Raw genomic sequence first — 258995 nt, forward strand, 5'->3', positions numbered from 1 at the left:
AAGTAATAAGCAAACAAAGGCTAAGGAGCAGCCGAAGCCCTGGCGGAAAAAACTAACCTAAGCAGACAAGGGAAACTCTTGAGAAGGGAAGGACCCAGGGGCAGGCACGCAGGGGCAGGGGAGGAGAGGATAGGAGCTCAGGCCCGGTGCCTGGCCTCGTGCCACCAGGCGGGCAGCGCCGTGCGGGGCTCCTGCTGCAGCCAGCCGAGCTCCTGGGGCTGCTGCTCTCTGCCGACACGGGACGGGCACAGGACAGGGGGCTTCAGGCTGCGGGCTGTTCCTCCAGGGACCGTGGGAGGCAGCTGAGAACCCTGAATTTGCACATCCCGCGCAGCAGTCTGCCCGTGATCCTGCGGGCACGCCGCACGTTATAGGGAGGGGTGCTTGCCCCCTCCGAGCACCAGCAGCCAGGAGAGGCCCCGAGAGCTGCAGCACCCGTGGCTGGGGGGCTGCTCTTATTAAAACAAGAGCGGAATGGTAATGGAGATGCCTGTTTGCAGCCGTTCTGGGTCTCTGGCATGGAAAAAAAGGGGGTGAGAAAGGAGAAGGAAACACTTGTGTCCCCACTCACGCTCTCCGCCAAGCCCTCGCCCAGCAGCAGGTGTGGCATTGAGGTCGTGGAAACACCGCGGTCTGCTGACTTTCCCCTTCCCCTAGCTGTGGCTGATCCATCCTGCTACCAGAGCAAACAGAGAGCTTCTGGTTCCAGGGTCTGCGTCCCCGAGGGGAGATGGAGAAATGGTGCAAACCTCGGGGGCACCCAGAGGCCCCCAGTCAAGGTGATTCCAGCAGGGCCACAGCAACCAGCTCTGGCCAGGTCCAGCTACCAGGGAACAGACCAGGGTACGAGATGCACCATCAGGCAGATTTTCTGGGCTCTTATGGTTTAAAAACTCAACTCATTATCTGATTCTCCTTTCAATCCCAAATACAACTGAAAAATAAGTTAAATAATCAAGTGATGGATATATCATGAACTCAGCTAATCCGTAAAGCTTTCAAAGCAGATAAACAAGGACTGATCTCTAAAAACGAACATATTTTAAAAGATTATAATTCAATGTCACAGAGAGGAGTTTTGCATGGAAACGTGGATTACCCAGCTACCCGTTCCCTACAAGCGTGGCTTTGGGGTGCTGGGGCACCAGCGGAGGGCTGGTCCCATCCCCAGCTCCTGCAACAGTCCCCTTCCATTTTACCTCCTGTCAGGTCCGGCTCTCTGCTTGCCTCTAAAGCAAGATGAACCAAAGGCAAAGAAATACTTCTGCAACTCCTCTGCAGTTTTTAGACATAAGTTTCACTGGTTTGGAGTTTCAGGGACTCACACAGCTCAGCACCACGAGAACCTTGCTGTTCCCAGAAGCCATCCTGCGTGTCCATCGCTTTGTGGTGCCGCTAAGCAGCGCAGGGCCGGGCAGGCACAGATAGTTTTGCATTTAACAGCCACTTTCCCCATCTCTCACTGTTTTCTATCAGTTTTCTTTCAAGTTATCCCATTTCTAATTTTTATTCTGATGGCATTTTAATTAATTTCAACCCTAGCACAGCTGCAAGTCTCGGTTTGTGCCAGGCACCTCAAACACCCCCGTTCCCCGAGATTCGGGAGGATTTTGCCTGACGTCCAGGCTGAAATCCCTGCTGCTGTGGGTGCCTTTGTGCAGAGCCGGGCTGAAGACCAGTCTCTGAAAGTAGGCTCCTCTCTCAGGGCGAGTTGAACAAACACCCCCCTTTCTCCAGTCACTAAAATCACTCCTGGCAAGTGCAACAGAGCTCATCCCTACGCTCCTGCTGCTTGGGACAGACGGACTGAGACAACAGCATGCATCCGCCTGTATTTAGGTCCTATTTCATTAAGGGTCTTAGTCTGGGCAAGAGATTAGAGCCGCACATCTAATTTCCACTAATGCCGAGATCCCCTAACATTTTAAAGGAGCAAGATCAGACTCTGGAGGCCATTGAGATCGCTCCCGGGTCTGGGGTGAAAGGAAGGAACCAGCCAACACCTCCACGCGATCTTCTCATGTCACCCACACAGCCCTCACACACCACCTGAACCCAGGTCTGATGAAATTGCGGTCACTCGGAGAAAACGGCTGTGAGAAATGAGTCTGAATCGTCACAGGTGGGTTCGGCTGAGAAGTTTGGGAAGCCAAGAAAGGAGTTTGCAAAATGTCCAGTTCTTTATCTCGCATTCATCATAATGCAGGGGAAAAAAAGCCCCCCAAACAACTGGAAATGTCAGAATCACAAAGACAAAAAGCTTCCTATTATTTTTGTGGGTTTTTTTTGTATTGTTACTACTTACTACTACTACTACTACTACCACCACTATTACTACTATTTCGAGGAGCGCAAGCGCCTCCTGTGCCGAGAGCAGGCGGCCTCCTACCTGTGCGGCATGCCGGTGGTGTACGCGACGGTGTGCTCATGCGAGAGCTCGCAGACGCGCAGGTACCAGCTCATCTCCAGCTCCCGCAGCAGCGCCAGCCTCCGCGCCCGCTGCTGCGCCGCAGCCGGCTTCAGCCGCGGGTCCTTGGCGCTGTCGGCGCCGCTCCGCGGGGCTCGGTCCCGGCTCCCCAGGGACAGCACCGACTGCTTCCTCAGCTTCAGCGCTTCCTCGGCGTTCTTGTTCCCCACGGTGCCCGTGCGTGCCGCCAGCATCCTCGCGGCTCGCCCCGGCGCGAGGGGAGCGCCGAGCCGCTGCCCTCAAATCATTTAAACTGATTTCCAGCACGCGCCTTCCTCCCGCTATAACCCTATGCCGGCCACAAAGCCGTAATTAGATATGTGGCCGCAGAGCTTAACCCGAAAGAAGAGCCGCGACCTCTTCATGGAAACATCTGTACGGCGTCCTGCACGTCAGCAGGCTGAAACGCACACCGCGGCAGCCCCCGGTCTGCCAAAAGCAAGGGGGGGGCAGCTCTAAAAAACTACAAACGAGCTTGGGCAGGGACTGGGCGTGTAATCGGGACCTGCTCAAAACACGGCGTCCGGGCGGGCTGCAGGGAAAAGTGGGCTGGCTCGCTCAAGCTTTAAACGCCAGCGGGCTCCAGCCTACGTGAGGCCACGTGTGCTCGCCCCGTGGGCACGCAGACAGGCACGTGGGCAGGCCCAGCTCCGCGACGGATCCGGCCTCGGTGCCCCCGCACCTGCACCAGCTCGGCTGGGCCAGGGCTGTGCCGGGCCTGCAGCCCCCGCGGCCTGCAGGAGCCCCGGCACCACGGGCTGGGGCAGCGCGGGGACCCCACCGCCCGCCAGGCCAGAACAAAGCTGGGGGGGCTCTCACCGACGTGTCTGGGGAACGTGTCAAAGGAGGGGACGCTACAATTGGGTTGGTTTCCCTCTCGCTGGAAAGTTACCACACCAGGCACTTCAGGAGCAGGACTGGAGAGAGGGGAAGGCAAAACCGCTCAAAAAACACACACTTGAAGACGAGTAGGATTTTAAAGACATTGCATTCAGAGGCAGAGGGATCAGAACGGCCGGGTGAGGCTGGGCAGTGCAGCACCAGAACACCGCCTCTCGTCTCCACAGCCCCCTGCTGTGGGCACATCCCGGCCTCAGGCGTCGGCCCTGCGCCCACCTGCCACAAGAACAGGGCTTGTTCAAGGGTCTGATGGGGTGGCACTGAGGGCCTGGGAGGGGACGCTCCACAGGGACGAGGAACATTTGTAAAGGACACTCCACAGGGACGAGGAACATTTCTGGCCACGCAGCAGCCCCCACCGCCCAGCTCCTCGGGGAGCTGCAGCCCCCGGCAGCCCTCACCATGCTGGGTTGTCTCCTTCACAGGGAGAGCACGGCGCGGGCTCACCACGTTTCAGGACGTGCCCACGGTAAGAAAGATGTTTTTAGGTGTGTTTTAAGAAAGCAGCTCCATTCTCCTGTGGAAGAAGTCCTATAAAATTACCCTTCCCCAGAAGCTTGTGTGTTGCCTGGCCTGTTTAGCAGAGGTGACACTAAAACTTGCACACTGAAGTGTGCAAAATTCTAGAGAAACAACTCAAACCGCGGGCTGCTAAAACATCCTAGGTTTGTGCCTGTTGTAAATGTGATCTCATTAGTCACTAAACTTCATAGCACGTCCCAAGAAGGAGAGGGTTTCCACCAGCTCCAGAAGCCTTTAAACCAACCCAGAGCAACCCAGGCAGCGCAGGCTTGCTTTACAGCTACACACCTTCAAGCCTCACAGGACTGTTTGAGTTCTTTCACCTGGGAGCTGGCTAACGAAAGCAAAATATTCTTCAACATTTGTGTTACAGACACGGTGCTCACCCAGTCTCTCGTGTTTATTGTTCACTCAGCCATAGAAACACAAACACAAGGCCCTGAGCAGGTTTCAGTCACTATAGAAGCAGACTACTCTAAAAGCACCTGCTCGCAATTTGTTCCTCCCTAAACGGAGCATTGTTCCTTTCACGGCAGGCTGCCGTGACCGCGGCCGTTCCCGTAACGTGTCACCCGGGTAGGTAACGCTATCGGGTGCCGCTCCGGGGAGGCCGCACGTCCCGCCAGGTAAGGACACCCGCTCACCCCATAAAACATGCAGGAGGATCGCTTGCCTGCAAGAGAAGCCGCCAGGTGCTGTTAAACATTGATGCGCGTTTCTGAGCCGAGCTGCGGCGGGGCCAGGGCTGCAGGGGAGCCTTGGCCGCTGGCTGCGGTGGGGCACGGGCAGGCGCCGCTCGGGCCTCCAAAAACACGCGTGTGTGAGCTGTGTGCCTGGAACTTACCGCAGGTTATAACCGACGTCCTTACTCCAGGCTTTGAAGGTGCCTATAGCTCCTTTCAGAGCACTTTGCAACATCCACTTTTATCCCAGCGGCTGTCCCCGAGCTGGATGCGTGACCCCAAAACGCCCGCGGCGCCGCTCCCCGCAGCAGCGGTACCGCCAGCCCGGCCGGCTGCAAAGCACAGCTGCCCCCGCACGAGGGACTTAATCCCCCCGCTGCCGGCACTCAGCTGTATTAAATGTGCAACCCATAATGGTCTGGAGCGAAGCGAGGTCACAGCACCCATCGCTACAACGAGCAGCAACGCCGAGATGTAGAACGGCCACTAAAAACCAAGCACTGTACGTCGGCGTCGCCAGCTTTAAAGCAGAACACCCCCCTGGCTCCCGCCCTGGCCACCCGCAGCACAGCACCAACTGACTGCATCTTCCTCTGCCTCAGACATTGCTTTAGTCGAACCTAGCATTTTTCCGATTTAATAAGAGAAACATTTATAAAAGCCTCCAATACGTGCTTTCTACTCAGAGCAGCTTTAGGTTTCCATGGTGAATTAATACACTTCACCCAGTTTGCATTTTAGACGTGTTTTTCTTTTCCTTTTTTAAAATCTCTTGAACGGTTCCCTGTCAGGGTGGGCTGGCTCGGGTCACCGTGTGTGCTGACTGACAGGTGCCTCGCCACGCCGCGCGGGGACGTCTGCCCTCTCGCCTTCCCAGGGAATGTCTCGTGCCCCTTTCCCACACAGGCTGCAAATTCTGATCCATCAACTCCCCAGCTGTGCTAATAAAATTGCTTTAAAAGTCATCCTCTTGAAATTCTCTTAAAATTCACCCCAGCATTTCAGATTCCTTACTCTCCTCTCAATAAGCATTCCCAAAAATTCTTCAGCTACGTGTACACACCCCTAAAATCTATTTGCATAGAGATACAGATCGACTCAAGCAGGACAAAGTGACAGCACTCAATAGCCTGGCAGGTCCTGGTTAGAGGATTTTAGCAGAAAAAGGCGAGCTATACACGGGTACAGATTGAGCTGGAAAATATCTGTAAGTGATAGCTCAGTGAACGTATAGATTTCGTCCCATAGGAGCTGAGTAATTTCCAAATGCAGGATCCAATTAGCAAAAGTCTAAGTGATAGCCTTTAGGCTAGCAGCAATCTCGCTCCACACTATCCTCTACTTAAGGTAATTGGAACCTCATCAGGGAAGGATTCATTAGGGTACGTAATAGCTTCTAAGTGCTTCCCCCGCTCAGAAGGCATTTGAGCAGTGACCCGCAGGCAGCGGGCTCGGGGCTCCTCGGCCTCGCAGCCTCGCAGCGTCCCTGTCCCCAGCTGCCACCAGCAGCACGAGGACCAACACCCCGGGGGCTCCCGGGGAGCAGAGCCCGTGGGTGAATGTGAACCGCGGCCGTGCACCAGCTGCGGTTTCCCTGCATCGCGCAGCCCCCTCTGAGCACAGGCTCAGGGCACACCTGGGTGCTCCCATCACAGCTGAGCACGAAGCGATGAAGCTCGCTGCTCTGCGTGGGGCTGGCACTCGTTCCCACACCGCTGCCCCGTCCCACCCAGCCACGAGGCGACCGAGCTCCCCGCCACGTGCTCAGCCCTCCGGCCCCGAGGGAGCCAAGACAAGAACAGCGTCAGGGAAATTGGTGGAAATCTCTGCACCTCTTCACAACCAAGGGTTACATATATCGAGGTACTTGGGGTTTTAAAGAGAAATTTCAGTATCCAGCACACCCGAAGCTGGTACTGATGTATTCGCACATCTCTGGCCCTCTTCTGGCGGGCACAGCGAGATGCATTTCTGGAGCAAGGCGAAGGTTGTCCCAGAGCTGGTTGGCAGCGCCCGCCACACTCATCCGGGGGAGTCGGGGAGGGAGAGCGGGAAAAAGAAGAGAGAATTTGGGCAGGGGATGTTGGGCGCCACGGGAAGGGGCCCGTGGGCTGTCCTGGGAGTGACCAACAGCACTCGGTGCTGCTCCGCTGTAATGCTGCTCAGCCCTGATTTATTACACGTGGTTGAAAGACTCGTGCAATTAAAAGTGGCAGAGGGTAACAAGCGCTGTATTTCGTCAGGAACCACAGAGGAGCGCTGGTGTTGCAGCACGCCGCACACATCCAGCGCCGGTGCCCCAGCCACACACATCAGATCCCAGTGAGTCCACCTGCTGAAATTTAAAAAAAAATGAAGAGGTAAGAGGCTCCCTGCAGCCCTTTATCTTCTCGTAGAATTTTTAGCTATAACCTCGGAGCCAAACATCACATCCAAGGAAAAAGAGAAATGCTAGGTGAGGTTCATTAAAGAAGTTTTTCCCCTTGCCGAGCCTCCGGTGCCATTTCTGGCTGGCACCAAGAGCGGGCAGCAAGTAAGAAATCCGCGACCAGAAAGGGGGAGACTTTCCAGGGCGAAGAGCAGCTCAGACCCGTGCCTAACGCACGCAGCAGCCCCAGGGCTGTAAGAAGAGGTGCGGAACCGCCCGCGCTGTTAGTTCCTTTTCTGCATCCATTTCAGACCAAAAGGCTGATCTGCTGATTCTACAAGGGTCTGAGCGTTTGACTCCCTGGTGAGCAGCCCCGGTGCTCCAAGGACGCGTTGCAAGTGCTTCCTGCTCGGGTCTGTGAGTCCAGGGGCTCACCTTCAGCTCGTGGCACTGGCGAGCCCCAGCACGGTGGCCACGAGCCCTGGCGAGCCCCAGCCCTGCGGGGCCAGGAGCCGTGTCCCGACCCCGGGCCGGGTGGGTTGGCGCCACCGGAGCAGCACAAGCAGCAGGTCCGCTGGAGAACCAGAACCTGCCCGCTCAGATGCTGCGTTACCATGGCAATGGGCGCTACAGAAACAACTAAAAATACACGCCGGCTCCGCAGAGCACACGGAGCATCCTCAGCCCGAGCCCCGGCTCAGCCACCTCCGGGCCTGCGAGCGCTCAGCCCAGGGTCGGCGCCAGGCACTCGTCCCCGTGGGGCCACGCGCATTTGCCACGTTACCCCCAGATCAGCCCTGCACGCATTTTAGGAACTAGGGACTTCTACCCCGGCACGAAAGCATGCAGAGGGTGGCACCAGGGCAGGGGACAGCCGTGCCCCTTACCCTGCCACGGCCGGCAGCCAGGGAGCGCGGCTGCCACCACGCAGGCTTGCGGCCATCTACAGCATAAAAGCCCTAAAAAAATAAGCCACACCAACGTTCAAACATAATATTTTTATTTGTGGATAAAAATTAAGGCTCACAGTACTTTATCATTTCACAAGCAGAAAAATGTTAAAAATTGAGAATGACGGGGAATGCCCCCAATACAAATTCCTCTAACTGCTGACATGTTTTACTGAAGACTTGAGGTGAACAACTGTACAGGGCAGCTACGGTTATTAGTCTGTAAACTATGTGCTAAATATAGGTGGTTTTTCTTTTTTCTTTTAAGAAAGTGAACCAAGCATTTATGTCTCTCTCCACGTCTGGCTGTCCTATACACACGGATTCCATAAAACACTCAAGAACCGCTGGGATAACACCACCGACCTTCCTAAGAACAACCCGCTGCTTCCAAAACGCATGGCACAGGTGTCAACAGGGGCAAGATCACAAATCCCATTTCAGTAAGACATTTTGTTTATAGTGCAACAGTTTATGCCTAAACGTTTCAATATTCAGCCTTCTGGCTTAAAAAAAAAAAAAAAACAACAACAAAGTAGGTTCCTAAGGAGTACAGGAATTGCTGCCAAGCTCCATTTCATTAGACATGAAAGCAACCAACGTAATTAGATGTTGGAAGCGTATGCCACACAGGATGGAGCTACGCGGCACACCCGTAGTTAAGGTGCGACCCAAAGGACCGACAAGCACGCGGCGTGCAGCCGACAGCTTTCAGCCCCGGCGCGCTGGAGGCGTGCGGTCGGGGGGCCTGGGGGTCCAGCCCCGACACACGGACACGGCCATTGCTACCCGCGTGTGCTTGCCAGCTGCACCACAACTATGGGGCTCTACACCACGTATTTATTTACACGGGGATAAACTAGAAGCGTCTCACTCAGAACTGAGGAAGTTTGGGGTTTCAGAGGTGCTCTATGTTCTCCTGCATTATTTTTTAGCAATTCCTTCTGTTTTCCCTATTTGCTGTCAAGGTAACCGGCAACGTGGCAGCAGCGAGAGCGAGCCTACTTACAAAAAGCAACAACTGCTACAGCACTGAAAGGCTGAAGTGTTTCTGCATCACACCGGGATTTATTTCTCATCATTGCACCATTTACGTACGACATACCAACACAATAATGAGAACAACTATCCTCAGCTTTTTCTGATGAAAAATTAAAATGCACTATAAGGCCATGATTTCATTAGGGAGGCTTCTTTTGAAATGAGATACATATAAAAAGTTTGCTTTCAACAGAACCCACGCTGGAATAATGGATTCTGCCAAAGCAAACACTGCATTTACAGGGGCTTTGACTGACAGCTTTTACAGTAAGAAAAGAAGGTGTATTAACAACGCTCCATTTACATAGCAAAAAGCTCATCAAAGAGCTCAGAGAGGTCATGGTGGACGTGGGTGACAACTGCTGCCCCATTTTAGAAACGAGGCAGCTGAGATCCGTATCGATTAGGACCAACTTGCCCGAGCTACAGATGCTGCCAGGGGCAGAGCCGTGGCCGGCAGGCAGCTCTCCGGAGCCCGGGATACGCGCACCCACCGCCGGGCTGCTGCGCTCCCCTGCAGCCGTGCGGCAGAAGTGGCTTCAAGGAGCAGAGGGGCTGGGACACGCCACCTCCTACCCCCAGTGAAAAGCAATCTCTCAATAATACAGGCAAAAATAATACGTTTGCACAAATTAGCCATATCCGATAAGCAGAAATTAAATTTCCATTATGTGTAGGCGGTAAATGTAAAAACCACAGGAAAACATGTGCGAACAAAAGAATACAGAACAAACACCGGCAACTGTTATTCCAGTTCACAAATCTATACAAGTGGAAATACAAGCAGCTACAGCCATGAAATACCCCATGTTATTGAACAGCTGAAGGAAAGGCAACTGTTCAAGAAGCGGGGGGTAAAAGGGACGATCCTGGGTACGCAGGAGCAGTTCCACTGGCGGAGGTCCCCAGAAAGCTGCTCAGGGCAGAGCTGCGACACAAACTGCACCTCCACAGACAGCAGCTGCAGGACGCGCTCAGCATTCTTAGGTGGATGGAAGTAGCTTCGCCTCGATATACCAGAAAAGCACAGGTGTCCAAAGTAACCATCTCTCAAATTATTGCTTAACTACATAAACAGCAGAATACACGTGATGGAAGGAACCTACATCGACCGGGTATGTCACCTCCAGTACTGTGACTGCACACTAATGACTACCAGGATTTAAAAATCAAGCTAAGTACAATACATACAAAAAAAAAAATCCCGTAAAAGCAAAAGTGTAGAAAATAAACTGTCATCACGTATAACGCAAGCACATCGGCAGCAGGCTGTGAGGGGACTGTTGCATAAGCGCTGGAGAACAGAAACAGGATTTGCATGTCCAGGAGCTCTGGTGCCACAGCTTCTACAACTGCACTCTCACTACTTTTACTCTCCTATCAGAGTCCCCAGAAGCACACAGGATACCTCACACTCTGTGACTTTACGTACACGCGTGCAGGACGCGTACGGCGGAGATCAGTCAGCCTACACATGCCTGTTACCAACCAAGACACCTAGCAAGTGATGCACGAGGGAGCGAGGACAGACAGACAGGCAGAAAGTAATTTCATCGCATTTCAGCATTGCTCTTTCGGAACTCAACATTATTGCCATGGGCTAATACGTCAAACAATATAGAACAGGCTTAACAGTACACAACAGATACACATTAATTCCACAACTCGACAGTACCCACTACTCCATTTGGCAAAATATTTATTTATAATAAATCTGTTCAAAAGCAGTTGGTCACAAAGTATTCTTTTTACATTTTTAGGCTGTAACAATGCTTTTGGTAGAAGTAAATAAACTGTCTCTTTTTACACAGTGTACAAAAACAAAGAGACGTTGAAATGACAGTTACAATAAACCACATGGGAACGCGAAGGAACAGTAAGACAAAGGCCAAAGCAATAGGAATCTGTCTGCGCACAGGCAACGCTGCCATGATCATTTACCCGTACAAATCCTCAGCCCCGCTCAGTTATTCCCACACAGCTCTTAACTGCAGATTTACGCTCCAGGAGAGGAGTCAGATGGGATGCAGCAGCTCCAGTCACTCTTTCACAGTACTGCATGTCAACACTGGGAATGGTTTCTGATATGGTTTAGACTGCACACAGTACTTCAATAAAAAAAGTTAATTACTCCCACTCTGTAGTTCCTGGTGGTTTTGATGTCAAGTCATACATCACCCGAGAAATGCCAGGAATCTTCTTTATCTCCACAACCATTTTTAACACAACCTATTGTGGCGGAAAAAAAGAAAAAAAAAATCAGAAAAAAACACGTAACGCAGACCTGATGAAGACTATCCTACAAAAGACGAAAAAAGGAAAACTTTGTTCATACTAATTTTGCTATGAACAGGAGAGAAAAAGCCTGTAGCAGCCGTTAGAATATTACCACCAGTTAAGAAATGAAAACAATTCAAAGGAAACCTCTAGCTTCATGGTATCTGCAGCCACGTTCAGAACTTGCTGATTTCTGGCACTGGTAATCAACCAGCACCAAACACAATACGCTTCCCTTAAGGCAGCAGCTCTTCAGCTTCCAAATGATTTCTTGGAAGTTGTATGTTACTATATACTGCTGGATTTTGCTATCAACCATTTTCAGGCATTTTTCAGACCATTGTCTTCAGCTGACCCACCAAAGCAGCAGCCTGAGTGCAATGATGAACTTTTAAAACAAAAAAGGGAGCTCTAAAGTTAAAAAATATCAGGAAGAAGCATCTATCGGAAAGAGTTTCCACTGATGGTTGTTCTCCAGAGCACACAGTTGATTGCTGTCAGCAAAAGTATTCTAGAAGGGTTTGGAACCCGCGCAGTCATTTAGTGATCCTTCACAAAAGTACGTTTGGCTTCCATGAACTCCACCCAGTTCTCAACAACGGCAGTTACACGGCACGCTGCTTTGCACTGTAAGCAAAAATTAAACAATGCATTGCTCTCCATGAGGAAAAAAAATAATCAAATATGATTTCCTTCATCAATGCATGTAACTTCCACAACCCCTGTTATTTTCTTACCAGAACCTCACCTTGCCTTACAGTGATTGTTTTACATGTTAGATGTATTCTGTATAAACTTACAGATCAAGTGAATCCTAACTCCGTAATGGATCACATAACTTCATCTTGAACTATTTCCTTTTAAATGGATAGGGTGCCTTGAAGGAGAGGCTTAAGTTGCATACAGCTACAACACCATGCCTTATCTGCTCTGCAAGGATGTTAAAAAAAGTCAGTTCTGTTCTTCACCTACGCTGCACTCCAACAGACCCAAAGTACTTGAAACTGGATATCGATAAAGTTTCCAAGAAAAAGCGTCTGAAACTCGATTCCTTTCAGCAACCTAAACTGGAAACAGCAGGCTTTGAGATGCGAAGCAGTAGGTTTCAATAAAATCTAAAGCAGGCATCAAGGGCAATTCCAGAAGTCAGGACATTTCAATCCCTAATGCAAATAAACACTTCAAAATCTCAGGAATGTTTGGGGTAGCCTTTCTTTTTTGAAATAAGGGTATTTTGGCTGAGCTGTGCCGGAAAGCCTGTAAGATTGTCACTTCCATCGCAAACCACTGTCAGCTTCTCACTTTGTTAGCTCTTCCCAGAACACCACCACACCTTTCCTAACCAACACTAGCAAAAACGACATCCTCTCCCAGCAGAATCAAAATCAAGGCAAGCAGTCAAGAAAAGGAGAACAAAGGCGAAACAAGTCACCTACAGCACCAGATCGTTTTGAAAAGGAACTTGAACAGCCGTATTGGTATTACCTCTTCTGGAATCTCATTACCAGGAGTTGCTGCAATACCAGTCATGAAGTCGCTCGTGATAAAAGTTCGGATAACCACGGATCGTTGACAAGAAGGTTGTTTCTGTAGGGGGTCTCGATCAAAATGCAACGGTGTCAATATTATTGGCATCTGGCTAATTTTTCCGGCGTAACCTTCAGAAAAATATCAGTACAAAGTGCTTTATTTTGGTTTAAAAACCACAAACATGATAGAAGTTCTACCGCACTTCCCTACACGTACCTAAATGCTATACTATGAGCTCCAGTAACACAGGAAGATCCACTGTAGTTCTAAGATTTTTTCACTACCACGCCTCAGAAGATCCCACTGATTATCCAATTATGTAATTAGTGGCGTATACACTGAATTGCCACTTGGAATAATCTTCAGGGTTTGCAGGCATGCAGAACAAAATGAGACAATCTCTGTTAACCCTGTAATTGACCGTGGTTGCAATTCAGGATCTACTTTCCTTCCAGCACAGCATAAGCATGCAATTCCAGCTATTCCCACATCAAGCCCAACAAACAGTCATTCACATAAAAAATGTATCTTCTGAGAAACTTTCAGTCTTCATCAGTGAAACCAAGACAAGAGCAACTGCCACGGGGAGTGCTTTAACAGTTAGCAATTCCCACTGTAACTTCCAGAGAAAGTATTTTGATGTCTTTGACATATTTAAAAGAAAGTTTTTAATTTTCTCTGTTGCTGGTAACTCCGGATGATCTTTTTGCTGTTTGCTTTAATACGTCCTTCTGAAAGCCAGTACACAGAACCCCAGATTTCGCTGTTGAAATTACCTAGAGGTTTGAGATTCGGGTGCGTGGCAAAGTGCCAAGCCACTCTGACGCTGACACGGGGCCTCACAACTCTGCGTGCATCAGCTTGACCTGTCAGCACGAGGATTCTTTTCACTCCATGATAACCCAAGTCGTACTGTGCGGACTGACTCACTCAAAGCCAAGCACCACCAAAAGGTAGTGAGACAAATCTCTGATTTTACAGACGTGACTGACAGCACTATCATAAGCATTTTGAGGCTGTTTGTGTACAAATTACGGTAAAAGACCCTTGCAAACAGAATAGGTATTTTCAAAAAAGATATCCTTTGTAACTTGATTTTACAAAATATACGCTTTTGATGAACTGTTCCCCATGCGTATCACATCTTCAGCTGTTATTAAGTAAAAAGAAAACAAAAAACGAACCCCAACCTCAGAACTCCTACATTCCTAGAATCGGCCTGTCACATTCCAAAAGGAATTGAATGGTCCCTGGATGTTAAGGGTTTTAAAATACACCATCTACTAGCCTCAGGTGGTTGGATTTACAAATACAGTATTTGATTTAAATTAAAAAACATGAAACCACTTCAGCACAGGTAGTTTGCACCACCACCATTAAGGACTTAGTATTTGGTCTCTTCTTTCCACATAAAAGCACGGTTTTGAAACCATGCCAAGTGTCTTTACGTGGTTCATTTACTTCATACAAATACTGATGACTGGGATCATCAGCAAGGAGAAGTATCTGCTTGACTATTTGGTTGACTTTCTTTGCTTTGGTGTTTGCTTGACCTTCTGGTGGCTAACTGTGGTTTTTGCAGAAGTTTACGCTGCAGTCAAGTATCACACCTCTGAGCTGTGCAAGGTTTCAGAGGCAAACCTCCGCCCTTACCAGGAGAAGACAATACCTAGACATTGGAGGGAGTCCTGTGTGGGAGAACTGGAAGCAGATCAGGAGGAGGCAATACCCGGCTGTGAGAAAGTTTACCTCCAGCCGCAGTGGGAAGGATCTTGAAACAATAGTCTAATTCATGGGACTAAGCAAAATACCTACCAGACTCCCTGAGAATATTGTGAGCCTCAAAATCAGCTTGACGTAAAGTGCTGAGGACTCCTGTTGTCAGAAACGTGGGTGTGACATCGGTGGGAGGCTCTTTGACTGGTGGACCGAACACATACACAACCCTGAAAAACAAGCCAGATGGTAGGAAAACACGTTTTGTTTAAGTGGAACGAAACAGATTGCTTGAAGACTACAGCGTTAGTATTGCAGAAAAGATAATGAAACCTGAAAAAAAAGCTGAATATTTGATTTTGCTCCTTAGCCACTAGCTAGAACTTAATATAACTTATTGGATATGTTCTATAAACACGAGTACTAGCTATGCAAGTCAAATGTACTAATTTATTTTGGTTTGCTAGAGTCTGGCAATAGCCCCACTGTTACTTATTCAGTTTTTCAGAGGATTATTCTCTTGAAATATTAACTCAGTGGTATCGCAGATGTTTTTTCAGTTTTACTCTGATGTCAGTAAAAGTTAAGATTATGCTAAGAAAGCTACTTAAGTACTTACAATTTCTATCTTCTGCCCTATGAGGAAACCACCAAAGCCACATCATTGAACAGTAAACACCTTATTTGTTAAGGAATAGCTGTGTTTTCATCACAGGGCACTAACACCGTTGTTCACAAATCTATGTCACTACATCTGTTAAATTATCTTCTGAATTCAAGCCAGTCACATCAACTTGATTTTTTTAGTCTGTTTCATACATTCACGAACAAAAAGCAAAGTACAACACTGACCGACTGGCCTCACAAAAGGATTTACCATGATGCATTCACACAAGTTATTTGAGTCTGTAGATACAAACCAAGAACACTCGTCTAAAATCCAAAGCAGGAAAATATTCAAACCTCACATTCCAGATTTTTGTTTGTAGTATAAAGCCTGCAAGCATAATTGGGCAGGAGCCCAAGTATTTCAGCACACTCCTCAAACTGCCAGCTTTCCCAGCTCCCTTCAATGTCTCTATCAACACCAACAAAAAAACCTGAGAAACACACCCTGATACAGCAGAAGTGCCAGGGAAGTGGTATATTCAGGAGGGGAGTATTAAATCCAAAAGGAGCTTAAAGACGACAGTGATGCCGTAAATGCAGCACGAACTTTTAAATTGCACACGCAATCCTGATTTCATGCCTTCTTTTGTTCCCTCTGCACATAGTTTAAAGTTTCTTCCAATTGAAGGTCTCACCCCAAGAACAGCAGCTCTTTCAGCAGGTGTCACTTACGTGACAAAATTAAGTTTTGCTGTAAGCAATTATAAACAGTTTTGTCAGAAAGGCTACAGCTGGGCCAGGAGGATTTACATTCTCCAGAACTGACTTAATCTCTAGGCAACTTCAGAAGAAAATGCATATTCACAAGAAACATCAATTAAGATTAAACTGCCCAGCTTTGGAGCTTTTCCTTATACCACTGGAGCTGACAGTCCTATGTAAATTCCCTTTTTGACACAAAGCAAGATGCCGCATGATATCACAGCTCATCAACAGGCTCGGCATCTTTCAAAAAAGATTCTGCCTAAGTTACATCGGAAGTTGTCTAATCAAGTGCTTAAAATGAGGAGCTAAACTTTCAGATCTGTCACGTTAGTAATTCCAGAAATAAACCTAAGCTTGGACTGACTGTGCATGTGTAACCTCCACATAATACACATATTATGTGCACAAGTTATACCATAGATTAAATAGGAGAGTGCTTGTGAGTGCTAAGCTTCAATATTTTAAGTAGATCAGAAATAAAGACAGTTCAATTCTGAACAGCGAACACTTACCTGTTTATGTTGTGGCACATGCGTGGTATGAGTCTGGCAAGAAACATAAGAGACTCCCAGTGTGGAACATCTTTACTAGAGATCCCACAGACATAGCTATATGAGCGACAGTCACCCTATAAATTAAAAATACATATATATATGTAACTGAACATGAACTTCACTGCCAAAATAGTTCACACTACCTTCCCCATTCATCCTGTGAGTTACAGGACCATACTTCGTGTCAACGTTCAGCAGACACTGAGCTGCTGAAATCAGTATGCTCAGAGACACCAAATAAGTCAGAAAAAATCAGAGTAAGGCAGACCTCTCATCAGCTGACACAAGCACACGAAAGGAAAGTTTTCAGAATGGAAAGATTCAGCTAAGGTGGTCAGACCACAGGGATTGGTTGCATATTGGTATTTTGAGGGCACCATCTGGGGAAGGCCAGCGACAAAGTGCAGAAATCTGCTGGTGATATTGCTGTTTGAAAGAGTGACAGAAGCTGACTGCAAGGAGTTACAGAAAAGACGCAAGATTAAGCAGCTGATAATAGAAGTTGTAATACAATACTGATAATGCAAAAAAGACACCTGACAGCTATGATCCCTGAGTAAAGAAATTCTCCAAGTTATTATAAGCACTTCCATGAGAATGCCAGCTCAGCATTTAGTGACAGAAATACAAGCTGAATACAAAGGACCACCCACAAAAACTCCCATGGCACTGGCAAAGGAGTGAGATGGAATAAAACACTATGCTATCATACAGATTCAAGTGTTCCCATATCCTGGAGTTTGCTTTGATCTGGTTCCTTTCCTCTCAGGGGTAAGAATACCATATAATCAAAAAAAATTAAAGAAAGGGCAACAAGCATGTTCAAATGTAGAAAGCTGCCTTTTTTTTTTTTTGACCAACTTAATCTAGGACTCCTCAGCCTTGAAGGAGGCAACAGGATTACGGCAGAGGTCTACGAGATTATGAACTGCCTGAAGAAACTGTCTGTGGTAAGTGACCGATGTTATTCAACAGTAACGACATCCTCAAATACCATACTTGGCATTTACCCATGTGTCTCTTCAGATCTCTTGACATCTGTGCACTACCAGCACTGACAAATAATAATGACACAAGTATCACCTTCTTTTGACATTTATTTTACAGAGTCAAGCCCTTTCTTTTTAACCTTACAGCAGCAATTCTGAGGCTTCACAGCAGTCTACCATGCTGCTAGGAAGCAGCTTTAAGAATATCCCTAGAATGAATTCATTTACCTGCACTCCCACGGTTTTGATGGGTAACAAGAAGGCATTCAGTGAATGTAGGCTTGTGATCTGCATCAGCTTCTCCTGGTCTTCTTCAGTTGTACATGCTTTGACCCTTTGCAACAAAGTATGTGGCTGTGCAGTGATGCAGAAAAATAACTTTTAACTAAAGCCCTCAAACGCTCAAACAGAACTTAAACAGTGCAAATAAAATTAAGTAGCTGCCTAAAATTAGTCCACATTTAGCCCTTGGAACTGTTCACAAGATACCTTTCATTTACCAACATTTTTTTAGTGAAAGCAATTGCACATATTTTAAGCTGAAGCTCTTCAAGGCCATACGTGAAGCTCTTTTTCTATGTTTATTCTTTCTCAAAGCTATACTTCTCGTGCTTGTGGTCTACTTCAGATACAGAACAAAGCCGTATCATGTTACGGAACACTGCAATCCGACATGTTTTAAAGAAAAAGCATCTGTAAGCATTCCCCTTCAGTGTTTCTTCAACAGAGTTCTGGAATGCATTATTCCCAAAGCGCACAAATAAGTAGTTTTTAACTTTCAGAACCTTAAACCTTACAGCGGTGCACTACGGAATAATAATCCTACTTCTATATATATACTAGAATTGAGCAGTTTTGTTACCTTCTTAACACTTGCAGAAAAATCTGCAACTATTTTCAAAATGTTGTTTGTTTCAGGGAAGTCTTTGCACACGTAAGGTTCCTCAGCACATATCACTCTGATTGCCAGACCAGGACCTGCAGTGTAAAGTTGAAAAAACTATGCTGAATAACACGAAAACTGACTTTAATCTAAAAAGGTAACAGCATCTGGACCATCAGGTCAGTCATTAAGTACAGTATCGCTTGCCATCATACCTATACTTAAATTGTCTTACCCTACAAAACACACCAGAACCATAAGCAAGCAGTTTATTCTGGAACGGTATTTCTGATCAATATAGTTAAGCACTATTTACCTACACTTTAAATTGGCTGTTGGTGTAAAGCAGCAGTTAGTGGTGACGAAGCGTGGTGGGTAGCAAGCTAAAGCAAACGGGAACCTCTTCCTTCCCTTTGCTAGGCAGCTTGGATGAGAGTTGGCTATAACATAGCTGAGTCTCCACTGTTTTAAAGACCCCTGTAGGCTATTCAACCTTTTAACTACTTGATCCAAAAGTAAATGTAATTTGCTGGAAATGCCTGAATACAGTTTCTTTAATGTCATGCGATGCTGGTGCATTAGCAGGATAGCCTATGCACTCTGCCAGTGACTACTACACGCCCTGCAGGACTATTTTAAAAAACACGAAAAGAAAAGCATACCCCTCTTAAAAGGATGTGGACTTTGTTTTATTATATACTTTGATGCTTTCTGGTCGAGAACTGTTGCTGTTATTCTCCATGCAATCGTTTTCAAAACAGCAACTGCCCCTTAGAAAGGCAGGCAGCCATTGGCCATTATTTCAAGTAAGACACATTTGACAGCTTAGACAGCATTCAGCTGCACTTCACTGATAATTCTTGCTTTGGCTTATACAACTAAAAAGAAACAAATACAGCTATAAGAACTCAATTATAAATCTTTTCTTTTAATCACTATACATAATAAGGCTGCTCTCAAACACTTTTCCTGGAAAAAGATCCTGCTTAAGTAAAAACCTCAGTAAATCCATCAGTTTCATTCTATGTTTAGAGGTAAGTTTTATGCTCCAACATAAATTTATTCTGCAGGTTAAGCATCTTCTAAACAGTACTGAGGCCACCCGTAGCCTTCCACTAAGCAGCACGGACTCTCATACCTGGGAAGGGATGCCTTGAAACCAGCTCCTCGGGAAGACCAAGCTCCCTCCCCAGCACTCGTACTTCATCTTTGTGAAAGTCTTTCAGTGGTTCTATTACTTTACCCTAAAACAAAACAAACAAAAAAAGAGAGTGATTTACACTCTAGCTCACATATTTAAACAAAAAGCCTCAAATGTTTAGGTAACGGCAGTCAAATTGGCCTGCTTTTCACAGCATCAGCTGCCAACACTTACATAAACACTGGAAAGGAAAGTTCATGTGAATGTAGGCTTTGTATAACAGTTACAGGAGAGGGGATTAGACAGGAAAGTTTAAGTGTGTGCCAAAACTATCAATGGCTCAATCAGCGCAAATACACCTGTAGGCCAATCTGGTTCTGACTGTCCTCAGAAATTCAGACTATTCTTCTCTCCACCAGATGTTCAAACCACTCTTAAAAGCCTTGAAAACACTTCGTAGAGCGATGAATATCGGAGGTGTGGATCATTCAAGGTAACTGTCTCCTGTGACTGGTCACTTACGTAGCACTTACAAGTAACAGAGCAACTTCCAGCAGGGTTGCTATGCGATGTCTCACGTGTTGGTTCTTTCTTAGAGTATTTTATAATAGCTAGAGCCTTCACCGTTCTAATGCCAGAAAAGGCAAAATGGTGCAGTCTCCTACGCTTGCTTTATATGCTCATATTTAAGACTGCTGCATGAGAAATGTATTCAAAAAGCTTTTCTGGACTTTGGACTACGCTAATCCACCGTGAATACAATCAGAAAGGCTTGGGCTGCACATCTTCAGACTGCCCTCTGTCACCAGTTCAATCTCCTGTGTTTGTACTGTCTGCAAATTCCTCATCTTTATCCACAGGTGCACACGCGAGCCATTTCAGAAAGATTTGTGGGTTCTTAAATTGACAACTGGTAAACAGATTGTGCACCACCAGCGTACTGCTGGTAGAGAGCTGACCAGGCTACCGGTGACTTGATGCAGAAGTTGCCTAAGAACAGAAAGCTGATCCCTGTAGGCACCTGAAAGAGCCATCCCTAGCTTTCACCTCACTTAAATGCGTTGTTCTCATTCTCTCTCAAGGGAGGAGAATTCCAGGCCTGTCGTGCTGAACGCTACCAAGAAGTTCAAGAGGAGAATTTCAACTGGAGCTGACAATCATTTCACTAAAGCACCCTCACTGCTGTTGCTTAAATCCCTAACGTGCTCGACCTGGGCTGTCCATGCCATTACAAAAGGTTCCCTAATGACTGATGTTCTGAACAGGATACAAAGGGAAGAGTAAGTGATCCATTACATCATGAACTCCAGCTGAATCAGACTAAAATTGTCTGAAAAGCCTTTAAGTACTGTTCTGCATTTGGTAGTGGTTTTGCTTCCTTATTGAGACATAGGTTTGTTTTGAGTGTTAAAAACACAAAAGAGCAAGGAGAAAGTTTTCAGCTTGCCACTGTGAACAGCATTGCTCACACGGAAGGAATCCACACTCAATCTGTTGATATTTTCCCCAGTATCCAATGCTGGACAATACTGAAAGAATTCTGACTACTGTGAGAATGTAGCAACGAGAAAGAGGCGTAATGAATTACAACATACTAGAATAGAACCTAAACAACCTCACAGTTATGGGGCCACATCAACATGGGCCAGCTACACCAGCAAAACTTTCCAGCACATTTTTGGTAATCAACTTCCTGTCTGTGAGAACCAGAAGGAAACACCAGTATCCTCGTTTTCATTTACCTCCTCTCTTAACTTCCGAATCAGCTCTGTGTCATTATGATGAGTTTTGATGACTTCAGCTTTGCCACTTGCAACAAGGGAAGCACTTTCAATGAGATCAGGTCTGAGGGTACCCTGAGCAAGAAACACCTCTTCAGGTTTCAGATTCATTTCTCCGATAACTTCATTGGCAATCTGTAAGATGTACAGAAGAAAAAGAGAGGGGTTTTGATCTACTTTTCAGTTATCAAAGGTCTAAATAGATTGCCCCTGACAATGCTACTGAGCTGCAGAAACAGGAACAATAAACACAAAGACTAACCATGACGGTAGCCTACTGCTCCAATTCACCCCTAAACCCATGCTTCTATTTTTTTTAAATAGCAAATGGAAAGAGTATCTTCAGAGCACAGGAACGCCAGTGCTCGTTAAGCATTATATTCTCCCTGCATCACCAGTACTGATAGCTGACATGAAAAATGGCAAAACAACAGAAGTGTGCCCAAATTCGAGTTACTTACCCGTTTGGTGAAGAATCAGTACATTTATGTTAACGCCACAGAAACAAATAGCCCACCAGTATACTATACCTAAAGATGATGGTGGGTCTAGTGCAGCGTTTGTTACTCATGTTATAAACACTCACTGACTGACAAAAATTTCAGGCTCAGGGTAACGCACTAACATCTTAGGTCACCTACCACTTGTATGACCATTGATGCCACTGAGTGCACAGAGCTTTAGAATGAAATAGTCTGAGGTAAAAAATGTATCTAGAAATCATTAAAAAATAAATAATAATAATTATAAACATTACCTTAACAAAGGTGTCACCGATAATTTTTCTTTTTTCTTCAGGACTTGTAGTCATATTTAAGGTCTTGCTAATTCTTTTACGTGGAGTTCTGTCTTCATCAGAGATTGGCAGAGTTGTTGTACCGTTATAGAACGAATGAGCTGCATTCACCACTGCATGAAATTACGGGAATTTGTTGCCAAAATCAATAAAGATTTGTATGTAAGATTGCTAAAAATAAGAATCACTACTGTTTAAAAAAAAAAAAAAAAACCCGTTTCCGTCATTTAACTATTGTTTGCATTAAATAGGCCTCTTTGATACCTCAACAATTAACTGCTACAAAAGTATTTTATTTCTTTTATTAACATACTCTAGAGGGCAATTTTTTCTTATTATGAGGCTAGGCAACAGGATGAGAGTTCAGTTCTTGTTTCCCCTCTTAGATAGGTGCTTTATTTAAATAGTTACAGGATAGTTATTTCCCCAAGGCCTTTCTGCAACTGAAATTAAATGATACGCTATTTCCTCATGGTACATTACCCCTCTTTATTTAGAGAGGCTCTCAACGCAGAGATCAGCTAGGAGGCTCTCTGGCATCTTTTACCAGCACTGAACTCCACGACCTCCAGAAGGAGCATTTCCAGTAAAGGGATTCCCTTCGTGTGTCACTCTGGCAGCCCGCCAGCACCCAGATTTATCTGTTTGGAGAACGCAAGAATAAGGCCTAGCTTTTCACTGAAACAAAACAACAAAAAAGGATCCTGTATTGATGCGTGCAGAACAAACTCTGTCCTTCGCCGCGTCAGGATTTTGCAGGCCGAGCTGCCAGATGCTGCTGTGGAAGCTCCCTGCGCTGTTTCACACTGGCAGCCTAGTGGAATGCATCGCTCACCTAGAGCCACGCTTCCTGACCAAAACACGAGGCAACGACTAGACAACACCACTCACACACAGCCCCAGGAAGAGGCAGCTATAGCTTATAAAACAAACCAGCTGGACAGCAGAAAGCAGCTCTCATCATCCGCACAATCCATATATAAGATGTCTTCTCTGACCTCCTTCTTTGGGCACCAACAACTCTAAACCTTATCAGCCAAGACAAGGCACCTTCCACCCTCTCAAATGTAGTGCTTGAAGTCGTAAGACTGCTTCTCAACAAGGTACTCCAAAAGCAACTGAAGAGCACCCATTTGGAAACTGGGCGAGTGAAAAAGAGCCCTGGGAAGGGATTTTTGGCTATAACGGCACTGAATCACTCAAATGAGCTCACAGTGCTAAAAAGCAGAGATATGGGACAAGAGGTAAAGCCTCAGTGGAGGACTGTTAACCAAGCTACTGAAGAAAACTGCAATCAAATGAGTTCTGCAGCAGCTGAAGAGGATTGCTTGGCCACCTGCAGAACAGCGACCGAGCATCAGCAGCAGAGGCATGCCCCAGCTGCCCCACCGTGCCCACCACCAGCTGCCGTACCCCAGGGACAGAAGAGATGGGTCAGTTCAGGGTGTGCTCCCACCACACGAGTTAGGCTTAATGCTTCAGGTTTGAAATTTCGTGATAGCCTAGGTTGTTCCAGATTAACACCCGTGCTTTGGTACGTAGTCTGTGAACCATGAAAGATGATTCAAATCGATGAAACAGAATACTAAATGTACATTTTAGGAGATGAGACACATCATTAGGGGTAACAAGGATATTTAAGGAAATTATGGTACCTTTAACTTGAATACCAAGTTTTTTGAGTGCCTCCTCCACAGACTGACTCTCTCTTTTGCGCATAAATCCGTTATCTATATGTACAGCTATCACCTGATCGCGGTTTAAAGCTCGGTTTAGGAGAGCAGTGCACACTGTCGAGTCCACACCTCCACTGAGTAAAACCTAAGGATGAGAAAAAAAGGAAAAAAAATTGTTCAGCTGTTTAGTGGGAAAGTGTTAACTAATAATTCAGATACTGTTACAAGGATGAAAAACTACTGATTTCCCAGCAATGACTTGGAGGAAAATGAGAAGTCAAACAACATATTGAGCCAATTGTGCAATGGGTACAAGCTTTCTCAAACCTGTTTAATGTATTACCCAAATCATGACAATTCTGCATTTTTCAAGTTACCCAGATTAACCGTGTCAGCATTTCTGTCAGATTTTTACAAATAATCTTTCAACTTCAACTTGATCTACTTACCAGGACTTTTGATGAACCCACTTTCTCTTTGATATCTTGAATGCACTGAAGTTCTCTGTTTTCCACTGTGAAGGTGCCACTGCATCCCGCAATATCGTAAAGAAAATTCTTCAGGATCATTTTTCCGTTCACTGTAAGGCTAACTTCAGGGTGGAACTGCGCTCCATACAGTTTTTTAGATTCATTCGCTATACCTTAATTGGTGCAAAGAAATGAGGATAGCAAAAAAAATTGGAAGTGAAATGCATATCCACGCAGCAAAAAAACACATTTGCTTCAAATCCATTAAGCTTTACTTTTAAAACTGCATGTCCTCAAAAAACGTTAAAATAAAAAAGGCAAGTTGAAACATTTCAGAGTTGTCACTAGGAAGTCATTCCCTGTAGTCATTCACCAAAATGCACAATTCATTTGTTTTCTGTAAATGATTAATGACATGACAGCATTTGCAGCAGGAATCTGCTTGCTTCTGTATTAGCAGATCTATTGAGAAATTCAGAAAATCTGGTATTTGCCATCCAAGCTTTACACCAACACTCCTGGTACAAGAAGTGAAGATCTTTCTTTCTGAAGTCAAAAAGTTGCCCTTCTAACGTAATTAATCTGAAAAGGGAATTTACATAATACACAGGATTTGTCTAGTTTCTCTAGTTATCTGATTTAAGAGCAGTACGTAAAATATTGTTCTCTAACTTCAATAATGAGTTAATCAAGCTTTAATAATTAAACCATGTTTGATTTGTACCATTACAGTGCAAAAAAACCCCTCCGCTTACACTGCACACACTGTGGTACATGTTTTCCTCTCCCCTATCTGAAGGGAACGCAGTATTTTATTCTGAAGAGAAACAATACATGCATACTTTAAAATAACATAAACGAACTGTAAAAATCTAGTTACGTTTTCCTTAAACCACTAATTCAAAACAAGACCACTCTATCTATCATGTCTATTTCTTTCTTTATTAGCATGACAACACAGCATGGAAGCAAACACATACAAGAACTTGTTTAAAACAATTCAACTATTTGGCAATTAAAAAATGGAAATATTCTATTCCCATTTGGATCCAATTAGGCACTGTCTGACGTAATTCCTTCCTTTAACAAAGACTACCAAAAGACAATTTCAGTATAAAATAAATACCTGCTATAATGTTCCCAGACTGCGCAACCACTTTGAATCCATCAGCTACTTTATCCACGCTGTCTCCGTGAGTGAGGAGTACAAGCTCTTCCTTCTGAAGGCCCCTAGGAAACGGTAAAAGCATTCCAATCAGCCACGCGTTTTTTAAACACGTGCAGGATTTCCTTACCAGAAACAGTCGTCTCCAACCGAGATCCCTTCAATGAAGCCTCCCTAAGTTCCTGTACAATACACCCTTCATGCAAGAGGTAGTTTATCTGAATTCAAACGTTTTTGTTGCTGTTGTTTTAAAACACTCCAACACTGAAATGTCCCCTCTCTGACACACACAGCCATTTAGAGTCAGTCAGGACATGTAGACTCCTGCTTTTTATTTCATTTAAGCAAATTTTTTGTAATCGAATCAAAATGTCTTCAGGACTGCTCTGGATACCCTGGACTTTAGGCAGTTCTACAGTAGCTGCAGAGGGAAAAAAATTAATAAACTCAGACCTCTAGGAATGAATAAACCACCATGATTATTGCAAGGAACCTGAGGGGCATTGACAAACTACCAAGATACCTAATTTCCTCCTAAGGTAGGAAGGTAGAAAACTAATGGTTTCAGATTTTCTCTTACCTTTCAAAAACTAGGTAGGTGCCAGCCAACATAAAGCAATGCACAACCAAGAAGGATGCAAGAGCTTAACACATTTTTGTGCTGCGGTACGCTTTATGGTGCCTCAGTCGAGACATTTTACCTTGAAATAAGGGGTTTATACAATAATTCCAGCAAACATACCCAAGTTTCTAGAGTTAGTTGAAAAGTTATGTGTAAGTATTTGTTTAAACACGTAACTTGCTTAGTCACAGTTGTAAAGGTTAGAAATTATTATTAGAAATTATATGATGAGCATGGGTGCAATTTCATTTTCCTAAACACATGCTTCCTCTCGCCCAGGCACCAATCTCCAGGCCGGTATTACCTATATCGCTTTGATCACTTAAAATGTGCACGTACCTGAACAGTGAACACGTGTTATCCAGAGTAATGTTGAACACTCCGTCTTCTCTAACACTCTTCTTGTGCACTGTACCTCCAAATACCTTATTCATCATCTGCCGAAACAAGAAGCGTACGTGAAGAAGCATGGCACCATTTGATATTGCTTTAATCTTTATAGCTCTGTCTGCAACTGACAGCAGCTCTTGCCTGCCGATACATACTAAGCTAGTTTTCCATGATTATTCTCATCTAACATCACACTTTGCGAAATGATGAGAATTCTTTTCAAAAATCGTTGTCCTGCATTGGGCTCATTCTCTTTTGCTGGCCTTCTGTCGGCACAGCTAGGGACTGCTGCTGCCCACAGTGAGTTACAGAAACCCATCGTGGTGGACAACGAGTAGAGATTTGCAAGATAACGCCTGTTCTGTAGCGTACATCTACGTGCACTTACAAATGGTTGCCTGCAAATCAGCTGAGTACCTGATGCCCGTGGTCAGAAAAATAGTTAAGCTGCTGAACAAAAACCTGTCTTATCTACCCTTTCGTTAAGAGCTCAGGTAGGCTTAAACTTCTCAAAATCTTGCTGCTCAGCTCTGGAGAATAAGGCAACGTCAGTCTGATTTTTGTGCCCAAAGATACTCCTACTAATCTTTGTTATACCAGAGTAGTACAATTCTCAACAAGTTCTTTCTTTCTAAAATCCAACTTCAAACAACACGATGAGGTATCTGCACTTCAGATTTCAGAATTCTCAAATTAAAGACTTTTTTCCTTTCAAATATAAGAGCTAACCTAAAAAAAAAGTTAGTTTTACCACCCGACTACGCTGTTTCATGGCTGTGAGAAGTTATTTAGATCTAGTTTGGTATTATACTTGCTGTGCTTGACTGATTCCATTCTTTTATAATAAAAGTAGTGGTGTGTTAACACGCACATTTGATTTCCTTCCATAAAGTCAGCCTTGAGAAACGCCCCTGCTTTAGGCTAGCTAACGTGGTTTTTAATTTGCTTGACATTTTAAGGCACTTCCATTTTAATACAACACACATTTCCCTTTAGAACAGGGAGTGCCAACATTGTTTCCATAATTACCAGCCTTTCTCAAGGAGTTTTTCCAGCCATTATTCAGCACCTCTGAAGGCCCAGTAAATTGCTAACCTTGAAAAAAAAAACCACCAAGATGCACACGCAGAAGTCACGCACCTAACCTGTCCTACGCCCCCTTGAGAATTTGTTTCTTCGCTCGGCTTGGATCTACTAGATCACTGCAGGGTCACCAGGAAGTTGGAAGAGGAATAGGTGTTTTGTGCTTTTTTTTTTTTTAAGCACTCTTCAGAACTATGCTAGAAACATTCTGCACTTGAAAACCAAAGGGAAAAACTACTTCTGTTTATGAGGGATGTATTTTTCAATATCAACTAGATGGCATTAGTTAATGACTGCAAGGTCTATTAATTGTGATAAAAAACGCAGTCTGGAACTCAGTTCAGAGCAGTAAAACAGGGAGAAAAGCTGTTGATACGGCAGAAGCAAGAGAGGAATGCCCAGTATGCTCAGTGACCAATTAGCACCTTAAAAATATCTTTTGCATACGTGGCATAGCGCTTAGATTGGAAAAGCAGGTCCTGCAGCAGTTCAGCTCTAGCTAGTGTCAGAAACGAGGCAGCAGTAGGCAGACAGCTCTCTGCACAGCACCTGCATTCCGTAGCAGATCCCAAGAACCGGTTTTCCTATTGTAAATATCGCCGGGTCGAACCATGGTGCGTCTTCTGCATACACGGAGTTTGGTCCTCCGGATATGATTATAGCTCTGCAGACAAGAAATAATTTAATTAACTCAAAAGCATTGTTTACTTTAAAACCTCTTTATTTGAGCAGTGACATTGACTTATAACACTCTTAATAACTCTGTATATTCTAAGGTAGATTCTGATACAGATATTCTAACAGATAGTTTAGCTTTGCTATGCTATAGCTGGCAGAAACAGCAGTTTACCAGAGAAGTATTTCATCAGTTTAAACAAAGTCAAATATAAGCAGTCTTAAAATGTGACCATGACTCAAGTTCCTAGCCAAGCGCTATGAGGGAAGCAACATGGCTAGTATCAAGCACAGAGCATTAAGACATAAATACACTTCACATTGCTCGTGCCATCTGGAGGAGAGCTGCGTTCAGAAGAGAGATCTCTGAATTTCTGGAGCTGCTGCGAACACGGCCCCCAGCTCTCAGCGACTGCGCTGCGAGATGGCGCGAGCCGGGGCTTGGGACTGGCAAACGTGCAAGCGGTTAATGTCGGAAGTGACCACCGCGAGCTGTAAGAGAAAATTAAACCTTTTACAAGGGGATGAGAGAGCACGGGCTGGCCGCGAGGCTTTGCAGGGGCTGCACTACAGCAGGCTCGGCGAGGCCTCGGCCCCGGGCAGCAGCGGCCCCGCGCTGCCTCCGTCGGGGACATCACATCCCTCAGCGAGAAACGCAGCGTGGGGTGGGAGGGAAGCTACGTCTGTGGGATTTAGTACACCTCACAAAACGTTTTTTCTACCGTTATTTGGAGGGTTTGCCATGCGGGCCCTGACACAAACATTTTTTCCATTTTCAGCCAGCAGAAGTGGGCTGTGCTGAGGCGGGCAGGGGGTGTCGCTGCGTCGAGATGTGGTGGCACACGGCGTCGGCGGCACCTCTGCAGGACGAAGACACGGTGGGCACGAGGTGAGCTCCCTCCGGAGCCCGGGAGCTCCCTCCGGCCCCCAGGCAATGCTTCTGTGCTGGGCGGGTGCCACAGGGTGCTGGGGTCTCCCTGGGGACCTCCGGAAGCCGCCAGGAGGTGGCCCTGGGCCCTGCTCTGGGTGGCCCTGCTGGGGCAGAGGGACCCGGAGGTGCCCCCAGCCGCAGCCCCGCCGTGGTCCTGTGAAGCATTTGCTCCAGAGCTGCAGGTGCAGAGCGCTACTTAACATGAATTTAATCTATAGGTGTGGCTAAAGTTTTTTTAAAACGAAAAATGCCAATGAAAATCCCACAGAACACAAAGGTTTTCCAATCTGAATACTGCAAGAAAAAAAAAATGAATTGGGAGGTGCGAGAGGAAAACGGGGAAAGCCAGCCCAAGCTGCGCCCTGCGTCTTCTCAGCTGTCCTCAGAAGTCACTGCAGTGTGGGATGCAGGTTTGGCAGTCTTATTGCAGCACCATGTAATTTGGTACATACCTTCGTGCTCTGGTATGAACGTACCTGGCTCTGGTTTGGCTTCGACCACTTCCAGAGCAGCCCAAACCAGCCTTGGGAAGCCCACTTGCAATGGACCAAAGGCCGTCAGGAACCACATCAAAATGCCAACAGCAAAACGCATTCATTGCTACCCAAGCCTCAGGATCCATGGCACAGGTCTGAAACGTGTCCGGGTTCACAGGCTAACGCCACCTCACCCTGCACCTACAGCACCTCCGCGGCCAGGAACACCGGGAAGTGCCCTGCAGCTGCGAGAGCTGCGGAGATGGCTCTGCCAACGCAGGATGTAAATACAGTTCAGCAAAGGTTTCCATCCCGCCGCCTATCTCAAACCTTAGCGCGGACCAGAGGGCAGCTCCCAGGCCTGTTCAGCTTTTATCTTCGATGCCACGCGCTGTGACTCGGAAACCAGACCACCCCCATGGCACCTGGAGCCTGTATCGAAATGCTGCAGGAAAACCGTGAGCGCGTTTTTACAACGGTCACTGCACGAAGGCACCCAAGCGCCAGCTCCGGTGCTCGCCACGCTCTCCTGCATGCAAATGATTGACCAAGAGCGGGGACCCAAAGTTTACTGACCGCTCTGTGTGACTGATAAGCTGAAATCACTGCCTCAACCTCGAGACGTGACCTGCTGAGCGGAGAGCACTCGCCGTATTTTAAACGGCAATTGTTTGGCACAGGTCTGATCACATCGTGCTGGAGTCTTCGGTTCTGAACAGAACGGGAGGAAAACCTCTCCCACTGCGAACCCGCTGAAGCACAGCACAAGCCCAAAGCCCTGCACCATTAGCGCCACGATTCACACCTCAAAACCGGCAAAGAGGAGGTGCAGTAATTCTCCTGAAAGCAGTAACCGGGCACGTCCACCTCTCAAAGACTCGACTGCTGGAGAATTACAAACAAGATCTGACACGAGGACGTATTTGTTAGAACATTTCTAAAAGAAACTTTTCGCAGGGCGGCTGCCTGATAGCTGCAGCAGCTCCTGGGTCTTCCCCTCTGTTCGCAGAGATCAGTCAAGTTCCCATCTGACTTGCACTGTTTACCGGCTCACTAATTATCCTTGATTAGGAAAATGTGATTCCGCAACACAGCGCTGCCGCATCTGTTGTGTGGCACAAGTGAGGAACACGCATACAACGTGCTTCTCGAATCTTACCTAGCAAGTAAGGTCTGCGATGATTTGCAGACTTCAGGGTATTTATTTAAATTATATTAAACACCTGACAATAACATACATTTATTTTCCCCCCACAAAAAAAAAGAGGCATACCCTGGCAAGCAGGGTAAATAAAAAATAAAAAATATAAAAAATATTTAAAATTTCAAATAAAACACCAAAGAGAACTGTACAAAGCACTGCATAACTGCGAGACCTTTCCTTGCTGCACACAACGCGTGGCACTTCCAGCTAAGTTTTTTCAGTTGCTTCCCAGAAATGGTTTGGCATCGTTTCTCACAATTTCTCCAATATCCAAGTTACAGTTATTTCAACAGGCAGCTTCTCATCGTCAGGCTAAGGAAATCATTTTTAGAAACTCATAAAACTTGTTTTTGTGCCTGTAATAGCTGCCCTGGTTAACAGATAAAACAGCAAGATCATCGCAATTTCTGCAGATATATATATATATTAAAAATGCAGCCTCTTACATCGCATTTGTAAACGAAGACGATTAAAATGACATTTTACAGCACCGCAGCACGGAGCGAGCACACGAAAGGAACACCGCTGCCCAGGTTTCACCCAGCTGTTTCTGCAGACAAGCCAGAGATGCAGCCGCAAGCGGCACCGCGCCGAAAGGCAGGCGGCAGCCAGGCGATCGGCCCGCCACCCCCGCGGCCCCGTCCCCCGGCGCGGACGCGAGCGGCGGCACCTACCGAAAGCCCTGCTCGCGGATGGCGAAGGCTGGCGTCTCCAGGGGGAAGATCTCGGACTGCACGAAGAGCTCGCGCACCCGCCGGTCTATGACTTTCCCGTACTGCGCGCCCGCGTCCAGGATGACGACGGCTCCCTCGTAGTGGTGCTGCCCGTCCTTCAGCTCTCCTCCCGCGTTCTCCGGCTGCGAAGAGGGCTCGGTCAGCGCCTCGCGGCGACGCGCGGCACGCCGCGGGCTTCACGGCAGGCCTCCCAAACCGACCGGCGACTGCAAAGCTCGCTAAGGGTGCCTACGTGTTAATTAAGGTGATATGGACTAATGGAGGAAATTGAAAATGAAGAATCCTCGGGTTTAGGAAGGCCGGTACACGCACGCAGCACGTCCCTCCCGGGAGGCACTCGCACAAACACGACATTCCCATCCCCGAGACCAAACGCGGTGCGGATTAGCTCATTAGCTTTTCCCCCTCGTTAAGGCAGAGCTTTCCATAAAGCAGCAATATGCCCCGCTCACCACCGCAGCCACTCCGGCTTCCTCCGTCTCACAGCTCTGCACAAAGCCCGGCGCCCCGCGGGCTCTTGCTCCGAGCGGGCCAGCGCGAAGTCAGAAGAACAACAACGTGCTTCCCCCGTTGCGCTGCCTCGCCCTCCCAGCTCTCACCTGACACAACCTCCTGGAGAGCGCGGAGAGGACAAACCGAGAACAACTGCCTCTGCTGAAATATATCGTACAAAGATTTTTTTAAAGCGAGTTTTGGACGCAGCCTTCGAGCAGACTGCGCTGCAGTTCGCAGCGGGACAAAGCGACGGCTCTCTTCGACCCCGCCGCATTCGAGCTGGCTGCCCGGCCTCAGCTGCACCCGGCAAAGGGCGAGAAAACACAAGGACGGGCTTCTCGGTCTTCAAAGAGACCTCGTGAGGAGAGGCAGCACTCCACGGAAATGCCCTCACTGAGAGATGGATCTTCGGGGAAGGACGTGAACCCAACGGTGCTGTCAGACACCAGGAAATTCGTGCAGAAAAAACTCTGCTGCTCACGAAACCTCTCGCCTCGGGGTGTTTTTTCCTGAACTTCAAACTTACGCTGATCCCTTGCCAATGTAACTCGACGAAGGAAAAACTGGGAAGGGTTTTGCCTTGGCAAACACCACCTCAGAACACATTTTGAAGCTCGCAACCATTTCAGGCTTTTATTATGGCACGTTAGGGTTGTTCTGCGCGTTTGCCCTCAGGGATCGCCCTCAGAGCACAGCCGGGCTGTAAGGAGAGGGGGGCCGCCTCCGCAGGGGTAGCTTTACGTTCTACGGTAAGAAATACGAGGTTAGGAATAAAACCAAGCTGTTGTTGGCACCAGCTCAGCCGCACCGATGGGCGAGTGTTTGCACCCCTCGCGCGCAGCCCTCGGGGAGAAGCCCCTTCACACAGGGCTGCAGCCACGGGAGCGCTTCTCCATCAGCCCGTGGCTCTCAAAGACGGCTCTCTGAGGCTTCGGGTAATAGCTCGTCGCCAGAGTTTGGCTGGGAGCCCCTTAACACCCTCCCAAGGATCTCCGAAGCCAGCGTCGTACAGCCGGTTTTATTCCTCAGGTGGTGCTGAAGGTGTTCGGGCTAAACCCCAGCGCAAGCCCTGCATTAACGGAGCAGCGCGGATCTCCTCGCAGGGACGGGGCGAGACGAGCAACACGACAAAAAAAAAAACAGAACCACGCGATGGGTGGCCCGGTCACTGCTCCTTCACCGGGCCCGTAGACGCGGGCCCGGAGCCACGGCCACCCCCCGGCACTCCCAGGCCGCCGCCTGCTCTCCTCGCGGCACGTCCCAGCGCACATCCCCGCCGCTTAACCCGGGCACTAAAGGGGCTCGCACCCAGCGCCCGTCAGCATCACCCACAGGCGGCCCTCGGCGGGCAGCGAACCCCTGCACGACGCGCCGGGCCGCAGGGAGCCCGGCAGGAACGCCGCCATAAATCACGGGAAGGCAGGAAGGAGCGAGGCAGGATCCGGCTTTATTTCTTTAAAGGCGCGGCTCCGAGGCTTTGAATCCAAATTTAACGAGGGAAACTCCGTTTAACGACATCAAAAAAAAACAGAAGCAGATGCCGTGAACGCGCAGCCGACGCGGCAGTTGAGCCTTTGCGCCTGTGTACCCTGTGCGTGCCAGAGGGACGAGGAGGGCCCCAGGCAGCCCCACGCCCCCAGGAACGGGGCGTGGGGAGCCCGGGCTGCAGCCCCTCTGCCTGGTGCGGAGGCTCCAGGCTCTGACAAAAGCTCTTTTTTCCCCTCAGTAGGGTTTTAGCTGGAGTCCCTTGTCTTCTCCTGCTCTGTTTCCAAAAAAATGCCGTATAAATGGCTGGCTTTGGGAACTTCTGCCACGCCTGGTTTGACAGCCCGCAAGGTGGTTCAGGCACCTGGGCACGGCACAGAGCTGCACCCACCTGCTGCCCTGGGAGAGTGGGACAGGCCTTAAACATCCCGAGAGAAAAATGGGGGGAAATCTATACTTAGCTCATTTAAATCACAAGGCCAAACCCGAAACCATCTCATACGTGAGAGACTCCTACTGCCCTTCGTGCCTGACGCACCCAACGCCGCCTACAACAACCCGACGTGCCCCCAGCCCCGGTGCTCCCGGGGCAGCATGGACCCAAGGCCCCCGGCACAGCGTGCTGACCCCTGCCACCGCCTCCAGCCCCGCTGCCACGGCACGGCTCTGCCGCTCCGAAACCGGGAGAAGGAAGAGGGGCTGCTGGTCTCAAGCACTACGAGGTAACGGAGGCCACCGCGTGCCTTACCCCTCGGGGCACCTGCGGGGGGGGCTGAGCCCTGCGGGGGGGCTGGAGCTCCCTGAGGGGCTGGAGCTGAGCCCTGCGCCCCAAGGAGGGGCAGGTGCTGAGGCCCGAGGAGGGCTGGAGCTGAGGCCCGCACCCTGATGAAGGGCAGGAGCTGAGGCCCGAGGAGGGGCTGGAGCTCCCTGAGGGGCAGGAGCCGAGCCCCGCGCCCCGCCGGCCCGCAGCAGCCCGCTGCTGGGCAGGGGGAGCTCCTCGGCACCGGACCCCCGGGTCAGGACAGGCCAGAGCCCGGCGCCCCCGATACCGGGGCCGGTTCCACGGCAGCGGCCCGGGCGCCCGGCAGGACGCAGCCGGGTTTCCCCGGAGGCGCAGCGGGGCCTCGGCCCCTCCCTCCGCGCCCCGGATGCCGGCGGGAGGCCCCAGCCGCTGCCCGGCCTCCTCCTGCCGGGGCCGCGGGGCGCTGCCGGGCTCCTTTCGTTGCCGCGGCCGGGCCCGGCGGGAGGCCCCGGCCCCGGCCCCGCAGCGCCACGGGCGGGCCGCACAAAGCGGCGGGCGCCCAGCAGGCCGCACCATGTGCCCGCGGCAGGACGGCGGCCACGGCACCGAGCGGGCCCGCGGCCGGCCCGGTACTGACCTTGGCGTCTCCGTTGCACAGCGCCATGGGGCCGGGGGGGGGAAGGAGGCCGGGCCGGGGGGACCGCGCGGAGCAGCCGCCGCCGAGCAGCGCCGAGCAGCGCCCACCGCCACCGCCGCGCCGGGCCGGCCCGCCCCGCCGGAAGGGGAGGGGCCACGGCGGGGCGGGGCCGGAAGGGGCGGGGCCGCGCGGCGGGGCGTAGCGGAGGGGGCGGGGCGGGGCTCAGGGGGCGGGGTGAAGCTCAGGGGGCGTGGCCGCCGCTGCCGCCGCTCCGCCGCGGGCCAATGAGGCGCAGCCACGAGGCCGGAAGGGGCGGGGCGGGGCCGGCGCGCGGCGTCTCCTCAGTGAGGGTGAGGCGGCGGCGGCGGCAGCAGCTCGGGGCTCCGCGCTCCGCTCGCGCCGGGCTGGGCCGGGCCATGTCGGCCAAGCAGGGCGGCCGGCAGCGCCGCCCCGGCAGCCACCCGCACTGCCTGGAGGCGCCGGCGCTCCTCGGGGCCGGCCCGGCGGGCGGCGAGGCCGAGGCGCTGCTGCCGCCCCCGTCCCCCGAGCTGGGCCTGCCGGCGGCGGTGCCGGCGCCGCGGGGGTGCCGCGCGGAGCTGGGCAGCGTGCTGCTGCTGCTGGCGCTGTACGTGCTGCAGGGCGTGCCGCTGGGGCTGGCGGGCAGCGTGCCGCTCATCCTGCAGAGCCGCAGCGCCAGCTACACCGAGCAGGCCTTCTTCAGCCTCGTCTTCTGGCCCTTCAGCCTCAAGCTGCTGTGGGCGCCGCTGGTGGACGCCGTGTACGTGCGGCGCTTCGGGCGCCGCAAGTCGTGGCTGGTGCCGACCCAGTACGTGCTGGGGCTCTTCATGATCGGCCTGTCCCGCCGGGTGGACGCGCTGCTGGGCGACGGGCAGGGCCGCGGCCCCGACGTGGTGGCCCTCACGGCCACCTTCTTCCTCTTCGAGTTCCTGGCGGCCACGCAGGACATCGCGGTGGACGGCTGGGCGCTCACCATGCTGTCCCGGGAGAACGTGGGCTACGCCTCCACCTGCAACTCGGTGGGCCAGACGGCCGGCTACTTCCTGGGCAACGTCCTCTTCCTCGCCCTCGAGTCGCCCTCCTTCTGCAACAAGTACCTGCGCTTCCAGCCCCAGCCCCGGGGCATCGTCACCCTCTCAGGTAGCGCCTGGGTGCCCCGGCCCACGTGCGGTGGTGCGGGGCTGGGGGTGCTCGCTGCCTCCGCCTGCACCTCTGGCCTCCCGAACCGCGAGGAGGCTGGTGGGGTCTGCTGCAAGTGCGCCGGGCTCCTCTGGCCTGAAGCGTGAGGGAAATCTGCCTGGTCATTGACTTGGCTGACCTAAGCGCTTTGGAGAGACTTGATTGTTTTTTAAACGCTTCCTAGTTTAATGACCGCAGAATAGGTTGCTGTTCTAAAAAATGCAAATGCTTTGCCTGCCTTTAAGGAGGCTGCTTGAGAATATCTTCTTCTGGGAGAAAGAGAAGAGGAAATAAGCTTTAAAAAAAAAAAAACTTCCCAAATGGTATTGCTCACAGAAACAGAAATGACGAGCGTTCAGGCTTGGCCACGTTGCCAACCTCCAAAGGAAGGTCTTAATTAAGTAAATTAAGGGTTATCTTTTTCTTCAGTGAATTAAATGGAATCTGGTGATCCATCCTTTTCTAGCTGCAGGCCTAGGAGTGTTTTCTAATTTTTTCCTCAGAAAGTCTGGGTGTTGGTGGTGGTAGGTGCGTTGCCAGAAGATCTGTAAGAAGTCCGTGTGTGTGTTGGGAGGCTGAGGTTAGGCAGCGCAGCTCGGGGTGGTTCTGACAAGCCAGCACTGTTTCTGGGGGCAGTTTCGGAGTGACCAGGCCAGTACTGAGAGTAGGTTCTCACGGGTTTAGTTTCTTCCTCTCTGATCGCTTTGGGTGTACCAGGTAAGAGAAGAAGCGTGCCAAAACTGATGTGAGATGGTGGGAAAAGACTCGCTTTTGCTTCCTGCCCTGTAGGTAGCAAACTGATCGTACTGATCCACGAGGACATCGGCATCTGAGACTGCTGTGCGTCGTGCAGCCGCTACAACTGCTAACTAACCTTCCCATCTCCTTGCTGCTGGTGACCTTATTTATGTCTTGTCCACGTGTCGACAAGCACGGGGCACTCCTCACAGTAACCCCGCTGACGTATTGCTTGCTTTTGCTTTCCCCTGTTGTGCTGCTCAGCAGTGCTGCCGTGTATCTCCCCTCCTGCTGCAGCAGCGAGCTGACGTCTTCTGCTGCTGATGCAACTTGGAAATCACTCGTGTGCTTAAAGAGGCTTCGTTTGTCTGCTTAGCTCCACTCGCCGGGTTTTTGGTGGCTGTGGTTTTTTTTCAGTACTGCTTTTATAAAGGGATTTCTTGCTATTACAGGAATACTGCCTTAAAAAAAAGCTAAAACTAAAAAGTACCTGCACAGCCTGCTTAACCTGTGTGGGGCCTTAACCTGGGTGGAGTAAGAAAAGCAAATAACTCTGACACTACAGTTGCAGGATATGTTTTTTGGGTAACAAAACTGCCTTCCTTCAAGAAATTTGTTTTCCCTCGTCCCCGTGACGGCGTGCCACAGCTCCCGTGTCCTCGCCTGTCCTGACGCAGCCGCAGCGGTGAGCGGCGCTCTGCTTCTCACACCGGGGAGAGCTGCTTCGGGCAGCCAAAGGCACAGCGAACTTTGCAGTGCCGACGGGTGGCTTTGTGCCCGTTCAGCTCCCTGAGCGCTTCTGTTGCGGACTGACTGCTGGTAAGGGAAAGAAAAGGCCGAGCTTCGTGATGCCGAGTCAGCTTCAGGTAGCTGGGAAGCAGCAGCCTTTGTCGTTCCTGTTAGCTGCAGGAGGTAGCGTGCACAAATGTAACATTGCTCATCAGAACAAACGCTGTCCTAGAATGTTCTTCAGGCTGAAGTTCTGGAGGGGAAAAAAAAGAAACTCATTTCAGTGGGCTTATTGTTTGTGCTAGCACGTATATGAGCTTTGCACTTTGCTGTTCAAAGGACGTTGTTATTTTTTTCTTAAAAAGCTGACTGGCCGCGTCTTTTGGTTCCTCTCCAGTTTTTCATGGAGTCATGTGAATGCCTGTGGCATGTGAAGGGACAGAGGTGAGGTGTGGCTGCAGGAGGAAGGTGCAACAACCGTGACTAGGCAGCTGAGGGGAGCGCTCTTTTTCCTGGGAGGAGATGTGGGGCTGCGTTATCACTTAAAGCTGTTGTGATGAAGCAACTGTCCTGTCCCACACCTCCGTGACGTTTTTGCAGCCTGCTCTACTTGTGATCGAGCTTTGAAGTTTGCATTGCCCCAGCACAGCCGTTTCTCCTCCTGGTAGTAGCACGGAGGCAGAGACAAAATAGGGATGGGGCAGTGGGCAGCACCGGTAGCACCAGCAGTGCTAGAAAACGTCTGCTATGAAAAGAAAGTCGTTTTAGTCTGGACTCTTGCATGTGGCCTTTTTCAGCCACCCCAGCCAGCGCTGTATTGCATCTGGCGGGGCTGACCTGATGAGTTTTTGTGGGATGATGCTCGGAGCTATTTCCATTCCATCCGCACGCTGCGGGTGTCCCGCTGCCGCGGTGGCACTCGGCGCTGTTGTCACGGTACTGCCTCGTGTAGGCAGCAGATCAGCGTGGCTCTGAACGCTGCTCTTTTACTCAGAAGATACGCTCAGGGCTTCTTTTTTTAAACAGAGGAGAGAGCAATCTGACAGCGTTGTTTATGGGGTCTTCTCTCCTTTAGAGTACTCTTGAAAAGGGAAAAATAAGCGACGTGGAAGCAGCAGAAACTAATCTGAAATGCCACTTTAATTGTAAACTGGGGATGGTAGGGAATAGCTAAAGGAGCCTTGCAGGTTTTCATCTGTGCTTGTGGTGCTTCCTTCCTGCGAATCCAAAGCAGCTAATGATTGACTAAACCTTTGCCCTGTCTTTGCCCTTTCACCAGCCCTTGCTGCTTGCTTCGTTATCTTGAGGCTCCTGGGGTTGCTTCTGATCAGAAGGATAAAAGGGTACTTTTGTCACAGTCCCTGCATGTTACTGAATTCCTTCTTGCCTCTTTTGTAGGGCTGTCTTAGGCTAGTGAGCTCTCTAAGTCCTTGCCATAAAACGTGAGCGTGCTTCACTGCTGCTGCCTTCCAGTCTGCCTTTTAGCAGATACTCTGCTTAATGTCAAGCACTGAGGAGATAGCAAATAGGACGTCCTCTTAAAACAGATCTGTTTGAGTGACGCTTTCCTTAGTGACTGTGTAGGAACCTTTGTCGGGACATCTTTGCACTCGCGTGGGTATCGATCGTGGTTCCCTCCGGATGGGGGATATGCGGAGCGGAGGGTCGGGGCGCGGAATGGCTGCGGGCTGCGATGGGTCACCTGCAGAGGGGCGAATGGCTTCTTCCTCCAGAGTTTTTTCCCATCCTGTCTTGTAACTGTTCAACGTGCCTTTTTTCCTCCTTTATTCGCTTTTAGTGGGTTTCTGTGCAGCTCCTCAGAAAGTCCACTTTGACTTCTGGTCTCCGACGTGCTCACTGGTGCTCCACAGACCTGGAGGGAAGTGACCCAGGTTGCTGCTGTGTCTAAACCTCGAGCAAACGTGGTTATAGACTGAGGGGCAGGGAGGAGCCCTGTCTGTTGCTGCGTGTAGCTGTCTGCTTGTGCTTTGGTTTTGTTGCTTCTTTTCAGGTGGGTCAATGCGTACGGCTTTTGTTCAACTTTTTTTATTAGGTTGTGCTTTGTGTGGTAGCAGAATAAGCGCGTTTCAGTGAACTGTTAATGAAGTGCTTGTCGTGGGTGCTAGAATATGTTTTGTATTCCAGATTTCCTGTTTTTCTGGGGAGCTGTCTTCTTGATTACCACTACGCTTGTTGCCCTCCTGAAAAAGGAAAACAAAGAATTAACACCAACAAAGGAAGAGACCAAAGGCATCACCGATACATACAAGCTGCTCTTCTCAATAATCAAGATGCCAGCAGTTCTCACGTTCTGTCTCCTGATTCTCACAGCAAAAGTAGGTAAACACGTACATGAATTGTCAGGTGCTGATGGTACGAGAATCTGAAAGGTTGCTGAGTCCCCGTGGTCCAGCTTATTGCTCACTTTCGCCAGTGGTTGCCATCAGTTCCAAATTTTCACTTGAAATTTGGAAACACAATGCCTTGTATGGTTGAGCTAAGTAGCTTTGTACAACAGAAAGCGTTAGTTTAATGCTCGTGTAAGCACGTAAGTGCTCAAAGAAAAGTTTGATTGCAATGTAACATTAATTTATTTTTAAATGTGCATCCTTACAGTTAGGCAGTTTGTGTAGGCTGCAGTTAAAAGCACAGAAAATGTTTCTTTTCACCTAAATCACATTCCCGGAATCTGTAACTCTGTACAAACTAGGTTTTCACAACGTTCTGTTGGCAGTCATGGATACCAACAGGCCTTTAAGGTACGGGTATGAATACTGTTGCTGTGTTAATTGCTCTTGGTATAGTTCTGGCACTGATGACAAGAATAGTGTGCAAGTGTAGAATACGTTTCAGAACTAGTTTGGAAATCAGAAACACAAGTGAATTGTGCTGTATCACTTCTCGGTGTACTTAATGCCAAGTAAACTGAATTTCTAGCCATACTGTTGCTGCTTTCCCCAGTTTATTTTGTTTAACTTGTATTGCAGGTTGGATTTTCAGCAGCAGATGCTGTAACGGGACTCAAACTGGTGGAAGAAGGAGTACCTAAAGAGCATTTAGCTCTGCTGGCAGTTCCAATGGTTCCTGTACAGATCATATTGCCTCTGATTATCAGCAAATACACAGCAGGCCCCCAGCCGCTGAACACCTTCTACAAAGCTATGCCTTTTAGGTAAAAACAAACAAAAAATGGTTTTGTTGAAACATAGTAATTTGTGTACTTGGATCAATTATAAGAGTTCTTGTGTAAGTTCCAGACGGAAGAAAGAGCGCGCCAGAATTTCCGTAGCAAGTTGAACTCTATGTATCTTGTGCCTTGGAGATGATTCACGTGGTGACACAAGTAAAAGAGCACAATGAGCAGGGGTTTTAAGATGCGTGTACAGCAGCATAGGGCAGTACTTCCCTGCTCTTACGCAGTGTCAGTAGTTCCTTATTCCTGAATCGTTCTGAGTAGATGTGGGACTGTGTCTCTGGAAATACATGTACTGCCTAACGTGAGAGCAGCAGACTGCATCGACAAATCATTTGGAACACGTACTAGATGCATGCTTTGCTGAGATAAGTGAGAAAAAAGAAGGTGAATTAGGCTGATACAGGTGAGACGTTTCGTTTGTAAGTGGTTTATATAGGAGTTTGCCCGTGGAATTCTGTAGGAATGTAAAGCCAATGAATCCAGGAAATTACTTAATGCCATTATTCAGTAGATCAGTGCTCTGTCTGTACCATTACTTAAATGTGCTCTTAGGCAATGATGTATGCTTTCATTTAAAAAAAAAGCCAGGTAAATTTTTCTCCATCTGAATTTCTTGTGTGTTGCTTTCCACAACAAAAACTTCCCTGTGAGGGACAGGGGAAGAAGCTGGTGTAGGAGATCTGGCAGTGTTATGCTGATATGGAAGGAAGAATTGTTTAGGTATGAAATGTTTACAATTTCAGTGCTTGTCAAATACTAAATACATAATTCTATACAAGATAGAAATTGTTTATATTTAGTTAAAGCTATTTTAATATATATTGTATGTGCAAATGTTTGATAGTTGCTTTCTATTAGGGTACAGGAGCACGTGGACAAAATTACTTGAGTTACAAATTCTCTCTTATTCCTGCAGGTTGCTGTTTGGACTAGAATTTGCTTTTTTGGTATGGTGGACTCCTAAAGTAAAACACGAAGGAGGATTTCCTGTCTACTACTATGTCGTAGTATTGTTGAGTTATGCTTTACATCAGGTAACGTACACCGCGTGGGAAGCAAAGGGCACCAGGAGGGTATTTCATATCAGCTAGAGGACTGTAAATGCCATTAGCTGCTTTTGTTCCTAGCTACCCTAGAATTCCTTTAACCTGTGGGTTTTCTCACCCCCTCCAGGTCACGCTGTATAGCATGTACGTTGCAATAATGGCGTTCAACGCCAAGGTTAGCGATCCGCTGATCGGAGGAACCTACATGACACTCCTAAATACCGTGTCGAACCTGGGAGGGAACTGGCCATCCACGGTTGCGCTCTGGCTCGTTGACCCGCTCACGGTGAAAGAGTGCGTAGGGGCCCAGGAGCAGGCCTGCGGAACCCCAGCTGCTGCAGAAGTAAGTTTGGAGGCTGTGAAGGTCTCTGTTCAGTTATGGCTGCATGAAATGGCTTCTCTTAGTATTTTTTTCTTTCCACCTTTGAAAACCTTCACGGAGCATAGCTTACACTTAAAAAATCCCAGTAATTAAACTTTTTTTCCTAACTGATAAAATTCAGCCTTTGTCTGCGCACTCTTCGTAGCTGACATCTTTACCAAAGATGTGCAGTTGCGGAGTAATTGTCCCTTTCTGTTCTGGTGGGGATGAAAAGCTGCTGGCGGCAGCACTAGGCTGGTGCCGCGCTCTGCAGTGCAGGGAGGTGGTGGCTGCATTCCTGAGTAAAGTGTGCTCAGCTTGGAGCTGTGTGACCAGGCGCTCTGTTCTTGGCAGGCTGTCCGTCCCCGGGTCCCTTCGATTTTGTGGTGGTTATTTGTTCTGCCTGTCTTTCTGGTGGCTTCCTGTCTTGATACCTTGATTCCTTCTACCGTGATGTTACTTTGCTGCCTTTGATCTTTGCTTTCCATTTGAAACTGAGCGGTGTGACTGGCAGCCTTCCCGGTTCCGGGGAGCCCTGTGGAAGAGAACAGAGAACATATTGTGCTACTGTACTCAGATCAAACAGCGCGGAAACCTGCCTGGAAAGCAGTGTTTCAAATTCACCTCCGCATGAGCAAGTGAGAAGTTGTAATGCGAAGGTTTGGAAGGGTGGAAATGTTTGGGGGGTTTTTGTTGTGTGGCATTGTTCTCCCTTACTCGTGACTGAGATTTCACTCCTGAATGCCTTTGTGTATATGGCACTCCTCGGGATGCGGAGGTCCTCTGACCACACTCTTCTAGAAGTCAGACTGGACTTGTTTGAACTGGAATTGCAGTTTTGACTGGAGAAACTGCTTCCTCTTAACATGTGCTGCTTCAGCATGGGTCTCAGCTTAGCAGTAGTTATTTTCCCTGTGCCTTGGCATCTGTTGGACTTAAGTCCGTCCTCCTTCAACTCACCCCTCTGATCTTTTTTCTACGTCTTCCCTGTTGGAAATGTTCCACGACCACTCCCTTCTGACTCCTAATCTGATTTTGACGTGTCTCAGAATAATGCAAATGCTGGCAGAACCTGGATTCAGACGATTGCTTTGTTTTGGGATTATGGCACTATTGAAAGTTAATCACAAAACCAATCACATGCCGTACACCTACCCCTTAAATGCTTGAGTTTGCCTTTCAGTTCTGCAATTAAAGCACATCCCAGGCCTGTTCTTCCTCAGACATACGCTGCAGGCAGCTGGCTTTGTGCTGCCTGTTTGCAGGTTCAGTGTGGTGAGATGCAAGGCTCTCATTTCTAAAGAAGCAATTTGGATGGACAGAAAAGAAATCTTCCTTCATGGGATTAAGAACAGGGATCGTACATCTGTTTTGTAGAGTTGGATCCTTGGGCCAGTACTTCCCGTCTCCCAAATGTTTTATAACAGTTTAACATTTCACACTAATGGTAATCTCAAATGTCTCTCTTAATAACTCCATCAGAAACAAAGAGAAATAACAAAATATGTTTAGACATGACCTTTAAAAGGCCATTAAACTGTACCTAATGCCTACTTCTAGAAAGCCTGCCTTTCTGTTTTTCCCAGAAAATACTTAATGCCTCTGCTTCTGTGTTGCAGCTCTGCACGAAAGCCGGCGGTTCCTGCGTTACTACCTTGGATGGTTACTACGTGGAATCCGTTGTCTGTGTCATTCTGGGATTCGCCTGGTGGTTCCTATTTGGGCCCAAATTGAAAAAGCTGCAGGATGAAGGACAGTCTTCGTGGAAGTGCAAGAGGACCAATTGATGCCATTTAAATATTGGACGGACTAGGCAGGTTATTTTAGTTTTATTACAAAGACACATCCCATAACCAATAAGCAGGAGTATAGGTATTTTTAAATGCCAAGTTGCTGAAAAAAACGGGTGGCTGAGACAGTGGTGTGTGCGTATGTGACACCACTTGCCTTCCCAGTCTGAGAACACAAGTTGAGAAAGTAATGAGAAAATGGCACCTGTGTACTACGTGTCCCCATGCTCTAGCTTCAGAGCCGTGGCTTCTGATACAACCAACACCCAAGCTTTCCATGTAGTAGCTATGGAAAAGCTGCTCGTGCCACGTTTACCTAAACAGCAGCGCTGTTAGCTGAGTTCCAGCTCTTGATTTGTGATCAGGCAGCTTTGGCACGGGCAGCTGACCTGGGGAAGGATGTGAAAGGCATTTTGACTTGTAGGTTAAGCACATCGTACTGCGGAATTCATCGTGGGAAGATAAATGTAAAATGTCCGTGGGCTTTGTTTCTTCTCACTTTCTGGACTGTAACCACATTTCAAAGGATGAAATAATGTTTCAGAGATTCTTTTAAATGTATTTTCAGGCTTTTATAAGCTTTAAAGATTTATAAGAGAATATTTTTATAAACAAAGTTACGTTTAATTTATTTCCTCTGTTTCACAGCATTTTGATTTACATTCAGGATTCTTTCTTGATGAAAAAATGATGTAAAGGAGGACTTAAGAGTAACGCACAATACTCTGAGCATTGAGTCCTGAAGGTGTAAACCGCGTAGCGTAGCAGCTAGCGCACAAAACACAGGCTTTGAAAGGAGAAGGCACGCGGTCCTTCCGGAGGCAGTTGTTATTTTGATGGAATGAAGTGGTAGTGCTGGTTCCTCTGTCACTAAAATTTGAACAGATTAAAGATCAGTGTGAGGAAAAAATGCCTCTCTTCCCAGCCAGGGGTAAGAAAAGAAGAGCAGTGCCTTTGAAAGTGACTTGGTGACAACAAACTTGCCAAATTCCCAGTGAGTTGGTGTACAACTTGCTGTTGCAGAATGCAAACGAGTTACATCCTGTGGTAGAGCTGCTATAGAAATTTATTACTGATCCTTTATAGTGGAAATTTCCTGTTGCATTTATCAAGAATGACTTCTTTCCTGAGTGCCTTAGTGATGTACAGCAAGCACACTGTACGCCTAGAGAAGGGGCACTTGTATATTGGTGGATGTATATCGTACATCATTATTAAAAATATATACAAAAATACCTTTGAAAGGTATGTGATTTTCTTTTTAATTCTCTATCTCTTGCCTTGTCAATACTGGAAGTATTGCACCATGACCTTCACGTTCCCAGCTCCTGGCGAGACAGGTTGTGGGTCTTTTGTTACCGTATGCTTCAGCAAAAAGTAAATTACGCCAGCTTTGGGCAGACTGCAGGGGAGATCCGGTGTGCTCAAAGCATCTGTGTGACCTTCTGGGTAAGAAGGTGCCGGAAGAGGACAGTGACCGAGTGTTTCCTTGGGTATTGGCGCCTGTTCTGGCTCTTCTTTCCCTCCTCAAAGCGGCAGCCTTGAGCAGCTGGTAGGAAGCCAAGCCCAGAGCTGCAGGCCCCAGCTGATTTCCCCCGGCTGTGATCTGTGGTCCAGCAACAGCACACCCACTCTGTTTCAAGGACAGCAGGATTAAAAAATCAAGCTGAACAGAAGCACAGTTTTTACTCCCCAGGCTAAGTCTTCCAATTGTATCTCTGCATAAGCACAAGAGGAATCTGAGAATAGATCTGAGGCTTGTAGGCAGAAGTGGGTGTATGTTTCAGTCCTAGCCAGATCATTGCTACTGCATTCAGTATGCAGTGAGGCACTTTGGGTCTGGGTCTGTACGGTAACAACGGGCCACTTATTTCCATAGCAGCTCGTCCATACCTAGAGTGTTTTTTCAACCTGTCTGGCTTTGAGGGAGATCTTCTAGGCTGCGGAATATAAGAAATTAAATTCATAAATGTTTTACAGTTGGCTTTTACTTTGCAATTTTGTTTCAGTATGTCTGAAGGTGCCAGTGTAACCTGTTCTAATAAAAACGCCTTGGGAATTGCTTAACTGATACATGAGATGATTTCAACAGCAACATTAAACTCCAATTGTTATATGAAATGCAGCATAAGTAATTCTCTTCCTCTTTCGAACTGGAGAAGGAACCAATGGACAGGGTATTTTTTTTAATCTCTCAGTGCTGCTGGTTTGTAACACAAGTCACAAATGTTACAACCGTGCCAGTTCATCAGCAGATTGCTGAAAGGATCCAGTAATCTTTCAGGTTTACTATCCCTATTTTAAAGATTTTTTTTGTTCTTTTTTTTTTTTGATGAGAGAAGTCTTTAACATTAAAAAAGAAAAGAAAGAACTCAATCTCTTGCTTGAGAGTCTGTTTTTGAAATGGGAACTGGAGAAAATGACCAAGCACTGCTCTAGTCTCTTGATTAGCTGCAGGGACTTTGTGGTGCTACGTGAACACAGGGGCTCCTCAGTGCATCTGGAGACCAGACGGGTGTGTGCTGCATGTCTGTGTAGCCGGCTTCCCTTCCTGATCCAGGTCAGCACCTGGGCAGCTTGGTGCTCTGGCCAGGTTGCCCCTGTCGGAGCTGTCCCGTGGCTCCCCAGCCACGTCTGCATCCCTGCACCTCCCTGAAGGGGTCTGGCAGGGAGTCAGAGGTGACTTCTTCCTAGCAAAAGACAAATGGCAGAAATGCTTTTTTGTAGGTAAAGGGTTTGTCCTGGTTTAGATTGCTGAGCAGGATCATTGTGAAGTGAGCCAGGTCCTGGGGAGAGGGGTGCAGCAGAGCATGAGGAGAGGCAGAGAACAGCTCGCCCTTGCGGTGCCGTTGGACACAGCTGTGATGTTGTGCTGGATTTGCCACGCAGGAAAGTCATCCTCCCCTGCTCTTGTGAAATTAATTTGTTGTTGTTCCCTGAGACTTGCCAAAGAAACGACCACTTGCTCCAATGCTCCAAAATTCAGTTCTGTACTTGTGGTGCCCACAGTGAGCAGGTCCAGGGCAAAGCGTAAGGTTCTCCAGGCTGCACGAGCTGGGATTGTGCTCCTGCTGCTGCTGCTGCCTCCGGCCTGCGTCCCGGCGAGGAAGCGGCTGAGGATTGCCCTGCGCCGAGGAGCTCGCCCACCCGATGCCTTGGGAACGTTGGTGCTGGCAGCGCGATACCGTCACCGCCACCTACGGCTCACGGTAACACCCCAACCGCACGCTTCCTCTTTGCCATGGACATTGAAAAACCTGCCAGTGATTGTCAACAGTTCCCGGTTTCCCTGTAAAGTTGTTTTGGTTATTGTCTTCCAGATGTTCTCGATGTGGTTATACACGCTGATAAACGCCGCCGTGAACTACAAGGAGGTGATGCTCGGGTGATTTTTGATGTGGTGAAGTAGGGAAGAGAGGAGAGTTCTGTCACCAAGCTGCAGAGCGCAGCGTCGGCAGGCAGAGCCTCTCCCTGCAGCAGGGAACGGAGCAAGGTTTTGCAGGCAGCAGCCTTGTCCGACTCTTCTGGCACCTCTCCAAACGAGACGATGCTGCGTAGTTAGCATTTTACCCGATATGCACGCTTTAGCAAGTCAGCAGCATGCTTCCAAATTATTAAGAGCTGTGTGCATATGTTTTTGCTGAAACCCAGATTTTGCACTATTTCTGTATTTATTATTAATCTTTAAATGTTCATGCTTAGTAAATAAATCAAACCTAACAGCTTCACCACTTTCCTTGAAGAAAATTATAGTGGTAATATTTATTTGTTCAAGACACCTCGCAGCCAGTAGCCTAAGAATTGTTTTAATTGCAACATCAGGTAAAATGTTTTGATTTAAGCAGGTTTCTGTCGGTGCCTTGGGTTATGAATTCCTAACGGGATCTGTGGTTTTCCTGAAATCCCGAGCCGTGGCTGATACTGACGTTATTTCAGGTACCGCCTGCTCACGCAGAAACCTTGGGCTGGGCTTTAATGGAGGTGAAAGGCTTGTGTAAACACAGCCTAGGTAGGGCTTTATATTGTGTGTGATTATTTCCTTGCACTGTATTTTTTTGAAGACCTCGTGGATCTTTGCACAGCTGTGCAGTCGGTTCAGCTGGGAGAAACGGAGGCAGGGGAACGAATAAACAGCAGCGGTAAATACGGGAACGTTCTCAGGCCGTTTGCTGAGAGCACCCCGAGGTGCGGCAAGGGCTGTCCCAGGGCCGGAGGATGCGGACGAGGGGCTGGGATCGGCCTGAATTCACCTGAACGAAGGTCGCGGCCCGGCCCCGTAGAGCAGGAGCCGAGCCAAGGCCTCGGCGCCGTCCCCAGCCGCCGCCAGGGGCTGCTCGCAGGCTCGCCCAAAGGCAGGGGCCCCGCATTCGGGTTCCCGTGGGGGAAGCTGCCCCAGTTCCCGTGGGGGACGCTGCCCGGCTCGTCAGCGGCCCCCCGATCCCCGGCGGTGCCCGGTGCAGCCCCGCGGTGCCGGCGGGCCCCGTGCGGGGGCGCTGCGGGCGCTGAGGCGGCCATGGCGGAGCGGCGGAGCGCGGCGGGGGAGGGCCTGGCCCGGCTCTCCGAGTGGGCCGACGGGCACCTCGGCCTCCTGCGGGTAACGGGGCCGGGGCCGGGACGGGGACAGGGGCCGGCCCCGGCCCCCCGCTGATCCTCGCTGTCCTCTTCCCGCAGAACCTCAGCGCCGGGCTGGCGGCGGCCGGGCTGCTGGTGCTGGCCAGGAGCGTCCGCATGGTGAGTGCGGCCGGGCCGGGGCAGGGCCGGGGCAGGGCCGGAGGGCTCCCCGCAGGGCTCCCCGCAGCCGGGCCGGGCTCCCGGTTCCCCCCCGCAGCGCCCCTCTCCCAGCGGGCTGCGGCTGGTTGTAGCCCGCCCCTCGCCGGCGCTGAAGCCCCCCCCTGGTTTTCTGCCCGTGAAGTCGCTTTCCTCGGTGCTGCATCCCCAGCTGCCGCCTCCTGCGGCCCGCGGCGCAGAAGTACCTGCAGTTCAACCAGAACTGAAACGGAGGTGGTTTCCCCTCGTCCTTTCTCCCTACTTCCCTGAGCAGAGGTGCTTTTCCCATATTTTTAAGCATCAACCCAGGTCCCTTAACCCCTTGAGACGTGTGCCGCCTCCAGCTGCTGAGGGGCCAGCGGTCAGTGCTGACTTCCCTCCTGGCAGCCCTGCACACAGTCTGCTGTGAGAGACCGTCTGTATGACGCTTTTATGTTAAAATCTCCCCAGAAAGCCCAAACCGCACGTACTGCCGGATTGCCCACGCGGCACTTGTAGGCAGGCTGCTGGGTGCGTCGCGCAGGGCTACAGACGCAGGTCAGGAGTCCCCAGAAGGTTTCTCTCAGTGACAACTCCAAAAATCAGCGCCCTAAATTCGGGGCGTTGTGTCCCTGCTGCAGCTGCATTGTTGCTGCGCGGCTGCTGCTGGCCAAGCCCTTGGTGCCACTACCCTTTGTTTTCCCGTGTGATCGGATAACTCCCTCCTCTGAATCCTCCCGTTATCAAGGGATGCGGTATCGAATTTAGTCATCCTGTGATCTTCTCAAAGGTGCACACCGGCTTTTGTCCCTCTCCTCTTTGCCTCCCTTATCAAAGTCTGTATTGTTGCTGCTGTCTGCTCTGCTCTGCTCTGCCTTTGTTTTCGGTGTGTCTGTTCTTTGCCAGTGTCTTCAAACACTCGCTTCTTGGCTGGCTTTCACCCCTCTTCTAGCACCATTCAGGCCACTTTTAAAACACTCTTTTCATGGTGAATCAAGTTAATTTCAATGCGTGTCAATATAAAACATCAGTTTCCATCCTTGCTCTCATGCCCATCCCCAACGTTGCAAATACTGTAAAACAGGGAACATTCCTGAGCGTCTGGAAGGGCGGGCACCTAAGGGGTTCTACAGCTGATTACTGTCTAAGAAAAGAATTAGTTGTTTGTGTTGTCCGTGCTGTGTAACAGTATATCTGTAATTTGCCAAATCGTTTGTAGAGTAAGTTGGATTTCATGTGATTGAAACTGCTCTCTCTCTCTGTATATATTTTAAACCGTGTCTCATTCTTTTTTCCATCAATAGACAACGAAGTTCACAAATGCTTTGGATATACCCGCGGAGTTTATTGAAAAGAATGTCAAATTGCGGGGAAAAATACATCACATAACGGAGAAAGGTCTGCAAGTCGAACACATTCCCATTAGCATTCCTATCATTACATCAATACAGAGGAAATGTAAGTAAAAGGAGATGAAAAACAAGGATAGGAATGAAATGTCACTAACAGTATTGTCCACTAGACAAGCACAAATACTGCGACACCAAAAGTGTTTGCTTTTTTTAGATTTTATTTTAAATGATACTCTTGGAAGTAGATGGGCAGAAATCAGCGGGACATCAGGTGCGCTGTCTTTGCACAGAGCGGGCAGGCGGGGGCAGGCGGAGAGGAAGGCTGAAGTTACACTTGTGGCGCTGCCTTCTGATCCTTCCGTACTTCACAGATGGGAAACAGGAATAAGAAAGACTGAGAGGAGAGCTGCAGGAGGAGCTTGCCAGTACAGCGTTTTATTATGGTGATGTGTTTCTGGCAGCGAAAGCCCAAGCACGCAGGCAGTTAATTTGTTTGCATAGCTGCTCTCATTACTGGCAGAAAAACAATTCTATTGCCATTATGCCTTTATTCAGAGATGAAGATCAGACAGTTCCGTACAGCAGGGCGGTTTTGCCCTGGCTTCTCAGAAGCCGTCCGTCAGGTCTGAGTGCAGTCACGTGCTCGCTTTGCAAATACGATTTTGCTAATTTAAATACGAAATTTGCTAATTCTTCTCCTAGTGTTTCTGCCCTTTCAGATAAAATAGTGGTGACTGATAACAAAAGTACTTCTTTCTACTTGTATGTAAAGTAACACAAAATAGCTTATATCATTTGTGAAATCTTTAAGTATTATTTTTTTTTACTGAAGGGGGAATTAGATCAAATTCTTAGTTGCAAATAGATAGTGCTTTGGGGAACTAAAATGGATTTATTTTTTTTAAGTCCGTGGGACTAAACTTGTTAACGACAGCTGAGGGTCTGTGCAAAGTGTGGCATTTCACTTGACTGTGGCATTCAGTAAAAAAAAGTTCTCTTTATCTATGTCCAGGGCAATCAAAAGGTCTTTTGCTGGTAAGACTTGCTGGAGTGGAGCTGGCTCCAAGTGGCACGGTCTGGTTACAGAAAGAGGTGAAACCCTCGCAAATGGTATGGTTCCAGCTTCTTGGAAGGGAGGACTTGGCACTCGAGTGCCGTGTTTTAGTAAATAAGGTAAAAATAGCAACAAAAAATGACTTTAATCTGCAGTTTTAAGTTTGGCTGTGATTAAACAGTCAGTACATGAGAATGCTATTAGTTATTATAAATTATCTTTACAGGAATTTTAAATAAAGTTATATTACTAAGTCAGACTCCAAAACAAGTACTTTTGTAGACTGATCAGTCTGATAGTGCTAGGCTATATGGTGTCGTTCTGATTAGCTTAATGTTTAATCCATCAAATGTTTTCTTATAGATTACTTGTGCTTGTAGTACGTTCTCAAAGTCAGCTGTATTTCTTTTAACTCTTTCTGCACAAGGGTAGATTTAGCCAGAAGCGACGCTCAGCGGGAACGCACGCGTGCAGACGCACGCAGTTTTAAAGGGTAAGTGAATATCGCATTTACTGTGCCTTTCTGTAGGGTCGCTTTCTCAGCGTGTGCTTAAATGAGGAGATCTTGAGACAAGGGCTTGGCAGAACAGCACGTATCGAAGGGCTACATCATCATTCTCGCCTCTACTGGAAACTTCACAAAAGACTGCTTCAGGCGGAGTTAAAGGCCTTGAAGAAAAATAAAGGAATATGGCAAGAAGAAAGCTTCTCTGAAAGAGTTAGAGACCGTATAAGCAACAATAAATGCGTACGGACATTGAAACAGATTGTGAGCTGGTTAAGAAGTTATATTTAAAGGCAGAATGGGAGACTTGTCTAGAGGGAGGCCACGTATCTGCGTTACATGCTTTATGTAAAATATAAATTTGTGATATAAAGCGCCGTAACTTGTGCGTTCCTTGTCTTGAACAGAAAAGCCGTAAAGTTACCCAATGCCATATTATATAACCTGTGTGGGACTGAAGTTTAGTTGTATTATGCAGGACCAAAATTGAAGTGTCCTTAAGCTAAAATTTTCTCCAGCAGTGTCCCAAATCAGCTGTGCCGTTTTCCACCTGCTAAATACCTACAGGTGCTTTAACTGAAGTGAGAACAGTCGGCAGCTGCTTTTCAGAGGTGCAAAGTATCCATCCAAAGCGCACCACCTCAATGCTTAGCTGTTACAGGTCATTGCTAGGTAACTGGCGTTGGCTAGAAAACTCCATTTCAGAGCTTGAGAAAGCTGTAGCACGTCTTTACCTGCTTGTTTGAATTCCTATACTACGTTTGTGCATAATTTGTGTGTGAAAAAATCGTTCATCTTGAATAACGGGTTGCATTATTACCAGATTAAAAGGTAATTTGTTGTGGTTGATCTTAAAAAGCTGATAGGGTCATAACCACTAACATATAAAAATAAAAAATTACTTGGTATATTAAAGAACGGAAACTACAATGCTAGTAATGCCAATTTGTAAAACACAAAATTAACATGAAAGAGTTTTGCAAGTTATATCAGAGGAAAAAACTAATCTGTTTTCTTCTGATGGTTCTAAAAGTATCTAAAACCAGAAGATAAAACTTAAAATAGGAAATATAAAAAATGGACCACAGAGTGCTTTATTTTTGAAAGAGGTGTTATGTAGGTGTAAAGTATATTTTTTGTAAATATTCTCAGAATAAAGATTGATTTCTCAAGTTCATCATCACGTTTTATTTACCAAACACTTGATTTTCAATCTGCCACACTTCTGATTATCTCAAGTGAAGTGCTTTGCATCTATTTTTTTCTTTCCACTTATTTATTTGGCAATGAAATGCCAAGGAGAGGAGTGCTGTGTGAAAATCTCAGTATCTGAGCATTGCCTGGTATTAGTTATGTATTTTTTTTTCCTTGCTGGCTTCATGGCAAAATTGTGAATCCTGAGATCCTAAAAAAAAAAAGTTTATCCTCGGTAAGAATGTATGTCAGTGATTTTTTTTATTACTTTTGTTCCTGTGTCCTCTTAAGGACCGAAAGGCTGTTTTCTTGCACAGTACAGTGAGCAGCTAGCCGTGAGGTACCTGCAGGACAGGTATCAGTGCTGGGAACCAACGTGGGACGGAGGAGCAGAGGGAGACCTTGACCGGAGCTGGAAACCAGCTATCTGTGCCTGTTCCAGAAAATTCATAAAAAGAAGTACCTGATTTTATGCATTACAGGTCTGGGTCAATCACTGCTGTGGTACTTGGACAGAGAAGTCACACATAGTCATAAACTACTTCTCGTGGTTAATTGTAGGTGTTTCGGTTTATTAAGTGGCGCTTTTTCAAACTAAGCATAACTCCACAGTTACATATGGCCTTTTGCTGCGATAATGAAATATAATTAAATATAATTCCATCCAGACTTCCCCCTCTCAAAAAAAAAACCCAAAACAAAACAAAAACCACTACAACTCTGATCAAGAAAAAAATAGCAGTGCTTTCCATCTGTGCAAGTCTTGAATGGCTGTAGATCTTGTCTCTGTGGGAGGCCTGTCTTGAAAAGCCCCTAACAGGAGCAGAAACAAACAGCTAAGCAGAACCACGTTGTGGAACTGACTGGGAGGTCAGGGGAAGAAAAAGCGCTCTTCTCCATGACATGGCGACACCCCGCGCTGCCTCGAGGAGCATTATCCATCTCCTTTAACCACAGCACGTAAGAGTATTTCCAAGCAGAGGTTGCAGTCCTTGTGTGACTGGGAGTAAGGACAAGAATTACACTACTTAGCTCGTCGCCTTCCCTGCAGCTCTGAAAGCACCATTTGGAAGCCAACTCCTTACAAAGATTGCAGGGAGTGAAAGGAGATGCCTCCAGATGGCCCACTAAGGGAAACACCTTCAGAGCTGCAGAGGTTTTTTTATTGCCGGTGTGGTATTTAAGGCAAATGGCTGTGACAAACATTACCAGCCTCTCCCAGAGCCTCCCCGAAAGCGGTGGGCGCAGCCCTGCCCACGGCCGCTCCTGACAGGAGAACAAAGGCGTGGAGCGGGGCCCTGCCGCAGCGTGGCCATGAGCCTCTGGCCAGAGGCTTCTCCTGCGACCGCTCCTGGACAGAAGGAAGAGCAAAAAGTCACCGTCCTCAGGTAAATCTCTTCTTCGCTGCCGCCTCTCCCCCTCCTTCCCAGGCTGAACCACGGAATCTCCCGGGTTGGAAGGGGCCCACCGGGATCCCGGCTCCACACGGGAGCACCCAAACCCCGACCCCCCTGTCCCAAAGCTCCTCGAGTGCTCGGTGCCTGCTGGCTCCTCACGAAACGCGTCTCGGCCACGCTCCGGCCCCCGCGGTACGCGAAGGGGCTGCCCCGAAGCGGGATTTCGGACGGTGCCTCCCTCACGGCAGCCTTCCCCCGTCAGGGGGACCCGAGGCTTCGGGGCGGGCACCCCTCGCCCGGCTCGGCGCCGCCGGTTCCCGCAGGGGAAGGGCCGGTGAAGTTCGGGAGGGGTTTTAACGGCTGCAAAGCAACGAGCCGGGCCGGCTGCTCTCCTCAGGGGGCGCGCGGGGGAACGGCCGCGACCGGAGGGGGGGGGGGGGGCCCGCGGCAGGTGCGGCGGGCCCGGCCCGCGCCTCCTCACCACAGCGCCCGGCGGCGGGGGGGGGGGGGCGAGCCCGGGGCGCTCCGTGAGGAGAGGAGCGGAGGGGAGGGGAGAGGCGGGGGCCCCTCGGGGCGGGAGCGGGGGGGGGGGGAGCGCGGCGCGGCGGGGCAGGTTGAAGGGGCGCGGGGCCGCCGCAACACCGGGGCTGGATCCGGGGCGGCGGGGCGGCGGAGCGCTGGGCTCGGCTCCGCTCCGGGCCGCCGGCGGCTCCGGGTTTCCCCTGAGCTCCCGGCCGGCGGCGGGCGGGGCCGGGCGGCGGCGCCGGGCGTTTGAACGGGAGCGGAGCGCAGCGGGGCGAGGCGGCGCCGGGGGTGAGCGCGGGGCGCCGGGGGCGGGCGCGGGGGGTCGGGGCCGGGGGCGCTGCCCGGGGGAGCTGCCCCCGGGGGTCGCCGCCGAGCGGTAGCGGCCGGGGGGCAGCGCGGCGGTGCCCGCACCCCGGGGCCGGCCGCGGCTCTTTGTCTGCCGGCCCCCGGTGGCGGGGACCCGGCCGCTGGCCGCCGCTGTCCCCCCCCCCGCCCCGGTTCGCCCGTCTGGGCGCTCCTGGCCGCGCCGTGCGCTGCTCCCCGCGGCCGCGGCACCGCCCCCGCGACAAGTTCACGAGTTCACCCCCTTTTGTTCCCCAGACGCCGCTTTTTTGCCCTTTTTTTTTTTTAAGGCTTCCTAAAAACGTGAAGTTTCCTCAGAGGGAGGCGGGAGGTTCGTGACGGGTCCCGCAGCGGGCCGCGCGGCTCGGGGGGGTGCCCGGGTCCCCTCAGCTGTCCCGAGACGGCTTCCATCAAACCCCCCAGCGCCTGAATAACATCCTCACGCCCTAAAAGCAGAGCCGAGGGGCTCGCTGGCGGCGGCTCCGAGCTGTGCCCGGGCCTGGCTGGTGCCTCACGGGCTGCCGGGGAGCGCCCCGGCCCCGAGGCGGCTCTGCGAGGAGCGGTGAGGCGGGGGCCGGCAGCCGGCCTGCGCTCGGCTGGCTCCTGGGACGGCCTGTACACGAGGCTGTGTTTCTGTCGGCGCCACAGAGTGATCTGGCAAAGCAAGGCTTTCCTCTAATCCCTTCAAGGAAATCTGAAGTGCCCCTCAAGACCCGGTTCGGTTCAAACTGATAACCTAGGTGGCAAAGCCAAGAGCGCGGCTACACAGTAGGTTTTTTATTTTTAAGTTACATTATTTTTATTACGTTTAAGAAAGTCTGGAAGTTAAGGGGACAAAAAGCACTCCAGCTCCTGAAAGCAGCAGCCTGCCCACAGGTCTGCGTTACCTGAGAGGACAGTTTATCCCAACCTGTGCCTTCAGCGGAGGTAAGGCTGCCGTGCGCTATCGCCTTGTAGGGCTTTACGGAAACTTCTTCTTAGTTAAAAAGCCGGGTTAAACCACGATTTCAAACCCACTGGAGTGGTGGAGGTGCTTTAGAAGCAGTCGTTACGGTGTTTTCCCCTGGTGTGGCAGGATGCAGAGCGTGTCCCGCGCGGCTGTGAGCAGCGTGCCGCGAGCCTCAGAGCCGCCCGCCAGCAGAGCGCGGCTCCCTGCACGGAGATCGATTGCCTTGTGCCCCTGGGTCAGGGCTGTGCCGAGGATAAATCTGTCTGGGTTTCCACGTCCACAAGCAGGAGGTGCTTCTGCCGGAGCGGGGCCGAGGCTGGCCGGCAGTGGTGCAGGCTGGCCAAACTGCTAGGGGGTGTTTGCGTTTGCGCCTTTTCTTTCGTGTTTGTTTGTTTTAGAAAGCTGGGATTGCTTTCTTAACGACGGCGGTTTTCTTCTTCCAGTCTCCATGGACACTGAGGGCATCAGCATTACTCCAGAGGTCTGAGCTTGCCTCTGCTTTCCATTGCAGGAGCTCTGGCTGGGTGTGCCTGCGTGGCTGAGAGTGATGTGCGTGTGCCTGGAGGTGGAAAGGCTCGTTGGGGGATCCAGAAGGCAGTGGGAAGTATTTATCCTGTGGATAGCCACTTACTAAGGCTCCGATGAGAGCACGGGAAGTGTGGAGGAGCGGAAGAGGCAGGCAGAGCTGCTGAGAGCATTTTGGAAGCAGGCACCTGTTGCAGTGCTAGAAAAAGCCGAGTGCTCAATGCTGGGGATGCAGCCTGCACTTCTGGGGGCTCAAGTCCACGGGTGAGCATTACAGAACCGCTTTAATTGCATTTGGCCACGTGTATGACAAGAGGTGTAACATTCCTGGCAAGAGATGTCCGTGTGAGTCTCTTCAGCCTGAAATAACTCAGGGTCGCTTGCAAGAAGTTTCAAGTGGAGCCTGTGGTGTGAAGTAGCCCATGCGGCGCTACAGACCCGATTTGTTGGAACTGACACAAAGTTCACGTACCCGTGCACACCGAGTGTGGCCAAGCGTGTCCCTGAGGGGGAGTGGAGGACGTGCTGGCTCCAGCTGCTCAGGCTTAAAACGGGCGCTGCTGAGCCCCGGCTGGGCGCGTTTCCTGGGCTCTTTGCTCGGGCTTAGTTCGAGTTGCGGGTGATTGACCGACCGGTTGGCAGCAAACCTGGCAGTGTCCCTGCAGGAAACAATGAAGGATTATTGGCAGCTACAGCTGCATCGATCGATGACACGTGCAGAGGGTCTTGTGGGGGCAGCGGTCCCCACCCCTGCTCCGTGGGGGGACTGCACCTCGATCGGCAAGCAGCCTGGTAGTGTACGAGACACAAATCATCTGTGTACGTGGCTGGCTCTGCTGGCATAAGCCCTTTCCAGGCATCTTATTTTTATCTTCGTATTTTATCAGTGTTTGAATTATTCCGTGCCATAGCACAGCAGTAGCCAGGGTTTCATTGGCTGTAGTAACAGCTGTACGCTCAGTGATAGCAGAAGCGGCTACTGAAGTGGCAGCACTACACACTTCAGGTAATAGGGCCTCGTCTTATATTAGCAACGTGTCTGAAAATGACTTGTCTAAATGATCACATTTCCTCCTGGTGAGAGACGCGTGCCCTCAGGCATGACCTGGTGTGCTGTGTCCCTCCTGCGTTTTAGGGAGAACGTTTCAGCTGGTCTGTTGAGGAAGAGAGTTCTTCAAGGTGGAAAGGACCCACGGGAAAGAAAGTTCATCTTTGTCTTTAGAAACAGAATTATTATTATTATAACAGAATTATGTCTTTAGAAAGAGAATTATTAAGTAAAGCTAGGTAAGAACAAAGTAAGCTTGCGCTTCGTGTTTGTTATTGTGACTTCAGGTCTTTAAAGCACTGTTTTGCTGCTGGGAAGAGAGGTGAAGCTCTGTGTCGGGGATTTTCAGAAGCTCTTAGAGCTGCGTTACCAACAGCTGCTCAGTGAAGCTCTTGCTGTGTCGAATCTCTGTGCGAACGTTCGCTCCTTTCACTTGCCTCTTCTGTCTCACACCCCAGGCAGAGGTGTGCATGGCGAAGTGATGCTAAGCAGAGCTCCAGCTAGAAGCGGAGCGAGGCGTGTTCTTGGGACCGGCAGTCTCCTCTGCTGGCCCTCTCAGCAGCTCACCCCGGGCAGTGCCGTGAGCGGGAGTTCCTATTCTTGGCCTCGCACAGTAGTTGAATTCACTGAAACCCTTGGAAAATTATCTCCAGGGCGGAAAGTAGAGTTGGATTTTTGCCTGGTGCTTGCTTGTACCTGGAGAGTCGAGGCGTGAGCTAGGTGTCCCCGGGAGCTCGTGAGCGGCGTCTGGGATGAATCGATTCCCCGCGCTTCGGGGCTGCTCGTGTGGGTGCACATGGCTCCTACAGCTGACGGTCCTGGGCTCGCTGTGCGCTCCTCTGCCTGCTCTGAAGGGAGTGGTGGTGTTCATCTCACAGAAGAAATGGGAGAGCTTACAGAAGGGTCTCAAGGAGTACAGCTGAGTCTGAGGACGTGCTGTAGGTGATGCATTAAAAATGGCATCGCCACTGGGGCGAAGTGATTGCGTCTGCGCGGGTGGAAACCTCCCGGGTAGGAAGGCACCTGCATGCAACACGCGGCGTGGGGAAACCTCTGGGCAGCAAAACCAACAAATGATTTGTGTTAGTGACCGAGGGTGCAGGGAGCTGGCAAGGACAGCTGAGAGGTGTGCGGAGCGCTGGAAGCGTGGAAGGAAACCATCCATACCCACTTACTCATATTTATCGCTTCCATGCCCGGCAGAGGCAGCATGCTGCACGCCGCCCTCCTGGAAAGCATTCCTTAACCGGGAGGAAAACAAAGTGCACTCGGGCTTCTGGAGGGGCCGGGAGCAAATGCTAATTCCTTTTCAGGGTCTGTTGCCATGGGGAGTCAGTTCAAATCCTTTCTAATGCCCTCCTCAGCAGCGAGTTGTGCTGACACACGCTTTTCATGACTTCCCAGAACGAGCGGCGAAGTGAAACAAAAGCCCCGCCAGAATTAGCAGCCGCAGGAAGGTTCAGGTTAGCGGGGCAGGACAGGTAAGACGCTTTGTCCGGGACGGGGCCCGGCACAGCCCGGCCTCCTGCCACCGCCGGGTGGGCGATGCGTGGTGGGAGCTCGTTTGGGGCAGGGGGCAAGGTCTGCGCGCCCCTCTGGATCTGCAGTGCTGCCGGATCCGAGCTGGGTGCCCCGAGGGGCTGCGCAGGGCCTCCCGGAGCAGCGCTAGCAGCAGGTGGGAGGCAGGCTGCCGCCGCCGCCTCTTCTTTTCTTCTCAACACCTCTGGCACTGGCTGAGCGAGGTTGGGTAGAGTTTCCTGGGTGCCCCAAGGGGCTCGCTTAAACAAGCAAACTGACACCAGTCTGTCTTCATCTCGTGAAGGGTGTGGGACTAGGATTAATGTTTAGTGCCCTGAAAAGGAAATTACCAAAATATCAGTTTAAAACAAACAAAAAACCCATGCCATCACCACCACACACAACCCCCCCCCAAAAAAAAAACCCAAAGCCACACCTCAACTTCGTATCTCTAAAAAGCACGATGTGCCGTATCTGTGTCCTAAATCCAAACTCTTGTGAGCTTTTCCCTTTGTATAGACAACTCTGACTCCTAGGAGTTTCCGATTGCTTCCGGCTAAACCCACAGGAAATTTTTCTTCCTGCTGTGTGGCTCGCACACCGCCACCACCTTCAGAGCCATCGCTGCTGTGCCAGTGCAGCCGTCCTCGGGGCCGCGTGGCAAATTAGATCAGGGACTGCTATCAAGGAAAATAAACCAGCTAAAAACTTGTTATTCCTCTAGGAACTGGAGGAATTCTAGGAATTCTGGAGGAATAAAAATAAGACAAGATCAGGTACTAGATGGTTTTCCCTTCTATTACCAGCTGTTACCAATAATCTGCTTTTGTGCTGGTGACATTTATGAATAAATACTTGCTGTTGAAAAGGGCGGTGTAATTTGGGGGATTTTTTTAAAGCCTTTTATTTATACTACAAGATACTTTAAATTCTAGAAAGAATCTGTATATACTATGGATACTTACAAAAAAAAAAACCTAGTAAGGTAGCTGAGGCTTTCTCTGGAGGTTTCAGACTGGAGGTTTCAGACTGGTTTTGGCCATGGGAGGTGCTGGTGTCCTGTTGGCAGGACCCATTCGTGCTGTCAGATTGACTTAATGTTATCTGTTGAAGTGCTTCAGCAATGAGAAGGGGAGAGGGAGCTGAGAAGAGAGGAGATTAGCAATCTCTGCAGCCTGCGGACTGCTCACGGAGCTTTAACTGTCAATTCAGGACTGCTCACGGAGCTTTAACTCCCAATTCAGGACTGCTCACGGAGCTTTAACTCCCAATTCAGGACTGCTCACGGAGCTTTAACTCCCAATTCAGGACTGCTCACGGAGCTTTAACTCCCAATTCAGGACTGCTCACGGAGCTTTAACTCCCAATTCAGCTTTGGGAGCACTCTCCAGAGAGCTCGAACCAAGTTCCAAGCGCTCGATGGGCGCGTGCTGAATTCCCCCTTCACATTAGGGGCCTGCGCAGTGCCCAGGTGAAATAGTGCAGCTAACTATTTCGATTACACCGCGGCTTTATGAAATAGTTGAGAGCTAACCATAGCAGTCCGCGCTGCGAGCGTGCTTCGCTCCCCCTCCATGTGCTGGCGCGCTGCGGTGGGACCGATTCCCTCGGACGAGCTTTGGAAGGGCAGGTGCGGAGCGCCGAGCCCTGGGGCTGTCGGGTTCTTGGTGTTAAGCCCCTTGTACCAGGAGGCATCTAGCACGACCTAGACAGAGCGTATACATCCTGCGCTGAATTCAGAAGTACCTTCTACATATAGCTCTGCAAATTTTGGAATCAATTTCGTAAAACAACCCGTAACAAAATATCCCGTGTGAGGAGTTCCCCCACTATCTTAGTAAGAAAATCATCTCGGCAACATATATCTACGTGGACATACGTATGCAGGTGTAAGCTGAGTTATTTTTTGTATCAAACTTCTCTGAGCAAAATGAGTTTACTTCCAGTAACAACCTGTGGAGTGCCGTTCAGCGGAGCTAGTCACGGCCAGGGCTCTTCTCTTCTGGAGGACATCTCCTGCGGAACAGGGCTCAGGGCACTGACATCTCGTGTTGGGGTCACAGCTGGCCCTGCGGAAATTATTTTAGTAACTTTTTAACAAAATACTGTCCTTTTTTGCTTAAACAATTACTGATGTTTTATGTCCAAGTAGCTTATTCTACGTACGTTAGAATAACTTACCTGTGTAACCACTCGTTCTGGCCTAATGTGGCCAAGATGCACTTTTTGCAACCTGTGATCTTGTTAAAATGCTAAATTCCTGAGCGTTTGTTCTCGTGAAATGATGATCTTTTGCCCCAAAGCGTGGGGGCTTCCTGTCTGTTTTTTGTTTGTTTTTCATTTGTCTGCTGTTTTTGTACACCAGAGGAGGGCACGGTCCTGGCCGGGCTCTCCCACAGCTCCGTACCAGAGAAAGCCAGACCCTGAGGGGCTGGGGGGCGTCACGGGGCTTTTTGCAGGATGTTTGTGTCAGCTGGTGTCGCCGCTTTGGGATCCTGCCCTCCTCCCTGAGTGCCAGGAGAACCTTTGTTCTGCGTGCCGTGGCGGTGGCGCTGAGGACAAGGGGACATTGTGTCAACGGGAGAGGGAGGGGACGGGGGGGCTGAAGGCTCTCGCTGCATTCACATCGCCAGAAACTCCTACCCCTCGGTCCCCCCCGACCTGAGCTCTCTGTGGGAGTGGACCGAGAGAGAAAGCCTCTTAATTTTGTGCAAATTCTTACTGATAAATCCTTGACGCAACTTTACTAATTAACACATGCTAATACTCCTGTGTTTGCTTTTTAACGCCTAAAGCAAAAAGACCGGCAGTAGGCTGGGCAGTGCCGATAAAATTATCCCTACACTTCTACACTAACAGCTCGCGCCTTACTAATTAATGCCAGAAGGGTGGCCTTAGTTATGGCGAGCTCTAATGAAAGCTCACCCCTGGCAAGGACGAAAGTCCAAGAAGTGCGGAAGCCTGGCGGGGGTGTCGCTTTGCTGCTACCGGGTGTTACAGTTTGGTGGTCCAAATTTTAGTAAAGTGTGCCTTTAGTACAAACACTGTGTGGTCCATACCCGAAACATACTGTAACGGAGACCGCTGGTTTGAAGACGGAGCAAAACGGGAGCAGAACGCGCTGCTGGCCTCAGCCCCGCGCCAGCCGCTCCTGCCGCAGCGGTCACCGCACGGCGCGGTGCCTGCTCGCGGTGCTGCCTGCAGGGCCGCTCCGGTGCAGCAGGATGGGGAAGGGTGGACCTGCCCGGGTGCCAGGACACCGGCAGCCCTTCGTGGTGCCCCGAGCCTCAGCTGGGGGCTGCGCAGGCCAGGCAGATGTTCTCTGGGAGGGGAGAAGTTCTCCAAGTTCTTCTTTTCCCTCGTAGCGGAGTATGGGGATCGGGTCCTGGGAGATGACCGTGGCTGAACTGGTCGTTACGGATAGCGTGAATCCCGTTGGCCGTGGTTGGAGAGGACTTGTTTTCCCTTTCGTTTTGAAATCACTCAAGCAGAGTGTCCGCATCCCTCAGCAGATCTGCAGCCCTGGCGCTTCCAGCGTGCCGTGGCACTTCAGCTGGGGGGAGCTGCCACCGGAGCTGCCTCCTTTACGGAGGAGTGGGGCAGTGCCCTCACGTCCTGCTTGGGGTCTCTTGGATGAAGGCAGCAGGACAGGGAGGGAGCTGTTTGTGCAAAGCGTGGGCGAGACAGCAGCTGGGCTAGGACCAAGGGAAGGTGGGAGGGAGGTGAAACGGGAGCCCAAAGCAGGCCCGGGACAGGAAGGGGCGGCGTGGCGGGGCGGCTGGCACGGATCCTGACCCGGCTGAAACAGCAAAGGGAGGAGGAGAATCCAGGGATTTGGTGTCAAAACCAAGGAGTCCCTGTGTCCTTTTTGCTTGTTTGTTTTCCTTCAGCAGCAGGTACGAGGGAGGTGTGAAGCGCTGCGTTGTCCGGCTGTGCCCGTGGCTCTGCGCAGAGCCCTGCTGGCTGCGAGGCCCGACCTGCACACCAGAAGGCCGAGCTCCCCTCAATGCACGTTCAGCAAAACCTCTCAAACAAACACAGCCTTGTCTTGCGTTACAGCCACCAGCTTATTAATGAGTTAACTTGTGCCCTTTGCGTCTCTGAAAATCCTTGTTCCGATTGTTGGCATTGTCCTGGGCTGTGGCAGTGGGACTGCGGGGCGGCTCGTGATGGAAACGCTCCCGGGGCCCGAAGGGGGATTGTTCCTCACCTCGTTGTTAGCGACTGGCTTCAGCCCCTTGCTCGGCTGCCCTTTGTTCCACTGGGCCTTCCCACTTCGGGTTTGTAAGCACTGGTGGCAGCATGCAAGCAATATTGGCACCCGGGGGGCTTGGCCTAGCAGAGCCCCAGGGCCTGTGGCCAGAAGGACCGCAGTCTGCTCCGGGCTCTGATGGGTGGTAGCATCTGCAGCAAATCACCCGCGGATATTTCAGTGCCCGTGTGCCTGCTGCTGGCGGCCTTGGAGGCAAAACTCAGCCGGTGACAGTGCCGGGAGCCTCAGCCCCGTGGTAGGGGTAGGGCTGCGGGGGCTCTGCGTCCACGTAGTGCCACAACGTGGTCCTAAAATCGGGATGTAATTAACTACCTTCGGTTCCATCGATTCATCTTTTTTTTTTTTTTTTTGGTAGGTTTAACTGGGGAGGGTATGCTTTGTTTTGTGGTGTTGCCCGATGCGTTTGCAGTTGTTAAATGTGGGACAGCATCATTAAATAGATTAAATCGATCCTCTCTCGTGGCCACATGCTCGCCTGCAGGGCTGCGGGGTTGACTAACAGCAGGCACTCGGCTCGGGCACAGCAGCTCTTGGCTCGCTGGCTCTGAGTGCTGCTGGCAGGCGGGGCCCAGCTGGTCCGAGCGCTCTGCGCCTGGCATCGCCGCGTGTCCTCGGAGGTGCGTGTGTCTGGGGAGAGAAGGGCTGCGTTTGCTGTAACGCTCGGTATGAAGCTAATGGACTGCTTTGCATAAAGAGCTCCAATAAATACACTTGTGTTTTCCTTTGTAGTGCTTCTAGTAGTTATGCATTTCTTGTAAATTAACCCGTTTAATTACCCATTGTGTTTCCCTTTGTAGGGTAGCTGTCTTTGATGGTGAGCAGGAAGTCTTCTCACGATGAGTTACTGGAGTCTGGATAAGAAAAGCTGTCTGCAGTACTGCCGGCACTTCTTGGTGGACAACGGGGTGTTTCACGGTAAGTGGCAAGTCGCAGTGCTGGCTTCCCAGGGCCCGCTGCATCACGTGCAGCTCGGCCAGGTGCACGGGGCGAAGGGCAGCTGCGGCACAGCCGGGAGGCACGATGGAACCCCCCCCAGTCCCCCCCAGCCCTAGGAGGCTCCCCAAAGCTCTGGGTGGGAGGACAGGGCTGCTGCAAGGGCACCTCTGCTGCTGCTGAGTGTGTCCCTGGTGGAGAAGGGAAACCGTGCTCCGTGTTTAGCGAGGCCGTGGGTGCTCGGGGAGGCGACGAGCAGCGGCTGGAGCACGATGGCAGGCAGGGTTGCTCCGGGTGCAGGTGGCAGTTGTGTTTCGGACCGAAAGGGACGATGAGTCTGTGCTAACTTCCTCGTGAGGCACCTCTAAAAGTGCTCCAGCGAAACCTGCAGGTATGCATCTTTTGAGGAGGAAGTGGAAGTGTCTTCCAGTACTTCCAAGTGTTGATCAGAAGTTTGTGCAAAACAACATCAGTGTTCCCCATAGTGACCCCCTAACTAGTCCACTGCCAGCCACTTGCATTTTGGTCTCGTGCCGCTGCAAACTGCATGGGAAGATCACGCAGGTGTTGAGGTCTGCGTGAAAGCAAAGTCAGGGAGCTACCCTGAAGATAGTTCGGTATAAAATTCTTTTCGTGGCCTCTTTTTCTCTGCTTATACTTTATCTATCAGCTTCACTGGTGAGCGTGTGTTTCTTAGAGGCCCAAATTTTGTATTCCTTGTTCTCTTTGAAGTCAGGGATTAACAAACTGTTACTTCAGGGCAGATCTATGGCACCACTAATAGTGGCAGAACGGAGTGCCTATAAATTAACTATTGAAAGCCAGCCCCATTTCCCCAAATCTGTAAAGGGTTAAGACATCTATTTTTCTGCTTACCTTAAATTTTCCTCTGGAGCCCGTTCAGCTGCGTGTACCATGCTGCATTGCATCATCATGGAATTTGCATTGCATTAAACTCTGCATCAGTGGGTTTCAGTGAGGGGGTGTGTGTGTGTTTATTTTTGAAGAGAACGCTCCGGGCAGTAGTACCAGATACACTGTACTGGGTAGTAAGGGCATTTACATTGCTGTGAAACCCTGGTGGAGAAGGATATAATCCTTGCTGCAGGAAGCCTGTTGCTTAAATTGCAAACACAAACGCAACGGGGAGAGGTGAAATCCGGTCGTGACTGCACAACACAGGAATTACACGGTTTCACTGAAAAAAGTGACAAACTGAGGGTGGTGACACACCTGACGTGTGTAGGCACCACAGTTGTACTTCTCAGATGAAATGGAGGTTCAGTCCTGGGATTTATCAGGGTGCTCCTGGTCCCACTGATTTTGGTGGGACCACTTTCCATCTGAGATGTCCCTGGCACTACGGAAGGAGGGAGTTGTCTCCCAGATGGCCTCGCACAGGTCCCCCTTGCCCGAGTCTGAGCGCTCTTGGTATGCTTTGATAAATGCCCGTCGATCACGCTTCTCTCCAGGCAACAGTCTGCTCTCTAGCACGCGTGTGTAACTGGAGCAGCTATGTTTTGGGATATGTATTTGCAATTTTCCTATTGCGGATGAAATGAGAGAAAAGTCTGGTCCAGGCTTTGTGACTCGAGGTGGTATTTTGTAGCGGAGCAGCATAATGTCTTCATCTCGCTAATAGTGCAGGCGGGATAATGATCCATTAGCACCGAGTCCAGTAATCCATGAATAGTTATTGAAGTGATGAGTCTGCAAAGTGATAATCATCTAAAGTAGGAGATACAATCAGCAGGAATCCGAGACCAGAAAGATTCCGCGGCTTAATTTATTTGTCTTTCATTCCGGACCAGACAGGATTCATTATTTTCCCCTGACAGAGCCCTTCAGGGCTCCCTATCTGTCTCTTCAGCCTAAGCACGGCGCTGCAGAGGGAGCTGAAGTCCTGCTGAACAGCGCTGGAAGTGGCAGCGCCAACCGCACTGGGCAGGAGGCGTGTGCGTGTCCCCAGGAGTCTGCACGTTGCTCCTGACGCTGTGAGCAGTTGGTTTGCCGCGGAACTGTGCTGACAGAGCCCCAAGGGATGGCAGAGCTTTGGAAGGGTTAGCTTTGTGTCGCCGTGCCTTCTGGAGCCCTCTGGTCCCGTAGCTCCTGACAGAGGGCGGTGGCGAAGTGCAGGCGGGGTGGGGGCCGCGAGCAGGCTGGGCGCTTGCCCCCAGTCTCTACTGGCTTCTTGCCGTGGCTTGCATGGGGTGATCCTGACTGCACTACTGGGAAATTGGGAGAGAAAATCTCAGGTGAACTCTGTAGGAAAGGTGCTACCTGGTAGCAGGACAGGTGCTGTGGTTGAGCTCCTTGCGACTTGCTGATAGTTGTTGTTTGGTTTGTATGTGTCCAGCTCTAATATCTATTACTTCTAACTTAAACAGGTCTGATTTTTTTTTTAATTACTATTTTCGTATTCTGACATTGAGATCATGGCTCTCCAGAGAGCAAGCATGTGGAGCTGCTGATTAGCTCATTTTTCTACATTTATGCATGCTAATATTCTGTAATCGTTAAACAGAAGACATGACATGTTTGGCAAATAGATGATTTAGCCGCAGCAATTCTGGAAGTAGCTTCACGTAGTTATCGTATTAGAGTCAGTTACTTATGCCAATTATCTTTTCCTCTTCTCTCAGAAATACAAACCTTTTGTTTAAATTGCATTTCTGTAATTGTAATTAACTGCTCTCTCTTTCTAATTTTATCAACCAGCCTCTCCACCTCTTTCTTTTCAGACTTTGGTGTCAGTAGGGACTTGACCACCGCTGGTAGGCTGTCGTGTTAATTCAGCCTTGCCCATATTATCTCAGTTGTGCTCTTCCATTCAGAGCAATGGAGTAACTCACTTGTATGGGGCTTGTCTGGGAGGTTCGCATTTCGGTGGCACGGTTGTTATCTGTAGCTGGACCTGTAGTCTGGAAGAACTGTCGCACCTCAGGTGCAAAGCAGACAGCTATCCCAACGCGTCAGCTGGTGTTTTAAAAGGTCAGGGTCGTCTTTCTCCATAGGACTGGAAGCATCTACAAAGGCACACAATGCAAAGTTTGCTCACCTGTGTTTCTGTGGTGTTCCCTTCACACCCTTCAGGGGCTTGCATCGCTTTAAGAACCTGAGCATGGGGTGTTAAAGTTGTTCACCTCCAGCTGAGCTGTTTAAACACAGGAAACTCATGCGGACTGCTTAAATGGGAATGCTGAAGCTCCTGGTTTATTGGGAGTCATTCAAACATCTTGTTTTGGGGAGAAAAGCAAACAAAAGCCTGGCAGAAACACCACGGCACTGCACGTACAGGCTGTTGGAGCGCACCATGTCTCTAAAGCAATGTCAGAACCTCGCGTGGAAGTTGAGCAGGGAACGAATGCATCTGCTCCAGCGTGGGAGACCACTGGCTGCAAGGGAGCAGGTGGTGGAGGACAAAGCGTATGAGATACAGCAAACAGCAGGACAGCACCGTGCTTGTGTGATGCGTTAGCTGGAGACAAATGCAGCTTTGAGTGCTGGTAGCAAGCTGAAGGTGTTCGTGCTCTTAGATGAAGGCATTGGTGCTGCAAGGCCCAGCCCACTGCAGTTCTGCTCAGCAGAGTTTGAGCACGGGGAGCTCGGGAACATGCAGAGAGAGGTGACTGGGAGAATAGAGTAGGGCGTGAGGGGAGACAAAATCAATCTGGTTTATTTGGCTTAGAAGATCAAAGGTTTCGAGGGGCTGTGACTGGCTACAAACGTACTTGCGAAGAGTAAGCTTGGGGAAGAAAAACCTTATTGAACTGACAGGGAACGTTGGCACAAGACCAAATTGAAATCCGTGAGTAAATAAATAGTTGCAGGGAAGAACTGAATTCCTTTGAGGTAGACGCCAGTAAGTTTTGAAGAATTGTTAAAAGCATCCTATCTGTGCCCTTGCTCTGAAGTTGCAAATGTAATTAGCAGCAGCAAGAAATACGGCGGCAAATGTAAATCTAAGGCCGGAGGGCTGAGTGGTCCCCGTTCATCTCCCGGGTACTGAACAGCAAAAGCACCAGGACTGGCTCCACTCCCTGCTGGGAAATGCTGCTGTGTGCAGATCAGACTGCTCACTCCTGTATTTTAACGGGGCTTTGAGACGCTTGCACGTTGTTAGGCGAGAGAAAGCATTGATACACGGCGCTGTGCTTTCCTGCTGGGCTTTAACAGGTGGTGTCTGAGCAAGGACTGAACATTCACACGTGCAGTGCTCAAGTCCTGTGTGCATCTGCATTGCCTGAGGATTTCTCATCATTTTCTGATGTTATTAGGAAAAGCTGCTAATAACTGCCCTTGCAGGATATTAAAATCCCTATCTGCTTGTCTGAAATTTTTGGTTACAGAAGTGGAAGTCGCTGCTGTGCCTTGTACTCTAGGGAGATGTCTCTGCCTGGAAGCAAAAATGTCAGTTTTCTCCAGGAGCAGCGAGGTACGTACAGCGTGTGCGCACCGAGAACACCAAGCTGCACGCAGAGCCGCGGCGAGGCTGCTTCAGCAGTTTGTAGAACGGAGCAGACAGGCAGGCTAATGTTGAGAATAGCCTCCCGGACGTGGGGAGCCTACTTTCTTTTCTTTCCTGTTGCAAAGAGTGCCAAAATACAAAGTACATCATGCCTCTAGGCTTCGGAAATGTTTTTTTTTTAGGCTTTTCATGCTGTAAAAGTGGATCATGTTTTGTTTGTTTGCTGGCAATAACAGTGCAGGAATGGCTGTGTTGTCAGGCCAAACATCCATCTACTCTGCTAGCAGATTTTGGGGGCTAAAAGCACAAAGGAAAAAATGGTGTATACCTAAATCCTTTCTGTGGAACATGCTCCCAGCATCTGCCAGTCAGCAACGTGAGTGCTTCCCCAAGCTGCATCAAGACCTTCGTGTTTGTTAACTTCCCATCTCATAACTTCTCCTCATTTTTTAAAATCCATTTTTCCTTTTGACCCCCTGTGGGAACTAACTGCGGACGTTGTGTGGGTTGGTGCAAACCTCCCGCTCGAGGGAAACGCTCCTTTCACACGCCCTTGCCACGTTCAGACTGGTCAGTGAGGGAGGTTTGGTTGCTCGCGTCCTGCACCTGGGAAGGAGCTGGCTGGATGTCCTGAGCCGGGGGCCACGCCTGGCAGGCGGGCAGGTGCCCAGGTCCAGCAAGAACGGGAACTTTGCTCTCGACCTTGATACTGAGGTCCCAATCCACTGAGGTTCAGCTTTTGTGGGGCGCTGTCACGAGTTGCCACGCTTCCGCATCCTTCGAATGGCCCGTCGAGGCAGGCTGCTCAAACACCCGGGCCGTGCTGACGCTGGACAAAGCACATCTGTCAGCGATGAGCTCGCCATCCGATGGTGCGCAGCGAGCTGCCCGCCCCACCAGCCTCGCAGAGGAAAGCGTTGAATGCTGACCTGCAGTTCTGGGGGGGCTCTCAGCCCCTTGTGTCGGGAATACCCGGCTCCTCCTTCGGGAGGCTCTTCCCGATGGCCTGCTTATAAACATCTGGAGCTGAGCGGGGAGAGAGGCTTAGCCCAAAGAATTTGCTCATTTTGAGAGAGCGTCTCACAGATTTCCCAAATGCGATGGCTGCGGTTGTGCACCGCCTTTAGTAGATGAACACCTACTGCTGTTACACAACCGCTTTCGGACAGCTTCAGGAGAGATTGCCTGTGGCAGGTGTTACTGCAGTGCTTTCCCTTCATTTCAGCCCGAGAAGCCGAGCTCTTACGCAAGTTCTTGTAGGCTTATTTTTGCTTCAGTGATCTTGAACTTTTGTGTTCAATGAATGGGAACATAAAATGCATTACGTTTTATGTTTTATGCAGTAAAATGGTCAATTTTGTTTATTAGAGCACAAGAGTTTTGGGGGAACAGTATGAAATGTTTGCTGAAATGCATGTATGTTTGGCTTGATGTTTGCTGATGGGCAAAGCTTTATAATTAGCTCTGCTGAAGCCTCGTGCAAGCCCCGTGCTTGGGGCTACGGTGCTAAAAACGCCAGATGTTGACTGCAGAATTTGCTCGTACATCTTTATGGTCAACTTCAAGTGAAGTTTTATAACGATGCGTGGGAAAGCAGGATAAGGTAATAGTGCAGTAATTCAGATTTATGTTCTGAATTCTTTCTGTAAAACAGCCAGATGAAACTGAAAATGTACATAGAAGAAGGGCATTAAAGAATTTATTTTAAGTTCTCATAGGCTAAAAAGCAGTTCCTGAAATATATTGGGAAACTTCCCCTCCGTGCTTCCTTTAGTGCCTAACTGCCTCTGAGAGCTACGGCTCTCACCTGGCGCGTGCTCTGGTGGCGGGAGGAGCTCCACGTGTGGATCCCCCATCGGTGCTTCGGGCTGCGTAGTTCTGATGCTTAGTGTTTTTCCCCTGCCGTCGTTGTGTATTTGTGTATTATTCTTACAAAGAACAGTGTCTTCGTTAATGACAGATGAGTGGAGTTGATAAAAGCCGTAATCTGATACAAGCGACAAGTTGTTTGTGCAGATAACATGAAGTTTCGTTCACAGCTAGCTGAGTTCTCAGGAGGAGATTGTATTGCAGTTTAGGTCTAATATTAAATTTGGATGATGAATATGAAGATGTTATCTTCTTATTTCATTATCTATTTACTGTGAAGGTAAAGGTTCTCTAGTCAGCTTTTCTTTCTCTGTGGCAGAAGAAGTCTTTGTACCAGTTTCCATCCATTTTGTCAGTGAAAAAGGAAAAACTGATGAGCCAGAAAATTAATAATCTTCTGGTGCTGTAATTTCAAAACCTAATTGTTAAAAATGTTCTCATTTATTGGAAAATTAATATTTTGCAGTAGAACTTGCACTGCCGTGTCCCTTCGCCCACTAATGCAAGCATGGCAAGCTGTAGGTTTTGATATCTATAAACTGAGCTTCCGCGGTTTTCAGCAGCTTGGCAAAGGTAACGCCTCCGGCAGTAATTGCTGCCGTTCTCCTCCTTCAGCCACTGGGAATGGGGCAGCTGCCCCGTGCCACGGGCAGGCTCGGGTGCTGCGGGCGCTGCATGGCACGGGGCTGCTGGCTCTTGTAGAGGGGCCATGCTGCGGGTCCAGCCCCGTGGGGCTGCTCCGCATCCTGCTCTGCATCTTGCACCGAATCCTGCTCCGAATCCCGCTCCACATCCCGCTCCCCATCCCGCACCGCGGCCAGCAGCAAGCAGGAGGCGGCACTTTTACCCTGGGATTGCTGCCTTGGATTTGTAAAGGCAGATTTTGCTGCCATCCCTGATGGCCTACAGGCATCTGCTTGGCTTTCCTAGGGGGGTTTCAGCTGTTTTTGTAGTCTGAGACCGGAGCTGCCTGGGGAGGAGAGGCCTGAGCACAGCGACTCCCATAGCCATCAGCTCGATCACCTGCCAGCCCTGGTGCCGCGGGGTGCCTGCTGCCTGCCCCGCGGCCCCTCCAGCTCTGCTCCGGTGCAAGGAGGAGCTGGCAGTGCCTCGGTGGCTGGCTTCATGCACCTTTTGCCAGGGTTATTGCAGAATGCTGCTTCTGGGGAGCTGAAAACGTCGGCACTGGTTTGGCAATGACCTCGGGACAGGCCGGTGCCGTTTGGGCCCCTGGCACGGCGTCCTGCCCCAGCAGCTCCAGCGTCCCCCACATCCCAGCCAGAGGTGCTGAGCTGAGCTGCAGCGTGCTCCGAAGCAAAGCGTATCTGGAGCTGGGTGTGCGGAAGAGAAGAGCCTGCAGGTATCAGAAGAAAGCTTGAAATCCCCCTTCTTGACGAGAGGACAGGGGCAGTGCTTTGGCACTCGAGGTACTTGCTGTCTCATCTCTCAGGATAATTCCCGTGGTTTAATGACAGAACCTTGTTTGAACAGCAAATGAAGAGAACTGGAAAATAATATCAGTCCAGGGGAAATGGATTTTGAGTGAATGAACATCTTTTTAATAAGTTCTATTGCTTTTGTAGCTGAGATTGTCAAAAACTATCAGTGAAATGAGGCTTGGAGTACGGCTAATGTGTTTTATGAAACCAGCTTAAAAAGTTGAAAAGACAGACTTCTGAGCATGCAAGCCGCTGTGAAAGTCACCCAAGGAAGGGCTCGTGAGGCAGAAAAACTAGCTAGGAAAAAGAGGCAGGCCCGTGAGCCTGTGTCACCGTTCCTGCCAAATCTGATCTCGCCTGGTTGCGAGATGCGTATGAAGCAGTAGTGCCTGCTGAAAATTTGTGCCGTTGTCCTATGGGGATCATCGGTTTTGATCAATTACGTGTGACAGGGTAATAATTCCCTGTGCCGGGAGCTTGCTTGGCACCCTCGCTTGAGCCCTCGTTAGAGCGGTGCAGGCTGCGCTGCGCGGCGCCTTCCTGGCTGCAGCGGGGCTGCGTGGAGCAGAGCGAGCTGGAGGGATGTGCGGGCTGCCCAGCCGCCGCTTCAGCGGGATGCAGCTGCAGTGTCAGACGCGATGAGGTGAGCTGCTTGCCTTTTGACTTCTCCCTTTGCAGACAGGCAAACCGACACGGTGTCCTGGAGGATGCGCCGGCGTCAGGTCCGACTCCGGCTGACAGGGCTCGGCGCTGGGTGTAGAACCTGGCTTCACAGTGGAGAGTTGTCATGGTGATTGTTTTTTGGAAGCTGAGTGTACCTACAGGTATTTTCATACCACTTGGCGTATGCCCCCCCCAAATTTTGTAGAAGTCTTCATTTGTTTGCTGTAATGTTCACGCTAAGCCATACGGTGTGCTCTAATTTGTAAAGCCATGTAGCATCGAAGCACTTCGGTTTGTAAAATGAGCGTTATTTTGAAGACAGAATAATAAGGAATATATTAATGGTGAGAGAAGCTTTCCTACAGAGCAGGTTGGGTGTTAGAGATGCTCGTGTGTAGCTCCTATCACGTGTAGCGGAATGCTAGGCTGGGAATGCGGCACAATTATACTTGCAACACATTAACAAGTGCAATTTGATGTACCAAGAATTAAACTGAAGGCTGGTGACAGCTCATTTCTTTTTTGTTGTTGAATTGTGACGGTAATGCATCGATTCATTTGCATGCAAATGTATTGACAACTGTCTAGAGGCTTCGGAGCGACGGATGACTTGGTGAGAAGTCATCTTGTGAACTGAGGTGTGAACCCCTGGTGGGGTAACCGAGCAGCTCTTCCATTTCCCTCGTTACGGCTGCCCCGAGAGGCACTTCTCTCTGCAGAAGGTGACTGCTCAGCGCAGCCATCCTCAGCTGAAGGCGTGGGTAGCAGCATGAGCTTCGGGTGCAGCCAGCAGGGGATCCTACAGCGGCGTTGGGGCTCGTTCCATGCTATGGTCGGGGTTGTGTCTGCTGGCTGTAGGCGAGGCGTGTCTTGTGCCGTGCTGCAGTCCCTCATGCCGTAGAATCAGAGAATGGCTCGGGCTGGAAGGGACCTTAAAGACCATCTGGTTCCAACCCCCTGCCGTGGGCAGGGACACCTCCCGCTAGGTCAGGTGGGCCAAGGCCCCGTCCAGCCTGGCCTTGAGCACCCCCAGGGATGGGGCAGCCACAGCCTCTCTGGGCAGCCTGGCCCGGTGCCTCACCACCCTTACAGCAAAGAATTCCCTCCTAACGGATCCTAAAAGATCCCCATCCTTTTTATAAGCCCCCTTTAAGTATTGAAAGGCCTGTTGGAAGTCTCAGTGTCCATGTTAGCAGCAGCTGAGAACTGATGATTTCTCAGTGAGTAAAACGCCCGTCCGTCAGCTCCACTTGTCTCGCCCTCGGTGCGACCAGCAGGCAGAACTGCTCTCGCTCTCCCCTGCCCCAATCTCTCTATCACCCAACTTCTCCCTAGCACAACTGGACAAATCCTGCCCTCCTGTACCGCTGTCACTCTCTGAGGATGCCGCTGGAGATTCCTTTGGTGCTGGCGTAGAGGCGGCTGTGCAGAGCCCGCGGGGCAGCGCAGGAGCGGAGGAGCAGCGAGTCAGAGGGGTGCCGCGGGGCGCCCGCCTCCTCCCTGCGCTGCCTGCCGGCGCTGTCCCCCGGGGCTCTGTCCGAGTAAGTCTGAGGGGCTCTGCCCATTGCTCCACGCTGGCTGTAAACCTGATTTTAGTAGCACTGACTTGGCTTAAGCACGGTACTTAGCCAGTAGCGTGGTAATTTCTGATAGCTACCGGGAGAGTTGGTGCTGAGCATCTCACCGGAGGCGACTTGTTCTTATGAAATCGAATGCTCAGCGATGCACAGGCTGAACCATTTGCATGCTCCGCGCTCTGACCGGCCTCGTTCCGCGGAACACAAAAGCTGGCTGTTCCCCTCCGGGCTGGGAAGAGAGGGGAGGCAAGGGCGCAAAACGTGGCAGAGGGGAGCGCGGGCCGCGAGGTTCTCGCCTTCACCTCGCAGAATCCCGGGCTGCAGCCGCGGGGAGTTCCTCGGAGCCAGGGTGTTTTTCCTCGCCTGCATTCAGCCTGCGTCACTCGCCCGCTCTCCAGCTGAAGCACGGTAATCGGTTCCCGACCGGCCTCCCTGAGTGCCTGAGGGATTTCCCCGTGCTCGCCTGAGCCGCTCTTCTTCGCGGGCGTTACGGGCGCTTAATGCCTGGAGCGTCTTAATCGCAGCACCATGCGTGCGCGGCTCGCACCAAAAGTAGTCGCTGCTCCTGCCTTCCCACAGCAGCGGCGGCAGCACGGAGCAGATGCTTCCAGCTTCCCGACCAGGCTGTGCTTTTCGGCTTTGAAGGAAGTTGCCTCGTATTGCCTCTGGATTTGTTTTTCTGTCTCTTATGGCTCGCAAAGATCTCGTTGCTCCCCATAAAGAGCCGCGCTGGCGAGGTTCTCCTGTACTTCTACGGATTGCTTCCCAAATGTTTTCTCTCTGGAGACGTGAAGATTAAATCGAGGCTTTCCTGCAGTGAGAATTTCCATTCTACTTGCCAATAATGCATAAGAGTTGCAAATTTAATGGCAGACCTTGAAGTATATAAAAATTTAAGTCCAGAAAAAGGTAAGGATGTGTGAGTTTGTAATTACTGTGGGAAGAGCTAAAAACATGTCTGGGAGTGCTTATAGAAAAACAGGTGCACTATATATCTGTGCTTGGTAACTCTTCAGTGCTGTAGCTGTTTGGACATTTTTAAAAATGGAAAACAAATATTCCTGAGTATTTAAGAGAAAACTTGTGTGTTGTTCTTTTTTTTTTTTGGGGGGGGGGTGGTGTTTCAAATTGAAAATACATTTCTCCATGCAAACATGTGGATTGTATGGGAGATATTGCTCCTGCAGTATGGACAAACAGAGATTGCATTTTATCTTAAATTATTACAAATGTATTTGCCTTTAAAAACATTCCTGACCTTTTAATCTATTGGTCATTTTGCCACAGCATAGCTTTCCATGGGGAAGAGTATCTATTTTTTCTAGCAATACTTATAAATAGAATGCTAACCCATATGCAAGTGATGTGTAAAATTGTGATCACAGAGCAGTGGATGAGCAAGATGCATCTCTTCAAGAACTGTAGGGGACTGGTACAAAAGAGGAAGACATCTTGAATAACTTTCTTCGGGAACTTCTGATTTGTAATGTCTGATTTTGGTCAATTTAAGTCGGTGCTGGGAGCAAAGTAGTGAGTACTTTAAGCCCCTAAATGGCTGTGGGGTAAATGCTATATAGAGGGGGAGAACTCTTTGTATCTAGCACGGATAACACTATAAGGCAAATATTTTTTAACTAGTGGAAGTGGTGGGAAAATGACACTGCTACCCTGTAAGAACTGAGACTGCCTAAAGGAGCTGTCAGTTATTTGTATGTCCCGTCGGGGACGGCCTCGTCGGTCGGCGTGGGCACGCTGCGGCTCCGGACACGGCGCTTTTATCTTGGAGGGTTCCGTTACACAAAGCTCGACATTAAGTTTTGATGCGCACGGGTAGGTAAAGGAGGGCAGGTGTTACTCCATCTGCTTGCTGGGGCACGGTGGGTAATGGATACGTCCCCATTTAATAATTTACCGGAGCGTTGGAAGGGACTTTTTGGAACAGCCCTAGAAAAAAGGCGTTGGGTTTAACTTCCGAAGCTGTTGTAGGTGTGTACATATATGTAGAGATAAACGCGTTTCATGCCAAAGCGTCCCGCTGAGGGTGAAATCCTCTCTGAAGTTATTTTGTTGGCCCTTTTCCATCGGCAAATACAGCGGCAACCGCCAGATGAACGCTCCTGTTGCTCCTCCTCGGTTTGTTGCCCGGCCGGGCAGCAGGAGCACGGCGCGCAAGGCAGCGTCCCATCCCATCCCATCCCATCCCATCCCATCCCGTCCCATCCCATCCCGTCTTGTCCCGTGCTGTGGGTGAGGCGTGTGGGGCCGCTGTGCGCCCGGGCTTGGTGCTGGAGTGCCCAGAGGGACTCCTGCTGGGAAGGGAGGCAGCAGGAGGAGCGCGGAGCCTTTGCGGGGCAGGGCACTGAGGAGCGGGATCGCGGCCGGGCGCTGTGGGCGCAGCCCCTCGGCCGTCTGCAGCCTGGGGCACTTCGCAGCTCGCGGCCTATGGGCACAAACACATCCACCGGTGTGATGCGCCCAGGCTGCGGGCGGGTGGCTCCGTTGGCCTGCCCGTACCGATTGTGGTGGGATCGCGCCCACTACGATCCGCGCGCCGTTACGGCAGGGCCTGGATAAAGCGGTGCCACGACGCTGCCCGGAGCCCGCCCGGCGCCCAGCCGTGAGCTACCGCAGGATGCTGCCGCTCGCCGCCTGCCAGCGGCGTGGCCGTAAGTGCAACCGTGGCTGCTGCCCGCAGGGATGGGAGGCACGCTGGTGAGCGGGGGCGTGTGGGCAGCGGGAGGCCGGTGGGCACGGTGCGGGCTGAGCCGTGGCACTGGGCCTCGGAGCGTCCGCCTGGGCTGGGGCCAAGTTTTGTTCGCAGGGACCCTGGCAGCAGCCCTTTGTAAGGCCGTTGCCAGTGCTTCTTTGGGACTCTTGCACCTTTAAATCTATCCAAGCACCTACAAAATGGGTATTGAGACCTTGTAATGGCGCGTGACAGATACCGGAATGAGCTCCGGGTGAGGAACAGACGGGTCTGAGCGGCTGTTGAGGACATCAGCCTGCTCCTGAGAAGAGCTTGGTTTTCCAGAGGTTTGATTTCCATAACGGCTTGAATCCACCACAGCATCGCAACAAAGTAGGGTATGCACGTGGCAGCTCCGAAAGTTTTCAGGCCTTGGGGTGTTTGGCTCCGGAGGAGCGAAGGACCTCACGGGCAGCAGGTCAGGGACGCGGTGGACCAGGCAGCAGCGAAGTTCTGTGCTTCCTGAATACCTAACACTCGCGTATTGCTGCTCCCGAGTGAAGTGTGGTTGTTTCAGTAAGTCTGCAGAGCACTGTTACCACGTGAAGCAGAACTGAGGCGCCTTTGGGGAGCCGCGGCACGAAGGTCGGACTGTCCGGGTACCAAAGCGTTGGGGCCGCTGGTGAGGGTGTGGGTGTGCTGCCGTGGCAGGCAGCGCGGGGTAAAACCTGGAGCCCGCCGAGAGGCTTCGCCAGCTCCTTCCAGCGCAGATCTTACCTGCGAGGGGAAACGTGTGTGTTTGTTTCTGCGCTTGGGCACGCGTGGTGAAGGAGTCCTTTCAGAAGGCTGTGGCGTAGAAGGCAGCTCGTTAGTATGCCGGCAGCGTGTTGTGCTGGGCGAGTGCTCCTTGCTGGCAGAGCTGCAGGTTGCGGGGAACCAGGGGCTCGCTTTTCGCCGCCCCGCGTGGCAGGAGGGCTCGCTGGAGCCCGTGCCTCCCGCAGGTCGGGCTCTGGGTATGCCCAGCGGTATTGCAGGTGTCTGGCTCGGAGACGTGTTCACACGCTGCCGGCGGGAACGCCGCTTTGCATGAAACTCGAAGGCACAACACAGTGTTTCAGTAATAAAATCACCTCGGTGTTCGAGACTGTCAGCTCTTTGTTTGTCCACGGCTGACTCACTGTGGGTGACTTGGGCCGAGGTAATTTGAGAACGGAACAGATAACCACGCTGGGTAGGAAAATGACTGTTTCTGAGAAGTGGGAATAAATTAATTCATACCATCAGCTGAACTGTAGGCTTCAGTCATTGATTTAAAGGTTAATTAACTCCACCTTCAGCTCTGCCGCGCTTTTCCCCCTCCTGCTCTCTAGAGGAGCCCCAGACGTGGATTTTGTGTGGATTTGTGTGGCAGCCCGAGGGGGCAGCGGCGCTCCGGGCAGCCCAGCGCCGTCCTGGGCAGGCTGCGGTGCCGGGAGGTGCCAGGCTCGCCGCGACGTGCTGCTGCCCGCTGGTAAATTCACAGCCAGCAGAAGGCTCTGCTCCTGCTGGAGCTGCGGCAGCGTCTCCGCACGTCTCTGAGGGGGACGGGAGCAAGCTTGTAGGGGCACTCTGGCGGGATTTTTCTGCTTTTGTTTTCTTGGACAGGTTGGGGGGGGGGTAAGATATAAAGGAGTGGCATATTGGGAAGGGCAAAAATATAAACAAATCAAATGCAGCGCAGTAGGTTGCTGTGGGACCTGTGTTTCACCGAAGGATGGGGCAGTGCATCAAGGACTAAAGAAGAGCGAAGATGTTCAATCCCTTACAACAAAGGCGGGCTAAAAAGGAGGCCTGTTTGGCTCTCAAGCCCGTGGTCCTCCTGCACGTATGTATTTTTAGAGGGCAAACGTAGGATTCAGGAAGGGAAAGAGCTCATGGCTTGCTGTTCTCCGCTCTGACCTCTGCACCCAGAGGCGCAGCTCCTGCCAGAGCCTGCTTTATCACTGCGAGGCCTCGGGGGGGGTGCCCCTGCCGTAGTGCTGCCGAGGGGGACGTGGTGACCCAGCCGAGCTCTGCGCGAGCCGTTCTCGTCCTCTTCGGTACTTGGGCGAAGCTCCCCGAGCTCAGGGGAGAACTGGGGGTCCCTCGGGGCCGGGCTGCGGCCCCGCGGAGCGATGTCTGGTGCTCCTGCGTCCTCCTGGCAGCGTGAGGGTGCTGCCCGGGCAGCCGGGTGCCTCTCTGCCCTCTGCTAGCCCTGAAACCTGCCCCTGGCTGCCACCGGCCTGCCTCGCCTTCATCCTGGGGGCTGTAGTGCGAACCATTGCCGCCTCTCCCCGTCTGCTGCTGCTTCTTGTTCTTGGATCAGGGCGTGCAAACTTGGTGACGGCGTTTGCTTAATAAACCTACGTTCCTCGCTCACTCTAATCAAGTGGCGGTGTATTTTGGCACTTGGCCGTGTGTGTGGGTAAATGATTCGCACTGTTGGTAAACGACCGGTTCCGTGCCCTTCTAGGAAACGTAGCAGTCCTCAGCCACGCTGGTTGCAGAGGCACCAGAGCTCTCAAACGGAGCAGCTCTGATGCGATCTGTGTCTGAAGCAAGAAGAGGAGGAGATCTGTGACTTCGGGAACCAGCAGTGAGGGTCCCCCGTAAGCTGTTACGCAGCCGGCTTTTGGGCGCCGTGTCCACCCAGAGCAGCCTGTTGAAAGGAGCTTCTTTCCAGAAGAGCCTTGGAGCCGACGTCCCAAAGCCTGGTGACTTGTGCTGCTTGAATGAAACCTGGGCTAATTTGTTGAAGATAACGATTAGAAGTCTGCCGAGCTGGCGGAGGGAAGGTATCCTCGAGCAGAGGCGCAAACCATGCATTACGTATTGCGGCTGGGGGCTGCGCTCGCAGGTTTCAGTTACAACCTGAACTGTAGATCTCAAGGGGATCACAGGCCCTGTAGGTAAGGTGCTGCCCTAGCAAGCCATTTTCAGTATTGCACAACGCTCTGTCAAGGATGAGCTCGCTGTAGGAACCAGATTTAGCGATATGGGTCCTGTGCATCCAAAGAAATGCCCAAGGAGGGTTTTTTTGCATTGCCAGGCTTGTCAGTGTTTGGATTCTTCTGGTGTATTTCTGGGTGCTCCCCCAGCAGGAATGGCTGCTCAGTGCTGTCAAGTATCAACCAGAGAGAAGGTGCACAGCTAAAGCTTCCCACTTCGACTATGGAAAAAAAAATCATTGAAATTGATTGTCCTGGAAACATCAAGCCAGCGACCCCGCTATGGCAGGCTAACCCGGCAGTTACTAGGAAATACGGATTACTCCAAATCGGAACTTCTGGGAGTTGCCAATCCCAAGTCTCTTTAAAAAAACAAGCAAAAGCCCCACACCAGATGGGTCTCAGGCCTAAGAAGAATTAAAACCATGCTGATAATTTCTTTTCTCCCCTTCTGCTCCCCTTCGTTCTCAAGCTTCACCCCTTTTTTGTTTGCGTATTATTTGGTGAATGTACAGGCGTGCGTTGTCATTCAGATTTAGTGATTTTCATTGACTTTAGGCCATCCACCGTTGTTCTGAGTAGTCAGCTGGCGTTCTGCTGGTTGCTCCCCTTGCTTTAGGATTCTCTGCTCCCCTGAGGGCTGGGAACGCCCGCACAGTTTCCAGCAGCGCCTGCCGAGGACTGGTGGCGCTGCCTTCAGCGGCCCCGCTGCGCCCGGCCGGCTCACGAGGCCGTGCTGAGGTTGGCAGTGGTGTGGGAGATTGTCCACCTCGTGTCAGTGCTCCTCTGTGGGATTATAATTAAAGCCACCCTAAGGAGCTTCAAGTGAAATAGCGCGAGGGGTTGGAAGAATTACCGCAGGGCAGGTGGAAGTTCTGGGTGAACACGAAACGCAGCAATGGAAACGGGCCTGACCCGGGGCGGGGCTCCCCCAGGCTTCCCTCCGCAGTTCTCGTCGTCCTGGGCTCGCTGCTTGCCCCTCGCCAAGGCAGCAGTGACGCTTCGGTGGCATCAGCAGCAAGCTGCGTGACGCTCCAGATGTTGGCGCTGCCCTGTGGGATTTGGATGGGACGTGTTCCCTGGCGGACGGGCAGTAAAGGGGCTGTGGGGGCCTTAGTGCAAAGGCTCCGAGCATCCTCGTGACGAGGAGGTGGCTGCGGAGCGGGGCGGCGTGATCTCCACTGCCTGAGCTCCCCCGTTGTGGTTTCACCCAGAATACCTCCCCCCGCGGATTGCGTTAATGTAATGCCGTGCTGTTCTCTGGTTCGTGCGCTTGGTTTCGTTGCGCACCCCTCCAGTGCCTGCTTCTGGGCACGCGCCCGCGCATCCGCCTGGCTGCGCCCCAGCCTGGGTCCGGGCGTCGCACCGCAGCCCCCACCCCGCGCGGCAGCGCGGGCGCCCCAGGTGTGGGATCTCGGGGAGCTGCACCACAAGGGGTCACAGGCGATGGCCGCAGCGGTCCTGGCAGTGGGACAGCTCCTGCTGCAGGGGGCTCTTTTGGTGCTGTTCCTCTCCAAAGACAGGCTGACAGCCTTCCCACAGAGCGCCTAGCCGAACCAGAGCTACCGAGTGCGCAGGCACAGCTGGGGGATGTCAAAATGCAGAGAGAAGAGCTGATGTTACAGGTGAAATTGACTTCTATTCTGTGGGTTTATTTCATCTCCTCAAGCTTAATGTTGGCTTAATGCAGATTGCGTATTATTGAGAAACGCAATTTATATCCTCCTTAACAATTAGACTTCTCATTGTTTGGTAATGCTCTTTATGCCTTATTTAATCTTCTCGTTTTGTCAGACGGCCGTAACATCGAGTCCATGAAAACAAGACAGGAGACTGAACGTCATCTCCGTGCAGGCAGTGGTTCCTGGCAGGCGATGGAAAGCAGTGTTTGTAAAGTGAAATCCCCATCAAACTGGCTAAAATCCCATTTGTCCAAAGCCTGTGCTCTACCAAGACTTTGCTGGAGGCTCTTGGCAGTGGAGTTTTGCCACTAAGAGTTAGCTGACAGCGTTACCTTGGATAACCGCTAGCCAAAATACAGCAGGAAAAAGTCCCAAGCCTGCTGCTGCCATTGCTAATTTTTTTAAACTAAATATGAATTTTTAACCCGGTGAAGCCGCCCAGGGCTGGGCCTGAGGCACAGCCTCGCGTGCGGCTCTGCTTGCGGACTGATCTGCGCCTCTGTGTCCCGGGGAGCCGTGCTCGGGGGCCCGTAGGTGCTTCTCTCACTGCTCTGGTGTGCCTGTATGTACCTAAAGTACGGCTAGGGAGAGCGCTTTAATTCCCTAAATATTTTCCTTCTAGTGCCCGCTGAAGGGTCCGGCACGCCTTAAAGGCCGCGCAGTGCTTGCAGCAGCGGGCGGGCGTGTGCATTGTGACCACCGCTGTTGGCATTTAGCCTGAGTGAGTGGCAAAGGAGCAGGAATCGGGGCCGGGGCAGGGAACGGCTGCTGAAGCTGGCACCGCAGCGGTGGCTTCTGCAAGAGCTGCTCCCCGGCGCGGCGATCCCCTGGTTATTAAAGACCCGCTTGCACACGGGGACAGATTAGAGCGGGGCTGGGCGGAAGGTGGCAGCGGCTGATTTGGGGCGGATTAGAGGGCTTTCCAACGTAAGGCCGCGTCCGGTCAGCGCTGGGCGCTCCAGCTTAGTGCTCGCGGGCTGCAGCGAGATTTATTCCGCGGCGAGAGGCAGCCTCGACAGGTAGCGTCTGCCCGGCGTGAGAGCTTTCGGGGGGCATCCGGACTGCCCTGGGCTCCGATGGCTTTCCTCCGGGCTGCAGGGCTCTGCCAGGTGGTGGGCAGCGTGGCCGCCTCCGAGAAGGTCCAGCTGGCACAGATGGGTTTGTATTGGGTTTGGTGTTCGGTACAGAAGCAGCTCCTTCTGCAAAGATGCGTGTATTACTGAGAAAGGCGATCGTCGCTCGATCTAAACGTTAAAAAATGCTCTCCGAATTCAGGTCTGGTTTGCTCTAAATGATTGTTGTGGGAGGGTAAAAGTAGCCTGGTCTTTTGGTATCGTTAAAGGCCATTAACCTGCAGGATGTCTGTTGGGATGATTTTAGGCGGTCAGGAAGGTTTGCATACCTCTGGAAACAGAAGTAACTTTGCAGCTTTCAGATTTTTTATTTATTTTTTTTAATTTGAAAGTAAATCTTTAAATATACAATGCATAAGTGTGATGTTTTTTGAATTTCTGGATTAATTAACTTTGTTTTTGTAGCATAGACTGTGCTGTATTCTAGCCTGTAACTTTTATTCATTTTCAGGCTTTGGATTAAAATGCACAGGTAGCGCTTGTGTCAGAAAAACACCGTAACGTGGAAAGCACGTCACGCTTCCCTGAGTTCCAGCATACGGCCGCACTGAGGGGCTGCATCGTTTTTATTCATTTATTTATTTATTTCAGTATTCCTGGTTTATCTAGAGTATTAAATGTTTTTTCTGGAGCTTTCTCCTGCCCTGGCTCTGTTGAGGCACTTGGCCGCGTTCAGGTGCTGACCCACGGGGCCCTCTTGCAAATGCCCCGCTAGGGGCTGAAGTCAGCACGCTAACATCGGTTTCAAAAGACCTTGTTTCTGGTGTCTGCCTGGGTCATGGGTAGCTGAAAGGAGGGGATGGTGTACTTTGTAAACTGGAAAGGGAAAACAAAAAAGGAAAAAGCCTTCTAAAATTGAAGCCCAGCCCTTTGGATGGTGTGGCGCTTTCTGCTATGGCCACGCGCACAACAGGGGTGGTGCCGTGAACTTCCCTACCTGTCCGCTGTTCTGAGCGAGATGCTTGCATCTGGGTGGTGTTTTCTGAGAACTGCAGGAGTGCAAGCAGAAAAGCTGGTGCTTTCTCGGGCAGTGAGCTTAGTGCAGGTGGCATCCGAGAGATGGAGAGTACTGTGGTGTTTGGCAGGAACTGCATTTCTTCCGCTCTTCTGTGCTGGTGTTTTAAAATCTATTCCGTGTAACTTTGGTTCTCAAGTCTGTCTGAAAATGTGCGTGGGAAATGTGTCTGTGTTAACTACAAACGTGATGTAGAAACATGCGGGCCATTGAAACTGCAGAAGAAATTGTAAAGTCCTTTAGGATTTTTTCCATGTTTTCTGGTAGTTGGGATTATCTGCTTGTGGCCCATTTTCTGCTTTTCTTGCATGAAAGAAATGTAGTCCCCTTTCTGCTGCCTTTTGCTGGTGGTGCTCAACCACACCCCGGGGAGACCCTTTGCTTTCTGGCACGGCTGAGCTGACGGTAACAGAAACGCTTCTGTGAAACTTGCTTGTGTGTAAGACTTTTATTAATAACTGATTACGGATTAGGTGCAAAGCAGCAGATTATTGAGTCTCAACAGTATTGAGTAGCTCATAGCTAAACCTCTTCCTAAGCCAAAATCTTGTTGCAGTGGATCGCTGATGGTGAGATAAAAACCTGCGTGCGGTTTGCGGTTAGGTAAGGGCTCGGGTTCGCACCTCCACATGGCCCCGCACCGCCTGTGCTTAGGGACAGCCTCAAACCTGTGCTGGAGGAAACATTTTTAAATTATTTTAAAGGCGTGAATCCAAGGCACACTTGAGCTGGACTCAGTTGCAATGTGGAAGGCTCAGTTCCTGCATATGCAGGAAGTTTTAGGGACGTACTTGGCCTCAGTTTGTCTTCTTTAAGGTTATGACTCTTCCGTCCCTCGCTGTTTCAAGGCTCGTCTGCCTGGTGCTTTGTGCACCTTCATTTGAGAGCCAGCCCGAGCGTAAGCAAACCATCCGGGAGGTGAATTTGGAGTGATATCAAGTGAGGAGAGGCAATGGGGATAAAACCAAGGGAATTTAGGAAGGTGGATATATGTGTACTGAGATCAGGGGGAAAGGTTATCTTGATCCTAGTGTTTGGAGAACTGTGGAGGGGAAGATGTGAGATGAAGTGGAGGAGATGGGTCTGTCTTAGTCAAAACAAAGAGAAACAAAACCTCATTGTCCCAGATGGGATGGACTGATAAAGAGAAGTTATCACTGTGTGTGCTTGAAATTCGGTAGCAGGATAGAGAGGCTGTAAATGTGTGTGTAGCAGCAGGGAGGGATTGTGTATTTATAATTCCATTAGCGGTTCTAACGGTGTCAAAACAGCGAGATCTAAGCTAAGGGGTTACTGAGCCCAAGGGAACACGGAGTTTGGACAGTGGTCTTACCATTCAAAGCTGGCAGAGTGCTGGGTCTTAAAATTACAGCGCTGTGGCTAATAATATCAAACCAAAATACTTACAGGAAATATGCATAGAACAACTACAAAATATTTTCCTCCAGTATCTGGTTGAGTTTTCTTTGCCTCCTTTGTTGTGAAGGTGTTTTGACTGATGCACTTTATTTTCTGATGTGGAGTCTAGGTGTGAAGAAGAAGAAGAAATGGTATGTCTCTGACACAGTAGTGAGCAGTTCCTGGCACTGAAGGTGAAAGGCAAATGTTTTATGTCTGGGAGATGTTTGAAAGCCATTAACTCATTTTATTAGCGGAATTGGATGGCCGTTTAGTTGAATTTATTCTGTTCTGCTTAACAGTTGAAAGATGCATGAATGTTATGCAATCTGGGACTCAGATGGTTAAGCTGAAGAGTGGAACCAAAGGGCTCGTTCGTCTCTTCTACCTGGATGAGCACAGAACCTGCATCCGATGGAGACCGTCCAGAAAAAGCGAAAAGGCAAAAAGTAAATTTTTAATGTCTTAATTTCTTGGGCAGCTCAGTATTAGAGTGTGAATTACAGATGGAAAACTGAGCAATATCTTTTGGATTCATTACATGAATCCTCTTCACTTATTTTAAATTTGCTATGATACTTAAAATGAAGGTTGTCAATAGTGTGAGTAGAGTTTAAGCACCTACTAAAAACTTGGGAGTGTAAAAGGAAGGGAATGTAGTTCAGTGGCATGTGGACATTTTCCGTGTGCTTATGTGAATTATGAACAAATTCAGTGGGGACTCAATAAGTATACTGATCTCTGTATGATGTATGCACCACAATTTAAAAATGTAACCTAGAAAAGCTTAGATGGATGTTTCTTTGTTGTAACAACTATGATAACTTTCTTTAGGTATTATTACATCTTGGAGTTACTGTGTAGCAGCGTTTCTCATTGAAACAGTTCCTGCTCCCGTGTTTTAAACTAGAAATTCAAATCAGCAGTGTATTAAATAAATTAAGGACTGGAAATTCAGAGAATTGTCCTGTAGGCAAGAGATTTAAAAGCAAGCAATTGGCAAGGCTGCGGGCAGTGACAGTTGGTGCTTTTGGGACCGTGCGTGGTAGCTGAGGGCTGCAGCAGAGAGCAGCACGGCGCTTCGGAGGCGCGGAGGTGGGAGCCCACAGCAGGGAGTGCTCAGAGCCGTGCTGTACCTGCCTGCACCTGCAGCAGGGCTGCCCTCAGGGCAGCTGTTCTGTGCATGCAGCGTAGGCAGGGATGAGCCTCGGTGTCAAAAAGCCCTTAGTGATGTGAAGATCTAATATTAAAAATCGTTTAATGACTTTTAGCCTGAATGACTCAAAATTGCTGAAAAGCAGAAAATAACTGGGTGATTATACGAGCATGTCAATTTTTGGTTTCCCTTTTCCCCCCAGTTGTCATCGATTCCATTTACAAAGTGACCGAAGGCCGGCAGTCCGAAATCTTCCACCGCCATGCAGAGGGGAACTTTGACCCGAGCTGCTGCTTCACCATTTACCACGGCAACCACCTGGAGTCCCTGGATCTGATTACCTCCAACCCAGAGGAAGCTCGCACCTGGATCACGGGGCTGAAATATTTGATGGCTGGAATAAGTGATGAGGACTCGCTAGCTAAGCGACAGAGAACACACGATCAGTATCCTTTTATAAGCCTGAGCAACGTCTTGCAATTCAGTATTTCTTGTTTAGTTTTTAGTGAATTTGGTGTTGGGTGTTATTTCACCTCAAGCTAAGTCTTGTTAACCCAACTGTGCCTTTATTCTCCCACTGCAAATTGCAAGGCCCGTTAGAAGGCACCGTTCCCAAGATATGGGAACTGATGGAAAACTTAAATTTCTTGGCCCCTGTACAGCTGAAATGTGAACTTTTTTTTTTGGAGCCTTCCGGTAAATTGCCCGGTCTTCTGGTAAACTCCTGGCCCTCTCCATTTCTCTTGGTTGGTGTGTGTCACATATCTGTGCCTGCTGCTCAGCCTCCATTGATTGTCAGAATGACAAATCTTTAAAGCTCCTTAAATGTCTTTTTAGCCCAGCAACCCAAATGAGCTTTTTGCAAAGACTGTGCTCACTGAGTATTTTCTTGATGTGCTTTCTTTCAGAGAGTGTTTACTAGTGTGTCAAATATAAAGAACACTCTTCCCCCTAAACAGAGAAAAAAGTCTTGATTATAATTGTAACCTGTCTCTTTCTTGCCACGAGAAAGAATACAAAACGATCACTTGTAAATACTCCTGCTGGAGAATATACACACACGGTATTTAATTTATATTTTCAGTGTTTAATTCTGATACGAGACAGGCACGGATCCGTTTGGGGGATATATTGCATGCTCCGCTGCACACATACTCAGCTTGCTATATTTATCCATGACTTTTTCCGAGCTGCACATATCTGCTGTATGGTGAAACATCACTTCAAGTCTTGTTTGTGTTATCAAATGCGGCAGCTGGGAGACAAAATGACCCAGTAACAGTTCCAGCTAGAGCAAGAATTTAGGAAAAGCTGCAAAGGAATATATGTGCAAAAATGGGGTAAAATTCACTGGTTAGAAAGCGGAGTTCACACAGAATTAAGGGAGGTGCAGGAGAATATCAGAGCAAGCCCAGCAATATTTGAAAGCTACTTTAGCTTCTCCTCTGAGAATATACTCACCACCAGAAATAAGAGAGCAAAGGAACTAGTGTTGTGAACCAGACTACAAATATTTGTCGTAAACCAGTACCACTTTTATGCATTTAAATGAAACTTCTGTCCATAGCAAGGGTAAGGGAAAGAACTATTTCAATGCCACCTCGAGCAGACATAAAGCTGCAGAATGTCCTAGGAAAAGTTTTAGTAGAGCTGAGCTGTATGCAGCGTGAAGAATCACAGCCTGTTTTCTGACCTTGACAGCTGCTAGGTTTGATACCATTTTGGCCTTGTGCAGGGAGAAACAGCAAATGTACGATTGCTGTCCGTTCTCTCTGTGCAATTTATCATTGCATGCACTTGTTGCAGCTCTGTGGGACACCTGACATAAAAGGTGAGGGCAGAGGTATTAGAGGGAAGGCGGTGGTTAAAGAAGTTGTCCAGAGATGGATAAATTACAAGTGTACAGATGAAAGAACTGTGTAACAATCCTGGGGGAAAGAACATGGAAAAACAAGAGTGTTTCATTGTTAATGAGGCTCTCAAGGAAACCTCAGGCTCGTAATAATGTACTTGGCCAGGTTTCACCAAGTCTCCTTTATGCCATCCACTTGCATTAGGTTGCCATCTCTGATCCGGATGGCAGCTGGGCTGGCGTCCTGTGAGTCACAAAGCAGGTAGCCCCCAGATATTAGCTCCGTGAAGGTCAACAGCCTTGGTTATACCAGATAAAAGGTACAATAGCAAGCGGTACCGCAAGGGGTACAGTAGTAAAAAATAAAGCTTTGGTTTGGCATCAGCCCAGGGAGAACCATGCAGATCGCACCAGATCTTTTCCATCAACGAGTCTTTCAGGGTGTACCCCTGACATCTGTAATGCGGGCAGTGGGAAATCTTAATTCACGGGTTTTGCCCAGAGGCTTTGACTCAAAAAAAGATGTTTGTGAAGGCTGGATTGAATAATGCCTAGTTCTTTCCCCTAGCAGATGTTAAGGTGCTCTGCTAAGGAGTATCAGCCTCCTGCCCAGAAGAGCTGGGGACGAGTTTCATTTTCCTGAGCTGAGCTCTTGTCCTGGTCCTGCCCAGCTGCTCTGCCTCCCTCCTCCAGGAGGGGACCACGCTCTTGTACGTTTCCTTGACGCGTTTGCAGCTGGGTGAAACAGACCTTTGAGGAGGCTGACAAGAACGGAGATGGCCTGCTGAACATTGAAGAGATCCACCAGCTGATGCATAAACTCAACGTGAACCTGCCCCGCAGGAAGGTCCGGCAGATGTTTCAGGTTGGTGGCCTCTAGCACAGGGCTGTACTGTGCTAAACCAGTGACAGTTATGGTCTGAACCACAACAGGGTTTGAAAGCTGGGACTTAAAACCCTGTCCTTTCCAACATCTCAGATTTTTACCCAAGCCTTGTCTTTTTATAGACAAGGGTGCATCAGAACATTGATTTAACAAGACAACCCCCACAGAAGACAATTCATTAATTCTACTCTTTAGATGTGTTATTGTTTTCATCTCTGTGACCTGAATTACTCTACATTGGCAGTGATGGTTGCTCTGCTTCTATTGAAATCTCTCTCTTTGTTTTCTTCATTTCCTTTATGGAAAATTATTTGATAGAAACTAGCTTTATGAAAGTGATTATGGTTCTTTTTAAAACTTCCTCTCTTAGCCAGAATAATTTTTATTTTGTATTTTACTTCTGTTGCCTGAAAACAGTTACAGTTGGGCTGGTAGAAAATGGTTTGCAATGTAGGAAGGAAAGATAAGCCAAGGGCATAATGAAGAGCAAAATGCTTGAGTGTTAACGGAGTGGTTTCTATGAAGGGGAAATAAAACTTGGTCCTTGGAATGCAAAACAGACTGGATCTGCTCATTGCACCTGCTATTACATGAGCTCCTCCGGTCCAGAAGGAGACTGAGCCTGAACTGGGAGAGCTTTCTTGAGAAGAAGGAAGTGATAGCAAGGCTGGGGATACTTACTCTCCTTGGAGAGAGGAATTTTGGCTTGGTAAACCTGTGTGGAGACAAGCCCTCGGGCTCAAAGGCAAGTCAGCGTTGAAAGGGCTCTGACAGAAGGCGTTGTGACCTGCACTTCAACGCTGCTTGGAAAAGGCCACGGGTTTTATAACGAGAGGAAAAACATTGTATTGCAGCTGTGAATGAAAGATGTTACTTGTGGGAGCAGTAGCACATCTGTACGCATTTATTTCACTTTGTCGACATCATCTGCTTACGTTCTCAAACTTAACAAGGGTTGTAGCTCCCCCAAAGTTTGGGCATTGTGGGGACCTAGATAACGTTTGACAGCAGTCCTCCAGAATACATTCTGTGTTTTGGAAATGCAAAGCAATCCTCTTAGGCAGATGTTCACAGTAAAAACCTTGTATTAACGTACGTTAAGTACTGCTTTCTTCTCTTGCTACCTCTGAGGATAAACAAAAACTGCAAGCAAGGCTGGGGCTGCTGGGGTTCTCTCTTGGTGCCGAGGCTCATTGCTGCTGCACTGTTAGACCCCCTGCAGGGAGCTGACGGGGGCTCAGAGTGCTGCAGCTGGAAGTACCGTTAATTTAAGACGGTGGCTTGTTCCAAATGTTTTTAAATGTCAGACTCTGTTAGAGGAAGCCAAGGGGTGAAATTGTTATGTTCCTTGCTATGTTGTAGTCCAGGATAACTGCAAGACGTACAGGAGAGTAACAGATCAGAAAAAGCCCAGGGTGTGCTTCTTCACGTGGGGAACAAATTCAAAACTGAAGGTGGAATTGAGACCTCCATAGGGAACCTGGGGCTTCAGTGCAGGAACTGTTTTCTCCAAAAAATCCAATAGATAGTATTATCATTTTGCAGTTATTTTAGCCTGTGTGTAGTAGGCTTTGAGTCTGAACAGAATTTTGCAGATTAGAATTTATTAAATTTCTGTTCTATACATAAATCCTCTTCTGCTTTATTCCCTGAATTCACCTACGTTCTAGCACGCTTACCAGAGTGTCTTTACCTCTTAGGAAGCTGACACAGATGAGAACCAAGGAACCTTAAATTTTGAAGAATTTTCGGTGTTTTACAAGATGATGTCCTTACGTCGAGATCTCTACTTGTTGCTTTTAAGCTACAGTGACAAGAAGGATCACCTCACTGTTGAAGAACTTGCTCAGTTTCTAAAGGTGGAACAAAAGGTATGGAAATGTACGTGCATATAAATACAAGTATAGGGAAAGGATTATGTGGAAAACGTTTAGCTTGGGGCAGGGGGGTTGGGAACGTTTTTTTTTTTTACAAGAGATTTGTATTTCTAAGGGAAGACTATATTTTTGTGGTGCAACATAAAGATGGATATTACACCCACCTGCCAAAGTTCAGAAAGGTCAGGTGTCCAGGATACTACCTGGATGCTCCAGGGAGGACATGCATGAAGATGCTGAAGTGCCCAGGGACAGCTGAAGGGCTGTGGTAGGAGAGGGGGCATGGAAGGACCCAGAGCAGGAGGAAAAACACGTGAAAGAGGCAGATAACGCTGTCTGGGGGTGCGGGAGGACATCAGGAAACTACTGATGCAACAGCAGAACCAAGCTGACTGTTCAGTCTGGCATATTGAACCCACCCTCGTGTACACACTACTCAAAAGCCCGAACACAGGCAGGGCTGTCAGCTGTAAACACTCTGCTGACATTTTTCTGGGAGGGGGGGGGAAAAAAGAAGTGTGACTTCCTTAGGTGAACCTCTAGGCAGCGTACTTCAGAAGCGTCTTGCACTTTTTGCCTCTTCCCTCTGTCTTCTCACGTGCCATGCCGTTATTAGCAGTGTTGAAGCACATTTACCTTTGTGTGTTTTCAGAACACAAATGTGATAACAACGACCTCAGGCAAGGCAAGATTGCCTTCAAAAGCTGGTAATGGTTCAGACCATAAAGCAGCTCTAAAATGCCTTCAGCCAAACAGCATTGGGCTTTTGCTCTTGTCTGACTGCTTGGAAACCTGTGGGTGGTCTGTCCAACTCCATCTGCTACTATTTTGGGGCAAGACTTGAATATTCTGCTGACTGAGGATAGAACAAAAGTTTTTTTTTTTTTTTTTGTCAATTTGCTAAGCTGGTTTGCCTAGGAGAACAGCCTGTTGCCCTCACCTAAGAGCTTGTGAAACAGATTATTTCCATGTAGGTGCAGCTAAACTCGGCTCATTGCAATTGAAATTGCAATTTTTTGGCGTCACACGTCAGAGGAGCAGAAAACAGGCATAAAATAGGCTGGTTTCCTAGAAGGACTGCTGGTCCTCCTAGCCATAAGCATCTGTGAGGGAGGAACAACCCCTGGATGTCCAGTCACGGCTGCATGCCTGCAGGTTGTCCCTTTGGGAGTGCCCTTTCCTAATGAATCGATCTGGGTCTGAACTGGTCCCACCCAGCAGCTGATCTCCTGCGAAGTGACAGATTGCTTCCACAGCAGGATCTCCAGGGTCTTTTGACTGACAGTTTGGCTCTCACTTGTCTTTGAGTAACAAGTGAAATGGGCTCTGAAAGCATTGTTTTCCCTGCTGAAGAGCAGCTTTGCAGCAGGTTCTGGACCCGCCCAGCGGAGGGAATGGCCTCGTGCTGCCCGGCTCTTTGGAGCCCCATCGCGATGCCGCGTGTGCGGGCTCTCCACCTGTGGCTGCAGCGTTTGTGCTTCCCTTCTCCTTTCCGCTGTGTCCATGTCACACCAAGTGCTTTAATTTCAGCAGCAGAGACCTCTTTGATGCTCTCGCTCGTGGTTTTGTGCAGTTACAAGGCCGCTTTGGTGCTACAAACTTGAGGTGTTTGGTTTTGGTTCTCTGAAAGCAAGGGAGACCGTATGAAGAGGGTCTCCTGTGAGCCTACTGGCCGCTTGCTGCTGGCTGGGGATCCGGTACTTTGCAAAATCCTTTTATTTGTGCTGAGAATAGGACAACCTGCTGAGATCTTTCCTCCAGCAGCACTCTCTGTGTGCTCCGGGAAAACTTACTGCTCCTTGTATGCTGTGCCCTTGTGCTCCCACGTGCAGACCCACACAGACTGCTCTCAGCACGCCGCCAGGCTGGCACCAAGTCGGTGCTCGGTGGTTAAAAGGTTAAAAGGACCTTCACGCAGCCTGGATGAAACTGGCCGCAAAACTATTGCCCCACTCATTTTAATTGAATAGAATAGGGGGTAATTTCCTAACGATTACGCCATGGGAACACACACGTGTAATTATGCAAAGCTTTCCTTAATTATTCAGTTTGGGCTGGTGTGTTTTAAGTCGGCTTGAGAGTCTGAGTCGACTCTTACTGCACGTCCACGCTAATTATGTAGCACACAGGAACAATTAGTGACGTGGTAAATGCTGAAAATCTGATGAGAAGTGGTAAGAAATGGGGATTAAATGCATTTTAAGAGAATGGCTGTTTTGCACCACCTCTACGTGCTCTCTTGGAGTTGGTTTTACAGGAGTGTAACGAGCCCGCGTGTGTCAGGGAATGTCGGCGTACGCCGGGCTGCGAGCTGAGGCAGCGTGTGCTGAAGGATGCCAGGAACCTGCGTCCTGGGAGGAGTAGGAAACGATGAGAATATCGATGTTGGTAGGGGAACTTTGAAAAGAGGAGAGGCTGTGGAGGTTGTTGATAAGAGACGAGGGTCACATCTGATCAGCCCTTCTGCTTTCTGCAGCAGCCCTTAGTGCAGCGGCACGGGCTCTCAACCAGAAAGCAAGCCGATGCCTTCCCTCTTCTCGTGCTTATACAAAAGGATAATGAGTACAACTGATTTGTGTCATGACTCCATATGTTATGACATTTTATATCAACATATTACATCAAGATCGGAAGAATAGATTTGCTTTGATTGTTTATATTTTGATTTTCTTATAGAATAATTAGCTGTGAACAGCTGAAGGCTGAACTGTCAGTGCATGGTTGACGCAGGCTAGTGGGTTGGCATCCTGTCTAGGAATACCTGTCACCAGCATTGCAATTCTTTTCTGATTTCTTCTACTTTTGTTTTCCAACTACTCTTCTGGTTTACATTGTTTCCTCTTATTTCATTTCCCATGAGAATGGGAAAAAAGGGAGATTCACATTCATCTGCGGGAGAGCTCTCCCATCGCCTGGCACCGCAGTGCTCTGCACCTCCTGATGTCATTATAGTTTCGGCAATTGATTTGCCTGACCTGCTTCCAAAGAAATTGATGAAATCAGAAGTGATTTTGCTCTTTTTTCCTGCTTCTATACAGGTTAGGGGTAATGTTGCTTTTTATGTAGAATTTTATTTTGGGAAGGTTAATTGCTAGTCCATTTACTTAAAAAACAAGATCTCATTGGTCATTCAAAGGCTGATACTCTTTTAAGGAGTGTAGCCGTATCAAAATGAAAGCCTTTAACCAGGAATATAAAAAATGATCCCATATCCAAGAGATTTTAGAAGTTGACCATCTTCAGCAGTCCCTGTATCTACATATTTAATCACTGATGATAGTCACTGCTATTTGGCATTCTTTCTAATGAAGGACTTTAAAACCTAATGAAAACAAATTTATATTAGTATCCTAAGACATAATCTCTCTTAAGCTACAGTAAAAAAGCACAAATCAGTGGCCTTTTCCCTAACAGATGCAGCTTTGGACCAGATTAGACATTTTCATTCGCAGAGCACACAAGCACCCTGCCACTCAGGCATCGAGGAGCGGTGTGGGATAATGAAAAAGTTAATTCTGGTCAGCCTGTGCTGAAGGAGGGCTGCTCGGAATAGTGCTTGCAATCAAACAGCAACATCTATTTGAGCTGGGATAATCAGTTATTTTCTCTACCAAATTGTTCTCGTTCTTCTTACCCAGTGTAATTCCAGCAGGCGTCTCACGTTGCCGGCTTAGCTGGAGATATAAATAACACGTTCGGAGAGGCAAACAGGCTGGATCTTGCCTTCCCTGGGCAAGAGGAAAAGCAGAGGGAAGGTATAAGGCTGGAAAACCTCTCTTGCCATGTAAATACTTCTTTTTTCAGCTTGAGTCGCCAACTGGGTTGAACTGCTTGCTCTCCTCCTGCAGCTGTCCTCGTAACGTCGATACAGCTGGGTGTTGGGTGCTCCGTCCCCTGGTCATTCTTCGCATTTGGGCTGTTAGGAGATAAGGTCGGTCACGGCACCCACACTTCCCAGGGGGAGCTCAGCCCTTGGCATGATCTGTCCCTCACAGAAGACCACCAGATCGAGAGTCAGCCTACTTTGGGAAGATTTCCGTGCTGTTGGATGCCGGGAACAGGGAGCTATGGGAAGTAACAGAAAGCGCAATTAACTGGAGACCGCAGGCAGAGCAGGGCGAATGGGATCGGTTCTGCCAGCTGAGAGGGAAGTCCGTCTGTAAAAATAACACTTCACGAAGGGACCGTTTGGGGATTTAAACAATAAACGTTGCCTGATCTGCAGGGTGGCTGGTCTCGCTCCTCTGCCTGCCGCAGCCCTGCGGGCAGAGATCGCGCCCGGCGGGAGAGAGGAGCCGCCCGTCCCCCTGCTTCCAGCCTGCCCCGCGCCTTCGTTCGAAGGCAGGTGTTGGAGCTGCCTTGGGCAGAGTGCAAGCAGTAAGCAGAACACTGGTACGGAGAAGCTGCCAAAGGTTTTAGAGGCATTATTGCCATCCTGTGATAGAATTAGTAGAGGAAACGTGCCCACTCGGAGTTTTCACTTTGGTCCTTACAAATTTAGGGGGACAGGGGTGAAAAGGAGATGAGGTGAGTGATGAAAGCCATTTTCCTCTGATTTTAGAAGGGATACAAGCACCTCTGGTGCTCTGGCCCCATTGGCCAGGACTTCAGCTGGGGGCTAGCTGAAGCTGGTGACGACACTCTTATTTGTTTCCGAAGGACTGCTGCTTTTCATTTCACAGTCTAATTATTTATCTCATAGCGTGTATATTACTCTCCTAGAGAGTGAAGTCTCTTGAAAGTAATGAAATCGTAGGAGTGGAAAATGTGTGTAAATGAAATCAAACCCCGGCAAATCTTTTTTTTACATGTTTAAGTAGATTGTACTAAGGAATATCACACCATAGTTCTCATTTCAGCACGATTGCCCAGTGCAACTATTATTAATTGTGTTGAGCAGCTAATTTTTTATCTTTTAAGCTGAAATGACAACTTTTAACAGTAACCACTACCTCTCATTCCTATTTTTCTCCTGAAATGTAAGATCCACGAGTCTTGTGGAGAACTGGCAAAAAATCAGATCAAGTCCTTTTACAGGAGGGTCTGACCTCTTCCCATCTGCCTGAACTCAGTCTTTGATTACAAGGTTTTCCACGGGACCCAGAGGTCTGAAGCAGGTTTTGACATGCTGGTCACATAGTAGAAAAAATGAATGCACCAACACTGTCCTTTTTGTGCAGATGAATAACGTGACGCCAGAATATTGTCTTGACATCATACAGAAGTTTGAGGTGTCAGAAGAAAACAAGGAGCAAAATGTTCTTGGGATTGAAGGTAACGCTTTTGATTTCTAAATTATTTTTACGTCCTGACCAATTATAGTGGAATAGAAAAGCCTTAACAGTATTTTCAAGTATCTTATAATATTTGATGACTGTGACAGTAGCTGACATAAGAAACCAGCAGTCAGCAGCACAGGTGCCTTGTTGTGAGTTATGGGAGACGGCAGTGGGTGGGCTCAGTTACCCTTCGAGCAGCGATACGTCACGCAGCCGTACATCATAGCCACAGCACGGTAATTCGCGGGCTGCAGGCTTGCATGTTTTTATGGCTAACTGTGTATTTGTATAGCACAGTATAAACGTAGTTTATACTACAGTATGTTCTAACTGAAGTAATAAATCAAAGTTTGCGTTCTGCTCTCTCTCTGTAGGGTTGGAATCACTGCTGTACACTCCATTGATTTATGCTTATGTGAAGTAAAATAGGAACAGTTGCTTTTTCCTTGGGTTTTTGTAACTTATTCACCTTGTTTGCTAAAGCAATTGTAGATGGCATATTTATTCAAAATCCAATTTGGTATCAAATTCAAATCTGAATTGGAATAAAACAGATTAAATACTATGGTCGGTTAATTTGCCCAGAAGATAGTTTTCATGAAGCAGAATAATTTACATGGTGATTTCTCTAGGGAGTGGGGGGAAAATATTCCTCCGCACAGTACTTAAACCCTGGGTGCAGCCTTCCAGTTCTGAAATAAGTTTCTGGCGTGACTCTGGGCAATTCATTGAGATTTACACTGACATAAGGAAAGCAAAATGAACAAGCAGTGACATTTAAAAAATATTTATGTAAGCTTTTATGTTCCTTTTAATCTTACTGCTGCTCCTTTTATGTTCGAGTTGCTTTCAGCATTGACATTGTCTACACTGTCCTTTTGAAATGTTTTACATTTCACATTCTCAAAGGAGGTATTTTTTAAAACTTTCTCTGTTTTGATTCTAATCGGATTTGTAGTGATATAAACCAGTACCATCTTCTCAGATAAGCTTGCAGCATAGAGAAAACTGTAAACTAGAGTAAAATTGGCTAAATCGGTGAGTTGGCTAGCCCAGGCCCCCATGCTGTCTGTTCCTTAAGTGGCTGCTACCTTGTCCACACGGTACCTTCTGTGGATCTGCAGAACACCAAACCTGTGCTCTTCCAGGCATCGTATCCTACGAAAGAAAGGTGGTGCACACCTCAAATCCCGTGGGTCTGAAGGAGACACCTGATTTGAAAACAGCTGGATAGTGGGCGTTATAGATATGTGGTTTTATTTGGCTTTGTCTATAGCTGCTATTCATCACTTTTATGCTTATACTTGAATGCTAAGTTCTGGTTTTACTGTTGGTTGTTAACTGGTTAATTTCTGAACAAGCTTAGCTCACTGCCATGTTTTGCAGATACTTCTTGATTGTGTAGGTTGTTGGGTTTTGTTTAATTTTTTGGGGGGGCAGTCGTGAATGTGTTTTTCTAGATTATATTTTATTTTCTAATTCAAAGCAAGTTGTGTAGGGACAAGATTTGGATCTTGGGAGCATGTGCTTCTTGAAGGCAATAAACTTCCATAGGATTCCAAAAAGAATGACCTACCTGGGTTTGTGCCCACAGTGGACTGAGGCTGTGCAACATCTTCAGTTTGCAAAGAAATAGGCAAGCCCCAGACTGCAACTGATGTGCTGGAAATATGGGGTGTGAAGGTGAATCTCGGCTATGTGATTCATTGGTTTGGGGACAGGGGTTGACACTAACACGCATAACGGGAAAACACAACTGTCAGAGTGCAAATCCTTTGCTTGGGAAGATGCACGGCATCCACGCAAACCTTTCTCTGTTCAAAGGTTTCACCAACTTCATGCGCAGTCCTGCTTGTGACGTATTCAACCCATTGCACTGCGAAGTGCATCAGGATATGGATCAGCCCCTCTGTAACTATTTCATTGCTTCATCTCACAACACGTACCTGACGGGAGACCAGCTGCTGTCCCAGTCCAGAGCGGAGATGTACGCGCGGGTGCTGCAGGATGGCTGTCGATGTATCGAAGGTACGTTTTGGTGTAACTTCTAGCTGTGAGAGGTAGGAAAGACCTTTCTTCTCAGTGACAAACCTAAGGTGTTAATGCTTCACTATCTTACTAATTTCAGTGGTAAACTCCTGTTTTCTAGCAGTCTAGCAAGCATTTTTCTGTAGGGAATGACCTTCTCAGACAAATTGCTTAGCCACTGCTGGTTCCTCCTGCCAGCCGCTGTGTTGTTAAGCTTTTCTCAGTCAGTGCTCGCTTTCCGTTGTCCCACGTTTGTCTGAAGCACTTCTCTCTTGCTCAAGTCCCACGAAGGCAATGGACAGGGATCTTCCTGGGGCCCTGCTGCTCCAGCGGAGCAGCTCTGCTCGGTGTGCTCTGCAGTGCTGCCTGTGCTGGAGGAGGACATTTCATGGCATGGTTTCCTAATCCACCTTGCGAGTCAGCAAAACCCTTTCCTTTCACAAATTGAAGGGGAAAGTGGGTGTTTGCATATACAGTTCCTTCTGCCGATGCAAAAATGCCTAGTGCCTGGAGGAAAAGGACAGGTGAGCAAATAGTGCCTTCTGCCAGCACAGCTGTGTGTGTGCTTCTGTCAACATGTGAGCTGAAAAATGCAGTTTAGGTCAGGCACAACAGACATAGGATGCTGTTTTGTTGGCTGAATGCCGGCGTAAGAAAACAAGATGCTGCTTGTTTATTTGTCTGATAGCTTGGAGGTGGGGTTGGATTGTTGTTTAAATTGTTTGATTTAAATAGTAACAAAACATTATTTTCCTCTGGATGGAACAGTGTTTTGACAAATTTACACTCAGTATTAATTTTATATGGCTAATATTACAAAACCCATCACTGGAAGAAAAAAAAATAATCTAAATTTAGGAATGAATTAGATCGGAAAAATTAACCTGAAAAAACTGGGTGGTCTGTCACTCTTATTTTTTTCCATAGGAAAGTTCACTTTAGCACAGTAGTATGTTATTTTGCCTCACTTCAGAACTCATGTAGGTACCGTACAGTGTAGGTAAGAGCTCTGTAGCTTGTCTTTCGTGAAGTTAACTTTCTATAGAGGCAGCAGTAGCAACAAGTTTGATGTAAATCCAGACCACACTAATGCATTAGAAGTATTATTGTCTCAATCCATTCGTATTTCATATTGGCGTGTGATGATCTCAGTGCTACTCCCACTACACACTTAGTCATCAATGGCAAGTTTAACAGCAAGGGGAAAAAAGACTAGATATAAAAAAAAAAAAGGCTGCAGAAGCTGCTTTCCCAATAGGTAGCTGTAAACATTACTTGATCTATTCCACCTTTGTAATTTTGTATATGAGGAAAAAATGAGTTTAATATAAGGGGGGAGTCAGGCTCAGGTTGCAGATACTGTGTTTAGTATATGAAAAGACTGTTTTGTTAGTGTTAACTGGGAAGGTGTAGTGGGTTGAATGAAACTTCTTGACACCTGTACAGTTGAGTGGTGTACACGAGTTCTGTTGGCAAAGAAGATCAGCAGAAAAATATAAGATGATGGGCATCTCTTAATGTATAGCTTTTTTGTCTTCATAGTGGATTGCTGGGATGGTCCGGATGGAGAGCCGGTAGTGCACCATGGGTATACGCTTACCTCTAAAATACTCTTCCGTGATGTGGCAGAAACTATCAATAAGTATGCTTTCGTCAAAAATGAGTAAGTGCAGAGTCTGTTTTGTGTAACTAATCTCATGTCAAAGTTCAACACCAGGAAGTTCGTGTATTCCTTTAAACACACAGGGAATAGAAAGTTGATTCTGTTCCCCTGCTTACTCCCTGTATCATATTTATTGATCAGCTTCATGAGCAACACTGTCAATCTAATTAGGAAGTTCAACCAAAGTTAGAAAGACCTTTCATGCATTGTAAACTCAATAATACTTTGAACAGACTGAGACTGTTCAATATCAAGTGATTATTTTGGTTCTTTGTTTGAACAGAACTTCCCACTCATTTCCCCTGGGAAATCCTCCTTAAAAATCAACACTGTAATATTCTCTACCTAAGGAAATACTTTATTTCAGTAGGAGAATTGAAAAGCTGTCTCATACTTAGTATAAGAAAATACAGAGTTGAGAGGTAATGTTTAAATTTGAGTTTTCTTTCCATGGTACTATATAACAACGTTCATTATGAAAATTGCAGAGACTTGAGCCATACATGTACATGTTTATGTTTATATGTACACACACACACATAACAGTCTCAAAAAATCATGAGTGGGTAGATAAAATTTTGAGTAGTCTGGGGAGAAGAAAAGGAAAATATGTACTTTTTTTTTCTTTAAAGTGACACCAAAATGAGGGTGTGGGAAGGCTAAATAAATAAATAAATATAAGCACCCAAATTTAGTCTTATTGAGTAGAACTGGGAGGGGGTGAACTCAAAACTGAAATAGGTGGTTCCTCATGGTGTGTAGGTGGGCTGTAGGGTTGCTTGCCAGAGAGTTTTGGGGCTGTCAAGGGTTTAAAAAAATAACTGGGCAAGTCTTTGGAAGAAATAGGCAGTTATATACAGAACAAAGGCTCTAGCTCAGGGGGCTTTAGCTGAGAATTCCTGGAGCCTGTGAGAGTATTCTGGAAAGTATAGCCAAATATTTCTGCTTCTCCTCAGTCTGGTCATCTTCCGCGGTTTGGTCTGACTCACTGTAGCTGCGCTTATTAAGACAAAAGCAAATCGTTCAAATCGTTTCAAACTTTGGCGCTAGTGGGACGGGGTTGGAGGAGAGGGCAGAACCTCCTGCAGGGATTAGCAAAGGTATTCTGAGCCCATGGGGATTTGGGAGTTCTTATGTGAAGTCCTTCCTCTCAAAGTGAGTCTGTTTCCAGACTCTTGACAATGCAAAGGCAAACTACTTGAAACACTTTGTGGTAAGCTGTGCAGGTCTTCCGTCTTAAAACACTGTTATGACACTGTCTGGGGTTTTTGTTTCTAGGTTTCCAGTGATACTGTCTATTGAGAATCATTGCAGTATCCAACAGCAGAAGAAGATTGCTCAGTACTTGAAGGAGATATTTGGTGACAAATTGGACTTGTCATCTATAGTCACCGGAGACTCCAGGCAGCTTCCTAGTCCTCAAAATCTGAAAGGGAAAATCCTAGTGAAGGTAATTTGCTACTCGTGACGCGTTCAAAATACAACAAAAGTCAGCATGTGGTATTTATGTAGATCTTTCGCTTTTGAGAGCCAGTTTGTCTGTACCGTGAGGATGAGCACAGATGCAGTAAGTTACAATTCTGAGCTTTTCACAGACACATTGAAACAGGGTAAGCCTTAGCCTTGACAAGTGTCCCAGAATACTTCTCTAAGTGTTTTAACGAAGAGTTGTTTTCAACAGCAATGTAAAGAAAAGTCTTTCTGTTTCATCAGCACCTTGTCTAAGAGCCTTACAGTCAGAGATGCTGGTTTTTAAACCTTAGCACTGAGTCAGGAGAGTAGAGAAATTATATAAAATGCATCTTTGTGAATAGGAGGAAGTGTGACAAAATTATCTGATACTTTTCTTTTTCTGAAATCTAATTGATGTTATTAGCGGATATATTTCCCTATCATTCATATCCCTGCATTATCTAAACATCGTCCTACAGTCTTCCATTGCACAAAGTATTTTGGAGTAATATAAAAACAGCTGAAATTTTCTTGCATTTTCCTGCATTACCCCACATTTCCTCCTCACCTTGGTATGAGCAGTAGTTCACTAACTGAAACTATTTTCATGGTTCATCAGCTGTGTTTATGGAAAAGAGCACTTCAGAAGGTACCTAAAGAGCAGCAAGGGAGGAGGCCTTAGAGCACTGTAGTAAGTGTTGTATGCAAGATAAATTATTTGAGCCTCTCAATGTAAACAGATTTGCTCTGAAAGGAATTTCAAAGACCAAGATGGATCTAATAAGAAAGAAATGCTAGGCAGGCCTTTGAGAGGATGATTAATAGCGTTGTAGCTTATTAGATTGTCTAATTGACTTTGACACACAAAGTCAATTACTTTGCTGCGAGCCCTTGAGATAACATTTTTCCCTCTATCCTCCATGTCAAACTGTCTACAGTGATTCACAGTTTAGGTTTGATGCTAGGTCGAACATATTTCGATACATAGTAGAGATGTGACTCTGAATTAGAAAACCTTCAAGTGCTCAGCTGTGATTTTGAATTTCATTGAAGTGTTTTTCTTGTGTAACTGCTGGTTAATGAGCTCCGTGGGCAGGTAGTGTCAGCGTCGTAGGGAGCTGAACAAAACAGTAGGTAATGTCAGTCGCGTGACAAAACAGAGCGGACCTAGCTTGAAATACTGGCAGTGAATAAGAGGCAAGAGATTTAGCACTGTGCTGTTTTCCATGAACTTTTGCGCTGGTCTTCCTAGCACATTTGAGTTTGTAACTTCAGATTGATGTTTCAGCTATCAGTGGCTGAAACTGTGTGGATAGTTACAGAACGGTGCAGAGCTGGGCTGATGTTTTTAGAACGAGGAATTCTGTTTTCAGCATCACTGTGCCTTGTCACAAAGCCTTATCTCCCATCTTCTGTTTAAGTTAAACAGTCATGTTAGAACAGATAAAGTGTTTAGGAATCAACATCTGGTTGAAGTAAGCCAGTTTCCCTTTTTTTTTTTTTGCTATTATTTTTGCACAGTTTTATATATTTTTCTTTGAAACACTGCATTGATTAATCAGCCAAACAATTTCAAGTGGTGGCCATAATTCTCATTTTGTTACTGCATATGGAGAGTAATTCTGGTAACAGGGGTTTAAGCCCATGTAAACGTTCAAGTGTGAACTGAATTGAAGGTCCTTCTGCGTTGTGAGCATGCAGTATTAAAGTAAATTTTGCTGCTTCCTTCATGATGATGGCTACTCGCAGTGAGTTCTTCTGTGTCTGCATTTTCCCTTCTGATGCAGAGCCTATAATAATGTATCAACTACTGATTCTTGAGTTTTATTTGAAGTACCAATGGTCTGCTTGCCGGGGGTAAGCCTGAAGCATCTGGGAGGCAGCTTGAAAATAAATCATTCAGACGCTCACTGGGTTGCTCCAGGGATGGGAGATAGCGTGCTTTTTTGAACGTGTTTGCAAATATCTTTCAATAGCAAACTCTTCCAGAAATACTTAAGTCCCCTTGTGAAGACGTGACCCCTTGAGCCAGTTTGCATGAGATTCTCTGAAACTGAATTCTAAACTATGGCCACCTTTAAATAAGCAATAGTTGAGTAAAGGGATATTTTGGTCTTTGCACAACGTAACACTGACTATGTGTGCATTCATCATGAATATTTTCCTTGTTTTTAGGGAAAGAAGTTGCCATACAGTCTTGGAGCAGATGCTGAGGAAGGAGAAGTTTCTGATGAGGATAGCGCTGATGAAATTGAAGATGACTGCAAATTAAAGTCCTGCTATGTATGTGCATATACACGTTTCCCAGAACTGCTCTATCTTCACATTTCTTGTGTGCATATTCCATAATCCTGCTTACAGTTGTTAGCAGACTAAGGTTTTTAACTTGGATTTCTAAGTCAGGTCCTTAGGATGCAGGAATTATATCATTCCACATTTAGATGTGGAATGAATTTGTTCAGAAATGCAGGCTGTTCCTCATTTATACCACATAAATAACAGGTATAAGTATTTTACACTAGGCTGAAATCATTGATGCCAGCACGATAAGCATGCTAAGATTTTTCAGGTACAAATGCTTAGTACTCAAAGCAATCATATGATGGAAGTGCTACACAGTTTCTAAATGAAAATTATCAAGAGATGTGCAAATGAAAAGAAATTGGAATGTGAAACATTTTTATTTTTAATCTTTCTGTTTCTTTTTTTCTGACACTGAAAACTGTTTTCTATTCTCTTTATTTCCTAACTCCTGCTGTTTATTTTTCTGCTGTTGGTTTTACTAATGATTTTTTTGGCTACAATCTGAAGCTGGTGTGCAATGCTAATACATGTTATCCAGCAGGTGCTTTTTTCAAGTCAGAAGGCAGCCTTGCTTCACCAGTCAAAATTTTTGAACAAAGAAGATATTATCAAGGGAGATGCAGAAAGAATAGATCAAATTCAAATTAATATTTAGCAAGTATAATATTGTTTATCTTTGCTTCTGAATGTAGCCCAGTGAGTTTGCCTTGTTGCCACACAGAAGCTCCTTAGTGTAGCTCTCATTATCTGTTTATGGTTTGAATAGCAAGCTTTTAACTTCTCTGTATCATTTATGCCAGCTATTGGCAATGGAAGGATTGTCAAAGTAGCTTGGGGTTTGCTTTACAGGTGACAGAAGTCCCCATCTGAACTGATTCAGAGGAAGCAGATATTTATGCTGGTTCTCCCCCTACCATGAAGTTGCTAAAATGCTACAGTCAGTAAACACCTTTTGGAGGATTTGTGTACATGACACAAAAGGACAGATTTTGCTTTCTTAGATAAACTAAATCCCTTTGTCCTACTAGACAAAATCCTGATTAATTTATTAATAATTTAGAGGTTAGGTTGCACTTGGATGTCATTCAAGCCATATGCTCCACAAGACGGTCTCATACAGAAGTACAGTTTTGCTTGCAGTAAGTGCTTGAAGTGTAGGATAAATCAGCCTGCTTAATGTCTCCAACTGTTGTATTTCTGTTGGCATTTACTATAGAATTTGAAATGTTGTGTATTAATTACGGGTAATCCCATAAATCTTTAGGATTGTGATTGGTTTAAAGTACAGGTTCTTCTTTAAGTACAGTATCTTTAAACACTTCTGCAGGTTTAAGTTTAGGGAATTCACTGCCCAATTCACTGTCCTGTGCTGTTGAAGAGGAGCACTCTGTAATCCACATATGCTTTACCAACATGAACTCAGCACTTCTGGTGAGCAGAAAGACCTAAGACAAAATCTGCAGTCCTTAAAGCCAATGCAGTAGGTCTTTTGTGGCCAGAAAAGGAGCACGTCAGTACAAACAGTTGGTTTCCTCCTGTCTCAGGAGAGTTCTCCTGCCCCATGGAGAGAGGAATGCTCGGTGCATGCTGCTGTGCCGTGGGATCCAGTTTTGTTTTAAGCACCTTACGTAAGAGGCTGTTTGGTGTCATGCTACTATTAATTATTTCCCTGTCTCACTTCTTGGAGCAGGAATCTAATAGTATTTGGGCTGATAGTTTGAGGAACTGTGTGGGTGCGTTGGCTGTGAACTCCGCTGTATCTTGAAGGAGGGTCAGGCTTGCGACTGCTTGAAGCAGAGCCACCACCAGGGCCTGGGGTGGTCTGTGTGCTGGACAGTACTTTGGTGAGGCAGTGCAAATGATGTGTCAAGGGGATTAAAGAAAAGAAAGGATGATGGCAGTGACAATAAAAGCCACAATCGGAGCAGGATTACGCAAGAACCTTTTCTTTGCACAGTGAAAAGAAATGCTGGGAGTGCCTGAGGCATGTGTAATGCTCCCTCAGGCTGTCCCAGAAGTGTTGGAGATAGTAAGCTATTTTAACCGGATTTCTTGATGCTTTTCAGAGTAATGGTGCAACAGAGCACCAAGTGGAATCTTTTATAAGAACAAAGCTTGAATCTCTGATAAAAGAATCGCAAATCAGGGACAAAGAGGATCCTGACAGCTTCACTGTGAGAGCACTGTTAAAGGCAACTCACGAAGGTCTAAGTGTTAACCTGAAACAGGTAGGTGTTTTTTTTTTCCCCCTGCACATACTGGATATTAGCCAAGGCGATGTGTTGCATGTTTCTTAAATGAGAAAGGCAATGGCTTACTAACAGCATCTGAGAGTTGTATTTCCTCTAAAATGGAAACTTGGAATTGTTTCAGAAAAAAATCTCCAAGGAGAGGATTTGAATGATAAATGTGAGGAGTATCTTGTTCTAACCTGTTTTATTTCCTTGTAAAAGTTGGAAGCAATTAATTGAGCAAGCACTGATATTGCAAACAACTGTCAAACCATTTGGTCTGTGTCTAGGTTTTGGGGAAAACCCTCTCTCTACTGCCTTAGTCCTATCAAGGCTGGCAGTGATAACTGGCAGTGTTGTCTGCTGCCTGCAATGCTGGTGGCTGCTTTGTACAGCAGTAGAACATGGGATCGTGCTTTACTGCCCTAAGCAAGGTTCTGTTTTTTCATACCCAGAAATATGACTTATATAAAGAATTGGTAAGTTTCTTTTCCCTTTTGAGATGAAACTAGTATTGCAAAACAGTGAAATGTATTGGAATTTTGAGTACATCAGTAGAGTCTGTACCGTGAATCCACCACCACCACATTTCACCTCAAGCAGATGCAAAGCCTGGTTATGTTAAATAGGGAATGAACTGTTCAGAGGGATGTGCCTACTCTAACTGGTATAAGTCTCCAAAGTCAGGTATGTGCAGTGCTGCTTTCTGCACATCTTCTCACTCTTTAGCTTTTTGTATTTCTTGCCAACCTTTCTCCAAGGATGGACCTGTGAGACTTTTGCCTGAAGCCAGGCTTGACTACAGAAAATATGCTCAGCTTGTCCTGATGCTTGAGATATCTGGTCAAAGCTGCATTGCGATGAGCAGAGGCTGTGAGAGCCCAAAGGACAGAGCCATCTGACCTGGGAAAGAAGGGTTATTTCCAGATTGTGGCTTTGCAGCATGAGAACTGTCAGCTTGCCTCCTCCCTTTGGCCTTTTTGAGGTCAGAGAAGTGGGAGTTCAGAGGGCAACCTGTGTGTTCATAAACATGATCAGAGATGAGCCGTTTCAATATTATTTTGAGCTAGAATAATTATATTTCGTACGTTCTCTGGTACCTCCCCCCAAAAAAAGAACTATTCACAATGCAAAATTATGTACTAATCTCCAGTAATTATCAAGTTATCTTTTTTTTTTTTTTTTAAGGGCAGTGTGTACTGTAAGTTTTAATTTGATTTGCTATTGAAACTGACCACTACTCGCTCTTGTCTGAAAGAGACTGTTCCTTTATCTGCTAGGGTTTGCTTCTACGCTTTATGGAGGAAAGGAGCTAGGAACAAATTATTGAACGTAGATACAGGGATTATTGACTTTCCTGGATGTTAAGAAACCATCTGGTTCCTGTATCGTTAGAATAGCCAGAGGTAAAGTCCAACACAGGACAGTGAATAACGAGTTTGTTGGAGCTGCTGTGGAATGGTGGGGGAATATTCTTCAGCACCTTTAGGTCTTTATTTTGCTCTCTGAAAGATAAAGGGATGTGCTTTTCTGACAGAAGAAAGCTAGAAGCTGTCAGGAATTATCAAGCCAATGTCTAGGGACATGCCTATAGATGTGAAACCTGGACTTCAGGCTGCCTATGAAAAGCCCATGTCTGCTAGACAGATATATATTTTTTTTCTCTCCTTTTCTTTTGCGGCTATTTTATGTACACTTTCATTTTTGTTTGCTTGTTTTCGCTGAATTGGTTTTTCTACATGGTTGGTTGCTGTCTTGAATATTAATGTTAATTCTTTTCCTCACTGTTAGAGGATTGCTAAGCTAAAATTATGTAAAGAAATGAGAAAAGTCCTGTAATGAGATTTTGGATTTAAATTTGTGTTCAGAGATCAGTATGTTGCGTTTAGGTTTTGTTTCCCTTTTACCTTTATTCTCTTGTGCATTTAGTGTACTCGTACAATAGTGAATCAGAGTGACATACAGAAACTCGGGGTTAAAATCAGGAATCATAAAACTGTGGGGTTAAAGGCATGTCTTTCAGAGACTGTAACAGACTTTTTAAAGATACTTCTGAAGCTATCTAGTTATACTCATTATTGCACTCTCTCTGCACAGAACCTGGACACAAAAGAAGGTGGAAAAAAGTCTCATAGTCGATCATTAATGGGCAACTTCGGTAAACACAAAGTAAGTAAAATGAGAGACTCCTTTTGCTGGTTTATGTCTGACTTTTCTTACAACACAGTATGCCTTATTGCTTGGAACAGGCATGGTGTGCATGGAGGCAACGAAGAAGAACTGCTTGGTTACACTTGGTATAATTTTTATTGTTCAGAAGAAGAATATAGCTGCCAAGAGTACAGAGAATCATTCAAAGACAGACACTCTCAAAACCAAAAACATTTTTGCCTGACCACGAGTTTAATCTTTATTAGTGAAGAGGAATTGCTGGTTTTCTGATCAGACTTGCAGCAGCAGAGGAGCAGCGTAAACAACTGCTTCAGTATGTTCTTGTTTTCCAGACCTCCTCCCACCCAGCTGATGGTGTTTTTCATTTGGGGTCCAAATTTACCCGTTTCACACCCTGAGCAGAGCCATATAATGCGCTTCCTACTGGCCTCCTGCTTGTTTTCGGGGTCTGCTGTGACTGAGCAGTGGCTCTGGTCCCACCACTCCCGTGTTGTAAAATCGGGCTCTTCTCTGACCTCCTCGCGGTTTGGTGTGCGCTATTTATACATCTGTGTAGCTGCTGGGTCGCATCGTCCGCTTCAGTGGGTCTGCACTGCAGCAAGCAAGAGCTGACGCAGTCCCCACGAGCGTGAGGTCTCCGTTCACAGCCGTGCATCTGAGCAGATACCGGCCACCAAAAGGGACGTGTGCCCGTCTTTCCTCCTCATCCCCTTGCCTGGCAGATGTGTTGCTGTCACCCATCTCTCCCCTTCCCTCACTCCAGCAGGGCCCGTGGCTGGGCTTTAATGAACGTGTAGCCCCACGCGAGCTCGTTTCCCGACAGCTCCTCGCAGGGCCCACGAGCAGGCACCAAGCGAGGAAGCCGTCAGATGGTGGGCGGTGGGAGAGGCGCAAGGCGGGCCTGCAGCCGTGAGGTGGGCCTGCAGCCGTGAGGCGCGCCTGCAGCCACGAGGCGGGCCTGCAGCCGTGAGGTGGGCCCGCAGCCCTGTCGCTGTGCTGCGGCCCGCCGGTTGTCTGCGTTCCCCTTCAGTGCTGCCCGTGGTGAAAGCTGCAGCTGAGCAGGAAGCGTGCTGTGTAACTGGAAATCTCCACAGCAATTCAGGAGAAGCAGCAATTATGAAACACATCATAGAATTTAAGCGGCCACCGCCTTACCTGCTGTGAATCCAGCTAGAAGCCATCAACAGTTCTCTAAGTAGCAAATACCAGGACCCGTATTTACAGTTAGATTACAAGCTTGCATCTCTAACTTGGCTGTATTTCTTTCAGTGGCTTTAGCTAAGTGCACGTTACTCAGTCCGTATGTGCTGAGATCTGCAAGTACCCGCAGTGCATGCTAATGGATGCTTCACCTCGCACCCTGTGCTCGCTGCTGGGGAAAAAGTCTGTGGGTGAGATGTCACAGACACAACATGGAGCCACTAAAAACAGCTGGTACACCGAGGGCTGGAAAGCATGTCAGCAATTTAATTACTTGGACTAGTTATTCTAAGGGATATAGCAGGTAGGAAAGCCCATTCTCTGCTGGGGAAAAAAAAAAAAAGGCTGTATATATTATAATTAATGATTATATTGTAGGCTGAGCCAGTAGCTTCCCCCTTATGCTTTTACAGCTTAAGGGAGCTGGGAAGGATAGTTGTTATTGATATCTTTGCAGGTGTAGAATTATCCAGCCAGGGATATTGACTTGGGATGTTTTCAGCCTGGCTCTTGTGCCAACTGTACCCACATGTAAACTCTAAAAATTGCCAGTGGAGGACCGAGAGGCTGAGGCTGGTAACTCCTGCAGGATAACTGCGGGAATCATCCACAGTCCACACCTCTGGGTTCCAAAACTGAACTCTGCAAATGGTTTCCACTGTGGTCAACTTTATTTCAGCACTAAACACAGCAAACTAAAGCATGTACTAGATTATGAGCATTATTGGTTTATCATAGCAGGAGAAATTAATTCTGTGTTCAATTATCATCTAGCTGTATGAGCAGAAGGATAAGGAGCTTTCAGTTATTTTGTGAATTACCTCATGAGGAGAAGGGAATTAAAGAAACTCTCGTTTCAACTATAGTTAGTGTTACAAAAGATGCAATGTTGAAATTGGAAACTGAAAGAGTAGATGCTTAAAAAGGTGCTTTTGAGATTTTAATCTTTTTATCATAGCTAGTTGCTCTACTGTACACTGTAATAAATTAGAATAATTTGAATGCTCATTTGCGTAGCTCAAAAAGCAGTAGAAAAAATATGTTTGAGAGTTTTGCCCAGAGGCTGTTTGTGTTCTCAGCTTTGTGAATGCGTTTGTTACATTTCCTAAATTGCGGGGGGGGCGGGGGAGCATAGGTTAAAGCAACGCTCTGTTCATTTAGATCCTACCGTGTGGTGCTATTTGTTAAATATGGTGCGGGCCCTTAGCAATGCGGCAGAACCAGTGCCAGCGTACTGGAGGCAGTGGAGCAGCGCGGAGCTCTTCAAAGCTCTCCTCTCCCTGCTGCTCAGCTCCACGCACAGCCTGTTTGTGTACGTGGTGGGCTGCAACAGCCTGGCAGGTTTGCAGAAACGATTCTCTTCCACCTTGGCCTCCACTGCTGGCCAGCAGGTAGACCTGCTCCCCGGCTGGTGGCTGGGCTCCCTGGGCTCAAAGTGAGACCAGAGCACAGATGCTTTCTGTTGGCTTTCCTTCCCTGTATGCCTGGGAGCGTTCGCTGTTCTGCTGAGGACTGTCTGCTGTTGAACACCCAGGGGTCGTTCTGCATCCATGCAGGACGGTGGTCCCTGCTGTGAACCTGTGGCAGCTCACCAACCCACGTGTCACTGATCGTGGTAATGTGAACGTACAGAATCATCCCCATGCACTGACACAGCTGTGCTTAATTCTTTCCCACCAGAAAGCAGGGAAGGCAACATCCAAATACAGCGCATCAGACGATGAAGAAAATCAGCAAAACTCTTCTGGAAAGGAAGCAGGGCAGCTCCACAGGTGAGCTAAGAATCACCACAATTTTATGTTCGGTTAGAGCTAGAGCATTGTTATTACTATTAATATGTATACGTCACTGCCTCAGATAAGTCTGTTTTTAAGAGCAAGGCATTTATGACACTGCTCTCGGTGTATATTTCGCTGTGACTGCTGTAGCCTGATATTCTGAATGTGTAGATTTTCATAGGTTGCAAATAGCAATTACCCTTAAACTGAAAAGAAATGTGGTAGTAATACTCTTCTAATGGAAAAATGCCAATCTACATTTTTCATGCTGTAAATAGTGTTCAACAAAAACTGCTTAGGCTAAATAAGGGTACATCACAGCCCGGCCAACTTTATTACATTTGAGAATGTAAAGAAAAAGCAATCAAAAAAGCACCATCGAGAATGCATTTGCTGTCACTGAAACGTTCCTTTCCAGATGCAGCTCAAAGCTGTCTGCCTTGTTTTTGTCTATAAGAGCCACGGTGCGGCCATTTCATTATGTTGTAAATGAAAAATTTTGTGCGCTGTGACCGAAGGTAGAAGGGGAACAGTCATCTCGAAGGTTGCTCAGAACCCTCTCGAAGGAGGCTTGCCCCATGGGGTTCCCTGTTTACTGCACCTTTCTTTTCAGCTCGAGTTGCACACGTGTTTTTCATTACTGATGGAAAAACATAAAGGGGATTCAAATATGCTTTAAATATTGAAAAATTCCTGCTTTGTTTTATATATTAAATATAATTCAGCAGACTGACTCGTCGAAGAAAAACTGTGAAGCTGTGCCGAGCTCTGTCTGACCTGGTGGTGTACACAAACTCCGTGGCAGCCCAGGATATAGTAGATGACGGTAAGGATGCCGGTGCAAGACTTACACATGCATTTTTCTTCTCTGTTTTGATAGGAAGCATATCTGATCTCAGGGTTTCCCTCGTATTTCAAAGATATTTTAAAAGCAGAATAGTAAGTTATTTATTCCATTTACTTAAATATGGAGAAAGAGTAAAGCACCACCCCACCCTTCCGTAGTAAATACCCTTTTCCCTTGGTTTCCTATAATCATGTTTTAGTAGCAATATTAAAAATGATTTATTTTTTTTTAATTTCAGGAGAATGCTTTCCTGGTTTACAGTTTTATGGGAAGTGTTGTCATCATTTAATGTTATCGATTTTAAATAGTGTCTAGTAACACGATAAGGTTGAATTGTGATAAATAAATGCAATCCCTGCTGGTGGGCACTTCTTCTCCCTGGTTGTAAGCTCCCCAGAAGGATGGTTTTGATTACACTTCCATTTGTAGATTTCTCTGTAGGTTGTTCATAGCACTTGTATCCAGGGTTGTGCAGGAGAAAAGACCCCAGCAATTAGCATGAGCTTGTTTGGCTTTCATTGCAAGTCTTGAAACTTGTGGGTAGAACAGAAGATGCTCCTGGAAGGGAAAACTGCTATGCCTCAGTTACACAGCATATGGTTTGAGTATGATGAGATAATCTATTGGTGTAAATTTGGGCTAAAACTACTGTTCCCCTCGGTTAATACCAGTATAGCTGAGGTCTGAGTTCAGGCCTTCCTTCCCCAGGATTGCTTTGTAACTTGTTTGTTCATTAACAATGCACACAGGATCAACAGGGAACGTGCTGTCGTTCAGTGAAACAAGAGCCCACCAAGCAGTGCAGCAGAAGGCTGAACAGTTCATGCTTTACAACCAGAAGCAGCTTACAAGGGTCTACCCATCGGCATATCGGATCGACTCCAGCAACTTTAACCCTTTACCGTACTGGAATGTTGGTTGCCAGTTAGGTAGGTGCTGCACAGTAATCTAATTTCTCACTTCTTGTATTTGTGCTAAGTAAATATTATCTTTATAAGTGACACCTGAGTCTTCTCATTCAACAGTGGCACTAAACTACCAGTCTGAAGGACGTGTGATGCAATTAAATGAAGCAAAATTTAGGGTAAATGGCAACTGTGGTTATGTCCTCAAACCTCAGCAGATGTGCAAAGGTAATGTCCCACTATACATTTATTACTGTAAGTGTCAAACCTTTCAAAAAAAAACATTTTCCAAAAATGTTATTTTGGAGAAGTTGCTAAGACGCAAGAAAGACAAATAAGGACATATGTGGAATCTCTTTCACATTTCCATATATCTGTAAGCTTGTTTTGCTTCAGAATTCAGATATTGTCTTCAAAAAATGGTGTTTACCTCTCAGACTGTATAAGTACCGGTATGCAATTCCTTGTAGTTATTATAGACATATTTCCAGGGCTCCATTTTAGTAAGCGTTTAAAAAGGAAAAAAAGAAAAGGAGCTCCTAGGACAGCCAAACAAGAAGAGCAAGGCCCAGGACCACGTACCAGGACTTGCTCCAGCTGTCAAGCTATTCAGTGGAATTAGCTTGTTCTCTTTAAAAGGGATTGGTTCCGTCCTGAAAATTCCGTTATAACAGAAGCAAATGGTTTTCAGTGTTATGCAGTGCCAATCCTTCCACATTTGGAGGATTTTGGATCTGATTGTGTCCCTAGGCAATTTTCTTGTATCCCTAGGCAATTTTCTTTCAATGTGTCCATAGGCAATTTTCTCAATATGGCCATAAGAAACAGTGGCAGGTATTCCAGAAGTGGCAGAGGCAGTTTGGGAACTTCAAGCAGGCACAGTTGCTGAGGAACTCAGTCCTAGCTGCTTGTTTTTCTTAACATCTGTGCAGGTGTGCAAGAAGCACAATCAGAGTGGAGATCTAGGATACAACTATTTGTTTTTTTGAAGCTACTATGCTATAGAAGACAGTTTTTTTTTTCCAAATGAGTGTAAATCTTGCAAAACCCTCCTCTCGGTGGGGGTAGTCTTTCTGTCTTGTAATTGTGTAAAGAAAGGCTGCTAAGCTCAGAAAGGATTGGGGAAAAAAAAGAAAAAGTTTTAAAATTCATTAACAGCTGCTCCATACTCTGCAAGTTTGTATAATGCCTGAATTTTGGCTAGGTGCATGCATCTTGGGGGACGGTATTTATTCAGTGCATCTTTTTCCTTACCCTTGCTCTCCTTCCTTGCCAACTTTCAGGCACATTCAACCCCTACTCTGCCGATCCACTTCCTGCCAGTCCCAAAAAGCAGCTCATTCTGAAAATAATCAGTGGACAGCAGCTACCTAAGCCTCCTGACTCAATGTTGGGTGACAGAGGAGAGGTAAACTACACTGATACCAACAAATGCTTTTATCCTGGGGTCCTAGAGTGACATGGCAGCATATGTCTCAAATAAATTTTCACCTTATTTAAATATACCAATAATTTCAGATGCTGTCAAGCTTTTGGTCACCAATACTACCTTTTCCCACAGAGTCTGTATCCTATACGTGATCTTTATGAACTAATTTGTTTCGTATTTTCAGCATGACTTCACTTTTTTTGAAAATAACTCATAACTGGCCATAGTTCTTGAGACTACAAATCACATATGATTGTGGTTCATGAAGTTATTTTGCATGATTGTACTGCTTGAAAATTCACACGATGAAAAGTTTTTGAATTCTTATATGAACTGAAATCAATTCTCTGCATGAGATTCCTTGAGAATTAACATTGACTGGTATCATTAGCTTGCTTTTAAAATACTGTTGTTTCCAAAAAAAAACCAGATAATAGATCCTTTTGTCGAGGTGGAAATTATTGGATTACCTGTTGACTGCTGTAAAGATCAGACCAGGGTGGTTGATGACAATGGTAAGATAATCTAGCTAATTTCCTTTTCTTAGAGTTAAATATTAAGTAATTATAAATGATTCAGTATCTGTTATTACTATTTAAATTGCAAAGCTTTTTACCTGATGAAATCAAATGATTGTCTTTTAAATTAATTCTGCTTTCTAAGTAAAATTTCTGGTGTAGGGAGACAGGCAAGTGACAGGTAAAGGAAGAGAACTGTTCACCACAATATCTATCTACTGGATTGTTCTTAAATCTCCTTTAGGCAGAAATTCCAAGTATATTTTAAAACGTATAAAATACATGTTTAATTTCGAATGAAATGAATGCTTACCACAGTTCTGCAAAACAGCAGCCTGCCTTTCTATCCCTGCCAGCTACCCAACCAGAACCACTTTGTTTGTAAAAGCTGTTTAGGAGACAGATTTCTCTTGTTTTCAATTATTTCTGTAGTGGAGATTATGAGAGATCCTAGATCTAGATGAGCAATAAATAATGAATATTCTTTTTTGTATTTGGTCTACTTGTTTCTAATGCCTCTTGCTGTGCATCTTGAAAATTAAGGCTAGCACTTGCTATGGCTTTTTTTCACCAAATTTCTGCTCTGTTTGTTTCACAGGGTTTAATCCTGTTTGGGAGGAAACACTCACTTTTACCATTCACATGCCTGAAATAGCTTTGGTCCGATTTCTCGTTTGGGACCATGACCCTATTGGGCGAGACTTCGTGGGACAAAGAACCGTGGCCTTTAGCAGCCTTGTGCCTGGTTAGTCTCACATGTTTTTCTCAAGTTAGAGATCTAACTGAAGATCAAAGGCCTTTGAATTTAAAGTTTAAGGCAAGGTCTCAGCGTAGGATATATGCCTGTTTCTCTGAGACTTCACGTGTGATCTTGGACAGTTCTGTTACGTTAGTGTAGTGTATTCACCGTTACTTTAAGGAGTTTGGATGGCTCACTTTTGGAAATTTCTGCTCTTGTCTCTAACTTTGGGGCAATTTGTACTGGGCGGCTTGGAAATCTCATGAAGGCATAATAGGATTTATTTAAGACAGCAGGTATATATATCTTTCACTTTTATAGACAGTCATTGCCAGTTATTCAGTAGAATGCATACTGCTGAGTATAATAATGCACTGTTATTACTTTACAAGGTTACCGCCATGTGTATTTGGAAGGACTGACAGAAGCATCCATATTTGTTCATATAACCATTAATGAAATCTATGGAAAGGTAGGTATATCTGGAAATGTACATACTCGTATGATTGTTTTGTTTTAATTCTTCTGATAAAAATGGGTTTAAATGTACCAGAGAACCTCACAGGATTTGTGCTTTTTCTAAATATTTCTTATGGTTTGGGCGTTGTGGCATTCTGTACAGTGGATTAGTAGAGCCTAGCCCACTCTGCCGCTGACCAGTAATAAAGTTCAAAGAAGTTATTTGGGTTGTACAGCCATGGAAAAGCATAACGTCAGCTTCTCTGTTGTCCTTGAATTGATGTCTTCATTTCTACTGTTACCTGTATAGATACCTACCTACACTGCTAAGCATCACCGTGTTCAGGGAAGCAAACTGCAATTCCCTATTCCTAGTGTTTTCTCTGAGGAGCACTGAGCCAGGGCACCCATTCACAGCACACCTGTGTCCAGTAAAACCCTTGGCTCTCTCCAGCTGAGATACGGCAATAACAGTGCAGAGATGCTTCTGTCAGAGCGCTCAGGGAGCAGGAGGATATAGCTCATAATCTGGGTGGGTTTTTTTTAATTGCAGGCTGTAAGCAAGGAAAGTGTAACATGCTGTTACTCTAGTCTTAGTATGCGTGCATTACAAATGTGCTTACTGTTACCACCTAACCATTATTTCACATCTAGATCCAGTGAGTACATTTCTTTTTAAAATCAATTTTACTTCAGCAGTAAATGTTGAGGGCACTGCACTAGAACCTGGTATTCGGTAAGCTAGTTGTTGAATGCTTATATTATGGGAGTGATATTTACAGTTGATGAACTATTTACCTTGTTTTTTGTGTCACGGTCTTGAAAACATTAGCCAAACATATCTGCATTTTTTGCCTTTCAGTGGAGCCCTTTAATCCTCAATCCCAGTTACACAATATTGCACTTTCTAGGAGCCACAAAGGTAGACTTCATTAGCATGCACTTTGCACTTGCTGGGCACAGATTTTCGAATGGTTCCTAATCGCATGATCTGTAACTACCAAACTGCATCATTCTTCATTCAGACTCTGAAACATTTGAGTTTTGCTTTGATGAAGCCCATGCATAGAACTCCAAATTAATGTCTAGCCTGTCACTGCAGTACATTTCTTACAGTCTTGTCACCTCTGATTAGGAGACTTGGAGCAAACCTCTCTTGTAATTGTGGCAGGCTGCCATTGTAATGAGGAGAAATACAGACATGCATGAATTCATGGAGACCTATGCTGATAGTTCCTCGGTCAGAGTAGATGTGTATTGCTTGGTGTGAATTTTTGCTTTGCTGCATTTTAACTTTGTATTCATCATTCATAAACGCTTAGAAAGCAACCGTTTTCACTGCATGCTTCCGTAGCAGTCTGAACTCACTTGGAAACTTGGTCGTTCTTGTCTTTTCAGAATAAGCAGCTGATAGGACTCAGAGGGTTGTTTAACAAGAACCCTAAGCACAACGCTGCTGAAACCAGCGGTCACTATGTACGGAAGCGATCTATTGGTGACCGGATTCTCCGGCGCACAGCTAGTGCACCTGCAAAAGGCAGAAAGAAAAGTAAAATGGGTTTTCTGGAAGCCACGGAAATTAAAGACAGTACCTCTGAGCCAGCAGACCTGAAGGACAAAGAAGGAGTCGTAAGGCGTACAAGCCGGAGTTTGCAAGCACGTCCTGCTTCTATGCCAGTGGACAAATACCTTCTGGTAGGACTGCCGTGCCCGGATAATGAAACTGCTCAGGATGCCAAAGGAAAAGAAAACACATCTGGTAAGAAACTTCCAAAATTACTTTTGGTGTACTAAGTTTAAATAGCCTATTAAAAGGCTCGGTTCTGCAATTTATATGCAAGTAGTTCTATTTAACTCAAATGAGTTACTGGGTGAAACGACACATGCCTGAGACTCTAGTATTTTTAACAGCTCACATACGTTTTTAATCTCCTCAGACTCTCTGATAAGCAAAACCCCTTCACTTGGGGTGACAGTGGAAAGCTGTCTCCAAACTAGGCAAATAAATTGCAATAGGTTCTGGAAGTGGTCTTAAAAGGATGTTTTCCAAATTTCTCTTTGTAAGAAAGAAAAATTGTTTCTTTCTTTAAGAACATGTTCAATTAATCTTCATCAATTTCTGGTTTGCTACGGTCCATTTCCTTATGAAAACAGAGCTGCTGGCATGGTGTTTCTCCCTGTTTTCAAGGAGGAAGAAGTTAATGCAACATATGTTTTTGGATACAGTGTATGTAAAGACCAGTGCAGACTTTCAAATAGATGTAAAAGGGGTGACAGTAGTACAGACTGTATCCAACAGTCTCGATACTGTCCTTCTAAAGTAAATAGATTAAGTAACCAAAGTTACATGGAAAGCGTACAAGGATAAAATCTTGGTCTTTGTTGATGCACAACACAATTCTTAAAATGGATTTTTTCTAAGTGTTTTCAGCAACATTAGTCTGGCCTTTGAAATCCGGTACTTTGAAGTCAATCCCCTGACTTCAGCAAAGTTGGCATGTTCGATGACCTGCCTAACAGCTGATTTACTGGAATATTTAAATAAGTCCAGAAAGCTTTGAATGCAATGGCTGTAGTTCATTAGACCTGCTGTCTCCACCCTTAGCTTGTACCTAGTCTAGGACATCTACGCTGCTTTTTGGGGGTCGTTTATTTGTTTGTTTGGAAAGAGCGCGTGCACTCATGCACGCCATCCCTGTGGGGCTGCAGGGCTGACCGGGTGCTCTGGTTCTGGTTGCTCCTGGCAGCTCAGCACTTTCGAGCTGGTCGCTGCAGGGCTGTGCCTGCTGGCACTGAGCAGCCAGAAGTGCTGGCCGCCTAGCCTTGGTGAGAGAAGGAGAGCACACGGGGAACCTGGCTCGGGGGCTGAGGGGCAGAAGTGCTGCTCTGCCCCCAGCGTTCTCTGCTGTGGAGCAGCAGCTTCTGCCAGCCCAGGTGTTGCTCTAGAATAAGATAGTTACTGGGCACAGATGGAAGGTGTTGTTAAGCCGTATTTGTTCTGCTTGCCTGTGTTTGTGGCTTTGAATGAACGTATAATCTGGACATCACCTTAGGAAAGAAGTTACTTAAGAGAAAGAGCAAGCAAAATTAAACCAATTTTTTCCACCAACCTGAGAAGAAACTGTAGACAGGAAAAAGGAGGTCAGCTCTGAAAATGCTGCATTTAAAATGGAATAATTTTCTCTGGATAACCATGTGAAGCTAATACAGCTCAGCCATTCTTATCAATGGATGCAATAATTTCTTAGAGAGATTTCTTCCTAAAGATGCTTTAGATGAAGACAAAAAATCAATTTAGAAGAAACTTACACACCTATTTTTTTTATAAGCTGTGGGTGTTCACTTATAGCAAAATAACCTTTGAGAAAGCACAGGCCAAGAGATGACCCAAGAAGTTGCCTCAGGGAGTAAATCCTGCCCCTTCTAGCTATGAGGGGACTAGATCCTGTCCGTTGGAGTGCCTGTAGGGCTTGCTCTGTAACCCCTATAGAGGAGGACTGGCCACCTTAGACATAAAGAAATGAGATGTGAAGAAGAAGTTGTTCTAGATGGAGCCCTCTGCTGTAGCTGAAGGACCTTCCTGCTTCTCTGTACCGAAGGGCGCGTCCCTCTCTGGTGGAAGCACTTACCTTCAGTCGGGGTGAGAAAAAATGTGACAGCTTTACGCATGTTCAGGGTAAGGCTTGGGTATTCTCAAAGTAACTTCGTCCCAAATATTTCAGACCGGGAGGTGGCTCCACCCTCACGGAGGTACTAGTCAAACGAAGCGTTCGTTGTTGCAGGAATCAGTACAGAATGGAGAGGGCTGGCTGTCCAACAGGGATCTTTCTTGCCAAAATACCGTAGCTAAACAGATCTGTCCTGCCTGGATGTATGCCAAGGAGGCTGGGTGCTGTCCACTTCCTCCTCTGTTCTTTGTAGGAAAAAACCACAAAACAACAACGACCTCTACAAATCAAAGAATTTTACATCTCTTCCAACCTTACGTAGGCACACTGTGGAAAGCTTGAGGAACTTTCCAGATTTTGGAGACCAGCCGTTAATGCCAGGCTCATTAAAAATCCCTCTTACGGTAACAGGGGGCTTTCAGGCACTGTTAACGAATGCTCCTAGGGTACCTCATTTCTAGTGAATGTAAGAAAGAGTATGTATTATACCAGGTTTTCTTCTCTATTCCCTGCTTAATTAAAAGCTCCATAGCTAGGAGTGAGTCTGGAGCTGGGATTTGGCATGTAAACACAAGTAAGATCTTGGCGGAAAAAATATCGAATGCGTATTTTTCATGAAATTCAAATCTTGCTCTCTTATGAATGCAGCATGCTGGTGGAAGATCAAAAATTAAATTCTTGGATTGAAATCTCTCAAAATAACTGTATGTAAAGAACATTGTGTGGAGTCCATCTACTTGACGCTATTACTCAGAGCTCTTTTAAGCATGCATCTTGTTTCAAAGTGTTATGTTTTTAACAGAGCTGTTTTGTTCTGTCTTTATTGCCATGCTTCTTTATAGTACAAATCTGAATAGGAACACAGCTGAAGGTAATACCATGTGCAAGCTATGATATGGTGCCTCATTGACATTATTTGCAACAAATATTACATCACGTGCTTGATGTAATAGACATTCCAAGGAAGCTTCAGTGAAGTGCCTGCAGTTGTATTTTTCCATTTCTTCACATCACACAGATAATTTGGGCCAAGCCCGCACAACTCCATAATTGAGTTCTGTCACAGCTGTACCTAAGTTTGCATTTTCCATTCGTCTGTCTAAGGACAAAATAGTTGTCAATAACCAGAATGCAAATTTTGTATGCAACTAACATCTTTCTTATTTAATTTAGCCAACAGTGATGGCAATAAAAATGAGAAGGAAACGAACTTGAAAGAATCTGTTTTCATCTGTTCTGAGAAAACAGCAAATATTTCAAATTCGGCTTCTCCCTTTGGAAAGGAGAAGGCCCAGAAGGAAACGGCAGTTGATTCTTCCTTAGTACCACCTCTCCAGGAACAACATGAAGATTCAGTTTTCACAAGTGGTGTAGCTGAAACAAATCACCTCAAAGGCTATGAAGAAAATCATCTTTCTGGTGAAACTGGCCCTCCAGTGCAGGCCTCTCGTTTTGAGCTTGTCACAGAAAAAATAGAAGACAAAAACTGTGCAGACAATAAAAAGGAAGATGACACAAAAGAGACTAAGGAGGAGAAAACTCTTGTGGGGACTTTGCTTTCTGAAAAAGTAGAGGAGATGGAAAATCTCAACCGCGACATCATCCAGAAAAGCACTGCAGCGGGTCCGTCTCTGACGGACACTTCCTCTCCTGCCCGCTCCGATGCTCCTGACTTACATTCCACTTCAGCCATGCAAGACAGTGACATTTCTCGCCTCATAGAGGAAGTTTCTCTAGTGAGTGAGAGCGAGCTGGACAGTGCTGTCTCCGCTCTGATCAGGCAGCTGGATGTCACAGACGCCCAAACCAATCTCACTGTGCTCTCAGGCCTCCACGGCACCGGCAGCCAGACCTTCAGTGCCATGCCTGCGCGCCCCTGCGTGCTTACTGCAGAACTTAGCACTCCCTGTAAGAATGACTTTATTACCACAAAATCCATCAAATCCCCATTGTTCTCAACTCCAGATCCAGCCCTGTTCTCCAGCCCCGAGACTGCAGAGTATTCTGTGTACGCAATTATCCACGAAACGTCTCTTACGCCACCTTCTGAATATAAGACACACAGTGGATTGGTTTGCAAGAAAAAGTCAAACAGTGTAGAAAATAACGCGCCTAGCACACCTTCTTCTTCACCTCTCTCTTTGCCAAGTGCAAATCCCAGAAGGAAATGTGGAATGAGCTGGGAAGCCACCAAGTCTGCCGGCTCTCTTGCTTCCAGTAGCCTCATCTTTGAGGAGACGCTTGTGGACCCTCCCACGGGTCAGAATTCAGAAAGCAGCAGTCTTGTAGAAATCGACGGGGATTCTCAGGATCTCTTGGTAACCGCATGTGAGTACAGGCGGGAAGACATGAGCCAGCTGGCCTCCCCTTTAAAACTGAGGCAGGAGCAGGACAGCAGGCGCTGCGGTGAGAGGACCTTTGGGAATTGCGCAGCCGTCGAGCTCTGCGCTGCTGCCCTAGACTGCTCAGATAGCTTCAGGACTGCAGGGCGTAAACTCCCTTTTCCAGTCTGTGAAAACGTTGATTTTCTACATCACCATCATCATGCAGATAAACAGAAAGATGCGATGTGTTCCTCCAAGGGATCCCAACTCAACGTACGCTCATCGGTGCTCAAAAGTCCTTTGGCCTTCCCTCCCTCTTCAGCCGTCAAACAGACCAGCCCTTGCAAATCCAAGAGTCTCGGTGACTTGACGTCGGAGGATATTTCCTGCAATTTCGAAAGTAAGTATCAGTACATCAGCAGGAGCTTCGTCACGTCCGGCATGAGAGACAACAAGCTTGCTGCTATGAAGACCATGAGACCCCATTCCACAGATGCTCTGACGGAACAGCTGAGAAAACTGGTGTCCCTGGAGCAGGAGGACAGCCACCAGATGCTGTATGCCAGGCAGATCGAGGAAGACTGCCCAAAGGCCCTGGTCAGAAAGCTGTCGTCCAGAAGCCAGAGCAGAGTGCGGAACATCGCCAGCCGCGCCAAGGAGAGGCAGGAAGCCGCCAGCAAGCAAAGGTCTTCTCACACAAGCAGCATAGCAGGGGTCGTGCTTCGGAACAAGCCTTCGGCGTCTCCTCACGTGATCAACAGGCATTCGACGGGCTCGTACATAGCCAGGTACCTGAGCAGCTTCCCCGGGGAGGACGTGGAGGGCCGGGGAATACCGGAGGGTGCCTGCGCTGCTCTGCACTACGGCTGCAGCGACCAGTTGTGTGCGCGCAGTTCCGTTCTGCAGCTGGAACCCAACAGTGATGATAAGCCAGAAATTTATTTCCTGCTGAGGCTGTAGATTGTATAAATGTACATCTTCAATGTTTACAAACTATTTCAATGAAATGAAGGATTTTTAGCAAGAAGTACTGTTTTGAGGGTTGTTTAAATTATTTAGAAATGCAATTTCATGCTAGTGATTCGGCTGTGATTTAATGTTCCCTTTCCTGTCAACGCTTCTGTAAATAGAAACTGTGCTCCGTCCTTCTGTATGTATTACTTTAATTTAGAAATTATAAAAGGAAGTAGTCTGAGGACTATTTGCATGCAATAAGCATCTGTATTTGTAATGCACCGCGTTTTAACAGATGAGCACATCTGTGTTCAAGAGCATAACACTGCAATGAATGCAAGAGTATTTTCCTGTTTCCTGAAATCCTACTGTTTGGGAAAAAAAAATTGTGATCCCTTTTGGCCTTCCATGCAATTTCTACAAGTGTAGTGCTTTCTGTTCTTGGTAATTCCTTTGGGGTTCAGTTTCTGAACTAGGACTCAGACCCTTGCTTAGTACCGTTGTTTTCACTCTACCTGTACTCAGCTGTTAGCGTTTATTTTCCCTGTTTCCGTGTAGGAGCTATGATTCTACAAGAAACAATTTGTAGAACTAGGGTTAGTCCAGATTTGTGGGTGATGCATAGGTCTGTCTCCTGCCCACTCTGTGAAGTATAGCAGCAGTTGTATTCTATTTTTGTCCATGTGTGGAATGCTAATTTCAGGCCGGAGTGGAACGTGGGAGTAATCCAGCATTTATCAACTGAAAACATTTAATTTCTGCATTTTTTGTTACGTACTTTTGCTATTGGTTGTGTTTGTAGCTTCAATATGGTAGCAGATCTGTTTTCTGTATATTTGTAATTTTATTGTTAAATTGTTGACAGTCAGTGGAATATTTAAAGCTGACATGGTGTAGAGTAACTATTTTGACTGTCCTTCATCTTTTTCTATGAACATTGAAAGTGAATTGAGTGAGTAATCTCAAACACCTGAAGCTTCCCTGCAGGGAGCAACATAGCTTTATTTTGGTTTAAAGATATTCTTTGTCTTCACTGTAAGTTTTTTTCTTATATGTAAAAGATGTACCTTTTACCTCTTTCTTTTTGTAACGCAGAGTATTATTCTTGAGAACATCATTAAAATAGATTTTTAAGCACCTGGTTACATGTTTACTGAGACCGTAGCAAATGCAATTATGGTTAAAATACCAGTAGTGATTGCACACGTCTGTCTTGCCGTGAGCTTGCAATAAACTTTCAGAAAGGGGGAAATTCCGTCATTTCAAGTGGTGGTGATGTTTCTGGGCTAGAAACTTGCAGCTGAGCTCCTCTCTTCTCTGGATAGGAAGCCAAGTTTACTGAGAATGTCTAACTACCTGCCTATTCCTAATTCCCAATAGGATTTTTTTTTAAGTTCTTTCTTTAGAAGGTAGATTTAGTTTTGTAATTATAATTTGCATTTTTTTTCCTTCTGGGCTTCATTGTACTTTTTTCAGGTACTTTTCCTTGCCTCCATCTTACCTTGCTGCCCAGGTCAGAAATGTGCTCTGTTTATTGTTTAGCATTCCTTAAATTCCCGTGTAGTCTTCAAATCCTGGTCATTACTGATTTAACATTTTTTTTCACGTTACTGATACAGCACAGGGCCAGCGTTAAGTCTTACAGCACTCCCCTGCCCCTGCCCGGGCTCACCACCGGCTCGCCGTCTGCAGCTCCCTTTGGAGATTCTGCTCTTAACCGGCTTTGTGCTCTTCCAGCAAGTGTCAAAATCTTCGTGTATCATTCAAGTCCTCCTGAAGATATCACGAAGCGTCTGACTAAATGCTTTATGGAAGACTAAACACAAATCATTCTCACTCTTACTGTGGGCACCGAATTTTCATAATCTTGTGTTAAAAAATAAAAGCAACAACCAGAGGTCCTCCAGATGTATGCCAGGATGGGGGTCAGTTCTTTGGGTACTTATCAAAAGCCATTCCAAAAAGAAAAAAAAAGGCTGTTCAGAAGGATAGCTCTGGAGATGGAAGTTTGATTCAAAGCATGCTTGAGGTTTCTTGTGCTTTGCCATATCTGATCTTCAAATACAGGCAATGCTGAGTAAAGGAGGTGGTGATTAATACCCTTGTAGTCATTTTGTCTTGGGAATCTAGTATTAAATATTTAAAATATATGCCTAGTCTTCGAGGTGAGGGTGCATGTGCTGTTTGGAATGCATTTAAATAAATAGTAGCTGAACTGACCTGCACACCCCTTTGTTTTCCCGCAGCTTGAGTGTGAACAGCATCTGCATAAAATGAGGCTTCCGCATTAATCAGCTGCATTGCTAATCCTGGAAGGATTTCTGCTTCCAGCTGTTGGTCTGTGGGCAAAGTCTCGGCCCACCTGAATGCGTGCAGCCCTCTGGAAGCCGCTCTCCCATCGTGGGGTGCATGGGGTGCCCGTTCCCACCGCCCTGCCGCCGGCTCTCCCGAGCCCAGGGCAGCCTGGAGGCAGCCGCGGTGCTGGCTCCGTCCTGCACACATTCAGGCAGCGTGAGCAGGGGGAAGCTGAAGGGATGTCATGGCAGGGGGAGAAATGTGGTGCCTCCAGAAAGCCTCTGCTCCTCTCCAGAGAGCTTGTGCTCAGCTAGGAAGTTTGAGCCGAACGCAGGGAGTCTGCTAAAAGAATAAAAAACAGAAGAGTTTGGGATAAGACTACTAGCATCCTCTGAGGGCTAAAGGGGACAAAGACAATAAAATCCCAGGGTCATGTGAGTAAAGCCAGGAGAAGAAGAGTTAAAATTGCATTAAAATTCACCAAGTGCTTCTGTTGTGGAATCGTATGAGACCTTTCTGTTGCAGCAGGATCCCTTTACAGCCACAGCAGTGTGAGGGAAGGCTGCAGAGGAATTTTCTGCATTTCCATGATGCCAATGTATGCTTTCATAAAATGAAACAAGATTTACTCATTAATATTTTTTTTAATGTGAAAGAGGAATCCTCAGCAGTCTCCTTTGCCTTTGGTCTCCATGTGCAGCCTCCATCCAAGCACAATATTGAGCCAGCTTTCCAGCAGGGGGACTGCTAGACTTGACAGCAGGAGCGAAGGGAAAAGGCCTGATGCACACGTCTGGTAAATCGTCCCTTTTATTTCCTTGCTGAAAAGCTTTTTTTTTTTTTTAACTCAAAAGATGTGAGCGTGTGTTTCTTTTGCCAGCAATTCAAGTTCACGCATTATCGGGCCAGTGGGATGCGAGCCCTTCTCTGCTGTAGGTCTTTGGTAGGCATCATGCAGAAGGAAACAGCCCAGAGCCACATGAAATGGTCTGCATCTCTTGGATGGCTTTGACGGCACCTTCTGTTGCAGGTAGTAGAGTAGCTAAATGTTTACCAGGTTGAAGAAATAAAAGTAACAGTTGACTTCCACTTCTGTATGTGGAGTTTTAAACAGGCATTAAGTTTCTGCATTTCATTTGAGCTATAACAGTATAAATGAGATGACAATTTTTGTTGCTGCCTGTCCATATCAAATATATATTCATTTGATTTAAAGTGAAAGAGTTGTGGGGAAAGTGATGGTGTGACTTGTGGAAAACAATGCCATAAGCATAAGTTTCTCATTTTGTACCAGACCAGCAGCTCCAGGCTCCATCAGCCTCCGAAGTTCCCGTGGTATTCTGGAGAGGCGTTGGTGAGGTCTCCAGCAATCTCTCTTCTTCCTCCTGGCTGCAGAGGCAGGCAGCAGGAGGTATTTCTTCCTGCCAGATGGGTAAAATGACTCTCCTGCTGTTCAGTAAAAGGAGTATGTCCAATTGCCTTGGCAGCAGGAATAAGACCAAGCAGATCTTTGCCTCCCAGAGCCACAGCACCAAAATCAATGCTATTTCACTAAGCAGTACGTGGTCACAGTGCTGGCAGTGCCAACCGTGTCCTGTGCTGCTGAGCAGTGCCGGTTCTGCTCCAGGTGGTGCTGAAGGCAGAGAGGGAGGGAGGACGATGCAAGCTTGGTGCTGAACTCCAGTGAGTGCTGGGCTGGTTCCTATCAAAGCAGGCTATGCAGGAAGGTAATGCTCAGAGGGGGGATTTGCAAGAGGATAGTTCATGCCCATAAAGCAAGCAGGAAGGATGCAACGGTGGCAAGAAAACTAATTGGGATGCTACAGACTCATTGCCTCTCCAGTGACTTGTAACTAAGCAGCATTTTTGGATGAGTCTCTGCTTGCTGGGTGATCTTCAGCCACCTCAGATTTAGAAACCCCGAGGGCAGGAGCAGGATGTTCCTCTGCAGGAGCAGGACGCCGGCCTCAGGGGGGGCGATCCTCCAGCTCTGCCCGGCAGTGCCAGCTTGGGCTGCGCTTGGCCGCTTTCGCTGAGAGGTCTCAGACGCGGGTCCCGTGTCCTAGGGTTTTGTCATTTCCAGAGGCAGAGTAGTGTGGCGAGGCTTGGGAGAGCTCATCCATATTTTCTTATGCTCTCTGGGTGTTGACAGGTGGGAATTTGCTTCTTGCCTATTGTTTTTAAGATCCACATTGGTTTAGAGCAACAGGGCGCTGTCATGCCAGGAGTACAGCAGGCTGGTACTTAAACATAGAAGAATAATCCTAACGGAAAGCACGCTTGACGTTTTTATCACTTTACATTGACCTAAGCAGGATTACTCGACGTGTAAGTCTGTTAAAGCCTTTATGGCTTCTTCTCAACCTGAATTATCCTGTTAGAGCTGGAAGTGAAGCTCTGAGGGCAGGAGCTGCACACTGCAGCGTTGTGCAGTGTGCCAGAGAGCAGCTCTCCTACTCGTCACCATCCCTTTGGGACACAAATTGCTTCAGGATGCTTCTAATATTGCACAGTCTCTCATTAAATTACCAAAAAAGTCCTGTTTTGCAGCCGCAGCCCTACTGCTTTCAGATAAGTGGATATCCTTACACCTGTACTGAAACGGTATTTTTTTTCTTCTTAGGAAAAACAGTTGAGCTCTTTCATTTCTAAACAACTGTTGGCTCGTCTCGTTGTGGTCTGAATTGCTTCTCTTTATTTATTTATTTAAGTTCAAATGTATATAATATATATGGGGGGGGCAGACTACCTCCAGAAAGCCCTGTTGTTTCTCTTTTTTCTTCCTTTTTTCTTTAAGCCTAAGAAAAAGCAGCTGCCAGCACGTTCAGCTGCTGGCAAGTAAAGCACTGTCAGCAAGTCTGGCTTGCTGTGAAATATTAGTAAACAAGCAGTTACGTTAGTGGTAGCCAAGTTTAACAAGTTCTCCACTTATTATCCTGTCATTTTTTGTGAAAGAATATGTCGTCGCTGTCAGACCCATCTGCTCAACCGCACAGCCCGTGCATACAAATCGCCTCGTCTCACACATGGGGAGAGGTTTCGGAGGAGCCTGGAACTGGGAGTGAAGGATGAATAGGGGAGCTGTGCGGAAGCAGAACTCAGTGTCGATACCTGACCGCCTGGTCGAGAGCCGACGGGTGCTGCTGTGCTGTGTAGCTGGGAAAAGCCAGCTAGCTGGCCCAACGCAAATGCGATCTGTTGTAGCCTGCGTAGATCAGACGTTACCTGCGGCTCGGTTCGTCACAAATGGCACAAAGAGGAGGCAGAGGAGAGAAGATGGCTGAGAAAAGCCATAGAAGAAAAGCATGCAGACAGGTATCTGTTGAAGCATTTCTTTTTAAAAGAGACAAATTAATCTGATCATTTGCCGTAAAAATCACTGCTGGTGTGGTTGGAATGCCTTTCATTGAAGGGAGGGTATGGAAAAAGTGAAAAAACCAGAGAAACTTCAAGGGATAAATATATACCCCAGTAATATTCTGTTACTGTTCCTCCTATTTCATCTAAGAGGTTGAAGAAAAACTTCTTGGCAAGAGCAGAGCCGATGAATGGTCTGTTCAGCCAAACCAAGAGGTTGCCCACCCGTGCTGCTGTACGTCGTGGCCGGGCAGGGGGTGTGTGAGGTGGGTGCTCCGGGACGAGGTGGTGGTCCCCTTCCTCTCGCAAAGGAGAGAACTCCTCTGGAAGAGCAGTCGGGAAATGCAACTTGGCTGTCACGATATCTCAGCCGTCTTCTATAAGTAAGACGTGCTTTGACTAATTCTAACGCCATTTTCTCCGTAGTGGTGAAGCCCTCTCCCATCGCAGTCACGCTGGACGAGGACGAGCTTGCCGGCTGCTCCAGGGCCGTGCTGAAACGAGTGGAGGTGGCACGGGGCAAAGCTGACAGCAGAAGCGTGGTAGGATGCTGACAGTGACCTGGCTCCCTGAGCAGTGCTAACACCTTTATGGAGCTGGACGGAATAACGAGATAGCTGCCAGCATACTTCATACAGCAAGTGTATTGTAATCCCGGTGCCTGTTGCAGTTTGGGGTTTTTACTTGTCTGTCACTACAAGCCTTAATAATACTCTTAGCTCTAAACTGGAATAGATTCCTTCATTTCCCTGGGACTGGTTCAAACCTCAGTGTATTTAAGAGAACTACTAGGAAATGCTCAGGAGTGTCAGGTTTGGAAGATTTAGTGAAGTCACATATTCTTTGGTGGTGGTCTTTCATCTAGAATTTTATTTCTGTTGCCTATGTCCTGGTTCCTCTCCTTTTTGCTGTTCCAAACTGTAGAGGAAGAGCTGCTGAATTACTAGGTATTTTGCAATTTGTGTGAAACAGGCTTCTGAGCTCAAAAAAAAAAAGTTATCAAACAACTTCTATTTGATTTTAGAAAAATAATCCAGCAAGCTGTCCTTCAGTCAAATTTCCCCTTCAGCCAACAAGCATCCTGCTGGAAAAGAACACGTGGGGACTTTTGTTTACGGCTCTGGCCTGTCCATATGGCCCCTCCATGTGGCAACCTGGCATACATCGCTTTGCACTGTGAATTTATTACGTTGTCAAGATTCAATACACCTGTTTCTCCGTAGGAATAGTGTCACTCATAGGGAAACAAAACCCATCTGCATTCAGATATCGTCATCCTTAGGAGCTGGCCAGTCAGTCCCCAGCGGCAGAGAACGGACCGTCAGGCAGGGAGCTTCCCAGCAGCTTTGTTCTTCTGGATAGGAGCATCTGAGGTAACACCCGATCTTTATTTTCCAACTCTTTTTGTAACTATGGAGACCAGGAGCTTCACAGAGAGCGAAGCAGAAGCTCCCGAGGTACAGCTGGAACTAGCTCAGATGCTTTTCTCTCTCTTGGCCCCATTTAAACTCTTCCAGCTTTCTGGAAAATTGGGAAAAGGAAACGGAGTAGCATATGCAGAATATTTTACTTCAGAAACATTAAAATTCAGTGGCAAAACGTGAATGCATCTGCATTTGGAAACAAAGGGTAACTTTCAAAATAACCCTCATACACATCTGAATCAGTGAGCTGTTGGACAGCAGCATCTACATCATCCAGCTTTCTCTGGTTGAATGCTGCCGTGACGGCATTCCAGCATGCCAAGCCCTGCTCAAAGGCAAGAGCTTTAGATGGTAAAACGCAGTGAAGCCTGTACGAGGCACTGCTGTCGTTAAGGATTTGTTCATCTGAAGTTCAGCACTTTGCCAAAGGTGTTACAGACGGTCCTTTGATGGTGCATAAAAAGCAGAGGGTGCAGGTCAGTTCTAGCTGTGGAGATATTGTTTAGAGCACCTTGTTTGTGGGAACAATCCTTAACTAGCCGGGGGGTTGGGATGGGTAAGGTTTTATTGATTCATTGCTGTAGAGATATACGCAAAGATGCTCCAGGCATGCACTGGGGAAAATCAGTTTGCCTCACTGAAACTCCATTAATTTGTGATGCAATGAGTTTTCACGTAGCTGGAGGCACAAATGATGAGTGTGATGAATATGGATGACTTTGGATAGGAGTGGTTGTCCAAACAGAAAAAAAAAAAGTTATTTGGAAATGATCAGTACCCCTGTAGTGTTACAGTTCTGTAGGATTTCAGCCCACCCGATACTCATCTGGTTTTGAAAACTGTTGCATGTGAAGCTTTAGTAGCTATGGGAGAATTGTTTTCTTTTCTCTCTGTTACACAGAATACTGAATTTCCTGATGGCATAATAAATACGCCTGGAATAAATAAATAACTAATTCAGTGTAGCAGTAGTGCTAGTGGTATAAAACATAAGTTAATAAACGGCATCTGCTTAGACAGACTGAAGCCGTGCTTACCCTGCAAGCATTCGAAGTGCAGAGGGAGAGTTTTAGGCACCCTCTGCCACGAAGCCAAAGACCCCCGGCAGTACCCTCGCCGACACGGCGGGACAGCGCTGGCTGTGCAGCGTGGGTGCCAGCGGGCGCTGCTCGCCGCCCCCCATCCTGCCCTTCTCCTGCTGCGCGGCTGCTGCGAGCTCTCTGCGTCTGGCCCCGCCGAGCTTCGCGTCCCTTCCTTCCCACGGCACCCCTTCACAAACCAGCGTGTGCCCCAAACCCCTTGGCTTCTGAGCAGCCTTGTGTCTGCTTTTGCCTTGGACAGGACTGTGCTTCACGGTGGTTCCTATAACAGGGACCAGCTCAGTCTGTGCGCTCCTACCACGTGGCGCAGCCGTAACTGAGGGGCTGAGGACAAACCAGATCTATCCAAACACGCAGCCCACTAATAGAGTTCATGGGCAGCATTGGCATCATGCGCTGAGAAGGATGAGACTGGAAATTAGTGGATTTAATGGGTTTCTTTAAGACTGGCCCTGAGTTAGCCGAAGAAATCAGCAGTCTGACTTCCTGCGTACTTTTGGATACTCAGGAGATGTTGACAGAGAGAGAAAAGGCAGCTGTGTTCCTCAGGTTGCTGGAAGGAAGCCCGTTTTCCTCCAGAGACCTCATCCTTTTTATTATTATTATTATTTTAAATATATATGCGTGTGTATGTATGTATATATATGTGTGTATGTATATATATACATATATATATATGAGCACTGAGAGCCACACATCCTCCTGACAGTCACACTCCAGTGTCCTGCCTGGAGAAGAGGTCAGTACCAGCAGGCCTCCAAGCCCACTGCATGTGAGATCTCGCCCCGCATCCCTTCCTTGCCTCTCCACACCTCTCCGTCTGCTGCTCCCTCACCTCCAAGTGCCTTTTCTCAGCACGGTTGCACACGGTGGGGAGAGCAGGAGCAGAGGGAGCAGTCCTGCCCGGAGCATGTGCCCCCTCCTGCCTTCAGCACGCACGGCTTCTGTGCCTTTCTCCAGGTTCAAGGCTTAGAAATTCTTGGGCTTGTGCTACTCTGAAATAGAGGGTGTCTTCCTCAGGCTTGCCATGTCTGATCCTCACCTGCTGTGCTTGGGGCGGCTGCTGGTGCCCTCCTCCTCCTGTAGCTGTGCAGTCCTGGCCCTGGTTTGTCACAACAAGCTGCGCATGCAGCTTGGATGTTGAAAAGTAGCAAACGAACTGATAAAATATGCACCCAATATAAATTCATGAGCGAGGTAATGCAGCAGGATCATTCCAACACAAGGGTTATTTTCTACTTGCCTTTTTAATTTGAAATATTCAGGACGGTTTGAGAGTTTTGACGTGTAATAGATCCTGACCTGCTTTCCAGCAAATTGCAATTGTACAGCCTTGGCTTAGTAATATATTGCTGTCTGGAATTGGGTCAAAGCAAATCCACATGCATTATATAACCTGAATTGGTTTATACAAAGAGAAGGGGATATAATATCTTAAGCCCTTTAAATAAGGGATAAGTGCAGTACCAGGAATTTGTTAATATTATTTGAAGCTATATTTCAAAATGCATTTCCAGGAGCAGTGGTTAAAGACGAGGCTGTTTATTTGGTGGGATCACTTGCTTCCACGTGTCTGGGAGCTGTAATTGATGGGGCTGCCAGCAGGCTGTTACCCCGTGCTTGGATACTGCAGCAGTCAGATGCTCTCACCGTGAGCTCGGTGGACATACTGGGATGAACGGGGAGAGCTTTTCCTCACAGCCAGAAAAGGATGCAAATAATTGATTTGGCAGACTGAACAGAAATAGCTGCGGTTTAAAGGCTAGGCTATCCGACACTGCTTATGAAATAGAGCCAAGAATGCCAAAAATAACTCCTTTTATCAGTATTACTTACTAGCATGAGGAATAGTCTATGTTTTTTTTTTTATTTTAACAGCAGGAAGTTCCCTCTAGCCCCCACCAAATGGTCGATAGGCTGTAAAATGGCAATAAACGACCCGCACACGTTGCTGGTGCAGTGCCAGGGCTCGCGTTTCTGGGGCTCTCTCCAGGAAGGTGCCGTTAAGCTGTGGGGATTTGGTGACCCAGGTGCAGCACCAGCCCCACGCCGCTGCCCCCGTGCACCCGCCGCGGGACGGGGCCGCAGCCGGCCGTGCCGCCCCGCACCCCCAGTCGCAGCCGCTCCGGCATTTCCTGGGAGAGTATTTTTAGGTGTCTCCGCTGTGCGGGTTTTCTTACTTCATCGTGCCGGTTTTAGAGCCCAGGGTGCAGCATACAGAGGTGTAAATGCTGACCTTAGTGGCTGGCAGCTGTACCTCGTGCTTTTGGGGCAGTTTCATTGAAATCAGTGAGGCGCAAGGTGGCAGGACGCCCGCTTGAGGGGAGGGCTTTTGTATGTATACATATAAAATATGTGGCTGGCATTTAGACAGGAGTCAGGCACAGGGCAAAGGGCAGACTTTTAAGAGAACTTTAGTTTCAGTAGGTCCTTCATTCTGCCGTTGACACATTTTGCAGACCCTGCTGCAGCAGAGCTGTGTTAGCGAGGGGGAGAGGCATGGCTTGGCACCATCCCCATAACATTAGTTGAAACTTTGTGTGAAGGATGCTGCTTCAGCGGGAAGTCTCTGGGGTCCTATTGAATTCACCTGAGCTTATTTTAAAAGTGCACAGAGCCACACTGCCCAGACGTGCCCCGACACCCGGAGTGAGCGCAGTACCAAGCGATGCTCTGCAATATTGCCACTGGGTGTCCTGCATGCGGGGCCTGGTGCCACCAGGCTTGTGAGTGTCAGCTCCAGGGTGAAGGAGCTGGAGAAAATGATCAAGGAAATGGTCAGTGCGTTACAGATCATTAACATCTTGGTTAAGAAATGTTAGTATTTCAGTACAGGAAGCTGAAGTATGACACATGACACGGAATATTAATTGTGTCAATTGGAATATTGCATAATATACGCATAAAGTCAATGTAATTAGCTATGCTGCTAATTTAATTAGTATACATTTAGAAGAAGACATCCTTTGGCATTTGACGGCACCTAAACTTTGAGTTGCTTGCTCATAAATAGCTACCAGGAAAAAGAAATCAAGTCCACTTAGGGAATGTCTGAAAAATTAGAAAAATATTTCGAAATTAAATTCTTTCCTTCCTTTGCATAGGCCCATAGAAATATAAACATTGGAACCTTACGATTCTCATTTTGCATGAATAATTTATTTGCAGGATAGATGATGGTATCAGTACTCACAGGACATACCTGAATCAATCAGCAGCATCAGTTTCTGTGGAGAGGAAAAGTAAGTGAATTTGTGCTTCATTTGGGCTTTTAGTGTGTTCTAAACTATTGCTGGCAGTTGTTGACACTTGTAATTATTTATGTAACACATGGAATATTTTGACTTTAGCATGTCTGGTGATGTTGTAAACTTTTGCATTAGAAAAATTGGTGACTGGTTCAGAGTCTGCTGAACTAGCAAAGGCATTAGTGCCCTGATAAAAAACATAAATCCGTAGTTCTGAGATACACTCACAGAACACAGAACAGGAGCCTGAGCTCCTGTTATCTGCCAATAATCTAATCTAATATACATTATATACCCCTAAAAGAGTTGTTTTCTTACACTGTGTATAGCCCATACTCACTCTCTTCATGGATTTTGCTTTAAATTTCAACTACAAAATAACTTTTTATTAAAAGGCTATTTTAAGAGATTATCTCCCTTAAAAAATCTCCAGAAGTGTTTTCTTTTCATTTTTGTCTTAGCCTTTGAGCTTATCTGTGAGCCCTTTTACTTGCAACATGATTTTAAAGCACTTAAGCCATTATGAAAGATAATGTGCTCTTTATGAGGGTTAAAGATAGCTTATTTCAGATTACTGTAAATGAAATGAGAGTAAACAGAATCCGAGGAAAGCCTGTTCCTGAACTAAGGCTTTCTGCATACATTGTGCAGCAATTAACTTAAACCAGAGTGATTAAAGTGGTGAGTTTCTATGTGCAAGTAAGGCCTTACAAAAATGACCACCGACCGTTTTATTTTGGATGAGGATTTATAAACCCCTCAGCCTTGAGCGGCAAGGTAAAGCCCACTTACGCTGTATCATGTAATCTCACGTAATCCAAACAACAGCCAAAATGCCGGTGCTCAGTCATTTTTGAGCATCTCTTGGCTTGTGTAGGAGGGTACCGTGGGTTGAGGTCTGTGAGGTCCTGGTGCCCCGCTTCGTCTCCTGTCATTGCAGCAGGAGTCTTTTAAACAGGGGCAGACACTGCAGGGGGAGGAAACACTCCTTGTCCTTCTCAAAGCCCCCAAACAGTAAATACATCTTTCCTGAGAGACGTTTAAGTGTAGAGTATTTCATTTAAGAAAAAAGAAAAAAAGGAAAAAGAAAGAAAAAGAAAACCCACCACCTTTTCTGTGTGCATGTAACCCCAGGGTCTCAGCTGAGTGATCCAACAGAGCAGAGCCCGAGCTCCCTGAAAACCTGAAGTTGCACTGTCTGACACGAGAGGGTACTGTAGCACCAGCATGGGAACTGCTGCTCTGCACCTTACGTTTCCTCTAAGGACTTAGTGTTTGCCTATCTAGCATAGTAAAGCTAGTTTTGTTCTTGCAAATAAGATTATTATTATTATTTTTAGTCTGTGCATGAAAGTAGCAATTGCTGAATATTTTTTTGACAAATTTATTTCTGGTTGGATGAAACTTGGGAATGTTCTGATGGCTTTTCAAGGCTTGCAAAGCTGTTTTGAATTAATAAGTGATTTGTTCTGGTAATTTTAAAACCATAAATTTTCCCCTGCACAGAGGATTCACTTAAAAAGGAAAATATAATTTATAGAGAAGGTAGGGAACAAAGATCTGTCTCATGTTCTCCCACAGGTAGGTGGACCATGAACAGAGGTGGTTGTTTCCACAAGGGTATAAAATCCAGACAAATGTGCACACGAGTCAAGCAAGAGAGAAAATGTCTTTTGGCTAGCTGTCTACAACATGCTACAGAATGCTAAACCCATGCCCACAGGAGGACAGCGTCAAGTCTCACCCCAACATCACGCAGATTCAGCTCACACTCGGAAATGGCAACTCGGCGGTGCAGAGCTCTCAGGTACTCATGTAAGTGCTGCTCCCTGGCAGCTGGTACAGTTCAGTGTCTCCCTGCTAACCTTAGGATATTTTGGCTTTATCAGTTGTTGTTTTGTTCTTGCCTTGGATTTTGTCCCCATTCACTAACTGCCACCCTTGTTCAGGCTTGCTTTTTTCCATTTTTAGGAAAAGAGAATCCTCATCTGTAGGGATAAGAGCAGGATATGGATTTCTGCTGGGGAAGGTGCACTTTAGGGTGTGTGACCTTAGGGCACAAATTCCATGTCCGGCTTATACTTGATGATGCTGAAGCTTTTTAATACATGGGAAAATACTGAATAAAAGCTTCTGAAGAAATCCTTCATTTTATTCAAAAAAGGACATTGAAATCATCTTGCTCTGTCTTTAACCAGGTTTTATGTTTAATTGAAATGTCCAAATCAAGAAATTAATTATTCAAATATTAGATAAATGCAGCTTCTTAGCAAGTTTTTCACAATCTGTTAATGAATATATTCTCTTCCTTTTGGCTTTTTTTTTTTTTTTTTCCATTATATTCCTTGCTGGCGTGATCCAGTGTTCTTTCAAAGGGCACAATAAGACCAAATCAAAATGTTTTCAGCCTTTGTACAACTTTGCTTAGCACATGAGCTGGAATCATACAAGCCAGCATTTGTTTCTGAATGCTCTATCTTCAGTCTGGTAGGAAATTCAGGGCTGAACCAAGAACTGGAATATGCATCACAGCTGAGCAATTCAGTTATTGTTTTAAGGAGTTAGAACAAGGGAACGGCCAAGAATGTCACTGAATATTCAGCAGATTCCTCCTCTTTGGCCTCTGCCAAGGCATCATGGTGAAACCCAAGCGCTTGAGACAAACGAGCACCAGATATGGGGCTGCAGGTATGGGGCTGCTGTAGCACCTCGTGTCGGAGCCTCCCCCGTGGCTCCTGGCCTCCTCCACTGCGGCCTCCCCACCCCATCCACCACATGAGGGAAGCTTCTGCTCCCCACTTGAGTTTCACAGCTGGAAAGGTTAAAAACCCACCCTGAGCACAAAACGTCAGTTTACCCAAAGGAACAGTCCCTTCACGAACCAGGGAAGGAGGGCAGCATGCCCAACGGGCCAGGAGAGCAGGAACCAGCCGGGTCTCAAACAGCTGGCTGCTGGATAGGCCGTGGCCACAGTCCTGCAGATCAGTGTGGGGTTTGGGGTTTGCTGTCGTGGCCCTGCGGCTCCTCTCGGCTTTCTGCCAGCAGGACGGGGCAGTGGGGCCGGCCACGGGCCTGGCACCCACTGAGGGCCAAGCACGGCACCCTGCGCTGGCACCCGCCGCTCCTCCGGCTGGCTGCTGCCCGCGGGGTGCGCTGCTCCTCCTGGCCGGAGCAGAAGGACAGACACGGTGACTGGCTTCCTGGGTTCTCTGATAGCAGAAACATGGCACGGAAAATGCAGCACGGCAGAGCTGGAATTTTTACCTCGGGCTTAGCAGCTCGGTCAAGAAGTTTCGATTCAATGCAAATTCGAGTGACACATTAAGTGCCTTTAAGTTATGAGGAAAATGCCAATTCTTCCTTCAGTTGTCACTGTAAAAGCCACACCAGCAGGCGACACTTGTATAAATCCTAACATGCGTGCTCTAGAAAGCTGACGTTTCCCATAGTGATTTGTGGTGCGTGACTGGGTTGGTTTTCCTTCCTAAGTGGTAATCATCAGAGGGGAGGAAATCCAGGGAAGTTTTACACAGACTACCTGAAACTTGTCCTGTCAGAGACCCTGCGTGGGGCTGCCCTGGGCGCTGAGCAGTCCCCGGGAGGTGTTTGGGGTCCTGCTCGGTGCAGTGCCAGCAGACCGGGGCCTGGACGGGCAGCATGGTGGGCTGGCAGCACTGTGGTGCCCACGGTGCTCGCTGAGGCCTCGGCTGCTCCGTGGAGCGCTGAAACCTGGCAGGGGCGGCCGCACGTCGCTTCGTGGGACATCTTGCCTCTTGTCTGAGGCTCGGCTCTAAGACATCCAGCCGAGGCTGCTGTTCATAACTAATGTGTCGGGCAGATTTATTCACAGCAACTACCCCGGTGCTGGTAAGAAAGGTATTTACCAATCATTCTGCAGCCACTGAAGCGAAGCTATGCAAAGGCAAACCAAAATCGTTATCAGCCATTGTTTTTAGAGACCAGTGGGGAGCTAATCCAGAAATGACATTGCACGTGTAAATGTCTCCACTGATACTGCTGCTTCTCTAAGCTAGAATACTTCCATTGATATTTGTAGCTTTTTTTATCGGATATCTCAGCATCCAGCTGGAGAGTCCTGCCTTGGGTATGTACCCTGAGCCATAGGAAGTAGTGTGTGGAATTAAATATTTAAAGCATTAAGCTTCCATTTATTAAAAATGGAATTTTTCAGGTCTCAGTCACTCAGTTATCAAATAAGTCAATGCTCTGCTGTTATTCTGATGCTGTAGATATGAGTGGAAGTAATCTAGCACTTTTAAGGGAGTTTTCAAATGTTGAGATGGGTGTAACTAAGAAGAAAATTCCTCTCACTGGACAGATCTCCCATATGCACATCTATTTTCCGAAGGCAGTAATTTGATATTCTCACATGTTAGTCTACAGGTCACAGGAGAGCATGGCAAAGTAATAATACAAGTCAAGGTATGTAAATGTGGCCTTTGATTTATGTAGTAAACCATTTTTTTAAAGTAAAAAGCTCAATTAAAAGAAAAATGATTTAAAAGAAAATTAGTGTCAATATTACAAAGTTTTAAAGATTTTATTACTTGGGTCATTCTGTTTGTGAAGATGAGTTGATGTGTCCCTCTACTCTAATACAAAGCGGTGTACCCTAGAGTTATTTATACAAATCGTATAGGATTTGCAAAACTATGTTTCTTTGCCAACCTACTGAATGCTGCATGTAGACTTCTAGGTGTTAGAAGTAAGGCTACAAAAACTTAAACTTGGCATTCTCATACTTGATATCGCGCTGCCTGATAAAACTACAAAGATTAGAGTGTACTCTAAACGTATTAGTTGTTTAAAGAATAAATATTGCCAATTCTTTTTGCAAAGCGGCCAGTATTTTAATGAGGTGTTCTGGCTGTTGCTTCTCAAACGTCAGACACTAAATCACTCGAATCCACCAGAAGTAACACAAGCTAACGCATCTGTGCCGCAGTTCCCAAGCAGCCTCTGTTTGCTTTCTCTATTGTATTCCTGGCATTCCTCGGGGGGGCTGTGCTGTGAAGCAATACTCCATGTGGTACAAAAGGGGAAGGGTTTGCCTCCTACTGAGGTGATGCGTGATTGTTCATAGCTAAATCTTTCCCTAACACGTTGTCGGGGAGCAGCACCAGGGCAGGGAGAGGGGGGCCCGAAGCGGAGATGTTTGCCTGGGGCTCTGTGAAAACAAGGTGGCTGGTTTCGGAGATGCTGTCTCTGGCGTTTGGACTGTGCCCACTGTTGTTAAAGGAAAGCTAACTGCCAGCTGCATGGTGTGGCACTGTCTCTGTAGGCCCTGTGGCCCTTGTCGACTGGTTAAAGAGCCGTACAGATGCATTTCTGCTAGCGCTGGCTTGATTCTTCTCACTGTTCCTTCTGGGTCGGCTGCAGGCCGTTGTTGCCCCGTGCCCGTTCACTTTCCGTGCCCGCTGCTCAGGCGCTGGTCCCCTCCATGCTGCGGGTGGCGTTTGGCCTGGCGCGGGCACCAGCAGCACCAGCGGCTCCCGAGACCTTCCCCAACAGTTTTGGGGCAGAAGCAGTTAAATCGCTCAGATAATGCTGCCGTCAGTCCTTCGAAGGGTGTCGGCTCGCACAGTTCCACCCTGTAAGTGCAGGAATAGCCAGAAGATAGGGATCAGCAGAGTAAGGCACTTCGTAGCGCCAGGCGGACACTCTGGCGCGCAGCTAGGGACGCAGCTAGGGACGTTGTTCCTTCACAGCCCTCACCAAAGCTTTGGCACAAGGGCAGCAGCTGAGCAGCCGGCCCAGGGCTCTGGCTGCTCCCCGCAGCCAGCGGCACGGGCAGCTTTGCTGGGAAGCAGATGAGTTTGTGAACAACTGCATTCATAACAGCCCGGCAGCCAGTGACTCCAACAGCAGCCTCTCCATTTTTATTTTTATTTTTTTCCTTTTGGCAAAGCCCACAAGTATCCGAAGACAGGAATTTAGTATTTTCTAAAATATCGGGTACTGCTTTTCCCCTTAAAATGGCTTTCTCTTCCGGAACAACTTATAGCCCCGCTGGCTGACTGGGTTCCTCCTCCGAATTTTGGCCCTAGTTCACTTAAAGCACTGAAGGCATTTAAAGCATTTAAAGTGCATTCCTAGCTTTGAGCAGTTAATGGTACCGAAGTCAACAAGATCGCTCAAAATACTGCTTTAAGTGAGACTAATCTGTGGAGTACCTCAGCAAAAAACGGGATCTCATAGCCGACCACAGTTAACCATCTGAGTCTGACGATGAATAGTGAGTATTTTAGCACTCCAGCACAAACACAGAGGGAAACAAAATATATGCGAATTATAATGTAATTTGAAACACAAATCAAAATGAGGAAATTGTTTTTCTTGTGTATTGTTCTTCAGCTGGTAAAAAAAGTAGCTGCTTATTTGCCACGAACCATTCTCTTGCATTTTTTCTCAAACACTGTGTACTCTCCTGGTTCCTTATATTTTGGAACTGGCGCCCTGCTTTTTTGGCTGTTGGACTGAAATCTATGTTATGTCTGCAGTTCATTCCTCCATTCCAAACAGAAGATGTGATGTTTAAAATAATGTCTATATTGTCATGCTACATTTTTTGAAGTTACAACTTTCATATTCTTAACCTCATGCTTTAGATTTGCAGAGTACCCTTACTGTGCTTGCAGCTAAATGAGGGTAGTAGTTATCAAAACCGTTTCAAAGAGCAGTGACGCTCCGTCCTTGCCTAGGGCAACTAAGCCTGGAAAGATCCCAATCTGTGAAGGTCAGATCATCTTGTTAGGAGTACATGGTTCATGGTAGAAATTATTTCCATTAGATCAGATGTATATATATATATAAATAGCAGAACCAAAACCAGATAGGATTCTTACGGGAAAAGCTATGCAGCAAATGAAGTTATTGCATCAGAGTTTTGTGTTTTATGTTTTTAATAAACGTATGACACGGGGATCAGACTCGTATTTCTTTTTATAACAAACCGGATTCTATCTCAAAAAGTCTATTGTTCTACAGCAAAGCTAGACAAAGAGTGCAAAGCTTGCTCTTTATTCTGTGTCTCAAGATGACACGCTACTATGTATTGTGCATTGCACAATAAAATGTTATATAACCCCAAGTTTTATTTTAAGAGTATGCCCATTTTGGACAACAGTGACAAAATCAGTTCCTTATGCTGTGCTTGAGCAAAGCATCTCTTCAGGGCAACCATCTTGCTGAAGAATGCAGGGCAGAAGCCAGCAGCGGAGTCATACTCGGCATATGCCGTACCAGAAAACTTCTGTACTCAGAGAACTTGCCATTTTAGTTGTTATGTCAATACAATATTTGCTCAAACCGAACTCTAGAAACCAGTGGAAGTTTTTTGATAAGTTTCAGTGGGCAGTGTCTCATCATACAAGCAGAAACACAAGAACCTAAGAGCCGGTGAGCACAAACTGACTGAGGAGCGGGTTGATCAAGGTATTGATGGCAGAAATTCATGCAAAATTCTCAGGTGACTTGGCTTCACTCATTTTTCTGTAATTTTCTTAGAACTCGTGACAAACTCAGAAGACCAAAACATGGGAACTGTTTATAGTAAGCAACAAAACTAATCCACACAAAGCTAAATTCATCGTTGATATAAAACAACTGTCTTCAGTAAAGTTTTGCCAGAGTTGAATGTTGCTCCATCACTTTGTGTACGTTAGCATGGTTTCTAAGGCACAGATCACAACAAGACAAATAATCGTATTTAAAATAATCCACTGCCATCCATTTTTGTTGTTTTTGTTGTTTATTCCAAATAAAAATATTTTGCAGATGGATACAAGTCATGTGTGGCCTGGGGCCCACAGTTTCCATTGTTGCATCTAGGACAAAAAAACATCTTCCATGAAAAAATAACCAGACATTTAATTACCTTTCTTATGGGTATTTTGAAGGTTCTCTCCCCCAGCTCTTTTGTAGATGCAGCACTGGGCACGCATCTGCACCCTTCTGCTCTGCCTCTGTGGCCCAGGGGCTGAGGGAGCGGGCAGGGAAGCGAGAAGCGAACGCTGGAAGGCAGCTCCTGTGGTCAGGATCAGCCGCCCCCCTTGGGAGGGGCTGGGACTGCATTTCTGATATAACCAGCTCTAGTCCTTTAAAAATTAATTACTTGGATTCTGATCTGCTTTAAATCAAGTTAGATCGTGATGGCTTGAAGAGCCGTATTTTGTCCGCCTTGGTCTCTAGACTCTAACTTTGGTTTAATTCCCTTTTTGCAGGCAGCCTGATACAGTAGCTCTAAGGAAGATGTGATCTCCACAGCCACTGAAAGAGGAGCCAATTCTGAAGCAAGGTGATAACTGAAATTTAATATCTTTTATGTAAAGTACTTAATCTTTAATCAACAAACACATGAGATGGGAATAATGTCTTTTAGAAGATCTGTGTTATTTGTTTCTGAGCCCTATCTCATCTTCTGGGAGAACATGATCAGTCCCTCTGAACTCTGCAAACATCCAGATTAGATCACTTCAAAACACCCTGTGCACCTGTTATATGTAGTGGCTTTTGAACAACGATTTGTGTTCTTTTCCACTTCAAAAGCACACAGGAAGCATCCCAGTTTCATTTAGTATCTAGGCCTACCTCTGAAGTGGGATTATGTATAAACTTGCTAAAAGTCAGATAAAATGGCCTCCCATGCCTGAACAAAAGTGTTTGCTTGGGGGCTCCTCGGTGATGTGTGATGCAACCTCCATGTTCCTCTGAATGTTCTGTACAGGATTTCATTTTCCTGGTAAGCTCTGAGTGAATTTCTTATGCTTGTTGGTCAAAGACCGTGGCCAGGATCACTCCAAGGGATCTTTATATGGAGCGCTCCTTGTATGGATACAAGATGATGTGCAGTTTGTCCTTTTGGCAGAGATCTGGCACTCATCTCCATTTTTTTTTTCTTTTTCTGAATTAGAGACTGCGGTTTGCAATGAGTTTTGATTAACCTCCTTGTATTCTGCTTAAGACAAAATCGTTCTCAGATTGTTTTAGGAATGTCCCTCCCTTGAATTTTGTTGGCTACTACCCAGAGAAGTAACGAAAACCTGTGACTGTACATTGTAACCTTTCAGAGGCTAGACACTAACAGTTCATCTGTGCTTTGTGAAGTACGGGATACTGGTGGTGCTTAGTAAATAACTGATGGCATTAACAGAACTGCATATACAAGTATTACTGAGTAGGATTTGGCTTTGGTTTTTGATAGGAGGGGGAAGAGAGGAGATGTGTGAGATTAAAACTGAACTGGATCCCTGTCATGTTCAAAGTATGTGGGTGCACATAAATATTACACAAATTTGTCATGTGGTTAAGAGACCATAAAGCTGTCCTCACCCTCATTTTTCTTCCGCTCCAAATAACGACCCCTCTTTGCTCATCTTTCTTTGAAAACAGATTTGCAATTGCAGAAATAGGAAGAGGTAAGCTTGAATACCTTGAACTCCTGTCTTTTTAAACAATTGAATGCATATAGCCAAAAACTGGCATCAGCAAGCAAGGCAGCTGAAGCACGTTCCAAATATTGCTCTATTTAAAGCATCCCAAGGCTCACAAGAACAACTGCAGAGGCAAACCTTAAATCTTGTCAATAAAACCAGCGGAGGGAGGAATGGCAGAACAGGGTAAGATGCACAATTAAATGTTAATGTGATTAATGTAACAGTGTATTCTTAAAAATCATAACTCTGAGCAACGAAAAGTGAAAATACTCAGCTATTTGTAAGGCAGTGAGTCTTGCTTGATACACCGTATGTTACTTTCTAGTAAGAAAGTGCAAGCGTTTAAAAGCTAATTCCATTAACAGTGGCGAGTTTAAAGTAGCTTGGGTTCCTCCTGTATCTTTGAATTCTACCAGTTTTGTTGTCTTTAGTCCTCTGTAGTTGCAATTTTAAGTTGTCGAACATAATTAAACTGAACCATGCAAAAGGAGTTATTTTGCCAGTAATTTAAATATACTGTGTAGCTGAAATCCGAGCGTAATGCTAGGTGGACATTAGTGTAGATTTTAACCCCACAAAGCCCAAGTGACCGAGCAGAGTGAAATTTTAATAATGTATTATTTGCTATAAGCACAGTTCCACTGAAGATGAAAAAAGGCATTTTATAAAAATGCATTTTGTAGTCACTGTCGCTTTCTATTTATTTCACTGTGAGAGGTTTGGATGGTAAAAGAGCTATAGGCTTAAATGTGGTGTCAGCTGTGGACACAGCTATTCAGGCAGTACTTTTCCTTGTGAAAGGAATTTTTAGTTGGGGGGTGGGGGGCACCTGGGCCTGCTCACACCTCCCCTCCCAGGTTTCTGCTGCCTAGCGTGGAGCTCAAGCTGCCATCACAGTGAGGGGGCAGTAGTTTGGCCGTGTGTCGCTTCCTGAGATGAAACACAAAGAAAACTTCAGCAAAATCCTGAGGCGTTTTGGAGCAAGGAGCATAAGTCTGTGGCTTCGAACTTGACAAGCTTGCACAGGGGAAAACTTCACCTCTTCACCTGCCAGGCCTGTACCTGTTTAAATCAAGTGGGAGTCTTTTGCAAGTGTTGGGGTAATTCTTTTACCCGTCCTTGTCAGTGCTGTTGGGCTCAGACATTTCAGGGGTAAAGGCAGCCCAGTGAGACCACAGGCATTGTTGTGCTCATGGCAGTTGGTAGGAGTTTCGATCAAGTACAGGCAGTAAAACCAAGCAAATGTATAGTTCTGGATAAAAGGTCTTAAAAAAAAAACAACGAGACGAGATGAATTTTATCAGTATATTTAGGGAGTACCTAGCTTGGAAATCTCTGCTGCTGCAGCCTGTGGCTGAGGACTCCTCAGTGTCACTGCTCCTTGGGCATCCCGTGGTGGACAGCTCCAGGAGCGGTGCTCAGAGTCTGTTTGGCATGCACGGAGGAGCTCTCCGGTAGCACAGCAAAAGTGCTGTGTTTGCCGCTCTGACCAGCTCCTCTCTGTTTATTCTGAGATAAATTCATGTCTGAAGTAGAGAAAAATTACTGTAATGGGGGGAAAAAGAAAGTAATTCTTAGTTAGAACGCCAACTTAGGTACAGGGATCACAGCAAGATTCCTTTATTCATTCTTGCTGCCACCCAGAATTGTTCTTTTTGATTTCAGCGGGCTCTGGCTCAAACCTTGGAAGCTGGGCTTGGTTTCCTTGGTCTGTTTGGAGGCAATGCTCGTGACTGCTGCTCAGCGACTCATATTTCCCTCGCTATTTTGCTCTCATTTGCAGCCATAAGAACAATGATTGTAATGACACCTCCCACTTTAGGATTTTGGCTGGTTACCTGCAGGGGCCAGTAAAAGGGTAATTTCTTTCTTTCCAAAGCACAGCTCCTTAGGAGTGTCCTGCTCTGCCGCTGTCCCTCCACACCTCATCACCACCTCAGCCTGAGAACCGGGCCGTGCCGAGGCTCCTTCTGGCTGCCGGTGTGCGCAGCCCTGCTCCATGGCGAGGGTGGCACTCGATTGTCAGATTTACGCTTGGGATAATTTTCCCGTGGACCAAATATTGGAACCTTGGAGTTTGTCACCTTCTTCTGAGGCCTAACAAATGGGTTACCTGCTGAGACATCCCCTAGCCATGTCCGTATGTCATGCTTCAGCCTCTCCTGCTCGTGGCATAACATGCAGCCTTCCACGCAGTCACCTTACTCTAGCTCAGGGTATCTGTCCCATGACGTGCAGGAGATCACAGCGAATGATCTCACGGTCATTTCTGTTCTTAAACTGTGAAACACAAGTACACCCAATGGCTCCCATGAAACTCTATCCCTCAGAGCCAGCTGCTTGCTGCCTCCTGACCAATGCTGGGCGCAGCATTCCTGCTGGCCCATCAGCGACTGCTTGCTCCTCTCACCTTCCTGCACTGAAAGTGCATCTCGTATAACACAACACCATGTTCAGCAGACACGTTGGCAAGCGAGCAGAGCTCTATCAAAATATTTCCATGTACTCCAGTAGGATCCAGCCCTTTATTTGTAATAGGACCTTCAGAAAAGGTGGCAAGGAAAGAGAAGTGATTCCCAGCAGAATTAGCTTTCCCTTACCAAGGGTCAGTCTTTAAAGGAAACAGGTGAGGGATTCCCCTGTGGCAGAAGGACACCTGATTTCAGAGCAGAGTTTTATTCTTGTGCTGCATGGTTGCTTATGTGCTTTATATTTCAATGGCAGCACATGCAGATGATCTGTCTATATGCTCTCTTTCCCTCTCCGTAGATACACCACGGAATATCATGGCATGTCTAAACTAAACTATATCATGGCATACCTAAGCTATGCAAGGTGTTGTGAATTTTTACATTATTTCTCAGTCCCTCAAAAAACCTGGAACTCTTTTAACTGCAGAAAGATGTACTTTAACGTGCTGCAGTATGTTGGTAACTGATACAACCTCAAAGGCCGCTGATATGCTGCTTTCTGGCAACCTTCTGCTATTTGCAGCAAACTGATGGAAAGGTCTTTGAACTTCTGATGCTGTACAGATACGTGTTTATTTAAAGGCCTGTTCCTGCTTTCCGCGTGCTTCTTGCAGAACCACCACCGGCACTTGCCTCTGTGTCTCCATGTTATTTATTAGCTTGTCCTGGTGCTGCCGGACAGGGCAGGCAGGACATCACGTCTTTGTGTCCGGCCCGGCTCAGGCAGACAGGCGGTACGTCCACATCGGAAACTTTTCTGTTATTTTCTTCCTTTAACGTGGAGAAAACCCTTTCGGTGGATAATTGCACGAACCGTAACTACCACGTATCACTCTAGTAAGAGGAGAGGAGAGGGCTCAGTCAGGCACCGTGCACAGAAAGCGCTGAGAGCTGTGAGCCCCTGCGGCATGGCGCCTGGCAAACATCCCGTGGATGTTTGGGGTGCGGGAACTCACACAGCATCCCCTCATTGTGGCCCCAGGCACACCGACCTTAAATTAAACAGGTACAGTATTAACTAATCACTGTATATTTAATTTACTGTTGACAACCTCATGAGACTTGCTTCTGGAAGGTGCTGTCAGGGTATTGAGCCTGAATCTGCCGGGGGAGCTGCCATCAGTGCCGTCCAGTCCAGATGTTCCCCCGATGACCCGTGGAGCCCAAGGACAGAAGCACGTTTCTGTCTCCTCTCTGCACTCTGGTACTTTTGGAAGCGCTAAGCCTCTGGCCTATCTGATTGCAGAGCCCAGAGTGTGGAAATTTCTTGGGGCTTTGCTACGTATATGTAGTACGTGTGCCAAGACATGGTGACTCCGTGCCAAAAATAGCAGTCATAGATGTGGCCCAAGCTCACAGGTATCTTTTTTGCTCTGTGATAACTACGGTTTTGTAATGTGACCTTTCTGAAAAAGATCCTCTTTTGTCTTTCAGCCCCAGTCCCACTTTCCCGTCTCGTTGTACCTATTCTCCTTGCAGTTGGCTGGATCGTGGGTTGTGCCCTAATGGTTTACATCGTCTTCTCCTGACAGAAGTAAGTGACCTGTATCATATCCACCCCTGCTTGCTTTGGTGTGCATTGCTACCTTTTTAAATGTAGTTTTCTTTGTGTTACAGGACAGAAGAATTTCCAATGATGTTGACTGGAAGAACCTGAAAGTTAAATTGGAATGCTGAATGACAAAAATACGTATAAAATGAGTTATGTTTAATATCAACACTAGATATGGTGTATACTTTTTATCTGCAACAAAGGTGTGAAATGCTAGTCAGGAAGAATCATTAAAGCAATTTCCTGATTTTCAAATGGTTTGTAACTGAGTGAGTGGTTTTTGGAGTCCAGTGGTAGGTCAGATACCTGCCTGCTCTCCGTCCTGCTTTGTTGTTGCCATCTTGAATTTAAGCATTTTTGGAAACAGCATTCCTAGAGTTACCGGTACCATGGTAGAAAAAAACATGAGTTAAGCTCATTTGTGAGATGTGCCAAGCTGGGGAAGGAGTATCTCAGTCTATCTGGGAAACTTTTAAGTGAGTTAAGACAATTTTTTAAGTTTTTTAGTAAACTTTATATATATATAAAATTTAAAATACTGTGGCTGTGTACTCTCCCTTTCCCAAGATCTGAAGTGTCTAAATATACCTTCTGAAATTACATTACCTGTTTTAACAAAGCGATCAAATAGTGACACAAATATACCACTATCTAAATCAAAAAAATCCTCTAGAAAATGAAAGGGAGGTAGGAAAAGTTACCTGGTGGAAAAGCAGCTTAAAATGTATGATTTGGACATTCTAGGTCCTAAAAACTTTGTTTCTTATTTAATACTGTGTAGATAAAATCCAAATTAACTGCTGGTCTTTTCTGTATAGATGATATTCAGGGCCCAATCTTGTATTTTTTACATCGGAATCCAATCCAGTTCGTGTTGAATCAAATGCCACGAGGCTGGATCGAGGTCGTCGCTTGGCATGCCAGGCCTGGCCTGTGGTGTGCCGGCAGCTCCCCTCTGCTGGCAGCAAACGGGATATCGGGGAACAGTGTTAGAGATCAGAATGAAACTAAATAACTGGTCTGGAAAAAATGCAATGCAAAAGGTGAAAATTAAATTTCTACACCTTTCAGGAACTGTTCTAAAGGATTGGGGATTCAGAGGAGGGCAGCAACAGGAAACTGGGATTTATAATGTGTAACCAGGGATTTATAATGTGTAACCAGGGACAAAATGAACACACTGAAGTGGTTCAGCCTAAAAGAGAGAAGACTGAAGAAAACATAATTCTTCAAAACCTTAATAAAAAAAAGAAGGGAATAACCTTTTCTTGGTGACACACGCGGCAGGAATTAGTGGAGAACCAGCAGGTGAGATACAGTCTGTCTTTATGGTAAAGATACAGACATGCTGGAAGAATTTTTTAAGCATAATAATCAATATTATTGATCACTGGAGGCCTTTGAAAACAGATGGACAAACATCCTTCGGGCCTGCAGCAGGAGGACAGGTGGTGCTGCCTTGGTGCCTGAGGGTGACTGACATCAGGTGCACAGCTCTCCACAGCTGTAAGTACTCTCAGGAAAGCCAGCAGGCTGTTTGCAGAGAAGAGGCAGAACTGACTGGTGGTAAAAGCAGGCGAGTGCTACTTTCAACGTGAAGAAATACATCATTTTAATACTGTTGCAGCGTTAGAAGTCTGTAGCAGAGAAGAGAGGTGAGCTGCAGACCATGAACACAAGGTATGTGATGACAGCCAGCCATGCTGTTGGGCTCTGTGGTCGGTCTTGCTCTAATGTTCACGTGAACGTGTCGCACTTTAATGATCTCCACCTCACTGTGGACTAGCAGAAAGGACTGAAGCCTTCAGTCATACGTTTAGTGCTTTAATTTTGCATGTTTTTAAAGCCTCCTAGATGTTTCCTGCATCGCTAAGAGGAGGAAGAGGCACGAGAGAACCTTTTCTTTAGTTTGATCCCAAGGACAGGTGGGCTGATTTTCTGAATTTCCCAGCTCTTGTGCTTTGGTGTCAGCATGCTCCTGTGTAGTACCAAGGCAGTTCGGACTCTCACCTCTCAAACAAGAGCAGTTGCTGGGAGGGTCACAGGTCTTCAGGTGAGGCAGGCTGTACCATGCAAATGCTAGGAGGCATTGCATGACATACCAAAGCGTAGCGCAGTCATCTGAAGGTATGATAGTGTTGTCCAAATCAGCCTTGGTGCAATACTCAATGCCTTTCCTTAGAAAGTTGGCTTTATGTAACTCATCAATGAATATCAAACTTAAAACAGCTGCTGCTAGCTAAGGGACCTCAAGCTGTTCAGAATCATGCAGGAGTTAACTTCTTGTGAGGCCTGGGGATGTATTTTTAGTCTTATTATGGGGAAAATTTCATGGAATCTGTTGTAATGAAACAGAAATGTGTACGTCCTTCAAAAAGAAAACATCAGGCATGTTTAAGGTTGGGAGGTCTGTTCTGTAGCATAGCGTGCCTAAAATTGTAGGTCAGATTCAAAGTGGCATCCTGTTTATCTTGTACAAGGGGGTTGCCTTTTTTTGATTATTATAATTGGGAGTTAATTATATTTACCTGCTATGTAATGTGCCTTGAGACTGTCCAGTGACCTGCTCATTTAAAATCAGAAGTGATCAGATAATCTGAACTACTATATTTTCACAGATAGCTCAGTTTTGAGCCAGAAGATTTTTATACTAAAATATTTCTGTTCTTTCTGTTCTGTCTTGGTGATTCTAACAAGATGTACATTTAAGGAAATGTGGAAAAAACCTTAATGACCCCTTGATGAGATTGGGTAAGAAACTTCTGTGACTCTTGCTCAGGCACTCTGAATTAATTCTGAGAAGAGGAGGAAGGCACATTAATCAGACATCCTGTCTCCATCTGTGGTCACTGTCTGTTATCCTTTAGGGAGGTGGGGGAAAAAATAAATGTGTTTGGCATTGGTGCAACCACAACCATGAAAATCCCTTTGCAACTCCAGCAGCTATTAGCTGAAGCACTGAAGTGTGACATTTAGTTTTGGGAATTGTAACACCGAGCTATCTTGCCCCTTTGACATCAGCTCATTTCACAGGCAGTCCTATTTCCTCAGCTGTCCTGAGGGGATAAACCGTGCAGGCTCCTGGAGAGCTGCAGAGTCCAAACCTCTGCGGCCGCTGCTTCCACGTGACACCACCCGTTCTAACCGACCCGTACACCTACCGTATAAGCTCTCTAAGAGGCCAGTCTGAGCACACATTATCTCATCTTAGGGACCAATGCCTCATTTTCTAAGACCGAGACAGTCTTGCTACTAGCTCTGGCTGTCCAAACTCTAGACAACTGGGAGGCCCTTGGAGACACAGAGAAGTAGGTGCCCAAGTAGGTCAACTTTTTGGTGGTTTTCCCCGAGAACCTAGTGCTGAGAAGTGAAGTGACGGCCTTTACGCTAAATTCCAACCTGTCTTTTCTCATGAGCTCGTTCTTCCCTTTGCGAGCGGACAAAGCAAACAGCGAGGCTCTTACCGGAGCAGCTCGTCTTTTCCTGAGTCTGGAGCAGAATGAACACGTGTTTATGTACCAGGCACTGATGAAAATACACAGTTCTGAAAGGTCCAGATGTCCCGAGCAGCTTTTTCAGGTGTCTAACAACATCAGGCATCAAATGTTTTAAATTTAAAAGTACAGAGCTAAAACATAAACAGTTTTAGCTTTAGCTGATGTTTGAGAGCAGAACGATCTCATTTGGAAAAGACAAATAAATACATATTCTCTTCAGATTGTTAGGTAGTTCCCAGTATCTATGTTTGCTTTTTATTATTATTTTTATTTATGTTTTCCCCCTACGATTTTATCCATAAGATGGTGAATTGAAATCACTGCTCAAAGGGCAATGATAGGGCAAAACAAAGCTTTATGTAGGGTGGCTCGCATATTGTTGAGCTGAGTGCTGTTCAGTGGAAAAGGAGCTCCTGCCACTCTTGTAGACTAATGAAAAGAGGATTATTCTGAGAAAATATGCACCCTACACACTGCTTAAAGCACACTGACCACTATGTAAGGTGGCCTTTTGCATCCGTCTCCAGTGCAACCCACTCATGCGCCTTTTCATTACAAAACCATACAATGCACCGCTGAAGCTTCCCACACTAGCAGGGGTGGATTGGGAAATATGTTCTCTAGGGTTTTTTTAATTCCCCTAAAGCACAAGCATCCTGTTCCACTTGAGAGAAAAAAAAACTAATTTATTATTATTTCCCAAATACACTTTGGATTTCTACCAAAATTAAGGTACTGCTGTTGTTGCATGGCAATAGCTTCAGTGTGTCCATCACCGTGCCACGGGATGTTTGTGTTATGACACTGGGCAGGACGTTGGTTATCGGTATAATGCCATTGAGGTCCGAAGAGCTGTTTGGCGTCACCTGAGCTCCAGTTCTCTGTAAGCAGAGGTGACGGCCTTTTCCAACCCCCTCCTTTTCATTATTTCAGCACCTCTCGGCAGCAGGTTGCCCTTGGCTTCAGCATGCGTGGCCCTCCCTGGGCAGAGGAAGCGAAGCTGCTTGATGGGGAATCACTGCATCTGTGCTCCTTGGCTGAATTATTTAGTGATGGTTACGGGTGGTGTGTGTTTGGTACCTGCTTCGTTAATGCGTTGGTAATGAGCTGACTAATGCCAGCATTTGCGTTGTATGTATTAGCCGAAGTTTCATCAGGCTGCCGCAGCGGGAAGTTACATTAACCGAAACAGTCCAAAGACATCTTTATAACCTGAGAGACTAACTGTAAGCTTCTGCAGAAGCTGGCAACAATCCTATACGTTCCTTGTTGTTTTTGAAGCCTTTGGGTGATGGTTTCCATGCCATGTCTATAAATACTTCCCTGACATTAACATTCTACAAAGCCTCACTGGCACTAATTAGTTTGCAAGCTGTGATGAAAGTTATATTCTGATTGTCACTGCTTGCTTAATGTCAGACAGCTTGCATCTAAATTGTTAGTGCTACGTTTCTCTTATGAAGACCTGAATTTCGCTTTTGCATGTGTGAGGAAATCGTGTCACTGGGTAGAGTTTGGCTTCTAATACACGCCTGGTACATTTTATTTTCCTGTTAAATGCCGCTATGTGGTTTTGCTGCACTTGGCTGCTGTGCCAGGTGACTTTAGGCTACGAACCGGAGAAGATTGGATTGATGAGAAGTGGTGGGTGATCTGCCCGGCCCCAGGACTGCTGTCGGCAGGCGCTGAGGGTGGGGGCTGTACTGCAGAGGCACGATCACTCTCGTTTTCCCCTGGTCCCGCAGTGTAGTTGTGTCCTGCCAGGGCTTGTTTCGGTCGCTATCCGCACAGTTCTCGTTCAGCTGCTTTAGCCAGGGGCAGAGCCGAGCCTTCATTTATTTCCCCACCTATTCCAGTGGGGGAACAAGGAGCCAGCAGCCTCACCCATTCCTGCGTGCCTGAGCCTGCGGCTACCAGAGCCCACAGCTGTATAGAGGAAGGAAGGGGGGGTCTCAGGTGGTGTTTCTGGAAGTGATTTAGGTGCGTGAGCATGTGTACCTAGTGATGAAATGGGGGCTTCAGGGAAAGTGTCCTGTCACGCATGAGTGTAAAAGCTGGGTCCAATGACATGCCTAAAGCCGGCTGTTAAATGTGTCTAGGAAAAGAGCTGCTCTTGCTCTGGCCGGAGCTTTGCTGGGTGTTTTCCGTAAGGGTAGCTTTATTTCTTACTGCGACGGTGAAAGAGGTGACTGTGCTTGTGGTATGTACCTAGCATATATGAATTCCCTGCTCCCTGAGCAGGAGCTAGCATGAAACAAGATGTAACTATTTTTATGTGTATAAGTTCAGAAATGAAAAAAAACCTTCACTGGATACTCTGCCTGTGGACCTGAGTTTGTGAAAGATTGAATTTCATTTGAACGCCATCAGGTTAATGTCTCTTGTAAGAGAAAGTTTATTGCATTCGGTTTTGGTGTGATTTCGTTGGCTACTAAATAACCTATTAACATCTGGTTTTGAAACTTGAACAAAGTGATTTCAATTCTCCTTGTCAGCTTTTATAGATGTTGAGGGTGCAGTGCTCAGGGGCAGGTACAGAAGTTCACTTACAGGGACAATATGGTTTTTGTGTTTCTATACTTCCTATAAGGAATACGCATTGCATTTGGCTCATAGTTTCAGTTTATTATCAAAATGTTTTTATCAGATGACAAACCCCAAAAGCTAAAAGGAACATAGGTTTTCAAATGTACCTATTGTAGCAGTCATCTGAGGTATCTGCTACTTATTTTTGGAAATCTGTTTGCTTTGGTATACAAAGCAGTAAGTTCCTTTGCAATCTGCATGAGGATGTCCAACACGTATCACTGCAGATTTAAAGCCTATTGCCTTCTTATTTAAAGCTTCATTCTTACAAGCAGCTTCACTGATGTGAGGACTGACACTGACCAGAACATGTACAAATTACGTGCAGGATCAAAACCCTAAACACTGAGAAAGTCAGCCTGAAAACTGTACGTGATGGTACACTTGCTGGTGTACTCCATGGAAGAGCTCTGTTTTGTAGACTCTATCTTATTGCCTAATACCATGCTTTAATCAAATTTCCCAGTCCTATGCAGATGCTGATAAAATATATTACAATACTTCAAGTCAAAAGTGTAGCTCAGATTTAAATATAAAAACTATGGTTTGTACATTGCTAGAAACTTTTAAAAAGACCAACTTTAGAGAAAACAAGAAAAAGCTTAGAAAACCGTGAAAGGGTCTTAGATTGCAATCTTACAGATTACATGTTCAAAAATTAATAAATTACCTACAATTTCAGTTTGGCTGGAAAGTACTAGATAAACTGTTGTAAATAGTGAGTTCAAATAATACACACTGGCGTAATTAGTGAGAAATTAATTACAGCAGGTCTTTGGACTCCTCTTGTATAAATGGTTTCAAGTAGAAATGAAAGCATTTGGTAGAACAGATTTATCGTAACAGCAGAGGGTACAAAGTCTGACACAGGATACCAACTGTTGTCTCATTATCATGTTATGATGTCTCAAACCATGTGTTACTTAATATTTTCTTCCTCTGCCTGATCACAACTATGCATTCACCAACCAGTGGGAGATAATGCATCGTACTTTGACATTTCAAAAAAAAAAAAAACAAAACTGCCAGCGACCCATGGGCAACAGGATTAACTATGAGTGAAATGTTACTGTACACTGCCAAGTGATTTAGATTCTGCAGGGTTCAGTGGTAGGAAAAGCAGCTGATTAGCTAGAACAGCTAACTGCTGCACTGGTATTAGTCCTTCATTGGAGAAATAGATTGATTTGATGTGTGATTGTTTTGTGTTTGCCTGTTTACTAAGAATTACGGTGACTTTGTAGAATGTTTCCCTCAGTTTTCTTCCCTCCTCCCCTTCTAAAAAGTAGTTCAAAATTTCTCTTCTTCTAGAAAGCTTCTTGAGATGCAAGGCTTGCAGCTCCATTACCAAACTCGGCATTTTTTAGCAGGATCCATGTAGTTTTTCGTGGTACATGAAAAAGCTTCGGAAAACTCCGGAGAGTTTTGCAATGATCCTATGACCCTTTAAAACAAAACAAGAACATTTTGGCATTTTTAATTCCCTTTGTTTAAAAGCAAAAACAAAACAAACAAGCAAACCAAAGATCCACATTTCATAACGCTTTTCCCCCATCACTCCAAAAAACTGTGGGAAATGAACGTACTTCTCAGCTCTGACAGTTGGTTCCCTTTCACCTGAAGTGGTGGCTGTGTCTTCTCCCTCCAGTTTTGTATTCCCTTTTGCAACCCCCAGAAATACAGGACCAGACCTTCCTCATTATGGGCTCTCACAAGACTTCCATTTATTTCTATACCAACAGCTTTACTGCCTGTTTTTCCCTGAGATTTTGTTCCATAGCTATCTTTTGTTGATAAGTTTCCCGCTAAAGGGAAAACAAGACCTCGAGGTGGAGGAATTAGGTATAATTTTTCAGTGAATATTCATTTACATTTTTACACCAACCAGATTTTAAGTAATATCATATTGCTTCTCTGGGCGTTTTCACAAATGTTCCAGTGAAGGAGTTTCCTGGAAAAAAGACTCATAAAAACAGCAGATCTCAAGTGAGTATGAGGACGTAGCAGCTGAAGTGGTTTTTGTATCTGTAATTGTGAACATGTGTGAATGTAACTGAGGGGAGTTGCTCATTCCTTCAGGAATGGAAACACAGCGTGCACATGCCCGTGCTAGAAAACAGCTTCAGCTGTAAATGTCAAACATAAATACTGATGCACATTGATTGTGGACCAGGAATTATTTGAAGGACTGCTTCTGTGAGTAACTTCTGATTATTCTGTGAATAATCATAATGATTACGTTCAAGAGAACCAGGAAGTGTCCAGAGAAGTTGAGGTGAAGTTCGGCAGGTGACATCTGCAACGATTTGACTGGCTCCACGAGATCAAATGTGAAAATATTTCCCAGCTGGTCTCAGCAGCAGTGCAGGAGGTAACTTTCTATTTTTTAGCCATTTTTCTGGGCTATGTATTTCAGTGATCTAGCAGGGCTTCTCTGTTCTGTGGCCAAGAACCGCTGAAGTGCGAGTTCGCCAGAAACAGAACAAGAAGGATTTCGGGTCTATTTGCATATGTTACAAACAAAAAGCATACTGAAATGCTTTCTATTTCAGATTTCTTAGGTAGGCCTCATCCTGAAAATTGCCTCATGTTCTAAAAACGTTAGTATGGTTCCTCATTAATATTTGTGTAATTGGGTATATACTTTATCGCCTTTCATACTGATGTAAAGCAGCACAATACATGATGTAATGTGCCTAGAATATACACAAAGACAACTACGTGAAGATGCTGATCTGGTGAACTTCAGGGGACCCATGGTTCGTAGAAATTAGGTATGGAAGGAGGAGGCAAAGTTCTGCAGAACCGCCGTAGAGCCTCCTTAGTGCCGTGGCTGAACTCAGCTGACTGCAGGAGTTCTGCACAAACTGCCTCTGGGAGAGGTCTGTGTATGGTATAAAACCCACCCACAGTGAAATGCCAGTCAAGGAGCAACTGGAGGAACAGTCACTGCTTTCACCAAATATTTAAGCGTGTGGGATAAATGAGATAGTTCTTTGGGGAAAAGCCATTGAAAGAAAGATGCTGGAATTAATGCTCTGAATCGTATCAAGCAAAATCAGCTATTGTGCATGTGAGCCCCAGAGGTGATTCGAAGCTAACAGCTATACCACTAAAGAACAGGTTGCTCTGACTTAAATGAAAAGATCCTCGTCTGGTCCTAATAATTCACACTGAACAGCCAAGTTTATGGTATGTCCCTCTTGCTTATTGTCCCAGCACATACAGGTTTGTAAGTATTCTTCCACCGAAACCTCACTTCTGTTACTCTTGCAAGAGAAAACAAATGGTGATTTTGTGTAGCTTTCTATATGCCTAAATCAACCCTGGTAAATGAAACCTAGCATTTTGTGCTGGATTTTATAATTCAGTAGCTAAAAGCTGTGTTGCACCTAGGGAATTACACTGAGGATTGTTATACATGCTGACCTGAATTTGCCTGGGCTGTGCACGTCAGTTTTGATGGAGTTCACAGCATATTCTGGTCTGTATGTTCCACACCATACCTACACATGTGACAAAGAAAAGAATTTGTTAGCAATAAGATCGTTCAGGATGAGTCCTGCTGTCATTTCACTATGATATCTTGATTCTTGAGATTAAATTTCATTTTAGAACATATCAAAAAGTGCATTCTTTGTTTTTAAAAAAGGATACAGTAAGCATCAGACAAAGACAGTATGAAATACCTGTGCGAAATTCAGAAAAAACAGCTGCTGATGGTTCATGTCAAGACCAGGAAGAAGTTTCTCTTTCCCATTCTTTTTCACATAATTTTCATAGGCCTGTAAAATGAATTGTGTAGCAATGTTACAACTTCTAATCCATACAGTCAAAATGAAATGATGACAAGGAGGAACATCACAGAGTCTTTGACATAATTTATCATGAACTACCTTGGCCATCCATCTTATCACAGGCCACCTTTAAGCATAAAAACCAGGACCATTTCTTAGTAGTGCAGTGCCAGTGGTCTGACTGAACCGAGGCAGGTTTCTCAATGAGCAGGCTCTTAGACTACTGGTCAGGTCTCCTGCTGCCTGACTTATGTTGGAATAAATGGTAAAAGAAACAACCTTAAATAAAGCAATTTATGGGGGGGGGGATGTGAGGGGTAGGGAGAAGGCTAATGGAGTAATTTCAGCAAGGCGGGTACACCCAGATAACCACATTTTTGCATAACTATGCATCTTTTTATAGGGGAAGAAATTAAGAATGCAAAGGAGGACTTTTCTGAAATGCGGTAGCTACAGAATACTATTCAGCAAACTTTATAATAATTAATGTATCAAATTCCGTTGAACTGTTACGTATTTTCCTAGCAAACCCTTTCACAGGGTTAGTGAGTAACAGAGTATGTTCTGTAATGGAAATGGCTGTGAGGCTCTCTTGCATCAGCTTAGGGGTAGATGCAGTGAGGCACCAGCACGCCCTGTGCCAAGCCAGCCTCCGACCCGTCAGCGTTTGGGAGCTGCCTGTGCAAAGAGCCACCTGCAGCAGCTCCCTCTCCTGCGGGTTCTGTGGTCAGGCATTACTGTTGCTTCCCTCAATACGTATATTGCATGGTAAGATTAAAAAAAAGGCATGGTGCTGAGCTGCTTTCTAAGGCACAGTCCCAAACTGAGCCCAGCTGAAATGTCTCTCTAGATCCAGGGACTCCCAGGATGGGGATCCCCAGCCCGGTGCCTTTGCCGGGTGTCCCTGCCTGCCTCTGGCACAAATGATCTCCAAGACAATGAAGGTGTGGTCAGAGGATTCATTCCTCCTCCTCTAACTCATCTTTCCCTCCTACCCTTGTTCTTTCTCTTATGAGTTATTCTTGTTCCTTCTCTTCTCTAATGAGTTAAAAGTGTGGTAAAATGCTTCAAAAGTAGAAGGAAAAAAACAACAACAATCTCTGACTTTACGGAATGCGTGTGTCCTGTTCACAGTTTGCTTTCCTCTCAAATGTTTATCAAAGAAATATCATGTTATTTTGCCAATTATTGGGTTAGCATCTAAAATAATACACCTACAGTAAGATAGGCTTTCCTGTATACAATGCAGAGCTCCAGGATCCAGTTTTACTAGCATAAAACTGATTCTGCAGGGAGAAGATCAGTTTTATCAATTATTAAATGTTGTATTGTATATTTTTAATTTTTAGCTAATTTTAATTTTTTAATGGACTAGAAATAAACGTATTTTTTTCTAACAGTTGGAGAAGACTTTAAAACTTTCCATAGTAATAAAAGCTGCTTTCATGTTTCTCATGAAGACCACATGTCAGACAGTAAATTGTTAGCATGTTATTACTTATAGAAAGATGCTGGCAAACTGGAGAAATGTTCTGACTGAAGACAGTGCCAAACTACAGCAAGGGTAAAGCCAATTGCACAAGTGCAAATTGAAGAATGAGTGGTTAACAGGTCTAGTGACAAGGCTCCTGTAATTGTAGTCAATCATGAGCTGAACAAGAGCCAACGGTGCCATGATACTGCAAAAAAGGCAAATATCATACTGGGATGTATAAACAGGAATGTCTTATACAAGTCACATGAAGTGATCCTTCCCCTGTACTTGGCACTGGCCAGGTCTCAGCTGGAGCACTCTGTCCAGTTTTGGGCACTGCACTTAAAGAAAGATGTGGACCAACTGGAGAGAGTCCAGAAGAAAGCAGCAAGAATGAGCAGAGGTCTAGCAAACATGACCTATGAGGAAAGATTGAAAGAACGGGGTTTGTTTAGTCTAAAGAGGAGAAGTCTGGGCCTTCAAGTATGTAACAGTCCTCAAGTATGTAAAAGGTTGCAGAAAAGGAAGGAATAGATGGCTCTGCGTTCCCAGTGTTGAAAGCAGAGATGCGATGGCGCTCACACTACAGCGTGCAGGTGGCAGATCTTCCCTTACTGCAGGTTTGGCTCTTGGGAAGGTTGGTTGTGCCTGCTGGGAGGGGGGACTGGGTGGGCTCTCAAGGTTCCTTCTTGTCCTTTTTTCTACTACTCATATAATGTCGTAATAAGTATGGATAGCCAATTCTACTTTTTAAAATAGTTCTGACTTTCTACTTTTTCTCTGCCTACGCCCATTCCTTTCAGAAGGAGAATGGCCTTTCATGGGTCTGTACTGCTCTGCCTTTTTGTTTGGTTGGTTTTTTAATGCATAAATGTTCTGACAATTCAAGATAAGACTGATGCAGTATGCCATACAGATGCCTCTTTTAGTCTTCCAAGTCATTCTTTAAACTCTCCTTTATGATTGTATTTATGTATTTACCCTCAGACGTTTATATTTCTAGTGGTGTAAGTGTTGCTGACGGCCTTGTTTGCAGAAGCTGTGATGTGTGAGTTGGCCCATGCATCCCAGCAGGCGCTTCATGAGGAATAATAGCGGTCTCATTGTCAAGTATGGGGTATTTTGCTACAGAACAAGGTGTTCTGGGAAGGAGTGGAAGGACCACGTTATGATGGCCTGCACTGTCAGATTTGTAAGTAACAAGAAAATGGCCAGGAAAGGAAAGGAAAACCAAAATGCTTACAAGTCCCCCATGGAGGGCTTATCGCAAGGAGTCCAGATGTCACTGACATCTTTGGATACCTGTTTAGGGGACACTAGTCACTTGTAGGAGATGACATTTTGAACAAGGAGTAGTGTTCCATGTAGGCAGAGACTGTTTATGGACAGAGCTTAGAAAGAAATCATTCTAGCCCTCCTTCCTGGCGTGAAAAGGCTGGTGAAGGCAGACAGAGCTGCTCAGTATCATCAGTTTAGTTAGGTGATGGTCCAAGTGTGACACTGATTCATTAAACGTTTTTGTTCTACAAGTCCCTATTCACAGAAGTATAAAAAAAAATTTTGAAAAAGATACAGAGTGTGCTAGCAGTAACTAATACCTATCCTGAAACAATTAATAGGATGAAATACAACAGCTTGGTCCTGTCCCTAACACAAAAATAATGTTTCTTCTTCAAAGACTCTGAAATTCATTTTCGTAATATATGATGGTTTTAGCTAAAATAGAAAAATGGATACTTCTTACCTTATATGCTTGTCTAACACCTCCGTTATCAGCAATGTTTTCTCCTAGGGTGTTGATTCCACTCAGCTGTAAAACAAAAAACGAAAAGTATGGTTTTCTGAAAGAACCTATCCAGGACCTCTAAACTTTGCCAAACTTTGTGCTTTATTCACTTTTAGAGGGGAGAATTCCCTTAGAATGTGAAGCTTTAGCAGAAGATTATGACACTGTCTCTGAAAGTTATCTGCCTCCCTAGTCTCAAAATCCATGCAGATACTCTTGTTTTCCCTAATTCTCTTCTCCCCCATCCAGGTAGCTCTCTAGGATCGCATATCTCTGTTACTCAGATTTTCTGATGCTTAGTCATTTGTTCGTCCATTCTTCCTTTTTTTACCCCATGTCTTTACCCATCATCTTCTTACCACAGTTCCAGCTAGAAGTGGGCAGAATCTGTCCTAAGTTAAATGCAAACTCCAGATAGTTGAAATTATCGGTTAACAGACATCAGCAAATCTGCTAGGAAGTCGTTAAGTATTTTCCTGTATATTAGGCCAGTTAGGTAGCTCTTTGGTAGCAAGATGCATAGAAGATAACTATTTAGCTAATACAGTACTTGTAAAGCAGTGAAGTATCACTAAAGATGATGAATCTTTGGTAATAGAGAAACTATAATTTTATTTTTAAGTGATTATACTTTTGACCTTTATCCTGGACTTTTGGCTACAATATTCAAAGCTACAAAACTTAGAATCATCATTAGATTGAATATGATGTGTGAAAAACGGCAGATAAATTTGCCAAAAAAAAACCTCTTTTATTTTTAATGGCTTCTCTGTCAGTCCCAGCAGTTTTAAAAAGAGATTTAGGAAATCCTCAGGGCAAGAAGCTTTTTCTTTTCCCTGTTCTGTAAGAGGAATATATTGCCAGCCTCTAAAAAGGCCACCCAGTGGTAGTCAGAGAAGCACCTTCTTGCAAGCATTTTCTTGTTGGCCACCTAACTGTAGGAGGTCCCACCCAAGAACTTTGTTCCTTACAGAAATAGGTGGTGGCACTGTGCAGCGCCCTGCGTGGTTCTCCAGTGAAGTCCAAAATAAACAAGGTGGGCGCTGAAGGTAACTGCTCTGCCACCATGCGATGCAGGTGAGCGCCACAGAGGTGGACTGCTTCCCTTTCTCACTGTGCGGCGGTGACCCAGCAGCTGCCCTGGGACTTCCCTCTGGAAGGTGCAGAAGCATGAACCGAGAACTGTCCTGGCGCACCGTGTGCCTCTGCTGACAGAATAAAGCACCTCACCCAGAAACGATGGCTGAAAGCTGCTAGCTGTAGATTTGAAGAACACGCAGTGCCAACCTGCATCAGTTACAGCCCTGTGGCGCTAGGGTGGGAGTGCCGTGAAGGTAATTAAGCTGTTTCTAGATGATTTAAACTGGCTTACGTGTTAGAGGTAATGTGGGTGCATTAGCAGGGCATTTGGTCATCCTCAAAATGACATGGTATGAAGTGCTGTGCTATGGAGACAGACCTGGCTGTTTCCTGTGGTGGTTTTGCAGCTTGCATTCAATAGGAACAGGACGGGTTTCCTGTTCGGCAAGAGGAGTGCCCAAATCACTCTTACCTGTTCCTTTGAGTTAATGTTCGTCTTGCTGGGACACAAAACAGACCCGATCCTGCACACTGTTCTCATGAAATTAGGGCTTCCAGACACAGCCATTACACTGTATGCCTAAAACGCCTAATAGTTTTAGCCCTGCAGAATGCTATAAATGCAGTTACATTTAGACTGGCTGCCTCTCCTAAGTCTGCATTTCATCTTTTCCTCGTAGCCCTACTGTACTCGGTTCTCCTCGGACCTTATTGCTTTCTAGTCCACATGTTTATCTTCAGGAAAGAGCAAGAAACTTGTGAGAGAGAGAAAGCAGCAGGGAGGATTTGCTTTCACGGGAGTATATATTATTTGCACACCAAGCTTTAGAGAAATGAGGATCAAACCTGTAAGGCGTTTGTTTGTTTGTTTGTTTTCCCTCATAAAGAATAGCCTTTGAGGGTCTAAAAAGGCTTCTAGGGCAACTACTCCTAGGACTGTCACTCCTTTGGAACATAAGTCCTGCCTCTTTCAGCACAATTGGTGTATGTGTGGAGTTTTTACCATTATCTTTAACAAGCTCTTACTGTTTTCCCTCTTTTCTTTTTGTGGTGTAGGGGGTGACAGTGTTGGCCATATGCCAAGAGACCATTTATGTGAAAAGGGTTTGCACAATTAGGACATAAGATTTTGTGTTCCCTCATTACAAACAACATTGGTAGTTACAAACAAATGCAACGTACCTGCTGTCCCCCTGCAAGGTCCCACGAAAAGTTTCCATACTGGTACACCATACACTGGGATAACTCCTTAAAATTGCGCGCTGATTCTTCAGTCCACCAGTCTATGAGGTCTCCATTCTCATTAAAATTTCTGCCTGTAATAATATTTTAGCAGAATTACGTATACAGGAAAATAAGTTTTTTGATGCACTCAGACGGGTAGCAAGTAATTACAATCACACGGGCAATAAGTAAATAAATATCTGTAATGAGGAAGTCATACATATGATGCTCTTAATTTTCCTTTTTTCTAAACCAACTGTATTCCAGCTAAGGAGTAAAACAAACTAATCCAGATTGAATTAGAAGGTTGGATTAAGGCTCTCTTAGGAAGTCTGGCGTAGTTCTGACCTGTGATTGATGCTGGATTGATCATGTGTGTAAAACTTTCCATGTGCTCTAAGTTTTGTAACTAGAAACTCAGTAACTTACCATTGTCATCAAACCCATGTGTGATTTCATGACCGATGACCATGCCTATGCCACCATAATTCAGAGATTTGGGCTGAGATGCACTGAAGAAAGGGGGCTGTAAAATGCCAGCAGGAAAGACTGCAAAAAAAGCCAACATGATTAAGGTACTGCCTCATTATGCCGTGTGTACAGTGTGAACAGACCGTTTTAGCAGGCTTCAAACAAAGTCGTGCTGTTCCCTCAGATTTACCAGCAACAGTAATTGTATTTACATGTGGTAATGGCTGTAGGGAAGTAGAAACAGATCAGCAGGACCATTCCCCTTCCTCCCCAAGCTTAGGGTAAAGCAAAAGAGTTCTTTAGACGCTTGCATAATCATGATCAGATTTACTTTAAGCATTTGTTACTGCTTTGCTTTGCAAAGGAGCAGCTGTACTTTTCCAGTTTACAGCATTTAGAGCTCTCAGACTCTTGTAGCATTATTAAATAGACCTTGCAACACCATGGAAGATGGGAGGGTGTTCCCCTAGAATGAATAAATTATTTGATCATAGCCCCCACCAGAAATCAATCTCAGAGGAATTTGTTCTTCCTTTGAAAATATCAGTAACTCCCACTAGAATAATAATAATAATAAAAGGCCATGAGAGCAGTGAAAGAATTGGAACAAGGAGCTTCTTTTCACCCACTTCTATTTTTTTACACTTTTAAGAAACAGCTTAGTAAAAATAAATAATCTTGCAATTGTGATATTTTTATAAATGAAGATTTGTTCTTGTGTTTCAGTGTAAATCCCGGTATGGTTCTAGGCATTTCTTACAAGAGAAGAAAGAACCATGAGAAAATTGAAAAATAACAGGTTAGAAAAGAAACCATTTCTGCTGCCCTGTGTAAACTGCTGCCTGCTGTCATGGTAATTCTGTGTCATTGTTACTTTGGCATGTAATTAAAGAGCGGAATGTTTCAATGTTCGTTATTATCAGAAAATGCTGATAGTAAAGACAAGAGTGTAAAGGCCACACTGTGCAATGGGCTACTTCGTTGACTGGCAAAACAGAGCAATATCTGGAGTACAGCATCAGAAGGCTAGTCTTTTTTGTGAAGATTACTGCTAGCAAGACATTTCCTCAGAATGATAGGCATCGGTCCTGCTGGCTCGAAACACAGCTGTAACTTCTTTGGAGCTCAGTGTGTCCTTTGCTTGAAAAGCCAGGAACATCTTCCCTTCCTGGAGGCAGGCAGTTCCCCAGGACTTTCAGTTCAGAATAATTAACACCCTGTCACCTCATCCATTTTCAGAATAAAATGTCAGAATTTAAAGTTTTTTTTAACTCTGTCCTTCTGAAAACAAGTTATTCCCCATCTTTTGCTACATAGCACAGTGGATAGGTCTTCTTCGTCTAGCGGGATAGATTTCAAGCGGAGATGTAGAAAGGAAAGGAAAAGGAAGTGCAGCTTACATGGGAGCTTTGAGAACATCCAAGGAAGGAAAAACACATGGATTATTTCCCTCAGAATCCATGCAGCCAATGACAAGAACATGCTGCTTTTCTTCCTGGATGTGTTTGCAGACGGTAAGGCCTTGGCCAGGAGTGCCCGTGTTGCACGGTATCCCCCAGGCAGGCGGAAGCATTGCTTAGCTGAACCAGCTCCCCTTCACACACCTGCCTGCAGGCCAGGGGTAGCCGGTACCCAAAGGAACGGACGGGGGGCTGCCTTACTAGTGGCAGCCCAGCCGATTTGTTTGGGGTTGGGTGGCTTCCTTAGGACCAGTGCTGCCGATGGAACAGCAGGAATCACAGCCGTATTGGAATGCAGTAACAGAGCTCTAAACTTCCTACACATCCTGCAAAAACCTCCTTTTTAGAGGTTATTTTTTAAAGAATAGAATTACTAATCTGATTTGGACATCATTCTAAAGATCAGACTGCTTTAATTATCTGGACATGCCATAGCTGAAAGATGAAGTAAGAATTTATGGCTCAGATTAATTGCCATCACCTTCAGTCTTCCAAATCAGGATTTGTTTTCTACAGATTATTGAGCAAAACAATTTCTAACAAGGCCTTCTGGGCAGATTTTTATGCTTAATATTCAGTAATATGTTCAAAATGCTCACTTAGCTTTACCACTACCAAAATGACTGTACTGTCTTGCCGTCCCTAGTACTAGTAGGGAGCTCTTCTATGCTGTGATTCATAACTAGATCCTTAAGGTAGCTGGTGAGAGATTTTCTGAGGAAAGTTTGTCTTTTGGGAAGTGCTGATTTCATTAAGCCTCAAATGTTTTGTTCCAGCTGCCACAATTATTTTTCCTTAGAGAAAGTGGTGACAGAGCCCTGTAGGATTGCTGTCTGCCTGGGACGTAAGCAGCTCTGAACAACGAGCGTGCGTTCCAGGGGTACGCTGCTGGTTCCATGCTCAGGACGGCTCACGTGAGGCTGCATTCCTGGACTCTGTCTTCCTAGCAGTGGATCTTACAGCTGTATATGGGAAAGTGCAGGAGATAAGGACACAGAAGCTGAGAATAAGCTGTTTGCTGTACTAACGCTTTCACGTCTGAATCTCAAGCTTCTGTCCTTGTTCTGCAAGTGATTCAAAACATGGGGAGACGAAAAACTCTATGGCCACCGATCTCAAGCGGTGAAACCTCTGAGTTTGCTCTACTGAGACCCTTCTACAACCCCCATTTCACTTATATTTTTAAAATACATGCATATATATGTATGTATATAACTTGGCCGTTAAAAATGTATCCAGGTAGTAAGCTGGTAAACCTTACCTATCTGGTTCCTACTTGCAGAATAAAAAGCATTGACAACAGCAGCTCCACTTATCCACCTAGGAACAACAGACGAATAGAAGTTAGAATTTCAGTTCTCAGTGGCAGAGTTAGCGACTACAGATACAAACCTAGAAATGGAAATCACAGAATCTCAGAATAATCGAGGTTTGAAGGCAGGTTTGGAGACTGATGAATCCAGTGCCCCTCCTCACAGCCTGGTCAACTGGAGAAAGTTGCTCAGGATCAGCGTAGAACCATAGCGTGGTTTGGGTTGGGAGGGACCTTAAAGCCCACCTAATTCCACCCCTCTGCCACGGGCAGGGACACCTCCCATCAGCCCAGGTTGCTCAAGGCCCCATCCAACCTGGCCTTGAACACCCCCAGGGATGGGGCACCCTCACCTTCTCTGGGCAGCCTGTTCCAGGGCCTCACCAGCCTTATTGTTAAAAAAAAAAGTTTTTTCTTAGATATAGGTGGAATTTGTTGTATAGCAGTTTGTACCCGTTGTCTTTTGTTCTGTCACCAAACGCTACTGAGGAGACTGCTCCATCTGCTTTACGCCTGCGCATCAGGTATCTCCACACACTGATAACACGCCCTGTCCCCCTGCTGCCATTTCTCCTTGCAGCTAAACGATCCCAGTGCTCTCAGCCTCTCGTTGTATTTCAGGTGCTCCGATCCCTCAACCATTTTAGTAGTCCTTCCCTTAGTTATCCAAACTGCTTAATGATGATACTTGGTTTGTGTTTTCATTTCTGCTCTTACTGCAGGACTGTACAGGCAAACGTTTCCATGAAAAAAAAACAACACACAAAAACAAAAAACCTATCAAGCAAACAAACAAAAAAAACCACTGAAACACAGAAATGAAGGTCATAATGATATCTAAACATTTGGGGATGATGTAAATTTTTTTTTCAAGACCATATTTTTGCATTGCTTATCATCATCATATATATATCCAGATATCTCAAGTACCACATTAGAAACTATTACAGTTTTCTCTTTATCACACTTCCTTAAGGAATGAAGTCACATGCAAAGATCATCATGAGATCTGTGGCAAGGCTTGACGCACAGTCCTACAGGTTAACTTCAGTAATAACTCCTTTCCTTGCTGAAGACTCTTCGCCTTACTTTCGGTCCGTCTCAAAACATAGGAAACAATGGGGGTCCAAGCTAAGAATAACAGTTCAATTTACAGAGCCAAGGAGCAGAACCAAGAAATACACAGGCTGATGGTTTTTGAATTCTTTTTAGGAGATCACTTTCTTTTCTCTCATTTCGTATGTTCTTACTGCTCATTGTGGATTAGCATGTGCAGCTGTATGTGCTTTATCGGGTTCTATGGGCTTCAGTTGTGCCTCATATTAGCACAGTTCTGGGAGGTAGTCATTGATCTGGGAACTGTTAGGACTAGAAAAGTAAAAATGAAGTCTCGCATCTCTGGTTTTGATCGAGGGCTGAGGGCTGTAGTGGCTTATAGGCTATGAGTTCCTAGGGTGATTTGTAATAAACAGGTTTTTCCCTTTACATAAGCAGTTAAGCCTGACCCTGGCAGTTTTATTATACTTAATAAATAGTGTTTGACAGTACACTGAAAAGTTTTTCGTAGGAGACTTTGGACTAACAGAGTGAAGTTGTAAATGATTTATTTGGTAACTGTATTGCATAACCAATCATAAGCAATGAACTGTACCCCAACAGTGGCTATTACTCAATGAACTCAAAATTAACTTGCAGAATAAATGATACCTATCAGGAGATGATCACTCGTGGCTGATATTAAAAACCTCAACTATAAGGTTGATGATCACTTCCAGGTTTACTTAAGGTAATTTTTGAATGCAATTAGAGTTGGTAGTTATGGTAGTTACTCCTAACTAATATACTCTTATGGGAACAAAACAGGACTTGTGCTAAATTAAGGAGAAGTAATTCAACAAGCGAAGTTCAAACAAAGCTTGAAGTTAAAATAAAACAAAAGTGAGATAGCTGTTAGGTGGAACATATATTTACAGTTAATGATATGTAAATGCTGAAGAGAAAAAGCAATATTTGGAACTATTTATCTAAATAATGACTATATTTCTGAAAAAACTCTGACAGTATTTGGAAATTTCATAATGGCCGTTCCAGAGGTGTGAAGTATATGTCATCTTCTGAAAAGGTAAAAGTTTGAAGATGCGAGATGATTTCTTTTGTTTTGTTTTTCTTAAAAAAAAAAAAAGTCTGGAACAGCACTATGAAAATGATAAAGTAATTAAAAACAGAAAGACAGAATCATATAATAATTCAGCTAAGTACCTTTAGAAGTCATATGGTCTCATGTGAAAGTAATTAGATCAGGTTGCTTATAGGCTTGTCCATTCAAGACTGGAGTATATCCAAGGACGGAGATCAAACAGCCTCTCTGGGTCTTGTTTCACCACCCCATAAGGTGAAAAGTTTTTCCTAATATCTAGTCAGAATTTTTCATATTCTAATTTGTGTCTGTTCCCACTCGTCCTATCACTGTGCATCTCCAAGAAGAGTCAAGCTTCTCTATATCCCCTCCCGCTAGGTAGTTGAAGACAACAGTAAAACCCCTCCTTTGTCTTCTCAAGACTGAGCAAAACCAGTTCTCTTATCCTCTCCTCTACACAAATCCATCTCTGCAGCCCATATTCAAATGACCAGTCCTGCAAAGTTCGCATAGCCTATGGTGACCACAGTCTTCTTTCTGATTTCGCTTAATTAATTTTTTAATGGGTCAGAGCTGGGACAGGACGAGTAGCCAGCACAGCTAGGGAATGTTCTGTGTCAGTCTTTTAGTACATCTACATCAGTACTTTAATTCAGAGCATGAGAACATTTCTGAAGTAAATTCCTGCTCATCTTCATTTAATCGTGCCTTGTTTGGCATTGCACAGCAGCCTCTGAGCAACAGAAATAAAACACATGGGGATGAAATTCATCTTTCGGATGAACTTAATTGAAAAGCTGCTCTCCAGGAGTCCACTTAATCCGCTCCAGGAGCTGAGAGGCCAGACTAGACCTACTCCAGAATACTTAACCTTCCACACCATCCCCCAAGTTTCATTGCCCTTCTTGATAATGTAGGTTCAGCCTTTGAGAAGATAGCAGTGCCCTCCTACTGGCTCTCTTAATGGGGGAAAAATTGCAGGTAGGTCATTAAAGCATTGATGATTACCCTCCAACCAAGTACTTCCTCCTGTGGAGACTGGGTGTAAACCTATATATGGTATTTTAAAGTACTTACTCCTCTTTGTCCACCTTTTCTCTGAGCTTTTTCAGTCTTTTCTTCTGGGTAAATACTAGATTTTGAATAATGTTTTCAAAGTATTCTTCTTCTTTGAAGTTCAACTAAAAAGAAAGAGGAGAAAATACTTAGCGGCCGTGTTAGTGATTTGCAGTTAAAGACAGATAGAGCTGGAAAATCTAGTCTTCAGCATTATAATCTAAACAATGCATTTCTAAGAGTACTTTTTATCTAGGGTTAAAGCATGGTTCACAGTTCTCTGCCATATCACTGAGCTGATACTGTAGCTGGATGTATGTTATTGGCTGTATAATCTTTACCAGAGATCTTTATTCCCTCTTTATATGTTTAGAATTAAGTTGAGCATTTGTTGGTTTTGACCCTAATTTATGGGAGTTGCCAGCCTAATAAACTGCAATTCTACCTTGGAAAGAATACATAAACAAGGTTTAAACTGTGTTTTAAAAGCATACTCTAATTATATGTCTGTATTTTTCAAAATTAAAATTTTACCTTCTAAGGTAAATTCTACCTGAACATACATGAATGTTGATACGCTAATGGAGTTATTCTTAAAATGATCCTGCATCATAAAAGAATACCGAGGACACATTTGCAGTGAGAAAGCTCAGGTGCAGTTTAAATTATACAGGTTGTCCACATCGTACTTCAGGGACTGATTCCCATTCATGGCTAGGCAGGTGCAGTTACTAAGTGAAGTGTACCCACATCCACGTCAACCAGTGTTAAATCAATCTGTGGCAGATTTAGATATACTTGACTGAACACCATTGTCTCTATGTTTTATTCTAGCATAATTCCTCTAGAATTTATACATCCCCTTGAAATACCATCAAATACACATCACCATCGGTTCTGGATCAGCTGCACCACACTGAACTTTAATACATTCTTACTTACTCCTTTGCAACTCAAGACAAGATTGAGTTATTCTGTGCAGATGCATATAATTTGGCTTGGCTAAGAAGACAAAAACACAATTTCTCTCTTAAGACCTTTTTCTAATTATGCTGCCTATTGTGGATACTTACCTCCTGGTACTCACTATTCAGCTTATTGTCATCAGTCATGATCTCATCTGGATAACCGATCCTCTCTCTAATTGCTGTTGCCTAGGGAAAAGATAATTTGATATCCATAGCAATCAATCAGGAATTAGGTAATAAGTGTAGTGTGGAAGCAACTGTAGAAAATCCAGAACTTCAATTATATATAGTTTTTGTACACTTCTTTAATCACTGAAATCACTGTGAGGTTTATGGTTAATTATAACAGTGGAAAATTCCAGAAAATATATTGGCCCTTCTTTTATAAGTAAACTTAGAGAAACGTGCACAAGACAAACAAACATACTCCAGCTATGTTTTTGAGTTGAAAGTCTGGTTTAAAAAATAGTAGATATCCCAAAATATTTCTCATACTTTACAACATTTAAAATTGAAATAAAATTCACGACTGGAAGTTTTTTAACTTCTGTATGTTATAGGGAATCACATTTACAAATTTTCAGAACCTCAGCTTCAGTCTGTATCCAAATTTCTTAACTAGCTCCCACATCTACATTGGAGTGAAATACTTTCAAATTTTGGCAGTTTGAACTCCTGAACCAAGTCTTTTAACTCAAACTTTACTCAGTTTCATTTGATAGTTAAATATTGATTTATGCTTGATGACAATGCCAGACTCAATTAAAAAAAAAAAAGAAAGAAAAAAATGATTATAGCAGCTACTACTTCTACCCTTAAAAGAGAGCTCACTGAAGGTGTCCAGTCTATGATTTGACTTTTTGTTCTCATCCTATTGCACGTAATAGCTGGTCAAATCACCATAAATCATTCCTTCCCAATTTCAGTATTATTTTCTTGTAGACATTGATTATCGATCCGCTTAATCACTGATTTGCCTGAAAGGTCTTAATCTCTTGTATGGATGTTTTCTATTTTGTGTGCTTATCTCCAGAGAAGCCCCTTCGCATGTAATTAATTTGAATCTGATATAGAAATCTATAAGCGGCTGTGCCTGTATGAACACGTGTTTTTATATATATGTAACATAGTGATAGATGTTACTGCTTCTTTTTTTTCAGGAGACCTAACAAATGGTATGCTCATCTTTACAGAAATACACAGTATTTCCAATATTTAACTTACTTTTTGCTCTGCTTTCTTCTTGGTTTCTAGATCCATCCATGTGAGTTCATCTAAGGTTTTTATAAAAACATCACGTATATCTGCAATCATTTCTTCAACCTTGGAAGAAAACATTAGTATGTTACCTATCCACATAAAATGATCAAGTTACTTTTCAGCAGCGGTAGTTTGTTTATTACAGTCTTGTTTTTCCTGCAGTAGCTGCTTAAGCGTGTGCCGTTTGTGGACCACACTCAAAATCTGGAGGTCGAGTTAAGGAGTGCTTTTGGCCTGTCCTATGGGAGGAAAGGGAATGGGCACGAGCTCACAATACAATACAAACTATTCGGGTAACAAAAAATCTGTCAGATATCCATCTGTGGGATGTTACGCGTCTGATGAAATTGTTTTATATGTGCCGACCACAAAGAAATGGTATATCTTAAGCTTGGATTACAGTCGGAGTGACAGGAAGGAACTAAGTCCTTTCAGGTTAATTTTCAGCAATGCTGTGTGTGACTGAACACAAACAGAAAGAACCGATAACCGACTGTCCCTGTGCCCCGTGTTGGCAGGATGTGAACTAGCATCAGTCGCAAAGAAGCAGCAGGGACTGTCGGTTCTAGGAAGCGCTGTTCCTTGCGTGTGCTTTTCGGCTGACGCGTGGCCCCTCACTACTGCGGCTGTGGCGGTGCTTTAGGCTCCAGGCCGGCTCCTAGGACACGTGGAGCAGGCAGATGTCTCCCTCCCTCCAAGTGCGCACACGTACCCAAGTTGCATTTCACATTACTTCCCAGTGTGGCCGTTTGCACTGAAGACAGGCCAGCTCAAAGGTAGCGCTGCAGAAGTGCGCAGTGCAAAGGAGTGGCTCTCAGAGCCCAGGCATTCTTGTTACTCCCCAGCGGTGCAGCGACCGAGAAGCAAACCTGAAGGTTAGGGTTTTCAGAAAGTGCACCTGCTCTACGGAAAAGTTGAACTGAAAGTGTAATCCAAGCTTTTAAAAGAACCGCATGTTAAGTGACACTTAGGTGACATTTGGATGGCACATGGGTTAAGTTTGCTAAATCCTTACCACATGTTTACTGTCTCCAGCAAATGCTTCCTCTACGTATAATCGTCCCACTGCGTTTTCCATGTTGCCATTGACATAGTTTGCACAGCGCCGCCAAACAGCAGTTTCTGATGTTGTGCCATAAAGTGCCTGCCAAACACAAACATCAGATAAAACAGTGACATCTGGGCCTGCGTAAGATAAAGGAGAACAGTGGCTGACTGGTGGATGTGTGTTTCAGAGGAGCCTAACTGACCTTAAATCAATGTATTTGATTCATGTTTGTATTTACCACAGTTAAGTGGACTCACTCTGTGAGGGGAGCATCCTTCACAGTCTGAGGAAGTATAAGAATCATTAGCACTATTCTTTATCCTTTCAACATATGAAAGGTAGAGAGAAGACACTACTCTAAAAGCCACGAATAGGAGAGGTCAGAGAGGAATATCCTGACACAGCATTTCTGTTGCTGCAGGGGTCTGTATCGCCATTCCAGCTCAGACAGGGCCGTTGTGATTACACAGCAAAAATTCATTCCCTCCGTGGTTTCCCACCCAGCCGACAGCACTAACAGCGCGTTGCGGGTAGAGGAACACACTGCTTTCTACAGCAACAAAAACCTGCCTCTTGCCGTATTAGTGAAAGTAACGCGCGATTGAAATGCAGGGCTGTGGATTTGTGTGTGTCCAGAAATTTCCTCAGTGAAGTGCTAGGATGTAGTGCTGGATGTTTATAGAGTTCAAAAAGTAGCATTCCTTGGTGATGCAGGCTAAGCAAATGTGAAGCTTCATATTATAACAATTTTAAAGAGCAGGAACAAAAGAAATAAACAATGAATAAGACTACTGTGTTCAGATATATAAAACTGAACAAACTAAATGTCCATTAATTGCCTCCAGTAATTATTCCCCCCCTTTTTTTTTTTTTGGTAACAAGCAGAATCTTAAAATGCTGCATATGTGTGTGAAAGTGTTTCCTTTTTAACTAACAGATAAAACAAAATGGCCTTAATCTTTATTAATGGAGCTCAGCAAACTTACAAAGTAGAAAGTTCAGCTGGGGAAATAGAGAAGATTTCTATCTCCAATCTGTGGGATTGCTCAACATTTCCTTAAAAGCACTAAAATATCTGCAAGATCAAATGACTGAAAAACAAGACTGGGCTCACATTGTTTGGCTGAATCTATTACATTAAATGCTGAAGAGTTTCTAACAAGTCGATCAAAACTGTAGAGCAGTTGTTTGCAAATGAATATGACTGTTATCTAAATGACCATATCATAAATGGATTAATTTAGATTTGGAAATAACAGAGACCAAGTATCAGAACAGTGCTTTTCAGACCCACTTCAGCTATTAAGCATATATCATATAAATGACGCATACACTCCAGCGGGAGCTTCAGCAAACAAATATAGCTTTTGTGCACAAAATTTAAAATACATTACATTTTTATATAGGATGGACGTGAAAAAGAGAGATGAATTTCTGCACCTTACGGAAAGCATTCCTTGTGTCTTTGTAGTTACGGCTTAGGCTGTTTACCAGATCCATTACAAATCGCCAGATCATGTAATTTTGAAGTTCTCTGTGTAATAAAACAACAATAATAAGCTGGTAATGTTTTTAGACTTCTGAAATTTACTGTAAATAAAATGCAAATTACAAAAAAACCTAACATACCTACCTGGGAGTATACTTATTAAGAATAGACTTCAGCTTGGTAAGGTATTCTGGGTCATAAACAACCACATGTTCTGTATTCTCAACATTAATTTGTACAGTTGACATTATATTATTTATGAATTTTGACCAGTTGAACGCCTGGAAAAGCAATATGCATTATTATATTGTTAAATCCTAAAGAAACAGTATTTAGCTATTCAAAAAATAGGTTTGCATAACACAAATGCTCTGACTTGAGTTCTCCTAACAGCTTCACCACTTGTAAATGGCATCATTGTAATAATAACTGATCTGAGATAATTTATATCCACTGTGCTCTAAAATCTCATTAACATATGGTGGTATTTAGCAGAAAGAGTCCAGATACTGTTTTGTTTTCAGTCTTACACAATTAAAAATGTTACGGCCCTTTCCATTTAGCCTGGAAAAGCAGAGATATATATATATTTTTTAAGTAAAATTTCAATTGCCTTCTTGCTATATTTGGCTATGAACTTCTAAATCAAACCATGACTAAAAGCTTTATTTTTCAATATGGTATGGGCAATGAGAAATTTGTGGTATACATGACAATACATTCTCAAGCATATAGTAAGGGCTTTCTCCGAAGTACACTGAAGTCCATAAAATGATTTATTTTAATAGGCTTTAAAACAGACACACTAAATACCCACTCCAACAAATTTTCCTCTGTATGCTGTAGTACAAGATACTGAAAAATGAGATGGATTTGGTAGCAGATCTGTTAGCATCTGATAGCAGCAAGCTGTGGCAGACAAATCTACTTCCCTTCATCTGCATGGTACCACTTGAGACAGATCCCTCAGCCTGCAGTCCTTTGGGCGGTACGGTGTTACATGGTTCTGTATGGTTTCTTTATTCAATATGGTTATACGGTGTTACGGTTCTTTTGACAGGAAAGCTTTACTGGAAGAGGTAACGTCTTTTATCAGACAAACTCTGTAGCTGAGGAAAGTAGATAAGCTTTCAGGAATAGATCTCTTCAGGTTTGAAAGAGAAGCAGCAAACTTCCAGCTAATTTTAGGGATAATTGCTGTACTATCCTTAGACCATTACAACAACACGACCAACTCCCATCATGTGTCTTTTGTGCATTTTTGGATAAATTTAGAGCAGATGATTATTGCTGATCTGCAGTGCTCCCCGGGAACTAAAAATAACCAGGGCAATACCATTCTGTGAGCAAGAGAAGTTAGTTTCTGACATTATGATTGCATTCTGACATTCTGACAGTAATGGTAACTGTTCAAAGTAAGATCTGTGGGAGAAGGTAAATTATGAAACAGATTAAGCTAGGCAGAATGGAACTGCCGTATAATTTAAAGTTGAAGAATCTAAAGTCAATAAAAATAGCAGAGACTATGAAACTGTGTTAGTAATAATAGTGTTTCACAGCACCTCGCTGGCCTCAGAAGGCTCGGTTAACACACTGCTGCCAGTCAGAGCACAGTGCTTGCCATCTGTCAGCCTCTTTGTCTGCGTGCAGGACTCTGAAGTCGCTTATCATAAACATGTGCGTGTCTAGTAAGACATGATGCTACCGGGAAGGCTCACCCATGTTATCAAATCTTTTGATATTCTTTAGCTGGACTTTGTGGTTACTTGAATTAAAGGCTATACTGTGCGAACAGCACATGGCTCAGATAGGAGAAAATTCAGAGCTGAAACATCTTGGGGGAGCTACAGTGGGAGGAATGGGGAGAATTTTCCTGGTGTACGGTCGTGTCATCCTGGGCTTCTTTCTGCTTGCTTTGGGAGCCCATCTGACAGAGGGAATGGTGGAAAACCAGGACTTTTTGTTCTGAATCTGTAGCTCTGGATAGACAGACAGGGTCTGAATAGTCACACACAATAGCGCAGCATATTTGAATGAACTGGTGGCTGCGTTTTTCTCCATCTCATATTGATGCAGAGGGGCAAGATCTGCCTTCAAATTTGCAGGAATAGCAGGTACAGACTTTTACATATAGTTTAATGTCAGCAGACTTTTAGGTAATACACTGTGCAATTCAAGTTAATTTCAAATATGTCTAAGCTCAAGAAAGAAATGTCTTTAAAGAAAAATTTGTCAGGCATTATCATTTAATCTCACCAGCCATAAATTAGAGGTTAAAATACCAGATTATTGATCACTCACCGTATGATTGATTTCCAATGAAAAGTTGTTTTGGAGTTGTGCCAGTGTCATTTTATTATACAGTAGAAGCGGATCGTTTCTGTCTTCAGATTTTGTTGTTGCCTATCAAAGTTAATCATCAGATTACTACATTACTACATAAATTGAGTCAGTTCATAGGAATTTTAGTCAGTAGAAGTAAGAAGAAAAAAAAATCCTGGCTTAATACATTACCGTGAGAAGTTTGCATAGCTGTGAAGCATCTCACGTGTATATATGCAGGTGCAAAACCGTGGGAGAAGGGAATCAAGGAAATGTATTTGTTGAGTATAAGGTGGCCTGTGGGCTGTGGCAGGAACACAGCGTGTGCATTCTGATCAGCATGTACGTGCTGTCTAATATATTCCTTCTGGAACCACTGTAGGATGGGAGGCATAACTCACTCAAGCTTCACATTAGTCTAGGCAATATGGTTTTGTACCGGTGTGGTGTTAAGAATGTGCATACATTAATACCTTAATGGAAAGACTGTATTAGGCCATTTGTTACAGACAATAAAACTGCCTCGCTGCCAGAGAACTGTGTCTGCAGTGGTGCTTTACGAGGTGACTTTATCCCTGGAGTCTCCAGACAGGAAATGTCAGCAAGGAGGTCTCTGGGATTAGGGTACAGACAATGTAAATTAGGGAGAGGAAAAAAAAACCACAGGACTCAGTAGTATTGTCTCCAAACTACTCCCTTGGTCTCTGATTTCTGTCTTGAATATGTTTCTGTTCTTTTCCTCAAACAGCAGTGTGTTCTTTGCCTGGATGCTTCTGATGTGCATTCCTGTATCCCTTTTAGCGTGGACGTAACATGTGACAGCATCAGCGCTCAGTCACCCTGTACTCGAGCCCCTTTTCACTTCGACTTTTTTGATGGCAAGGAGAGAACATACAGGCACACAAGTGACTGTGGGAAAAGAGTGATCTTGTGATCCACGAAAGTAATTCATGGGAGAATCCATATCACTACTGCCTGGAGTACTCCACTTGACTCAGTCAGGGGCAAGAACAGTAGCTCCCGCCGATTTCAACTCATTTGAAAAAATCAGTCATGCCAACTCTGATTTTATCTCTATCCATTTTTTTTTAAAGAGATTTATCTTTGTTTTCTTCTCACCTACTCTACTCCCTAATGTATTGTGCATTCAGTATTTTATTCTGTTTTCTTCACCAATTCCCAAGAGCACAATGCCTTCTCTACTCTAGTAACATTCCGGATGGTGCCACGTTTTCTAGCTTTGATGAAAAGGTTAAAAAGTGAGGCAGTAGCAACTTACCCACAACCATCCGTACTCTATCAGCAGCAACTGCTGTAGAGAAATTTCATTTGCGGCTTCCTTTCTTAATCCATTTCAAATATTTCTCCAATAAATTCTTTTTCATTTAATAATTTTCTCTCACCGATCTAAGCCCAGAAGTGTGTTTCTCAGGAAAATGTGAAATAAATCAAAATCATATGGTTTTAGTTTATATAAATGTGGTGGAAATGTCTACCTTTGCCAAACACATGCCCTTACTATCAGGGTAACTTAAAAAATAGCTGAAGCTATTTGGCTTGTTTTACAGTAATCTTCAGCTTCAGGACCTTCTGAAATGTTTAATAATTACAGGCCATGTTTTTGCTCATGGATGCTTTAATTTCCACTTGCTTTTCTCCATGCAAATTTAAATTCTAGCTATTTCTCCAAGGCATATTTTCTGGAGAACAGCGCTTGATTAAAAATGCACTTGAAACAATCGGTATTGTGGAGCAGCTTGTGTAGGACAAACATTACTTTGTGTTGTGTGGCAGGCTAAAGGTTGGGAATCTACTGCTCTGGTAATCAAACAGCCCATGTGAAGAAAAGGACAAACAGAAAAGAGGCCCCAAAAGCATCTCCCAAAACATACTTTCTAAAACTGAACAGAAACCAAGCCTGTCTCTTGCTTTCTCCTTCTCTTGAAGGGCTTCTGTGAAGAGATTAGGATAAAATATTTTGCTATTTGGAAAACAGCTAACTCAAATATTTCCCCTTGCTCATTAGAAGGCACGTCTTATTATGTGTTCCTTTTAGGTGTTCCAGGCCCCATATATTTTTGGTCAACATTTGGTCCCACAAAGTAGCATGAGCAAGTAACTTAACAACTTGGTTTACAGTTAGCTTTCTTAGGTATTAAGAAGAAAGCTATTTAAAGAATACTTTAAAAATGTTTTTTCTTACATTAGCGATCTCTTTCTCCAGGTCCATAACTCTTTTCATTTCTTCAGAAATCTGCGTCTCATTGAAAGAAATGTTTCTTTCTTGTAGGATTAGTTTAGCTACAGAAATCATGAAATCAACATAGGCAGAACACGCCTGCAGGAAAAAAAATACAAATAATTTAAAGACAAAACTCTTCAAAGTATAGCACATTTTGATTATCTTTAAGATTTCATCTTCATTTTTATGAACTATGGTTCTTCACCCCTTTTTTAGGTAACTTTACAGTAACTTACTCCAAAATACTGTTAGATCACAAATAGAAATTTGAAAAGCCCCTCATGGAAAATTGCTGTATGATTTGTAGCACTGCTCAAACCTAAACACTGTCAACTACTGCACTGTGTTTTCATTATTTAAAATGAGACATTGGTAGGTCCACATTTAAACCACCACCTGTGTTTTTTCTAGCTCACTTTAATTACAACTTCCAAAAATACTGCTTCCAAAGAGCAGTGTTCCCAGAAACGTAAAACCAAGAGAAATGTTGATGGACTGTGTAGGATTAGCATTGTGGGAAAATTACTCCCAGAAGCAGTGTAGCTCCTCCCTGCTGCAGCCTGGAACATTTAGAATATAGATTTTTGCTATACCTAAGTTTGGTATAGGTAAATACACTATGGATATATACTATTGAATATATTAAATTTAATATATCTGAATTTACCAAGGATAGGAATGGATATATACAAGTATATTCTCTTAAATGTTACATTGTCAAATATCTATAAAAGTGTCATCATATTTTATGGAACTTAATTTTATTCTAATATCTCCTTGATAAGTCACACTCATTTTTCTGTAAGCAGAAATGCTCTTTTCAATATACTTTTAAAATGCAAATCAAAAATACATATTAAGTTAGCTAATAATAAATCTATTTTAGGCAAAATATCTTAATCTACTAAAACAGTGATAAAAATTGGATTAGTAAGGCGCATGGCATCAACTTCATTAAGAGACGTATTTTGGTATGTTCAGCTCCTAAGGCAGTGGGTTGCACCCCTTTTAATGAACGCTGCGTTTGTACAGCCGTTCGGATAGCTGCCTTCCTTGCCATCCATCCGATGTCAGCCTCCCCTGCCTGCCAACAGTGCGGTGCTGTAACAGGCTGTGTGTGCTGGGAAACTGAGCAGCTCATGAAAAGTATTGACAACAGACTTCAAAAAGAAAGGTGGCTCACAGCATCCTGAAGGACTGAACTCTCAGTGTTATTTTTAATTAAGACAGATTATTTTGTCAGAGAGAAAGCCCATCAAACCACTGACAGCCACATTAAGTCACAAAAGAGAGAGCGCACCAAGCCTTAAAATAACATTTCAAAATACCCAAATCTGTGTATAATTTATGCAAAAAAGTGAATGTAGACATTACCCCAAACCAGCAAGTAAACAGGAATCTTCAGGTACCAATCAATGCACTTTATTTTTGGCCTAAGGATCATTGCATGGTCATGTAGCAGTCAAAGAATTGTCAGCTAATTTCAGACAGACTGTGTAAATACACTCGGATATTTTGTGGGAACTTAGATGTCAGAGTAACGCCTGTATAAGCACAGGATCCATGCATCTTACAGGAAAAAAAAATAAAAAATCTGTTCCCAAACTCCACTTATCACTTTGTGGTGTGAAGTCCTGACAAAGGCAGAGGTTAAAGTGCAGGAGGCAGGTGCCTTGTTTAATGTGCACAGCTCAAAGGATAGAATGAGACAGCAAGAAACGGAGCCAAACACAGGTTATCAGAGTGCAAGGATGGAAGGGAGGAACAGCTCTCAATTGAGGTACTCAAGCTTCAGGTTGGAAGGGACCGCAAAACATTATCAAGTCCAACCTTTCATGGGAAAAGGGATCCTAGATGAGGTTATCTAGCACCTTGTCTATTTGCATATAAAACCTCCAGTGATGGGGGTCCCTGGGGGGGCTGTTCCAGTCACTGATAGGTCTCACTGTACCTGCTTGTTTCATGATTATTTCCTTCCAAGGGGTCCTAAAAAGTCAAGGAGCTGCTCCTCTTCTGACCTGCTTAATCATATATGAATTGCGTGGAAAACTACTACTTTTCTTCCGCGTGAATGTTCAGTTATTAAAAAAGGAAACAAAGAGAATGGGAGATAAAGGAAATGAGACAGGCTGGGGTTTTGGGGGCATAGTGACTTTAGAGGAACATGCAGTCGTCTCATCCAGTGCAGAGACAATTGGTTAGTACTGGCAACTGGAGCCGAGACAAAAAACACTTGGCTTCTAGTGCAGCCAGAAAGGTCAAACAGGGACACCAACATTAATGGCATAGTATTATAATACCAAAACTTCAGGACAGTTGTGATACTCCCTCCCATTCTTAGCCAACTTATTTCTATTTGCCCTTAATCTCATTCCTCTATATCCTGTTAATTTCCTTTCCTTTTAGCTCTGGTCTCTTGTCTTCTGACACACTTACCCACGTTAGAGTTTCTTTCTCCAGTCTGTCACACATTCTCTTCCCACCTGTAGATCAACCTTGTTTAAATTCTCATCATTATTACCTTTCTATTTCGGTTTCCCAGAGGACTCCCAGGGTTGGCATTACAATCTCTTTGGGGAGAGACTGTTCCTGCTCTTTGAGGGACTCCAACCCAACTCTTGAGGGTACACCTGCCTTGAAAATAGAGGCTAAAGCTTCTAAAGCAGTCGGTGATCTGTCAGCTCCATCTTACCTCTTTGTATGCACCAGTGCATTCATAGTAGTCACGAGAAGGCAGGCCGAGTCCAGGTTGATCAATCTGTAAAGTCAAACAAAAATTTAGAAGTGCTTAAGGACAACATGTCATAGCATTGTACTATTCTTTGGCCAATTACAGGTTGCTGATGCTTCACTCTTGCAAAATTCTTGCCAAAGGGGAGTTTCTCTCCCATCCTGTTGCCCTCCTTTAATTCTTTCCACTCTCCCTTTCTTCTTTTTGTCTCTCTCTTCAGTTTTCTTTTTCTGTTGCTGAACAATGCATGCTATATATAATCCGTGCTAAAATGCTGGATGTACAGAAAACAAAGCAGTCCCCAGACAAGCAGGGCAGTTACTCCATCTGTGGAACTCTTACATGCAAAGTAGTCAAGGATCTGTCCACCCATTTACAGGAAAGATTACCTCGTCACTGCACCTGTAACAGCTGTGTCTCCGGAGTAGCTGGTGGAGATTCACCATACACCATCCTGTGTTCTCTGGACTTTCCATTTCCAGAGTTTCCATTTTTCATCTTACATTTACAGGCAGGACACTCGGCATGCTCCTTAAGCACATGTCCTCAGCCATTTTCATATCTGTGCCAGCTGACTGCAGGTCCTGTTACTACTTTGGCATCTGAATACCTTGTAAAAACACAACCCCCTTCGTTGTGGGCTCTCTGCCATAGCCAGGTTTTCAGTGACAGAGCTTTCTGCCGGAATTACATGGAAGGAAAGTCATGCTTACTTATTTCCTTGCATGCATATCTAAGTAGATCATGTCTGTCTTCTGTCCAGTGTACATATAAGCTGCGTGTATATCTATACATGTCTCAGTTATTCTCACCTCACTGAGAACAACAATGTACGACTGCACAGAATAAAGATTTATAATCCTGAGAATGGACAATGAATATACTGTCAAACTGATAATGGAAGTTTAAAAAAAAAGCAACTACGGAGATTCACAAACTTATCTACAACTGACCGGTAAACTTCAAATCAGTAACGTTACTACTGGCTAACATTTATGGCTGTGCTTTCTGGTTCTTTCGCTACACTTACAGGATCAGCAAGGCAATGCCACCCAGGTAGACTTACATGAATGATATGTGTTGTGGAATTTTTATCATCCGTGCCAACAAAAAAATTAATAAGGACCTTTTTCCCATATCTGGAGTTCAGCTCTGCAATAGCTGTCTCAGCTGTCCAAGAAGCACCTAGGCAAATGGAAGGTATACTCAGTCTCTATTTTTGGTAAACAATGGGAAGTACAATCATTTAGAAATTCTAATGGAGAAGGAAATAAACACCAATTATCTTACCATAGGAAGACTCCCAGTTATTTGTTGCTACAGGCCAGTCAGATACATTTGGCAGCAGTCTGATTAAAGGCATTCCACCCCTGCTATCAATGGTAGCTTTTGGAAAAAATAAAATGAATTAGCATGACATTTTAAAACATATGAATGGTATACTATTATAATGTGTTCAGAATTCTGAACCTGAGCTATCTTTTCTCCATCACCACAATAGGATTATGTTCTGATGTATGACTCTTCTTTAACTTTTAATTTTTAAAATATGTTTCAGCCATGACTGCAAAACAACTTATGCAAATCCTTGGGAAGATGACATTTAAAAAATGTTATTTTGACTCTGCAAAGAGCTTGAAATAATAGCTTTAAAAATATTAATAATTTTATGGAAACTATAAAAACAAATTAGTAGCACTGCTGTTTTATTGCTCCTCATTTTAGTGACAGCATTTAGCTCAAATTCTTGAAATAAATTATCTCTGTGTCTTTAAAGAAACATGATATACGGGCTATTTTCCACCTCATCTCTGATAATTTCTACAAAATAATTAATATTTAACTGAAAGGATTTGAGTTTAAATATCTGAAGCAAACTGGTAACTCAAGAGTAATGTAATCAAACCTAAAATATCAAAGTAAGTAAAATAGGAGATACGGTACTAGTTTTACTGTTGACGTTCTTATTTGACCCTCTAAAACTGGTATATTTTAGTTCTCACCAAGAATTTCTAAAAAATTCTGCTCAGATACTATATGTATATAGGTATAACTGACTTTGAAAGATAGGTTTCTTGGATATCATTCTTTAGATTATATTTGTGTATCCTATATGCACTAAATTCAGGAGGAACTTACTTTCATTTATGCACGAACTGTACAGAGTTTTTGCCTTCTGCACTGCTGTTATATCATTACTTCTTGGTGTGTCGAGGACATCTGAAACAGATGGCACATACATCTTAATATCTGATCTTTATGGGAAAGATAACTGAAAGAACCACAGAGGACACCATCCTGAGCACCAGAGGATGGAAGATCAGGGCTTTTGTTCCATCTCAAATTCCAGGGAAGCTTCACTATTTGAAAAATAGGGGGGAAAAGCTCTGGAGATGACATGCCTTGCAATTATGTCAGCCTGTGATAACATGTTGAGCGTAAAGGTGTGAAATAGATATTCTGTACATCATCCTCTGCAAAAGAGAATTGCCTTGACCTTTCAGTGATAGTTTTTAGATGACCGATCTGTTTGGTGAAGAGCATTGCTGTCGGGGCCCTAAGTGTACCAAGAGGCCCCAACTGCACTGACCAGCAGCCTGTAAGACTCACAGCGTCAACGGTGGGTTGAGCTGTTGGCTGAACCTGGCCATTGTCACTGCACCTGCTCTTCTCGTCTGGTCTGGGTCCTGTGGGACTCTGCCTCCTTTCTATGAGGCCTCTGTCCCTGCCTGCCTTGCTGTCACGTTTGGCTTCTGGCTCGCCTTCCCCTGTGGGGCAGCCCACTCTTGCCACTCCTTTACAACTGCTTTGTTCCACAGGAACCGAAGCCTCAGGAAGACGGCGGCATTCACAAATTGCAAGCCTGGCAAAACTAAAGGCTATGCGAGTAGAGAACGGGTTTTGAGTCCATAGAGTGCTTTGAAGAATCTTTCATGAGTATAAACTCAGTTATTTCTTTGACTTACTTGTGACTGAAAAAGGCGAATGTGGATAATTTGATGGTATTAGTTTGTGGAAAATGAAGTATTTGTAAGTCTATGTTGTGATTCTTTATAAAAACGCTTGCCTGCTATTTAGGATGTAGCTGATGGAATACAGATATGGAGGACAGGGCTGCCAGAGAGCAATTTCCAGCATTTCAGCTGACTTGGATACAGGCAGACCTCTTTCTTTGTCACCTAGCTTCACTGCTCCTGTTAGTTCATGGGGGTAATGATACAGATTTCAGTTATAATACGCAGATGAGCACACAGAGTTCAGATATCAGAAAGGTCAGGTCTATTCAGCTCTGCCCCAGTGTCAGACACAACAGCTTAACTTCCAAAGCATTCTCTGAGCAAACAGTTTGTAGTGGTTTTATCCTGAACTGAACATAAAGAAACTGAAATATTTAGTAGTATTTTAAGCTTTGCTAGATAACCACATCTTCTTAGGATTACACGTAAGCCAAAGAAGAAACTTTATATAGTCCACAAACATAAACCCTACTGACCTTTTAAAACAACTTCTAGTTCATCTCTTAAAATGTCAAAGTTACTATAACGGGAGCTGGTTTCTGGAATGACGTTCTTCTTAAGCCATCCTCCACAGGCATATTGGTAAAAATCATTACAAGGCTCTGCAGTCGTGTCCATGTTCTCAATGATTCGGGCTGCTGTAATATAAGACAAATCAAGGTGTGAAGACTTTTTAGACAAAAGCAGTGAATCCCCCCCCCCCTTTTTTTTTTTTTCTTTTTTTGCTCTGATGGGGAAAATAACAAGTAGTTTTCCTTTAGTTTAGAATAGGCTCATGTTTACTATCATGTTCTAGACCAAGCAAAGTACTAGTCAGTAAACAAAAAATTGCTATTCTTTTACTGCGCACAACACACATACATTTCTATTGCCTGTGTTTGCTGATGGGTAAACTGACTCTAATGTTGCTACTTATTGTGAGTGGTTACTTGGTTATAAAATGTTGAATTTACTGACTTATACTTCTTTGTATTGAAACGTGGTGAAAAGAGAAATTAAAAGTACAAGACATATAGGTTAAGTATCCAGTGTGATGTAACTTAAGTAATTAGGTATGATGCTGGCTTAGCTGAATCTAATCTATTTCAATACAATAATGATTTTTTTTTTCACTGTTTAAATTCTTGTCAGGAAAGTTTTCCTATTAATGATTTCCTGAACTGACATTTGATTTTCTAGACCTATTCTACAGTTTTTCTAGAACTGACACTGCCTCTTGATGTCCCTCTTGACCCTATTAAAGTGGCTGGTCAAAGACTAACTGGTCAGTGACTGATCGTGACACAGGATTCCCTTTTTAAACCTGTTTTCTTGATGACAGTTTCCCAGCTGCTGTTCATAAACTTACTGCACTTTTTCTTTTTTGTCTACTTATTCCACCTAGCTTGTTTTCACCACTAGTATGCTAGCACTAAGGGAAGGAGAGATGCTAGGAGCCAAGCAACAGCTAGTGAGACCTCTGATTTGCCAGAATACTGAATATCCTTCCCGTTTTTCAGACGTTATTTTTAGTAAATGGTGAGGCTTGTGATTATAAGTGTTCATTCCTCCCACATGGGTGAGTCAAATATTTATAGTTATTTCTCCAGTATTTTCAATATTTTCCGTGTCTCTTATGCTGGTGGAAATGAGAGGTGTGGGCAGCCTGTAGTATTTATGTTGACTGGCTTTTTTTTTCCCACCTGCTTTTCTTGGGATCTTCAGTTGGCTAAAGAAAGTTATATTTGAGGCCAACATCTGATGTAATTTTGTTATCAATGAAGCCTTGAAACATATGCTTGGTGTCGACACGTGAATTGCCCCTTTGAAGGGGAAGTGGGACCACTTATGCTGGACAGAATCCTAAACATGCTCTAAGTTATTTATGAGTTGATACTTGTGCCCAGGGGAGATTTATGATAAGTTCAAGGCTGTACATTGAGACATTTTTGCCCTGTAAATATTAAGTGTGAGACTGATGAATATTTTGTTTTTTAATTCTAACGCAGGGCAATACATACTTTTACAAATAAAGTTTATACACAGTACACATTTCCTTCGTCCTCAGTATTGCTTTGATGAACCAGTGTTTGGGTTGATTCCTATTCTTACTTGTTTATTTGACTTCCTAACTTTGACCAAAGAATACAGAGCCTTCTCAATTACTTTTAATGATTAATTTTATTGTAGTACTCATGATTGCCACTTGTTGCTTTAACAGCTTACAAATAAAGTAATAAAAGCTGGCATAACAACCAGTGACCTGGGGAGGGTATGGGAGAAACACTATGTGCTTACCTAGGCAAAATTTATATGAGAGATCAAAATTTCCTATTCTCATCAGTCTGTGTTGTTTGAGCTCAGGAAAATTAGCAGAGTTTGTCAGCATATTCAAAAAATGTTTAGATGTACAAATTACATGGTAACTTTAAATGCCACACTGCAATAGATTTCACAAACTTTGATAACGTTATCATGCAGTTACTCACATTGTACCCTGTATATAACCAATTGAATTTACATTGCATTTTTTCTTCTGGTCATTTATTTGAAGCTCCTCTATTAAATGTACTATAAATTCTGTCAGTATCTGCACTTTATTCTTTTTCAGTGGCTTGTTCCTATTGCAAGATTTTGAAATACATTGGGAAAAAAATCACAATATTGGCCAATTCTGGTGTAAGGCATTACCATTTCACTTAATGCCTATACCTGATTATATTTCCTGAAAGTTAATACTTCCTGCTTTCTATGTGTATTTAACTTGGCTGTCTGTTATCCTACATGGTCTGGAAGGAGAACTCAAGTTAAATGTGGAACAAAATCCTGATTTGAACTAATATTACACTTACGGATTCATCCCAGTAAGATTAAGGAGCAAAAAACAGTTTTCTCTTGTTTAAGGACTTTTTTATTATTATTAAAGTTGATTAATTTTGTTATTAAATGATACAGTTCTGAAAAGCTTTGTGAACTCTGTTGTGAATTCTTTGAGTGCTGAAGGCTTGAGCAGCCCCTAGCTAACCATTCTGGACCCCTGGTTCGCAGCATTCTGATTCTGGAGTCAAGAACTCACTCACTGTAGCGACCACCTAACTGAATTAGTCTTTTCTGTGAGTAATTCCTTATCAACACTCCCATTTAAAGAATTTAATGATCATATAGGTGTAGAGGTGGCCCAGCACTTCTATAGCAATTTCTGCCGTAAATGCATTATACCACGGTGGGACAGGGAAAACCTGGCTCAGTAAATAAATAATCTAACACTTTAAAATTCAAGCTGGTCACTCCAAACTTTGCTTAGAGCTGTGCATTCTAAATAATTTACACTCAGATGCAGTATTTGGAATTGAATTACTGTTCTGTAATGGCTAACACATCTGAACATCATGTGGGGGGCCCCTTATCCTAACTGCTCCCTTTGTTGTAAGGAAAACAAAGACATCATTGCTACAGCAGTGTAATAGACCGGACAGATTTTTAGGTGCTTCTGGTGATTGACCCTTGCTAGGCAGAAACACGTCTTAATGCTGCAGATTATGATATGGTCAGAAGTGTTCTAGTTTGGCGTCATTGCTTTTGCATCTGTTTTTATCTTATTTTAGGTATAGTGCAACAGCTAAAACTTAAGTATAGAGATTATAACTCATTAGATACACTGGTTGCCTCCCCAGAATCCTACAGTATGGTGTACAAATACCAAGTCTTAACAGCATTCCTTGGAGAGTCTAAGTCTTGAACTAGCCTGACCCCAATGACTTTATAAGATCTGACAAATCACATCACAAGATTTTACATTTGTAGAAGAAATATGCTAAGAAAAAGTTTTGGGTGAGCAGATCTCATGCCTCAATGTGCCATATTTGACTGCAGTTAGCTGGGAAAATTATGTGCTTATATATATATATATATTTAAGTACATAAATATATTTAAAAGGTATATATTTTCATTCTTACCTGATTTTATACAGTCTGATGTCTTGCAAACCCCATCTAAAAAAGGATACAATCATACTTTTAATTTCTACTGAATGTCAATATAATAAAAGCTCCTGTAATTTTTACTTCCATGGGCAGTCACCTTAGAAATTGCATTTAACTGCAGTGTACAGTAAGATAAAGATAAAAGGACACCATATATTCAGAAAGCGAATATTTATAGGATCAGGTTCTAAAAATACCATTACCTTCATCCCTTTAGGGTCACTCAGTGCTAGCCACCCATCATGCACAATTTTTGTAGTCAGAAGAAAATATTCTATCATTCAATAAGAGATGGTAAAAATATTATTTTTACAAAAAAAAAAAAAAAGAAAGAATAAGTTTGGAGGAAAGACAGAACACGTGCTGAAGAGAGTTGCAAAGTTAGTTTGAATTTAGCAACTCCCAACAAAGACAAAAACATTTTGGAAGAATTATATGAAAATCCTGAGACATTCATTCTGAAGCCCTTTAAACAAAACAAAAGGTTCCAGAACATGAAGATACTTCCTTCTGAGACCTCAGAAATACAGCATTTTTTATTTTTCATTTCAAAACGGCATTTTGCCGTTCCATAATCAAATAATACTATAATAAAAAGCTTAAATTAAAATTATTAAGTACTTTAAAATGAAATGAAGCATTTCATTGCTGATATAACGAAACATTTTAATTTGACACAAAAAGGAATTTTGAGTTTCCTTGCATTGTCTTTTCCAAAAATTATCAGAGTACTTCTGCCTGAACTGAATTATTTTCAAATATTTTGGTATGACCAGTGAACCACAAAACCTTTTCATATGACTATACCCATTAAGAATTTTTGCAGCAATAGCTGCAAAAAAAATAGGAAAAAAAAGGAAAAAAATAGGATTTTTGTACATATACAGGAATATGGAAGAAACACTGTAGTTTGGTTTTCTTCAGAAGCATTGTATTTTGTATTTTTCTGCTTACTGACGCATTAATTACAAACAGAAATATTGCTAAGACAGAACAAGCAGATGGTTTGTGTTTACCACAACCTTGCATGAACAAATTAACTTAGAGAGTCCCGGTTGGAAAAATAGCAATTTTGTGTCAGTGCCCAGCAATAATGAGTGGGGATGCAGCTTTACATTTCATGTAATTGTGTCATACTGTTAATCACATATGTACGAGATACAATTATGATGTAGCTGTTATTAATCATTTAATTTTATACAGTGGGCAAGGTACAGTCTTCCACTATCAGGCAAATACTTCTGAGCTGACCATTTAAAATCTTTTCTTAATGTTTTCTGTCTAGCAGTTATATATACCATGCAACATAGACTTTTCTAATACAACATTTTAATGTATTGAATCTTCAGTATTTTTTCCAGTCTGAACAGCTGGATTCTATCTGATGAAGCACTTTTGCATAATTACTTAAAATACTTTTACATTAGTATGTATTTGTACATTGAAAGACACTTTAAATGTACTCACCATCATAAGTCGCATACAGAACTATCATTGTGATTGCTACAATAGCTAGCAGAATCACTACAACAGTTAGCCCTATTTCCAGGCCACTCCATCGCAGTTTCTTCTTTGGTTTTGGAGTATTCATTTCAGTTATATCCATCTGGCTTTCTGACTTGCCCATAACCTAGTGTCTGAAAAGGAAAAAGGAAAATTCTCTGGAGGACTTATGCTGAATCATGGGTCTTGAAATTGGCTTCTCAACATCACAGTAACAAAGATGTTTCCTGGGTGAATTTTCACACTTGCACAGAGTTTATTTGTAACATTTCTAGAAAGACATGAAATTAAAAATGACATCCTTTTCTCATAGACAAACACACACACACACACGGTACATACCATGTACTACTTGTCATTTATGGGGAACAGAAGAGTGGTGTTCCTTCACATGAAGAGGCCACCAAACAGAAAGGGAAGGCCAACAAACCAAACCCTATTTTTAAAACTTACCCATGGAATTTAATCTTGCACGATGGTACAGGAGTTCACAAGCAAGCAAAAGCAAGTCTTCCCTGCTTGAATAAAAATTAACTTAATCTGCCAATTACTTATCTGCTGCCAAAGGTCAAAATATGCCATTGTGCTTCGCTGTCATCTTTTAAAATATCGTGTAAGCAATTCTTGACTACAGCTTTACAGCTGTCACCGAAAATAGCAAAAAATAAAAAAATAAACCCTCAGGCTCTGCTGGGAGCTTGCCACACTCACACTGAAGATAATGACTCTTTACAGTGATCTTTAAAGAAGTGCAACCAAGTCCTCTCGTTTGAGGTTAGAACACTGTAAATTAGAAGTAACTGCGGTACGTACATGCAAAACCGGGGGCGACTAGACTCATCCTCACTCATGGAATGTGAATGCCGTCGTAGATTTTAAGATTGTACTTCTGTCGCTCGTTAAGATCACCTGGCTACCTTTTGCAGCACTGCTGTTGTATAATTCTTTGCTCTCTCTCTTCGTATACTCCCATTTGCTTAGGGCCAGGTCATTTTCTCTGCTGGCAGAGATTCGTATTCCTATACACACAGCAATGCTGTTGTCCTCAGTATCTCACAATGAAAACTTGACAGCTTCTATTCGCAGCATTTCCTGGAGATCCTCTTGTATTCTTCACACCCTTTCCCCCCTACTCTTTGTACGCAGGGGTAACAGCAGTAAGGGAACCCCTCTCAGCTTCTACATCCATTCAAGCCCAAGACTTGTACTTCATTTATTTGAAGCTGTTTCAAGTTGTGTATTGCTGGCTTGGATTCATCTTTGTCTCTTCAAGCTGCTACAATCTTTCAGATATCCAGTCTTTTCTTCTCAGCGCCTTCTGTTTCTGATTTCTATTCCTTGGTTTCAATTATCTCTTCCCCCTTTTTCATGCCCACCTCACAAGCTAGCTCCTCCTCTGCAAAAACATGTCACTAAAGTGTGTATGCTTATGAATAAAACAAAAATATTAAATAATGCAGTATCATGGACCTAAGTAAACAGAGACTTTGTGTTCCACGTGGTTATGCAATAGCTGGTTCAGTGGATCCTTGGACACTATCACACTGACACTGTTTATCCAAATGAACGAGAAAACATTTCAGTTGAGTGTCTCATCTCCACCTCTGTCACTACCGCCTGGTGCCAGCAGGATGTGGGAAGTGACCAGCAGGGCCAGGATCAGGGGTCTTCTGTAGCTCCGGAGGCTGGTGTCCCGCAAGGTCTGCCCAGCCTCTGCCTTTCCACATCTACAGGTACCATTTCAGCCACTTGCACTTTCCTCATGGGCCGCTATTTTGCTCTGAAGAGTAGGTTTTTGGCCAAATCAGCAAGTGGTTTCTGAGACACAGGACTGAAACCCCACAGAACCATGCACAAGTGAGAGCTATGTACAGAAACTTGCCCTGCATTAACTGTGAGCTAGAAATTTGTAAGTAATGTAACGACAAATTAACCATGATACCCTTCTCTCTTTGATCATACAAAGCAGCAGAAAATGTTATTTCTACGGACTGAATGCTGACCAGTGCCCAGAATCCTCTGAATACTTGGAGCCTAATGTAAGAAATGATGTTTGCCTTCTGCCTCTGAAAGTGTCTTTAAAGCACTGAAAACGCAGTTTATTAGGGCAGCAAGAACTCCTGTACCTTTCATGTGCTCATATGTTCCTTGCAGTCAGCTAAGTTTTTCCAAGTGAGCTAATCTTTCTGCTCCTGCAGGAGTGTTCCTCGTGTTTAAAGGCATCCCACTGACTAATCTTTACCTCTGGTTATTTAGAGAACTTATCCCGTCTGCATCAACGACCACCAGGCAAAAGCTTCTTTCTGCGCTAATTGCAAGCGCAGCAAAAGTATAAGACTAATTTAAGCAGATACAAGCTTAGGTATTACGGTTTTCTTACGTTTCTTCGTGCTCCCGTGATTCCCTCTACCAACTAAAGCCTGGATACAACAGACAGCCGAAATTACTTTGTCCGATCCCGGTCTAGGTGGCACGGGGGATTAATTAGCCACCTTTTCCTTCGGGGACGCGCACGCTTGAAGCTGGCCGGTGGCACGCCCGGCTCTCAGGGCAGCCTCCAGAGCGTCCCCAAAGCACCCGGCCCCTTCGTGCCCCCGGGCCCTCGGGGCGGCGGGCGGCCCTCGGGGCTCCGTGCCGCAGGGGAGGGGGGCACGGCGGCCGCCGGGGGGCGCCCCGGGCCCGGCGGGAGGGGCCGCGGGCGGGGAGGGGCCGCCAGGTCGGTACCGCGGCCCCGGGGCCGCTGCCGGCCGGGGAGGCGAGCCCCGAGCCCCGAGCCCCGCCGGGGGGCTCCGTGCTCCCGCGGGGCCCGCCCGAGCCCCCCGCGGGGCGCCCGCCCCGCCCGCCCCGTCCCGCCCCGCGTCCCCGCACTCACCGGGCGCCGCTCGGAGGGGTCCGGCCGCGGGGCCGCCACGCGCATCCCCGGGCGGCGGCGGCGGCGGCGAGGGGCGCCCCGGTCCCGCGGGCGGCGGCGGGGCGGCGGCGGGCGGCGGCGGTGCGGCTGAAGGCAGGCTCAGGCCGTCGGGGCGCCGGGCGGCCGCCGGCGGGGCTCAGCGCCCGGCTCGCCCGCGGGCAGCGGCGGGGACGCGGGGCGCCGGCATCGCCGGGACATCAAAGCCCGGGGGCGCTCCCCGCTGCCCGCCGCCTCGGAGCGGGGGAGCCGTGGTGTGGCCGGCGGCCGAGCGGTTGTGCGGGTGACCTGGAGGCTCCTTCCTCTTCGCGCTCATAAGCACGCGGTGGGGCAGGAAACAAGCGAGCAGGCTCCCCCCCGCCCCGGCGGCACCGAGCCGCGCTCTTCGCCTCGCCGAGCCTCCCCCGGGCGCCGCGGTGGAGGCGCGGGGGGAAGGATGCGGCCGCGGGCGGGCGGCGCGACCCACGCGGCCCGGGCCGGGGCTGCCCCACCGGCGGCCCGGGGGAGCCCCCGCGGCGCCCCGCCGCCGGCCCCGGCCGCTGCCGGAGGGAGGGCAGGGCGAGCGGCTGCACGGCCGCGGGGCTCGCTCCCGTGCGCGCTCGGTGCCTGTGCCAAGTTAAAGCAGGCACGTACCCTCCGCAGGCTCTGAGGTCCTCGCTCACCCAAGGATTTCTGCTCACGAGAGAGGCAGCTGCAACTTCGTGCCCGGAGAGGCAGCTCTGAGCTACCGTCGGATTTATCAGGCAGGCAATATCAAAAGATACTCGTTTCCTTCTTACTAAGTTTCGTGCGAATAGTTTCATTTTTACTAATGAAGAGGCAAACGCCAGAAGAAGCAGTACGAGCTGCTGCCACTCCTCTCTCTCGAGCCAGATACCCTGCTCCCTTTTGCTGCCTCCCTAAAGGCACCCATATTGCCTCTAAGGCACGAATGGCAGCTGAAATTTCTGAAATCTTTTATCACCAACTACACACGCTGCAACATCCACTGCTTGCGAGAGGCAACCTTCCCCTGCTCTTAGAAAAGTGGAAACCGAGAAGTGGCTTCGTGCTGGAACTGCACAGAGAGTGGTCCACGGAGCGCATGCAATGAAGAGGGGAGGGCAACCAGGTATCAGCAGAGCAGAGCAGGTAAAAATGAAGCACTTTTGCAAAATGAGCATATGAAGAAGGAACAAGAACAAAAAAGGGTTTAGTCCCTGAACAGAAAAGGCAATAGTAAGTACCCAAAGTAGGCAAGAAAAAAAGTCTAGAGAACAGAAACGTTGCATTTTCTTACAGTTAAGAGTGGGAAAAATGCTGGTTCTACCATTTCCAGAGTCAGCGTTCAAATTAATGTAAGCATCTCACCTGCAGCCTTTCCTGCATTAATTCTTGCAGAGTCCCACTCCAGTGACTGGAAGAAGCCATCTGCTCCTGCAGGTCAGTCCTGACATTACCTGCTGCCTTCAAGTCACCCCGACACAACCAGTGCAAAATCTCACCAATCAATGCAAGGACAGATGAGTCATTAAGACTATTGTACGGCCCTAATTACGGCAAAGCTGGACAAGCAGAGGGTAATGTGTGTGGACAGACAACTAAAATGGCAACAAAAGGACTTCTTTCAGAATTTTTAGGTAAACCAAAAACCTGCCTTATTCACCGCAAAGGGAGAGAAAAGGGAGACACTCGACTGGAAATCTTTTAATAGTCCGATAGAACTGACATGCCTGACGTGCAGTGTGAGAGTTTCCACTCTTGGAGAACCTCGTGCTTGGAAAAGCAGTCGGACATCGGTATATCTGAAGGCTAAAGGAGGTGTGACCTGTGATTCAAGTACTGTAATTCCTGTGTGGGCCTCCTTTAGGGAAAACTCCCACCAAGTAAATAGTGTAGTATCCTGTCTAAAACCCATTATCTGTGCTCCCACGGACAATCAGAGAAAGAGGAAGCTTGTACTCGCAGACTATGTTGTAAGCCTGCGATAGAGCTGGAAAATCCTTCGGTCAGCACAGCCACACCGCTCCTGCTGCAGGCTGGCCCCTCAGCTGCCCGCTGCTGACAGCTCCCTGCGAACGCGTGCGCTCCTTGGCTCGCGGGACTGTCCCCCTGCCACCCACCGAGGTGCGCCTCAGCTGCCTCGCGCGCTTTCAGTAGGTGGTGTACACACTAAGCTCCTTCTTGCAGTGACCTTCAGGCTCTGCCTGTGAGCAGCTTCTACAAATTCCTAGCTGAGATCAGGAGTGTATGTGATTATTTTGTATGCCCTCTGAGTTTAGAGATAAGAGAAGATGTACAGCCTCATTCTATTAATGGAAATACTCTGTGCATTGATAAGGTACACCCTCATGCCAAGATGAACCAAAGAGCACATCACAGCTTGCATTAATTACTGTCAAATTCTAAGTATTTTCTTTCTTCTTATTCAGCTTTGTCATCTTTCTGGTATTATAATTTCACAAAGATGAGAAAAAAAAAATAAAAACACCCCCCCCAACCTACAACAGAAAGCTCACCCCAAAATTGAAAACATAATGAAACCCTCACACTTAGAGATGATAATAAATGGTTTGTCCTTATGACCCTTCTGAGTTATCTTATGCTTGAGTAATCTTCCTGCTTTCGGTGAGAAAGACAGCAGGATTAAGAGTGTGCAGGTCCGTCCTTCTGGGATAAGTTTAATGGAGTCTGGTGCTACTGCCGACAGTTCTCTGTACTTCTGATGGACAACCACCAAATTGAAACAAATACGTGGTAAATTTAAAGAACCAAATAATACTCAGTGGACGATTTAGAGTCAGAAAATGAAAAAAAAAAACAGTTAATGAATCAACACAGTGTCATTAAATCAGCGTCTTTGCAAAATAAAGGTTTCTGGTCTATACTAACTTAAGATGACATAGTGGTACTACTACCTCCTAAAAATCAGTGGCTAGAGAAGAAAGCTTCTCCAAAAACTGTGCCCGCGGGTAGTTCGGAACACACAAAATGCACTGTCCGGCCCTGAGCAAAACAAACTGCGTCACAATAACTGACAGCAGTAAGACCTTATTCTCAGTATGACCTCTGGATGACACTTAGGAAATTAGGACTCATTTACATTACTGTGAAACACAGTTGATGATACTCGTTGTATTTCCTTTTGGGAAAGCTCACTTTCCCAAAGTAACAAAGTCAACGTTCAAGAAGCAGACAGCTGCCAACTTTAATGCTGCCTATGTGACTGTGACGGCCCATCCTAATCCTGTTACATTCTTCTCCCTGTCAAGTCCGATGTTGTAGGCAGCAAAAGAAAATGGAAAATCTCCTGCCTTCTGTCCTTGGTCTGGGGCACGGTGAACGCGGTGGGGCTGTGGGAGAATGTAGATGCCAAAGTCTAACACACTGGGAATATAGGCAGGGTTCTTTGGGTACATTTATAATGAATCCAAGTCTGGGTGATTTTTCATTTAGGAAAGTAAACAGCCTAGGCCTCACATATATGCTTCAGTGCCTAAATTATTCAGGTCTAATTGTATTGTATTACAAAGCTTTGTCTTTGTAGCTGACAGTCTTTGTACCGTAACTGATTTGCAGGTGTTCGCAAGCCTGAAAAAATGTTTGTCCAAAAAGCAGTGCTTTTTTTTGCTATTTTTGAGCCTGCCTAAAAGCACAATGCTTCAATTAATACAGTCTAATAGGCTTTTGGGGGTCCTAGGATCCCGCCACACTGGCGATCGTAGTTGTGGTACTGGAAAACAGTGCGTGTTTTTTGTGGAAGAAGTGGGTAAAAAATAAAGTAAGGTAAGACTGTATGTGATATTTGCTAACACATAAAAGTTATTAGTAATGTATGCACAGAAGCAAGAGGTAAGAGACAGGATTTGGATGAGTTAATTGCCATGTTTCCTGCACAGTTCAAGTATGACTTTGCAAAGCTCAGTCACACTTGGGCTTTTCCGGTTCACTTCAAAACCACAGCTTTGCAAAAAGCGTACAAGCACAGAGAGGCCTTCAGTCCAGCAGCTACTGGAGCAGAGACTACCACGGACGTACAACGCATACGCTGCCAATAGCACATGATGTTTCCGAGTAGTTGCCAGTGTTTGGGCTTCCAAGCGCGGCAGCCCCCCAGATGCAGCGCCAGCCGCGCCAGCGATGCTCCGGGCTCTGCCCAGCATCTCCCTCGCGGTGCCCTTCGGCTGTGCTTACCCCAGGGAGCCGCCAGCACGGCCCGGCTGCCGGCGAGCTGCGTGACTGCTCCGGCTGCTGCAAGCTGTGCTCAGCAGCAAGGAAAGGGCAGCGGCTGCGTGGCGCTGAGGAGGAGGCGGCGCTGCCTCTGCCAAGGCGTGGGCAGCTCGCACCTCATGCCGTGCTGCACCCCGAACCTTCTGGAAGGCCGACGAGGCGGAGGCTGAGGCAGAGGCTGAGGTGGCCAAGGCCAAGGTGCCCAGTGCAGCAAAGCTAAGTGACTCCTGTGCCCCTTCTCCCCTGTCGGAGGAGGGCTCCGGATGCACCGCGGTACAGGAGCAGGGCCCTTCAGGTCACCCCTCAGCGGGGTGGCTCTGCCTCGGGTGCGCTTAAATGTGGCGGGGTTGTGGGGCTGCAGGGAACGTGCCTTGGGAGTCAGTCCTGGTGAGGAATCAGCGCAGCGTCGTTGCTGACAGGAAAACAACAACCCACCCTACTTGCCTGTTTGTATTTGTTCGTGAGGAGGTATTTCATGTTTAAACATAAACACTTGTGTTTTGGAGAAGTTAGCTGCTTGCATCACCTCAAAAGCTTAAACTTGGATTTTTGTTTTGTTAGAATTTACATCATCTTTATTATTCTCAGGCCTCAGGGCTGGTAATTTCCTGTCTGCCTTTCTCGCAGAGCTGGATCTTGCCAGGAGCCCCGGGGCAGGGAAGTGGAGGCAGGCGCCAAGAGATGGGGCCTGTGTGGGTCGGGCGGCGCGGGGGTGCCAAGGGTGTGCTCCTGCAGGAGATGCCAACAGCAGCACCAGGCACTGGACAGAGAGCAAGTCACGGACAGGGAGATACGTGCAGACCACGATGGTGGCTAATATTTTGAGTTAAAAACTTGAAAAGCGTATGCATGCTTTGTATTTCTCCAGGCTAAATGATAGAAGCTAGATTCTACTGAATAATGAGATGAAGGCTAATAATATATTGGACTGTTTGAAGCAGAGTTGAAATGCCTAGTGAGTCTGTACAAGATAATTAAAGTTCAACCCACAAAACATATGAACACAGGTCTTGGCGGTGTGTGGTTGTTTGTTAGTTCTGTTGTTATATGTTTGTTTGTTTGTTTTGATCTTTTCTGTAGTCCACATATGTCTTGGTCATCTAGGAAGTGTTATTTGACCAGCCTTACTCAGGCTTCAGACTGGAAGGCACGGAGTGAGTTTACGAAAGGTCCTATCCTGGTGACAGAGGGTACGTGAGTTGGAACAGATTTGTGCAATTAAGTACTTCTATTGAAAAAGAAAACAGAGGGCTGTTTTGGATTCCTCCAAGTTTCAAATCAAGTGTGTTCTCCAAGCTCTGGTGAATTTTGTAAGGGTATGTGCCTGCTGAACTGTCCTCCTTGTGATAACGGTACTTTTAGAATACCTTACCCGAGTGCTGGCTCGGTGCTGCCTGGAACTGTTCTGATTCAGAACCAAGGTGTAAAAGCACCAACAGGTGAAGAAAACTTATGTGTGGTACTTGGGAAAGACAAACTACTTTTTTTAATAATATCCAGGAAAAGAACAGATTCTGAGTGGTCTGAAGTGGTCTGAAGGGCAATAATCAGCCTTGCATTTAGCACTAGAAATTTTGAGTGATACTGTGTAAAGTCTTAAATGAGCCTTGTTAATGTGGATGCTTGAATATAGCATCCTGGCAAGCTCATGGGTGTTATGTATAGGATGGCATTCTGCTGAAGTACTGCACATCCGTATCATGTGTTGGCCACATTTGACCATTTATAGACAAGCAGCCTTTTATCAGGAGAGATGAATTCTTTGAAGAACAGATCCTGGAGTATGTATTTTCTCAGTACGGTGGAAAAATGTCAGACTGGTACAGCCACTAATGAGGTTACACCACACCAAAGGGTGTGATTCTTCTCATTGTCATATTATGTTAAAAAGATGAGCCGTTGACATACTGCAAACCTAATAAACATACTAAACACTGAAGGCTATGTTTGCTCAGAGTGTTGAGTACAGTTATAATCAAGAGGATTATTAAGGCTGGAAGGTATTTAAAATGAGAGGAAAGAAATGTCTAAATTTAGGATGAGAGATTAAAAATATTCATAAATATTGTCTAAGTCACTGGAAAACAATCCATCACAACAGTAAGTAACCTCACCTTGCCTGGCATAGCAGGAAATTAGTAGTCAGTTTTCTGTTCTTTCTTGCTGTTTGCATACTAGGTTAAAGTTTCTTTTCCCCATCTGAATGACATAAGCAAATAGTCTGCAAGAAAAATAAGTTCTGTTTCAATGTCACAGATTAGCTGGCTGCACACCTCTGGACAATGAGATAATTTGAACAAAGTCCATTACTTAAATGTCTCTTTTTGGTCTTTTCTTAATCATGAATGGCAAAGTACAAGGCTTGCATAACACAAGCATTGTATAGAAAATGGGAGGAAAAAAACAACACCTTGACTCTGGACTGTCAGAGCGCAGTGAGATTTGTCCTGCTCCAAACCATCCTTCTTGGGTCACATCAAATAAGATTAGTTTTTCTATTTCTGTATGGTATACAGTAGCTTTTGTGGAGTGCCTTGAAGTAAGGAAGAGCAAAACTTTGGTATGCATGAGTCTGAAAGCCGGCAAATAAATCTCTATTGATTGTTTCAGGGAGGACTCGTCCTGCCTCCACTGAAGCCCGTGGCAAAGCTTCTAATATCTGTAACCGTGAGGTCAAGTCATAGGATATCATTTAGCCCTGAAAAATTTTGCCCTTTAGTTAGGTGCCTGAGTGCAGTACCATATGTCTGAGCATGCATAAAACACAGCACCTACCATGAAAGCAAATACCTGCTCTACATTCAGCTTAAAAGGCATCATCGTGCCTCTGGTGGAGTTCTGCAGTGACAGCTGGTCACTTACAGAGGCTGGGTCTGGCCCCTGATGAAGCACCCTACCTCTGGGAAACACGGGCGCAGCGACAAAGAACTGGTCCTGTATTGTTGTGTAGAGGGGTGGCATGGCATCAACAGCTTAATATTTTCCCTTGATTTACTTACACTTGGCTAAAAAATGCTTACACAATGCAAGTGATATTCTTTTATTTATTTATTTAGCTGAAAGTCTTCCCCTGTATCTGAAAGTGTTTGTTTCCTTACTGCACAGTGTTTTTCAATTTCCATTTACTTTTCTCATATGCTTAGTTACTGTACTCTCTGACCCTCTTTTCACTTTATTTTCCTATTGGTTGTCTTTTTTTTTTTTTTAAATGCTCTGTTTCACTGAAGCTATTAGTGTTATGCAGATCAAATAATTTCAGGGTTAAAGCAAACCCTTGAACTCAGTGTTTAATGGATTTGTAATTAGGCCATGTATCCCTGTGAGAATGGGCAGTTTGAGAATTTACTAGGATTTACAGACGGATTTAGTAGCCTACTAAGAGTTTTCAGACCTATTAAATTCCTTAAGAAGTTTTAAAGACACCACCTATTTAGGCAGGGAAAGATTTTGGACAAGGGTGTCTCTAAATACACACAAGACTGAGAGATAAGGAGTAGAAAAATGCCTGTTTTTCAGAGAAGAAGGAAAAGTTTCAAGGATTTTATAATTTTAATGCAGAGATACATTTTGGAAAAAAATATCTATTGTGGTAACACGTGACTAGTTTAAATCGTATGATGTGTTTTCTCTGAGACCTTATTTGCATATTTAATGATACATGAATGTTAAAATACATATTAACCAGGCATTATATGTGCCTCATACTGTAGGTATATATGGCTAGCACTACTTTCTGATCCTAGAATACATAATTGTATTTAAACAAAAATCATAAAGTATTTGCTTTCCTTAATCCAACTTGTTTGCCATTTATAAGATTCTGAGGCACTACATCTCCGTCTTCTGAGGAGACGAAATGGTATCAGTTAAATGCCAGGTGATGTAATTATGAAGTAACGGTTTATTCTTACTCGTAGCTACTTGGACTCTTAGGACAGATGCTAACTTTTTTGTTGTTGCTTACTTTCCACAGAGAAAGGGCAAACTACATATAACCAAAAATACCTTCCTCCCCCTTCTCCACCTCTCAGTGCTTCTGGTTAAACTTTGGACAAGGTGGAGGTAGGGGAATGGGAAGACAGGGAACAAATGGTCAGTTTTCTCACAGTAGCATAATGCTGCTGTTCCTTTTACCAGGTTAAAGATGCCCAAAGCATGATGAGTTTCTTCTTCATTCAATGATTTCTCTGTAAATACCACACAGTATTAAATTGGGTCCACTTACCTGTACAGCCAAGTGAGTGCAGAACTTTCTTTAAATTTGAGCTGTTCGGATCTACTTTTGGGTTAGCAGTGGGTTTGACTTGTGAAATTTGGTTTGCTTGAATTCAGATTTTCTCTTAACTGTAAAATATACCTTTTTCTCTCAAAGTAGTTTGGGTCCATACCCTTATCTCCTGACTGCAGCAATCTGAATGCACTCATAGATACTTAATTTGTTCAGTCCTGTGTAATACTCAGGTCTTGCAGTTACAGTGAGCTTGAGTATGTCTTGTTAAGGAATATAAATTCAGCTGTTCCTGTAACTACTCCGACGCTATCTCTGTTACCTCCCTAATTACTTGACTGATGGCATCCTCAGTGCTAAAAACGTGTTTCTAAAAAATGCTGACTGTTCTGAGTGGTGGGATAACAGAAATGTACTACAGCCTGCCTTGCGCCTAACAGCTTGCTCTTTATATAGAGAGCTACAATGAACTTTTATTCCCTTATTTACACAACTTCAGAGTAGCTTTGTTACCTGCAGGTAAAGCAGTTCCACTGCAGTCTTTGGCACTACATTAGGTTTGCACCACCGATCATCCGACCTAACAGCATGGAGTTTGGCTTTCTTTAACTGATAGCAGCAACAGGAGTTGATAGTTCATTGTGTCATGCTGTGAGTTCTTAAAATATAATCAAAACTATTAATCTGAAGAGTTTCTGAAAACAAAATTGCTGTTTAAACATCAAGCACAAACTGTCCTTTCCTCTTTCTTCACGGAATTAGCTTTTGAAAGGCCAAGAGCTGCTGCAGAGATAACAAGGACTGAAGAATTTACAGCAGGTGGTACCAACTGTGCAAGTACAACTCCCAGCCAAAATAATCTGACACCCAGCTGCGTGGAAGCCTGGGGGATCAGAGAGTGACTCAGGCGGAAGTGAGAATGGAGAATCTGGCTGAAGCACCAAGCCCCTTCCAGAAGCGTGTTATTATTCTCTCTCATTCAGTGGGATAGCCCCCCAGGGAATGCCATGTTAAAATTAAAAAAGACCTCTGGTTTCTTGACCAGCTAAATATATTCCCTTCCTATCCAAAAAGAAAGAGCAAATAGCACATACGAAGTGCTGTATGTGATGGTGAAGGAGGCCGGGTACACGCGAGCAAGAGGAAGCAGCGAACTGCCGAAGGAAGCGTGCCTTTCAGCACCGCGCCGCGAGAAGGCTGCAGGAGCTGCGCTGTGATTTGGAGCTGGGGTGAAGGAGTTCAGGGAAAGTTCCCAGTTCAGTTCTGCCGCACTGTGCCGCGTGAGTTTGGTGACTGGAATCGCTCCAAGCTGGTAGACGCACGCGCACACTTGTGCAGATGCTTTTGTATTATTCTGGGGGCTGCCACGGTCTTATGGTGCGGGCATGGAGAAATATAATTCAACTGTCTCCGTTTCTTCCCTGGTGGTGACAATGATGGTACATGGCGTATCTGCCTTTGTCAAGCAGAGGTCTTATGGACGGAGAAAACTAACAAGAGCAAACTGGTGTTAAGGGCCGTAAGAGTACTTACCTGCTGTGGGTGGGTGGAAGTCCTCTCTTGCTTCACATGATTTGTGAAGATTCAGAAAATCTTATAAAAATCTGTTTTCACCTGAGACAAAATTTATTTGTCCGCATGTATGCTGGTGCCCTCATTATTAACTTTTGGTTACAGATCATTATTTGCTTCTCTTAAGTAAATAATATTCTGGTCCAATAGAGACGGCTGAGCCAAAATAAAATTCATATGCATGTTTGTAAATAGTCCTGTTTTCCCGGCTTTTGTCTATTACATTCTGTGGGACACCTTTGGACACCCTGCTGTGTCTTGGATAGCTTAGCTGTAGATATCCTGGATGATCATCCTAGTTGGTATGGGACGGTGGTGGCAAAGAAAAGCTATTTACCTTTTCTCTTAAAGTTTTATTTTATTCTTTTAAAACATTGCCTGATGTGGATATCGGTTTCTTAATAAGCTGATGAAGTGTTAAAGGTGGTTGATTCTGCTGGAATGATAAATGGATCAGTGCTATATGTTTTATAAGATCAGCTATGTAGAACTGTGTGTAAGACAAGACCTAAATGTATACTAACATGGTCAGTTTTTATTTATTTATTTTGCCCATGATGAGCCTCCTACTCACTGGAGAACACTTGCTAGAGTTCACATAAACACTGAAACAATCTGTGACAGTGGTGGTATTGGCTACAGCTTTCCTATTGCCGGCCTATTTAAGGCTTGAGAGAACGAAGCCTATGACAGTTATAACAAAACCACTGCTGAGGTAGAGGTCATGATGTTTCAGTTATGTGGAGATCGAAGGATAAAAATGCTAAGATGTTTTATGATTAAAACAAAAGTTTAATCTTTCATACGATTTAATAGCAATTAGAGAGAACAGTCCAAATTGGTTTGAGATTTAAAAATTAGCTTTTTCTGCTTGCAGCGTTGTAGGAGATTAGAAATTTGAATTAGCTGTTATCCATTTAGGCTATTCATAGCTTTGTTAAGATGAATTCTGTGTTTCCAGTGTTAGTTATTTTAAAGGTACAAACAAGTGATATTTTGTTTCAAAATTTCTTCTCATCTTATTGTGGAGGAGCACAGTATGGTTTTCCAGCATAATAATGATAATTAGTATTCTGTATGAGGTTCTAATAAAATAAAAATGCACATAAAATTCATTTGTTTGAGCTGAGATGCACAGAAAGCTTTGAAAACAATAAGAAGAGGGGTTTCTCTGATGTTGGTAAGGCTCAGGAACAGATGCAATTCAGTGTTGTTCCTTTTTGAGCTATGTTTCTCCCACACAATTGCAGCTGACTCAAAAGACTTTGAACGTTTGAAACTTTAAAAGTTCTGAAGTTCTTTCGGAAGCTCTGAAGTTTTAAGTTTACCTCCCTGGACCATTTGCTAAATTTAAAGAGTTCAGTTGCTGGTATAAGAACATCCTGATTAAATAAGAAAATGCCTGAGGAGATGACACCACTGGCTTTCTATGACTAAGTTTTGCTAAAATAAAATTAATGAAAATGTTTACTGCATTTATTGCAGCTGAAAAAATACATATAGAAAATTTCAGTCAAAGTTTACACTTGTGTTACAAATGCAATTGTACTGTTCATTTTATTAAGCTGTGACCTGCTTTGTTTGTGTGTTTCTGATTTAATGGAAAAGTGCATTAATACCCTGCTGTGAAATCATGACTTCCCTGGGGCCAATTAGATGATCTATCAGTAATAACTTAAAAAATACTGTGGTAAAAGGAGCTCCTGGCACATATCCTTTTTAAATTCTAATACTCTTCTCTAATGATGGCCAAAATAAGATACAAGATTGAAGCAAATGGAAGCTTGCATACTTTTGGAAACACAGTCATTGTTATCCTTTGTTCTGAAATGCTAATATTTTATTCTTGACAGAAGAAGCCTTTTTCCATTCTACCCCTTGTGAAATTCTTCCCGTGCTCTGCATAATAAATTCAGGACACAGGAAGCCAAGTTAACATTCAAATAAGTGGTAGATGGGCAGAGGTGTCCTTGAAGTCACCGCAAGCTGATTGCACAGAAGTACTGAAAACAAAATTTCAAAGTTTGAAAATACTGGTTACAGTGAGTTTCAGTGGATTTCCTTCACATTAGCATGATGTCCATCTGAAAACCTGTCTTTGATTGTATCTCTGCATGCGAGCAATGTTGCTGCATTTTTCTAAGATACTCTCACTTGGGCTAGCTGCTTTTTTACTGTAAAAAGAAAGAATGCCAGAAGGTCTGAAGTACTATGCTTCTAATGTTGTGTATGCTTCCACTATTTTTTCTGGGTACCATTTAAGATGATGCAGTATAACCTACTGGAATTATTTCTTTCCCAGAAGAACTTAACATTTCTGGATCTTGTGTCTTCTGAAGAATTTTCTATGGTTACTTGATGGTATATTCAGTGAGCATTTGTATTTTCTAGAGCTGGAGCCATTTGTAGCACAGTTCCCACCTACTTTCAATTGGAACTCAAACTCATAAATAATCGATGTGCTTTTGGAAAAATCTGGTCTGTCCTTTAAATTCTTCCCTGCCTTAATGCACTGGAAAATGGGTTTAAATAAGGCCCTGTGAACATACTGGTTCCTTACCAATCAGTTGCTGTTGTTACTAGGACTTTTTGTTTAGTTTATGTCATTTCCTATGTGACCTGCTGAAATGGTGTATTTTGACTAAATGTGAGATGACCACATATAATAGAATAGTGAAATATCATTGACTGGATTGAAATGGAAGTTATTTGAAACAGAGCAATGCCTGTGATGAAATGGATGCTCTGACATGCGGAGTGCTGCCACAACAACATGAATGTTAAAGGACATCCTCATGTGGTAAAGTGTGAGTCATTCAGCATTAGAAGAATGAAGACTGAGAAACAGCCCCAAGACCATCAAAGGCATATCTTCAAAGCTTGTCTGGGATAGATGAATTCAAAATGCAAGAACTTAATCTCAGAATAAAATTTTAATACATTTTAAAGCAGAAAGAGTGGTTTGGGGTGGGACGTGCACCATGCAATTCCCAAGTCCAAGACATAAAAGCTGAGTCTTAAGTCAACTAATACAAACTGAGGAATTAGCCCTTATTTATATGAAGTCCACTGATGAACTAATGAAATGGAGCTTTAGTGATTTATATATATACATATATATATTAGTGCCTTTCAGTAAGGTGAAAGGAATCCTGCGAGCTGCTCTCCTGTTTTATGTACTTTAAAATAAGTACGTAGCCTGTGTTTTCTGTATTGTAATCTCCACCAGAAGAAGAGAATAGTTTTCAAACCCCTCTCTTGTTACTACTAAATACAATAGAGTTGCTCATCGTACGGGCGGAACATTAAGAAATGTAAAAAAAAAGAAAAGGCTGACTTGGGAATGTTTCCATTCTTTCTCCTAGTAAGGTCCTACTGGCACATGTTTGAATATCACCGAGCCTTTCAGGACTGTCCCACACAGGAGGTGGGTAACACATGTGCCTTGCTTTTTGCTGTGTGCATAATACAGACTGCTGTAATGGTATCAATAAGTTGAAGCTTTAATAAATAAAATATGGCAATACTTGAATTTGATATAACTTGGTTATACATGCCGCTCTCATTCTCTGTCATATCCACATAAACATTTGGTACATTTGATGTTCTTAGCAAAGAAAACAGTGTACTTCTGGAACTGCTTTTGTAGAAATGTAGGCTGCAGCTAGACATTGCCATGCAGATAAAGCAGCAGATGTAGAATGATGATACCTTGATGTAGTCTACCCTGCCCTACGCCAGTAACTTTTCATGGTAATTTGCTGCTTAACAGCTCCTATGAAGAAGAAATGGGGTGAGAGTCTAGGCCAGTTCATTCCATTAAGGGAAGTTTTCTCAGCTGTGCTGTCCTGGTTGTGACTGTAGAAGTAATCCTGCTGTGCAGCACAGCAGTGGGGGGTTTGGGAGAGTTGAGAATGTCAGCTGTACCTCCTGAGATGAAACAGGTACATCTGAATGTAGTTAAACTTCAACCTTCATAAAAGAGAGAAAGATGGTGCACTCAGAAGGAAGAGAGTTGGGCTCTTGGAGCTAGGTCAGGGCATGCTGGCAGATAGTATTTGTCTCTTTGTGTGTGATTTGCTTAGATCTGAATTTTGGGGGGAGTTTACAGGGAGTACATGGAGAAAATATGTCTAGGAAACTTTAAGTTCTGTCTGTTGAGAAAAAACTTAAAATGGGAACATCTGGCTAGGCAGTGTTGCAGCATACATGTTTTTGGGCTTCTTGTTCTAGTTCAACTGTGTTGGGGCAGGCAGGTGGGTGGGGAAGTAAATTGAAGTTTAGGGAAACAATGTGTCAAGTAGTAATTGCACTCAGGAAGGATGAATAAGAGTTTCCTAATTAAAAGATATTTTTTGGGGAGCTTCAGCTTAACAGGGTGACTGCTTTGTCTTAATTATTTTCTGTCAGTGTATATTTATGTGGGTGTTTGTCTCTCACTGGTCTGTACTCTGTGAGTGAATTGTGCTATCTGTATTGCTAATAAAAAGCCAGCTGTAGTTCCGAGAGAAAGGTGTGTGTTAAACTACAGGCCTGCTTGCCAAGCTGCTTACTTCATCAGGTGTTATTCTGTTCCAGTTTCAAGCCCTGTTCCTGGTTGCCTCTCCAGGAGATGAGGGAGTGATTGTTTGGAAAACTTAGGAAGGAAAATAGGCTCAGTGGAATGTGGGGTGAGATGGATCTGTGGGAGAGGTGTACGTACAACTGAGAAGCTGCTTAAGATTCCCTGTGCAGAAACTTAAGAGAAGGAACAAGGTACAACCTTGGGCTGCTCGTGATCAAGCTTGATGAATATAGAAATATTTAACTTTGTAATCTAGCCAAATCTCTGCCATTCCGCACGAGCCCATGTTCCTAAATTAAAGATGCCAGGTATGTAAGTCGAATATATCTTATTATAAAAGAATCTTCTCTTTGCTGCTCTTAGGTTTAGTATTTTTCATTTAGGTTTAGGATTTCTATCTCAAGTTAATTATGAATCCTCATAGTTCAGAAGCAGTTGCCAATGGGTGCTTAATCAAGAGAATGCAAGCTAAATTATGCTTCATGTCAGTTAATTGTAATTTTTGTGCTAGTGTTCAGAAGAGATCTGTATCATCCCATAAATAACAATGGCATTATTTATTTGGGGAAATTATTGTGCGTACGAAGAAAGTTTTTTTTGGAGTGAACTTTTTTTCTTGCCAAATGCCACAGCACTCTGCCTTTGCTCTTACTATTTTAAAATTATGCACTTCTGACAGCCACTTAAATACATTTTCCAAACATAATTTACTATATGAGTTTTTTTCCCCAGGGGGACAGTTAGGGACTAGAAATAAAGGATGTTATTTTAGGGAAGTGAGAGTGGATACTAAACTAATACAGAAATTAAGCATAATAGTGTTTTCCAGTTGCACTCCAGTGCACAAAGAAAACAAATCCTGAGCGTGATATCCAGTATTGCCACCAAAGATTTCTAGACCCTCTTTATAAATGATTGAGACCGTGTTTGCGCTGGTAACAGGCTTCAAGTCACACTGCAAATAAAAAAGCACTCATCCAAATATCTCCTGAAGAAAACAAAATTCTTCTGTCTTCCCAGGGTACTTGGTCACCTTTCTGACAGCACACTCACAGGCTCCAGTGTCTTCAGGAACACAAGTAAACAATGCTGAGCTCATGTCTGGGATAGAAGGAGGGCATGTTTAAAAATGAGAAAGTTCCAAACTGTCTCCAAGAGCTGAATGTGATCAGTGCTGGCAGGAGTGTAAATAATAACAAATAAGTTAATGCAACTCCTACCAGTGAGAACAGCTGGCCTGAGCTCATTTTTACCAGCTCCTCAAAGTAAAGTGTGTTTTGGTATGAAACTTTTTCATGTCAATCAAAGACCAAAACATTGGTTCTTTTTCCTTATCACAAAGGCCTGACGTGGCAAGTGTGTGAAAACCATAGTTCTTGGTCATTAGGGTTCAGAAACTGAGGAAGTCACACAACAAAAGCCGCAGCTTTGCAGATATTGTTGACCACTGGTATGGAATGCAAAAATTACATGAAAATCAATGTCAGGCCTAAAATGACTTGGAGTCTTATGACTTCAGGATGAGATTTACTTGATGCTGGTACAGAAAATCCACGGTTCTTCCGATGAACATCCACCACCACTTTTCAGGTTACCTCTCTGCAGAGCACAGCAGACTATTGAACTTTGAGGTGAGAAGTACAGGGTGTTAGGGCTCCAGACAGCCCAAATCTGGAATTCTTCTCCTTCAGAGCTTCCCTCAGGAGCTGTATTCATGCTGTTGGTTGTACTGTGATTTTCTGCAGTATTGCATTGCCATCTGACCAACTACGCTATGTAAAGCTGATGTCACCGGGCCTAGGATTGCAGAAAGTTCTTTTGTAGATACCTGAATTCTGTGAAACCAGGGGGTGGTGCCAAGTGGTTTTAGACTGTTCTTAGCGTAAGGAGCAACTGTTAAAAAACAAAGGGCAGTGCTGAGGCAGGACTCAAGTTCTAGAATGATTCCTGTGGGTGTGCAATCTCCTAACATCTTCAGACTGAGAGAAGAGCTAGTGGAGAGCGACAGCTTTTGTCGAAGTGTTAGTTCAGCCACACAAAAGCATTTCTCATTTGTTTAGGCTTTCTGGGATTTTAATTGAGCTGTTTTTCTGGCTTTTTTTTTTCCTTCCCCGGTGCACATCCTGGTATAAGGAATATGAATGACTTCATTGCCCCTTCAGTGCCTCACATTCTTTTGGACATTGGAGAATATCTACCGCTCCCAACTGCTGGAGTTTTATGATGTTTATTTTTGTTTACTTGACATTTATACTGAAGACACCACAACAGCTTGTTTATCATTGTCCTGAATACAGTTCAAGTAAATGCCAGACCCCCCTCTTCTCAATATCTGATGTTTAAGCTTGATTTTGATGCTGTGATTTTGTCACATGAAAGCCAGACAAAAAGACACTGCAACTTTATATTTCAGGTGGAAATTCCACAATTGTCTTAAGGTGTTTTTTGGTTCCTTGGAGAAAGTGTGCAGTTTTTTGGCTGTCACACAGTCTGTTTTCTCTCTATGACCAAGCACAGGATTTAGTTGCAATTGTTAATCCCTTTCTCTCTTTTGTATCTGTGACGCTTGACCAGCGTTTTGGTGTCATTAGAAGTAGGTGCCCCAGTTAGCAATCTTAGCTGCCTTAGTTTTTGATGTAAGTTCATGTCACTGTTGGTTATTTTGCAAACAGTTCATTAGTTGCAGGCAAACTGTGTAAATCACAAAGCCGGGCACTGCACAGAGTGAACAAAAGCTCTTTCCAGTCTGGTCACTTTTGAGATGCACAGTTCATAGTGCAGGAAGGAACTGAGAGCTTTGTTGGTGGAAATTGTTGACTCCTTGCAGAGACCAGACTGCTGACTGCTTTGAAGGATTCTTGTTTTTTGAGTATCTACTGATAATGCAGATAACTGCAAAATTTCCATCCATGACTGTAAAGTTAACAAAAGTTGTTCTTCTGTTTGTGACGGATAAGATCTTCTGATATCCATCAGAGCTTGTGCTAGAGGTGTCTTTTCCTTCCTGTCACAATCACATTCTCACATGGACCACTGTGAGGCTGGCTTTGTAACACTTTTCCTTACTCAAATAATGAGGAGTTGAGAATGTATTGGCAAAATGAGTGGAAGATTTAATTCTTCCTGATTTCTGAATGGAAGTTAGTGCATTTTTCCCATGAAGCCTTTTTTAGAGGCTGCCTGTTTCCAACTCTACTACATATGATTAGTGAAAGCTCTCAGGGCTGAACTCTTTGAAACCTAAAACAGAAGTGTCTGCAGACTTTAACATTCACCCCCTCTGTTTTTTTCAGAATAATTTGTATTTGTCTGTGCTTGAGATAAATATGAGTGATCTTCAGCAAAACTAAAATGAGGGTGTCTGAAAGCTCACCGAGACGAAATGTAATGTGATTTCTGTTGTGCCTCTGTAATAGGGAGGATATTAATTTTCTGAGCCTTTAATAGATTTTGTCATACTTAAAATATATTAAGTGGTGACAAAGTCATCTGAATGCTTGCAGAAATAGCTTGGGTTTTTTTTTTGTTTGTTTGTTTGTTTTCAGTCAGTTACGACTGCTAAATACCTGTCTATGTTGTTTACGTGCCAGATGACTGCTAAAAGGAGCTGAAGAAATACTTACATTTTCATTACACTTTTTTCCTCCCAAAGCTGGGAGGCTACATACATCCTCTGGCCGTGTACCCTTAACTGCACTGCTCCTCCCGGAGCTCTGGTTAGGGATCCTCAGCCATTTGACTCGCACTGTAACTGCTCTGGCTCTCATTGCTGGAGGGTTAGCGCTTCAGCCCATGCCCTGTCACTAACACAGGGGGTGACGTGCTGGAGTGGACCAGGATTCCAGCTGTGTGAGCGTCTGACTCTTACTAACCAGGGGTTTATCTTGGTGACATTATAAAGACTGAGCCAGACGATTACAAGACTCGCTTTCATTGCATGGGGTGGACTTCTTTTTCCAGTCAGTACTAAATTACCATGCACCAGGCTCCTGTGGTTTAGAGACAAGATTAAGTTCAGAGTCTCAGTATGCACAAGTGCTCTGTGTCAACTTTGTAAGTGATAATCTGTTCAGATAGACCCTTTTCCCCGTCTGTGAGACACTGTATTTTTAGTTATGCACTCTGTGAGATGATGGCCTTGGGATGTGAACTGATGCATAAGTGCAGCAAGCCATTTCAACAGTTCAGCCAAATTCTCTTACAAAAGCTGAAGACCGCTTAGCATTCAAATAGTTATTTGAAGTGTGATTTTTTTTATTATTTTATTTATTTTTAGAAAAAAAAATAACAGCACAGTCTATTAGTAAGCAGTTTCGCCTGGTTGCACTTTAGTGGAGTGTCCAGAAAGGGTTTTGAACAGTTTTCATAACGTCTGCCTTTGTCCAGTGACACTAGATGCTGTTGGCATCTTCAGAAATAAAAAGTTCTCCTCCTCTTACCTTTTCTTGATGATTGGATTGAATCTTGTCCAAATAGTTATTCTATACATACCTTTGTCATGGCTTTTTGTTGTAAATCTTTCTTGATTTTCACGCTTGAGCCTCTGAAAATGGCCCACCTGCCCCATTTACTATATGGTATTAATTTATTAGCCATTTTATGAATGTTTATCCAAGGAAGACATTTGCATGTTGCCGAAAGAATCTTAAAAATAAGCTTCTACCTAAAATTACACATCCTTGATAATGTTTGTGATTTCTACATACACGTAATTCATAGTGATAGTTTTATAGCTGGTTTTATGAGGTAACAAATTAAATTTGTTGTGCACTTCTGATCATTGTGTGTGCAAAATAATAAAACATTCAGGCAGCTTGGTAATGTTATTTTTGAAGATGTCATGTTCCTTTTCCCAGTATATTTTCTGTCCACATTGTGAATCTGAATCCTCACAGAGGCAGTATTAAATGCTCGACCACTTGGATGTGTTGATCATGTATCCTCTGATCTTTGATGTGGGAAACATGGTACTTTGAATGATATTAAGCATTATTTTAAGGTCTCAAATTTCTTTATATATATATATCTGTGAACATCCTTCGAACTCTAAAAATTCAATAGTTCAAATGACATGGTTTTGACTGTTCATGGAACTCACCTTTATAACATGCACTCATAGCTTTTATGTAGTTGTCACGATCAGTATTGAGTATAATCAGCTTTGGTGCAGAACACCCTTCAATCTTCACACCAGACAGTTAGTGACAAAGTAGATGAAGCTCAATCCTTTAGTCTTCCACCCATCCTTCCTTTAAGTGCCCGGGCTTTTCAGTCTGCCTGGAACATTGGGAAATTGGCTCACTGGAAGATGGGGAAGTATAAACGCCTGATTCAAGGCATAGAGGGTACACTGCGAAAAAGTTCGCAGCTGAGAAACTTCCCAACTAGGTGCCTCAGATCATGGACATGGTGACATTTGGAGAGAGTTCCCACAGCTATTGCCTCAGTTCCTAAAGATAGTGTCTTAAATTGCAGTCAACCACTACTGTCTGCGAGGAGTTTTCTGTTTAGTATGTGCTCAGCTTAAAAAACATAATAAAAAATAAAAAGTATTCTATTTCATACAACTTTGATTTTCTAATTGGCTTAGATTATTGTGGGGAATAAAACAACATTGAGAAGACAAATCTCAGCATGAGCAGCTGTTGCAGCAGAGTAGAGGTAGATGTACACAGGTGAAAAGCCTTGTGATATGGTTTGGGCAGCAGACGCCACGTATCTGGATAGTTAATAGAAAGCTCGTTTGAGTTAGTGGATAGTGGACTGTGGTTTCTAAATGGAATGACAAAGTCAAATGGCCAACACCCTCAGCCTTCTGTTGAACAGATGTATAAATTCTGCTTCTGTGAGCAAACCGAGAAAAAAGCACTCAAGTGATGAACAAAATCAGAGGGGAAAATATCTGAGTCGTTTAGTTTTCCAAAATACAGCTGAAAGTGTACCATATGCTCTGCATCCTGGTTCAAGTTCCAGCTATGTACTTTCAGTTAAATTCAGGATTACTGCAAGGTGGATGTGAATTCATTGAAGTTGACAGAATTATATTAATTCCCACATAATTGACTTTAATCCAGACACTCAAATGATTGTAGATGTTTTATGGATTTTTAACACAAAATCATAAAACTAGATTAAGAGCCCTGGGGTTACATGTACAAATTTGGCTTATGTCAGTGATGAAGTGGCTTTGCCAATGTCTTTGTAAGAGGATTCTTTTAGGTCTAATCTAAGCTAGTTAAATTCCTTGTAGTTGGGTTTTATTATGTTAAAACCTAACCCCATACCTGGCATTCTAGCTAGCATGTTGAGTGGAGAGAGTAAAGACTAAATAAGTACAAAATTCTGGTTAGCTTTCTTATATTAGTTAGCTCTTGCTCCTAGGTTGAATATTTGCACTTTACACAAGAAATTTCTGTATGTTGCTGTGTATTCCTCAGATGCTGAAGTCCTGTTAAAAAGTTAATTTTTAATGGAGAAGTGTAAGGATATACTTGGTCTTGAATCTTTTCTTATTTGGTCTGGTTGAAGGTACTTGGATTTGATAATTGAAGTTTAGTCTATGCACTGCTGCTCTGTAGATATTTGAAAAGGATAAGTGCAAAAAAGAACCAATGTATGTGAAGCAGCTGTTAAATATTCTCTATCTGTTAAGTCTCCTATATATCTTCATGTGATTCTTAGGAGGAACGAAGCATGGCCCTGGGGAGGATGAAGGGAAAGTTTTCATATGCTACCTGAGAACTTGTTTTGACAGGCGTTCCCACACTTGTGCTGTAACAACTGCTGGGTAAGCTTCGTCCGAGCTTATGGAATCTGCATCGCTGCTGTGAAAATCCTATTTAAATGACATGGGTGAACTCTAAGGTCTTTTTAAATATAAATCAATATGTTTAAGAATGGAAATATACCATAAATACTGACAGTACACTGAATCTTTTGCCAAAATTGCTCAGTAGTTGTGCTTCTTTTTAAGCTGCCCAATTAAATACAGATATAAAATGACTGCTGTGCTTAATAATTGAGCACACCATATCAGGCAATATACATTCCTTGTACGGTGCTTCACTGGGGCAAACCTAGGTTCAGTTTCAAAGAAAGTGCTCCCAAATATGGCAAGAGTTGTAGCATTTTTCTTGATGGGAATTGTTGTTGGACTGTGTTGTCTGAAACACTGGCAGCTTTGTGACACTTAAGGAAAAGACATACATATCAATGTGGTTGTTCTTATGTGTGTAACTCAAGAGTGGAGACACAAAATAAGCGTGAACATCAGTAGCGTGTGACTACATGAAAGGTGGGGTGGCTGAAAGAGGAGTGCTCTTGGCCATGTCAACCTCAGCAGCTGTTTCAAAAATAACCTGTGCACTGAGATAAAGTGGTCATAGCCCTATTCCTAGAAAATATAGGATGGAAAGGAAATTTTCATGAAAGATTGCTTGGTAACTAAAGTACTGGACTACTAATAAAATACTTGGAAAGCATTTTCCTCTGGCAGTGTTATCCCCAACAATGAAGTCAGTGTTGGAAGAGCAGTACTAGATGAAAAGGCTTTTTTTTTGTTGTTGTTTCTGACAGTGCTCTAGCAATAGATTTAGTAATTTCCCTCCTCTTCATCTCTGTGCTTATTTTTTGTATTCGTGTCTTACATTATTCTGATTTTAGAAGCCAAATTTGACTTTCGATGTTCCCATTCCTTTACACTTAGGCTGGTGTAAATTTTTGGTACTTGAACAAAACTCTGAAGACAACACATTCAGAAATAATGAAGGCAAATATTAACAAAAATTACGAAGCTTTCTGGTGATGCTGTTTCGCGCTTGCTCTCTGTCTCTCTCAGCAACGTAATACATTCATTGTATCCATTGATGAGAGAAGTGGTTATTAAAACATAATTATAAGGGCTTCAAAATAAAGATTAATGTTGGTGAAGAGTAATGGGAAACTTTAAGAGTACGTTAGGCTAAAATAAAAGATACAAGTTTTTAGCCTTTTTGTTGTAAATTGACCATGATTGTTAGGAGTAAAAAAATTTCTGTCTAATAGACTTAAACAATACTTGTTTGCTAGCTTTTTTCCCCTGAAGTTTTCACAGCATCATGGGTATTCCTAAAGAAAATGTTGGAATTAGTTCTACCATGTATTACAGATGGAGTGCAAGATCTTACATTCTGCTTCTCTTGGAAAACCTCTTGAATAAAACAAATGACCAAACATAGCAGAAGCTGGTACCCAGAGTACTCGTTCCTTCTCTCTATTTAAGAGAAAAAATAAGAATTGCATTGTGTTTTTAAACTGCAGAGTAATTACTATGGAAAATAAACAGTCTCTGATGCATTCATTAAATTCAAAATACATATGGAAGTCATTTATCAAACACAATGAACAAAACAAGAGGAAGTGTGTAAATGTCAGAAATGATGCAATATGATTTCACGGTCCTTGAACACCAACTGAGTTTAATAATGTGTGTTCAAACTTTTCTCATTTTCAGCCAGGTGAACTGTTGAAGTTGTTTTCTCATTTCACACACAAGAGCGGTTCTGGGTGACCAGTCATTCGGTATACCATAGAAAAAGGATGATTGGGTTGGGGTAGTTCTTAACAGGCTGAATGCCGCCAGTTAACTGGCTGGGGCTGCTTGCTGTGAGGAAAATCTCAGCCTCTCGCTCTTAGTGCAGCTGGCCACTGCTCAAATAATTTTCGGTAGCTTTAGGAAAGATGGCTTCGGTGCCAGTGGCAGGGAAGGGCTCAACTGGAATTCCAAAAACTGAAGGACAAGATGGCTAGCAGCATTAGTATGCCAGCAGTTTTACAGGGAAGAATGGCAAAAGATGTAGATTCACTTCTGTGCTTAATCTCTCTTGCCTTAACTGAACAAAACATCCAGTGTAAGTAAACTGGTAAATTAAGGCGGATAATCACACCTGGCCACTCTTACAGTTATAGAGCACAGCGCTGCTCTCTTTGAAAGTTCTTTTATTACTGCTCTCATTGGAAGCTCTTCTATTCATTTTCTCTGTTGATAAGATAGCTTTGATCTAAACAGAACGAGTTGGAAGAAGTCTTATAAAAATACCTGTATAGATTACCAGTTATTTAAGATAATAAATGTTACACCACTTTAAGCAGAACCAAGGGGCAAATCTAGCTAGTCATATGAAAGGAGGCAAGTAATAACTGACATGAGAAATATGTAAGAAAAGACAAAACTGAAGAAAGTACAAAATTATCCATCAATACATCAAGCAATGTATTTGCTATAGCAAAGTTGCCCAAATGTTGAACTAAATTGTTGTGTTTTTTTTTTTTAACTCAGTTATTTAGACTTTTATGTGATGCGTGAAGAATGTTACACCTGCAATGTTGAAGCAGATTTCCCAATTAATTTTCACTGGTTTACCTAGTTGTGGTTGGTGTCTGAGAAGATAAATATGAATCACAATGTAATTCTTTCACACGTGTCTGAATAAATGCAGGTGTTTGGCAGCAGGACTATCACAGACCCCAAATGTACAGTCACACAGAACATCTTTTGTTGAGCAATAAATGACATCTTATTCCTTCTGTTTGCACCAGATAGAACAGCTGCAGCAGTGTCAAAGTGTCACTGACCAGGGTGATCATTTTGCAAAAATGAAGCAAAGGCTTTGCCCTTTTTCTAGGTGCTTCAAACTAGCCATAAACGAGCAGCGTTGCTCTGTGAGCGCATGCTTTGTGCAGAACTCGGAGCAGCAGCAAGGCGAGGTGCTCCGTGAAGGACAGAGAATTTGATCAGGACTGAGGAATGGCATTCTGAGAGAGAAAATGGTGCTTAAATGCTGTAACTGATTTGGGAAGACTACAAGGTGCTCACTACCACTTTTTTCTTGGAAAATGTAAGTCCCTCTCAACTACACAGATGATGCAATTGTGAAACATTCTTCCTGCTCCCATCTTTATCTTCAGTGTTTCCATTGGGTTCCTCTCGTTACCATCAGCCTGGGATCGCAGCTGGCTGCATGCAATACGCTCCCTCCCTCCTTCCCTCCCTCCTTCCCCCAGTGCCCATCCGGCTCCAGAGCATCAGTTCCCTTCATCTGCTCGTTCCCATCGTTGGCTCCGCAGTGCTCTGCAGTCTCCTCTTCTAGCCTCCTTTATTGCTGCATTTCCTCGTGTCTTTGCTGTCTCTTTCTGTCCATTTACATGTTCTGAAAAAGTTCCCTAGCCCTGCTGTTAATGTTTATACTAGCTGGTTCGTGTGAAGGAAAATAAAATGATGTTTAACCAAACTGTCTCACAGCACATTTTAGTTTTCTGGATTTATGATAGCGCAGCTGTGACTGAATCCCATTTGAAAAACTTTTGGATTTTTTCCTGTAAGTGTGAAATTATATAAACTGTTGGAAAGTGGAAAAAGATTTTATCTAAAGCAATAACAATAAAATCTGTTTATGTTCAGATTATTTGTAATACAAGACTGATGCATTCTTTCACCAGGAAATTTCTACCTAGAAGAGCTGTCTTGATCAGAATTCAACCTGTAACTTTGTGTTTATAGTACACGTAAATGGGTCATTTTATCAGTAAAAGTCTTCTTTCCACTCTTCCAAACTTTATCTGGGAAGAAGTATAGACTAAAGCGGTATGGACACAGGGAAAAGTGATACAGAATTAAATCCCAGTTCATTGTTTCTGATGGCAACCTAGCAATTCCTGGTGTTTCCAGCAGCAGTCAGGGCCTAGTTTAATATTCAGGAATATATATATATATATGTATGTATATGTATATATACATATATAAAAGTATTTACTAACCTGAGCTTCAATTCAAGAATACAGGAAATGGAAATAGGTGCTCTTAAAATGAAACTTCTATCTTCACAAAAACTCTGGGTCTGCATTGAAACAAGGGAAGAGTGTGCTAAGGTACAAGACAATAACACATCAGCTTGAAATAAACTGAAACGGTATATTCTAAATTGGATTGATGATTCATAAAGGAAAGCTCTTCAACCTTCTCATGTCATTTGACATCCAACTCTTCTGTTTGCCATCAGTCATTGCAAGCATGTAATACGTTTATTATAAAGATATATCTTTACTGCATCTTTTTGACAGTTTTTAGTATTATCCCAGAATTTGAGGTAGATCAGTCTTCAATCCTATGGGAGAGATCGTGTAGTCCTGTCTGAGACGTCACTAACTCTGTAGTAATGATTTTATTTTATATATTACTAGGAGAGGGGTAAGCCCTTCTTCAAGGTCAAAAAGTTTTACTTTCTTTTTTTTTTCTTTCTTTGAACTTCAGAAAAACAAATGTATTTAACTTTTCTTTACCATTTCTGGGTTAAATGGAGAAGAACCAGTGGCATGAATGATGCTGGACACAAGGTAAGTGTCACGGATTTTTGCTGAGACGAATTCCTGCTAACTCCCCATGAAGATGTGTGGGTGGGGTATTCCTGGACACACAGCTCATACAGCTGCAGCCTCTTCAGGTGTCCGTTCACTGCTCCTGTCCTTGGCTGTGCTCTGACCCAGAGCAAAAAGCTCACAATGGGGGGGGGGTTCTTCTTTCTTGCCTGCTGCCATTTTCTGAGGTAGGGGAAGAAGAATCTAAGCTACGTTTTGCAAACTTGTTGAGAAGATGTTGGTCGAATTGGTCCTGTCACTGATAAAGTAAAAAACACACTGTTCGTGGTGTGTGGAGGGGGGCTGTCCGAACCGGGTTGGTTCTCCTCTCACCCCACTCCTTAAGAAATTTGCATGATTCTGTAAAAATGCAGGAAGTTTTGGGCTGTTTTATATTGTGTTGCTACTGGAATGAGTAATGTTTTTCCTATGTGTTTTATTTTTTTTTATTTATTTATTTTCTCCCCATAATCATGACACTGTCTGTATCCATCACAGGGTTTTGGGGCAGCCTTTGGTGTCAGAGTTTAAAACCTGAGGTCCCCAAAATGGAATTCCTCCTTATGCGGTCAGCTCAAAATCCCTTTACACCACAAATATCATGCTGTTGGAAGACTGTGTTACAACACATTTGCCTCCTAACTCAGTTAAAGTATAGTTGCAATTTATAGTCAAGAAATAGGCCAACATATCTGCAGTGAGAGTGGCGTAGTCAAAGCACTGCAGTACTGTGGGAGGTGAAATGGTGCTTTGAGGGGTTTTGGGAAAGGAATGGGGGCTCACCAGATGTCTTTGAAAATAATATTCTTTAAGCATCTTTTGACCTTAAGAAAACAGTTCCTTGGTGAGACCGTTAAAGCATTGCTTTATCTTCCAGTACCAGATACAAAATCCATGTGACCTTGTACTCTTAAGTGAAGATAGGCAATTTATCACTGAGAAAGATCAGAATTTGAGGTTTTGTTCTAGCTTGTACTTCACTGCTTGTCACTGTGGGGCTAGAAGCACAGGGATTGAAAACTGATTTTTATCATTGACATAAATGAATGCTCTGTCCAAACTTCTTTTCAAGATGGTATTGATTTCTTTAACAAAACCTCCCTAGTTTACCAGAGAGACTGTTATCTGCTTTTCCATGGCTTCGGTCATTAGAAAGCAATGTTTCAAGAGCAAGCCCACCCCTACCAATACCTGCTTGCATATGTTGAAACGACAGGCCTAGCGAGTAGGCTTACCTATATTCTGGCACTCTGGGTGGGATTCACAATTTACTGGCGCAGCGATCCATAGTTAAAAATAAACTCAGAACTAGCTAAATTAGTCCCGTTTAGTTTAGCACAGGCCGAAACGTTTAGCATAGAGTGGGGCTGACAAGGCTGAGTGGGCCTCAGAGCAGCTCGTCACATTGCTGCAGCCTTCGGTCACATTGCTGGCAGAAAGCAGCAAAACCGATGCCACTTCCCATCCCTAAAGAAGGAAAAAAAATAGAAAAAGCAGAAAGAAAAACCCATCCCTAAAAAAAAAAAAAAAAGCAGTGATATAAAAGGGGAGAAGAAAAAGATTGTGTACAAATTCAGTGTAGAAGAAACTTCAAAATGAAACGAATACATCTTCCATGGCTTTTCCAGTGTCATTTTGTAGAAAATGCAGAAATGTTTTCTCAGTGAATTAGCATTTGATATAGTTCTTTCCTCTGCACATAAATATATACTAATAGAAGCTTTAAATAATAAAAGAAGACAACATTTCTATGGGGGATGAGCAGAGTAGTCCCCAGTTTAGCTAATGTAATTGTACATTAATTCTGGACCTTTGTCAACACACATTAAAATTACTTCATCAGTTTAACCCATTTATTTTTTTAAGAGAATCCTGGGAGATCATTGCTGCTAAATGAATTAAGAGACGCAGCCGGTCTGGAAAAGGAACCTTTGAATGTTTAATTTTTCTGTTGCATAATGCACTGACACGTTGTCTCAGAAGACATCATATGAAGCAATACTATGGTGATGGTGGAAATGGAGAGAGTTTCATATCCTTGTGTCATTTGCTTTGAGGGCTTATAGGTTTGCTCTGAATCCTACAGATGCTACGCCCTATAGAAGGACTACTCAGTGCCAGAAGTATTTATAGGATCTGTGTATGCCTTATTCTTCTGTTGTTTTTGTTGTTGCTTTTTGGCATCTGCTCTGAACTCCACTAAAATCACTGAAAACTAAGTTTCAGGAAACTTTGAATCAGGCCCTTGATAAGGGCAGTGTGGATGAGTTTCAAATTTTGTTCCTAGTCCTTGGCAGTTGCTCTTGTTATAGACTTTTTGGCTTATGAAGGAGTTGGATTTCAGCACTTTCATGTTGCAGAGGGAAATAAACTCCTCTTACAAACAGAAAATAAGAGTGAGGCAAAGACCATAATTTTGTTACCACCAGAGGCTATTTTCAAATGCTTAAATAAATGTTCGATGTACTGGTAAAGCAACATTATTTTTACACCCAAGGACTTAAAGGGAATATTTGTGCTTGCAAGAACTGAACATTTAAGAATTTTCTTCATACGTATTTGAAATATGGCAAACCACAGTGCTTTACTGTGGGTTTCAAGGATAATTTTACTATAAAGTTTTGCACATAAGAAAAAAAAATCAGGTTATTTTTGCAGCTGTTAGTTCATGATCATTTTATACGGGTAGAAATGGTTAGCTGCATCATACCATGCTTAGAAACCGTCACAGAGGTGAGCACATTTATCTTAGAGTAGTATTTTCCTGTTTCTTCATCTGGATATTTTTACATATGCAGCTGTGCACTGTACAGGAAAAAGATGGGAGGCATGAAGTTGAGAGGGAGTGGGAGACTTTCTTGTAATAAACAGCGTGTTTGCCTCTTCTGTCAGCTCCTATTATTATTAAAGACTGACTTCAAAAAGCTCATTTTATGAGAGCGCTGGGGGCTGTTTTATGTTGATCAACAGTTTGCTGCACCTCTGCTTTAGTTCAGCCCATCAGGTATGGACGATTGCTCCCCTGAGCTGGTTCCATTGGGGTGCTGAGGAGGGGACGAAGTGGGGACGGGCTTGGGAGCGCTTGGGGGAAAGCCCTTCAGGGTGGCTGCGGACGTCACTGGCAGGCACTTAAGGAGGCATCACATTATGCTTGCATCTACGTTATTTGCACTATAAATAGAGAACTTGAGCCCTTCAGAGTGAAATACTCCCCTTCGCTGCCATTAAACAAGATTTCATCTTCCCTCTGCCCCATGTCTATCAAAGGCGATGCGTTTGTCCTCCTGGATGTCATCACGTATTACCTTTCCTTCTTAAAGTTAAATCCAATGCTTTTTTCTTTTTATTTTCTTTTATTTTTTTCCCCTTTGGTTTCTTTGTTGTTGTTGTTTTATTTCTAACTTTGGGCTACCACTACCTCTCTTCACTGGAATCAGTAGCAGTTTGTTACCTGGAAAAAGTGAAATACCAGATTAAGAGTTTTCTTGAGGAAAAAATGCCCAAATAAACTTGTCTTAGAAATCAGAATGTGGAATGGTTCCCTGCTGCTGTCCTGCAGGACGTGTTTGTGTCTGTTAGTTACTACCCAGCCACAGTGACCTGAGAAAAGACATTTTTGGTTATTCTTGGTATTTTACTTCATTCAACTGTTTAGACAGGATGGGGAGAGAAAATAATTTTCTGTTTGATTCTTCAGCACAGCACTGCTAACTTGGCCAGTGCTTCTGAGGTTGGGATCAAAAGCTTAGGGAGGAACGTTCTCAGTCCTGTCCCTCACTTCCATCTTCCATAATCTTTTCTTACATCTTCTGTCTATAGGTATAGAACTGCTGTTAGATTCCTCCAAATAAAAACTTCATTGTAAATGTTTATTTAGCATTAGGATGATTTTTATAAGGTTTATCTTTTAGGTCTGAGAAAAGAACAGGCCACCTAGGTCACATGAGTAGCATGTGTACATCAAGGTGAGTTCTGAGTGTGGAAGGGAAATGTTCCCTCATGGAGAGGGAATTAATTAATTCATTAAGTGTCCTTAATTACCGTGTGTGTTGGTGTTGTTTGGCCAGTGAGTTCACATCCTGAACTTCACATGCACTGGGAGTTCAGGGCCTAAAGCTGGGCCCTGCTTTGTGCTGAATTTCCTCCATGAATCCAGTAAGAATTGAATATTGAAGGATTTTTGTTACACCATCACTAAGAAGGAAAATCATTTAATAATGCTTTTCACTTTCACTCTTTATTGTTTTTTTTTCTTTAACTGTATATAATTGTTTCCTATAGACATTAAAGACTAAGGGAGGTAGCTAATTGCCGTATAGAAATCTCTGTAAAAGCTTTCTCACAAACTTCTGCTAATGCATTTACGTCCTGGAGATCCGAGTAGTGTTCAGCTTTCTAAACCCTGTGAAATAATAGCTCAGACTGCCCATAGTGCTCCCAGTAAAACTCGTTCCATTAAGTCATATTCCACAAACATATTCTGAGACTTTATCACCAGCTCAGTATTTAGCTCATGCTTTATGGAAGTTTTGTGAAGCTTCACAAATCTTTTCTCTTTTTTAGCTCAACCTTAAGTGGGCTGCAATGCAGTGTTTTATGCATCTCTACCAGTGTGCAACCAAACAGAGTTTTGTTGTTGTTGTTTTTTGTTTTCCCCAACCAAACTGATGTGATTTTTAAATTGACTGAATAGAGCTGTAAGCTTTTAGCTGAATTTAGATCTAAAGCTCAGAGTAAATGAAATTAGATGCATTTTTGCATTCCTCCACAAGAAAGCCTCTGAAGTTTATTACAAGCTAATCACAGACCTCTTGCTCCTGCAATATAGCAGTCCAATTAGCAGCATTTGGTTTTAAAACATTGAGCATATTTTCTGAGCGGGAATTATTCAGGTTAAAAAGTCTTAAATCTGTATCCGAATCTAGTAGGTCTTCCATAACTGTAAGAAATTAAACCATTTACTTTGACAGCAGTTTAGATTTTTCTTTAATGCTATCTCTGGGTTTCATATTAAAGCCCAAAAAAGCAGAAACTAGAGTTAAATCTGGGCAGGTGATCTTTTTGAATAGTTTGCTAAATATATGATGGAATCCTTTTTGTTTTAAATCATTCCCTGGCAGTATATATTCAGAAGATTCCCCTTCACGTTTGACAAGGGACTCTTCCTCTGAAAGACATGGATACCACCGACCACAGAAGTGCACAGAAGTGCATTTATTAAACCAGATGTTTTATGATGTTAGAATGATATATGGCATAAAACTAGATCCCAGAATTTGCTCTCATGGTGACAGTAAAAATATATAAAGTACTACCACCTATAGAAGTCCGGGTAGGACATTTGCTCCTCCGCTGTTGCCAAGGGATTGGATTTTGATTTCTGTAATGCTTCCAGCTTCCATTTTATTGAATTGTGGTTGATGAAGCTGATGCATTTGATGTACCCTGGACCAACAAGTCCAGGAGGAAGGTCAGTCTTCTCTGGGACGCGTCAGCCACCCTTCAGGAAATGCAGCTTAGTTATCGGCAACAGCAAGATTGGGTTAGGCCTTGTGTGGCCCCGCTGTGAACATGGCAAGGTTGGGTTAAGCACTGTGTGGCCCTGCTGTGGACATGGACCTCTGAGGATCTGTTTTCACCCACTTTTCTGTAGTGGTGTTGAGACAGAACCACTAAACCAATCCCTCTACACCACAGCACGTTTTTAAATCAGAGATGTGTTCACAAAGCTGTGACCGTGAGCTGTGAGAGGAGAGAAACTCTTGTGAATGCTCCAGTGTCAGAGCATTCCTGGCCCTGGCAAGCAGAGCAGACTCCAAGCAGGACAGCGGGCTCGGGGGTGTTGGCTGTAACAAAACTGCCATCCCAGTTAGCTCAGGTTTGTGATTAACCAGCATCTACATTGTTCTGCAGCACAGATGTTGTTTAAATCTTTTATTTGAGCTCTTAACTTATTTAACATTAGATTCCTGTGAGGCCTCGCACTTGCATATCATATTTTTAAGTGCTTCTCTATGTAGAAGGCAGTTTGCATTTTTGCTTTCTAGACAAAGAGCAACCTGCATGCAAACACCTCATTCTGCCATTCATTTCTCCTGATGGGTTTTCTTTGTAGGCTTCCTGTTGTTGGAGGATAAGTTGATGGTAGTGTTGAAGTTTGGATGGCAGAAAGAAGAAAATTATTACTGAAGTACAGAAATGACTCTTACTATTTTTACAATTATTTGTTAATTGTTTTACAGATATGTCCTGAAAAGAGGACTTCTTTTGGAGAGACATGAAGACACACTGGCATGCCTGAAAGAAATGATTAATGAGGAGAGCAAAAAGAAAATTTTGGGACGTGGTGAAAGATGTAAGTAAAACTACAGTGCTACTACAGTGCTATAACTCAGGGTATATGAATGTTGTTTCCCTTTTATGCACACCTGCTTATTGAAGTACTGCATTCTTACTGAAAGAATTACCAAAAATTGTGGAAGGTTTTAATTTCATGCCCTTTCATTTAAGAGAACTTGTGACTGTCTGATACCCATGAATTTTATGGGAAGTTATGATAGAGTGGTAGTACTGACTCCTGGATTTGATAGATTGTCATGCAGGGATCAAATCAAGCTCAAACGCTTTTAAGTTGTAGCAATCATACGGATGATGACAACTATAGCTGCAAAGAGGTGTGATTCAAGTGGTTTGGCTTCAAACCCTTTAATTTTCCTGCTTGGTTGTGTCTTCTCAACCTGCGGGCATCTTCTCTGTTACCTTCCGCAGTTATCTGTTTTTTCATTTGCTGATTCAGCTGTACCCCCTGGGTGTGGCACCAGTTCAGATGCCGCATCTCGAATACAAGCATCACTATATTGCACTTAGGGTCCTGACACACTTTGGTGCCACTTATTCCATCTGCAGCAAGGCTGAGACATCCTCAGCCCCTCCTTCAGCAGCGCTGCCTGGAAGGCCATTTTGTCCCTGGGCTCTAGTTGATTGCAAAGAGAAGGGCAACAGCAAGGAGGGAAAGGACAGATAGCTCCTGTCTGGAATTTGCATTTGGGACTTACGGAGGCAACACTGTCATGAAACTAAACAAAAGTTCTTCAACCAGGCCATATCCTCCTATTTTTGCTCCTTTAACTAGGAAAAACCTTCTTGTTCGGAGAAGATCAACCAGGCTGTTTGTTGTTCTGTAGAGGAAGAACATGTGAATTAAAGATAAGCTTGGGTGGTGCAATGATTCCCACCACTGAAAAAATCTTTAATGGTTGTATATTTAGCTTGGCAGTCAAAGAACTTTTGGAATTAAGTTTACAGAGGGAGCCACTGCCACTGCCAAAGTGTTCTAGTATTGTTCCAGAGTACTGCAGAAGGGATGTGGAGGAATCCCTGGGGAAAAGCTCTATTGTCCTTCGGTCTTTACTTTATGAAAAGTTAGAACTTGTTAATTTTTAACATTTTAATTAAGATGCATATTTTTGCAACATTTGTATATAAATAATACAAGCATTTACATACAAAATGCTATGATGCTCTCATTGATAGCCTTAAGCAGACAATGCTAGTTCACTTTTTGCAAAGATGTTTCACTCTTCCTAGCTTTTCTGCAAAATCTTTGAGAAAAAAAAAAAAGAGGAATGCAAAATAAATCCCTCATTTGGGTTTTAATGTAGTACAAATGCTTTCTAGTTTTCAGCAGAAAAATCTTTAAGTAAGTTGGTGCAAATATTGAAAAGCTATCATACAGCGCAATGAAGAGACACAAATCTAATTCTGTGATTGTTTATTATTTAGAAGAAATTCCTTTCATACATCCTCACAAAAAGTATTAAACAAGGAAGAAATCTTACTTTTAAATATAGAAAATCTGTTGGGCTGCAATGTTGCACTGAAGCTGGACATTGTGTGAAGAAATAAGTTCAGCTGAAAGTTTACAGAGCTGAAATTATAAAAGTTGATGATAACAGTTTCCTTCAGTAGATGCTAGAAATCGCAGAGCAGACTATGCCTTCTATTTCAAATGAAGTGTATGTATCACCAAATTTCATATGTGTACAATTAGAGGCAAAATATTCACTAGTCTATAAGGAAAATAAATGAAGGTTCCAGAAATCAAAATTCTGGGACATTATTGTGAAGCAATACAGAAGTGAAAGGCATGTGAACTATTTCTCTGATCTAGTAACCCAATTAGGATTGACATATACAAACAGACTGTATGTGCTGAAGACTATAACTCACTTCCCTTTCTCTCAAGTGCTGTATTTTTTTTTTATCCATAATATTCTGTGTTTATTTTCTAGTATACTACAAGCATACATGCTGACATCCTGGTGAAATAATGGTAGCAGAGATGCAGGTAGTATCATTGAGCATGTAATTGAAATGGAAAGTTCAATGATCTTGAATCATAAGATATCTTGGAACAATCACAGTGAGATTCTGCTTTCTTTCAAAATCATTCCTTTCTTTTGTAATGATCAGCTGAGGAGGGAAGGAGTAGCATAAGAGTGAAAAAACTTTTTGCAGGAGCCATGTTCATATCCCTAATAAATAAAGAGATTGTCACAGAATGTTCAAAGGCACATTTCTGCCTGATTTTCATGTTATTAGTGAAACTAAAATAATTGTTCTGGTTATATTTCCAATCATCATTTTAAGAAATGGTCCAGATTCCTATTACCAAGCTATTTTTATACTTCTCCAAATGGAGTTCTAAGTGGGTGCAAATTACCTCTGTAACTTAATAGATGTGAATATGCATCCCATTATTAGAAACAGTTAGAAAGAGGGATTGATGGAGAAGCACTCACACTAGCAGAGCTCACTGCAAAATTTATTGTTCTCGAACTTATACTTTTTTTTTCTTTTTGTGCTTCTAGAAAACGGTGGAGTGAATTTGAGGCTAATGAAAGGGTGATTTTACAGCCTGGGATACCAGAATTCTGTTTATGCAGTGAACAGCTTTGGTGAGTATTTCTCTCATAATTCAATCAATATGCATCTCTTTGAACTGTGAGACTACGTGGAATCTATGTTCACAGTCCTTTTTAAGCTTTTATTCAAAATTTCCTCAAACAGGCTAACATCAAAATCAGCTGAAATTTTTTTGTTTAATATTTGAGTGAAAAATTGAGTAGTCCCTACTTCCACACACAAGATTTTTGAGCATCCACTGGATCTGCCAGCTAAGGTCATGCCCGTAATATTGGCAGTTAGCACTGTCAACATTGGCTGGCTTGAAATTGCCAGCTATTTTTCAACTGGGTCCTGAAACAGCTGCTGAAGGGGCACTGACTTCTGGCAAGTGGTGATGAGCTGGAATTAATAGTAAAGTCAAGTCATCCTGTTTTCAAATCCGTGTATGTTTTCCTACAGTCCAGCTCCCATATATGTACACATTCTTGAAGAAATCCCTGTTTGCAGTATAAATACTTTGCAGCAGTGTAGAATATTTAATCAAAGACAGCACTCTCTTGGGCCACACATAAATGGGTCATATTGCAGCTTGAGGTGCCTTCTAGCTTGGACCCCCTGTGCCAAGACATTCACAGTGTGGATAGCTGCTGCTAGAGCTGTCTGCACTAGTTTCTTGGCTTTCATTCCTGCAAAGCTGCCAGGTGCAGGAAGAAGTACATGGTGTAACTCTGACCTTGTCTGTGTAACAGTGAGCCAGAGGGTTTCCTTTTAAGTCACTGTCTGCACAGAAAAGGACTCAGAAGGGCATGTTAGAATGTAAGTTTGCATGTATTTGTAGGTGGGGTAGACCTTGGTGTACTTAGCTGGAATCCCACAAAAAAAAAACACTGAGAGACATGATCCCTCTGCAGTGTAGTCTAGGGTGCAGCTAAGGTCATCTAGATTCATGTCTGTCCCCATTTGAAGCTGATCAAAATAGGGGAGAACAAAAAGATAGCACACAATCATCAGCAGCATTTTTCCTTTCTTTGTAAATTCTCACTTCAAAATCTAGCAATTTTGATTAGCACTGCTCTTATTGCCTATTGGAAAATAGCCTTATGTGGCCACACTGTTCATAAGTGAGTGATGGCAAAAAAGTTTTCTAAAAATTCTTTGTCTTCCCCATCACCTGTATAGAAATGCATATCCAGCTGTCCCAAATGGGACTACTGCCCCTTAGAAATTTTCCAATTAGATGATAATGGCAGTGGGGCAGTAATAAGGAATAGCTTTTGGAAAGTATTGCATCCATTCCTTGCTTGCAAGCTCAGTTTCTGTTTGCACACAGCTGTGTTGACCTCATCATGCTTTGAGATGCGGTTTCCCCCTCTATCGATGAGGATCATAAATCTTTCTCTTCCTCACAGACAGGAATTAATTCATGTCTGGAAGTTTTGATAGCCAATAACAGGAAGAATGTAGAACCATAGATACTCTTGAATGTTGCTGCAAATAGAAGCTGTGCATTTGAATTTGTAACACAGCAATCAGGATACCTGTGGAGTTACGGGGAAGTGGCAATCGTAGTAAATTCCCTCCTAAGAAAGATGTCTAGAACCTGAAGGCATTTTCCTCAATTGAGCTGGTATTACAGAAAATCCTGAAAGACAGAGTTCTGGAAGTCTGGAGATTCCTTGTAACAAGCCGCCAAGGCTTTCAGTTTCAACTAGATTTTCCAGAGCCATCAAATAGGAGATTAAAAGTAATGTAACTGAGAATATTCCTGTGATTCCAACTCTTTTAAACATACGTGGATACAGTTTAGAGCTTAATGTGGCTAGCAGAGATAACAGCAATGATCTAGGCAGAATGTCTGAGTCCTCAGGTGGTTTTGCAGTTCACACTGAAGTTGAAGATGCCGTACCTACAGAGCTAACGGTGCTGCTTTCAGGTCAGGGGAGCAGTCTTTGCGCAATCTGCAGTCAGTACAGGTTTATTAGTTTGGGTACTGGCAGATGAGAAGACCTACTTGATTGAGTCAGTCACATGAACTTCCACTGGAAACATCAATGTTTAACTTTAGATTTGTTTGAACTCATGGATGCCACTTCTGCATTTCAAGTCTCCAGAGATTTCATGATCGATGAACTAGGTCCTGAAGTTTTTATTCAGCCCTTACTCATTTCTGATTTGGTCAAACTCCCACAGAATTTTGGTGATATTCTGTCGTAAAAAATACTCAAGATATAATGTGTCCATGCACTGCAGTTAAAGATGTGTTCAGTTTAAACCAAACTGTGCAAGCCCATGTAACTCCTGAGACACAGGAACTGTGCGAAGGTGCTTGAGGGGATACCGATTGCTCAGCTTACCTTACTTTTTTCACACACCAGGGGCTGAAACGTAGATGAAAGACATGTAAAATCTGGCTTGGAAGATGTCAAAAAGAGAATTAAATTTTACTTTCTGGCTGGTACAACAAATACCTATGGAAAAGAGGGATTATAATTATGCCAGCTAGTCATTAGGACCTCCTGCAAATACCCATAAGGGCTGTGGGAATTAATGCAAGGAAGAGAATGAAACCATCCAGCTAGAACATCAAAAATCCCCCAGCGGCAGCAGTGGAATTGGTCCAGCTGGACGTGTTGCCGCCCGCTTGCAGAGCTGCACAGATCAACAACCACCTCTGCTCCCTGTCTCGCCACTGAGCAGTGGTAGGAGTTCCTGCTGGAAGACGCTCCAGAGAGGCAGCAGCAGTTCGGAAGCAGAGACCTAGCTGAACCCCCGTGAGAATATTATGGCCTGGGGACAGAGATCAAGGTGTCTGTTATAACTTGAGACATTTGGCTATGGGATGCACTTCTGGCCCTTTGCTAATCGTATGTTGCAGCTGCCTCTTGCCATCCCTTCTCTTCACTGCGTGTCCCATGAAGGACTCCCCAGCAGTACCACTCGGTGGTTTCACCTTTCTCCCACATCCAGATTCCCACGTGCTTGGCCCTAGTTTACTCCATTTCCTTCCATGTACATTTGGCCATTAAATGCCATTTTAGATCTCTCTTTTGAAAAGAGGAAAGGAAAGGAAAGGAAAGGAAAGGAAAGGAAAGGAAAGGAAAGGAAAGGAAAGGAAAGGAAAGGAAAGGAAAGGAAAGGAAAGGAAAGGAAAGGAAAGGAAAGGAAAGGAAAGGAAAGGAAAGGAAAGGAAAGGAAAGGAAAGGAAAGGAAAGGAAAGGAAAGGAAAGGAAAGGAAAGGAAAGGAAAGGGGTAAAGCTCTTTCAGTGTCTTGTAACCATGTTTGCTCTTTCTCTCTGTTACTTTTATCTCCTTTCACCTTTGGAAGGTTGTGGAAAATTTAAGAATGTGTTTGCGCAGTCCAGGAGTAACCAGGACTGGTAGAGAGAATAACGAGAGGTTTGTCCTTACCCTTCTGACAAGCTAAAGGTTTTTTTCTTCTTTTTTTGAGGCAGTTGGCAGCAGTGTGGATCTCTGTGCAGATGAAATGTTGGAAAATGTACAAGGAGGGTCACCGTTTGAACTAGTGTTATAGGTAAGAGTCATTCTTACCAAAATTACTTTATGTTTAACTTTCAAAACAACTTAATTCAGTTTATCAGCTTTGAAAACTTCTTCTGCTTTTGCTTTCTGCTGCATTCAGCAGAGGTGAGTGTATGTATACCTGAAGAGCCCCCAAGTGCACGCTGAGGAAAGAGCAGGGATATGTTTACTATGGATTGTGAGGTGAACGAAATAGGGAGTAGACACACTTCTGGACATGTCCCCCCTAAGTCTGAATTGATGATTTCCATGCAGAAATTCACCTGAGAGTTCTCTTTTGCAAGACTGCTTCTCTTGGGGACATTCACTACACATAATGTGACCATGCTGGTCATGAGGTACCTCCAGCCTTTATGCTACAGTCCCTTCTGTTCTGACAAGAAATGGAACAGATTTTAGATACGTATTCTCTCAATAAGTGGCACTTCCCTTCCTTTTATCTTTTCCCTTCATTTGGTACCAATACAGTATTAAGTTGCAATGGATCATTACATTAAAGAGGGAGTAAAATAAGCTGGCTCCCACATGAAAAACTGGAAGTGCAGAGTTATCTCCCACACATTCTCTCACTGATATTTATTTCTTCTTTCAGGATTTATGCTTATTAGCACTGAGTCCTCCTGGTGCTGTTTTCAGCTCCAGCTGCTCCCATCTGTACATAGTGATACTCTTCTGTGCAATGTTACCCTCCCTACAAGAGCAAATTTTAATATGATTAAATTTGCAGGTGAGAAACACACAGGAGAACAGGACTTGGAGCTGCCAAGCAGGGAGAGCTTAAGTTATCAAAAAAACCTCTTGGACACTCTTAGATATGCCTTTTTTACAGCAAACCCTGACAAATACTTTAGAAGAACAAATCCACAGCCCTGATGGAAGTATCTATGGACCACTGATGGCCTACAAAGAATTTAGGTAACTTTGAGTGCTCATTGATTACTGCAGATGAGGGAGAAAGAATTAAGTTAGAATCAGGTGGGGGAGGATTTTATTTATTTCTGATGGAGCACGCAGTTAAAAAAAAGAATCATAGAATATGTTTTTCATAGATATTAACCTTGATTTGATTACAGCATTTCATGTATTTGGCATATAAGTTAGACTTAATTTAGTATTGTAGCTTAGAGATTTATTTGAGACAAATTCTGCAAAGATGCAGAATCTTTAAGTCTTTTATTGTATTTTTTGATCTCTTCTAGTCCTTGCCAGTGTTTAAGTAACTTTTTTATGGCTAGGTTAAAGCACATGCAGAAATTTCCAAGGTTTTATTAGAAACAATTACTTGTTTCCATAATAAAGTGTAAAAAAAAGTAACACAGTGGCCTAAAAGTAGATGATAGATCCTAAGATTCCTTGTTAAAAATAATAAACATACAGAATCATTAAGAAAATCTGTGTAAGCTCATGAAGTTGACATTACACAAGAATAATGCTGACCGAATCGAAGTGGTGAGTACTCCATCTTTCCAGAGGTCAGGGGATATTTTAAAAAGAAGAGTGTTTTTTCCTTCTCAGTTAGCTCATTGTCTCTTTGTTGTGGCTGTGCTGAATTCTGTCTGACAGCATAAGAAAGCACTGATTATTTTGGAATATAAGGCCTAGTAGTGGTTGTCAGTCTTCGCCTGTGTATGAATGATAAAGTACAAGAATATCTAGGTTTCTTCTCGTGTGAAAAAGTGTTTAATTCTATTTACCTGGGTCAACAAAAATCTGTGTTGGGAGTCACACTGAAATCTCCTCAAGCACAAGGACACCAGTCTGTTCAGCAGCCATCAGTGTGATGTCCAGCATTAACTATGAGCGATGTTCAGTAATGAACATAAAGAGATGAGCAGGATCATCAGTAGTCACCTGTGTAATCACAGAAGAGGTGGGAAAAGCACTACTCTGTTCAAGGCATTGCTGAGAAGCAAAATATTCCATCTGCCCTTAATGCTCACGCTGCAGCCACGTCTTTTAACTTCTGCAGTTTGCAGCTGGTGTTTCAGCTAGGAAGAATGCTAATGTGACAGCGTGTCCTCTTTTGGTGAGGAAAAGGAGGTGACTTAAGGCAGACAGCTGTTAAAAAACATTTTGATAGCCATCAAGTCAGTAGATTTAATATCTCAGAAAAGACTCAGTCTCTGAACAAAAGCTTGAGGACAACCAATTAAAACACTTTCTGCTTTTAGGCAGCATTTCTTTGCTGTTGTAGTTTTATGCTTAGCACTTATTACCTGCTGCCTTCAAAACTCACCAACATGAAAAAAATGAAGGTTGTAAGAGCAGGAATTGTGACCCCAGTTCCATCCTGGGTCCAAACAATTTCTACAACCCATGTGTTAATTCCACCCCACAGAGTGGTTTCCTTATAGTGCTATGACTAAGGGGAAGTGGGAGCAGGGATGTTCGGAGTGTTGTGTTTATTCCTCCTGGGGACTCAGAAGACCATAAAGGCAGCTGGAGTGAGGCCTGACAGCCTTCAGGCCAGGAGGTATGCGAGTCCAGAAGCTGGGTGTAAAAGCTGTCATTCCCCACACTTCCCATTCTCACGAGAGGTTCAGCTCAGGCTTAAGGTTTATGCCTGTAGCTTCTCAAAAAAAAAAAAATGGAGAAAAAATACTAGCGAGTAGTAGATATCATGCCAAAAAGGAGAAGAGACTCCATCAGACAGTGTGTTTCTGAGAAAAGGTCCAGAAAATTACGTTTCCCATCTGCTCATCCAGAATAATGAGAATGCGCAGAAAAAAAAAATACACAGAAAATGTTGATTTCAGACTAATTTCTTGTACTCTTCAGCCTTAGTTCAGTCCGTGTGTATACTTGATTTTGTCACAAAACACAGTCTCTTCTGGGTTCCCAAGCAGAGGCAGTCCATCTAGAAATTCTGTCATCTGAACTTTGATTTAGGAACCGAAATGCATGAGGTGTCCCAGAGGTGACCGAGACCTGGTTTGAATCACACGGTCCCTGGGCATCTCTAATCTCCCGCTGAGCCCCAAAGGCGACAAGAAGCTGCTTTCTCCTGTCAGAGCCTTCGGGGAGATCTCTGACGTTCCCTTAACCAAAGGGGAGTGCGTTCAAAACAAACAGCGTTTTGTGTCGCTGAACTCCCCCAGCTGCCTTCAGAACTTGCACAACACAGGCATCTCTGATTTGGCAGATATGATTTTTTAAGAATTGACTTCACAAATTGGTTTTGTTTTGCTCTTGCTATGGGGTGAGCAGCATGAATGCCACACTGAAACAAAAGAAAACACGCCTTCAGCCAAATTCCCTCTCGCAGCCCTGCAAACCCACTCAAGCCAACTCGGTAGCAGCAGCAGCAGAACTGAGCAAACATGTTTTAGCTCCGGAGATCCCTGCAGTTTGTGTACCATTGGCAGAATGAGGGGGACAGAAAGTGGCTCACTGGTCTAAGCAGAGAGGGGCCAAGCACCACCGAGTCTCGCTGTGCTTCTGGTCAGGTGTTACCAACAAAACCTGGGTTAGTCTGTTCCCCAGCAATTTAACACCACTGCAACCAAGGGCAGAGCCGGTCTGCTGGTCTGTTTTGTAAATAAGGTGAAAGAAAACATGAATCATGACGCAAGATACCTGCAATCTAAGTAAATGTGTCACAATACGGGTATCATAATGTCACCTCTAAGAGGTAGGAAGTAATCCAGCCTTTCTTCTTGATTCCTTGGGTGAGCTGGAACCTGAATAAATGATCTGCTTATCTGTGGATGTGGAAAGCCAGTTGAGTGTCACATTTGGACTGATAAAGTCACTGGAAGAGAGGGTATAGGCATTGTATCTTCCGGTTACTTACTCATCCTTGTTACAGTGAGATGAAAAAAGGGCTGCTGTTAGGACTCCTGAGCATCTACAGAAGCCTTATGTGTGGTCTCTAATCCTCCCAGCCCACGTTGAGTGATTTTCTGCTGCAACCCAACTTTGTGTAATGAGGCTCTGAGGAATTAGGTCAGTTACTCACCTCATGCCAACATTGTATAAGTGTTTTTTTTTGTTTGTTTGTTTTTTTTTTGTTTGTTTTTTGTTTTTTTTTAAATTCAAGTAGTTGGGGGGTAAAGTTTGGTGATTATCTGAATGTCATCTGCATATCAGTGAAGATACTGTGTGCACACAGTGCAGACTAAACCCCATAAGGTGATGACAAACCGACTCTGACCTCAGGGACAGCCCACATCAGAACAGCTGGAGCCAGGCCTTAAGCTACAGGCTACAGGTTGAGAAATGTGTATAATAGTAGTGTTTTTGGTTTTTTTTTTTGAAACATCTTAATTACATGTTTGGAAGTCCCCAAAGCATCTTGTTGGGCAAAGAAACTACACCCTTTTAAAACATCTTTAATAACGCAGCAGCTGACAGTCTTGCTGAAATTATCTTGTGGATTTGTTTTGCTTATTGTGCTGGGTGCTGTGATGGAGACTACTGATACATTCTGTTATTGCCTGTGTTGAAAAGAGTGATTCGCCCCAGGCTCCTTGGACTTCTTGCTGTAATGGATATAGAGGGGGGATCTGAATTTAAGTACGGCTTTTGTGTAAGAGACGGAAGGGAAAAATCTGACCCAGAAGTATGAATTACAGAAAATGAGAATAATTAGGAAGATGTAGTTTTATGTGATTAGCTATGAATAACTGGCCAATTCCTTTTGTTGCTGTTATTATGTTGTTCCATGTGGAATCTGGGTGCAGCAAGTCTAAGAAAAATTTCTGTGTAACACGTAAGGACAGACAACCATTGTACATCACTCCCTGCTAAACTAATCTAAACAGAAAAGACATCTGATACCAAAAACAAACAAACGAACAAAACACCAAAACAAAACAAAACAAACACATTTCCCTTCCTAAAGCCTCCTTTCAAAGCCAGAGAACATAAACTCTATCCTTGGACCTGCAAGTTAACCCCAGCTCTGGTGGACCGTATGAACCAGACAGTATGACTGTGCAATTTATGCAAAGAGCATCTAGTTTTTATTTTATTTTATTTTATTTTATTATTTTATTTTATTTTATTTTATTTTATTTTATTTTATTTTATTTTAATTTCGGTGTTTGCATTTAGCTCAGTGTATTAATATGTGAAAGTAGCTCCCTCTAGTGATGAGAAACTTTCATAATTTCCATCCTTCTGATGCAAATACAATGGCATAACAAAAAAGCTTGCAAGTTGTGACATTGATTCCACAGATGTACATATAGTTCATTCAAAGATATGTTAAGTTCTGTAGGTTGCTTAAATGCGTTTGATTAAGTGCCTTGCTGGAACTGGAACCCAGGAGCTTATGCTCTTTATTGTTGATTAGAACAATACTGCAATGCTTATGGAATTTTAGAGATAATTTAACGTGGAATTTTAATTGGATTAGCATTAGGACAAAAATCTTTAATGCTTTTTGTACTTCCTATTTTCTTGTATTTTCATGAACTTGCTTTCCTAGTTTTACTCCTTCATGCCGCGAAAGTAACCAGACAAGTTTTGCTAAGCTTGCTCACTTTACAAATTGCTGAGGTTAAAATTGCCTGTGATCACCATTCCACCTTTTCCATGGGGCACGGAGCCCAGTCTGTCCTTTAAGAAGAGCTGCAGAACCTTTGAGGACTTTGTGCTGTAAGGTGCCAGGCATTCTGCTTGGTTCCAACAAAGCAGTAAGGTGCCGCTTGATTTTGTCATGTGCTTAACTTTGAGCGCATGGTGAACACGGTTGTGACTAACAATGATAATCACAGACAGCGTGTGGATCTTTCTTCCAAGATCTTTTTCCCCTTATGCAGAAATTCTATTTTTTCTTAAAATGCCCTTAATGTTGACATGTCTGAGGTTTCAAAAATAATTTGTATAGCAAGTTTTAACCTTGAGCATTTCAAGATCAAGTCAGTACTGCTTGGAAGGAATACATAAGTTTATGCATAACATTTCTGGATTTTATTATAGTGGCTTTTTTCTATTTGCTGGTGTTTTTCTGCTCTAAGTCATAGTACAAACTTGTGTTTTTTTTTTTTGTTTAATAGAAATTATATTCACTCTACATTAATTTTTCAATTTCTTCTCTTTCAAATGCATAGAGTTAAATGATGGTAAGATTTTGTGTTAAGTACTTATATACTTGTTCACTGTCGTGAAGATGATACTTTTGTTCTAGTCTCTATCCCTAGCATAACAAGAACTATGGCTGCTGGTGGTAGATGAGAAAAAATATTCTGCTGCCAGCCCCTTTCTCTGTGTTCTATCATGAATATTGGAGGAATTATGTCTGACAAAATTGGCTGTCTGAAATCCACAGGAACTGATCAGTACTTATCCTAGCTTCTTCCAATTCAAAGCAGTTTTTTTTTTTTTTTCCTCCATATTGAATATACTTATTAGTGGTCCTTTAAAGCATCATTTTTCTTTGCTGTGACTGCTATTCTACTTCTGTGGTGTGCCAGTCTTCACTGTTAAACAGCAGGAAGATCTGGTTTTGGAAACCAGATATGGAAGAGAAAAATACCTGCTCTGGAAAATGCACACAGGAAATACATAAATTGAGTGGAGACTGGGGAAGGCAGCATTTTACCTCATACTAAGTAAAAATTTAATTTTTATTTCATTATGTAAAGCACAGCATAAGTCAGGAAGCACTTGACATTAGACATACTGATAACTAGTACTAACTTCAGAGGAATCACTTAAGTAATTCTGTTGAATTTAACAGGATGAAACTTCACAGTGAGTGTAGTTTTGCCTGAAAGTGAGTATATGTGATTCATTACAGTAATACAATTTTTTAATAAGGGGAAAATACCTAGTTTTTATGTCAATCAATATAATGAATATATTACTTAGTAAATTAGGTAGCTAGATGAGTTGGGAGAGGGCATGCATATGGCTGTCCTGACATCGCTATCACCATTTCTTCAGACAACTTTTACTAATCCATCACACTATTTTTCACACTGCTGCTGGGAGGTGGGGGGTATTTTCCCACGCACAACTTATGCAGTGCAACATGAACGTGGCTAATATCCATATCCCTTTATCTGTCTCTGCGGAAATATCAAAGTGTTTAGGCCAAACAGCTGATTTGAGCAGCATTTTTAGTTTGATTGTCACTTGTAAGTTTTTAAACTGATTCCAACTCTCCAGCCCTTTGAAGTAAAGCTTCTTTATTGACTGCACATCTAGGTGTTGTGTCATCCACTTGACTTCACAGACAGTTGTTCCATTTGCAGAGGCTGTATCATGTGGGAAGGTTTTTTTAACTGGAGAGATGAGACTGCATGCAGAACGTCAGATGACCATGGTCAATTGGAAATCTGCACTTGGAAAATTAGTATGTCCCAATTAGGAACATTTTTCTAATGTGCTTATTAATAGTGTTTGTTTTCCAAGGTAGTTTCTGGCTTCACATCTCAGTTGTGACCGGAGGATTTCGTTTAAGAACGAGTTGTCTCTAGTGAAGAAATGCTCCTAACTGTCACTCCTGCCTTACTTGGCCAGATCAGTTCCACGCAATTTTACTATTTAATCATGAAACTTAATGTGAACTCCATTGTCTGAGACAAAAAACAGAACTTGATGTTCATACCATGGGGTGTTTGAGCAAGATCTGTTTCTTTTGTGAGTCATATCTATTTATTTTTGTATGTACATGCAATTATCTAACACAGTTCTGCTGCCAGGCTTTCTGCTGAAAGCAGTAAAGTCAGAACTGAGAGATATTTAGTGAGGAAAGGTTATACTGGCAGTATACATTTACAGGTAATTAAGAGAGATGAGAAAACAGAAAAGCAAGTTGGAAAATTAGCACATATTCTGTGCCAGTAGTCCTGGTAGTGCGTAAAGAAAAGCACAAACATTGCATTAACCTGATGCTCACCAGCTACCAAACTAGGAAAGAAATCAAAACAAATTGAAATAACTGCCGATGTCCATCTTTCCCCACCTCCCCCACCATTGTGGATGCTCAAGAGCAGGGGCATTGCAGATCAGCCATTCACCTCTATCCCTTCTCCCTGTCCAGCAGAAGAGATACCCGTGTAATGCCAAAACTTTTAGGCAAGTGATAGCATAGTAGCAAATCCAGAACATTTCAACATTCGCCTTTCTAAAGCAAAATCTTCACTATTTCCTAATATTTGCCTCTTTCATATTTCTTAAGTAAATCTGGTTAATTTAAAGGGTAGGAATTTCTATATTTTGAAAAATCTTATTGCCTCTTCCAACTTCTGTTATAACTATTTCAAGACTATCTCAAACTGTTTCCTGAGAGGAGACCTTTCTTTGGCTTCAGGCGTCTTGGCTCCACTTCTCTGAAATCTTTTAAGAGCATTATATCTCTTGATGGGATGCAGGGTTCTAATTGATTGCTTCATACATTAGTATTGTGAGATAGCAAGACTGAAAGCTATTTTCTGCCATTAGAGTGTGTTCTGAGAAGCTCTCTACAGAGATTGGTTTCCTTGATTCCAGTGGCTGAACTTTGACTGCAAAAGTTGTTTTGATGTTCTCATTCGGCTTTTAGGGACATTATCCTATGTTTGAGAAGATTTTAAAAAAAAAGCAAAACTGCTCAGTGTTGTCAGAAAAAAACTAAACCTGAGTTATCACGACTGAACAAAGCAGAAGTGCAATATGCTTGTATCTCACCGGCTCTCGCTTGATCTCCATTTTTGGCAGAGGTATCTGTGCAATGAAGATTATTTCTCTAATCGCTTCAGGTTAACCTTTGCTTAGAAAGGTTGCTGGGCTTTCTTTTCAGAATGTGAAGTGAACTTTGCTGTCTTGAGTTGGCAGAATTTTGTACAAGTGAAAATGAGGCAAAAGCTATGGACTGTGCATCCCAGAACCAATTACAAAAAGCAACAAAAAAGGTGCATGAGAGAAGAATGAAAGGTAGAATTCTTCAATGACCTTTGGTTTGTTTCCCTTTATTATACCAGAACCCCCACATACTAAATTCTTCTCTAATTGTGCCTGAACAATCTCATTAGAGATCTCAACAAAATACAGGTGTTTGGGCAGATGTAAGAATGAGTAATGAATATTCCTTCATATTGTCCTAGTGTATAGCAGTACTAGTTTTGAGCTTTAGTCAGCTGCGAGGCTTTCTAAATGAGTTACATTCTAGGGGAAGACCACAAATATCCTTTTTATCTGCTACTTCCTTGTCACTAATAAGAGAAAATTTATATGCATCTTGTAAAGCTGTGTGGTTTATTGTGAATTCAACAGAAAGGTGTGACTTGTCAGAGGTGGGAAAATGTGTTTAATGCTTATGATTCAGTGAACTGAGCCTGAAATAAGTTTACTTCTGATCACAATTTCTGTTTATAAGGGGTTCATTACAGAGACTCTGGCTTTACTCACCCGTACACGATATTGGCTGTGGCTGTTTTCCTGGGTAGCAGCACGTGCACGTACATGGTGGTTGTCGTCTTCACTCTGAGTGGCATTAGAGCATGCCATTTGCTGTCTTTGTCATCCTGAGCCTTGTGTTCCTTTTGAAGCTAATGCTGTCCCTTCTAATACAGTAAGAACGGTGTGCTCGCAGTGTGGGACTGCAGCTGGAGCTGCCGCAGCTCTTCTGTACCTTGGTTTTGCATTCTGAACACTGGGGGACACTGCTCGCTTGCCTCTTTCTGGCTGTGCTGTTGAACACACAAAGCACGTTGTTTCAATCAAACTCAAGGACCTGAATTCATGTTTTATTCCCCTGATGGTCCTCAGATGCTAACGTTTGATTCAAAGAATACAGAATTCTGCACAGTGTGATTTTTGTTTATTCTTATTAACTGAATGAATGGGTTAAAGACTGGATTGAGTAATGTTGCAGTGATGCTGGTGAGAAGTTTGCACTTAATTTTCTATAGCAAACACTACTGGAGTAACAGAGAATGTAGCAGGTGTATACCTAGATCAGATACAGGACCTTTTAAAAGTTTCTTTAAAAAGGACTTTCTAAAAAAAAAAAAAAAAATGGAACTTTTAAAAGGATCTTTAGAAAAAAAAATTATTTTGAAGGACTTTCAGTTTTATCTTAAAATGCAAAGCATCTGTGAAGTGCAAAGCAGTGGAAAAGATAAGGTCTTGTGATAGTCTTGAATATATTTTGCTATGTTGATAGGATTTAAGTTACTTGCCAAATGTTTTAGAACCAGCTGTGTCCAAGACCTCAGATCTTTTGTGTGTAGGTTGGGCAGTTCTTTTCTCCTCAGCTCACTTAAACCATTCGTGCTACCACCGTTTTTTTGTTTTTTTTTTTTTTTTACTATTACTGAATTGTGTCCTTTAGCCAAAATCAAATGATTTTGCAAGGACGGAGTTTAGATACGTGTAGAAGTATGAAGTAGCATTAAATTTTACTGACTGATGAACGTACCTACTTTACAGCAGATTACAGCTTGATTTTTTAAGAAAAAGAAAGAACAGTACTGCACACCCTTACATTTTCTACAGAAAGGCGACTTGTGGCTTTTGGGAAAACCAGAGCTTCTACCTGGCAAGAAGTGGATGGTGAACACCCAGCCTTTTTCTTCTAAGGCCTCACCAGAAGGAGAAAGATGCTCAAGAAGAGGAAGGGTTTCCATTCCAAATGTAAGTCTGTGAGTGAGCAACATACTGAAGACAAAAACCTGATCACACACAATTTAATGGTCTTAGCTGATTGTATTGTGTTCTGATATATTGATCTTGCTTTATTTCTTTTTTGAATTTATCAGTGGAAATTCAATTAGTATGGATGAGATATTAATCTCAATGCCTGCCAGGTGAACTATGGCTGCATTACTCATTGGTTTATATTGATTTTAGAATTGCTGTGTTTTTTGGTGCATTGTCTGGTAATGCTAATAAGAAACAGTGTTCTCTCCCCTCTCCAGGCTTGCTGTTCACTAAAGAACCAAAAATTGAATATCTGATAAAAAATTCAGTGTTACCTTATTCCTACCAAATACGTTTTTCCCAGGTATAAGAAGTAGACACTTGTACTTATGTAATGAGTTAGGTTGTAACTACTGAATCTTAGTTGTGGTGAACATACGGTAAATTTGTAAAACTTCTGAGGAATATTTTAATGCATTCTGTAATTAAGACTAGTCCATTTCAGTTCTAAATGTGGTTAGGAATTTCACAGGTCATACACAGAGTGTCATTGCATTTCTTGGTACACCACTTTACAGAGCTCCACCGTTATTATGGTTTCTGCATCCAGTAGCATCTTCAGCACATCTTTCAGTTTAGTTTCATCTGAAGGGACAGTGGTCAGTACCAGCCAATAACCAGCACCGTGCAAAACTAGGCACTGCAAAACCCCAGAGACATCTTTATAGCTGTACTTTTCTGAATGGAGTTATGCCATTATTAAACAGGAGTATTTGTGCTTGGGACCACACCAAAACAAATAAGAGAGTTTGGGAGGCCTTATACCTCCTTTCCTTTTTGATACAAAGAATGTAGACTCTGAAAGTTCTGTTTTTTCACATTATAGGCACAGAGAAGAGAAGGAAGGATATGGCAAAGTTTTACCCCTAAAATCCTGGCTGGGAAATACTTGCAGTAATTGGACGATATAAAGGATCACATCCAATGCATCATTTCTGACCTTGGTATTCTTTACTGTTTTCTTTGCCAAACAATGACAAATAATTACTGTCATGGGAAGTTTCTGGTTTTAGAGTTCATTTCCTGTCTTTGAAATCATGGAAATTCATTTGAATTGACCATTTTTGATATATCTGCATAGAGACAAAAGTTCAAGTGTTTTGCACTCTTTCTTGATGACACATTTTCATTGCATGCAAAATGGAGAATTTCCTTGTGTGTTTGGACAGAATTTCTGTGTATTTAGATTGTTTGAAAATACGTCCCTGAAGCTGCCTTATCGTTGCTACCCTGACATCCCATTCATTCTAACTGCCCGTTAAATTTTCCAGTTACTTTAGGCTGTCTCTCTGTCTGTAAAGCATTTATTTCATACAAATGAAAATAATAACCTTCCCTATTATTATTATTCCCTTCTAGAAGGATAATTACTGACTCAGATATTTCCAAGAATGGTATTAAAAGAAAAGCCACTTTTACCTGCTTAAAGCTGTATAGTAATTCTGTTCAAAATACTTGTAAATGTAAGACCATTAGGACTGATATAAATACGCCGTTACCATGGGATTGACTTCATGTCACCTGTAGCTCACCTCTCCCCATGAGATGGCTCTCCTCTAACTTCCTGCCTCTTCTTCCCAGAACGCAGGACAGCAGAGGCGGTAATGATGATCCTTACAGCTGTTGTTGCCAGGGAGGGACAGCTTTACAAGGACTGCGTGTGCATACACACGTGCAAAAAAGAAAAAAAAAAGAAAAAAAAGAAAAAAAAAAGATCAGCTTTAGCGTTTATACAAGAGGTTCAAACGTGCCCGTGATTTTTGAGTGTTTATTTTACTTATATGAAAACAAAAGATGAATTGGAACACTATCCCCTAAGATGTCTTTTCCAAGCAGATGCTTTGCAGCCCAGTACTCTCCTGTCAGAAAAACAGAACTGCATTATTGACAGACTGCTTTATGTGGTAGCACAACATGAGCCCCGATTGTTTCTTGCTTTTCCTGTTTTGTGAAATACACCTTCTTGCCCTAATATCTTTGATCAGCTCATAAACTTTTTCCATACGTTTAGATATCACAACACTCGTACCAGTACCTTTTTTGAATGGCCAGTGAAGGCTTTATTCCAGTGTCCAAATCCCTCACCTCTCACACAGCACTAGAGAAATAATCCTCATTATTTCTTCACATACTTCACTGAAAGGAATTTGAAAATCTTTCAGCAGCTCTCAAATATATAAACCTGTGAGCTCTTTTTATTGCCAAGTACCACTTGGTTTAGTGTTAGACCTGGAAGGTACTGATGTCTGTCTGCAGAGTGCTAAGCACCCTGGCTGGGGGAGAAGCAGAACGATCTCCAAAGGAGCTCTTAATATTTTCCCACTTCGCTGCCAAATCGTACTTCAGATAAACTGTTGCCCAGTCATAGTCAGCGTGTTTTTTCCCTCTTGCAGTGCAGCAATTTTTATGCATTTTTTCTTATTTCGGTGCTCTATGTCTTCTCTCTCCATTATTATTCAGCTCTACTGATTTCCCCTTTCCCCGACTTCTCTGTTGAATTTCAAACTGGCAAATCTTTCCCTTCCATTTGCACATATAAAATCTCTCATAGCATTAGTCACAAGCCAGGAAGATCATTCAAAACAGCGTCAAGTGCTTTCCTTTTCATACCGATGCTCTTTATCCCTAGGAGCCTGGAGATGTTAAAGATTATGGACAAGGACAATGCCTTTTAGAGTGTTACTGTTTCCTGCATTCTCTGTGTGTGCTTTCCTCTTCAAGGAATTCACCCCTAAGATGGAGGCACAGGAATTCAAGGAGACGGACAGAAGTGTTATCTCTTCTGTCCAGGGAAGTATCTCCTTACAGACAAGTGCTGGCAGAGCTCTGAGGCTTGCAGTCAAAGAAAGGAGGCTCTTGGCTCACCTTAGTTGACGGTATTAGTGCAGCACACGGTGCAGCTTGGGTTTGACCTCTTTGACCTTGAATTGCTACATGAATACAAGTATTAAATAATAGAAGTGGAGTACCTGTTAAAACAGTGTACGATTTTGGTATCGGGAAAGTATTTGATGACTCATCAGTGAAAGCTGAGAAAATAATGTGTACCTGGGCAGCGAGCTGTGCCTTGCTCAGGCTCGGGTAGTGCACAGCTTCTCAGCACCAAGATCTGAAGGAGGTAAGAGAGAAAAGAATGGCAGTTACTTTGGGTTGGAAAAGCTGTTCATCACTCCATCAGATGCTATAAACATCAACCTCAGGACTGCTTCACTCTTCTATGAATAAGTTTACCATGGATTTTTACATCAGAAAATAAACCATTATTCTTACAGATGTAATTACGTTGGGTAACCAGGGGGCAGCATAAACTCTAGTGGCAGGACTTGGACTACTGTCATCCGTTAAGTTGGTACTTCATTACATTGTTCTGCCAAAGGAGGGACTAGTCCTTTTACATACACTGCTGAATGCTGAATTTGTACTCCACTGCACTGCAGATAGACCAGAACATACTTGTATTTTGCAGTGGTGTAAATCTGAAATAACTCCATCAGGTTCTCTGTGGTTATTCTGGATTTGTGCCTGGGGAAGAATCTAACCCCATACTGCTGCTTTATTCTGAGAAGGCTTCTCAGTGGCTATTCTCAGAAGCTTGTAGAAGTTTTTGAGCCCTTGCTGAAAATTTAATTCTGAGTTCTTTTGAGGTTTTCAGCCTGACTAAAGACCTCAGAATTAGTCCCAATTTGCAGGGCTTCAGCACAGTGCATGAAATGTGCTCTCTTTGTGTTCTTTTATTAAAGAATTGTTTTTCTGAAGAACAAGGTAGTAGATGAAACAATGCAGATACCTGTGTACACTGTGCAATGTTATATTCTTATTGTGTCCTGCAGCTTTCAGAGCTTATAGATTTGAAAATAATACTGGTACACCTTAAAAAAAGTTTTAGTTATCATTCTGTGTTTCCATCTCTTCCTCTTTCTTATAGATAACTTCATTGCTAAAAGACACCTTGGTGTGCAGTGAAGAGACCCAAATCTTCTTGGCAGGCAAGTAAGCAAACATTCAGATACCTGCATATTATCAGACTTACTCACTAGGACACATCCTTTGCTGATTTTAATCAGTGCAGTTCTGCTGACTCCTGTGAACCTTTGCAGATTGGTCAGACAGATTTTTATTTTAGTGTAAATAAACTTAACACTTTTTTAAGTAAAAATATATCACTTGATATGCTTTTCCTAAGCAATGTGAGAGCTAGATAGCATTATTCGGTTAGTCTGCTATGTTCTTAGTTCAACATTTCTGTTGCATATGAATTTTCTTAGAATTTTTCTTATGCTAAATTAAACATAGTTCTTTTTGATTGAAAATTTGTGTATTCCCTGTTAGAGCTCCTAAGTTCTCTTAAAAAGGTACTCAGCAGTTTTTGTTGGCTGAATAAATTATATGGAAGATGTTCCTAAAAAACAGAGAATAGTTTTTCTGAAAGCAAAACGTTTGGTTTTGCCTATAGAAGTTATTGGCCATGTTGGAACAAGCTTACCCCAGACTGAGCAATTAGGTGTGATTTGCTGGAATGCTCTGAGCCTGGCGCTACTATGGGGGACTTCTGGCTTGGTCCAAGGATATATGACTTTCTGTCATAGATCCCAGCTAAGCTGGTTTCACTGAAAATGTCGCAGTCATTGACGGGCATTTTCTCATTGGACACCCTTAGTCCTATTGCTCGTGCTGGTGAACAGATCTCTTCAACTCAAAGCACTACCCTATCTTCTTTAATTTTACTCTACAGTATGAAAAGATTTGGGGATTAATAGAACAGTTCACTTCTCTTGGCATTCATTTTTTGGACCCCACCATCATCACTTCCACGTTACTTGTTTTCCAGACCTCTTTTTGCCTAGGAGGACCAGGCAGACTGCATGCGCAACTTTCAAAATGCTGAGTACATAGTAATCCCCTGATCTTGCCCATTCTGTTTCTCCCATAAGTTATTGCTGCCAGAGAAACAGAAATGCTGAATTCAGCCAGGAATGTTTCAGGATCGGATTTACTTTCTCATCTTTTTAGTTGTGATTTATGTACCCAAATAACAAGGCTATTTTGCTTTTTACTTCAGCTGCTTTAATCTTTCAATTAAAAGTTCATGGCATCATTTTTCACAGTTAGGTTCCATCCAAGCTAGGCTGTATGAGAAAGGTCAGAAGCAAGCTCGTTTGAATAGATGGGTAGATAACTTCAAAATGCTGTCTGGTTTGAAATTGATTTGTAAGATGCCTTTTAATGCTGGCTCTGAATCTGGGTCAGTGCTTTTCAAATTATACTCCATACTGACTCAAAAATAATTTCCAAATTGCATGCCTTTAGAAACAACAAGTTTCAGAAAAAGTTTTGTCTGGGGAAAAAAGAGGGTCAAGCCTGTCTTTGTAAGCAGATTATTCTTACAGTTTGCTTGTAAAAAGAACATAAACCAGTTCAAAACTTGTTAGAAGCTATCAATATTTCCTTGCTTCCCCCCCTCCAAATACAGAAAATCTTCTGCTCCTCATACATCAGAACTGAAAGTCTAATGATAGTTCTTCCAGTCTTCCATTAATTATTTCTGATGATCTGATGAACTCACATGGGAGGCATCTTGAGCCTAAATGTGCCTTAATGTCTCTGCTACGATACTTTTATGACTTCAGATGCCATGGACTTTAATTGTATTAATTTATCTCCTCCAACATCACACACTAACGTAGTGTTTCGGGGGAAGGAACTGCACACTACTGTGACAGTGACCTATCAAGAAGAGTTGTTTGTCTTTCTTGTTGACTATATTAACTCTAGTAAATATTTGCCTATTGGCACACTGTTCATACAGTAGGAAGTTTCTCATGTGCTTTTGTGTATTAGAATAAATATGGCTATGATTTGGAAATCAGAACACATCTAGTATAATGTCTGTTAGGTTCATAGTCATAGCAGCATCAATTACAGCTGAATATTGATTTATTTTTCTTTTGCAAGGCTCACTGCTATTTATGCAAATACATGCAAGAACACATTTACTGTGAGCGTTTAATTAATAAATCTAATTAAACACCATTGTCCAGTGAATATGATTACATTTTTAATAAGCTTATAATATCTCATATAGTAATACTGGACCTGCTATCCATACAAACAGATCTGCTTTACCTACTGCCTGCTGAACTTCAATGCAGATGTGTATTCTCTCTAAGCTATTATGTTCCATAAAGCGGAAGAGTTAATAAGATTTTCTCTGATTTGTTTCTTGATGTAATAAAATTCGCATTTTTATAAAAGAAATCATAAGGTTTAATAGTGAAATATGAATAAAAACAGGACGAAAAATGGCCACCTGGTCAATCTGCCACTGAAATCAATAGGAAAGTGAGCACTGAATATTGTGGTAGTTGAGTAGGAGGCTTTCAAAATAATCTCATTTATGATCAGACAGAAGAAAAGTCATTTTTCCCAAATCAGGATTTTTTTCATCACAGGATTTTTTTAGGACATAAGAAAGCTAACTGAGGACTCACGATTATGCCACGTAAGAGAAGTGGTACTGCCATGAAGCAACTTTGATGTAATGCTGCTGTGTTTTTCCTTGCGTATCCTCTCCAACTGTCTTCTGTAGGTGGAACTCCTCTCGTAGACTCTCGTAGACTGTATCACACGTGCAGCAATGTAGTTTTAGTGTTTTTTTTTTTAGTTTTTTTTTTTTCATAATTTTGACTGATTTTGCCAATAACAACATTTTGGGGTTTAGCTGCCATGAGTTTGTTTTTTAAAATTCTTCTTTCTAGTGAAAAATCACTAAATACATAATAAAGTAATGGTTTTCATTTATAAGCTGGTTTCATCTGGAGAATTGTCTTTGGTACATGCAAGCGTGTTAGAGATAATGGTATGACTTACTGTGGTAGGTTACTTACAGAGGAAGGCTCAGATTTGGATGTACCCAAACCATATAATTTTGTAGCTTAATTTCTTAGTTTCTCAATTTCTTTGTCAGAGAGGTGATCAGCACATGGAAATTAGGGCATGCAAGGAGAGAAGTAGAATTTACATTTTTGAAGCAAAATATCTTTGTAAAATGTATGCTCATGTCAGGTATATGTCGCCTTAGCCTCTAGTACCTGGCCTTAGCCTCTAGCCTGTTGCAGAATTTAGAGCTGGTATTTCTTAGATTTGCATGCATGAACAGCTGTATAATGACTCACAGACTGGTATCTAGTTTACTTCAAAAATCGTCTGCCTTTTCCAATGTCACCTGTCACCTTTGTTCAGTCATAAAATCCTTTTCTTAGATCATATTGTCTCCCATATCACAAACAAGCTTTTGCTCTGTTATTGTCTGGTTTACCTTTCTCCTTATATTGCCGGACCAAACTATTCATCTGCTAATGCAGATATCATCTTTCTGTACCTGCTAACAGGTGTCCTGGAGCCCTGACAGCTAGTCTCCCATTTTTCTCTTCTTTCCCCACTTTTCTCCTCACAGAGGTTACAATGTAGACAGAATCAAACTCTACATGCAGGATGTTTTCTGTCATTAATGTCTTAGTAAGATATTTTCTTAGGGCCTTTGATTCTAGACATCGTCTTTTGTCCCTCATCCATAAACCTGTCTCTGCATCCATTTTCCCACTTCTATATGAGTGATATACAACTCATCTTTTGCAGAGAGTAGCATGGAAAACTACTATATAACCTTGTTTTCCTCCTTCTGTAACAGTGACGTAAAACTCATTTTTCTGCAGGGAGTAGCATGGAAAACTACTGCGTAACCTTCAGAACATGTTATTATTTCCAAGTGACTCACTTTTCCCCCTCATTTTCTAATTCTTCTTTTCTGTACCCTTCCTTTGTCGGTTACGTTTTCCTAACGCTTCCCTTAATCCACACCCATCCTAAATATTTCTATGGTAATTTCAGCACAATGGAGAAGTAGTAAATAATTTTTCAATATCATTGCTAGCTTCCTCTTTTGTATGCCACAGTCTACATAGCAAAGAGTTGTTAGACTTTATCCCCTGTGCAAATGCCCAGACTTTTTTTCCCCAGAACCCATACATTTTTCAAGATCTCAACCATAAGGTCAGGGCTCAGCCCACATAACTCTAGGTACGTAATTAAGTGCCTAAATCAGGATTTAGGACTTCCTCCTGTTTTCAGTGGAAGGAGGGGCGGGAACAGAACAGAAAACAAGTTATTTGGATAAATGGATTCCAACCTCTAAGGTTAGACAGAGCTGATTTTAGTCCATTATTTGAGGATTTTCGTGGTTTAGAATTTTGTTGAAAAAAAAAGTCAAAATTGTTTGCCATTTTCAGACAATTACTTTGCTGCTGGTGTTTTCCAGTCACTGCTAATTTTAGTCTGCAATGAGGCTACATTATGTCGTTTGGAACTGTGGAAACATCGGACTGATGTCGCTCATTTGGGCTATCGCATTAGCGCTTGGTTTTGTCTCAGCGCTCCCAGCTCCCTCAGCCCCTGCCGGTGCATCTGGTGGCCCAGCCCTGTGGTCATCTCTGCGCTCCCGTGCTGCGCTGGCTCTGCCACCTCTCCTGTGCTGGGGAGCCCAGCACTGAGCCTGGTGCTCCGGGCTTGCCTCGCCAGTGCCGAGTGAGGGGGTCACATCCCTCGACCTGCTGTCAGCGCCGTTCAGAATGCAGCCCGGGGAACTGTTGGCCTTCCTTACCCTGAGGGTGCACTGCTGGCTTGCGGTCAGCCTGTTGTCCTCCAGGACCCCCAGGTTCTTCTCTACAGAGCCACTTTTCATCTGGTCGGCCTCCCGTGTGTGCCGGTCACTGGTCACGGGCTTGTTCCTCTCCAGATGCAGGACTTTGCACTTCCTTTTGTAGAACCCTGTAAGCCTGCTTTCTGCCCACTGCTCCGGCTTGTCTGTCGGAACAGGGCACAACAGCTCGTGTGTCAGCTGCTCCTCCCAGCTGTACAATCACCTGTGGGCTTCAACATGCAGCATTTAGTCTTCTCTGCAAACTGCTGCGCTCAGGCTGGAAAAGCAGTCCATGTATTCCATGCACTGCACTGCTTTCCTCCTCACTGGTGCCCTCCCAGGATAAAAGGAAGGGTCAGAAAACAGTAACGCTCTTGCAGAAGCACTGCAACAGCTCGTATTTTCTAAATCTCCAGGAGTATTTTAATGCGGTAGACTTGCTATTGCTTGCTTGCTTGCTTGCTTGCTTGCTTATTTATTGATTATTTTTTATTTTTTATATTTTCTAGCTATATGCCCTCATGACATAACGCAGGCAGGGAAATAAAAAGGAATGCCAGGTTCATTAGTTCATTAAAAAACCTGTTTCTGTATCAGCCTTATTTTGCAAGGTCTTCCCCACTAATCCTTAATAACTAGACTGAAATTGGCCTAATGTATTTTCAGTGAGAATTAAATAACTCACTGCTATTCTTTTTAGACTCTTGTTTGTTTTTATTGTATTAGAGATGAGATACAACAGCTTTCGATTTTATGGAATTACCCATTGCTTTTCTGCAGCTAATAGATTTTAAAGATTCACACTACAGTTTCAGGTAAAATTTAGTAAACAATAGTATTTCTGAACAACCTGTCTTCTTTCTTTTTGCTTTTTTTAAGTGCACATTTGGGAAAAGGAAAAGTGAATCGAACTACGCACTGATACACAGAGCATATGGTTAATTTTTACTTGGCAACGGGGCAATCAACACAGCTGCTGTTGAAATATGATTTTTTAGATATACTTCTATAGGAGTTGGCCACCAGAGATTACTAAAAAGACTTCGAATTTCTTGGTTTCTATATTTCTATATACATTCAACTTAGTATAGCTGTCTGTTTGTGAACATAATGAGGGATTTTATTTTGATTTTTAAATCTGTGATAATTTTGAGCAGAACAGAAGCAGTTCCTGTAAAGTAGCTATGGTAATTGATGCAGTAATTGATTTTAGAGTATACTGGACTGGACTAAAAATTAATAAAGGAAATATGGTCCACTTTGCAATAGTGTACTGTGGAAACACGATTAACAAATTTTTTAGATTCACTTTCCCTTGTTGGTCATTTGGTCAGTGCACTTGGTTTATCACAGTTGTTTTTCTAAAAATGAGACATTGTTTGGATTTTGGTTTTCTTTAATTATCCTATTTAAAATTATGAATTGTCCATCAGATGAGTGCGTGTATAAGGAACTGTTTATCAGGTACTTGCCAAGAGTACTTACAATTATTAAGTATGCCAAACAGTTATAATTTTCAGTGTGGAGGTTGTAGTTACGTGCTGCTGAGTGTTGACACTAAGAGTTCAAGTGCTGTGGCTCCAACCAAGCAGCATGTGTATGTAATACACAAAGGAGAGCTATGGAAGATAAACAGAGTTACAGGGATAAAGTAAGACCTGGTATAAATGTGCAGCGCAGCCAGTCTTTCAGTACAAAATACCACTGAACAGTGTGTCTGATAAAGACTACTCTGTCAGATATTCTCTTGATGCTGATCATTTTACCGTGTTGTCTGATTCTCAGTTGCATGATTGAGCCTTTTTCCTTTGCAGTATGAATGTTAGAAATTTTTTTTTTTTCTTCTAATAGAGAATTGGATTGCAGGACAGCCACCATAGTTTTTCTGTTGCCTGTCATCCAGACACCATCAGACAGTTTCTGCCACAGTGTCTGTCTCCTGTGAAAGAACACCCAAACTGCATGTGTGTACAGACTCCAAGGGATGAACGCGCTGCTCAAGGTGCATTTGGGGCCATGGTGTTTTCAAAATTTTTACAGGATTCCCATATTCCAAATACTGATACTCAAAGGGAAGTTAAGATGTCCATTTCACTGAATACTCCCTGTGTCTCACCATAGCTAGAGATAAAAGCTGTTAATGTTCATAAAGGATTCAATAAATCCCTTGGAGGTGGTGAACAGTATTCTGCAGATGACGATAAAGGTTCAGAGACTAGTGGCAAATGATACTAGATGTGTAAGAAGGAGCCAAATGCCTGAGATCTCATAAGGGGTTGTTGTAGATTAATAAATGGCACATCTTACTGTTCTTCGGAACCCAGGTCTCATCCTGGTTGCTGTATAATTAGCTTCTTTTTTAATCTGCGGAAGAGACATAAAGTAATACTGTGCCTCATACAGCAGCTCTAGCCGCTACATTTTGAACTTGCTGTGTATTTTGTATTCAAGTACAGGCAACACATTCCAGGAAAAATAATTGGATCCTTGAAAATGTGAGTACGTAAAAAAGTACAGAGTAAATGCATTTACTTTTGGCAGAAATTCTGGACAGCACAGTACTTGATCCAAGGGAATAAGAAGGCTATTATCATCCATTATCTTTTTGTGCTTAAAGCCAAATTTTCCTGAGTGCATTTCCCCTGTGTGAGTGCTGATACTTTCACCAAAAGGATGGATTTGAGGTTCCTTTACAATGATTATACTGCATCACCTCATGTTCTCAAATGTAGGATGCACTGCTAATCACTCCTGGACAGTGTCTTTCATCAGGCAGAGCAATTTCAAGGTGAGAGGTTGTTAGGAGTAAACAAAGAGTTTACAAGGAATGGAAAAAATGAATTAATTCCAAAAAATAAAAATAAAAAAGTGCTATATATTAGAGTTCAGGAAGTTTAGCATAAAAGATAATTACAAAAGTCTAGCAGAGTTGGATTGTTCTTGTTGAGCATCATCTCTGAGTCAGAGCTTTACAAAATAAAACATCTGTGATTTGCAGTTAACTTTCTACATTAAAAAATTATTTGCTAAAATCAGTAACTATTACAGTACAGCATATCAAATTTTACTACCTACTAGTGAATATTGACAATGTAATATTACTTGTAATGCAAAGCAATGATGTATCATAGCTGCTCCGATATAATCAGCTCTATGTCTAGCTTTTAATGCTTTTTTTCTTTAATGACACATTTTTGTGTAATTCAGAATTTAGAGAAATCAGCATTATAAATGGTCTCAATTTGTTTTTTAAAACATTGCTTAGTAATATGTTCCTACTACTGTTTTATCAGTCTGTGCATATTTAAGTGAGATTAAATGTATGATTACTTTGTGATTGTATGTCAGAATATTTATGTAAATTTGACTTTCCTTGTGCAAAAAGTGGAGGGTGGTGGTAATGGAAATGAAATAATTACAATTTTTGGTTCATAGTGAAGATCTGCATATGAATCACAAAAGGCTTCTTCTGGTCTGACTATTTCTGTTGAAAGATTATTTTACCAGGAACATGAATATAATAAAAAGGTTCCTAATCAAATGTATGAGTTCCCGCCTTTGATAACACAGCGTATTTGATAAATTCATAATGGACACATTCCCTGCTGGTGAAGTGCATTGTACTAGAAACAAATAATAAATAACCGATGGAAATTCAGTTCATATATCAAAGTGATCTTGATACGTAACCTTATCCATGGGTCTTCACTGTGTAGTGGGCTGGAATACATAACGATGTGCTAGAGCAGGCTGATCTCTCAGCTGTCAAGAATGTTGTCCCCTCTCCTCCTCGCACGTGTCACCGCTGCCATTCGCATGCCACGGCCTGTGTTACCTCGCCGTGGTATCGGGGGTCCTGCAGGAGCAGGGTGAGTAAATAATGCGTGGCAGCGCTGGTAGCGTGTCCTTGCTCTGGTGTTGTGGAAGCAGCACCATCCGCGGTGAAGGGAAAGGATTACAAGTTTAGAAGGGAAAACAGGGACTGAATCTGTGTTTTGCCAGGGATGAGCCTTTGTGTACTGCGACAGGCGTTCAGACCGCATTATCATTGTAGATGTATAACTAACAAAGGAGCTCTGGGACTTGGCAGAGCTAATTATGCTGAGAACTCAGTGTCCTCACATGTATTCCTGCCAGAATTTAAAGGTATAGCTGCACATCGTGTGGCTCATTCTCATCCGGGACTACTAGAAGTTTTCTTGGTGTGATTTCTCGGCATGAGCATCCTCCAACAACCACTGCCCCTACCTGAGCTGAACTCAGAGCCATGACGTACACAGACACATGGGGCTTGCTGGCATTATTTGTTGCTGGAGGTTGCATATCAGACCTTACCTGTGATTTCCAGTTCACTTCTAAACCTTTCCTGTCAGTGTGAATGGAAGAAATCACTAACTGCTCCTCCTCAGCTGGCACATAGGAACCTGACACAAACCTCGTCATTTCAGTTGAGTTCACTGACTTGGTTCAGTTTCGTTTTGGTTTGGGTTTCATTTGTTTACAGCCGTCCTGATTCTGACCTGCCTGTGTCTAGCTGGGTAGTGAGTGGGAAAAGGAATAACCAAAACTGCACAAGGAAAATGACTGGGGCTTTTGACCATTTGCACGCTGTGTTTTAAACAAATGACAACAAACCTTTCAGTACCGGCCTTTCAAATGTTGTAGTTCTCTCTTCAGATTTCTCTTTGCCTATGGAATAACTTGGTATCTTGTTTTAATTATTTCATGCTTTGCTTAAATCATGGTTTATGGAGAGCTCAAGAATAAGCCCAAAACAGTGTGTCTTCATTAGATTGTGGTGTGGCAGCTGTCATCTCAGATCATCTGAGGTGTAAATGAGGAATGGGTTTACTGAAAGAGGACAGCCAAGGTCCTTTAGTCCCTTCACCAGCACCAACTTGCAAATGCTGTTACCTGTATAATACTGTTGTCATTAAACTGGTGTCTTCCCCTGTATGTTGAGTTTCCTTGCTGGGCTGCTGTGTAAGTGGTACATCAGGCAGACCTAGTGATGGTATAATTACAAGTGCTTAGTACACAAATGTTCAATTACATGCTCAATAGTAACCAACTAACTCTCTCAGTGAAGGTTGTTTCTTAATGTTTTTTAATGAAAATCCGCATTTTAGAAAGAATTGATATTTAGCATTACAATTTTTTAAATGGAAGATAAACAGATAGACATACAGGATTTGTACTACATCTATAAGTGAATTTGGCAATGATAAAATACATTCTGTGGTTAAACAGTTTGCAGTTACCATTGTCATGGTGACTTTTGCTGCCTTACTAATTCAAATCTAGCAGTAGATAAAGGGTATGACAACTCTAAGTGTTGGAGGAGAACAAAAAAAAGCTCAAAAATATTTCACTGAAAGTAGTGAAATGAAAAAACATAATTACTCTCACAAATTCTCTTTTCAGAATGCAAAATGGAAGTACCAGCCACCACTGGATTCAAACGGGATGTGTTCATGTTTTCATCACTTGTGCCATAAAAATTACTGCACTATTCCATTTTAATAATGTAGAAAAGCAGTCATTTTACTTTATACGCACAGTTAGAGAGAGGCGTTAAAAGCCCAGTCCCAGTGGAAGCAAAACTTAAAGTAATCATCAGCAGAGCTTCTCTATACACTGAGTCTGCATGATCAAGCAATTAACAGTGAAGCAGAATTCCTGCAATATTTTTAAAGAGTACAATCTTTAAAAGTGTGCAATACCAAACTGTTGTCTTAAGATTCTTGTTCTGTTTTAATTGAGGAGTGAGGGGAAGCTGGATTACAAACATGAGTATTGTCTCCTCAAAGTACGTATGATATAATGACTTTTGCATGACAGAGGTTAGACTATTAGGAGCTCTAAGACAAGTGATAGCGTTACTATTAAAAAGACTTGTGGAAGTCTGTCAGAAGCGTTGATATATGATACATTAAAGTAATAACAGAAGCTGATTCAGAATGCAGCTGAATTTGAGAACACATCGCTGACTGAATGTTTATCAGTTACCTGGTTGACTGCAGTCACAGGCGTGAATAATACAAAAACTGCACTAAAAATACTGATAAAACTGCCGGGAAAACAAAATCGTCACTCCTTTTCCTAGAAAAAAAAATTAATTATAATTTCTGTCTTCTAAGCTTGTTTGTATGTCATTTATGACAAAGAAAGGCAAATTTTGCCATCTAATGAAGATTGCACCAAATATGCTTTAATTTTCTCCAGACTATGTTTTTTTTTTGCAGATATTAACAACTTCAGAAACTCTAGTAGACAAAGCATTTGCCAGAATACTGAACGCGGTGTTACCGGCGGGTGAGCGTGGCGCGGGGCAGCGCTGGTGCTGTGGTACAGGCAGGGGCACCATGCTCCCGAAGGGGATGGCCGGGAGCAGGCGCTGGTGGTACCGCTGCCCTGGAAACCTCCTCGGAGTGCTGCTGCTGCCTGTAGTCTGATGGATCTCCCTGACTTTTCAGGTAGAAAACATTTTTTTCTAAAGCATTGCTTTGGGTTTATGTATTTATTTTCCTTGGCTTTTAAAAGAATCCTATCTCTCCCAGGGTGCCACTCTGGTGGTGCTCACCTGTCAGGTTACGGCTAGCTTTGCTGTGTATCCAAGAAGCACAGCTCATAGCGTCACAGAATCACAGAATACCCTGAGTTGGAAGGGACCCACAAGGCTCACCAAATCCAGCTCCTGGCTCCACACAGAACCACCCCAAACCCAAACCCTGTGTCTGAGAGCACTGTCCAGACAATCCTTGAACTCCAGCAGGCTCGGTGCCCTGACCATGTCCCTGAGGAGCCTGTTCCAGTTCCCAACCACCTCTCAGTGAAGAACTTTTTCCTAACACCCAGCCTGATTAGAAATATAGAATATCCTGAGCTGGGAGGGAGCTGGTGTCTTATGGTGATGTTTAATTGCACTTAACCCAGTTGATTGCAGCAGAACTCATTGTCTTTATATATGACTTAATGTCCCTAAAAACATTGCATAGAGCTAATGATGTACTTATGACTAAATCCTAAAGGAGTTCTTTACTTGTGATTAAAGTCATTTATCGGTCAGTTCATTATTTTGGAGTGTGTTATATTACTCAGCTAAGTAGTTGAAATATTGTAATTATGTAAGACATCTACAAAAATACATTGAGTTTAACTAGTGAGGTATGCATGTCCTTTTGCCAATCTGACATCATAATAACACACTAAACCAGAGAAATGTACTCAAGCAATGTTACTCAGGTAAGCTTAAAATCTGCAGTCATAAGGCTCTTGAATAAGCTTGAATTTTTCTGGTCTTATCCTCTTATGTCAATCACACTTTTATCAAACCTGTCGGTCTTGAATATTTTTCTTGTTTATCCATGTTTATTAGTAGTAATCTATTACGTTAATTAAGTGAATATTTTTTTTTATTTTTTATTTTTTTTAAAAAAGGCTTTCTTCATCAGTGAGGATGGCAGCCTGGTTCTTAACTCCAAGCTTGCAGAATACAGCTATAAATCATCTTACCCAGTTTGTAGAATTGTATATAGAGAATGATGTTGGGTTGTAGTTTTGTGACATTTTGTTGTAGATGGATCTAATTGAAGAGGAATGTTACTAGTTATTGACAAAAACTAACTTCAGGGTCTCTTTGTGCAGATGAACACATTTAAATTATGATGAGGTTGTTCAGTGCCATGAAATACAGGTTGTGGTGAGTTGGAACATGGGAAACGGGGAAAGAGAAAAAAGAAAGCAGAATACAGAGAGGGAGAGAAAGAACATGACATAAGAAAAAGAAAAGGCAAAAAGGTAACAGGAAGCAAAGACAAAATAAGAAAAGTAGACATCTAGTTGAGTGGGAAAATGAAATGCGAGAGTGTGAACAAAAGTTGTTTGGAAGTGAGTAATGGAAAATCTATGAGAAAACTGCTGTAAAAGAATGAAAGTAAGAGAATAGAAGAACAAAAGTCAGTTAGAATATAAGGTTGAGAATAGGATTTTTTTTTCTTCCCGTTTCCTTTTCTGTTTTCATGCCTATCTTCTAAAGCTTCCTCATACTATGTTGTGATGTCATCTATTTTTTTCCTCTTTTTTATGTTCTGTCTTCTAAGAACACTTAAAGCCATGTTTGATCAAGGCAGATAGCTGGCAGCAGCTTTTTCACTGCACAATCAAGCCAGGAAAGCAGCCGATTTTGAACTCACTTTATTCTAGTTTGAAGACTGCATATCTTCATAACAA

General features: G+C 44.3%; 5 protein-coding genes and 2 long non-coding RNA genes across 23 annotated transcripts; 5 read left to right on the top strand and 2 right to left on the bottom strand.

The window, feature by feature from the left end:
* Nucleotides 1–7923: 7923 nt before the first annotated feature.
* On the bottom strand, nucleotides 7924–34918 carry GMPS (guanine monophosphate synthase). Its single transcript, XM_083849520.1, has 16 exons — nucleotides 34758–34918; nucleotides 31339–31520; nucleotides 27928–28042; nucleotides 26245–26342; nucleotides 25245–25348; nucleotides 24098–24291; nucleotides 23628–23793; nucleotides 21934–22085; nucleotides 21138–21311; nucleotides 19393–19498; nucleotides 18234–18349; nucleotides 17600–17725; nucleotides 16341–16456; nucleotides 14554–14684; nucleotides 12694–12866; nucleotides 7924–11160 (listed from the first exon to the last, which is right to left on the bottom strand). The coding sequence occupies exons 1-16, from the start codon at nucleotides 34782–34784 to the stop codon at nucleotides 11059–11061; spliced, it is 2082 nt and encodes a 693-aa protein (XP_083705646.1). The 5' UTR covers nucleotides 34785–34918; the 3' UTR covers nucleotides 7924–11058.
* A 183-nt stretch (nucleotides 34919–35101) lies between these two features.
* SLC33A1 (solute carrier family 33 member 1) lies at nucleotides 35102–45877 on the top strand. The gene is made up of 6 exons (XM_083849549.1): nucleotides 35102–35915; nucleotides 39567–39757; nucleotides 40409–40593; nucleotides 41534–41651; nucleotides 41791–42006; nucleotides 43644–45877. Exons 1-6 carry the CDS (start codon nucleotides 35174–35176, stop codon nucleotides 43809–43811), a joined length of 1620 nt encoding a protein of 539 aa, XP_083705675.1. The 5' UTR covers nucleotides 35102–35173; the 3' UTR covers nucleotides 43812–45877.
* Nucleotides 45121–52643, top strand: LOC310903989 (protein C3orf33 homolog; the record flags this gene model as incomplete). The annotated part of the gene is made up of 8 exons (XM_083848106.1): nucleotides 45121–45154; nucleotides 46850–47023; nucleotides 47135–47199; nucleotides 47660–47750; nucleotides 47876–48408; nucleotides 48486–48545; nucleotides 49865–50018; nucleotides 51496–52643. The coding sequence occupies 8 exons, from the start codon at nucleotides 45121–45123 to the stop codon at nucleotides 51522–51524; spliced, it is 1140 nt and encodes a 379-aa protein (XP_083704232.1). The 3' UTR covers nucleotides 51525–52643.
* Nucleotides 52644–53366: 723 nt separating this feature from the next.
* Nucleotides 53367–147949, top strand: PLCH1 (phospholipase C eta 1). Of its 10 annotated transcripts, XR_014588444.1 has the most exons (29): nucleotides 54832–54875; nucleotides 55743–55856; nucleotides 64040–64157; nucleotides 85374–85520; nucleotides 86430–86673; nucleotides 88815–88944; nucleotides 90666–90836; nucleotides 96023–96116; nucleotides 97946–98149; nucleotides 99692–99812; nucleotides 101091–101262; nucleotides 103440–103547; nucleotides 105635–105796; nucleotides 107897–107968; nucleotides 110852–110943; nucleotides 111675–111775; nucleotides 112546–112725; nucleotides 112822–112929; nucleotides 113985–114109; nucleotides 114561–114645; nucleotides 115247–115393; nucleotides 115780–115859; nucleotides 117245–117605; nucleotides 125788–125883; nucleotides 134137–134210; nucleotides 135798–136031; nucleotides 142460–142533; nucleotides 147577–147676; nucleotides 147760–147949. XR_014588444.1 is itself a non-coding variant. In XM_083849534.1 (25 exons), the coding sequence occupies exons 5-25, from the start codon at nucleotides 85385–85387 to the stop codon at nucleotides 122796–122798; spliced, it is 5004 nt and encodes a 1667-aa protein (XP_083705660.1). In that variant the 5' UTR covers nucleotides 54830–54875; nucleotides 55743–55856; nucleotides 64040–64157; nucleotides 85202–85265; nucleotides 85374–85384; the 3' UTR covers nucleotides 122799–123932. The 10 variants fall into 10 exon arrangements, 9 of the variants coding, with proteins under 9 accessions (XP_083705655.1, XP_083705656.1, XP_083705658.1 ...); XM_083849534.1 differs by lacking the exons at nucleotides 125788–125883; nucleotides 134137–134210; nucleotides 135798–136031; ... (1 more) ...; nucleotides 147577–147676; nucleotides 147760–147949 and adding exons at nucleotides 85202–85265; nucleotides 120688–123932 and having other exon boundaries at nucleotides 54830–54875; XM_083849532.1 differs by lacking the exons at nucleotides 125788–125883; nucleotides 134137–134210; nucleotides 135798–136031; ... (1 more) ...; nucleotides 147577–147676; nucleotides 147760–147949 and adding an exon at nucleotides 120688–123932 and having other exon boundaries at nucleotides 54825–54875; nucleotides 111678–111775.
* A 1437-nt stretch (nucleotides 147950–149386) lies between these two features.
* LOC310904575 lies at nucleotides 149387–172810 on the top strand. Its single transcript, XR_014588449.1, has 3 exons — nucleotides 149387–149619; nucleotides 164336–164408; nucleotides 171797–172810. It is a non-coding gene; the product is annotated as an uncharacterized lncRNA (long non-coding RNA).
* Nucleotides 153796–195741, bottom strand: MME (membrane metalloendopeptidase). Of its 8 annotated transcripts, XM_083849543.1 has the most exons (24): nucleotides 193073–193538; nucleotides 192990–193041; nucleotides 190082–190251; nucleotides 188588–188623; nucleotides 185128–185289; nucleotides 183774–183854; nucleotides 182925–183020; nucleotides 182701–182819; nucleotides 181596–181661; nucleotides 178865–178999; nucleotides 176641–176742; nucleotides 174484–174620; nucleotides 174291–174384; nucleotides 172818–172946; nucleotides 171767–171865; nucleotides 170648–170728; nucleotides 169596–169699; nucleotides 166331–166389; nucleotides 163568–163687; nucleotides 163097–163230; nucleotides 160793–160858; nucleotides 157467–157562; nucleotides 157207–157283; nucleotides 153796–155221 (listed from the first exon to the last, which is right to left on the bottom strand). In XM_083849543.1, the coding sequence occupies exons 3-24, from the start codon at nucleotides 190239–190241 to the stop codon at nucleotides 155122–155124; spliced, it is 2253 nt and encodes a 750-aa protein (XP_083705669.1). In that variant the 5' UTR covers nucleotides 190242–190251; nucleotides 192990–193041; nucleotides 193073–193538; the 3' UTR covers nucleotides 153796–155121. The 8 variants fall into 8 exon arrangements, with proteins under 8 accessions (XP_083705669.1, XP_083705667.1, XP_083705668.1 ...); XM_083849541.1 differs by lacking the exons at nucleotides 192990–193041; nucleotides 193073–193538 and adding an exon at nucleotides 193659–195741; XM_083849542.1 differs by lacking the exons at nucleotides 192990–193041; nucleotides 193073–193538 and adding an exon at nucleotides 194376–195740.
* Nucleotides 195742–206937: 11196 nt separating this feature from the next.
* Nucleotides 206938–209484, top strand: LOC310904576. The gene is made up of 2 exons (XR_014588450.1): nucleotides 206938–207906; nucleotides 208619–209484. It is a non-coding gene; the product is annotated as an uncharacterized lncRNA (long non-coding RNA).
* The last annotated feature ends 49511 nt before the right edge of the window (nucleotides 209485–258995 follow it).

Source organism: Anser anser, assembly GCF_964211835.1.
Source record: "Anser anser genome assembly, chromosome: 9".
Taxonomy (NCBI): domain Eukaryota; kingdom Metazoa; phylum Chordata; class Aves; order Anseriformes; family Anatidae; genus Anser; species Anser anser.

Coding starts and splice junctions, on each gene's coding strand:
- GMPS (XM_083849520.1), bottom strand. CDS start 34,784: ATGGCGCTGTGCAACGGAGACGCCAAG. Junction 18,350..19,392: donor TTCAAGGCATCCCTTCCCAG/GTATGAGAGTCC, acceptor TTTACACTGCAG/GTCCTGGTCTGGCAATCAGA. Junction 16,457..17,599: donor TCAAAACCGTGGGAGTGCAG/GTAAATGAATTC, acceptor TTTAATTTATAG/GGTGACTGTCGCTCATATAG.
- SLC33A1 (XM_083849549.1), top strand. CDS start 35,174: ATGTCGGCCAAGCAGGGCGGCCGGCAGCGCCGCCCCGGCAGCCACCCG. Junction 40,594..41,533: donor TACAAAGCTATGCCTTTTAG/GTAAAAACAAAC, acceptor TTATTCCTGCAG/GTTGCTGTTTGGACTAGAAT. Junction 42,007..43,643: donor GAACCCCAGCTGCTGCAGAA/GTAAGTTTGGAG, acceptor TCTGTGTTGCAG/CTCTGCACGAAAGCCGGCGG.
- PLCH1 (XM_083849529.1), top strand. CDS start 64,079: ATGAGTTACTGGAGTCTGGATAAGAAAAGCTGTCTGCAGTACTGCCGG. Junction 64,158..85,373: donor GGACAACGGGGTGTTTCACG/GTAAGTGGCAAG, acceptor TCTGCTTAACAG/TTGAAAGATGCATGAATGTT. Junction 101,263..103,439: donor AAGGGAAAATCCTAGTGAAG/GTAATTTGCTAC, acceptor CCTTGTTTTTAG/GGAAAGAAGTTGCCATACAG.
- MME (XM_083849541.1), bottom strand. CDS start 190,241: ATGGGCAAGTCAGAAAGCCAGATGGATATAACTGAAATGAATACTCCA. Junction 171,866..172,817: donor CTGGAGACAGTAAACATGTG/GTAAGGATTTAG, acceptor TTTTCTTCCAAG/GTTGAAGAAATGATTGCAGA. Junction 157,284..157,466: donor TTTTTCTGAATTTCGCACAG/GTATTTCATACT, acceptor TCACATGTGTAG/GTATGGTGTGGAACATACAG.